Source organism: Manduca sexta, chromosome 9, assembly GCF_014839805.1.
Source record: "Manduca sexta isolate Smith_Timp_Sample1 chromosome 9, JHU_Msex_v1.0, whole genome shotgun sequence".
Lineage (NCBI taxonomy): Eukaryota > Metazoa > Arthropoda > Insecta > Lepidoptera > Sphingidae > Manduca > Manduca sexta.
Window position 1 is genome coordinate 815419 of NC_051123.1, and position 243793 is coordinate 1059211.

Here is a 243793-nt window from a genome sequence, read left to right on the forward strand (position 1 = left end):
GACAGCGTTGTCATACGTAGACGCTCCAGGCATCAAGAGCTTGATAGCCGTTCAGAGAGAACTGGTCAACAGCAGCATCACTGTGTTACTAGCGGGAGCTAATGGTGAGTTCGCTGTAGTTTACGATATTTATGAAAGAATATTGAAACTGTATTAGTTGAGCTATCTTTTTATTGAAACTTATAGATATAATGGCGCCATTTCTTCACACCCTGCGACAGATATTGCATTATAAGCCCGCCTGCAAGTTTTGAAATGTGCATTTATAATAATTCGGGTTTCAGGAATATAAAATGAAAATACTAATCTTTACAATTCCGTTATTTTTTGTGAGTTGTCAAAAAGGCAGCGGTATTCAAACTTTTTAAAGCCGAAAATATTTATTTATCTATTACATTTAATATTTTATTTATAATATTGTGATGTAATTTTCCCAGGTCCAGTGCTAGAAATGATAGAGAAATACAACTCGTTAGAATCAGATCGACTGCAGTTGGAAACTTTCCCGACGGTACACGACGCCGTGGTGTACTACAACGTGATAGAGGCGAAGAAACACGCTGTCACCGTGGCAGTCACGGCGTAATGCAGTAGAATGTATGGGAAAGTAACAGTGGTAGTCACGTCGTAGGTGGTAACGTGACACGTTATGGTGGGGTAGCGTCACCTGGGTGGTCACTTGAACGCTTTACGTGTGGTGCTAAACATTTTGGTCACATCTATTTTTTGCACTATTTCAATTATTTATTCTGAAATATGTATTCTGAAATTTTATGTAACTTGTAGCCAATGAAAAAAAATATATTAAAAAAATTACTTTTTTTCCTCTTATGACAACTTAGTTGGTAACGGCTTTATAAAACAAGTGCCCATAAAATATACAAGAATAGTATATAATAATTTTAGACTACATCGAACATTCTAGGACCTAGGTCATAAAACTATTACGCTTAGCCATCAAGGCTAGAAGATTTATATTTTTTAATTATTTTCCACGTGTTCCTTGTGTTAACGAACAATTTAGAGGAAATAATGTTTATTTTAAGTAAAAAAAAAAAATATTAAGTTTGATTCTAAAAAATCTGTATTTTATTTTTAAATTATATTTGAAGTACCTATTTATAAAGTGTAAAAAAAACGCTGTCGCCAAAAAAAATATTGTAGAGTTTTTTAAAAAAATCTTTCGTAAAACCTTTGTAACACCTAAAAACACAACTAAAGTACTTATATAGATTGCGTAAGACCCATTATTTGTCCTTTTTGGGACATCTCTATTTTATAGAAGGTGCTTAATTTTCAATATATATAGATGGCAAGATGCATTTATAATCTGATTATATTTCTTTCTGATTTCCTTAATCATTGAATCTCTGTAAAATTCTTGCTATAATTTTTACTGAAAATTTTGAAGACTACATCGTCCAATAAGAAATATAACTCAAATAAGAATAAGTGAAGTACTTAAAAGTACTTAAATTATTTTATACGCGTTTCAACTTGAATATTATTTTAATTATTTAATGTCGTTAATTATTCAGTTACTATTAATAAATGTACAATTTAATATATTATAAGAGAAAATACAGTAGTCAGCAAAAAATGTATAAAATATTTTTATAGACGATCCCAAGCCAGTACACACCAATAAATTATTTAATTAGTTCATAGTATCAAACACATACTGTATTTTTTTTTAACCGGCCAAGTATCAAGATATATTTTAACGCCGTCAAAAGTATTTTTTAAGTTATAATTAGCGACTTCACTTTTGATATTACCTACGGCTTCACTCACTTTTTAGTACCAAACATTTAACAAGTCTGAAGTAATTTTTCAGTAATAAATGCACTCGCCTAATACATGTTTTGCTGACTGGTGTAAATTATTTGTGATATGTAGTACCTAATACGATTGCCGTATGTACTTAGATGTACAAAATATAATGTTGACTATATTTTCACACTGTTGTTTTATTTTAACTTAAATATTTGAATGAATTGCTGAATATCGGCCACGGCGGACAATCTCATTGGAGATCAGCCAGCTATGCAGGAGATATTATAGTGCACAAATTTGCGCAATACACAAGCACTCTCTGTTCCTTCACTCTCATAGTCCGGTGAGACGACAATCCGACATGACCGGAGAGAGATCAGGCACAGGACCAACGGCTTTACGTGCTTTCCGAGGCACGGGGGTATCACACCAACTTCCAGACTCCGAGCTGCGACTGTCATTTTAATGATGGAAAATTATTTTTGACCCGATCCGCGATTCGAACCCAGGACCTCAGCGCAATAGTAATACTTACTCGAACTGCGTACCCAATACAACTATGCCTTAAATATCTACTACATAACCAAACAGATTTTATTAATGGCATGCAAATCGGATCACGGACTTCCAATCGTCCAAATCAATTACGAGTAATAATCATCAATCATGAGTTTATGATTAGATTATCACATATGGTAGACGCGCACGTGCGATTAAATAAACGCTGATCCTGTAATGAGAATATATTCTTTGACTGATATTAGCTTGTTGGAAGAAAGAAATACATTTCAACATATTGACTTTTCAATAGATAAAAAAACTTCCAAAGAGAGCAAAATATAAGTTCCGAAGTGGTTGCTTTACAGTTCATGTTATTTGTCATGGAAGTTATAGTCCAATAGTTTTTAATTACGAAAAAAAATCTGATTATTTGTTTGTATGTAAATGACAAAGCCATGATAAGTAAATACTCGATAAATATAGACACAACATATAATAAGTAACAAATACTAATACGATGAGTACTAAATGTGTGGAAGAAACGGTTTTTTATCATCGGAAACCATCTAGCATCGGAATGTTTGCCGGCAAACATTTTGATGCTAAATGGGTTAATAAATAAGACTTATTAAAAACTATCAAGTGGTATGAATTGACTAATGGACGCTAGAAAACCAACATTTTAAATAAATGTAACTTTTTACCAAAAATTACCTTTTTGTAGGAATAATTTTAAGACATCGTATTTTAGATTTTTTTATTGAATGTGTTCAGCAATGACAAGAGAAAACACTTTTTTCTAGGTGCTGATAAATCTGAAGTTATACGCAGGCAACGCAACGAGCACAAGGCAGCTAATTATATTTAACGCGTGTCATTCTTCCCTTATTCATAACTCTTTAATCAAAACTAGATAACTTATCGAATTGTAACAATTTATCATTCTATATATTATTAAATCGTGCAAATTTTTCTGCCTAAAACTAATTTAAAGATCCAAAAAATAATAGTATTTTTTTTTTATTTCATTGAATTATTTAGAGACGAAATATCTAAAGTTACTATGATTGCTAGATATAAGTCATAAGCTCCCTATAGTGCCCATGTATACGGGCGGACATTGTCGCAGCCATCGCTACACAGTTCGATGTGTATACCTCTTAACTGCAATTATACATTGAGGCCTAAAAGATCCCTATATTAATCCTAATCTAGAACTTCATGAGATGGCTAAATATTCGCTATACATAGCGTAACTAAGACAAACTCAACAAACATATCTAAGTAAAATATAGAAGCTTTTTCAATTAGCTTTGTTCACTTTACTTGAGTTTTTTACCAAAACTGAAGATCCGACACTCCTTGGATAATCAACAGACCAGAGGGTCTGCAAAAATATTGTCAAGTTTTATCTAGAAAAGTTTATGTCGAATTTTGTAACATATCACCAAGTGTAACTAGGTATAGGTATATAACAACAGCAATTGTATAGGCCGGATAGGTAAAACCCAAACACAACAGCAAAAAAAAGGCTAAAAGTTGTGAAATAAGATTAAAACCCTCATTAATTATTATAATCTCTAATTATATCCCAGATTGGGTTATCTATACATAAAGTTAGATTTATTTGATTAATTAATTTGTTCAGTTTCGCTGTTAGTGCGCAGAATGGCGGTCGCGTACATCATTGGCCTTTTGGCCTTTGTGGCTTTTGCCCAGGTAATATATATTTTTAACTTTTAAAACATAAATATAGCAATAATACGTTCGAAAATTCAGCGCGTTCTTGTAATGCCGTGCTGTAAGTTGCAAGATGACCTGAAACACAACGCGCGGCATGTATTGTAAAACAATGCAGCGTAAATTTTGCATGCGTGCTTGCGAATACATATTGAGAAACAGGACGGTTCAAATTTTGCCAAGCCTGATTACGTAATATCAAATTCATCAGTTAGCTCTTTGTTTTCTAACAAAGATTCTCATTCTCATCATTCCCCTTTAACCTCCAATTTTAATTCCAACCCCATAATGCTCATGATAGCAAACAATTTCTTACCCATAACTCTACATCTTGTTCTAAATAACACCCTTAAATATAATTAAAATTAAGAAAAAGGATTTGTTCATAGGTATTGGTCTATAATTTATCTATACTTATAATAAATCTGTAGAGAGGTCAATTCTGTACATGAAATATATTTCCAAAATAACTATCAGGGGGTGATTAGGGATCGATACTGATGCCAAAAATGCAATTAGTAAAATTTTTGTCTGTCTGTCTGTATAACCGTTATAGAAACAAAAACTACTCGACGGATTTTAACGAAACTTGGTACAATTATTTTTCATACTCCTGAGCTGGTTATAGTATACTTTTCATCACGCTACAATTAATAGGAGCAGAGCAGTGAAGGGAAATGTTGGGAAAACGGGAGAAGTTACTCCATTTTTTAAACTTCCGTCGCATATGCAACCTTAATGGTTAAAGCTACACAGAAATCATGTATGACGGAAATGTTCTCCTTAAAATTATATAAAAAATATCCCACGACAGCATATGTCTATCTTTTATGGTTGACTCACAATAACACGTGTAACTCCCGATAGCTTAGCAGTTCGAAACTTTCTCATTATATTTGTCTACTCTTACGTTTATAACACTCTCAGTCATCCCTAATTAAAAAAGTTAACATTATTAAATATTCCATAAAAAAAGAATCATAGAAATCGGTATAGAAACACCAAAGTTATACATGAAATACGCGAATAATAAGCCATCACGCGTGAATACTGAATCATGCTATATGCTTCCTTCGATTTCACCAGGATCCCATCATCAGACCCTGACCGGACAATCGGACCACCTGCATACCACCATACATTAAAAAAACATCCCGACAAATTGAGCACCTCCTCCATTTTTGAAGTCCGAAATCCACGCGGGCGAAGCTGCGGGCGGAAGCTAGTATAATATAATCTTTTAAATATTCAAAGGAATATTCAACTTACATAAGGATTGATATAGGAGACTTAAATGCATTCCAGTATTACTTATATATTAGTCTATGATGCAATTATCGTGAACATCATTCATACATTATTTTGATCGAATATCGAAAAACAAGCAAGGAACAACGCCACATCACTTAAGAGTCATATTTAAAGTTCAGCCGTTGTAAACACAATGACCGGCCGGCAAAACTTCGAAAGACCTTCAGGGAACATAAAGATCTCGATGACTCACAATTTTTCGGGTTTTAATAAATATAGCAAAATAGAAACGTATCATGAGAGGATATCGACGGGCAGGCAAGGAATTGATAAAACCAAGACAAATCTTGATAAAATGCTTGCATAAGTGCCTGTACCATATTGAAGTAGGATATGGGCAGATATACAGAGCATCAAACAGTTCGAAATTATAGCCTAGTAAAATAAAACTCGCCATCTTATAACATATGGGACCAATTTCTTCTGTAACAACGTTAACTTTAAAACTATCCATCAAAGCAGGTTTTATTTTCCTTGTCAGGTTACACTGAATTCTCTTCTTCTAAATACGTTACTTGATGCACAGTTGCGTAACGCATTGTGACGTCATCAAAAGATTGCATATCAATAATGCGTTAATCTTTATTAATATGTATTTTATAAGATAATAAGGGGATTAGAAGTTAAAATATCGTTCTCATTTGCAGGCAGAGCCGCTCGGCAGATCTGGAAGTCATGCTTTCATCGAGGATTTACGAGGTAGACATTATTCAAGCTTAAATTCTGAGCCCCTTATTCATAGACGTTTTTTAACTAAGGACGGAGCATTGCTGTGATAACAAGTCTGTTTCTTAGCTTTGTTTATCTGACAGCTTGCTGTTTGTTCAGCTTTATTTATCTGATAACCAACTAGATTCAAGTTGTATCTCAATATTAGCCAATCACAACGGCCCTATGTCTACGCACTGCGAAGGCTGCCATGCCGTTAGCACTGAGAAACTGACTTGAAATCACAGAAATGCTCCGTCCTTAGATAAATAACGTCTATGAATAAGGGGGTGACAGTATACAAGATATTTAATTGCTTCAATACCTGGCCTTCTTAATACGAAGATTTAAAATCAGGATCGAAAATCATGTTTTATTTGCTAGCAAGTACCTAGTTATTCCTCGTCTGTGGCAGCGACGCTGTATTATGTACCTTGTATTACAATCTGGTCGCGTAAATACGTCTTATGTCAAAACACAAGTATTCTTGTCCAGGGTCTCACACATGCTATTTGATCTTCCGTGTATACATTTACTTGAAGCTGCTTATGTCAAGTATTATACTAAGATACCGATCAAAGTAAACATATAGAGCTACATGATCGTAACGTAGGTTAAGCTCCATATTCTTCTTCTTAATTGTTCCCCAATTATTGAGAATCGTGACTCCTTCTGCGTTTCGAAAGCAGTTTCCAGTTGATACGATCCGTCGATTAAGGGCGGAGCTGATGGGGATCTCCAGGTGCTTATACATGGATTTAATAAAAATATGTACATAACGTATTTCAACCTCAAATGATTCCCAGGTCCCTCGCGTATCGTTGCGGGCTGGCCAGCTGTCACCGAGCAGATCCCCTACCAGATCAGCTTGAGGATGGTGAATGGTTCCGGCTCAGTCAGCTCTTGCGGAGGCTCCGTCATCCACCATCACTGGGTGCTCACCGCCGCGCATTGCGTTGCTAAGTAAGTTTTAGAAGCTTTGAGAAAGGAAAGTTTAGGCATACAATAATGTTCGACAGATATTAACATAGCAAGGAAACATTTAAATTATTTAGGCAAAGAGTCGTCAATTATAATTAGTCACTTACTACATAAATTTTAATTGAACGTCCGTCTTAAAACCTTGAAGTTTTTTTTTTGTTATGATTACTAAAAGATCATAAAGTTTGTCTGAAGGTAAGCTTCATTACTGGTGATAACAACAACACTCTTTAGCACACAAATTATCAAATTACAACATAGCATTGGACATTAAAAATTACCTTTGCTATAAAATATTGTCTCATAGCATTAGCTACTAAAAGTAACTAATGGAAATAGAAATGGTTCCGAAAGAGAACCCGACGCATCACGCAACATACAGCTACATACATGAATGTGGCATGCAAATCATTCTAATGATTATTAAATTCTACAAAAATTCTACGTAAAGAGAAGCCGGTAGGCATCTGGTTATATAGACCCTTCGCCTCTCTTAGCTATGTTATGCTGTCTTCAAAGAACAAAACAACGCTCTTTAAATAAATAGAGAAAGATGCAAATAGATATGAAAGCACCTACACCGTTTAGAAAGAAAGAAAGAAAAATAATTTATCTGTCACAGACTGACATGCATAAGTACTACAACCGCATAGGTACCGTTTCGGGACGAGTCTTAAAACATTTCATTCCACAGCCGTTTCACCTTCGTCATTCGCTTCGGCGTGACTAACTTGACCCGCCCCGACCTCATCGTGGAGACCACTCGCAAGTACATCCACCCTGGGTACATCGAAATCATCGCTGGAGTCCAGACCGACGACATCGCCCTGTTGGGAGTAGACCAGTACATTCCTTACACTCGTAAGTATTGAATTGATTGTATAGTCTAAAAGCCTTTAAAACTATGCTATGAGGGGCATACACTCATATACATACAACAAGAGAAACACTCAGGGAACACTTAACTTCGCACACAACACACGGTCCGCTCGGAAGGTAAAACGGACGCCGACTAACACCGAGTGGCGCGTACGACCAACACCGTCGCCGCGCGGGACACACACACGTGTACGAGCGGGACGGCACTACGCGTCACTCGGCAAAACGCGCGGGAAACGGCCGCGAGTTGTCCGGTCTGGCAACATCGCCATCCGGTTTACTATATGCTCCCCCTCTAGTTCAGGAGAACGTCCTCGTTCCTGGACTAGGCCCTTTGCTTTAGAAGCGGGGCGTCCACGCTTCTTTTTTGGGAGAACGGGATTAGGAAGGGATGAGCGGTCGTCTTTACTCCTATAGATAAAAAGATCCTGGTTATGGTACTTACCGAGGATTTCATTGGGCTGGTCCACACGAGACAACGTATAAGTTGTCGGACTATCCCTATTCAAAATTTGATATGGTCCGTCACGCCTTGGCGCAAATTTAGCTGTCACGTTCTTCGGCGCGTTGCTAAGCACATGGGATTTAAGGAGTACCAAATCACCTACTTGAAAAGATTCTGCAGGGCGGCGAGATTGATCAGCATACTTTTTCGTCTTATCCTGTTGTATTTCAACACGTTCACGGATAGCCGAAAGGGAGTTAACGAATTTCCTAAGATAAGGAGTTATTTGTGGGACAAAATTTCCTTTGTCCAGGATGGCCCGAATGTCATGTGTAACTTCTGTGGGAGATCTCATTTCTCTGGCAAAGGTCAAGTATGCTGGTGACTTACCTGTAGTTCGACATTTGGAACTATTCAGGGCGAAGCGGACTAGTGGCAGCTTCTTCGGCCAAGATGTGTGATCTTCTTCCACCAAATATGCTAACATTGCCTTAAGATCTCGGTTTTTGCGTTCTGCGGGGTTCGACTGGGGGTGGTAAAGAGGAACAAAGTTTTGCTTTACACCCAGAACGGACATACATTGTTGCATGACTGCAGAGACAAATTGCACACCATTATCAGATATAATTCGACGAGGCAAACCAAACCGTAAGAAGTACTCTTCTATTAGGACACGGGCACACGCCTCTGCTGTGGCATCTTGAAGAGAGAATAATTCTACCCAGCGTGTGGCTGTGTCTTCAATAAGAAGAACCCAACGCTCCCCCTGGCTTCCTTCTGGTAAAGGGCCAAAAAGGTCTATAGCGAGCACCTCATTCCTTTGATTCATCACCGGAGTTTGTAAAAGGCCAGGTGGCTTGGCATTTGATGCCTTATAGCGTTGGCAGTGAATGCAGGCTGTTACATAATCAGCTATTATTCTTCGCATTCCTGTAAAATAATATAATTGCGCTACCTTTTGGTACGTTCGATCGATTCCAGGGTGGCCTGCTAACGGAGAGTCGTGCAGTTCCTTAAGTATATTAATTACTTGATCCGCTGGAATGACGAGTTGGGGACACTCGCTTTCTGAATCCGGGTTATACCTATATAAAACACCTTGATCCATGAGGTATCCGCGTTCACACCATGTCTGTGAAGCGACTTCGTCAGTACCTTCAAGTTCTTTAAAAATTTTCATCAGCTCGGGATCGGCCAGTTGCTCTTGTCTTATTCGGCTTGGCGACTTAGTCGGTAGGTCACATATAGTGGAACAAATACCACACTCGTTGCGAGTCTCACTCGAACAGATTGGTCTGCTGAGAGTGTCTGCAACAACATTGGCTTTTCCCGGTGTATATTCAAACTTGATATCAAAGGACTGGAGTTTTAACGCCCAACGGATCAACCTACCTGTTGGCGATTTTAAAGATAATAGCCAGCGAAGTGGTTGATGATCACTTCCGATGATTACTGGCTGACCGTCGAGATATGCCCGAAAACGCTCGACTGCCCAGACAACGGCGAGCGCTTCCCGTTCTGTAGTCGAGTAGTTGCGCTCAGCATTGTTTAAGAGTCGACTGGCATATTCAATCGGCCTTTCCTGCTTACCTTCTCCCTGTAGCAATACTGCGCCTAAGGCGAAGTTACTTGCGTCTGTCCGCAGAATAAAAGGGCTGTTGAAGTCAGGTTGAACCAGTATCGGTGCTGAAGTGAGCAATCGTTTTAGCTCACTGAAAGCTTGGGATTGCTCCAAACCCCATGTCCATACTTGATTTTTTCTTGTCAAGCGTGTTAAAGGCTCGGACACTTTAGAAAAATTTGGGATAAATTTTCGAAACCATGAGCAAGTTTGCAAAAAGGTTCGTAAATGTTTTAGATTAGAAGGTTCTTTCATGTCTAAAACTGCACTCACCTTTTGTGGATCAGTGGAAATACCATTTTGGGTTATGATGTGGCCAAGGTATTTCACCCTCTCTCTCGCAAAAACACACTTACCGCGATTCACTTGAAGATTAAATTCTTCAAGACGTGCCAACACCAGTTCTAGGTCCTCTAGGTGCTTCTGGAATCCTTCAGAGATTACTAAAATATCGTCTAAGTACGCTAGAATTGTTACATCTTTCAGGGCTGCACAAGAACGAAGTCGGTCAATCAGTCGTTGAAAGGTTGCCGGCGCGTTCTTAAGACCGAACGGCATCTTCTTGAATCGGTAGGTGCCGAGAGGAGATATGAAGGCAGTTTTGTCTTTGTCAGACTCCTTAATACTTACTTGCCAGTAAGAAGACTGAAGGTCTAATGTACTCATATAGCAATTCCTTTTCGTTGACTGTAAGAGCTCATCGATGCGTGGCATCGGGTAAGTGTCAGACTTGGTGACTGCGTTAAGGCGTCTGTAATCTACACAGAATCGAATTGTACCATTCGACTTCGGCACCATCAATGCCGGTGCACACCAAGCTGATTCACATGCTTCGATGACGTCATCATCTAGCATTTTATTTATTTCCTGCTGCATCAACTCCTTCTTCGCTGGTGTAAGCCGGTACGGCGGCACTGCTATAGGTGGATGATTACCTGTATCGATGCGGTGCTCTGCGTATGGAGTTGGACCTCCCCCTGCTTTGAAGACATTCTCGTGACTGACGAGGACTTCAGCGAGCGCTCTACGCTCAGCTGGATGAAGTTGGGATCCTTCATCATCACGAAGAACATTCGCAGTAGAACAGCTTATATGTTTTGCAGTAGGTTCAAAAAGTAGTTTATGTTTAATAGTATTATTATTACTAAAATACCAAATTTCTTTATTAAAATCAATAACAACTCCCGCAGCTGTAATAAAATCAATGCCTAGAAGTGTTTCATTATTATTGGAATCGGGAAAAATCAGGAATGGTATCTTAATGATTTTATGGTCTAAACTCACCGCTAAAGTAGTAGTAAGAACTTCCATGTCCCGCACACAGCCATCAGCAAGCTTGATCTTACGCGTTGAGGGAACAAGGGGTTGACCTTTTCGTAGAAGGAGAGCATACAGCGTGTGACCAGCAATGCAATGTTTCGCGGCGGTGTCTATTAAAGCTGTACCAGTAACACCCAAAATATTAATTTTGAAAATAGGACGAACTTCACGACATGCAACTGGCCTCTCACTACCGTCTTCCAACGTTACAATGTCCCCACTACATATACAATCATTACAATAACCATAATTCTTAAATCTATTAACATTTTTTTTAATCTTAGACAAATTCCGAAAATTATTTATTTTTGAGTTACGTACATATTCATTAGGATCCATACAATTACAAAAATTATTTATTTTTGAGTTACGTACATATTCATTAGGATCCATACAATTACGAAAATTATAAATTTTTGAGTTACGTACATATTCACTCGGATCCATACAATTTACATACTTTGAATTATAGTTTACACCTTGAAGTGATTTTTGTGAGACCCTAGCTGTCGTACTACAATTATTATAAGTACAATGAAAAATATTATTATGACTAGCTCTTAAACTATAATTATCATTATTATTATTAGCAATATGCTTAGACATTCTGTTAGTTGCAATAGCGTTTAAATGTTTATTTGACTGACCACCACCGATTGAACACTTTAGCGAACGTACGTTATTATTCGAATGCGAAAATTCGACACTATAAAAGCTTTCTTTATTTATTTCACTATTATCACACACTTGCGCGGGAATGTTAGTTAAGCTGGACTCACCTCGATTTGCCAACTTACGACATTGGTCTCTCGTATGGTTGTACCGCCGACAGTATGTACACTGCGGACGATACATCTTCGCAGCACTGGATGTACTAGCTGGTGATGTGATGACTGGTGTCGTCGATGTCGCGTCGACCTGCGTGGCTCGGTGCGTCGCAGCGACGGCGGCACTCGGCGGGGCGATCGGGGAGCGCGTAGCAACACGTGTCGGCGGCGCGGGAGCGCGGCCGGCACGTACTTGTGTGATTGTGTTACGGGGGCCTGGCGATGGGGCGTGTGTGGCGTGATCAGAACCACGCTTTTCTTTATTGGAGTCTTCCACGCTTCTCGCCAATTTTAGGAGCTCGTTGAATGACGAGAATTCTTCTCTGCGGAGCCGTTTTTTAATTTTAGGATTCAAAAGGCCGTATGTTATATCTAGTTCGGCATTTTCCGACAAGTCTCCTTTTGGCAATTTTGAAAATAATAATCGTATTTTAGCCACAAACAGATCGGTATTTTCGTCGCGATGCGGATTTTTTAAAAATATCGACGTATATTCTATGTGGCGGGCGGCGGTCTCCGAAGGCGCTGATTAAGTTGTCTTTCGCCTCGGTCCAACTGTTAATTTGGCTCTTGATTCCTTGCCACCAGATTGCGGCGTCCTTACTGAGCAGCATCGACATGCCTTTGATCGTATTAGCGTCCGACACCTTACAGCAGTCGATGTAGCTTTCGATGCTATCTATGAACGTGGTCACTGATTCCGTTGGTGATCCGCTAAACGTGGCCTTACAGCGAGCCAAGGTCGCGTCGTTAGATGTGGATGTTGAACTTCGCATTACGGTCTCCATTATATCGCGAAGGGCTTCGTTTTGTGACCTTTGTAATGCCGACAAAATGGCTGTCACACTATCTTGGCTAAAGGTCCCCTCTGGGGTTGATGTGGCTGCTGCGCCCGCGATATCGGGCACGCGGCGTGAGCGCTGCGGTGTCGGGTCATCGCCGGTACCAGAGGCGATGGGACTACCACAGTCGGAGTTGTGTGTCGAGGGAGGCGCGGTCGGGGCGGCAGCGGTAAACGTGGCCGGAATGGCGACGAACTCGTCCCGACGCTGGCGACTTCGACTTCGTGTATCCATTTTATCGTTGGAGCGCCAAATATGAGGGGCATACACTCATATACATACAACAAGAGAAACACTCAGGGAACACTTAACTTCGCACACAACACACGGTCCGCTCGGAAGGTAAAACGGACGCCGACTAACACCGAGTGGCGCGTACGACCAACACCGTCGCCGCGCGGGACACACACACGTGTACGAGCGGGACGGCACTACGCGTCACTCGGCAAAACGCGCGGGAAGACGGCCGCGAGTTGTCCGGTCTGGCAACATCGCCATCCGGTTTACTATAATGCTCAAATAAATGATTTACTAGTTAAAGTATGAGATAGTTAATGAATGGATTCTGTTGTTCTTTGTTATTTGAGAACTTAACTTTTTTATATATTATATTCGACGATTAAACTGATTACTCAAACATTGTTAAGCAGACCTTAAACCAGTCGTACTAAACCTGCGGCATGGTGAGCCTTTACAAGTGGCCTACCTGACTTGAAAAGTTTTACTAAAAATTAAAATCTTTTCCCGCTATCACTTGCGTTGTATAACCCTATAGGAATAAAATCAAATAATAGTGATTACTGTTTATTTAAATATTAAATTTTAATAACGATTTTAAACACTTAAGTAGGTAAATTATAGTTGTGGTTCAGGACACAACTAATACGTTTTTGTGTTGTAAAAAAAACAATCATTGGGGCCATAGCCAAGATATCTTTCTACAATCGTAACGTTAACTTTGTGGATGGTTATTTCCATATCATATCATGGATTTTTTCCGTTTTCATTCGAATTAACTGTTAACGATCGTACAAAGGCACCTTGGCAACGGCTGCTACTCTAAACTCTAAAGACTCGGAGTAAAAGCATCGTTGTATAAATCTTCCTCGACGTCTAACAATGCTGATGAATTTTTGAAACGAATTCAAATTGATAAACGTAATTAAAAATGTTATCATATATTTCCATTTACAGCCACCATCCAGCCGGTCCGTCTCCAGAACAGAGAGAACAAGAACAAAGAATACGCCGGCTTACAATTGGTCGTCAGCGGCTTCGGACGTACCGATGATCGTTGGAACGGTATAAGAAATCTATATAAATATATACAAATAAATGTGTATATATATATTCCCTATGGACTCAAAACATCTGAAGCAATTTTAATAATTTTTTGGGTAAACTTCAGATTAGACCAGCGGGTTAAATCTAGCAGGAATCTAGCTATAGATTATTTGAGCTTCCCACGTGTTAGTACGGGAGTCGCTACTGCAATCACAAGCACAACCAGCTAATTAATAATTTATATTACTTGTTATTACAATCAACATATTAAAAATGTCAAACTCATATACCGCATTAAAACCTCAAACTGTATTTCAATATTTCCCACACGTAGTGATAAAGTTCAAGATTGACTTCTTATATCATAAGAGTGTAAATCAGGCTTTAATTCTTGGAAATGGCTTTACTCGCATAGAGCCGCGAGAATTTATAATAGGTACCTATTATAATATCTGTGTCAAATTATAACAACCTCCTCATTAAACAGTTCCAATATCAAAATTCTTTAACGAAATCGCGTGTCATTTGTTCGTATTCTCACTTCACATCCCCTTCATCAGGTGGTACCGCCTCCGAGGTCCTCCTGTGGGTGTACCTGCGCGGAATCTCCAACGAGGAGTGCCTCACCTGGTACCCCACCAGCCGAGTCATCCAGGAGCAGACCATCTGTGCCGGCTACTACAATTACACTTCGCAATCATCGTGCCAGGTAAATGCGATAATACAAGTATGATTTATTAAACCCCGCATACAGGAACATGTCTTCGCACTACAAAAACATCTAAAGAATTAATTTATTTCGTTTTTTTTCACGTTGTCTCCAGTTCAGTCTTTAAGAAGTAAATTTCAGAAGGTATCAGCCTAATGGATAAATGCCTTAACCCATGGCGTAGCGTAGCTTCTTGTCGCTAGGGGTTGACCCAAATTTTATTTCCTATTTTTGTGGCTACCTTAGCCAGTGCGAAGGTCCAGACAACAGCAAAAAAAGGGACCTCGATTTCAATTATACATCAAAACATTACGGCACGCGTCGCCCCTTTTTCTTGAGTCGCTCGGGATTTTTGCCCCAATTCCGTCACTACTACACTACCTTAACTTTTATTGGTAAAGGAGGCTCGTTGTTAGCAGTGGTATACTACCTCTATAATTCAGTGCTGGTATTGTCATATCTCTAACTGTGTAACAATTAATTTGCAAGGGTGACAGCGGCGGTCCTCTGACCATCCTGGAGGAAGACGGCCAACCCACCATAGTTGGAGTCGTCAGTTTTGGTCACGTTCGTGGTTGCAACAACGAGATTCCCTCAGGTCAGTATCGTTATTGCTCGAAAATACACAATTAAATCAATAATAGAAGAACATCGATATCTCCCACTAAACGATAAATATTGATCATCGAAAAAAAAACTTTGTAATAGGTATTACTATTTATTCAAGTTTTCAATGTTTTAGCGAAATCTATTGTTATTAATGTAATTTATAAAACTAGCCGTAGTATTGTAATGCTCTTTGTGTGTTATTCTAGAATTTGTCATGGTCAAAGAGTGTTCAACTTTGCATGCTGTGATCATCAGTAATGTCATTTAGCTTTAATAATATGTATCGTCATGTTTTCGATTTTATCAATGTACTCGTACATGACGTTGATGATCTTATAAATAAATTTATCATATGCAAGACAATCATTAAGTATATTATAGAGTATCAATTGATACAATTTTTGTTACATATGGAATTTCAAAAAAACAGAAGTGCATTGTGTTCGTAATGAATTATGTACTTACTCCATAGAAAAATAAATATAACTACATAATATATTCCAATAAATGTAGTGAATTGCCAGGGATGTATTTATAAGTTTCTTAGTTATTTACATTTTATTTTTCCTTTCCCTGACTAAGTTAAGGAAGAATTATTTTTCTTAAAACCAAAATTTGCATCTATATTTTTACCATCGAACCTCTCATTCCAGGCTACGTGCGTCCCGGCCACTACCACGACTGGTTCACAGAGGTCACCGGCATCGACTTCGACTGGAAGAACGAGGACCTGAAACAGGTCTCGCTGGAGTACGACCAGCCTGACCGTGTCATCGTTGTAGACGAATGAGGAACTCTATAGAACGTCTTTCCATGGATTACAATCAAGTTTTTAATAAAAGAGTTTGAATTTAGAATTTTGTTTTTCTAAGTGAAAAGAATTTTGATGTTTAAGACTGATAACTATACATCGGTTTATGCACTATCTAAATGCATATAATGAAATAAAAATAATAAATATAATTCTATATTTATTTAGATTTTCTAACAAACATGTGAAGTTTGTCACTTAATGTTAAAATATAGGCTGAAAATATTTCTGACACAGAACTCGGAAGGGAATTCTCTAACACATTTAACTACTCGAATATGCATTATCTGTGAAAACGTCCTAAAATATGCGATAACGGTATAAAAAAAAAAACATTAAATGCCGTTGCTTATAATAATAATCCGAAGTCAATAACCTCCAAACTCTATCCTGTATGATGGTCACAACCAAACGAAACCAAATATTCGTCTTACCTCTAATATTGTGCTTAAAATTATCCACCAATAACAAATATTTTAGCCAAAAATCTCAATTCCAGTTCAGATTTTTTAATAATTTTTTGTTTAGTCGTATACGATGTGTATTTCTGGCTGTAAGTATGTTGCCGTTTCGACAAATACGCTTCGTGTAATATCAGTTAAAGGCATGTAAAATTAAAATTACTTTCTATAAATAATTATTTGAAACTTTTGAAAGAGGTACTAAATCTACATAAATTTCCAGATTTTCCAACATTATTTGATGAATAAAAAACACATCTCTATCAATACCTTTATTTTATAATTTTACACGTTGAATATTGAAAAGTCGAAGTTACCTTAGAATAATTAACAGATATGCCACTGTTTAGATTTACATGAAACATGCATGAAACAAATAATTTGATAATTATCTTAACATTCCTTTTTTTGTATTCATGCACGGCAGTGTCCCCACTGCACCTGATGGTTAGTGGAGTGCGGTCCAATAGAATGACGACTGACGAGAGATGATTACCCCTCACCAGTCGACACAATTATGCCGGCCTGTTGTAACCAGATTGACATTGTATGACATACCTATATAATATAATGACTTACGTTATTTCTACTGAGATATTCACTTGATATTTGAGAGTTAGAGATTGTAATAACCACTACAAGTGACAGTAACTTTGAAACAATTTGTAAAAGTAGATTATACATACACAATAAAATATGCAATACGATTTATCGGTACGACCTGAGTCGCTACGTTACAATTCATCGTTTTTATTTCTATATACTTACACTGCTACTGTATTTAATTTTTTGAGTTAAGTTAAAACAAATAAATCACTAAATTCTCATTTGAAGGTATTACTTAGAAATATAGTATGTGATGGGCTCTTGCCACAAGCACCAGTTTAGAATTATTTTTTTGTATATTAGTAAATATTGATAGACAAAAACTAATAAGTTTTCAGTTTCACAGTATACAACCAGCACAAGATTCAAAAATGGTACCAAAATTTACATCTCTTAGCCTCTCACTCGCACACTGCCCTAGAAAGTCGTATGGACAACAAAACATATTTTGATTGTGCTATATTTTAATCATACTTTACTTTTGGTTGTAAAATATTTCTTATATCGTTAAGAGGTTTCTTAATGATTTCCCCTTTTTTGTATTATTAGTTATGGCCGCTAGTAATTTTTTTTTTTTCTATTTAATTGTCAACAATTTTTATAAGTTGTATTAAAATAGCACATAGTAACAATATTAGACTATAAATAAGATTTGTGAAAATAACTACGTTTGAGCTGTCAAAGATAATAATAAATTTGCACCTGTAGTTGATAACACCATAGGATAAACATTTTCATAATGCTAACTGCTTACCGCTGAGGGCCTGCGAAAAGAAATATTTTCGCGTCAAACTCAAAATTAAATAAAAATAATGACGCCACCAAAGCAGTCACTTTGAATGCAGAGATATTTATTTTTTAATACGTAATACATTTCAAGTACTTAAAATGTAAAATAAAAATAAGTATTTTGCCTTTTGTATTTAAGGCGATACCTCAAGGTCCATTTTCATACATTTTGTTTCACCTTTAATCTGGGTAACTAAACAAGTATTGGCAAGTAAAGAATTTAAATTCACGTCTAGTTAGTGATTAGTTCTCGCAGTTGAAAGAAAAATGTAAAAATAATTAATAATCATGGATATTTCGGCCTTTAAAATTTCATCATATTAAATTTTAAAGGCCGAAATATCCATGATTATTAATTATTTTTACGTTTTTCTTTCAACTGCGAGAACTAATCACTAACTAGACGTGAATTTAAATTCTTTACTTGCCAATACTTGTTTAGTTACCCAGATTAAAGGTGAAACAAAATGTATGAAAATGGACCTTGAGGTATCGCCTTAATTAGTTTCACTAAACAATTTTTTCACATCTCTGAATGTTATAATAAAATTGCGCATTTGACAAATACCATTTTTTTTTTGCTGACGTTACCGAAGCCGACATTTTGAATACCATAGACAGTTACGCGAGTTTCACGCTATATAATACAATTAACGATAGACCTAATTTAAATTAACTTACATAGACACTAGACGACGTAAATAAACTAACACATTAGTACAAATTATTTACAAATTTTTCATGACAAATAAATTATTTTTTAATGATAAACATTGTAGGACTTTTACAAACATTCTTAAACAATACAGTTTACAATAAGTTATTATTTTTTCTAGTTAGAGGCAAATACATTTATTTACGTCCTAAGCATTTAAACAGGCCAGCATTGTTAGAGACTAGCAAGAGAATTCTTTCACTGGGCGTTTACTTAAACTTCATTTACACACTGAAAATGTTTGTAATACATTCAGTTACATATTGGGAAAAATGAGTGACACGCAAATGAAGTCATAACTCAGTCTACCAAATTAACTTCACTACATAGTATAAAACAATAAAATACAAATTTCATTGAACGTTAGCAAGTTTTTAACATACATGACTCCAAACAGCCTCTGACCAAGAAGGATTGTTCTGATCTCCATAAAAAAAAATATCTTAATTTTTTTAAAGTTCCTCGTATCTTAGTGGAGTTCAGTGGCGTAAGGTGGAATTTTACAAAGGGGACCCGATATATACATACTAACATCCATGAATGCAGTCTGCAAATCGTTCTAATGAAAGGGAAATCGGCAAGAATGGGTTATATGGACCCTTCACCACTGATGGGTGATATCATATACATTACTTTAGTTGAAAGCGAGACAGAATATCACACTCTTAATAAAATAATGACCCATCCAAATTGCCAATTTGTGGGAATCGTCAAACAACCAATTTCTGTTTGCGACCTTCTAGTTTCTTCCCTTTTCTTTCATGCTACGGGTTTCATTTTTTACCTATTTTTAATAAGCTAAATTTTATAGCAACTTGAAAAAAAAAGTAGCATACAAAAATTAGTTTTCCGACGACTGCCACAAATTAACAATTTTGTAATAGGTCATTATTTTATCAAGAGTGCAATATACTCTATAAACGTTTATTGTACACGAAATACTACACATTTATTCTAAAATGTTGCATACACACGACTGATTAATAAATACACAATATATTGGAGAGAGAGCTACAACGGCAACTTGAAGTTCACCTAAAGTTGGACGCACACTATGCGTTTTGTCGCACAGTAAAAAAAACGCCACAAAAAGCGTCGGAAAACTCGTAGCGTGCGTCCAGCCTTAGGTGACCTTTATGTTGATTTTATACATCTTACGATAACAGTTATATCAAATACACTAATTGAATTCCTCGAATTCACAAATACACAAACTATACTACACTTGTAGAATACTAAATCAAATAGTTTTTTCAAAAACATTCTTTAATTATTTTTGTTTATTTTTTTGCGCACCTTAACGCATTTCACAAAAAATATTGTATGTGAGAACCTATTCAAAACATTATAGCCTTGTTTGCAAATAAAATACTGGAGTTATTCTTTGTGATATTGAAAACTAAGTTGAGAAATAATATTGTTAAAACAACCTTCTGTACTAAATTATTGGTAAAAACTGTTGACTTTTGACTTGAAACTCTGAGATTTCAGTTGTCAATACAAAACCTACATCCAACCCACATCCAAAATATTTTCAATCAAAACAACTCAAAAACCACAGCTAAATGCAAATAAATACATTTCATCAACATTATATCCGAAATCAACTTGGGAACCCTTGTTAAATAATAATAAATTGTTTACCTATCAGCAATTTCTTCAATAACCTCAATGGGAGGGTAGCTATCGAAAACTTTCTTCAGAATTTCTTCGCAGGCCTCCTTTTCTTCCCTAAACATATCGTAGATGAGGTCAGAGTGTTCCAGGTGTTTCTCCAAAGTTTGTTTTAAGTCCAGGCTGGGTTCGCGGCATTGGGCCAGTACGACTGGGTTATTATTCTCCACCAAGATCAGCATGATGCTCAGGATGTGCTCCGAGGTGTTGTCGCGACCTGCTTTGATTTGCTCCGCGATCGTCCGTATCACATTCATTTCGATAAATTGTTCTGTGAAAGAAGAATTACAACAGAATGTAAATATAGGAAAGATATGATCTCTACGCCTTAACTTTGGCACCAAAACAATTAACTATAGTTTTTCATACACCTAGCGCGTATGAATAAGCGCTACAAGCATGACAAACACAACAAATGAGCATGTCGGCTTCACACAACACAGCTTGGGTGTTTTACGGTACTATTGCGCTAATTTTTATAAGCATTGCGTGTGTAACTGACCGAACCGGCGTATTTTAGAAAAATTAAACCGAACCGATTTAATTTTTCTCAAAATACACCTAGGATGTGATGCCGTATTGGCATTGCGCATTTAATGACACAAGAGGTGTATGAGCGGCGGTCGGTATAGTAAGCTTTATAGATATCAGATCAATTTAGGTTTCCAAGAATATAACCCATACTTTGGCATTAAGTCCGCCTATATACTTCTCTATTATATGAAGTGTTAATAAATAAATAAATAACCAGACACTAACTCTTAGCCTCCGGATAGCTGTGGCACAGGTATCTGATGAGGAAGGCGGCCTTGGTCCTGACCATGGGCTCGTCGGTGGTGAGCAGCTGCGCGAGGGTCTTGCAGCCACCCTGCGCGATCAACTCACGGCACGCCGGGTCGTACTCGCGGGCAGTGCCTGACGAACGATTAAAGTTATGATGAATGGCTCATGTTTGGATTAATAAAATTTTAGATCATTAAAACTATAGAGAATTAGACGGAAAATACATATTTTTCAGTTAAATGAGTAAGTTCTCAAAATAAAATGCATTTAGGTGCATACCTAAACGAGTAGGTGATATATCGCGACTCACATATGCAAGTTTTATTATAGAAAATGTTGTTTGTAGAAAATTGATTAATTTTCGGGCTTCACTTGCAACAACAACATATCATATCATGTCATAATTTTGAGAATTAGACGAAAGACTTGTAGCGATTTATACCGCCACAGACTTACTATTCTACAATACACATAAAGAATATACTCACAAGATATAGCTGAGAGGCACTTGGACAAAGCCAATCTGCGCTCAGTGAGCACCAGGTTGAGCAGCACGTTCAGCAGCCCGCACTCCAGCGCGCGCGCCTGGCAGTACGGGTTGTTCTGACACACCTCCGCCAGCACCGAGCTGGCCAGCAGGCGCACTTGCTCGTTCTCGCTGCCGTAGCACACCGGGAAGATGGCAAACCCGCCCATTTTATAGAAATCTGAAATTGTCAAGTAGTATTAATATATCAATATGGGAATGTACCATAAGTACCACCACTTTACCTTTTTTTCTCTGTTATTAATTATACTTATTGACCATCTAGATATCTAAACATCACAAGATGGTTAGCAAGAAGTACTGGATGTTGTTAAAATTTTTAACAACATCCAGTACTTCTTGCTAACCATAAGTGTTTAAAATTTTTCCTTACTTATAATCTATCATATACAGCAACAATCAAAATCCTAATTGAAAATCAACAAGACATAAGCCAAGATACCGATATACATGCTCAAGTAAGTTCACTACACCAGACATTAAGCTGAGTAGTTTCCAGATAGAGTATCAATGGTATGAGAAGATTATTGCTTTTCAGTCAACTCAATTATGAAAAACTTTGAAGAACATACTTCTAACTACTGACACTTACCATTAGCAATGTCAATATCATCCACCACTTCTAGGAGGTTGTTGAAAGCTGTTATTATATCATCAGGAAGCATTTCACCAAGCTGTATTGACTGTATGCGCTCTGGGTTACTCAGAACCTTGATTGACTTTGACAGAACTTCTGCCATGTTCGCAGTCATGCTCTTCAGCGCCTCCTCTAGGAAGTTCTTTCTCTGTTAAAGGCGAAATGATGTTATAAGAATTTTTGTATATCTGGCAAATAAGCCTGTAAGTATATGCAATAGCAGAAAAATTATGGGTCCAATACTAAGATTGAATGTGACAAGATAACAAATAACTATAATTTTACAACATCACATAAAATAAAAAATTGTATATCATTTTTTTTCCTTATGTGTACATGAATGGTAATAAAAATATAACTCATTCAGAAATTCAATCAGAAATCGAAATAAAACTATTTTTCAAATTTTATCATGTCATAGGTGGCAAAGTCTTGAGAACATCAGGAGAAATAAAAATAAAATCCAAAAAATAGTTTGTTAAACATGTGATTTAACAAACACATTTGAATAAAAATAAATTGGTGGTACATCTGTGATTTTTAAATGGCTATCACTAGTATTTGCATTTTGCCAAAATATACACATAAGTAATACTGTCTATGTCTCTACAAAATTACTAAACCAATCGTGTTGACATTGTTATTTTGAACTTGTATTTTTCAGGAAGCTTTTTAATGTAGTTACGACATTATTTAAAAAAAATACTTAAGCATGCAGAGCCAAAAACAATAGCTAATGGTTATAAGTAACTTACCTCTTCATCCATCGGGCCAAATTCGGAGTTACCAGGAGCATCCTCAGACTTGGTAGCCTCCATAGCAAAACGCAAGAGGCCCTGGAACATAACATAATACAACCAATGAAAATAACTTTAAAAACTTATTCTAAAACATTTTATGTTAGTCTGTTATACTTTCAGTGTATTTTAGATATTTATGATTAAATAAATATCACTACATTACTAATATTGCATTATAAATTTGTCTATACAATATGATAAATTTAAGTCATTTTCCAGAATGGATGTTCCTTAAAATATTGAAAATCCTCAATAAATATGATTATACGACATACAATAATTACGAGCAATACTGTCTAAATCAACAGCATCTCAAATCAAAGGACATCCATTTTGTTATAAAATGTAAAGGAAACGCACCTGTAAATTCCTGGGCGGGCGCGGCTGTATAGGCAGCGGTTCCGGGGCCGGTGTCTCCTCACTCCTGCTGGGATACCCGATGGCCCCAGCCACCGCGTTGTTATCATTATTGTCACTCATAGTTCCAATATTTATCTACGATGCACACGAGACCACACTTCCTGACCGCGTTTTAGTGAATCACAACACAAGTCACTCTGTAAACGGTTTTATATGATTTCGTCAGCTCACGAAATGTCCGCTATTTCTAGAAGATGCAAGAATAATCTCGAATGGCCTGGAGTTTCAATCTCGAATTAAAAATCAATATCGCCGAGTACCTTAATAGTTTATTGGCCAGTATCAAACTGAGGTGTCAAAATGGTGATGCCAATAAAAAATTTAAACTTTTAAAGTTTTTACAATAAATTTATTATACCGCGACGTTATATTATAATAATCTTAATTAACAATAACCAGTTATGTTCTTTATATTAAATCTTTATTATTAAGTGTGTATATTCCAAGTATTTGACAACATTTCTTTATTTTTTTATGCCTTCTTCATAATCATTTACATTCTCTTTCCATTACAAGGATTTTCGTATTAATATTATAATTCACCAGTCTTATTTTACTTCATTTGATTTGATCTTTATTTGACTGCTTCGCTGGTGTAGTTGTAATTGTACATGGCAAGAGTGCGACTACCGCGCTGAGGTCCTGGGTTCGAATCCCGGATCCGGACAAAAATAAACGTGACTAGGATTTTCCATCTTAAAAAAAAATACTCAGTCACGGCTCGGAGTCCGAAATTCGGCGGTCTGATACCTCGTTCCTCGGAAAGCACATAAAGCCGTTGGTCCTGCGCATGATCTATCTCTGGTCATGTAGGATTGCAGTCTTACTGGACTATAAGAGTGAAGGAACAGAAAGTGCACCTTTGTATTGCGCACACACTTGCGCACTATAATAAATCTTGCGTTCCTGGCCGAGATTGGCCGCCGCGGTTGAAATTCGGTTAGGAAGGATATAAAAAATTCACCGTTGTGATTAAATAAACTTGAAAATTATGAGCAGGTGCATTTCTATTTGACGTGCACAAATCTAGTATTTTAAGGAAAAACTATATTAAGGCAACATTGTTAGTTGTCAAAATCAAATGACATATTCCTAGTCATAAAGCTACGCGATATATTTTATATTCACGATGAGCAGGAAATAAGTCTTTCCAGCCGTAGGTTTAACTCTATTCTCAATAGGTGGCGCTTATACAAAATTTGCGAATTTATTGATCAACATCCAACAGAGGTTTTTGACACGGCACTGAACAGTTTCAATTGAATTAATCTAGTTCTCGTACATACATTATAACAAGGAAATATTTCACTCATATAAAGAATTTAAGATCACAGTGTCATAAAAACACATTGAAATTTATAAAACATCCCATTTTTACTCGGTAATATTATCAAAATACACGTTTTTTTTATAATTATTATGAACAGCTTTGTCAGGACTGTAGCAATCGCCGTATCAGCCGTATCATTGATATGGGGCTCCGAGCTCAAGGGGCACCGACGTATGTATTAAAAAAGGGCTGGTATTGATGTTCTGTAAGGCCTCACAACAAATTACTATACAGCTTCGGTGTAGGGTCAACCAGACCAGCATTGCCAAAGTTAAATTATAAAGAGTTACTAGTATTTTCGTTACTCTAATCGATAAACCATTCGTTAACTTAGAAAATGTTCTATTTTACTATTTATTTATTATGATATCAGTCTTTTAAAGTGGGCATGGACGCCGCCACGAAACCTTTCACGAACGTGTATTTGGAAGTACGTATGTATTATAAACTATTAAAAATATTTACAGACATGTTTACCAATTGCTATACACGTGTAAGATTTGTATCAGTCAATGATAGGAGATGCGAGACAGCAGGATGTCCGTAGATAGGTACTCAGTCTGCACACGAAAATAATAAGAGAAGCTAAATTTATTGATAAGGCTATGGACAAATTTGGATACCGCCTCTTTTATAAATTCGGGGATTGGCTTATGTGCTAGTTGTGGTACACGGAGTTTATTTCATTCATATAATATACCACGCAAAATTAAACTCCAAATCATCCCGGGTAAAGCATCTATATTCTTTAAAAAAACAGTTAAATTGTAGGATAAAGAAATCTGTTATAATTACACGTTGAGGTCCATCCTGGTAAGTTCCTATCCTTCCTCCATTTCCTATACCATTCGCTACCTACAATCGATAAGCCGTGGATTCCAGTATCCCATTTAAAGGTTTCCTCCGATGTTAAATGCAGGGAAGCTTACACAAAAAAAATGGACAGATGCCGACCACAGAGTAATAACCTGAGAGAGTAACTATGTGACACAAAACTTTGTTCTTAATTTAAAGTTTAGATCGTGTTGCAACTTTTTATGGGTAATCGAGTTTCCATCAAGCGATCGCTGCTGCTGCCGCCATGCTGATGTCATAATTCACTAGTGTAAACGAAACGACATAGTTTAATATCCGTCTCAAATAGGAAAAAAACGTATTTATACACTCTTGTCTATATTTCTAATCTTCTGGTTATCGATCACTACACACTATTTGTCATAATATATCTAAATACGAATAAATCTTCTACAGTAGGTACAAAATACCTACATATATAGGTAAGTATTTTATGTTATGTTATTGTTACTTTTATGATACTATGACATGACGCCATGTTTTTGCTACCAAGAGCTACAAATGTATGGGAGATAAAACAAGAACTTATGGTAGGTAGGTAGTTGGGTCATTACCATACATTTGTAGGGTTCAGAGTTCGATTCCCAGGCCAAGCATCCCATGAGGTTTTTGATGAAACACGCGATAGTTGTTTGGTATTAGTATTAAGTCAGAAAGGTTGTCGAATCGTGGGTGCATTAAATGCGTTTCTGTTTTACCGTTAGAAATATAGGTAGGTATTTATGTGTGATAAGAGAATGTAGGTACCTTACTTACCTATTTCCTTTTTTATTTGAACACAAAATGAAAAGCATGTCCACAGTAAAAAATTCAATATGACCTGGAACGTTTAAAAAGGAACTCAATGTTAAACAAATTTCTAATAAAACACAAGCGTATTGTATAAGTACGCGTAAATAACACAATACAAACTCCACAATAATTCAATCAACAGTCATGCATAAAGCGCGTGCCAACATCTCAAATTAATCTTTTATATGCGAGAAATGAAGACTAAATTCCTATAGCGGGAACCTTTGCCAAAAAGTGAAATTAAAAAAGCAAATGCAGTAAAATAATAAATCAGTCCTGAAGTCCAATATTTATTGGAGCGCAAGCAGCGGACCGATATCGCCGGTCGCTATTTTGCCAGTAGTCGCCCGGCCGCCGGCAGGGTAGGTTGTTTGGATAGGTGTATTTCCGCTCGTCTTTAAATTTTACGTAAATTTACTTATCCTCGACTTTACTTTTGAATGACCGTAGCTATGAGTAAAAGATGTATGATACAGTATTATAAAAAAATAAATAGAAATAAGTCCCCAAATGAAATGTTGAGATAACACTTTAAAATTGTAAATATACTATTTTGTAAACTCACTTACATATTAGAAACCTTGACGTTTGAATGATGCGAGTATAACATTTAATAATTCAAGCTTCTTCGTTCTTCTCGATCTTTGGTCGTAAATCATCTCCTACTTCACAATTTGAAAAGAATCGCGGCAGCCTTGCCGACCTATAATGACTAAAATGTCGGGCCTGGGGCAATTTCATTGACCATGTTAAACAGCAGAAACACTACAGATTGATTTTTGGTACTCGATTTGTTGTGCACATCCCTAATACGTCAAACTGGCTACGTAGATACTAGCATCATCAATACTATGTCCTATACTAAAAAGAAAATAAAGAGTTTCTACGTACAGTAATGAAAACCCTGCTTCCGATAACTTTAAGAACGAAAATGTCTTCCCGACTGGTAGAATGTTCTAGCGTTAAGGAATTGTAATTTTACAGCCTATAAATCAATATTGCTCTATTATTATACTTACTGTACGATAAAAGACGTGGGTGTCCACCGGGAAGCAGTTTATATTCCTTGTTTGTCTATCGTTTTAATATGGTAACTTTTTTGGAGAGGAGCACTGTGGTAGGCGATTTGGGGAAATGTCCTTCAATGTCAGCTCGCACCATCGCTCTTGAACTTAATATTGATATGATGGAGAGCGAAAGCAATTCCCTTGATGACATTTTAGATTTTTACAAAGACTTAAGCTTAACGCTTACTTTGAATATCCATGGCTGTCAGAATAATGTTCCTTCGTCCATTAGCTTCAGATGTCAACAGTAGGTACTACGCCTATATCTCTTTTAGATAATATTTTTTACACAAAGCTACCTCGCAAAACCGAATAACTTACATGTAAACATAGATAATCCTACGTAGCTATGTAATATATAGGCATAACAACTATAGTGTTTGCATGTTGAGGTATCATTTTCGATGAGGTTTTTACCAATTTCGCAATAGTCATTGCCTAACAAGCTACATTCATTATAATTTGTCAACCATTGTAGTGTCTCAAAGTGTAAATGATTTAATAAAAAAATGCAAGTATTTTTTCCTTTTGTGAGAGTATTATAATCAACTTATTTCAATTTATGCTACAGTTAATTAAAGGCATACAACGGAACGGTGCTGATTTTAATCAGTGTTTAATCTCAATGTCACTTTTACTAAAAATTACCTACTTTACGAGGACCTTGCCATAAGTTAAAATATATAGGTTCAAATCCAATACATTAGCTAAGTTGATGATGGACGACTTTCAATTAACTATTGCCCATTATTCTACTAAAATAGCTGATACTTAAACGAATGTACTTACGAGTCGCGAAGGTCCATATAACCGGATCGTTGCCGGCTGCTTTTTACTGATTGTTAAATGTAATTATTAAAACGATTGGCATACAGCATTCATGCATATTAGTAACTATACGTTGTGTCGGGTTCCCTTGAGGAAAATTTCATCTTTTACGACTGATACATATATTTGACGTGGTTGGGATACATCTAATAGTGACTGAATTTGTTAAAATAAGTTTTATAGTAGTGTACAGTCCATCGGCAAGCAGTTGGAACCTGCCCATCGGTTTAGCGAATTGTCTGTCAAGTAAATAGATAGACTATATTGCAATTGATGTGTAATATCATTTTAAGGTCATATTCATTGATTGGCGACGAATCTTTGTCACCTTATAGTTATATACGTTGTTTACTGCATTAACAGATTTGGTTGTTTATATTGATATAAAAAAGGCAATGTCTTTCCGTGCGTTTTTTGCGGATAAGAAACAATGCATTTACTATCTGTGCAATAAATTCATTAAAAACGAAAAAGCAACTTTCCTTCGTGCAAGCAACGCCGCTGTATCAACCAACACTCGACATAAACACTACAGGATTAGATATCGCAATCGTTATGATAAACTGATAAGGTGTGATATGCTTTAAGAGTAAGCGAACAATGTTTTCATAATAACAATCCGACTGCGCTAAAACAGTTTGCTTTCGTTGGGTTATATGGTTACGTGGAATCTGAGCTGAATTTGAGGTAAGACACTTTTGTTATTGTTTTACGATATACTTGTCAAACTTGATTATACATACAACACTTAATAGTACGTAGTCATAGTCAACTTGAGAGATGCATTTTAAGTAGTTAGAAAATATTGTAAACCGGAAAACCATAAATGGCAATAAATACCTAAGCATAATATTACTAAGCATCTAATAAAATAGAAGACGAGCGAAGTACAATATCATAGAGAGTTATGTAGTGGTTGTAGCTTAAAGTTTGGGATTCCATTGCTACTTTTATGGAAAATCTTGACGCTTATTATCAGCCGAGGCTCATCTGGTTCGGCTATTTACGACAGCTGCCATATACATCCATCAGCTGTAGGCTGTAGCTGCCAAATGACAAGACTTTACATAATAATGCGTTCGAAATTCAAATAAGTTTGTAAACTATTGAGATACATTTTTAAATTAAATTTTCCCGTGCAGAAAATGCAAAGGAATGTTATCTCATGCAGCCATAAACGTCATCAAATATTTTCATTTGTTAGAAACGTTTTGTATTGTAATATCATGTTTACCTCACCTAACCTCAACAGAAATATACCATATTTTTATTAAGAATTTATACATTTTTCCTCTTATTCTTATCAATTTAATATTGCTTATTAAAGTGTTCGGAACGCTGCGGTATTGTCGACTACTCTCACAATGGTTGTCTGATGCTTATTAAGTATCCCAGGTCAGGTCATGTTACCTGAGAATGATTTCGGCCTGATTGGCAGCCTGACAGCGTGATGACAGCCTCGGTCGAAGGCCTGCTGCGAAACGAATGGCTGAGTTTGATCGAAGCGAAGCAAATGTTTGTGTAAACTGCTAATGTTTGTTTCAAGAAGATTGTTGTGGGTTATGATCACAATGTACTTATTTTAGGGATTTATAAACAATAATTTATCATCAAAATAATGATGTGAATAGTTTAGTAATTTCTTTTAAAATATTTGATATAAGAAAGTCACTAGAGTGCAACAGGCTGCATGCTTTTCCCCCTTCACTATTTCATTAATAATCCAAATTTGGTATTTACGACACAGTATTTCCGTGTGGTTCGTCCCCCACAGAGCTGTTTTTTCTAGATGCAAAGATAACTCTAAGTCTACACGTTACGTCAGAGATTAGATAGGTCTGCAATCGGCTGTTAGAATTTTGCGTTTTGCATTAACGTATCAATTGTTTTTAACATAATTTAGTCGAAACTTGAATATAAGTACTGTATCCGTTGTTCAATGTTACGATTTTATGAGCTGGATATGACAAAAAGCTTTTTATGAGACGACAATTTGGAACATAAAACTGTGATATAACCGACAATACTTATTTTTTTATGAAGTTGTAAACTCCAATCTCAAGTAAATTACACTATAAAAAGTTACTTTATGTAGGTATTATTCGAACTGGTTATCGAACCAAAATTCCTAATCAACAGTCCATAAATAATTGCATTGGAGTAAAAGTGCATTTATATTACTCATATGCAACGTGTAACAATTTATTATAATAAAATAACTAGTTATCAAATGTAGTTAGGGTTCTAAAATTAAATATTCAAAAAAGGAATTTGCGTTGGGAGTAAGGCGCAGTCGCTTCACCATTCAGCGGATTTGTTAGTAGCGATGTCGCAGTGGTAGTGTGCACACCGCTCGCCATCGATGCATTTCCCAAGAGAGCAGCGATGTATTTCGCAACTCGATGTTATTTCTGTTTTGTCATAAAATACGTATGCTCCAAGCGTAAGTTTTATTCTTAGATGGGTTCAAAAGTTACATTCTATAAGCTGTATTTTCTACAACTCTACTTTATCCCACAGACTGAGTAAAATAAAATCGAATTAAACTATAGAAGTAATTGCTAATACCTCGTCAGGATCCGCACTTGAGTGCAAAAGAGTAATGGGACAAAAAACTTAATATTCCAAAATTTCTAGTACTTTCCAAAACTAGCTTCTCACAAATAAATGACTTATTTAGTAAAGACGTTTACCTGGCCGCTAAAAAACTATGGGTTGTTACTTGTTCTATTAAAACTCGTGAGTGGGTGGGTTTAGTAGTCATATTCTATTAAGACCAAATTTTAGTTTAGGCAAACACTTTTCTACATTTATCTCGACAATCATTTATTAAATAATCATTCACGTGAGTTTATTCACATTACAGCGTACGAAAATATTCTGTGTACTTGTCTCCAAAGACAGAGTTCTCAATGGCATCGTCCCCATGTTCCCAGCGATGCCACCCCGCCAGGACCTCGTGGTGCAGCCGACGGTGATCCGGGTGGAGACGACCAGGCCCCCGCCGCCGCCGCCGCCGGGCCGCCTGCAGCGACCGCCGCACGACCATCCCTCAACCTACCTGCGCAGGCCTGCCAACCCGCCACGCGACAGGCTGACCAACACCGTCGCCAATAACCAATGACACAAACAATGGACCTTTTTACGAAGTCGTGTGCGGTAGTTGTAAGATTGCAATCTGTAGTTCTTAAGTTTTTTTGTCGAATATTGGTTGCAGCCTAAAGCTATGACGATTTCTACGATAACTAAGGAATTGTTAAAAGTATTTTAAAATAATTTATTCCATCAAATGTGTAACGAATACGGCTCAAAATATGCCGTTCTATATTATAAAAATAGGTACCCAATCTGATATAAAAAAAATCATAATATTTTTGTTACAGATGTGATGTCTATTGATTTAAATATATAATTAATTTATATTGGCTTAGAACTAAGAAAAACTTATATGTGTAGGTTCTAATGTGTTTGTAAAATATAATTTAGAAATGTAACACTAATTATAAAAATATAGCATTATTTGTGTATCTCTTTATTTTATTTAGTATGAGTAAATAAAAAGATAAATGCTCAAATATTACACAGAATGGCTTAAATTATTTTTTTACACAGTTTATTTGGAATATTTTAACATTAAGTTACACTACTAAGATCAATTCCAATTCCAAAAATGAATTGAAATTTGCTAAAAAAATCTTCTTGACATTACTTATTTATATTATTATGTACTAGTTGAGCTCGTCAATCAATCACATTATGTGAAAGTTTCCTAGAGTACAGTACAATGGCTACAATATCCTTCGCTAAAAACAACAGTACCTGCACACTATTACTAACCTCTAGAAATTTCGACGAAGTTTTCATAAACGATCGATTTTAAAAGGAAACAAAATAGCCAACTGTTATAATTGTAGAAGGCGCCCGCTGTCAGCTGCGCAATGAATGACAGCCTAGCATGTCAATTACAATTTTACGTCGAGGCAACGATACTTTTTATGAAATTACGGGGGTTTGAATACCCTTTAATAACAAAATATTAGCTATGCGCAGCCTCGAATAAGGAAATTGACGCGATCTACGTTTTGTATTGAAAGCCATACTTAAATCACTTTTCTTAAAACTTTTAGTATTTTTGACGTTGAATGCTTTATATTACTTTTATACCTGATTGATTATCATAGTATCACCAGCTCTGTATTGTGTACTGTTGCGCTATTAGGCACGGGTCTTCTCTATTTCTGAGACGGTTTAGGTCGTAGTCGACAACGGTGGACTAACATCTAGTTGTTAACCCACATTTACAATTATTCTAAATAAGTAAATATCAATTCTATAGCATCTCAGTTGTTATATTTTTGCCAATTCAAAGCATTCTATTATACTTAAGTAATGTAAAGTTGTTTCTTCGTCAATGAAAATATTTATCTTCATCAATTTCCAAAACATAAACATAAAGTTATACTTACCTTTAAAATACTTTTAAGGCTTTAGCTATTTTTATTTAAAAAATAAACAATTTTATTAGCCAGTGTTATCAATCGAACTTAAAAAGAAGTAATTTTTTCGTACATGTAATACATATTTATGGTTTAATTAAAACGTAGTCGGAACTGTAAATCGTTGCTAATTACTAGCATGTTGGCAGCATAAGAAAAAAAACAATAAATATTTATATGGTGGTAGACACTACGAATTAAATTAATTTATTGTATAATCTATATCACAATAGTTACATATAAAATTTAATCTATACTATTATATAAAGCTGAAGAGTTTGTTTGTTTGTTTGAACGCGCTAATCTCAGGAACTACCGGCCCAAACTGAAAAATTCTTTTTGCGTTGGATAGCCCTTTGTTCGTGGAGTGCTATAGGCTATATATCATCACGCTATACCCAATAGAAGCGGAGCAGTAATGGCTAATCTCAGGAACTACCGGTCCGAACTGAAAAATTCTTTTTGCGTTGGATAGCTCTTTGTTCGTGGAGTGCTATAGGCTATATATCATTACGCTATGCCCAATAGGAGCGGAGCAGTAATGGTTAATCTCAGGAACTACCGGTCCGAACTGAAAAAATCTTTTTGCGTTGGATAGCTCTTTGTTCGTGGAGTGCTACAGGCTATATATCATCACGCTATACCCAATAGGAGCGGAGCAGTAATCGCTAATCTCAGGAACTACTGGTTCGAACTGAAAAAATATTTTTGTGTTGGATAGCCCTTTGTTCCTGGAGTGCTATAGGTTATATATCGTCACGCTATGACCAATAGGAGCGGAGCAGTAATGAAACATGATGCAAAAACGGGGACAATTTATTAGTTTTGAGAGCTTCTGTTGCGTGCGCTGCGTAAACGGTTAAAGTTATGCAACAATAATTTATGACGGGATTGTTCCTCTTAAAAAGTTCTACAAAAATATATTATAAAACAAAGCCCCCCGCTGCATCGGTCTGCCCGAACGTGTTAAACTCAAAAACTACTCAACGTATTAGGATAAAATTTGGTATGGAGACAGTTTGAGACCCTGGGAAGAACATAGGCTCCCGGGAAAATATATAGCGTGACTTTTATAACGGAAAACTTTAGCCCGAAAAACTTTATAACGCGGGCGGAGCCGCGGGCAAAAGCTAGTAATTTATAATGTGACATGCACAGTATGCAATAATTGCAGCAATCCAATAACAGTCATTAAATACATTCTTATTTCATAGTTATGGACATGATTACCCATGAGTTATGGATTGCGCAGATATATTAGGTTACTCTACAATTTTTATTGCATGTTTCATGCAACTAAATGACGAGACGAACAAATTTCTCAGTTTATAGTAAACAGTACGACTACCTATATATAAAAGCAATACCGTCCAGTATTTCGAATTACAAAACTACATAGCAGTAAATGGCGGCACCCTGAGACATTAGTTGTATATATCAATGCTCATTACTAATACCGGCTAGTATGTCCTTCATGTGATGCTAGCCCCCAGTAATGTGGTAAGTACCTACCCAGACATATTCTAGCACAAAACAGACCTAGAACTCAGTTCAACATGTTTTAAATTACATTTATTAAATCATTATCGAAAACTAACAAATATTTTCTATATTAGAAGCTGCAAGTGCCTAAAACTCTGCCGTGTGCCACATAGTTCTAACGCAAGGGTAGGCCTAATACACTTAGCTGACACCCACGCGTCGGGCTTTTAAGGCGGTCCCTAATGAGAAGGTTAGAAAGATAGCTAGATCTAGCGACTATTACATGTCTTATACTCAGACATATCCACCGCCATGTCCTAAAAACTTTTGACTGGATTTTAGGCTAAATTCAAGGCGCAATATGACTTAATGCGAGAAATTTCTCTTTTGTGTAAATTTTCATGACCTTTTGGTATTATAAAGTATTATTATGTACTTACTTATTACTTTTTATGTCATAAACATGAAATTCCAGTAACAGCTTTAAAAATAATGTTATGTCGATCACCTTAACTTAATAACGACGCTATGACTAGTATCTCATCGATTTAAATTTCCGTAAGTACTTTTCAATTCAATCAACAGTTTAGACGATTGAGAGGCAAACTCCAACGGACTCCAATTTATTTTCGAATAATTTATTTTAGCTGAGTTTGGTGGTTATTTTGTATTTACAAAGTTCATCCTGAATAGCCTTGTTGACGTGGTAGCTCTCTACATACCCGTGGCCCGTATAGAAGCGAGCGCTTCCTACAATACAATTCAGTTTGTCCACCGTTCGGACGTATACAAATACATCGAACCATATAACCGCCCGGATCGTATATACTTATATCTGCATCTATATCACAGCAACTGTTCGGGTTTCTCCGGCCGCTTTCGCGAGGGTTCGGGGCACGCCGGAGGCAAATAGCGAAATTAAGGAGGTCAGACGATCTCCCTGGGATGTGAGGGCTCGAGATCTCGCAATCAACAACGTGTATTGGAAAACTGTGTGGCTTTTGCGGTATTTAATGTGGACAGATCAACATAATGATACAATTTTTGGCAACTATTATGAATTAGTAGAACGTCTGCAACTAGTACATGAGCTTCACTCGTGAAAGCCATTTCCAGAATATGCAGTCTTCTGAAATAAAAAGCAGCCTATACGTTAGTCTAGGACGTATAGGTACATATGTGACAGAATTCATCCAAATCTATGTATCTATTAAGGTTTTTAGTTTCCGCAATTACGAAGTTGTAACATCAGAAACTTTATTCTGCTTTTTCTTTGAGAGCAATAAAAAGTTACAAACAACAATTTACGCGCTTGTTTTTATTTTCTATTTTCTAGAACTGTGTTGTTCCGAAGTTGAAGTTTGTGTGAGAGGGCGTACTATAACATAGATAGGAATATCCAGTGTGCTGCATTAAATAACGAAAAATCCGACATCTTTCCTAATAACCATAATTAATATTTGGCTTGCGATTTCACCTGCATGGTTGTCTTTTACTGAAGTTAAGATCCACTGAGTTTTTGCGGATTAAAAGTGATCTAAGTAGCCCACACTTAAAAAACCCATGACGCAGTCATCTCACTTTAAAAAGCTTTCGAATATTAAAATTCTTATGATAATGTCGCTTTTAGACTCCTAAGAAACTAACTTCGTTAAAACCTCTGAGCAATATCCAATATACAAATATAATCACTTCGGGGCGATAAATTGCTTATAGCAAAGCCCTGAGGACATACCTATTCCCTACCTCACTGTATACACAGAGTATATTAGCAGCCTAACACGTCAACTAAAACATTGAATTTAGCGCCCTCTATTATTGAGGGGAGGTTTAGTCAGGTGTCACTACTCCCTTACTAAATTGATTTGCAAACAAAAATAATCCGCAATGGCCGCCGTGCCAAGCTATAAATATTGTAGGCGGCCTACTCCACCATCCGAAATTTATGCAGATTTATTAACCCAAGGACTGCTTTCATAGCCTTTGTGATTTACTGATATTCTAACATCGAAAGATTCAGTGGAACAAGAAGTAGGTACAAAAGGTTAATTAGAGAGGCGAGAATTAAAAGTACCGGCTCTTAAACATCATAATTCTTGTAACTAGTATTAGTTCTGTGGGAGTCAGGATGCCAAAAAAAAAACAAAAACAAATCTTTTCTCTCCTTGAGGAACTTACACAGTAATACATTATTTTAGATACGGTGAGCCGGCCATGGAAATCTTATTTATTATCAGCATACTCTTTATTCACTGTGTGTTTTATTAAAGTAAATTTGAATTGCTTTCTTATACTGACACAGAAAAAAGAGTCAAAATATACTTACCCTGTTTAGATATAAGTAAGTACCTATTGTCCCACTGTTGGACACCGACCTACTGAGAAGCATTATGCCTTAGTTCTACTAAGCTACCTTAGTGCGGATTGGCACACTCCATATATCCACAAAATTCTTATGGACAACTCTACCTGCAGACATTTATCGCAGCAGTCCGTTCCACTCCCTACTTCGCTTCTAATAAATGATACATAATACTTACATTTTTTTTAATAAACCATACGCCTACTCATAAATAATAGCAACACCACCAGAAATTTGAATTATCTATGGCAGCATACTGGGCTCGTGATCAAATGTAAAATCTCCTTACCTTAGTAATTATATTACATACAATGTAGATACTAAACCTGCAAACAATAATTAAGTACACGATACTGGGTGGGAGAATAGATAAAACGGTGATACCTATAGTTTACACTAGATCATTATCTACAAAAGATTTACTATTAAAGGTAAACACATAATTAGTGTGATAATAAAAAGAAAACCTTTTTTATGTCTAGTACTTAGATAATTTCTATTTTAAGTTACCTATTTACGTATGAAACAGTGTTTATTAATACAGTGTTATTTTATATTTAGGTAAACAGTGCTTATTGCAATAAGTAGGTATAGAAGTATTTCTAACGTGTTCAAAGTTGTACACAGCCGAGTAAACAGAAAGATGTATTTTATTTTGAAGTGTAGCTTGGTGGGCTGCGGGCTCCGCGCGCGGTCGAGTGTCCGCGTACAGAGCGGCAACGTCGCGCATCGATCGAAACACGCCGGTCGCCGCTCGCCGGACGCGCTGGTGGCTGCGAGCCGTTTCACAGTGCCTTCCCCGAACTTCGTATTTGCAACTTTTAACTCGATGCCCCTTTCACTGTACCAAATAGTTATATTTGGAACGTATTATGCTCCAGAAGCATGTTGGGAGGTATTTCAAGTTCATGCTCATGTTATGATTATTAAAATATAATACTTTAATAATAACAAGTTAATGTAAAGTTGGATGAAAAAAGTTTCGTAGAATAAACTTTTAAACTCATGTCGTCTCTACACTTACCTACCTGTTAAGAATTACTTTCGGTAGCTAAGTATGAAGTTAGTTTGAAAAGCTTAAATCTATGTGGCCAACCTCTGAGCCGAGAAACAAAACATACTTACGTATTCTAGGTAAGTAGATATTTAGTATTAAGTTTTACGCCATTCCAAGTGACATTTTGATACTTAGTTAAATTATGCTGGTAGATAATTACTCCGACAGTGGCTTCGCATTTTGGAAAATGCAAAGCCACTGTCATAAATACTGCTGTCTTAAGGAAGAAAGTCGTACTTCTCTAACGTTATTTAATTAAATATGTATTCGCAATCAGTAAAAAACACGAATACTTAATTATTTAAAAACGTCCCTTTTCCTCACAGCAATACCTATGCATTGACACTGAAGTCTGATCTCAATTCAAATTTATAAAAAAAAAATAAGTAAGTACCTTTATTTGTAAATCCTTAAAATCTTACAAAGTAGAGCATCTCTACAAAACTGCGCATTAAAAAGTAGAGCATTACGACCTTCATTGTCAACTTCCGCGTACTTAGAAATACAAATACTGAGTAAACAAATCGATGGCCACGTTTCGTTGCGTCACTGTGTGCGTACGCCATTATTCTGCCAGATAACCGCCCACGTGGCTCTCGTCCAATTAATTTCATACCCGTGGATTACATCTGTGTTGGACATTTTGTGACGATAACATAGAAAAAGGAACGATACATAAATTTACCTATCTAGAAAGTATTATTTTGTTTGAAACTGTTCTTACTCGGTCTGTTTAAGTCACAGTTCAATGTCTTATAAAAAAATCTTAAACATATTGTAATGATTTCTCAAAATTGGTGTTGAAAGGAGAAACACATTTCAGTTCCTCTTGTATAATAATACGGGCAAATACAAAGACACAAATATTTGCATACAGTACCTATGGATGCACGGCTTAGAATATTTGTGTTGGAGTAATGAAAATGTAGAGTATGGCTATCCTTGTTTAAAATTAGTAGTAATTTACTCACCATTTATGAAGAGGGCAGCGCCTGAAACTTTGTTATAACAATAATATTTAGTTAGAATTAATTGCCAAATATTATTTAGAATTTTTGATAAATAAAAAACAATCATGAGTTTTGTCTACAGAATAGACGAACCGGCTCGGCTAGTCTCGGAATTTTGCGACAGAAAATCAATTTAAATGACAGCCTTGCTATTTTATTGAATACATTCATGCTATACGTGGTTTAGAAATATCTAAGTTTCTAAATAAAATTTTAGTCTAGCCAAGCGACATACAAGGAATATCACGAAATTTCAAAAGAAAACAACCAAGTACTATTTTCCGAATTGAAAAAGTCACTCAAATATTTGCTCATCTCAGGAATCGAATCCAGCACGCCACGGTTTATAGCTCAAAATTACTTCTATGACGAGACGCTTCCATGGCAAATTACTCTACGAACTAATACTATACAATAAATTCCATACATTACACTTAGTCATGGCTTATACATAATACATAATAGAATAAATGTACCTACTTACTAAATAAACATGACAAAGAAAGGTATATATGATATTATCTAGACAAAATATTAAACCAAAAATAGTCATATTGTTTACAAGAAAGATAATGAAAAATGATAGATGCGTGCTCGAGGCAGCGGCTTTCTCTTTTAAGCCACGTTACGTGATTCACTAGGCAACAATCGCGCCGTTTGGCAACGCTGCATAACAGTGCGACGTTGCCAGCTGATGCGGAACATGACGCGCGTCATGTTATGCCTGTAGTTGCGCATCAAATGTTGGCACGCGTAGACGTTCGCGCAATGTCAGTGGCGTGGTCTAACGATCGAGTACTCCAGCTTATTGAACTTTATCAAAACTGTGGCTGTTTGTGGGACTCCACAGACTACGATTATAAAAATAAATTAAAAAAACGTGACGCGTGGAACACAATTTCGAAAATTTTGGATTTGCCGCTAAAAGAGGTCGAAAGTAAAATACACACGCTACGGTCACAGTTTACGCGGGAAAGAAAGAAATTAAAGTCGTCGAATAAACCTGGATGTGCTATTACGTGGTTTGCGTACGAGCCATTACAGTTTTTGTTGAAATGTGAATCGAGTGCGTCGGGAAAGGAGTCAACTCTGAATCAAGTAAGTAGCGCTTTAGCTTATATATTAAGGACAAAGTAGTAATCGTTTATTACATATATAAGCACGTAATTGCTGTTTTATATGCTCCATAATAACGACACACGCAGAGACTGATTTAATTTAAATTGTGGCGTATTTAGATATTGACAGAACGAGTATTGTAATTTGTAGCATTAATACGTCAGAAACATGTGTGAATGACGTGTTGCGACGATTCTGAGCGTTTTAAAATGATGTTCCGTTTCACTTAAAAAATCTGATTACTTGTTTATATAAAAAATATATATCTTCAATTGTTAGGATAGAACCACACTGGCTTTACAAAAACATCCAATAGAATAATACAGAAAAACACTTTGTTACTATACAGTTGCGCTCTTGTATCTGCAACTTTGTTATTCTGAGTTGTATTCCTCGTCGCGTACGAGCAAACGTAGTCTGGATGGCCGACCGCGTTCGCTTTATATAGTAATCTATGTCTTGCCGAAAGTACGACATCCGGTAAACATCTTATTTATTTATTTATTTATTTATTTAAAGGTATACCAACAGCATACATATTGATACATACAATTATACACAAACAAAGCTATAAGGTATTGTGGCTGATATGTATGCCAATAACAGGTACACACAGCATTTACCAATTATATGACGCGTGTACAAAACAGAAAATATTGTAAAGTAAAAACATACTAAAAAAAAAAACAAATACAAATTTAAAAAAGAAATTAATTATTTACGAAAGTGTTTCGACAATTTACTCATAAAAGCATTTAATTTGTCGTGAAATATATCAAGATTTTTGCGCCCTTATTCTCTAGGTTGTACTGATTACATATTCTCACAGTTGGTGAAATTACACCAATATTGGTATTGCAATGTGGTATGTAAAAAGTTCTAAATATGGGAAACCTGGGTATATTGTATGGAACATTAAAACTAATTTTATCTAAAATATCGATACAGTCAATGTTGCCGTGAATTAATTTATGTAGAAACTTCAAATCGCTTAATCATCAATCAAAAGTTTGTAGTTGGCACATCTTGTGCCAACTACAAACTTTTGTAGTGATAGTACCTAATTCCATACTTTCTCTGGTATAAGTAAGTAAATACAAAAACCACTAGACTGTGAGTGCAATTTGGCAAACGGATAGATCATATTTTAGGGGAACATATTTTTTATCCCGAAAAATGCACAGTAGGGCTTCAGAAGAGATATTTTATGTGGATGGCGCCGCGATTATCACCTAACACTTAGTATACGCTATTACAATATAGTTTTGTTTGTATCGTAAAGCACTCGTTATTCATACTTTTATTGCCCTCAGAGTATTTAAATAACCTTTATTTTCAGATAGACGACAGCAGTTTTAAACTAGAAGCTCAACTTGACGAAGAGCAGGACAGCCATGAGTTCCAACAAACAGAAAATGCCGAATCGCGACCAAAGAAACGTAGAAATGAAGAAAAAATCAACGACGCTTATAAACTAATGATGGAAGCGAAAAAACTTAGGAACGAAGACTGCATAGACGAGTTCGATGTGTATGGAAAATACGTGGCCTCAGAACTACGGAACATCAGAGACGAATACTCCACTCTGATTGCGAAACAGCACATAAATAATATATTGATCGACGCCAGGTTTGGCAAGTATCGGCAAGAATACAGTTCGTTTGGATACAATACGGTGCACGCCTCGGATCCGTTAACAAGCCATTTATCGCCCGTCGTCAAAATTGAAGAACGCAGTCACTCGGTAAATTCTGAACAAGACTCACAACAAAGCTCTGTGCACGTAGTTGATTGAATTCATATGATAATAGAGAAAATGCCTTATGTAAGTAGTGTAACGTTGAAGTTAATGTACCGACAATATTGTTATTTAATGTATTAAAGTATTTTTTATTATAACATTGCGTATTCTTGGACTATGATTTGGGTGGGAAAAGCAGGCAGTGTGACTTGGTCTTATATATTTAGAATTCAAAAGAATTTTTGATTTAGATTAACTTCTACGTAAAATATGAAACTTATTAAGGGTTGTAAATTGTTACCTTTATTATTAAAAGTATATATATATTTATTCAGTAAAAATGCGGCTATTCCGAAGAGAGAGTTAGACAAAATCGATTTGTTTTTTTTTTAATATTATCTATAGACTTTTTTTTTAATATACATTGTACTTACTATGCATTTAAAACGCTCCGATACACGCTATCCGGTCCTCTTTCACAGCTTTATTCTTGTTCCAAACTACACAAGAGTTCTACAAACTTCTGGTACAGTTTTACCAATTAATTACTTTGACACTTTGAAAATAAAGGACAGTGAAATATGCTTCTCCAGTTGCCAAATATCGAAGAATAATGGCCATGCTGAAAGCACTAACAATTTCGTAATATTCAGTACTGTTAATTACTGATAATTTTTACAGCTCACAATCTGGTACATTTTGTCTAAAGTTAACAGGCACAACCATGAAGCTTAATTTATACATATGTATTTGAAATAATATTCAACTACTATTACTTTGCGCGAACAAAATATGACCTTGCAAATATAAGAAGAAAAATATCCATAAAGTTCATACTAGCGTTCTGCCTGCAGACAAAAATATCAACTATGATGCAAAATTTATAATTCTCTATAGTGTACCAACTATTGACATGAATGTTTCATAATAATATGGATAGGAGAAATATGTTTCCATATTAGGAGTATACGGAAAATGCCGCGTCATTATGTAACATGACCAAATAATTCAATACTCTCAATGGTGATGCTGTTATGGTCAGACATCAGATGAGCAACTAACCCAATATGGCTCCAATAAGATTCTTTATGAAAAAATAATGAATGTAAAATGTAAGAATGTAGTCTAAAAGCGTAATGTGAACCCAGCAACCGTGAATTGCAAGAACCAAAAATACAAGTCTACTTAATATGGCTCAGTTAATTCGTCAGAGTAAAATCAATATCCTATCGCCTTCATCGTTGAGCCATGATCAGGGCCAAGCCTAAAGAGATTATTGTTACTGTATACTTATAAGTATATTCATTTACTTTCTACCTAGTGCCTATTGTATTTGTACGTGTATTTTCACACAATCGACGCCACGGCCGTAAAACGGGAACTCAAGCACAGGACTAGGTTCCCCCAGCTTGCGAACGATCGATACCCATTACATTGTTGCTGTGGTTAATGTACTAAGAACGCGACACCTACCATTTTGATCTTAACAACGTGCGTACAACAAAACCTACGTGCACAGATTCCCGATCTATCTAGACGTATAAAACGTAAAAATGAAAAGCGGTCCGTCAGGGCAAAGATTATCTTGGCAGTTACAAACCACCCACCTATTTATACCGGCCTGCGACGTTGCCGCTCCGACACGCACGTTGAGCACTTCGAATTTCGAACGTGGAACATCGAGTGAAAAACATTGTTGCCAGCCCACTCGGTTTACGAGCCACTCCGGCAATTTCAGCGAGGTTTTATCAGCAGGTTTATTGAAAAAAAAGCAAAGTAACATTGTTTGGAATAGCGTCCCTAACCTTAGGAACAACATTGCATTAAGCTTTTTATATGCCTTTAAATAAGAATAAAACGTTCCAATACAAGAAATCAGCGCGAAGGAAATAAAAATGTTAAGAAAATAATTCGTTAGATGTTTTTGGCAAATAAAATTCACCTTCAATCAAGCCGGGTTTCCTGTTAAATGCAGGTAATTTGGTTGTTTTGCAATCGCCGTTGGCAACACATTTGATCGGCAGCCAGACCGCTGCACAGGCGGCCAGTCGCCCGCGGTCCTCTGCCGGCGATACACACCGATGTACTATTAGATTCGATATTTGTTGCGCCTCGTATGTAGTTACGATTGCAAATACGAAACATTGACATGCCATGCCGTCGGGATGTTAGAAAATTGCATTTATGATATCATATGACTAAGACATTCTTGGCAATTACCTAGTGCCTATTCTGCAGTTTGCGGACAAAACAATGTATGTTTTTGGCATAAGTAGGCTTTCCATTTGGCCTAGTTTCTAGATTTATCCTACATTAAGGCGTCCGAGGTCACCCGAGCATGGCGAATTTAGCAGTTTACGGTTTTACTGATTAACACTTTTATAGTTTCAAGCCATATTACCTATTAGTTATGTAAAAATACGTATTTTTATTAACTTTAGCTGCGGTACATAACGCCATTCTCTATTTATATCTAATTGCAGCTTCGTCTAAGTCGTTAATGTTCCAAGTACCGAGCAGGTGGGAGACTATTTAAGTGCTTTATCTAGCTTTTGTTTATGCCTAGGTACCTGCAGGCTTGGATAAAATTTCGCATTGTTAATGCAAAAGGCCTTTCGCGTAAGCTACGCTTCGTCTCTACATAATTCCGACACTGTTATTCTTTTGTGTAAAGTTCCTTAGAGTTAAAATAAACAAAAAATCCTTTATATTTTATCAAAAGGTTCTTTCAAATGTTTTTTATAGATGATATGAAACATTTTCAGTGATTTCGTTTGATAGATTTGAATTCAATTACCGTACAGTTTCGGCTTTCACGCGGCCATTTTGTCCGCACGCGGCTTTGTTTGACCGTCTTCGGTTAACGATTCACTTCCTTTACGAGATTTTAATGATGATACTTCACCCTTTCATATTACACTCCCTGCTGGATCCACGCACTAAATTTCCAAATTGTATAAATTTTATTGATTTTACTAGCGATAATTTTTGTTGCAAAACAGTGGCTAGAAGTCGATTCATTTTGTACACTTTGTATCGAGGCCTTTGCATCCAAAGGGATTGTAGTCTAAATTCGATCAGATAATACAAGGCCTTTTATTAGAACGTATTATTAATATATCTTAAGTGTGTTGTTTCTTATCTCTCAATAATGGTTATTAAGCACAAAATAAGAACATTGCAGTATGTAATTACTCATAGAATTTTATACAAAGTAATTAAGTAAAGTAGGTAGAAACAAAACTTACAGGACATAAACCAAATAGGAAATTAAAAAGTAACAGTTAACCATTTTGTAACAAATGTCCCAAATTACTTGCCGCGACCGCTTTACTTTTTTTTTATAAATACCTACACAGACATCCCTCACTGCAATAAAATACGTTTGGTGTACTTCATTTGGATCAATATTACAAAGTTAGTTAAATAAGTCTTATTCAATTTTAAACAGTTGGCAGAATTATGCTGTGTACATCCGCTATCTAGTAGAACAGGTTGTGATACTATTTTTTATCTATAATTCTTCTACTAACAAGTTACTTATATTATCTCTGCATTAAACAAAGCTTTTACTCGGATATCAAACCTGCTGCCTCTTGCTTGTTTACTCGCCTGGGACTTATCACAAATAATAAATGTCTAAACGACATATAAAAAAAATGGCGGTTATATAAAAACCGATGTGAAAACATGAACGTATATTTCCCAGAGTCCGACATGCAATAGGTAGTTAGTCGTTCGCGGCATTTATTATGTGCTAATTGTTTTATTCATGTTATCATCATTAGCACCCAGAGGAAGTCTATAGCTGAACGTATGCCTTCTCTATGTCCAACATTAATATACGGCTGCCAGACCTCAAGACACTGTGAGCTCATTCTGCGTAGATCGGACCGTCAACAGATAAAAAGTTGTATATTTGAAAAATGTAGGTAGATATTGTAAGTTTGACTTTACGGATGAACAACACCTCAGTCCCCCCCGTGACCATGAAGGCTGCAAAGTCTTCGAAACGTCGGGAGAAAATAATAATATAAATAACCGCGATAAAATCCGTTTAAATAGTTTTTAGTTTTTATTTCAATGTCTAACATTCGCGTAAACATAAGAAATCGTTAAGAAATCATTATTAATATATCCGATAACCAGTGCCATAAGTTGGACGGTGCACCCAGGTACAGATTCTTGATGGTGGAGAATTGCCCAAGACACACTTATAAGTCAAAAATAAGCGTAAGGTGTATATAGCATATTTTCTATCAATTATACCAGTGTACTTGTACAGTCGTCCTACTATTTTCATATTTATATGCCATTTGTCAAGCGACCTTGAACCTTGCACCAGCCATGTAGTTACGGTTCTGTCGCCCACATGTCTTTAGACAAAAATGCCTTAAGAATTACCCCCCCCCCCCCCCCGTGCTGCGCCAATTAAACTATATCTCTACTCAAAATAAATCGTTCTGAAACGGGTGACGTCAACATAAATATTTACCTCAATCGGGAATCGAAAACACTCCAAGCGTCATTCATTAAACATACATTTTACTTGTTTATTTGTGATATTGTAAAATATCGAGATCCGGCCGCGTTATATAAAACTGTTCGGTTGAAGGTCGCCCGCACCGCACGCTAACGTAGGCTTTTCGCGCGACTTCCTTCGGCTTTTTATACTTGACTGAACCCTGAACGATATAGGATTTTAGAGGTCCGTGAGTACAATTTTAAACCTGTTTGATACTTGTTAAATACATTTCGAAGGATGAAAAGCCTAATTGACTATGGCGACATTTTTTTTTTCAAAAAATTTTAACTAGTCTAAAAAAATATAGAAATAGTTTTAAATATGTATGAAAAATAATGTCGGAAAAAAACGCTTAAGTTAATTAGGTTATGATGTTTTTAAAAGCTAGTAAGAAATTAATATTTGATTTTTGTTACAGAAATGATCCTCGTTGAAAAGACGCAATTCAATAGAACCTTAAACCAGTGAAAATGCATAAAAAGATGTAAAATGTACCAGAGACAAAAGAGCTGTGACACGACAGCTTGAATTCAATAGTCACTGCCTATTCCATACAGAATGAAGGCGTGAATGTGTACTGTGTTTGTGGCTATGTTTATTTGTGACATTAAGTTGAGCGTTGAATAAGTACTGATTGATATAATTTAATACTAATCAACAAAAAATGTTGCACCTTTATACAGCCAGAATTTTCTATCCTATTCACTGAATATGCACTGGCAGACCCTGGATAATATATCTGAACGCGCTACCATGGAACATGAAAGCTGTGGTGGCCGGTTGCCATGTAGAAAGTGTTACGAATCCAATCCGGAATCTACTAATATGTATCCTTCATAATCGATCAACCTTGACTCTATCACTAAAATACAAACGGCCAAAATACGTTTTAGTAAAAATAAAAACCGTCAGAAACTAAAGTAATGTAGCTAAAGAATCTCAGCTAAAAATGTTTTGCTGACTCTACCGCTCCATTGACATCCCAAAACGTTTCTAGGGCGACAACACCAAAACATAACTGTGTATATACGGCAGGGTTGTCAGATTTAATGTAAATACCGGCATAAAAATGTATTAAAATAATTAAAAATAATAATAGTGGTTTATTAGACGTGATATTCTTGTAAACGATAAATATATTCATGAATATTTCAATATTATGTTAAAGTGCTTTTGCAGCTATTATATGGATCTGGGTTTCGTTCCATCAAAATTAAAAAAAATCCCAGGTCGGGCAAAGTGATATTTGGGTTTTTTTGCTCAGTATCAGCCCGGAGTCTGGAATTTGTGTCCGATATGGCGATAGGCTCGCCCCCTATCACATCATGGGACGGAACACACTTGGCGAAAAGTGGGTGCCATGGTTGCGCCTCTGCATACCCCTTCGGGGATAAAATGCGTGATGTTGTGTGTGTTGTGTAAGTCTCCTAGCGGTTTCGACGTGGGCACCAAACCGACTATTCATTATTTAGCGAAATATGTAAGGGATATAAGTTTTTTTTCGCAATAACAAAGACAACTCTTAGTTACCTCATGATCATCACTGTCCATGAAGAGAAACAAAAGTAGCTGATTTAATTTAAAACCTCAAAATACTTCTACATACTATACATTACCTTTTACCAAAATATTTTTTGTCTAAAATAAATTAAGTAATTAAAAAAACAATTGTTGATACGTACTCAAAAGGTTAAAGGCGATTAAAAATGTTGAATTTGTTCTATTATTTATGTGGCTGACTGTACATGGGACACTAAAAAGACTATGGTCTTATTGACCTTAACAAGGAGTAGACTGATTTTAGGTGTGAGAAAAGGCTAGACTGACTGGTAAGTCGTTTTTATTGATATAATAAAGACCTAATTAAAAATCGTAGTTACAGCAATAAAACCTGTATAAATACAGCATGCTCTTTCAGTCTCCAGTCTAGTCCCTGGTAACCCTGCCAGGGGCGGGAGCGGCCGGGGGTGGGGCCCCTTCGACCTTCGCGGAAGTCGACTTGTAATTACAGAGAGGTTGCCGGCCCTTCCAACTCAATTCTGGAACACTTTGTGGGCTGTCATCGATTTTTGTATTTGGGTGCTATATTGATTTCGACTTTGGAGTTTATTTGGGATGAGTACTTTTATGGAATTGATGAATCAAATACAGACAACAGAGTATTATTGGCTTCGACTTGTGTTTACTTGAAATGAGTATGTTTTTATGTCAAATATCCAGTAAAGGCCAGTACAGTTATAACTTATGGGGTTTATACTTGTTTTGTTACAGAATAGAATTAGAAGTGTTCAGCGTAACCATCCCTAGTTTATAAGCAATTACCTCTACCGATAATCCTCAAAAACCAGGAGGACAGATGATTATAGCTATTAATGAATATACAGGCCATTTCTTGAACATCTTAGTATACGTGTTCATAAAATTAATAATTTTCTGTAAGTTCCGTCACTTGTGAATACTAACCCCGTTATTCATAGACGTTTTTTATCCCTATGTCTACGCACTGCGAAGGCTGCTATGCCGTCAACACTGAGAAACAGACTTGTTATCACAGCTTTACTCCGTCCTTAGATGAAAAAACGTCTATGAATAAGGGGGTAAAAGTGTATAGAGCAAATGACAGATGCTTTATAAAAACACCTTAGACATGACGTAATCATGGACCAGCGAAGGAGTGAATGCGTCGCAATGTTGAATGATCTCTACTCAAAAATTCACAACAGGTATCAGAAGAATCGTGAATGCGAGCTCTAAATATTATAATTTATAAGGAAATTCCCTCTGCGTCTGTTTTCTGCAAGACAACACGCCAGCCCATTCATGCTGCAAATATGTCTACAGTGTAGCTTCACCACTATAAAGATTCTAAGATATATCTGTTATTACAGACCTTGTGATCATGAGGATAATTTATTTGCCCAGTCACGTACTGTGTTGTAACTAATTTTTTAACTTTATCAGCATCTGTGTTTCTATAGGCTGCAGATGGAACGTGAAATTATTTTTTCTAGAAAATGTCTATGTGTGTCACAAGCTGTAGACCTACGTAATGTGTACTATATTAGATCAATTGTTTACCTTAATAGTATGTGATGGTATGCTTAGCGCAGTCAATGAAAAATTTTCATGTGAGTACGTATTTCCCCAATGCTCCCAAACCACTCATCTGTCGATACATTTGTATGATATGGTCTTCGATCAATAATACCATATGGTAGTCAAACTGTAGACAATGTTATTTATTTCGTGGCCATAACACACAAGACTACCATCATCTCAAATGGATTGTTCGGGTCTATCAAAGAGAATTATAATATATATGGAAAGGGTCTATAATATTGTCAAAGTCAAAGACAATAATCTTGGGTCTAGATATTCTACAAAAAGTTTAGTTTCTCCGGCGACCTGCATTCTTATGACATAGTTAATTGAATTGTTCAACGCCGTGCACCGTGAAGATGGAGATAGTGTGGTTCTAATAACACAATAATTATAATACGCGGTGCGCATTAACTGTTAATTTCTTTATTAAGGATTTCCAACGACCTTGATGCGAGTAGAAAATTTAAAATGGCCGAAGTCGGTGATCATTGCCTCTTACCTTGTCTATAGGAACATTGTTCGCCAAACAGATTTTAAGAGTATGGAGAGCGTCTAGGCGTCTCGTCTATTTTTTCAAACATTGTAACAAGCTGTGTACTTTATAAATTATGTTTTCTAACAAATAAATGTCGCAAACAAAGCAAAAGTAGATGCAGATAAAAAAAACTCATAAAAAATAAGACCTTATAGATTTCATTGTTATAACCAAGTATTGCAAAACAAAGCAAAATATTGTGTTTTAAAGACAACGAAGTTATGTACGCTCTCTAGTTATTATGGCTTTCTAACGTAATTTGCTACCATGCAGTCTTAGATTATAGATATTTTTATACGGGAACTGTAAAATTACTCCACCTGTCGGTAAGGTAGCAGGGAGAGTATCGGCGAGAGATGATTATTCCTCGCTAGTCGATATTATGTCGGCCTGTGAACGAAGCGTAGACTGAAATGCTAGTGGGTCCAATGGAGTTAATTGCGATTGACTTGAGTAACTTTCCACTGCGCAACACGCAATCGTTTCGGCCATTTATTTATACATTACGGTGGTTTATAAAAACACTAGTTTTTGTCTTTTCTATTGCTTTTTAGTAGATTTTAAAGAACTTCGTGTGTTTGCTTTAAATTGATGGAAAGTAGTAAACATAAATGGATGTGGTAAGGGACTAGAGAATTTAAGTGAGAATTGATAAAGTGATGTTTGGCTAATTCTTGTCTTTTATTGAAAAAAATGTCGACATAACTTTAGGAACTGTCATTTACCAATCTTCAAATATAGAGATGCTTCAAGAATCTTTTTTTTAATAACCGAGTAATCAGTCTGGCTGCTTGCAAGTGAATACACCTACTTAACATCTTCAGGGCCCAAAGAATACGCTATTTTGTCAAATGTCCCTTAATCGTAACGGTCTAGAAATACCGCAAGCGAAAGCAAGGTCGCCTCATACGAATGCATGCAGAATACATAACATCGGGCATTTATAACACAATATAGACATAGATGAAACTCCAAACCGGAGTATGTTTTTCGGTAATGCCTAAACTGCTACCACGTTACATGTCTGTTTTTATTTTTGCGACTTGCCACAGATTGTATGGCCCTTAGTAATGTATGAGGAATTATATATTCAGAGGTTTTTCTCTAACTCTAAAATTGGTCAATCATTTAACGTAACGAAGAATTAATGAAATATAAGTAAGGAAGTAACATTATGGTAGCGCCCAGCGCCGCACCATGAGCTAACTTCCATAGCTATGTCAACATTGATTATAGAGTTACAGTCAGTAACGGCATGCCTGAATCATAAACAACAAAACAAATATCCACATATTTATATAACAATGGAAAGAAAACAAAACATAATTGCCGAGCGTTGGAGTTGGGCCAGCATTGAATAGTTCTGTCGTGTTGCTCATTCAATGATTTCATACTCCTGACATTTAGGGGGATTACTCTTTTTTCATAATAGTCCATTGAAATGTTACAGTTTTTAGGCCTTACCTTGCGGTTTTTTAGAGGACGCAATTTTATTTTTTTGAAGTGTAGGGGGGGTCAGTCTAAAGCTAAAACCAAGTTTGTGGGGTCGCCACCCTTGTCCCACGGCCGCCATCTTGAAAATAGGGGTTGAAATGGTTTTACGATGTATCTCTTAAACTATTTATCTGACAAAAAAAATGTATAAACATTTTTTGTTGCAAATTAAATTCTCTACAACTTTGGTCTAGTAACTTTTCTCGTAGAACTATAAATAAAAAAGTTATAAGCGAAAATGTGAAGAAATTCAATGTTAAGCAATGTCCTTTGCAACGTCATCAGAACGTGTGTTTATAAGGTTCATAATACTTTTTTTTGTACTCTCATTAATACCCAAATACCCAAGGGACCATTAGGGAACAAAAGAACATCTGCCTGCTATTATTATTATTTCTAACCTCTCTTATTGTAAGAATAGCTGATAATATTGTGTTGAAGTTGTCGTTCAACTTATATCTTTTAGTTGTGCTACTTATTTCTGTACGTGCGGATGTATTTTATTCTGTTTTTAATTGTGAAGACGATTTCGAATGATTTTGGACACGATTTTAACTTTAGTGAAAACTACTTCTTTTTTTATTAGCATTTTGACTTTTAAAAGACTTTTAAAAGTCAATATGCTAATAAATAACTCTACTACGACAACTTCAACACAATATTATCAGCTATTCTTACAATAAGAGAGGTTATAAATAATAATAATAATAGCAGGCAGATGTTCTTTTGTTCCCTAATGGTCCCTTGGGTATTCGGGTATTAATGAGAGTACAAAAAAAGTATTATGAACCTTATAAACACACGTTCTGATGACGTTGCAATGGACATTGCTTAACATTGAATTTCTTAACATTTTCGCTTATAACTTTTTTATTTATAGTTCTACGACAAAAGTTACTAGACCAAAGTTGTAGAGAATTTAATTTGCAACAAAAAATGTTTATACATTTTTTGTCAGATAAATAGTTTAAGAGATACATCGTAAAAACCATTTCAACCCCTATTTTCAAGATGGCGGCCGTGGGACAAGGGTGGCGACCCCACAAACTTGGTTTTAGCTTTAGACTGACCCCCCATACACTTCAAAAAAATAAAATTGCGTCCTCTAAAAAACGCAACCCCAAATGTAACTTTTCAATGGACTATAACTAAATGTTTCTAGCTATACTTTGGACTCGACTAGAGGTTTGATCATTGGGTAATTACCAGTTGCGGAGCATCCATACAACCCGATTCCTACCGGTTTCCCTTTTAGGTTTTTTTACGTTTGTCTTAGTTTTTGTTTTCTGTTAAATCGGCCGCTATATGTTATCTAAGGCCATATTTTTTGCCTTAGGTTACTTTTTGAAAAATTTCACCCTTCGCTACTAGTAATTACTTTTCTAGTCAGCCGAAGACAGACCAGCATATTATGACGCACGCAATAATTTTGAACTTCTAAATTATGCCAAACAAAATTACACTTTTCAGATGTCGAATGGAGTAGAGTTGGTGAACCATAGATGAGTGTTATCGGTGATTTTATTCGTGTCATTATTAATTAAAATAAAATCACAAACTAAAAGTCTGTGAAGTTTTAATTAAACTCATAGTAGCAACAAACGTGCTGGTCGAAAAAGTAGCCTCATAATACATTGTACTCATTACTTGACAATATTCAGTAAAACTAATCACATTGATATAGAAGGATTGAAAAATAAATTTAAAGTTTGTAATAAAAGTACGACTAATCCATCTATCTATAAAATATAAAAGTAATATTTCAACAGAAAACTGAAGGCGCGGTGAGTCGAGTACTCGCGGTTGGCTAGCAGAGAGACTTATCCAGGGATAAAAGAATCCTTGAAGGAAGGGAGAGTTATCGATAGATCTCTACTGGTGGAGCCGGCTAACGTCTCTGGTCAGTCTTGACTTCGCTCCACTCAACCTCAGATGCTGTGGAGACCTTTTGCGATGCAAAAAAGACTATAAAACGGGATAATTAAGGTAATGGGTGAAATATACGAAATTATAAAACATTATTCCTGGATAAAACAACTTTCAATTCCCAAACATTCACAGAACAAGTCCAGTGTTTTGTTTCATAATACTATTATCTAAGTACAACGTCCTACATATTTGAACAGAATATAAACAAAAGCCTCGCTTACTTTAACACTGTCTGTTCTTTTAAACGCAAAGGTAAAGTATACAATTATTTTTATAATGAAAAATATCGACAAAACAATATCGATAACTTAGCTACACTAGCGTATGTAGGCAAGGTTCAATGTCTGAACAAGGCAGGTGGCAGCGGAGTGGTGCTCACCCCTCGCTCTAATGTCAAAAATGGGGTCAACACAAAGGAAAGGTGTGGAACACATATGTTTTCAATGTTATGACGAATTATTGTGGAGTACAGGTTTAACATGCCTTTTGCACGCGACTTCGCTCGTGTGAAGAATTTTTCCGGGATAAAAGTCCTGCTTTATTTTCTGACATAAAAAGTGGCCTATGACCTTCCCAGAGTCCCAAACTATCACCATATAAACTTTTAACGAAATACATTAAGCAGTTTTTCAGTTTATAGCGTACAGACAGACGCGAAGGGGGACTTGGTTTTATAATATGCAAAATATGAATTAAAAAGTCAATGTCAATTAAAAAAGAAAAGTCATGCAATAACCGAGTATTTTATAGGGATATAATGGCTGTGTGTATCATAAATTATTGCATAATCATTTTGATCTGTTCATTTGTTAATAATATAAATAATATCAGCCCTTTATTATGTACTGTTCCACTGTTGGGCACGGGCCTCCTCTACTACTGAGAGGGGTTAGGCCTTAGTCCACCACGCTGGCCTAGTGCGAATTGGTAGACTTCACACACCCTCGAAAATGTCTATAGAGAATTTCTCAAGTATGCAGGTTTCTTCACGATGTTTTCCTTCACTGTTAAAGCAAGCGATAATTCACAAAGAATACACACATATTTTTTTAGAAAAATCAGAGGTGTGTGCCCCTTAGGATTTGCACCTGCGGACATTCGTCTTAGCAGTCCGTTCCACAACCAACGAGGCTATCACGTTCATTTGTTGCTGGGTGAAAATATCTACAAATAGTTTTATTTATATTAGTTATATCAATCACAGAGACAGCCGGTAGTAAACTAAGTTAAATCTTTACGAAGTGCTTGAAAATATGCGCAAAACCTGTCGTGAAGAATAAAGGTAAGTGAAAGAGGAAATCTAAGTATGGTTTACTCTCTTTGCGATCCCCACAAGCAGTAAATAAAAATCTAATCGACGTTGTAATGCAGGAATTAATAAAGACTAAAATAAGATGTCAATGCGAAGGTTCAAATAAGACTGTTTATAACAAACTGAATATTACGATTCTCTCTATAAATGCCTGAACATTTATACTTACTAATATTATAAATACGAAAAAAACTCGGCCTATGTTTTCTATACGGATTAAATTAATATTGATGAAAATTTTTCCATAATAAATACTCTTTTTTTTCCCAACCTTATTTAACTTAAAACTGAGCAAAACGTAGTATAAGTATATAGGGAAGTCTGTTCGGGAAACGGGAGCAATGAAAGGACACTCATTAGCCGCGATCGATAAGAGGAACTGGATAGAATTGCTACGGAAATGCGACCCACGGGAGCAAGGCAATATGATATTCTGAACGCTTTCCTGGTTCCCTATACGAGTCTATGTTTATATAACTGCAAATGAAGCTTACGTTAATTCAAGGAGTAGATACCTAATATTATTTCAACCGAATTTTAGTTCTCTCTTATGACACCATACGATAGTATAGTCATAAAATTCCAGAGTAATATGTCGTGAGCACTCACGACTTATATAAAAATATAAACACTGATAATCTAGCTCTAAAATCAAATGAAATAAATAAAAAACTATACACAATGTTGTTAAACTGGCTGACGACTTAAAACGCACAGTAAACGCTATTCGAGAACTATAGAGTTTATAAATGTGGTTTACATACGCGATGAAAACGCGCGTAGCTATCAACTAGATATCATTTACATTTTAGCTCGTTTTAAAAATGTCGTGTCGTGTGTGCATATGCCCTAATGTGAAGAAAGTAGGAAAATTGTTGCGTGACTGCAAAAAATTGACAAAGTATGGTGTTTGAAACATAGCATGTTTGCCATGGGAACTACGGTAAAAGTGATGGTATAATAACAGAGAAACTAACCAAATGGCTGGTGAAATTTGTCTTTATGTTTTGCGAAGTTGAATGTTATTTCTTGTTATAGAAAGAAATCATGTTATTAGGAAGGAAGATCGGAATTTATGGCAATGAGGAATAAAGGACATAATTAGATTGTAAAAAATTAGGGTCAAATTGTGTACATGTACTTGCCCACCTGCTTAGACATAAATAAAAATTATGAATTATAAACATGCACTTTTCCTCCCTCTTTTTTTTCAGAAACGTATATTAATATTAGGTAGGTAAGTACTAAAAGAATCATTACCAGGACGGAGTCGCAAGGAGAAGCTAGCAACGACCTCTATCCAACCATGTTTTGTGACCATAATGCTTTACCGTTATGTAATTAACTTAGTAAAAAAACATAAAAAATACTCACCGTAATTATTCCGATCACATGCGAAACAACTCATAAACTTGTGCATAGTTAAGTAACGTGAGCAATAATTAATGAAATAAAAACTATAACGTATTGCCACTTACCACCTGTTAGATAATACTTATAAAAATATAAACTTATCATTTAAAATGTCTTAGTAAAATAAGTTTGTTAAAAGGAAACTCGGAAACTGCTGAACAGACTTTGATGAAATGTGGCGAAAAGGTAAAAACAGGGCCTGGATTAACATAATAGCTTGCTTTACATTTAGGGTTATTTTTTCCAGGAACCTGCAGGTTTTCTTGGGTATGGAGCCCCGCAGTCAACACCGAGGGAAACCGGCGTGTTCCTAGAATCCCCCGGCCTAGCTGGAAGGCCCTGGAGTAAAGTTGATAGGGGATAGCTTGGAAGGAAATGTAGGGGAAGGAGAAGGAAACCGTTTAGAATTGGAAGAGAGGAGAAGGCTAGAACAATGTTCGCGAGTTCTTATAGGTCTCAATGTGAACTGGCAACCATGAGGTATACGCACTTAACCATGTGCCTAGGGCTACAACAAATTTCCCCCTGGTGGGCGTGTATTTGGGAACACGCTAATTGCAGACCGTCTTTTATAAGCAATAGACTTCGTACGGCTTATGAGGATATACTTTTTCTAGTATGGAAACGTAAGTAGAAAAGGATTTTAAGCCGGAGGAAGCGAGTGCAACATGTTACCTAATGAAAAATTAAATTGCAGTACGTTTTTGTTGTAATTTATGTGTTATTGTTAGCCAAGGTCTCAAGTCTATGACATTTTTACCTAACTTCATAAAGTGTTAAATGCATTAATCCATATCCATAATTTACATATTATATGAAAAAGTTTGTACCCTTTGCTAAGCACAATGCGCGCATATTGCAGTGCTAAGCTCAAAAGCGGAACCTAAAAAATATCAAAATCTTGATTTTTATGTCGTCAGACAGCTTAAAGAAATACCCATCTAATGAACATACCTAAATAACGGTATCTTGTTTACGACTTGTTAAAAATAACTTTAAAAAAGTTTCTGTGTTGAGATACAGAACCTCTTTTAAAGTTCAGTTTTACATACAAAATTATAAAACGAAAAGTATTTACAAAACTTCGATTATCACGAAATAAGGTTTTTCCTGACATTCATACATTAGAAGTTTCAGATTTGGCATAATTATAAAGTTCATATAGATAAATACCAAAAAAAAAATATGTTTAAAATGAGTTTCAAACATTAAATTCCACAGTCCAATTTCGACCAATGGACGACCGCTAGTAATCTTGTTGTATATCGGATGTTTCGGCATATCCCGATAGAAATGATATCACTAATATTGACTAATGAAATAAGTATGTATGCATTGCAGTCATCCTTATTATACATTTTCTTATCTATATATGTCATCTATCAACTTATTGTACGATAGGTAACTTCTGACCACTTCATTCGCTGACTCATAATCAGCAATCAAGCAAACAGTTCAGGATAAATATAAAAAATTAGACGTTGCTTTAAACCAGTTTTTTTATTTTGTAACTCTTCCTTACATACCACTCGTACATAAATATAATAAAATCATGGAAAATAATCTATATGACGTATATTCTTTAATAGGTAAAGAACAATATCTTTTTAAAATGTATATTTTCGGCGCTGAAGAGTGTAAGTTTTGGTATCTAATTAAATATTATATAATGGATCGTAGAAAAATATAATTTAAGATTTAACATATTTTATAAATAGGTAATTTATTAGTAAGTGAACTTTACTGTAGATTTTGTAATACCCGTGTGTCTGGGACTTGTTGGAATGAATTAGGTTGATGATAAGTATGCTGATTTAACTTTACGAATAATGAGTGTTAAATGTATTAATAATGTAATACTCAATAATAATATCAGCCCTGTGATATAAGTGCGTTGGGGTAAAATCGGACGCTTTTTCAACGTGTTAAACAGTGTTCTCGAAATATTTTTTTACAAGAATTCTATATGAGTTATCATAATGAATCATTAACCTAGCTATATGTTATTAAATATATTAAATGGTATATATTTTTTCGATTTCTTAAATATAACAGTTAATGTTTTATAAGGCTTTAAAAAAATACCATACTATTAGAAATGGGTGAGAAAGATAGGACCTTCACAGGTATAGTTCGGACTACTATCTAAAACCGTATATGTTAAAGGGATTCTAAAATCCATAAAAAGAGTATATTCTGATCTAGATAGTCATTTATAAACATTCAAAAAATTTAATAAATTTTGTAAGATATTTTTAGAAGCGAACTTTGTTTTTTTAATAGTTCTGAGCATGCGATCTTACCCCACTTGAGTGACACTGTAGATATTTTTAAAAATATTCGAAGAAATAGTACATACACGTTTAAATAAATAACAAATAAACAAAATCGATCATTCACCTGAGCTAAAAAAAAATTACATAATTACTGAGTTCAGACGTTTTCGTGTATAAATTTTGACACAAACTTGCAATATTTTACAAGTGCTAGATTGAACGATTTTTATCCGTTCTTTAACGACAAATAATTGTATGCTTAAAGATCGGATCTCAGGTAATATACGTGTTTCGACAAATTTGAATAAACAAGTCACAAGATTTATTTCTTTTATGATACTACATAATTACAAAATTAATTGAAAACAGTAAATACTAAATTAAAATTAGGCAAATTCTTGCATGGGGTTAATCCGGATCTGCCAGGGAACGACGAAATATCGATATTCTGTTTGATAGCACCGTAAACATTATTTACTTGACGGATTCACTCATGCGAACTAGTGGAATGTAGGGAACAAGATGGGGTCGCAGGTAGTGTTGTCCGAAAACAAAAATTATAACACAATAGCGAGTTATTTGATTTATACGATGTTACACCACCTACGATCTTACCCCAACGCGCCTACTGCCCCACGGCTGAGTACTGGTACTCCTCTACCGTTCAGAGGTTTTGGTCGTAATCTACCATACTAGCCTAGTGCGGGTTGACAGACTTCACACTCCTGAAATTCTTATGGAGAACTAAGATATGGAGGTTTCCTCAACATGTTTTCCTTGAGCGTTAACGCAAGCGATAATTCACGAAGAATACACACATTACTTTTAAAAGTTAAGGTGCTAACATGCCTTGATTTAGAACCTGTGGACCTTCGGTCTCGGACCGTTCCATTTCAAACTAGGCTATCGCTTATAAATGTATTATTCCATTAAAATAGTACGTAACAATTCTAATTATGTATTATGAAGCAGACGTAATTATATTATTCAAATAAGTAGGTACTTACCTACTAAGTAAATAAATATATAGAGAGAGAGAGCACTCAATAATAGATATATATCTTCATAAAAGCTAAGAGTTTATAATTGCATACGAAATAACTCAAAATGTTTCCATACTTTGAAATTGGTACAAAGAAAAGTACAAAACTTTAACTGAATGAAAGAATAAACCGATCAAAATGATAACCCTAAACAGTCCGATAAACAATTCACAATCGCACCAATGACGTCATTCCCATGAATAAACAATACCCATTTACAAAAAAACTTTCATTGTAATTGTAGGAAAGCCAACGAGAATAAATATAGACTAATATTCACGCGTAATTATCTAGTAGGTAACTATCTACCTATTCTAATACCACGTTACGATTCAGTATTATGCCATGTGCCACGGGACTCGGTATTATTTACTGACAGATGCCATTATTCATGTTCTATTGCAACTTTTTAATAGACTACGTAAACAAGCTATACTATAATTGCTTTCACTGTATGTCGGTACTCTGTAGGTTCTGGCTAAGTATAGTTATCTAGACGTTAAGTACACACTGGACCCCGACAGAACAGCCCGGTCATCACGACCGACGAGGCGCCTAATTCCTCCCCGGGGTGCGCTATTTCACAAAAACTAAAGTCTGGAACGACGCCATAGGATAGCTGTCGGCTCTCGGCAACACTCAGCGAGAGCCCCTAACTCATTCCGCAGCGAATGTTGTGAAACGCGTATAGTATTGCGTAGTAGGTGGGCGGCGGGCTGCATGTACTATGTAGGTTAGCGGCTAGCTCGGCGTGTCTAGGACTAGGTTCGAGCAGGTATCAAAGGGCCACGGGGATTTCGCCGACTTTCGTAATCCGTAGAAACGTGGGCTCGAGTGGCGCGTCGAGCTGGCAACGTCTCGCCGTTCGCTCTCGCGCCCGACCGACGACCTCGCGTTATCGCCACCCGCGGTGACGCGTTACGCCGAAAAGGTCACCAGTCGCCGCGGCTGGCCACCGTCCGCTGATGTGTTCGCCATCTAAACAATCCCGGTTTCGACACGGAATACCATAAGCACACCGTCGAAAAAAATATCCTTTGCGACGTGGCGGCGCGGCGTGCCGTCCCGTACGGCGTCTCGCTCGCGCGCGCCACTCGCCGCGGGCGACGCGCGGCGGGTGAGCTCCCCGCCCGCGTCCCGCGCGGCCCCGCCCCCCGCCGCCGACAGCGCCGCCGAGCGGCCGCAACGCGAAACGTCCACGTCGTCTATACAGCGTTGCCATTCCGTATCTATAATTTCGCTGGACGTAAATTTCAAACGAAACAGTTCAATGGACTTTTCGAAAACTCCAAAACGCGTCGGCGATCGTAAAAAGTAATGTGTAACTTAGGGTATTGTAGGTGATGGTGTAAAACGATACGTTTGTTGAATATTGTGTTAACCAGTGCCAGTTTGGTGTCGGTGCGTGTTGTCCGTGAACGAAGTCCCGTTGGGAGCTTCCACGTCGGTTGTCTGCTAAAAGGTGAGTTCGCGAGTGGCGCCCGGCGCTGCATGTGCCATGTCACGTGTCGGCTACACTTTGAAGTGAGTTTGTCAGGTGGAAAGTGCGCGTTCGTCTGCTGTCGCCGAGTAGTTCCGTCCTCAATACCAGTTCCTAGGTAACTGCGCAAATGTCCCGCGATGGTTTTCTCTTCTGCAACTAGTTATATAAACGCGTGTACATTAGGTGTAGTGCCGTGGTGCACGTGCCGAGGACCTGGCTTATGTAAGGCGTACGATAAGCTTATCACGGCGCGACTAAACGTCGCTGATCATTCGTTATTTTCGTCTGAGGGTGCCCTTTGGACAGATATGAAAATAGCTTGTGCATCGCACACCGAGTGGCGAGTGCCGGGTGCCCGCTCCTGGGCCCCGGCATGCCGTGAGAACGGGCAGCTTCGGCCGTGCACTTTAGGCCTACCTTTGTTACTGAATTAAATTGAACTCCGTTAGCAGCTAATGACGACAATCCATAATACAATAGTTGTTTAGGCCTAAAGGATCGAGGTAGGAACATAAAAGTGTTTATTTATACATTTACTACTACACGTAGTTAACGGATGTTCTTAGAAATCAAATAAAAAACAAAATAATCACTAGGTTGAAATTTGAAAGGAACGATTTCAAATCGAAACAAAAAATACTGAACTTGAGTGCTTTACAAAAAATAATCACTAAAACTTAGAGAACCGTCTCGAACAGGTCGGAAATGTTTTAAATACTTCATTTTTGTCGTAACGCACTAAACACAAAGGAATAAATCATGGACAAAATAAATAAAAAATTAAAAAATGCGCACAAACTAACAATTTAAAAAGTGCACCTGAAAAAAGAACGGCTATTTCTAAATTACTAAAAAAATGATAGCAAGTGTTAGGAATTTGCATGTTTTTAATGAAGTGTTCAAAAAATTATTAGCAGAAAAAAGTGCAATTCCTTATTGTGACTTTGAAAATAAGAAAAATAGTCTGATGAAATGTATTAAGTAAGTATATTCCATGGGTAAATTAGTATGTTTTCTTTAAAAAACAAAATGCAATCTTTGAACTGTTACATCAAAAACAGACAATAAATTCACTTGAGAAATACTTACCTACCTGTTTTTTTAATAAATAATTTTGGTTGACATGGCACAAAAACTAAATTTGAAGTCTATAAAGTGTTCCTCGGTATGGTTCAGTGTAAAAAGTTCGTTGCAGTAAATTAAAACTGATAATTTCGAAGTCTGATATTGAAAACTGTTAGAATTGTACAAAATCTCATGGAAGGCCCACAACCACACGCCCAACAATCAAAGTCAGCTAATTGCATTACTTATCTTATTGGTGTCCAACTGAAAACACTATGCAGTGAGTAGTAATCATGTAACATTTTTTTTTTTTATTTCTCGAAGTACCTACGGAACTCATACGGCGAGAGTACTAGCAATGGCACTCGGTGATTCCGAGTTATTCTAAAATTCTGTTACCAAAATATATAGCCATATTTTTCGTCGGCTGTGTAGCAATATACGAGTATATATAAAAAGTCAAACTGCATTCAGATAATAATTTAGAAATGGTCTCATACACTATTCGCTTTTACCGACCTTCCATCACGGACGCCATTTTGAATCGAATAAAAAATGTTTTTCGAATATCGCTTGAAATTTTTATGAATAGGTACATACTTTCTAAAAAAAAACTATGAAACAGATCGAATTGAATCCGTAGAGGCTCAATGGAATCCAGAGACAAGCGTTAAAAAACAAATGGCAATTAGTGATTCGTTACAAAAAGTCATTCGTGAAGGTGAATGACACCAAGGCCCTCAAATGTAACTTAAATCACTGCTTACATTAAAAGGCCGTGCTCGAAATCCCTAGTAATAGGTACTTTGTTTTATAATCGACTATTTACGACCATAGACACGACTTTTTTAAATTTAATCTAGACAGGCAAGGGAACAACGTTTTTCATATCTGTAAATTTTTAAATTAGGAATTGAGTTCAGACTTATTTAAACATGAAAAATATTTTAAAATATCTGGAATCTGTAGTTGAAGATTACTTAGAATTTTATCCAAATCCGTTCAGCAATTTGTATTTAGCAAAAACTTAAGAGATGTAGTTTTACTTAAATTAGAGTCGCATGGCGGGCGTATTGATGTTTTCGTATTATAGGAGTTTGTATTTTTGTTCGAGTAAATTATGTACTTATATATTTGTAAAGCCCTAAATGGATTGAATCTTTAAAAGCAAAGAATCATAAAGTCATATTATGGCTAGTAATGTCTTATTTTTATGATTCCGAAGCAAAGTTAAGTGGAGGTGGAGGAGTGGAGTAGCGTATTTTATGCCACATAAGAATTCGTAATGGTTTATTGTAGTGTTATAACTGAGACTCATGAATCTAAACTCTAGGTTCCAATTGGTCAGAAAATAATTTGTGCGTTTATTGTTACGAAAAACAGGTGCACTGCGTAGTATTTATTTCCTCATAGGACTTAAGGTTTAAGGTTTGATTCAGTCCATCCTGTCGTGTCCCAGGACTGATGTGGCAAAGCGGCTCTGTAATTTAGCGACCATCATCTAGATATGTAGTTTGTACGTCAATTTCTCAATCTATGTAATTTCTACTGTATGATACAATAGGGTTGGTATGTTCTTGTGAACAAAAACCCTAAACAAATAATAAAATAAAAAAAAGGACTTAAGGTTTAGCCTTTATTATATGATCATGAAACGGAAATAACCTGGTACAGGTAATTAGTTTATCTCTTGGGTCATTCAAAGGTATAGTAATAGAGGAACTCAGTTTATTTCTAGAGTTATTTAGAGTTTAGTAATGAAGCGGGTTGGATACCTACATATTAAAGCAAAGTTTATCAAAATCGGTCAAGCAATTTTGTGACACGGTAACAAATATTTTAAAAATTTCGTTTCTGAATTTTCGCCTCTCCTTGGGAGACTTTTATTTGTAATAATAAAACTGAAATACGTTATTTATCAATAAACGCAAAGGTCATCAAAGACTATTCAATTTTTCATCACAAACTATTTATAGAACAAAACGAGTTCTTACATTTTGTTCTAATAAGTATATAATACGTTCCATTTAGATAATATCGAAGTTATATGTTAAAACATATAACAAACTGTCTAGTCTATAATAGTGTCCCCTACTTTTGTTTAATGTGAGGTGCCATAAAGTTTTTTATACAAATTGCAGAAAGGTTTTGACTTAGTAATTAGTATTACCACTGCACCAGACCGGTCGCTTAGAGGACCTTTTACTGATCGTTATTCTGGGTAACCGAACCATCCAACAGAAGTGGCCTTAGGGAACCGAGCAACCACAACCAATGCTGGTAGTCGGATATATTTTATATCCCGGATAGCGACCACCGTACACAAAGTATTAAAACACGCCATAGTAGCCTACGCAAATGTGTCGCGTTCCGAAATCAGCTTGTGTATATCTGGGTCCATCAAGCCGGCATAATTGGGTCGACTATCAAAGGGTAATCATCCCTCGTCAGTCGACATTCTATTGGACCCCACTCTACTTACCATCAGAAGCACTGTGGTCACTTTGCATTTCCCGTATACAAAAAAAAAAAAATCCTGGTAACCACGCGGTCTTGGCTGAGGACTTTTAGCTCACCATACCTTTATCCCACAAAGTTACTCTAGCCAGTTATGCAATCTTTTTTATTAGTTCCCCAGTAGCCTTGCGTCGGCTGTGGCCTCCACTGCCTCCCAGGCTACATATTCACTCGACCAAGGGCTATACATTATGTAAAATGTAAAATTGTCTTCATTACGCCACGGTTGTGATATTATAATTAGTAATATAATATAGATAGGTACTTAATATAATTATAATTATCAGTCCGGCAATAAGTTCCACTCTTGGCTCTGTTGCGCTGGTTTAGGTCCTGGTTACCTCGCTGGCCTAGTGTGATTTGGTAGACTTTACATACCTCAAAAATTATATTAATCTACATATAAAAATATATGTGTGTATCTGTTCCTTATGGACTTCAAAACGGCTGGATTTTAATGTAATTTTTATACAATAATATATTGTATTATTATTATAATTTTATATAATAATAAGCGGCGATAGCCTAGTTGGGTGTGGAACGGACTGCCGAGACGAATGTCCGCAAGTTCAAATCCCAAGGGCACCCACCTCTGACTTTTCTAAAAAATCATGTGTGTATTCTTTGTGAATTTATCGTTCGCTTTAACGGTGAGGGAAAACATCGTGAGGAAACCTGCACATCTGAGAAGTTCTCTATAGGAATTTCGAAGGTGTGTGAAGTCTACAAATCCGCACAAGGCCAGCGTGGTGGACTAAGGCCTAATCCCTCTCAGTAGTAGAGGAGGCCCGTGCTCAGCAGTGGGCAAGTATATAATACAGGGCTGATATTATTATTATTATTATTTTATACAATGTTCAGATTGAACTAGCGGGATATACTGTCAATTGTAGTGATCAAACCATCAGAAACCATGTAGCTGCATAATTAGTGCTGCACGTACGAAGCCGGGCGGGTGGCTTGTATAAAATACCACAAGGAACACGTCATAATGCGTAGAGGTGTCGCGTCGCTCGTGACATAAGTGCGTCATCGATTTCGGCGAATGATTCACGCTCGTGGAAGTTTCCACCAACATGGCGCCGAGATATAACTAATCGAATTAGAAAATTTCATCTAAAATGGTCGAATAGTGCTACTGGATGTAAAAAGTCGTCTGTTATGAATGATTGATTTTATTATAATTAGAGGTCTGAAAGAGTAGACTGTTATGAATTGACTTTTATTTTATCATAATTACTATTTACTTACTTCATCTATGGCTTAGTTTTATTGCATGCGTAGTACGACATGGGTTTTGAGGTCCCTGGTTTAAATCCCTGGGCGGCAAATTCATGTTTTTTTTTGGTCAGTATTAGCCCAGAATATGGGCTTTGTATCCGATATGACGATAGATTTGCCCCCTATCACATCATGGTACGTAACATATGTTGAAAAATGGACGCTCTAGTTTCAACTCTGCCTACCCTTACGAGGTCAAAGGCGCGATGTATGTGTATTTAGTTATGAATAATTTGGTGCGATAGTTCATTTTCCCCACTAGGCTATCGCTCCTTTCATTCTCATGTAGGCCCGTGCTAGCAACAGTATGCAATAAATGACTGGTATATAATTGTTGTTTTAGCATGATTATACAATTAATATTGTTATGAATTAATGTTCTTTAATAAAAATACAGTAAGTGTGACAAGTTGTGGTACCGGACCTAGATTTGCTTTGATTCCTTGATTCTCATGCGTTTATTAATGTTCTTTAATAAAATTACAGTAAGTATAAAAAGTTGTGGTACCGGTACTAAATTTCCTGAGTTTGATTCTCTGGACGGGCAATCTGAAGTGTTTCTTCGTTTGTCAATATACTAGGAGTATTCCTAAATGGTAATAATCTTCCCCAACATCACTGGTTCGTAGAAATAAAATCGCATGCCGTGACCGCACTAGTTTCTCTGCCTATCTTTTGAAATGCAAGCGTGAGGACGTTTTTACCGTCTTTCATACCGAACGTGAAGTGCATTGCACTCTCTTTGTGAAATCGATAAAAAATAATTATAATAGATATCGCCTCTCGGAAATCGCATTTTGATATCGACTAATGTATCCGGTTCTTTTGTAACCCGTCATAATACTTGCAACCGTTGCGACTCGAGTTATTTGACTTTAGATTTTTTTCCTGACAGTCAAGTACAGTGAGTTAAGTATGAAGTAGGGAAATCAACAATATTGAGTATTTCGATGGTTGTCAGAATTATGTCGGCTTCTTCTATAATGTCTAGTAACTTAACAGAAGTAGTTAAAACCTTTGAAATAAATAATAATATTTTGTCTTTAATGTAATGGCAATTTATAGATTTCATATCGAACATTTTCTCGGCGTATTTGCTGAACCAATGTTGATATTTAGAGGTTTTCGACGAAGAACACAAAATGTTTTACAAAATACTAACGCTAAGTAAATTATATAAAATAATTTTTGACTGCCGCAGTAGCGTAGTAGTATACGTGCGCGGTATAGGTCCTGGGTTTGAATCCCGAGTCGGGCAAAGTGATATTGGGTTTCTCTGCTCAGTGTCAACCTGAAAACTGAAATTTGTGCTCTACTTGAAGATAGACCCCCCCCCCCCATAACATAACAAAACATAACACGCATGGCTGAAAGTGGGTGACTTAGTTGCATCTCTGCCTACCCTTTCAGAGATAAAGGGGTAAGTCGGTGTATAACTTGATTATCTTGCTACAATTTTAGATATCCAGTTTAACTATATTGCCAATGAACGGTACCACTACTCAACAGTTTCTGCAGTACGACTTCGTTTACTAATAAACGAGAATGTACAAAGAAAACATTTAAGTACTAGTCAGTAAAAACCGACACAATGTTGACCAACGCGACTTCCGTCAGATAACTAACGGAGACAACATAAAAACAGCCATCTCTGTAATTGTAATTTCTTATACACACTACTATAGCTTTTGAAACCATAGATATGCCACGTACTAGAAACGATGTCAATTAAAATGTGTTTTTAAGATTTTTTTCCAATTGATTCGAAATGGGAGTTTAATTAATTCGAAGTATGGTTTTACAATAATGTCTCACTAAGGGTAAAGGGGTTAGTTAGTTAGTAGTTATTGCTCACGGCTCGTCCCACGCGATATAATTTTCCTGAAAATTTAAAATAATGTCCCACTGTGTTATTTTAGGTAAAAAATAACTATGTTAAACCAGGATATGATTTTCCAGTGTGTTAAATTTCAACCAAATCGGTTTATCATTTTGGTCTACAACAAACATTCAATTCATAAATAATCGCATTTATTGTAGCCCCCCTTTTTCTATAGGCTTTGTTTACGGAAACGTTACCCACTTTATTAAAAACAAAAATAAAAATCTAAAAGTTTGAGAGTCTTGTACGACCTAGCGTATACTTACTGCATAGTAATAAGGTTCCGTTGCTATCCTGTTGAGTACGGAATTCTAAAAATATTTAAAAAGTATATTTACATTTGTAGTACAAGGCTGTTGATTACACTATATCTGTAGTTCTATTTTAAACTATGAGTCAGAATATTGAGTTAAATGCGCTTAGCATACCTGAATGTTTAAGTTTTTTTTTCTTAATCCTTTCATTGTTAAGACAGATCGTCTTACAGCCGTTTTCAATAAACGGTCCCTGTCTCAATCTTAAATCCGATTTCGAGAATGATCCAATCAAAATAACTTATTTGTAAGAATGTCAAAAAACTTTATTCTGATTGATCCATTATTGAGATAGATCGAAAAAAGCGATTGAGATCATTTATTGAAAGTCAATGGCAGAGCAAAATAAAAATCCCGAAATAAGCTCAACCTACAGTTAAATGCTCTTGAGACCGATCCTGACAAATCTTGAATTCAATTTGATCAATCCTGTAAATCTTAAATTAAATTTCATCTTAGATCCTCTTGCATTATATCCCACGGTATACATATATTTAGCAACATATTTTGATATTTTAAATTTCTGCCTGCCAATCCGCACTGGGCCAGCGTGGTCAATAATGGAGGAGGCCTTGTCCACCAATGGGACAGTATAATAAAAGGCTGATAATATTATGCCGTAAAGTGTTAGGCAGAGATTGTTCCATACCAAAATCCCTGGATGAATATGATTGATGATGATGTATTTGTCTGCAGGTTATTCAGTCGGTGCAGTGCGGCAGTGCAGTGTGTGTGAGTGTTGTGTTAGTGCGGGATGGGCCGCAGCTAGCGAGCCGCCGCGAGCCGGCATGCGCGCCGCCTAGCCATGCCACCAGCGCAAAACTGCATATGGCGCAGTATACGCAACGAACACAGCCAATGCACAGGTCAGTTACAACCTTGTCTGTTAGGGCTTGGAATGGTGATGGATAACGGTCTCTATGCTTAGTGGCTTTGGAATACATTCGATTATAAAATTATTTAACGCATGTATATGTGGTGAATTAAGAGTTATCCTTTAATTGAAAGTACGTAAAAAATATTCACAAATAACAACAAATAATCACTCCTATTATTAATAAGCTACAGTCTTGGTCAGAAACTACGTATATCATTGTGGATCTAGAAATAGAAAGTTTAGGTACCAGATCTGTAAAGAGACCTACCAAAGATAATCTCCAATCATAAAATGCTTTTCGATTTAGATGAACAAGCCTATTCAGGTTCTCCAAGAAAGACGTTACTTGTATATAGTTTGACTGTGTCTAATTAACTGTACCTTCTGCATCAGTACAACACAAGCAATGATACATTAGCAGACTCTAGTCTCGACTTCCTACATACTAGATGTAGATGTTCTTTCTGCCTAGCTTTATATCTATCAAGTTCTAGGACAGTTCTTACTATTATACCTGGAATGACCTGATCGTGACCATCTCTTAGTGAAACCATTATCATAACTTCAAGTAAAACGTCTACGCCAAACTACTAGAGCAAGTGGTTTAAAGCTCGTAGTGTCGAGTAAATCAGAGCATAGATTGGTGTTAAATTTAATTTCATTTATTTCACTATTCCAATAAATGCTTAAAAAAATTCTGGTCAAGCTATAGTTAATTTACCAACAAATTGTCGCCGTTTGGCAAATCTGGCGGCTCTACGTGCGTAATGATTTTTTTTGCTTTGAATGACGAGACGAGCTTGCTGTTCGCCTAATGGTAAGCAATTACTAGCATTTTAGCATATTTAGCATTGGAATTACTAGCATTGTGTGTTATTCCTCTGCTCGCCATTTTGAGACGTGAGATGTTAAGTCTCATTATGTCCAGTAGTTTCACTGGCTACAATAACCTTCAAACCGGAATACAACAGTGACTACACATTGCTGCTTGACGGCAGAAATAGATATTGCGGTGGTGCCTACCCGGGCGAACTCTAATATAGACCTACCACCAATAGATTAACTTATAAACATGGTACTAACGTTGGCCCGGCAACATACCTCGACCTTGGGCTGATATACTATCGTCTTACATATCAATCCAACGCTCACATTCCTTCGTAACTCTTATCACACATGGGTGGATTTTAGAACTTAATTTAAAACCATGTATAATTTTAACAATGTTTGGCTTTGTTTTCTTCTTAATTATAGATCTTGCTTCATCTTTTCGTCTATCAAGTTTACCGTGTAAAGTTTGGTTTATTTTATTATTGTTTGACTCCTTCGATAGTTCTTGACAGTCATTTCATTCGATAAACAGTATGAGTGAAGAATATTGTTCAAATACTCCAGTGGTACGCGCAAATTATCGACTGATATTTGAGCATGACAAAAGTAATACTGCCGTATAGTATTGACATCAAAACTTTGAGGTGAAATAGATATTGACTTGTCGTTTGCCATCAGCAGCATCCTTATTTTGTTGAAGAACTGGCTGCCAGCAAAAGTTTTTTTTAATAATGAGTGCCATGACCTCCCTCAGTAACAACTAACAAGACTTCCAATTTTGTAATTTGAGGTTTCCCTTACGCTAATACAGGGCAGTAACTTCTTCTCTGCTCCAACTTTGCTGACAATGTATGGTGTGTACACTGTACAGTCATCAACAAATACGAAATCCGAAACTTCAAATCGCCATGTGTCCTAACTAACATTTTTCTTCACTGAAATAAACAGGCATGAAATAGCTCTATTTTAGACAAACGAACACATGATGGTAAGATTTGACGTTTTGATTTTCTTCAGCTAAATTGTGTCTGACTGTACCAAACTGGACTGTCAATGCGCGGCGAGTGGGCCGACGTACCGGTTCCACCGTTTATTGAACCGAATACTCATCACCGTGCCTCTAATGATCATCTCGGATGCTGTGGCACGCGGTTTTATCTACGGTCGAAATATGCATGTAATGTTTGTATTTATGGTTTTAGTCTGTGCTTGAAGACATGGATGTCACGATCTGTAGTTTTATCCCCAGAATACAGGTTTGATCTACGATAGTAAACCTATGTTGATATTTCTCGTAAGTTTAGGTCAGTCTTATTCCGTCTTAAGATTCGGGGTATTTTTTACCTATACGGCTATCAAAGCTGTACTAACATTAGCACTATTGTAATTGCCAAAAGAGCGATTTGCCCCCGTAGAAGATATAGGGCCCTGTAAAAATATTATCTGGAGGAATTTATACGACGATCGGTCATCGGGTGATGACCTGGTTTTAAACTACAAGATGTTCAATTCTTACTGTGCAGTTGTTTTGTGATCTACAAATATTTGTTTCGTAAATATACCCCAAGATTTCATAGATGATACCTCTAACAGATAAAAATTCAATTTTAAAGCTTCTCTAAGATCTCTAGCTAACATCTGCGAATGGTGATATTTTTAAAAGGTAACGCGAGGAAAAAAAGAAATATTTCAAAAGTTAACCCAAAGCAAAAAAAATGCCTTAGTTAACATATCGCCGCCAAATTAACAGAAAACAAAAAGTAAGACAAACGTAAATAAATTTAAAAGTGAAGCCGGTAGGAATCGGATTGTGTGGACGCTTCTCCACTGCTAGCTAATATCGAACACAAGATTTTGTAAAAGCTTAGATGTACCGTCGACTGGAACAGCCGGCTTTCGTTTTTAATGGCACATACTCCGTTTCCAACTCATAAAATTTAAGAATGTCGCCTGTTTTCCGTTCGTTAGAAAATCTATTGGAAATTTCCAACAGCTATTGCTTTCCGAGAATATACAATCGATTGTGTCCGTATATAATGGATTTTAATGTTTTGTTATACGTAAAAAGTTGTGAGTTTTGGTGGCTTTACATTACTTATATTTACATCAAATTCGTAGAATGTTTCTAAATATTTCATTAACTTTATTTGAATATTTTTCATTGACAGCAGTATAATTTGTATCACCCTGTAGTGAAATTTGGCAGCAAATTCGATGCGTCTTCTAAAAAAAAATATCGTGCACTGTTGTAAATTATGCAACTAATTCCATGTTCTGACAAAGTTGACTTTATAATATAAAAGTAGAAGCGGGGTCTCCAAAGCAGGTTATTTATTTTACCGGTCAGGCTATACTATCTTTCACCAAAGTAATATGAGGTACTAACTGTTACTTGCAAGCTAAAGGCCCAAAATAATCCATCTCTTACCAAATCAGTAGATACCGACTTGGATTTATAAATCGTATTATAGATAGATTACCGCGTATCGGTTTCGCCGTCCAGTCGCTCATAGTAATATCAATCAAAATGAAACACAATATTATATGCACAATGACATCACTGCGGGCGCGGCGCAGACGACCAGACCCGCCCAGGGTAACGGTCGCCATCCACACCTGCATTGGAATATTCAATACACATTAAACTTAGCTGTATTGTATGACTAGCTCTCTGCCCGCACCACCAAACCAAAGGTTTAAAATAAATGTTAATGAAGACATCTTTTGCCTTTACCTGCTTTTAATGAATCCGGTTGATCTGTGAAAACTACATGAAAGTGCGTTCAGTAATTTCTGAGAAAGTGGGCTAACTAACTTACTATACTGTTTGATGATTTTGGAGCCAACAGACCGAACGAATTCGTAAAAATTACTGATCCTTGAAAATCAACCCGTTTATTTTTGTTAATGTACAGATATACCTGGTTCTGCTTGTTCCCTTGCTCGTGGCTTTATGTGGAATTCGGTTTGTGACTATATTATAAAAAAGTCCTTTCCTGGAGTCTGAGTTTACTCATAACTAAACTTCGTCAAAATCGGTTTAGGATTAGAAGTGAAAGATTACCAGGCGAAGTTACTTTTGAATCTATTTTGTTATTATGCTATTAATTTAATACAATTTTAAGACTGTAGTTTCATCGTTGACAGATGATGATTTGGCCAATGTCGACGACGTATTTTTATCGTAAATAAATATAACACTGACATGAGTAACTTATTTTGATATCAGACAATGCTATGAAATTTACTTTAAAAACTTTTAATGTCATTGTATTATCATGTTAGACTGAATTGTATATTTGTAAACGTTAATGCTCAGACAAGGAATAAAAGCCGCTAATTACAAATAATTAAATTCCCATTGCGATACTTTCACAATTTTACACGCATTATTCCTTGAACACCTGTCAAAAGGCAACACGAGCTAATTAGAGTCAAGCGCTGTCGTGCCCGCTGACCGCTTTAAATTCCATAATTGCGAGGCAAAGGCGCACAAACATTCAGCCTTCTCGGCAGATGTGTCACAATTATTATAAAGTTACCGGATGCCATTGTTGGATCCGGGTAAATGTAATGTGGGAATAATAGGTTAACTTTGAATGTGCTGCAGGTTTGAATAATTTTTATCTATTATCACGTTAATGGAGAATATTTTTTATATATTTGACGTAACGTCACTTATAGTTTTAATTACATGTTTATCAGTTACTTTTTCATAAGTACGTATATTTCAGTGAAAGTAATACTTAGTACTTACCTACATAAATCTAATTATATCCAGTAGACATATTCTGCACTCATCTACCAATACTTACCACCATTGAAATGAATCCCTCCTAGCCGAATTTCGGCCACAGCGGCCAATCTCAACGGAGATCAGCAAAGGTACGGGGGAGATATTATAGTGCACAAGTGTGTGCGCAATACACAGGTGCACTCTCTGTTCCTTCACTCTCATAGTTCGGTGAGACGGCAATCCGACATGACCGGAGAGAGATCAGGCGCAGGACCAACGGCTTTACGTGCTTTCCAAGACACGGGGGTATCACACCGCCAACATACCACCACTGTATGGTCCCTAAGTAACCCACTAGTATAGCCTAACACTTCTATAATTAGCAAGGCAAAGAACTTAGTTAAACTGCCATAAAGATGCTTTATTAGATACGAATATTAATTTTATTATTTATATTTACTGCCATGTTGTTTAATGTATTCCGCAGGATATAATAAGTAAGCTATATATGTATATCATTTCGTTTTAATGCAAATTTATTCAATTTGTATACCTTTTATGGGTTTATTTAGCTGCAATTATTAATATCTGTGTATCCGTTTCAGACATAATTTATCAAATGCAACGTTTTATTTAAATAATTAATTAAGTATATTTTTAATATTTCTATTATCTATATACATATTGTACAGAATTTCATTTTATAATAATTTATATTACAGGGTAACGGACAGGGGTGTATTCCTCCAAATTACATTACATTAAATTCCCAATACTTTGGACACTTTTACAAAAAAGGTTTTTTTTTTTTTCACTTTTAAGCATGTTTTGAAATTCTTATATGCGAAAACTAAAAGGTTCAAGTATTATGCATTCATATGAAAACTAAATAATATGAATATACCTATTTATCGAGCGGGATATTTAGTTTGTTTTTTTATATTCGTTTCCATTAACTCACATCTGCCTCTGACAAATAAACAAAATTAAATACATTTTGTATTCATTAATGATTGTATTTTACCTACTTAGTGTGGTGACATATCCGTGTTTGATTATTTTATCGATTAAAAAGTTGTATCTAATTAAGAGATAATGACATCACATCATTTCTTATAGATTAAATGATTAGCTAATTAAAAAACTAAATCATTTTACTGCTATCAAAGCCAATGATAATGATGATAATTTATATTTAAAAGAATGGTGCTATATGTTATATTTTAATTTATTGAGGAAACGAACAACAATATTTTATTAAATAGAGACAACATTAATTAAGGATCCAATTAAAATGTTGCAAGTCTCACTAATATGAATTCTGAAGTTAGTGAATTTTTTTTTTGGTAGTTGAGGGTTGAGAAAAGCATCTAAATCGATTTGGATGAAATTTGGCACACAATTCGGATAGAAGATAACCGTAACAGACCACTGTGGAACTAATATTCCTGAAGAGTTTTTCGCACAAACCAAACCACGAGCAGCACCTACTCTTTACTTATGTTACTCTTTAAAAAGTGGAAGGTCTGGTTGCCCCTCTGCGTACCAATTCTAGGATAAAGGCGTGATGTTTTTTATTCTACACAGACATTAAACTTTTCCGTTCATAGGTCGTTTCCCCGCGATCACGTGATAGCATCGCGTGCCATGACGCATCGACCTGTGTTACTGTTATGTACGATGATAAAACATAATTGACATAATAATTAAATAACATTTTAGTGTAGTGCTAAACTGTGGATTGGATACGTCAATATGAGTTCGCGGTTCGAGTGTCTTAAGGTGGTAGCTCAAGGTCCATTTTCATACATTTTGTTTCGGCTTTAATCTGGGTAACTAAACAAGTATTGGCAAGTAAAGAATTTAAATTCACGTCTAGTTAGTGATTAGTTCTCGCAGTTGAATGAAATTCGTAAAAATAATTAATAATCATGGATATTTCGGCCTTTAATATTTAATATGATGAAATTTTAAAGGGCGAAATATCGGTGATTATTGATTATTTTACATTTCAACTGCGAAAATTTAAATTAAACTAGCTACCACCTTAATAACTTATTTTACTTAGCGCCATCATGCGTTTACGGGTTTTGCGGTCTTAAAATTATTAGTAAGGTCAAGAGGCCCTATTCCCATGTATATGCGTCTGTTTTTGTAATTACGAACGTTCTTATTCAAGTGCAGCTTTAAAACCCATACAGGTAAATGAGAGAATAGGGCTCCCTAACCTTATATACTTTTCTAGGTTACATGAAGCCTATTTGTTTTTCGAAAACTAGGTCTGTTTGTGTACCAAGCGCCCCCCAAATTCGTGCAGCAGTCTTTACTACAAAAAACCATCCAAAATCTTTACAAACATTTGTAATTGAGATTTTCATGTTTGTAATATTCAACCAATAGCCCAGTTGAGAATGGAATGGTCTGCAGCGACGAATGTCTACAAGTTTCAAACACAAAACATAACCTTATGACTTATCGAAGTTATTAAATGCATTGATTGTAAATTACCTTTTGCGCTCGCTTAATGGTGAAGGAAAACATCGTAAGGAAACCTACATACATGAGAATTCTTCATAAGAATTTCGAGGATATGTGAAGTCTGTGAAACCGCACTAGGCCAGCGTGGTGGACTAAGGCCTAAACCCTCTCAATAGTAGAGGCCCGTGCCCAGCAGTAGGCAGTATAATACTAGGCTATTATTATTTGTAATATTAGTGAGAAGTAAAAAAAGGTGTTGGCACTAGACCTACGGTTTCAACTTCCAATCACCTATTCCGTCTAGATATTTCATTATTTACGTATTCTGAAATCTAGTTAGCTTAGTTCTGACGACAACTGATCTGCAGACAGGAAAAAGGCTTCATTACGTAATAGTTTCTAGATAATTCTATTTACTATATGTACCATTTAACGGTCGCCACAATTTAACCAGCGGTTCAAATTCAATAAATAACCAATAAATTATTAATTACTGTTCATTGTGTCGCGCGGAATTGGGACAGCTTTGGATAAAAACATTCGAAGCTACGATTTATTGGTCATTCTGTTTGGTTTCGATGACGTAATACCTTTTTAATGCGGTGCCGTTGGTTATTCACCTACTAGGTTTGGATCTAGTATTGTCTCTCTCTCTCTCTCTCTGTAGGCTTCTATACGAAATTATGCTGATGGTAGGATATATTTTATATCCGCCCGGTGCCATCAGGCCGGCATAATTTTGTTGACTGTCGAAGGGTAATCATCCCTCGTCAGTGGACATTCTATTGGACCCCATTCTACTTACCATCAGGTGCAGTAGGGTCACTGTCGTGTTTATAAAAAAAAATAAGCAGCTGGTTGGAAGTTGGAACTGTAAACTAACATCCTATCTTTCTTCTTACTGATATAACAAAGGATAATATATAAACTATAAACAGAGCATTTTTTAATGAGAGTATCGTGTTCGAATGATTGTAAATTATACGACATAAATAGTAGCAACATCATACAGGGCTAACATTACACAGTACTGCGTGACAGTCTACTGCGCTCGTCACCCTGATAGATAAATCCAAGTGAACACTGACTCACTTTAACTTGATAACCTCATGTTTCTGAAGCCCCTTAACCATTATATTCCCGTCGTCCGTATGAAGCCAATCCATTTAATCCACCAGAGCTATGTGCCAAACATTCAAATTCATAAACGATGTGCCTAAATATTCAAATTCAGGTATTAAGTGTTTTAACAGGGTCTTCCTTTTCGTGTCCTTTTTCTTTCCGTTCGTAAAATTTCATGGTTATTGGTACAGCGTTACCAGATACCTATACGAATTGATAAATTCTTATCGACGTACTGTTTGCATATTTAAAATACTAGTTAGTTTCATATATTATGGTTATGCTAAAATCGACCACAAATATGCCAAAAAAAGTCGTTCGAAAATATTTGAATCCTGCTTTGTTCTCCGTATTGTGATAAAAAATAGGCGCCACCTCGCCAGACCAAACAAAATAAAACTCCGACACTCCGCGTTTATGACGTCACTAACACAATTATATGGCGAGTGGCTACCAGCATTATATATACTTAACTTTATCCAGCAGCTTGCTATACTATCTTAATATTATTTGGCTTTCGAGACATATTTTGTCTTAATGTGACGAACGTTCTTCAATGCCTTCATATAAACTTCAATTCCTTTCCATGGCGATAATGGCTATAATTTACTTCAAATAGAGCGCTATATTATTAATTACTGGCATCAATCATCACTAATAAGTTGAGTATCACTTACGAAAAAGTTGAAATATTCACGTTTGCGAGTCATTTGTAACACGCCCTAAAATTACTGTTGAAAGCTACGTAACGCTAAGTGATAAGTAAAACTGTTTTTGCGATAATTAAACTATGGGGTCACTGCCCCAGTAATTCTTCATACTTCTGGAAATTGCCAAATATTTTAAATGGGCAATAAAATTAGTTAACCGTAATAAAAACGCAATCTGTTTATTTTATTTCAACACGTAAAATTCCCGCGTTTTTTTATGGATCAACTTAAACAAATTATAGAAATTACTTTATAAGGCGGTTTACACAAAATACCTTAAACAGTGAGGCCTTGAAAAAATTCCACGTGCCGAACCGGTTCGTACCGGAAAAATCTAGAAACACAAATCTATGTTACGCAAGACTCTGTGTTTAAGTGAAACACGACCGTGGTTGGACTGTCAAGGTCCTTTAGAACTTTTCTCGCGAATTGGCCTCTATTATAAATAATTTGTTTTTAAACGAAGCCCGGCTGTGTTGCCGCGGTTATTGATTTAGTTATTCGGCTTTGACTAGTGACGATGACGTTTGCAACTTATTACATTTTAGCCGCGAAAAACTATATACTTACTCGACAATAAGCAGTTGCAAATATTTTTTTTCTCTAGGATTCGTTTTTACTTTAGTAATATTAGAACATCACTGTCGATATTGTAATAAACTTGAAAGATCCTGGTCTTTAAGAGTAAATTCCCCTTACCTTATTTCATTCAAGGAAATCACGCAATTTGTCTGATACTGCTGTGATCTAAAATCAATGCATATTCAACGTTGGTCAGGCCATGATGGCTTCAAACTGGTCAAAGGCCCATCCGTCTGAACATGGCAGACAATTTGTAGCAAATTGTTAACAGAACAATGGGTCGTTGGTCGCGTCGTTTGGATGCACCGAGTACAATCCGTAGAACTATATATAGGAATGGAGTGCCAAAGATCTTTCGCGTGTCAGTATAAGTTATATTTAATTGCGTGAATGGTCGAGTTGGTACTTTACTTAACAAGGTTACTTCAAGACATAATACAAATTACAAACACGAATTGCGAACCTCTTCCTTTTAAGAAGTCGGTTAAAAATACCTACGCTATGCATTTATTGTATTCAATAAAATTAAATTGAAAATGCACCATTAACTTTTATGGAACATCAACATCCAACATTTAATGTTCTGCTTCAGTTGAAGACTATGATATATTCTAACAAGCACCTTTTTTGCTTACATTAGTATTAAATGGTTGAATAAACGCTAAATGCTCTGCTTTTAGCTAAACACCAATCAGTGACTTTACAGTATACCATGAAATATAGAGGCCAATTTTACCCATATTTACAAGGACGAGAAGACTACAGCAACTTCGTATGATTTTTTCACAGATAATGCACTGGTTTCGCTTGGAGTTTATGATTGTTACAGAGACTTGAAAATGTCGTAGCGGTTGGAGAACCTGCGGAAGAACTAACAATATTATTTTCATCTATAACCATGACTACCAGAATCTGTAATCATTCTATCAAGAAAACTGATACCTAAATTAAGACTGAGATGATGAAGCTTATCAAATTTCATGCACTTCATGTAAGTCCGAGTCTCGAAACAGTCAGAATTGTCAGTTTTGTGGCTCTCCAATTGATCTTTAGTTTCCTGTGAAATTAAGAAAAACATTTCATGACTATGACTAACAAAATCGAAGTAGCTTTTACAGTAGACTATCTAATGCGACTGGCTGACTTAATTATACCTAAGATCAAACGTTCGTACTAATTTAGGCCATCTAGATTTAACACGAAAAGCACCAAAAGTAGTCCTAGCGTCAGTTGGCACGCCAGCGTGTTCGTCCTCAGGTGATTAAATTTAATGCTAGCCAGTGACATTTGCCAGTCGCTGATATTACAGTGTGTTTTTTGCCAGTGCGGCTATGTGGAAATCTCATGAGACGCGGTGCGTGGTTGCCAACGCGCTTTATATAAACATATAGATACAGTCATAAATGTTTATGTTTTTTTTGCATAAGCCAGTACCCGTATCTCCCGAGGGATAGGCAGGACTGTTAGTGATGGGTTTGTGTATCATGCCAACGACGAGCGTCTGTCCAATCGAGTAGAAGTATGTGTAATATTACTTTAATTGCTCGACCTGGGGATTTAACTCAGAATACGCTTGTACTCTACAGTTCTAATGCGTTAACTTTTTGATATTCTAGTGTTATAGACAAGTATTGATAGTGGCGCCATGATGTTACGATTGAATGATAACCACGGCCTCAACCACCCTTTCTTTTGTGCAAACTCAGAAGTACGTATATATATATTTCAATTTTTTTACCTGCCCTTCTCAAACGCCAATGTGAGATAAGCGCAAACACAAGCATATTTCAGAAAGAATCTGGATTAGTTTTTTACGACCAGCAGTCTGACATCAACCCTCTGCTAAAATTTTCAAGTATGTTGCGGACAGGGCTTGGCTTAATTTATTGGACTTGCCTGATCAGTTGATGAGGGAGTTCCCTGGGGGGATAATTTGCCTCATTAAATATTTTGGAACATGTACTCTAATACCTATTAGATAGTTACTTCTCAAGCGTCAAGATTAAAAATACAATATTACCGCAGTAGCTGATTGCAATCACCAACCGCAAGCTACTGGTTTGTTGGATTTTATATAATGCTTTCTGAATACAAGGTCAGCTGCGGTTGTACATAATAACAAACGTATAAGTGGGTCACCTCATCGTAAGTGATCGGAATGATAATCCAAATGCTAGGTTTCTAAGGACCTTTAGAGAAATTGATTATAGCTAAGACGGTCAAATAACCAGGTCGATCATTTTATGTGGGCACAGGAAAGTCACCCTCCTTTGCCTACACCTGGGGTAATAGGAGTGAGGTTCAGATAGAGGACTTGCACTATCACTCGTTAGTCAAAACGATTATGCCGGTCTTCTGGAATTAAATGATAGCCGTCCATAAATAACCACAATTCCAGAAAAGAAAAGGGGGAGAGATGTTAGGGGTTCTTGAATGTGATTGTGGTAAAGATTTGTATTGCTTAAAATGGTAATGCACCATTATTTTACCCATTTCCGTCCTATAATAGAAGTTGAAAATAACGCCATAACGGGAAAGTCTATTTCAGCTAAAAACCTAGTTGAACACAAGTATGTGGGTGTCCCAGATTCCCAGTTGGACTAATTTAAGATGAGTCAGTGTCGTTATTTCGGCCCGCGACCTAAATCAGACCTCACTTCAGTCTAGCTTAAATAAGATAATTTCTGAACAAGTTCGCCCCAATTACGAATGAGACAAAATCTAAATGCAGTTCCGGATGTTTATTGGTTACATATTGTATATGTTTACACCTTGACACCAGGAGGTTAGGCAGTGACGTTGTTGGTGCATTGGAATTTTTTGAGGATCTATTCACAGGACAAAACGACTAGTTCCTCAACGTATTTGGTATTTAGTGGTTGACGGATTCTTTCACACATCCAAATAAACGTAGGGTAGCAAGCCCTTTAGAATAATTAAAAAGGAAGACAATATTAACTCAAGGTAATGCCTCTAGAAGGTTCTAAAAAGTGTTTCAAGGTAAAATATCTTAACACAATGGAACACCTTTAACCCTCGATCTAGGCGTTCAACTTTCAAGGATGTCATATGGCTTCCTTACATAAATTACTCTCATAATTTCATTATGGTTCAGTACTTAATGATCGCCTACCATCTTTAGAGTCCTTGTTAACCGACTTACACGTGGATCGTAGGTAAATGATAGAGATGATGATGATGATGAATGATGAGATATTATGGGGGTACCCTTTATATTTGCCAAGCAGTGGGAATAAGAATCGACGTTATTTCATATATTTACTTGTCCTCGTTTCGTCGTTCGTTTCATCGTTTCGTATATTTTAAAAACCCGTTGAAATTAGTCTTGTTATTCATTTGCTTACCCTTTTCAGGACACAGCGTGAAGTATTTATAGAACAGTAAATACAGTAAGCATGTAGATATATCGATAAAACTTTTTACTTTCATATAAAAATGATATTTCCAAAGACAATAAAACATAATACGTTCTTAATTACCGTTCCGTTCCACGCATAAACAATCGCGTTAATGTTTAAGTTTTACGTTTCATTTCATTTACGGACTTGGTAGATGAACATTGATTTTTCATCAAGCAAAAACGAATTGGGTCACCCGATGAAAATACACCGGCTTATTCAATTACATTCCAAACTATGGACTATTGACCTGCCTTTATTTCTGTTTCGGGTTAGAGTTAATGTTTGAAATTGACTAGATTTGGTATACGCGACCTGTGTTTAGCAGAGGGTTCTTTGTGGCTAATGATTATTGAATACATGTTAGAAGAGTTATATAATGTTTTGTACCTGGATAGCGGTTGCATGATGTAACCCATCGATGTCGTTTCGTTCAGACGTTTGGGGTCAGCCTGTATCCAAAATGGAAGGCTATGGATGCAGTTAGTTGATAGATATTAAAATTGAACTATGTGCTTGTTAGATTTAGTAATTTTCCTCAGTCAATTCATTAGAATAACCTGGGTAATTCCTCATTCGTGATAGGTAAAAAAAATTAAAGAAAATCACACAAACACAGTGATATCAGAAATTCGGTTTATCAATGTCATAAGTGTTCGACATTTAGTCTATCTATTAGTCAGTGCGATAAAATGAGGTGACTTCTTATCCTGGGGTCGTTTTGCTTCATTACAATGTTTATGAAGCCTTATTACATTTTTATTTAGTCAGACGTCGAAGCTATTCGCGTTTCGTATACTATTGTTATAATCGTGCCACAAAATATCAATCTGTACATTATTAACTCAGTAACGGACTTTCTTAGCCTGTTTGTAATTAGACGAAGAAGTATGCTATTTGAGCTATTTCAATTAATTGTCTTGTTTCTGAATTTCATATTTTTCATTTTAGAAAGAAAGTAACGAAACAGTAAGATCATAATTACTTACCGATGAGAAGTTAATTTAGTTCAGTAAAGTTCACAACTAACGCTAGGCTCTGGGCGGCAGATCTTGCGAGGGCCTTTGACACGATTGCTCAAAGCGGGTAATGTTTTTCTCTGTGCCCCTAGCAAGCATGGGACCCTGGTCGGTTGACCCCATTTCCACCCCTTTAACCCGCTGCTGATTTAGTACCCTCACAATAGCCATTAATAGACCAAATATGGGAGTAATTGGCATTGGTGAAATCGTTCCGATGTTTCCAGAAACACTAAATATGTATGAATATTTTAAATTCGAGCCGACCCATCGACGGGTCACATATTTATGGAACACCGCCTGTCTATCGATTCAGAATTAAAATAATCCCAATAGGGTTGCCAGTTCATATAAGTGGGGTATTTTGAGACGTACTACTCAAACAGTATGCTTATAAAAAATAAATACTTATGTGTAATGTAGATGTTTTTTTGTTCTTTCTTTTGACCTATTTTTTTATATTATTATGATAATGTTTAGGATTTTCAAAAAATTTCTAATTATGCCAATAGTCTTAACTAGGTTTTATTTGTTATTTTGGTATAGTTTAAAAAAGAAACAGTTTCTAAATGTAACATACAAACATACTTTACTACTACTGAAGTTAGCAACTGGCAACCCTAAATCCATACCGCCTCGGAGCGGATTAAAACTCAACGTCTAGAATGGGACGAAAATGGACGACACATAAAGGGTCCCGGGAAATGGACCGGGGAGCTTTATTGAAGGTTCCAAGGCCCTCCAAAACGCTCTCCCATCTCGGGAGGAAATCGGCTTTACGCCCTCTTTGGTACATTTGGCGCGCCGTTTTACCATTGACATATTTTAGCCTTCCATTTTTGATATGAAATTGTGAGTTATTCTATTGAAGCGCACGTGTCTCGTGGATTTGTGATATGGCGGCAGGCTCTCTACGTATCATATTATGGGACGGGAGTATGATGGGCTGTAAGTGTAGTAGTTGTATGAAAAAGAAAATAATTACTTACATATGATAAAACAAAGTCCCCGCTGCGATTGTCTGTCTGAATGCGTTAAATTTAATACTACCGTAAATATTTATTTATTATCCCGGGAAAACTATCACTCTACACAAACTGTTTGAAAAAGCTAGTAAAAAAAGTGATTTGTTTAAAAACGTGTTTTTGTTGAGGGTAGAAATAAATTTAAATGCACTTTTAAGGTACTGAGAATGTCATCAGTTTCATTTAGACTCTCAATATATCTAAAACAATTCTATAAAAGGAAAAGCTATTTTTTATACTTACAGAAGTAAACTCCAGCCTCGTAAGGTACCTTCACCCGCCAGTTATGTAGATGAGACACTTTTTCATATCTCCATACAGGGAATATCACACATAAAAGAGATTTATGTCTTTACCGTTTAAAATTAATACAATGTATGAAGAGCATTTTCATTAAAATTTCCACGACAATAAATTAAGTGGGTTGCAGCGACACTTTTTCCCGTGTCTCGTTTAAAAATTATTAAAATTCTCTATACCTAAGTTGGGTTTTAATGAAATCGGTATCAAAGCCATAACAAAATGGCGGGTGATATAAAATGGCCACACGGCATAGCCGTTAGAAAGGCGGCAATTTAGTGAGTTTAAAACATAGGATTCTTTCAGGCGATGTTAGAATGTATATGCATGCGAAATTTTGAACGTAATTTGCTTTGAAAAGTTTTGCGGTAAAATGAGAATCAATTGGTTTAAAACTACACGTTCAACTACAGTTTGTTTTATGTCAGATATAAGCCTCCTATATAGAATCGTTTTGACTTTCCATTAATAAATGAAACTGTCTACCGCTGCTTATATTGTGGCCAAAATCATCCATGAATAACGAATATTGTTACCAAAAACTCAGTTTTGGTTTTCTGTATTTTTGTTGTATGTCCTAACTAAGAAATATCGAGCAAAACAAATCTTTTTAAAATCTATACTAATATATAAAGCTGGAGAGTTTGTTTGAACGTGATAATCTTAGGAATTACTAAACCGATTGAGAAAAATATTCACTAATAGGAAGTTACATTACTCCTAAGTCCTATAGGTTACTTTGAATGACGCAAAAAAGAAATCACACAGGCGGACACGCAGACAAAAGCCATAATCAAAATAAAACCTTTTTAACTGATCAACATGAAGTAAAAACATCGACTGCTTTCCCGACATCGTGCAACCATGTTTAATTGTGACCAGCCGCAACGGTACATCAAAGAACTGTGTTATTTTATTTTAACGTTCTCTTTGATCTTGGCTTGTCTATGGACATTAAAACCTTATGACGTAACGCTATTTTGATCCACTGGTTTGGGTTTAAATCCGGATTTAGCCACCATTGGTTAGTGTAACTATTGCTTAAGTAAGAAAATTTAGGCTGAATAATATATATGTCTGTATAGATCTGTGTTTATGGTTTTTATAGTATCTGATGTCATTAAGTTGTACTTATTCTAAAGGTCCAAAGATCAAGGTATTCGATGTGTTCGTTGTTAAGCGTCGCTCAATCAATAACTGAGAAATGGAGTTATGTAATGACTCAAGATAATTTCTTTATCCGACTAGCACGAAGCGAGAAACAAAGTATGACATTAGTACGATCCTAGTAAAAGACGATAAGAACCATACAAACAAATCTGAATAGCAACTGCGTAATACCTATGTACAGACTACAGAATACGGGCTGAGTAAACACGAAAAAAAACTACGAGATAAAAACTGGCATACGCACATACGCGTTACGCACACACGCGCACGCAGGACGCCGCACACAACGCGCCCGTCCAGCTGATCTCACATCAAACGCAGAGACGGGTGGGCTCGCGAAATAGCGGGCGACGTTGCCGCACCGCGCACCGTCGCCGCGAGACGTTGCCGCTCCGACCAGTAAATACACGAATTTCGAACTTGTTTGGCATTGCGAATTGGATAAGTTGGCGTAAACGGGCCGCTGTGCCTACCGCCTGCCGAGTCCGACTACATGCTAAACGTACCTCATAACGGTTCCGACCAATTAAGGTGGATCAGGTTTTTTTAAATTTTGATTTTTGCATTTAATTGGACGTGCGGGCATTAAAAACAGTGCATTTTAATGCAGGTTTTTTTCATCGCTCACAACGCCCGATATCTGCATGATAAGTTTTTATTGGACGGAGCGGCAACGTCGCGCTTTATATCAAAAATATCTGACGCAGTGTTATTAGATATTCGGGTCGGTTTCTCCGAACAAAACATGAATGTGCTGTTGTAACTTGCGATCGTTAGTATTACCTATTCGACGTAATTAGAGCTGTAAACACGGTAGATATTCGAGTTCTATTTTCGCCAAAACCTGTTTTAGTCTACTTAGGTATTGTTTTTATACCGACGCATGTTCTCACGATGTTAATCGTCATTGTATTCAATTCTATGACCTGTGATACATCGATTGTCTTTACATTCACATGTTGAGTACTTGCTACCTATCTAATCGGAATAGTAACATGTTTAGTTTCATTAAGAATAAAGATGTTGTATCCTTCTGATTAATGAAATAGGTACGATTCGTGTAAGATAAAAAACATTGGAATGTTATTGACTATAATAAAAAGACGAACTTTTTATACAAATTGTCTCCTGCTACTACTAGTTTAGACTAGACATACATCAACTAGGTATCAGTTCTCCTTTCACAAGAAACTTTGATGTGAATAACAAACGTGCCCTTGAGATCTTCGTGGGGCCCAACTAGCCGCAGCCTCGGTTTAAGTTAAAAAATAAGAACCTAAACCAGTTTCATAGCTTGGACCTTTATCGGAGCCCACATTGTAGACAAGTGCCGTTATTTTTTATTTTATTTTAATAATGAAAATCTTTCGACTTATGTACTAATACTATGTATGTACGTGTGAAACTTATATAAGTATAGTTATATAATTATAATATATCTGCACACGATAATAATGTAGGTACACAGTATTTTCTATACATTAGTAGAGAGGCAGCATAATTATTAATAGCATACGTTATCTACAACCTTATCTATTCACACAATACGTATTGGAACATTTTCACTAAATCTTGTATCAAACCGAGACCCGTTCCCGGGCAGAGGGAAGCTCGCAACCATTTACAAAGCCGTCGGCATCGATCGTGCGGCGTTGCCAGCCCGCGCGTGGTGCCACGTTGCCGCTCTGTACCCACCTATTATTACCTATTTATGTTACGGCGTGGCTCGGTGCAGTGAGCAGGCTTGCGTCATCCGCCGCCGCCCGTGCAATGGCCGCACTCAATGGGTAATGGCGGGTAATATTTGGGGATGTTTCGGAAATTAATCATGGAAAAAGTGTGATCTAAAAGTGAGATTGGTAAAGTTGGACTGTCGAGAAAATTTCGACTCGTCATAAAACCAAAGATTATAGATTTTTATTGTTTAAGTTTTGTATTTTCGAAACTATTAGTAACAATTCGATTTTTAAAAAATACGCGGGATATAGATACTAGATTTTAACGTATACTCATAGAATACGTCGTCTAAATGCTTTGTCTATTTCAAATATTTCATTACGATCTTGCGTCGACTAATAATTGACACAATCTCTTATTTTGAAGACATTTAGGTTAGGAGATTCCTAGAGACAAATATTTTCGAAAAAAATACGAAACAAAATATCTCATACAATTTTATGAGTATGTAGATAACATACATTTTTATTACAAAACGATGTTTTCATAAGAAAAACACGCTTAAAAATAGGATTTTTATAGTCGTGTTTATTTAGGTGTGCCGTGGGCGCAATTTAGTTACGAAATGTTTTGATATTATTTTCAAATAGGCATTATTCTGTTAATGTACGTATTTATTTTGTTATGTCATGTATTTTAATAGAATTTTGTTTTCTCTTCACGATTTTAATCCATGACTCGTAATATTTAGAGGCAAGTTAGGTGCAACCCAGTAATTGTTAACATTAATTCGATATTAGTGTCAAATGACGTTGATTCGTCCTAAATTCAGACATAAAATAGGCATTTGGTCAATTCTTTACAATTCCAGAAACGAATTTAATCCACTACGATGAATTTTGATACACTTATTTTTTTCTTAATCTAGAATTGAGCCTTTCTGAAATTCTGATTACCATATAATATTTAAGTATTTTATGTGTCCTAAAAAATCGAAATATAAACAAAAGCCGCATCAAAATCGATCCAGCATTTCAATGCGAATAAGCAACCGCCTTTGTCTCGTAGAGATAATTAAAGGTTATAAAGATAGCTGATAAACGAGTGACATTGTTTTAAAAGTTCTTTTATTAGTGGAGTTCTTTCTTTGGCCATTAAGATCTATCTAGTAATTAAAGTACTGCTAAGAGAACTAAGGAGTGAAGTTTTATTTTTTAATCGAGAATTTTTCGATTTGTTCGGCTTTCCTAAACATGTTGAGCGTCACTTATTATTCAAACTAATACTTATAGTGTTAAAACAATAAATACAATATAAAAATATATACAATATAAATATATATAATAAGTCAACGTACGATTCTTTTTTTAATATATCTAGAGTACAGGCTTAGTGTTTCGACCATACTGCCTGGAGTCACGTGACTCATACTTTAAATTAAACAGCCGCTCTGTCACGTAGTAAACCATAGACAAACTAATATAGTTTATCGCACATATGAGGCGTTGTACCGTATTGCGTAATAGGTACCATACAATCAGCTGAGAACAAAGTTACCAACAGACATGGCGGCACAAAGCTGATTGCTCGCACACACGCGATGGCTGACTCATGGCGATGCATTACCGTATCAGTATATGCCCTGGATGTTGATTGTATCTGACTTTTCATAATACTTTAGCCTCATACATTGGGCCAGAATATAGTGTGTTGTGTGTACTACTTTCATCTCTGATTACCCTTTCGGAGAAGTATTACAGCTGTAGTAAAAGGCGCGTTGTCGGAATGAGCCCGTATGGCCAGAATTTTACTGTGTTTATAGTCTATGACCAAACAGAATATAATTCCTAAAATTAATCGATAAAAATTTGAAATTTAATTTATAGTACTTGAACGTATAGTATTTGATAGTAAATACAAAAGATTTGCACGTTTATGTTTCCCTGGCCAGGCGAAGACCTCCCTTCTCCTATATATGTAACTTTTAACGTCAGTCCTAAGTAATAGAGTTGCGGGCTTCACTTGAGGGTTGTAGTTAGTTACATTACCAGGGCTTTATATGAGTCGTAGTTTAAGCAGCTCCCGTTCCGCGAACTTGAACAAACGATATCAATATCTTGCAGATATCCGACTGATAACAATTTCATTCACGACAGCCATGTTGCAGCGGATGATAACACGTGACACCCTGTATAGTATCGGAAGGGTCAAAGTTGCCGCCCCACCCCGGCCCGCGCCTCCCCAGCCGTATCGATCCGGCACGAAACTTTCGCCGCGCCGTTGCCAGCTCGACGTTTGTTATTTAGGAATTATTGTTACAATAATTACTTGTTGCTGTACCAAAACATGGTAATCGCGGGTCTTGTTTTAAATTTCGAATTGGGTTTTAGAAATATTGTTCTTAATTTGAATTGAGTTTTTTATAATAGTAGGTTTTTCTTTATTTAAAACAGTCTTGCTCGTTGCTTCGCTACAAAATTCCATAAACAATGTACGACGTCATCGCCATATTTTTAAAGAATCAAAATATGTATATAAAAATCATTTTTTCCCACGAGGGTAAATAACCCGGATCAAAAGCAGCCTATGTTATAATCCAATACAAGGTCTAACAGTATGCCATATTTCATTCAAAACTGTTCAGTTGTTTCTGCATTTACTTCTAACAAACATCTTAATATTTTAACAAAGTTTTATATTTATACTATTAGTAAGTATTTTATTAAAACTAAGTATGGCAGCCAGTAGCAGCCGAAAAGATAGAATTTAGATTCTGAATAATTCGGAATCGAGTTTAGTTTTAGATACGTTATTGCTACATAGTTGATCTTACTGCCTACACATATTTATTACGTATTATCACGCCTATATCGTTAAAGGAGTAGGCACAGCGCAGATACATTTTGCCCAATAGTTTTTTGTCTAATAGCGATTTTGTAATTTATAGAAAATTACTCTACTTAATATCGAACCTAGGATTTTTCCCAATAACAATTTAAGCACGTCGGTTAGCAGTACTCATAGAATACTAAGTGTGGCTCGCGGCTTCACCTGCGTGAGGAGACTATCCCGAGACATTCCTGCGCTTTAAAACATCCATTATATCTCTCGGGAGCTAATTACCGGATTAAAAAGTAATATATTTTTCAATTCCGGACATGGTCTACCCGTACGCAATATTTCATCCAAATCCGTTCAGCAGTTTTTGCGTTTACTTGTAACAAACATCCAAACATTTGCACAAACCTTTAATTTATAATAATAGTAAGAAGTAGATCAGTTATAAGCGTTACTATGTAGATACTGGGGTTGCCAATGTTTGCTATGTATCAGAGCTTCTCTTTAATTCCCGGTAATATACCCGTAGTTCAACAACTATTTAACGTAGTAGAGGGCCAGATTATTGTCATCTGGACACAATTCTAGACCGACAGACCCTGAGCAAAAAACAGTAGCAGTTAGTTATCTGACCCGGGGCTCGAACCCGAAATCTCAGCACGGCAGTCGTCAATACAACTAAGCCACCGAGGCAGTTCAGTGTTCATCATAATTTCATTGATTATATCATGTTAAACCATATTATTAAGCAATTACTAAGTATTTATACTCTATTGATAATTGTCAACCCTAACTCATATTGCGGTTATAATATATTTCATATCAGCAAGGAAGGGAAAGGTTTAAAATACAAAAGATATGAAAATCGGTACATAAAAGGTACCTTATTTAATTTAAAAGTGGGATACAATCAAAACATTAAATCAGTCATAAACGTCACTTATTTATTATCTTATCACAATAATGGAATGATAAAAAAAAATAACAATCCGCATTGTTTACAAATGCGCCGTACGCGCAGTAAACACTGCAGATTGACAGTGTCTTATTCATCGTCGACAGAACCTGGGTCTATTTTAAACTTGCCATTGTTACTTCTAATGCTCTTAACTATCGCTATGACGTTGCTACGGAACTCTAGTTTCTGGTCCAAGTCGAATGATCTCACAGCGGGCAGTAAGGATTCGAAGAAGGACCTGTCATCATCTTCTGCGACGCTGTAGCTGCACGCTGCCTCCGGAAATGGACTCTCCACGTATTCTAATTCTTTTCTTTTTGAACTCTTTCTTTTTCTCTTTACGTTCTCTGGCTCTTCTTCGCTAAGCCAGTTGTCGCTTTTGATGTCAAGCCCCTTCTTTAAATACAGTTTGTTGTGCTTGGTGTCTTCTGCTTCGCTCGCCCATGTATCATCATTGTTGTCTGCATCGATATCGCTTCCCGAGTTGCTGTTCTGTTTGTAAATGTTTTCTAGGAACGACAAGTTTTTGGCGTACATGTAACCTCTCTTCCCGTACTTTCTTTTTATATGTCGCACGTAGGAGTCGCGTATGTTCCGCCATTTGCCATGGAGTTTCCTGTCTGCAACAAAGGTGTGTGTTTTATAATATATTATCGTTATCGTATCCATGCTATACATTCGCTCTAGCTAACATGTGACGAATTCGCTGAAGTGCATTTTATAGATAAATACACTGATAACACTAAACAGACTTTTTCGTTGTAAACAGAACCTTAATTACGTAATGTTTGTGACGCCCGCATTCGGCTGAATGTTAAGACTCTCCCCCGAGCAAGCGGCCTTGAGTGTTCGTTCCATACGTTTACAGTACACGAATAACAGTCAATATGCAAAGGTTTACAAACAATTGCTTCAGAAAATCAAGTTTTGTTCTTTTCGTAAATTTTAAACTACCAAAATGTTCCTTATGAAATTGTCTTTCTAATAGTGTTGATTTCAAATGAAACTGTGTACTTCGTGAGGAAATGCAGAATTGTTTTGAATTCGCATTTTCATTTTGAAATTAATTAAGCACCATTAAAATTAGCAAAAATGTATATAACCGAAGTAAAGATACATAAGATAAGATTCTTAATACCTTTTCTATAAGTATAAATTTCGAATAACTTCTAAAAATAAAGTTACCGCCGTTTTTGCGGGGGGGAGCGACTTAAATAACTATGGTAATAACACGTCTAGTCTCATTTGGGATTACCGTTCTCATTAGTGCAAATCTTTTGTAATTGCTGACACAAAGACCACTGTTACAAGCATGTTATTAGGATTTTAGTACTTACATGGACAGAAACGTTACACAACATTGTAAGTACACAGAATTGGCTGGAAATGTCTTGAATTACGAAAATGTTAGTAAAGTTAATTTAAACACATGCATAGCAATGTTATGGAACCACTAAAAGGTTTTATTAGGTACATAAATGTTTAAAGAAAAGCTCAAGTTTTCCCTATTATTTGGCTTGGTAGTTGGTATTTAAAATTGTGCAGTGACTTACGCCATCAGGCTGGTATTCCATATCTCAAAACCCACATTTACACTTCCTCCACTTAGTGGAGTAAAAAAAAATACTAAATTTAAAAATGTGAAATAAGCGAGATAAGTATAATTCGAATGTATGATTGTTATAATATTTGAAAAACCTGATAAAATTTTTCTTTATTTCTCATAAGAGCAAATTACCGGTTATAAATATACATTTTAATTCAGAACATAGTCTACCCGTATACCAAATTTCATCCAAATCAGTTTAGTTGTTTCTGCGTTTACTTCTAACAGGCATTCAAAAATATTTAGCTCTGGCAGTTATCATATTAGGGAGATAAGACCTAAACCTTCCCTGAAAAATATACATTTAAATAAAGATAACCCCATCCAAATCGAATTAGTAGTTTTTGAGAAGATTGCGAATATACAAACACTCATAGTTACATATAGGTAAAATACAGAATCTCCTTTTCAAAGTCGGTCTAAAATAACGTGCAATTTGCTGTAAAAACCTCGCGTTTTTGCGGAGCGGCAAATTTAGTCGCAACCTATAGTTAGCGTCGAATTTATTTTATTTGGACATAATCGAGAAATAATGTAACGGTGAGGCAAAAGAATTGTGTTTTTTCTATTTGGTTGTAGACGTAATTATAGGCAAAAAGTCGGTTTGAAATCAATAATTGAAAATTTCGGTTATTTTCGTTGAGATCACGCTGAATAATTTGATTATAATTTTAATTCAATAGTATTTAAAGGGCATTTGAAAAATATAAATACCGTATTTTTATTTCTCTTTATTTTATGGCAACATTGTTGGATTTTCATTCTTTAAATATTGTTATGTGTGAAATGAATTTTAAAGGCTGTCAAATTATAAATAAGATATCTTTGGCATTATGTTTATTAACCGGCTATGGTGAACACTTCCCATCACGCGACATCGCTATTAGACGACCTACTGGCCACCACCTCTTATAAAGCTTTAGTTCGCCCTAGTAGCTACATACCAAATTTTTATATCAAAACATTAAAATCCGTTAAACATTATTTCTAAACCTAGATTGACATTAATTGACGCCATTGCAACGTTTTCACTTTCTGACTGACACGAACTGACTTAAACGTAACACGGCCTTCATACTTGCGCTAAAATGACTAACACTTTATTTTTTAATGGTGCATACAATCAAGTTGGATGTTGTCATTTAAAAAGTTATTTCGATAGTCTAAAGTGTTTGAAGTAGAATAATACGAGAGACAATAAACAAAGTATATTTTAAAATAAATTAACAAAAAGTATATTATTAGACTGTCATAATGTGATAAATACAACTCCACTAATGTCAGTTCGTTCTCTCGTTCAATCTATGATATTTGTTAATGAAACTAGATTATATTTTCTATGTATGAGTCGGTGGACTACACTGGTGTTATCTATGATTTCTGTGTAATGGGCGGACCATAGTCTGATATCTGTGATATAATTGAATGTCACTATTCTTGTAAATACCGCCGGCAATAGAATAAAAAGGTATGTAGTCAATTACCCATAGTGCTTGCCGCGCTCTAGTGAGAAAAAAACTGATAGCTTAGGTATCCTCATATTTACGAAAAGGTAAAAAATGTTAAGAAACGTAGCGATTAATTTACCGTGCATTATGTTGCTCTAGACCAGGGGTGGCCAACTTGGTAAGACCCAAGATCTACTTTTCACTGATGATACTCTGCGCGATCTACCAAGCTACATACATCTTGAAATCTTAACACATAGTTCAGCACACAATTTATTATTATTTTGATTAAAAAATAATACAAATCGATGCGTGCAGCAGTTAGTGATTAGGTATGTTGCGCGGTCTGTTCTACGTATTTATATTTTTGCCTTGCCACGATCGACTGGACTTGTTGTGGCGATCGACCGGTTGGCCACCCCTGCTCTAGTCGCTTCCAATTTCAACATTATTAGACCTCCATTTTCGTAGCCCCAGAAGCGTAATAGTTTGGAAGGTATAGGCAAATCTCAAACGTCTGTTTTACTAGTCAGCCATTTGGGAATATCCCAAATACTACATTCATTATAATTAAATATATTTAATATCTTCCTTTTTTTTAATTGTCCATTCGACCAGCATCAATTCATGTGACGAGGATCCCAACCTCGGTTACAAAATCTGAAATCCTTTGTAAAATAGCTTCGTATAAAACCTATTAGATCTTTTTCCTGTCACCTAATAACTGTAAATTCTAATAGTATTTTAAGTTCAGTACCTAAAGGAATGATAAGTTTATTAGAAAATATATATCGAAATAACAATGTTAGAATAGCGAAAGTACTTATAGTAGATCGTAACGTTGATCATAGTAGGATTAATGGTATATTATGAAATAAGTTAGTCGACAGTAAGATTAGTAAGGTTACGTGGAATGCTGTACCAAATACCATGAAACAAAACGGTACGAAATAATAAACTCTAGCATCCAAATTCGCGAAATAAGTAATTGTAATCCACTAATTTATTATTTGTATAAAGGTTTGCAATTTGTTCATAAAATCATAGTAATTTAACCATTTCCTTGGATCACTATTCATCCGTATAAAATTGTGTTAAAATTCATTATACACGATTATTTTGCATTTTCGAAAGCTAAATCTTCCCTATCTGACAGCTTAAGTACTTATACTGGATACCAATAAGAAATTCAATCACTAAACCCCATCATATTTAATTTAGCAATTCCACATCACATTCTACTTTCCAGACCGTTGTCCAAATTAATAATGTTTTTACTTCCTATAAAACCGATTTAACTCGCTGTCCACCCACAACCGGTGAGATAGTAATGATAAATGACGTACACGAATGATGGATTATTGCGAGGAAAAAAGTTAGATTCAGTGTGAGAACAGGGAGGGTAGGGCTTGCCTGGTAACAGATTATGACTATGCACACAGCACACAACACTTGCGGCGTAGTCTACTATAGGACTTGTAGTCGATGTGCGTGAATCGATTTTAGTATTGATTCATCATCGAGCCGGCCGGGCCCGCCGTAAGTAGCTGTACGATCGCCGATTTCCCGCTGTACGCTCGTTCCACATTCAAAAGCAGACACTTCGGGTGCGCCCGCTACGTCACTTCGCTTTTTCAGCAATTTTGGCGTTTGCAAAGTCTTTCTCGGTCGCCATACTTACAGACATCCAATTTTTCAGTCTCGGGCATATCATCGAAGTCATTAATAAACACCCTGGCGACCTCCGCCCACGCCTGCTGTTTCCTGCTTTTGTACCTGTGGTCTTCACAGTTCAAGTCCCATATTTCTGGGTACTTCTTCACTTCACTGATAAACAGTTCAACGTCGAGGCAGTATGTCATGGTGCCGCGGAGAGAGCTGCGTGCCGACGAGCCGGACGAGGAACGCGCGTTCGCGGCGGCGGCGTGCGCCGAGTGAGGAGGGCCGCTGCGTGGCCGGCGCGGGCCCGCAGCGGTCGCGCGGCGCGCCGTGTACAGAGCGGCAACGTCGCAACGTCTGCCTCACGCCCGCTGCCGCCGCGCCGCGCCGATGTGATTTTGGATTTCACTGCATCGCTTCGCTATGCGCATTAAAATAGTTTAAAATATTTCAATGTCGTATTAAAAATACGATAATAAACATTTTCAAGATATAATAATTTATTATCTTTAATATACTTAATATTGTAAGTAAGTAGTAAGTATCGTCGATTTGAAGTTCGTTGCTCCATTTATCGCGTATATTCCCTTCTAATTATTAACAATAAGATTTTTAGTAGATAGGTTCCAACTTTTCTCATACAATTATTTATAATGTAGGTAGGTAGGTATCTGAGTTGCGTATCTAGTGAACTAATAAACAACTTTAGAAGGCGTTGTATCACTAAATTGCAGCAATGTCTCATTAAACGATCAATAACGATGATGTGTCGCTGCCGGCACAATTTGTGCAATTGGGCCTCATTCACAACACACATTTCGTGTCACTTTGATCGTTCACAATCTCCGTCTGCCGTGAGTACGTTGGTATACTATACTAAGTAAGTATATCGCCGATCTTTTTGGCTGGAGTTTTATTATATTCAGGGGGCCTCATCCGTCTACGGAGGCAAATCCGTCTTTGTGCAATCAATGCATTGTAACAGAACAGCTTTTATAGCCGTACATTTAGATAGGAGATTATTGACTCTTATATGGGACTCTTACTTATATGGGCATTAAAGCTGTCCTTTGGTTAAACGCCCCGAATTGCAAAATGAAGGCTATTCCTCTGTAGACGGAATAGGGCCTGATGACCATACCCTCACCCGCTATACGGCTCCTGTAATAGTTGTCTTACCTTAGAAGACTTACCGCCATTTTCAATAAACTATTCCAATCGCTTTTTTCGATCTAACTCAAAAGTTGTCCCGAAACAAGTTTTTTAACATGCTTACAAATTACTTATTTCGATTAGTTCATTCCTGGGCTCAGATTGAGGATTGAGATTGAGATCATTTATTGAAATTGGCTGTAAGTTTTAATTGCAGCCTTCTGGTAACTTAACAATATTATAAGCACGAAGTTTATAAAGTTTTTTTTGCACCAAACCATGAAATGTATTGTTCTAGAAATACTTAAAAGGAACGGCTACATTCGAACTATTTTACCACAGCTAAAACTTAGCCAAGGGTCTAGCGATATAAGTACCAAAAAAGGCTGACTTAATTTGTTTTTGGACCTCTTCAAGAGCAGAACCTAGCACATAAGGTAAACACAGAGGGCGCGCGCATCGCCGGTGGGCGCGGTGCTGTGTGGGCGAAGTTATTTGGCTTTGACCCAAATGGCCTGAGGGATTACTCGCGTTCCTCCGATATTTACACATCGTTCCGCCTTATGTACTAAGATATGTTTATTTTAGTAAATAGACTTAAAAATAGTCAGGGTGTTTGCACTCTAATTATTGGAAAGCGTGGCTTCGAAATAAGCTTATTAAAAACGAGTGTCCTGGGTCTAACACTGCAGATTTTTCTTTTATTATTCATCGGATTTATATTAAGTATATGAATGACGTGCGTTATTCAGTGTCAGTGTGGTTTCCGCGTGATATCTTTTTCATGTAGAAATCGGAGCCTACGCGCAGTAAACACGATTCGGTCGGGAACTGCGTTCTTTACAATGGTATACGAATTATAGATGTCTCATTAGCACACGTAATTCTTCTTCGTGACATTGGATTATAATTCTCTACAAAGACTAAGTAGTTGTCTTTTTGTTTATAATGGTTTTAATACGTCATCTCTTTTGACAGGTCAATGTCAAGGATGTGTATGTGTGCGTACGGAACCCATTTTCCGTTTAATTTATTAGGTAGCTTTTGTATGGTAGATCTATACTTTTATAATATCATTGGTTATTAAAGCAAGAATTCGTAGCGAAAACGCACGTTGCGCAATCTGCAAAAGCTTCTAGATAGCCTTAGAACCTTGGCTCTTTATAATACCCTTTTCAAAAATACAGCCAAATCTACAACCATTCCTTTTCCTAAAATATTACTGTTGGGGATTTCCAAAATTAATACTTCGTGTTAAAAATAATATTTCCTTGAATAGGTATCGCTTAAATGCGAACAAACATTCACTTGAACGAGTCCGTTGTACTAAAATAAGTTGTTGATTGACCTTCGCATGTCTGTTACATAATTGTTAATCGTGCAATAATGGCTCATTAATGGTAATTATGTGCGGTGAAAAAAATATATTTTGGTTTTACCTTGTGGTGTAGGTTAAAAACAATGTTGTGGCGCAGTAGACGGGAAAGGGCTGTATGTAGTCTTTATAAAATAGCCGGCAAACAACTTGAGCACACTACCGCCAACTAACGTACAGCTAATAACATTTTAACAAAAAATTAAACCGCCTTCAAAAGCCACTAAAAATACAACACTACCTATATACTGGTTACCAATGGAGTGGGTAACTAAAATTGCTAGATACATGAACAAATGTACGATAACTTCATGATCTTCTTGAAATTAGCGTGGCATGGTTAGGCTTATTCTGTATGCCAATTTCAATTGTAAATTGTTAAAAAAACATACGGCATCAGGGCCCTATAGACGGCTTGTGAAATAAAATAAATCATCCTCTAAATGATGGACAGTACCGTAGGATAGAAGAGTAGGGAAGAATCGACCGCACTGAACCTTGGAATGTATCTGACATTTTTAGTAAAGGCCAGGTCAAACGTACCCTGAACCGGCGAGAATGCATGAAAAGATTGATGAAGGTGGAAGAAGCGTGAGAAGTATGCTAGAATCGTACAAAGTGGGAATCCACAGTCTCTGCTTACCCCTATGGATATGCGTGATACCATGTATGTATGTAATATGTATGTATAATTCTAAAGTAAGTCATCCATAATTTTTCTCATGGCTAAAAGGATATCGTCAAAATTATCCACGTGGCCTTCGACTAAACAATGACGTTTTTAATCACAGCGAGTTAATTATTAATTATAATAAATGAATATTAATTGTTTGAGGTCGACGACATTGTTTATTTTCAGTAGTTTTTCCTTATTCTGTTTGTTGCATTCAGTTCTGCGAAGTTTCAGCGATAACATTTTATGTCGCTCTGTCATACTTCGGAATTGGAAGCAGTGTGAACTTTGGAGGATATAAATGGACCTTTATTCTGTAGGCATTATGTTTCAAAATATACCTGTACATAATATATAGATCATTAAATGTATTGCTCGTTGGTTTAATGGCGGGGCATTAGGACTGTATCCCAGGGGTCTTAATAATTTATATTTTCTGTCTTTCTAATATATTTTTTCATTTGAATTATGAGACGAGCGAGTGATTTGTCTAGTCCATAAACAGTTGCGAAACCTTCCAGGATTCTTATAAAACTGTATTATTACATTTTTTGTACATTTTTTCCTGGACAAAATCCCCTTTAAACTAAATCAATACATTGCTTAAACACATTGCTGCTTTACATCAGAAGCAGACAACATGGCGGTACCTTACATTGTCCAGGGAACTCAGGCATATATAGATTACAATATACCTGCATCCCTCTGGTCTATTGCAAGGCAGCGTGTCCTCAGCCACGAGGCACAGGTTCTAATTATGGCGCATGCGTCATATCAGACCTTCCCCATAGCACGCACTGCATAATCTATTACGGCTGAGCTAACAATTGTGATTTATCATATATGCAATACGTATGTATACAGCTATGTATATAAGAGTTATGTATCCGCTTTGGATGTTCAAGAACGCCTCTTTAGATTGATAGGTGGTGGTAGAATATGCTCAAGAAGTAAAATCCGCCATAGTCGCTCGCGTAAGTGTGCTGCGTTCCGGAATCGGTCTGTGGTTCGGGTTCCAAAAAGCCGGCATAATTGTGTCGACTGGCGAGGGGTAATCATCTCTCGTTAATCGATACTCGTAGCTGGACCCTGTTTCATTTACCGTTAGATTCAGTGCCTTGCTGGTATAAAAAAAATAATCACGAAATTCACAAGAAAAGCATCTAAAATTGTTTTTTTATAGAAATTATTCGTAAATCTTTGTATACTTTTGCCCGTAACTCGTACGTCCTAAATGTGGAACGACTGCTCAAGGCCATTTAGTAGAGGGAAGGTCTTAACTCTAAACCCAAATTAGGTTAATTAATTATTTAGGTTACTAAATAAATTAAGTTAGTCAAATTATTAACTTGACTAAAGGTGTCTGAACATATAATTTTTTTAGAGTAAATTAGTGCAAACACCTTCAATTACTAAATTACTTTCTAATCGTTGGAAATAGTAGTTTATTCCAAACTAAGCGACATTGACAGGATTTTCAAGGTCAGAACGATAGTTCCGGTGATTAACACGTTCAGACAAACAAAAACTTCATAATATTATGTATAGATAAGTTTTTATGTCACATTGATTGCGATTTCTTTATCAACTGCACATTTATCGCTAAAAATATGTATGACTTGGAGATTTATAAAATCGCTAACTTTGTTAATATCTTTAATTGAACAATACAGCTTATTTATATTATGAACGAGACGTTGACTCCAATACTTGACTTGTGAAATACTTGAACGTTTTCAAGAATAGGTTTTTAAAGAAATCTAACAAAATCATAACTTAATTTAACTCCTGAGACTAGACAAAGAAATTCATACCAAAAGTTTCGCTGAAAAGGCAAAACTCGAACCGAAAAAAAATTCGCGAATTATTCGCAAAGTTAAGAATAATTGGAAAAACTTCGCAATTTAGTGTGGGAAGTTAGCGGTGTCTTCGGAAGTTTTTGAATAAAAAGGCTCAGGCTTTCGTATTGCGTCTTTTTTTGGAATGGCGATAACCCGCTCTGAGGTTATATTTGACAAATCGCTACGGTTCACGTATAATCTATTTCTTTCTCAGCGCGAGTATTTTTAATTTACGGATGACTTTTCTCGAACTTTCTACTAACTTAAAGGATAGCCTAATCATTCAATAAGGTTTACGAGGTCAATTTGAATAAGGCTTAATTTCATTGTATATTATTGTAATAATTTTTATGTACTATATTGAATTTTGTTTCCATATTCATACCAAAATATTAATTTGTACCAACTGACATTGTAATACATCTAAAATTTAATTAATATTATTATATTTTGTTACAGGTATAACCGCGGAACGGCAATAGGATAAATGGTATTTATTAAAACGCAATGTTTTTCCATAATTCTATTGTAATAAAACAGGAAACAAGTATATTTACAATAACAATTCAAACAATGTGAACTAATTGGACAAGTTGTTTGTCAGTATAAGCGCCTGTTACAACGTTCAAGGAAATGTTATCCGCCAAATATAGCTTACGTAGATAGTTCAAGTTTGATTCCCATATTTTCAGGAGCATTTATGTGACTTTTGTGTTTGGTCGACTTATATTTAATGAGTAGTATTCACTTAGACATGATAAAACAGACTTGAACAACAAATATTTTCATTCAATTATTTCACTCGCCTGATAGGCGTCATACTTAGCCGTAAATATTAAAAAATCACCCAGAATTTCAACAACAAATCTCTCGAATTTCATTGCACTTCACTCGTCGTTCAAAACATCATTTCAAAGCTTGAAAGGCAACCATATCTAGGCGATAAATATACCGAAAATGGATTATATAAATATTATGAATCGCCATTATTTTCAGCGTCATTTGATCTAGGTTTTGTAGTTCTAGGACAATTTTAATATCATTAGACTATATCTTTATAAAATAAAAGAAATAATTGTTAGGAATTTTCATATTAAAATCAAAACTTTAAAGCACTACTCAAAAATTTACTTATTGTCGCTTAGATATGATTGCCTATCAAGCACTTTGTTCATGTCGTTTAAACTATGTCTGCATACTGCTGCTTGGCGACAGATGTAGACATAGCGGTTATACTATCAATTAACTCGCTTATGTGCGTGTAGCACGTCGAATGAAATAGGTTACAAGATATATTAATTTTGGTCCTATATTATACATACATTTAAAATTTTTCATACACCCATAAACCACATATCTTCCCAAAAGGATAAACAGAGACCCTCTAGTTTCACTTTCGATCACTCAATGTTCAGTCCTAGACTCCAGCTTATTACCTTTCATGGGAAACTTAGAGCGGCGATATCGTACATTGTGGAAAATTTCACGTATCATAAAACAATATCTTTTACCTAACCTGGAACCTCTTTCCCATTAAATTGCTTTACAATATGTTGGCAAAACATACCACTTTTAAGGAAGGAAAATTTCAAAATTAAACATTTCCTTATTTCCCCTTGTTCCTATGTAGAATTACAAGCCCTCACACAGATATTATTTAAAACGTGTCACTGTTTTATTTACTCATTTAGGTTTTCCTTCCTTGAACATAGTCAACAGGTCATGCATTTGTTGTTCAATAATTATAAATCAACTATATAAAATAACACAAAATAAACTGCCCATGGCTTTATTCATTGTAAACTTACAATAGTTGCTTAATCTTAATAACACACTCGTATCTTTTTAAAAGTACGTGTTTCCAATCATCAATTTCAATACAATCTACTTACCTCTTACTCTAACGGTCATTGCATCAAAATTTTTCTTTATCTTGTAAGTACAAAACGAAACTTGGATCTTGTGGATGGAAATAGAACAAATATGATATTTCATAGAATATCTAGATATTTTGCGTTACCTGACTATCAAATAAAGGTCAATTATAATAGACAATTCTTTCAAAACCAAGAACTTGTTACCACTGATCCAAGTTCCAAAATATTAACAATCAACAATTTCTACCTAATAACTATTCTATGCTATCTAGCCTTTGTCGCTTTACATCTAATTGGTTTCTATCACTTCCCGGCAGAGTATTGTTATAATGATTCGACACTGCTTCTTGCATCACATTCGCTATCTGGGCTCTCACCCACATCTTTATGTGGATGGGTAGTTGCCTCATCTCTGGCAAAAACGATAATAGAAACAATTTGTCAGTATCTGACTCGTTGTCATCTATAGGAAACACTGGCATCTCTATTTCTTCGGGCGGGTTGCTGTCAGAACTAGGTTCCCTTTGGCGCTTTTTCCGCTTCGGCCTGACTTGCACCTCAGTTGTGTCAACACTCTGCTCGTCAACGTTGCTCGAGCTGAACATGATCACGTCATTGACGACTGACTCGCTGAAAAATCAAACCATAATCAAATTCGTTGTAATCAAATTATTACTTGCTATAAAAATTTGCATAGAACATGAAATCACGTTTTGTAAGTTAATGAAAATATTTATTCGCCACTTTATTGAATTAATAAAACGGTTGTGTATATTCAAGTTCTTGAACGAGAAAATTCGATTTGCGAATTTTAACTAGGCAAACGCCTAAATTTCTATCTAGAACAAAATACGTACTCTCCATCGCTGACGTTTCCATCGTATCCTCCCAGGAAGCGCATCCTCTTGAAGTACCTGTAGGTGCGTTTGTTGGTCCTGTTGCCGGAGCGTCGCGACCTCAGCTCCCTGTTGTACGCGTCACGGAGCGACCGCCATTTTCGTTGCAGTTGCAGTACTGGACATAGGAAAACTTACATCAGTTTCCTGTCAACGTGATAATACCTGACAGCCAAGCACGCCGGTTTAGTAAAGGATGAAGGGTCACCATGTCCTCATCGGTAGTCGACATTCATTCTACTTGGAGTCTTGAAGGTGTTATTATACCTTACACCCCCTAGTCAGTTACTAACGAATACATCATAAGCAGTATGCTATGGAAATAATAATAAATTTAATCAAATACTGAAGTGACTGGAAGGACATAACTTGAGGAATTACATTCAAATAAATCACATCTCTTAAAAAAAATAAGTTAGGAATGTTTGTTGGGATCTTACATTGCTTTAACATTATTGTTACAAGCGGCAGTGATAACATTACTTCCTAGGCCTCTTCTATAAAAAAACTTTTTATGGCACGTATAATACTCGAATATTTTTAGTACAATGATTGACCTTTCTGAGAAGTGTTCACATCTTTTGTCCGATATTGTTAAGTTTAATTATTGTTTTCAAGAATGATTGATTGACTGAACTGAATGTGAACTGATGTAAATGGTAGTTAAGGATCTGTTGTTACATACTCAGGTCTGATCTATCAAATGTTTGAATAAGATCATTCGAAGTACAACAATATTGATTGTATCAAATACTATTTTCGTTATTACTTAATACGTAGGATTTTTTTAAAGTAATCTCATTTATATTTCTTATATATTTTTGACGACTCAATACAGAGGTCACTCAGTATTAGAACCACCATAAATGTGCTAATCAAATGTCTATCAACATTAACCGTCTAATCTAAATATATTTACTTTTACATTGCGAGTCGTAACTTGGCGAACAGGCGAGTTTCACGTAATATTTATTCAAAGTTTGGCTAGAGCTTCTGTAATAGCAGACGGGTAACTTATTTAAAAAAAAAACACTCATCACGGCTTTATCCCCGAAAGGGTAGCCAGAGATGTACTTAGGGGACCCGCTTTTCAACACCTGTGTTCCATCCATGTGAAAGGGGGCTCCAGGCTTATCATACTGAGCAGAAAAACTCCAATAATTTACCCAACCCGGGATCCCAGACCTGTGTACCGCGTACGCAGTTTAACCACATGATCAAGGCAGACTGATACTTCTTTTCCTTTTTTTTAATGCTTGAATGAGGAGACCAGCTTGCCGTTCGCCTAATGGTAAGCGATAAGACCGCACATAAACAGTAGAAACACCATCCAACACTTTGAATTACAAGTATTGTTTGTTATTCTACTGCGCTCGCCATCCTGAGACATGAGATGTTAAGTCTCATTATGTCCAGTAGTTACACTGGCTACAATGTCCTTCAAAGCGGAACACATCAGTGACTACACACTGCTGCTTGCAAATAGACATTGTGGTGCTACCCAGGCGGACTCTCACACATGACTCTCACATATGAGAGGCCATACCACCACCACCACCACCACCATACCACCAGTAAAAAACACTTGTATAACACATTATTCTTAGGTATCTGCGCTGCACTGCGCCCTGCGTGCCGTACGCCTGGTTATACAGCCCGCGCCACACGACCTGGCACGACGAACCTTATTTAGGTCGCCTGCTGTCAATGGTTTCTAGTTTCCAACTATCAATTATATTCGATGTTATATTGTTTTTGATTCCAGTGTTTATAATATGGAGTTTTAAGTAATAGAAAGTGTTCATGCGTGTTAGATGGTATATTTTGATATAGCACTCTTAATAAAGTAATGACCTTATTCAAAAATTTTAACTTGCGGCAGTCGTCGGAAAACTAATTTTTATTTGCTACCTTTTTTTAAGTTGCTATAAAATTGAGCTTATTAAAGGTAAAAAATGAAACCTATGGCATGAAAAAAAAGGGAAATCTCTAAAAGATCGTAAACAGAAATTGGTTGTTTGACAATTCCCACAAGGTGGCAATTTTGGAAAGGGTCATTATTTTATTTAAGTGCGATATGGTGGTAGGATATATTTTATATCCGCCCGGATAACAACGGTATACAAGTTTTTAAAACCCACTACAATGGCCCAAGTAAATGTGTCGCGTAACGGGATCAGCCTGCGTATATCCGGTTCCAACAGGCCGGCATAATTATGTCGACTGTCGAGGGGTAATCATCTCTCGTCAGTCGACATTCTATTGGACCCCACTCCACTTACCATCAGGTGCTGTAAGGTCACTGTGCCGTATCAGAATAAAAAAAAATGTTTTCTAAGATCCGTCGAGCGTCTTTGGTTTTAAATAATAATTAATACACAGTTTTAACTTGCAACTAAATGTTAAATAGGTACTAAAAGTCTAAGGAAATTGTTTGTATTGTGTACTTGATGCAAGAGAAGATATCACGACCTCGCAGTTAAAACTCAAAATATTCAAGGATGACTATTGCACGAACCTCTACCCGTGATTAACTCCATTTTTTTTTTTATTTATTTAAACTTTATATACAGTAAATGTATACAGGCGGACTTAATGCCTGAGGCATTTTCTAACAGTAAACCTTTGGGTGATGCAGAGATGAGACAATGTGGGTGTAGGTATATAAAAATAAATAAGACAATACATATATATTATATAAAACAAACATTCTACTTAAATACAGATATACTTATACTATAAAATATATACTTAATATAAAATAAAATAATTTCCAGAGACTTTTATGTTTGAGAATCTGCTACACTATTTTTTATTTCATTTCTAGATAAAAGAATACTAATAGTATTAGTGAAAGAATTTCCGAATTCGTAGAATATAAAATAATATATATAGATGTCAACTGATTGAACCCAAGGCCTTGCATTTCAGTCTGATACGGCATAAGTCTAGCAATAACTCTTGAAACTATGCATTAAAATATGTGTATTGAAGCAAACGAAACACTCGTATTTTGATTTTCTTAATATTACACCCATTTCTTTTATCTGACCTCAATACCCGCACCCATTTCTATAGCAACCATCAAGTGCAATGCACTATGCAATTCTATTAAAACTCAAGTCCAGTCGGAAAACAAATTTATTCTATACTCGGTTTCAATAAAATCCATTGTTCAAGTTTTTGTGTTGGAGCCAACTTTAAAAGCTGAAAAAACCATGAAAGGCTGAAAGGGAGTGTACATTTCAAAAAGAAAGCAAAATGTTTTTTTTTTTCCACATTTTTATATGGGCTTTTGGCTTTGAAAGGGGTTGGCTACAATACATTTGAATAATCAAAATGCGTTGAGACAATAGGCAATAAAACTTAATGACACATCCGGGATTCCATTCTGCGGGGGGGGATGACCCCTCGGCGACCCCCACCCGGCGCACGTCGCGGAATGAAATGGGACGTCAGAATTTTTCAAAGGAAACCCGGGTAACTTTTGTGTAAGAAAATGCATTTGTTAAAATGTATTTTATGATGAATTTTACTCCAAATTAGAGACGCAGTTTCGTGCAATGCAGTATTAGTCAAAAGACGGTTGCGATTATTATGCCGGCCTACTGCCCATAACAGCAAGTGTTAAATCGAAAAATACATTTAAGGAATTATATTTTTATATGAAGTACCTAGAAACAAAAAAAAACTACAATAAATACGTACTCGTCAAGTTACGTATAGCAAATTACCTATCCCATGGCAGTGAATAATAAAGCAATAAAAACTACAATACAACCTGATTACAAAGATCACTCCAACCCTGATCAACTGATCAAAATCCGACACCTGCCAACCCTAAATGAAATACAATATTCCACTATCAATAGCGGATATCACGGAACAATAGTCGTTAAATGTACGTGTAATAAAGCCCAAGGTCGCGTTGAGCAGACAAAACAATCGTCAGATTTCATTAACCCGACTAAATGAAATGGTCGATACGCGCGCTGTGTCGCGGCGGTGTAACTACTAACATAGTTTGGCCGGCTTTACTTTTCACGAGTTACTCTTCGATTTTGTAAATAAAGTTGTTTATATTGTAAAATAGGAAACATTTAATATTAAAGTTAGTAGATGATCGGAAGAATGAGCTATTTGTTCCAATGTGACTATTATTTGCTCTAAAGCTAAGCGTATGAATGATTGTTAAATTTACAAGGGAATCGACAGTCGCCGGCTTGATACACGATATTGACATTATTTATCACCCGTTCCCCAATGAACCCATCGTAAAACCAATTTCCTAGCAAATAGCCTCCCGATGTTACCTCTATCATACGCCGTCGCCTTATTAATGGAGTCCCAGTCGGGGTACATAACCGCGCCGATCTCTTTCCACAACGACAACTTCTCCTCGCGATCGGCCGGCATGTCCGCCTTGTACAACGCAGGCCGCTTTTGCACCTCCTCGATCATCAAAACCGGGTTGAAAACGGCCATTTTGATTTGACAGTTCGCAAACGCTACTCAGAAATCAATCACTTGTCTATGACAGAACGCGACCTCTTTAAATTCCAGTTGGAATAATCGCGATTTTATCGATTCACGACGAAAAAGCGCACCGTCTAGTAAGATAGCTACGACGCGACTGACGCAGCGACTGTGACGCGCGACTGTGCGCACGCACGCAGTCGTGATTGGCCGCCGTGCGACCGCAGCCATACTGTTGCGCCCAGTTGCGGTTTAGTACACTAGGCTATTGGCCTCAGACTTAGTGAATACTAGATTTTGCACAAGTTTTACTACAGTCGATTTAAATCTTAAAAATCATTCCTAGTTTTTTTGTTGTCAACTTTTGTAACTTGATACTAAAACATAATTTTCCATGTCTCGATATTTACAAATAACATTTCGTAGTTTTAACTTCAATATTCAAATATAAATGTAACTGTTTATTTCTTTCTAAGACAATTTATTCGTGTGGTATTGCGAGTGAATGATGCTCCATCTCTCGCCCACTGCGACAGCCGTGTCGCGTGCTAATCGCTCGAGCGTTGTCTGATTACGTATTATCAACTTGTGGGCGCTTGTATATTGTGTTGCAATAGTCTTATTGGTTTGTAGGTGTGTTTTGGCCGATCATAACGTATCAGGTTTGATTTGAAAACATGGTTTTTACTTTTGTATACCGGAGATGTACATTTATATTCCAGCGTAAACAAGATCTCGAGTACTATGCCACAAAAGAAAGTTTTGGGTGTCGGTTGTCTTTAAAGAAAGAAATTAGGAAGGAAATTTTGTTGGATTTCTGGTAGTTTTATCTAAATTACGAAACGCAACAGAATTACAGATTAAAGATATTATTACGATAGACGAAGAATGAACTTGATTGATTTTCATAATTCCCTTCATGATTCCTAAGCGATGCAATTCATCTCATTATAATGATGGAAACTTTGCTGGATTTTCTTTTTATTTATTACTGTGTGTACAGTTGTAATTGTTTTGTCTGGTTCCCAAATACTAAATAAATAAATAGTAAAATTTTATCGCTAAAAATATTTGAAAATAAGTCGCTCGACTTTCTGGTTTTATCAAAGATTAATTAATGATTTCTTGCCTACAATGATGTCATGTTTTCAACAAGAAAGTGTATAAATACGGTGCTGAAGTAATTTTATTATCAAAATAAACATAAATTGCAATCATTTTCATCATTTATCATGTCCAAGTTTTGTTGTTTTGATATCAAAATTTGAATACAACATAATATATCGACAACAGTATTTAGTTTTAAATAATTGTAACAAATACTTCTCTTTATCATGTATTATCAAAATTTCAATCCATAGACTAATCCAGCCAGGAGAATTTATATTGGCATGTTTTTAAACTGTTTATAGTATTATAAATTTGTACATTATAATAAGTAAATTGGAAAACGTCATTATTGAAAATTAATTAATTGATATTTAGTATCATATATGGATTTGTCCAGCGAAACATCACAAATAGCATCAGACTTGCGAAATAAAAGTAACAAATCGATATTGTACATTCTAGCATTAACCTTATAACCCCGCTGTTTTAAACTAGATATTGAATATGCACATCTGCCTTACGTGATCCAAGCATGATTGTACGCGACAATACTAAACATAGACAAACAGATGGTTATATTGTTTAAACACCTGTCATTCACCATTCACAACACAAAGGTATCTTTGTGCAGACCCCGGTTTCTTGTGTCCGTTGCGACGTTGCCAGCTCCTCCGCTGTTGCCAGACCGCGCGTGCATAAAAAACCGGTCAAGTGTTGAATCGAACTGAACGTGTTGAGGGATCCGTATGTCATGATAAATGCATTTTATAGGAAACGAAATAGATTAATTATGTCCAAAATTAAACGGTTATAGATTGTGGAGTTGTTTTATTCTTCTATTAAAGTGTTTAATATATCTATCCGATTCGTCTAAGCTAGAATTTGTTGCAATCTCGTTACCCCATTTTCATTTTTTGTTAGTGCCACAAAAAATTATAGAGAAAGATTTGGCTCGGGTTTTTACGCCTCGTCGCGTGTCTGGCGTCATACCCTACGGGAATCCAATTCCCAGAAATGATAGAATAGGTTACGAATTCATTCGAAATTCTCTAACAATATAACATAGATACAAAAGTGATACTGGATGGATTAGTTAATTGCGGGTTATTTGACTTTGAAGTTATTTTTATTTATTTTATTTTAGTGATATAGGCAAGATGCGTTATGATAAAATATATATTTGATTACGCTATCTTTCAATGTTACTTCCTAATATAAAATATTATAAGTGTTTTTTTGTATTAGGTTTTGTATTTTTAAGATAAAGAAATTCAGTATGTAGTGCATTGAAATCTATAAATTATGTAACTTTCAAAAATTGATATAATACTAATCAAAATATATAATTATCATTAATATTAAAGCATGTTTAAATTTTTTGTAGAAACATGCATAAACATCAAAACAGATTTTCATAAAATTAAGCATACAATTAGACCATCCTGGATTAAATAAAATAGAATATGTTATTCCCGAACATATGTACATTTTTATTTCTACGTTAAATGCCCTTTTTCCGTTTTATTTAACACGGAACTCCAACTGTATTTTTTCGTTGATGCACTTTTCGTGTTCCAAATCTCGGTTTAAAATATTCGTGCGCGGATATATTTATTTTTAGATCTTTAGGTACGAGTGTTAGGCACTAACCACGGTATTGATTTAGCGGGTTGACGACCTGGCATTAGCATGGTTTGACGCTCCCGGGGCAGCGAGAGGCGAACTTGGAGCTACCTGTGAAGTTGATGCTGCTTTCGGAACGGCTAGGTTACATAGCGTGTGTTGTTGGTACTTACTTATATTGTTAGTTCTTGTTTTTCTAATTGGACTTGTCAATGAACATGGAGTAGTCTAAGAAGTTAAGAATATTCTAGACTTTTAATCGTATTGGATCCAATAATACATTGTTGGTAGTCTAATAACAACTAGACATATGTTTGATTTGTCAAAGGTCTCTTAACCTACCTCAAAAAGAGATTGTCTTTTCTTAATTCGATGCGTAGTTTTTTTATGTGTGTACAATTACTTTGATATTTCGAGATCAATTTTCACCGACAATATTTCCTTCAAATATATTTATTTATTGTTTATTAACTTATAGAGAAGTTTATAGTTCTTGAATAATAAGTATCAGTAGTTTGCCGGTAATATTAGTTACTAAGTACGAGGTTTTTAGTTCGATTTTAAACACCACAGTCCGTGGTATGATATAATATCGGAATGGATGTGTGCCAGCATGCAGTTGGCAACAGGCACTGCACATCCGTCTAAATACAGGTGAATAAAAAAAACTTCAAGATTTGTTATTAATAGTCTACTAAGACTTAGTTATTATATTTTGCTAGATGTCTGGTGACTTATACGAGAGTTTATGTGTTTCTGTGCTGCCAAATAGGGTGCAAGAGCTACAGTTGCGTTCGAGTTGTTGCTTAACGGCAAAATTTGTTAAAAAGATTGTACCTAGTACTTACTATGATGCAATAATACATATTATGGAACTTCACTCACCATAGACCTACATATTAAAGCTTCATAATTATCTTTATTTCAGCACATGAAACACCTAATAACACCATCTGTACAAACTAGGTATAATTTTAACAAAACACGCATATGCCATATTGTGCTATAAATAACGTTAATTTTAGCCTGTCACGTGACTCAATAGTATAGCTGATCACAACATCAAACCGGAGTCTGGAAATTGTGCTTGATATAGCTATAGGCTCGCCCACTATCACATCACAGGACGGAACAAACAGCGAAAAGCGGATCTTATTTATACATCTGCTACCCCTCCCGGAAAATGTCGTGATGTATTTAAAAAGAATTATAAATCATCGTCGAATACTACATATCGTTTAATTTCATATATACAAACGAGTCTTCCCGTCCCTCCAGCTTATTTGGCTATCGATCGTCGTTGTTGCCATGTGGCAGCTAGCTGGAGGTACGAGACGCGTGAAAATTCTATCTACAAAAGTGACTACGTTTGGGGCATACAGTGTTTAAAACGTAATACAATTGGTTACGAATCACACTATGAAAGATTGATCATTACTTTGAATGAATAAGTACTTTATACCAACAATAAATTTTACACAAAACGCGTTGCAACTCCTTAGCAACTGCACATGACAGTTCTAAACAACTTTAAAAATAAACGCGTTTGTCTACATTTCACCATTTCACTCGATTCATAAACAACTCGCGGCGAACTTTCCTTCGCGTTTCGGGCGCACGCCGCTTCGGCGCTGTGGTCGCGCGACGTTGCCGGCTCGCACCAGTACCGCTATGCGACGTTGCCAGCCCGCTCGACCCACTTCCAACAACAGACTTGCTTTTTTCACTCAGCCAAATTGCTCCGGGGTTTGTTTATGGCTTAATTGCGAGCGATTTTTAGATATCACATTGACTTTGCGTAATCGTTCATTCTTGACCTCTCGTGCAATTCGGTTGGTTAATGCAGGGCTGCCAACCCGACATAAATAAAGTGATAGTCAGTTGATTCCATATTTGAAAATTTTAATGATTTGTTTTTCAACGCGTTGATTGTGACATTATTTTTTTTATTTATAAAGGTGTATTTTCGTACAGATTGCTCGTTACGACTTGGTAATAAAAATAGCACTCGACAAATTAAGATTTTGGCAACGAAATGAGCTACAATTGTTGCCTACAGCTGTTTATTAACAAGCTTAAAAGTTAATTGCCTACTCTGCGATGTAAGTCAACAAGTTAAAAGTAGCCATTTGTAATACCAAAGTAAATTTATATTATCCTTGCTCTTGAAACAAGAGAGTAGGCATTAATGTAAGTTGAGTTGCACGCATGTCTTCTAAATAATGATAAATCTAATCTACAATCTAGTAAAATAAATGATTCATTTTCATACTAGAATTATAAGGACGCGACGCGGCTGATCTTACGAACTGTTAGTTGTTATTGTAGTACAGAAATTGCTGCGGCTTGGAGTGGCAGTTTTGTCTTGAGATAGCTTAAGGACTAACTAATTCACACTCCACTTACCATCAGGTGCGGAGGGGTAACTGCGAAACCCGTATAATAAAAAAAAAATCTTCCCAATCCCGATTTTCTTCTTAATCTCATCCACATTTCCTCTGGGAGTATTCATACTCAATTGACTCGCCTACATACTAAAGACATTTTTTAATGAAAAAAATACTTCTTAGGAATCATCGGTAATGTATAATTAATAGTTTCGTGTAGGTAGCGAAACTCTTAAACCTTGCCATTGTGGCTGAACCGGTCCGGCTTGACTAGTTTCTTTGTATTAGTGATAGTGGGCGACCGGTCGAGCGCGAGGTCGCCGATTCGAATTCCGATTGAGTTTAGTAATGTCTTTGATAGGTTTGTCATAACTGCCTTGATAACTAGGTGTTGCTCGCGAATTCGCTCGCGAAAAGACCTTTACACGGATTAAAAATTACGTTCATTTAAGATTTGGTGTATCTGTATGACAAATTTCATCCAAATACGTTCGGCCATTTCTGCGTCTAATTCTAACAAAAATCCATACATCTCACCACACTTTTGCATTGTATTAGTAATAAGAACGAGTGTGTATTGAAACGTCTTCCTTCGTTTATTTATTGTTTCACGAATATCATTTAATTTTAATGCTATATGATAAATAAAAGAGTATTTTAATATCGCCACGTTACACTATCGTGATAAGTTATCAACAAAGTTCTTTATATGAGCCATTCATGTTTTATTCAGTGTGGAATAAAATTAACTCGACGGTTTTGACGATATGAAAGTTATCAAAAGGACATCTCTGATTCTGTATAATGCTATGTTGCTTAAATGCGTATATAACTTGAGGTCAAACTTGTCGGTTTCCAAGAAATACGTTAACAAAATATCAAAAGTTCATTGGTGGTAGGTCTTGCGTACGGGAGAGTCCGCCTGGGTAGGTACCACCGCAATGTCTACTTCTGCCGCCAAGCATCAGCGTGAAGTGTCTTGTGTTCGGTGTGAGGGACATTGTACCAGTGAACTATTGGACATAACAAGACTTAACATCTCATGTCTCAGGATGGCGAGCGCAGTGAAATACCAAACAATACTTTTGTTATTCAAGGTGTTGGATGATGTTTCAACTGTTTATCGACTGTCGTATCGCTTACCATCAGGCGAACGGCAAGCTCGTCTCAGCATTCAAAGCAATAAAAAAAATTACATTTCATTTATACTTATAAGTACTGATTATACACTATTGCTACATTTCCAACAGATATACATGCTATTTCATATACAAAAGATCTTCGTAAATACGCCACAGTTCCCTGAGACTGCTTATACATTAGCTATATATAAGCGACAGTCGTGGGCTATAGGCGTGTCGGGAGGGCTCAGGATCAGTGAACAGTCGCGAGCGGCGGGAGTCGTGCCTTGTCAGATCCTCTCGGCAACAAAACATAAGCCAAAGTATCGGGATGGGTAATCCTTGGAAATACTTAATAGTCAAAAGATTCTGTTTCTATAACAAGTAGGAAGGAATATTTTGTTGGCAGTTTGTTTTATATAACAGTTTTGATCAGCATATTGAGATATTTGGCTTTGGTAAAATCCCTTACATATTTTTCGTACAATGCAATTTGTAGCTCATTGGGTTACAAACAAGTTTCCAATGAAATCATTACATTTAAGTACTGTTTTATTTCCTTCAGGGATGTAGTTGTGTACTTATATAAAGAAAAGAAAGAAAAATATTATATATTTAATAGAATGTATTAAGACAGAAAAAAAACATATGAAACATTTTTTTTTAATTTAACATTTTGTAAACACTGTTTCGATACACACAATTACGAGAAATACTCAAAAGAAAATCCGAATAATTAAGTAATAGTAATTGGGTTTGCTCGTCACGCTCTCCGCGCGTCCCTCACACGTCCCCCGCCCGGCATCGACCCGCCGCGGACAGATTGACTGACAAACAAAACAAGTATTCTAATGGCGCCCACGCAATGCGTCTAACACGGTTTTTACAACTCACAATTTAATATTTCGTTTGGTTTTATTTATGAGTACTCGCCCGCAGCCCTGTTGTGTTTATTCGGATTTTAAAACTCTAGATGAAAGATCTTTGCACATTTCAAAGACGATAAATTTGGAATGAACAAATAGTTTTTTCTTCTTGTCTCTAAATTTTACCCTATTGACGAGTTTAGAGCTTAGACCATCACGAAGCTTAGTCCTAAACACTCTTTCAGAACATTGTCTAGTAGCTACCGCGGTGAGTATATCTCCAAATTTGACGGTACAGCCAATATTATACATCACATATCACTATATACTCCGGATATTCACTTACGTCCAAAAGGTGCAAAGAGGCCATCGCGTTCGCGCACGAATGCGTAGAACACAATAAGGGGCGGTAAGTATGTGTGTGTGTGTGCGGTTTTTTTTCCGCTGCGCCGGGCACAATGCACATCCGGCGCGGCCCGTCAGATCTCCATCTTTATGCACCCTCGCATATGCATGCTGGGCTCCGCATATTTTGCCTGTTTATGTAGATATTGTTCTGTTGTATGGCGAACATGTAGTAGACATACGTTTGCTAATATAAATGCAAATCTTTGTGAAGTTGTTTGGATGTGAGGTAGAAATAAACGCTGAACGGATTTGGATGAAATTTTACATACTGACTACTTTTTATTTTGCGAAAGTTCATATTGAATCGTTTTTAATTCGGATCAATCAATCAGGCAAAGCTTTAAGGCTGCCGTACCTCAAAAGGAACCCTATTAGAATCACTAGGATAATGTAACCACAACTTATCAAATGTCACCCATCTTGTGAAAGGGATGTTTTGTATCCGAATTCCGTGCTAAGACTAACATTGTTTGGTCGTCTTGGAAATCGAATCTTGAACGATTCAGACCAAGTACTACCCAAATTAATTCCTTGTATTCAACATCATCTAGATACCAAATTACATGTAGAGTTTGACATTACTCTGCCGACAACTATGGCGGCAGGCTGGACTTACCATGAACAGGATAATCATATTACTAGTAAAAATCCGAAATGATCAATTCCAAATGCGATATATCGACTTCACAAATTGACTGTGTAGGCAATGTTAATTATAATTAATCGAGAAAGTTCCAAGTTACCTTTGTCAGCATGTTTATATCGACGTTGATTACATTTTCGAGCACTTTACCACGTGTATGTCAATTCTGACGTCTACATGTTGAACTATATAATCCGTCACAGGCGTGCATTCGATACATAATTCAGTGAACAAGTTGACGCATTAAACATGTGCGCACTAAATACTTAGTAACAACAAGACAAACCGCATAACCTTCGTTTCCCTTGAAATTAAAAGTTCCACATAAATAATAATTCAGATGTAATCTGGCGGCGCGGCGCAATGTGCTGAATCAGTGCGCGACGTTGCCGCTCCCGTGCGACGTTGCCGCACCGGCCGCCTCGCCGCCCGCCACCCGCCGCCCGCCGCCCGGCGCCGCGCCGCCACACTGCGACGTTGCCGCTCCGACGCCACCACCGTAAAATACCATTCATTCAATTAGTATCAAAAGTTTAATGAATAAGTGCGAATAGCCAAAGACGCACTCGCGTTCTTCTTTCGAATTCGATATTTTTTAATTTTCGCTTGATTTGGTCGCGTTAATGGTGCGGAATGGAGATTGCGTTATTTCCGCCTGGAGCTAATTTATCTCGGATCCGAGTCCTTTAGGTCTGCGAATGGGAGTTCTGCGAAGTTATACCGCCGGGAGGGTGCCGGGGCTCCTAAATCCTACCCCCGTGCGGGGATGTTGTCGAATCCTTTTCGTGTATACATTAATAAGTAGTACGTTACAGGAATTCACATTTCGAATAACAAGTTTTCAATTTCTACGAACCGAAGAGCGACAATACGATGACGTAATTTGTGTTGCCATGTTTATTCTCAAACAACAGACATTATCTAGAGTGAGGTATACATGTGTTGTATTATCGATTTTACGTCAACTCACTTGTCTGAACGTCGACTATCTTTCGATATAACGTGTCGCTGTTACTTCGTAGTTTGGGGCTTAATTTTATATTAAAATTAACATCGGCTAGTTGCATGATGCTAATCAGAAAACTAGTTATAAAGACATTATTAGACGGTAGTAAAAGCGAAGGATGAAATTTTTCGAAAGGGAAACAACTTATAAGTTCTAATATACATAAATGCGGTCTGGAAATCATTTTAATGATAATTAGATTTTACATAAGGGCAGCCTGCAGGATTCTGGTTATATGGACCCTTTGTCAATGCACTGGATTTTGAGAAAATCGATCACATGCAGACGAACAACGTTTGGTGACTTTGTTTTATAATATGTATAGATATTATAATTTAGTTACTACTCGGAATTACCTAGTATATGTATTTTTGTAATACACTTCGTTAGGTATATTGTAGTATTTGTACAGTTCAATATCGTTGGGGTTCAAGCTTACCCGCACGTATGTCTATCGGCTAACTGGCAAGACTCTTCCGCTCGGCAATCCTAAGGGTTACTTCATCCACGAAGACGCGCTCCACCACCTATTGACAGGGGGTGTTGCGGGGAGAGGGGACTGATCCAAGCACATTCCCCGACGCTATCCATCGTGTGTTCGTGTGTATTTATGAAGCTCACGCACGTCTTCGTGGATGAAATGATCTTTAACCTGTATATCAGAGTTGTGGAATGATGTTCTAGAATGTTATCAAAAGAAGCGAGGAATAAGCATCGTAATGGGTCTTACAACTTGTATAAAAATTGACGAATTTATTTAATGTTACCAACTCGAATCATCGTGACGAATTATGGTGATTATTTATTGCACCAACATGATAATATTATTTCCCAATACGGGAGTCTAACCGCGCTGTTTTCATTAATAGCTGAATGGCGTATACCGTAATGTTACTACTTACCTACTATTAAAACCAATAATGTATTCCACACCAAAACAACTAAGTACACAGCAAAAATAAAAAGTCACAATAAATATTAAAGTCTCGTAGTACACTTGACCGACTTGATCAATGTCAGACTTCAATAAATAGTACGGGAGGGTTTCTGCGAAACGCGGCGCGGACACCCATTCAGGCCCTCTCAGTCCCTCCCGACCTCGGAGTTAGAGGGAAAACGAAAGGTATTTCAGAAATTTAATATAGTTTACAATCGCGAAGCAGTCGCGTGAGCGCGTACGCGAATGTCAAGGACAGATTGCAAATACGAATCTGACAAGATGAAAAAAAGATTAAGTGCAGATATTTTTAGCTTATTTACGCTATCAAAGGGCAAAAGTTCTTCTGACAGTCTATTTACAAGGACTTAAAAGTTAGTTACATAGAGTTTTACGGGTATGTGACGAGCTATCTCGAGATATTGAAACCCCACGATGTTAAAAAACGTGCTTTACCGAGTATCTTACCACAATCACTAACGAGAGCTCGGAAATTGGACGTTTTTGCTTTCATATCCCCTTGATTTATTATAATTTGTTGATTCCTCATGGTCGATCATCAATTGGGTATAAAGACTAAAGGAATATTCATAAATCATCTTCTAACATGAAGTCATTCAATCTATAAATATATCAAATACAAACACTTCAATAATCCTTCAACAAGTAAACACTTGAAAATAAAATTCAATATAAATATGCAGCGTCTAAAATAACTGGAATGGAGTTTATTTTGATCCGCCATGCGCCATGCCAACGGTGCCATCGTCTGCGTTTGTTGGCATGGTTGCCATGTTTACGAGATGGCTATTTCTGCCAAATCCCACCACTGTTCGGGCTTAGTTCCACCCGCTACGTGTCGAGATATGTAGCTATCATGAATGCGAAAGTAACTTACGAACTACTGAAGCGAATTTGATGATTTTTTTTACGGAGTAAGTATGAATCCTTAAAAACGACAAAGGCCAATTTTCTAAATATAATACAGTAATCTGAACTACACGTGGACGAAGCCGCAGTAACTCTACGGCACAATTTGTTTTCGATCATTTGACTACGGAAAGTTTTGTGTTACTGAATTATTCAAATGATTATGCTAAATTTAAACCGGTCAGTTAGTTATATTCGGTCTTGAGCCATGTCTAGATTGCTGAATTTACTAGATTTGTGGGTTTTGCGCTAGAGCTCACAAGCGTTGCTTTACGAAAATAATTATTCGTAGTTTATGTCACTGGCTGTCGGTACCGAAACACGTTAAATTTTATAGGTTTCTTGCCAAAGATTTAATGCTAACCACTACAACGTTCGTAAACAATTTAGATACGAGTATTGGTCACTAATAAACTATTGGTTCTTATTAGATATTACATTATTGCTTCATGTTAGTTAACAAATTAGTACCTTCCATTAAATTCGAACAAAAGTAATTTTCTCTGGACGATATTAAAATAATATTTGCATAATGATTTCTTAAATTTACGCGAATGTTAGACATCGAAAAAGAACTACTTTTTCGGATTTTAATATTTCTATTTTAACTAATAACCCTCGACTTATTGATACTTTTACATAATTCCGGTTCAATATTAGCTAATCTCGGCTGTTACCATCCCAGAGTCCATGTTCCTCAAGATCTTGCAGGTCTGGACTTTGAATAGTAAGACACAGTCGCACGACACCTGAAAGTCAACACCGTTGGCCGCGTGGTAACTCGACTCCAACCGGACTTGAATAACAAGCTGAACAACACTTGCTCAAGAAAAACCTCTTTAAAAACGAAAATGGCGGATTTCAGGACACCTTGGCCATTATAAGTTATGGACTGGCATAATTACAAATAAAGAAAGAAAAATTCTATTCGCACAATATACTGTGTGGACAGCGGAAGTATTTACGTCTTAGAGTATATACGAAGCCATTTGAACAATTGGGATAGTGGTTATTGTTATTGAGTAAATCACATCACTGAACTTTAATGCTGGGATGTGTTTATAATTATAGATTTTTGTATAATCAACCCAAATTCCAGTATCTAAATTAAGTGTATGAAACCCAGCTATACCACGGAGAAGTTGTGAATTAAAGCTATAACTACCACCTGTTTTATTATTCTATTGAAATGAGAATAGCATCCATGCTATATTATGCACAGTACAATAATTGCTGGAGAAAGACCTAAGTCGTATTATTGTGCTGTTACATCAACATTGTTTTCTTTTTGTTACAGGTACAAACCTTCGATAGACATTGGGTATAATGATGATAAAACTATCAGGCAACTGGTATGTATGGAAACGCTTTTCTGGAAAATATTAATCCCAGCTTACCTTATTATTTTTTTTAATACTTTCCTATTTCATAAATAATTTGTAGAAGACCTACCTACCTTGAAAAGGGAGGGGGGAATAGAGTCTTAACGTCTATTGTCTCAGGTGCTGTGCAGTGGCACGCAGTTATTATAATTCAAGTCCTTGATGCTATCACCACGAGAGTGGCTTTCTTCATTCATTCATTAAAAAAGGAAATGATCATAACTCCTCATTACCTAAGATATTGTGATATATGTAATAATAATAATATCAGCCCTGTATTATACTTGCCCACTGCTGAGCACGGGCCTCCTCTACTACTGAGAGGGATTAGACCTTAGTCCACCACGCTGGCCTAGTGCGGATTGGTAGACTTCACACACCTTTGAAATTCCTATAGAGAACTTCTCAGATGTGCAGGTTTCCTCACGATGTTTTCCTTCACCGTTAAAGCGAACGATAAATTCACAAAGAATACACACATGATTTTTTAGAAAAGTCAGAGGTGTGTGCCCTTGGGATTTGAACCTGCGGACATTCGTCTCGGCAGTCCGTTCCACACCCAACTAGGCTATCGCCGCCGATCGATCTATGCAAATATACAGCGATTATAGATAAAAACGGACCATTAAACGCTACCGGAACTGCTAATCAGTGTGACTAAACGTGAGCCATTTAAAACCAGTAACGCTAACTGTCGCCCTTAACTTGTCTATTAACTTTTAATTATTCTTGAATATGTGTTCGTCACGGCTCATCCGTCAAGACCTTTCTCAGCAGTCTCATTGTGCAGCACCGGGGTAAATAGATATATGCATAAATGGTGAAGGGTCTATATTCTACAAAAAAGGAAATTGGTGGTAATCTGGTGGAGATTCCTGTCGGCTTCTGTTTTTGTAGAATTTATGGAAAATTGATTTCTGAGAACCGATTTGCAGACTGCATTTATACATATTAGTTATATATTGTGTCGGGTTCCCTTTTCGAAAATTGCACCTTTTGCCATTGGTCTATATTAACTGCCTCGGTGACGAAATTGTATTGGGTGTGTGGTACACTGCTCTGAGGCTTCGGGTTTGAAGCCCGGGTGCGGCAGTGATATTGAGTTTTTCTGTTTAGTAACATCAGAGTCTCGAATTTGTGTCCTGTAGGGTGTCAGTCGTTCACCCTTTAAGGGTAAATGAGACAATGTAGACTTTCAAATGTTTGATGTAATATATTGAGTTCACTAATGCTAATCATCATCATCATCAGCCGCAGGATATCTACTGCTGAACATGGGCTTCCCCTAAAGATAATGCTAATAATAAATTATAGAGATAGGTTCGCCCCCTATAACGTCATCGGATTGACATGGCGTCAAGTGGGTGTCCTGGTTGCGCCTCTGCCTACCCCTTTAGAGATAGACGAGTGTGTGTAAATTACGTTGTCATTGTCCTTCTGTTTGTCAAATTTCATCGAAATGCATTCAGCAGTTTCTGCGTCTGTTTTGAATCAACATCTAAATATACCTTGTCACTACAGGCTCCACTTACTATCAAGCCTGCTTCTCGTTGAGTTGTATAAAAAAATACGATAACAAGTCCAGTTTATTACTTGACGCCAATCTTAATGTCCGATCTGAACACACAGAGTTCGTATTCGCGTGGTACAGTCGCGTACATAATGGCATTATGGTCCCACGACGCGTTTGTCGTTTTGAATGCGATAAACTCAAAAAGTACCAAACGCATGTCAATGAAATTTGCTATGGAGATAGTTTAAGACCCTGGGAAAGATTTTATTCTATAGAGACATTTTATTCCAGAAATCTATTTCGCAGATGTAGCCACGAGAAAAAGTTAGTGATAATAATTATTTGAAGTCCTTCGACAGGGTTGGGAATAGGGTAAGTGCTCACTGCGCCGTTGATTTGATTAAATTTAACCTTTGCGGGTTTGGTGGTAAGAAAATCCTTTTTAAAGTCTCATCCAAATGGGTTCAATCGTTTTGATATTTGAGTCCAATAAGTCAGCTGATAGATAGAAAACGGTTGAAAACGTTTGTTTAGGTATGGGTAAAGAATTACATGTGAATGATCACGTTACATTAGTAGAAACCTTTATTCCAAACAAACACTGACACTCAAATTTTCTTTATTCGAATAGGCGATTAAGCACCAATATATATAAATAAATTTATAACTAAGATTATATACATACACTTATAAGCTACCTAGTACCTACAAACCTTTCTTTTCTAATTTACAAGCGGGTAATGACATACATAGCTGCTGTTAAAAAGACAAGTTTAAATGTCAAAAAACAGGTCGCCGTCCATGAAGAATGAACTCAAGTCTAGTTCTTCTTCTGACGAACTCTCCTCTAATTCCTCACTATCTGAGTCGTCATCCTCGGTCTCAGACTCGTCGTCACTAACACGTACTGTATGCGCATCGGTTAACTTATCGATTATCTCATCGATTTTCTTGTATTCTGCCTCGATGCTTCTAACTTTATTACATAAAGCAAGCCATTCCAGCCCATCCATTACCTTTATCCTCTCTTCAACTAGTTGTATGACATTAGCAATTGTCCACGGTACATCTTTTTTCGACACGTATTCTTGGATCGCCCCCCAAGCTATTTCTAGAGGGTTTAAATCCGGGTGGTAGGGCGGAATACGCAGTACAGTGTGGTTATGTTCATTCAGTATTTTGTCTATGTTGTATTTTTTATTTTTTCCTTTATTTATACTAATTAGTTTATACAAATCCGGCTTTAGCATTGTAGCATTAAATGTGATATTGTTTCGTTGAAGCCACGCTTCCATTACAGATCTCTTTGCATTTGACGTCGGCGCTCCGTCTTCAGCCTTGTTGTGGTACGGAGCGTTGTCTAGCACCACTACTGATTTTACTGGGAGATTAGGTAAAAGTTGTGTGCGAATCCACGTTTCGTAGGCTTCATAATTCATTTTAGTGTGTAAGTCGCCTAATTTCGTACCTGCTTTAAATATCAAAAGGGCATTGCATATAAAGCCTGCATCAGAGGCAGCGTGTACAATGATGATCCGTTGCGGTTTAGACAGACTTCCCCTGAGCCCCGGTGTGCTACTATCGCTGGTGCTCTTCGAAGAATCAATAGAGAACTCGTCTGTATAGACTATGGGTCTTCCTTCTTCGCGATATTTTGTTATTTTTCGCAGATAATCAATACGTTTATAACGGGTATACACGTCTTCCAGTATCAGTTTCTTATTATCGTCAGTCTTCCTCCATTTAAATCCGAGGTCTTTTATTATTCGCCTCAGACTTGTAGGGGACCCTTTAAAAACTTTTTCTTCTTTTAACTTTTTTAGGAGATTCTTAATGGTTGGCAATCCGTTACCCGTGTTATGAAAGTTTTGTATCAATCTCTTAATGATGCCTCGATTGAAACAGTCAAGTCCCGTGATATTCCTTCTCCCCACTCTTTTTTTGCCAGGGGTACGGAATACTGAACCGGTACTGGATTCTGGGTTAAATGGGTCATTGACGGCCAATGTGGCGATTCTTCTCACTGTTCTTTCCGAGACGCCTGTGGCCGCTGCGGTACGTTTTTGAACCGCTTTCAAGTCGAATTGCGGACCGTCTTCCGCTTCCTTCTTCATAAACGTTAGAACGTCGTACACCATTTTCCGCGCCTGGTGGCGCAACACCTTGGATCGCCCAGGAGGCATAGCTTTAAAATACGAATCAGCGTCAAATATTAGTAAACAAATATGTGTTAGTAAAAATTGTATTCTACTCGTCTGTACTTAGGGAGCGAAGCGCCCGTGTGCGTCCCGTACGAGCGCAGCACTCACACTAATGCAGGCGAGGGGCGCGCGGGGTGAGACGCGCCGTGCGGCAGACTACCCCCTATTTCCCTCCCCTCTCACATCGAGTTTACTTAAACTCTTAAAGTTATGTTTTGCGCAGCGAAACGAACTTGTACACATCAGCCTTAAAGTTTGGCATCCAGAGTTACTAGTATCGACCCGAGAATCGGTAAGTATGTAGTGTCAACAGTTGTAGGATGTATATTGAAGCTCTAAATTGTTTAAGTATTCACAATCTATCGATAATTTGTAGAAATTTCATAGCTCTTTTCAAAATTTCTTGTAAACTTTATTAATAAAATCGCTAATGTATCGATACTTTCTCGATACACGATACTTTTTAGTCAGAAGTCTGATATTACGTGGTTTGCACTTTTCAGTTTTTATAAAACGTATCGGGTTTTGAATCGATGCATACTCCATCATGTACTAATACGTTATTTTCGAAAAAAAACTTCTTTAAAAGACACTGATACGTTTAAGATTAATTAAATTGAATAAAAAATACTTGCTATAGTTTAGGCTCTGGGTTTGTCATTCCAGGGCTAGATCTAATCGTGATCTTACGTCCCATGTTATATTAACGGAATCAACAGTTTATGTACCTATCGATAGTTTTTATCGATAGTGACGTATCTCTAGCGCTTCAAGTTATACTCCAAGTTTATGGCCAGCTTGAAGTTATATCCGCCCTCTCGCCCTTCGTCTTAGTCTCTGAAAACAATAGTACCTCCACCCAAGAGTAGGTTCACGTAGGCCATAAAGATTCGCGTCAACTCTATGAGGAATTGAAAATCAGAATTTGAACTTATAAGTATGTTTTTGTTGTGCCCTAAAATTAAACATCATTGGAATCACTAAAGATTTCTGTAGAGAAAATTTAAATTCTAGAATATTATTACAAGGAATCCATTGATGGAAAGTTATTTATTGAGTAATGTAAGGCGCATTTGTTGTAGGAATTTTACGGTCACTTTCACACAAAGAACATATCGCGACATAAATTCTCATAAATAGTTGCAGCTTTTTTTCATTTCCTGGATGCAGGGACGAGAACGCTATTACCCAACTTTGTAATAATAGGGAACACTAGCTGTGTTGTGCCAGAATCATTGACACCAAACCAGTTTAGTAAATCATCAAACATTTAGTAGCAAATGCAAACGGAAAGAACGTTAATTAAAAGCCAAATTTAAAAACACGTTTGAAATATTTATTTATCTAATAAACTACAGACATTAACGACTGTTTTAATTTATGCGAAATCTAATAGCCTCAATGTTAATATAATCATACCAATAACTGCATAATAACGGTAGAAAGTTGGCGGTAGAAGAAGTCCGTCGCGTCCGCCATCTTGGCATCATGGCGGCACGACCTTGGCGCCTTCCTGCAACATTGTTGATGCGACATTCACCGTAAGAAATTAAAAACCGACGCTCATTACTGCTGGATCATTTTTGTGAAAAAAATGTAGTTGAACCGGTTATGGAAAAAAAAACTTAAAAGTTGCTTAGCAGGGAACATGGGTATTTGCCGCATGGCTGGCAATAAGTGTTGTAAAATAGGAAGAATATTATGCAGTTGGTTATGGCCGGTTATTTTTTGTGGAATGCTGCAGTCGTTGCATACAGCCTGTTTGATGGGTAGTGCTCCTCGCAGGGATACCTTAACACGGAGAAATCGATACTAACAATTAACACGTCAATTCGATAATGTCAACTTTGCAGTAAAGACTTTTAAAAATATTAAAATACGATAACTTTTAGAATTTATTAAAGAGCATTATGTATAATATGTAATTCAAAGCTACTTAATATAAAAAAAAAGAAAAGTTATTTTGTGAGCTAAAAAAAAGTGCATCAAAATTGAAATTGACAAAAACCTACTTAGCGTCGTAGTGTTCATTGATGGTATAAAAATAATCTGTTGCGATTACTAAAAGCAGATGACAGGGTAGAAATTAAAGTTCACTTTACAAATCACAAAGTTGTTACCTTAAACGTTTAATCAGAAATATTGTATTTTATTTAACGAAAACTGCAGAATCACGTTGAAAATGAAAACTGACGTTTGCGTAGGTTTAATCCAGATCCAGTATTCACTGAACATGTGACTTACCCCATAGTATCAACGTCAAACTCTTATTTCAAAGACTTTAATTATTATTTCAAATTTTCCTTTGACTTAAACACATTGAAAACAGTTTAAGCCACTTTATATGTCTTGAAAAATAAAACGACATAGATGCTATTATTGTCGTAAATAAGAAACTAACTAAACCTTTTTGCATCTTCTAATCTAGATCGCTGTTAAACACAAGATAGACATCTTCAGTACATTAGCAGATCTCCGATAAGAGATAGCGAGAGCCGGTGCCCGATTTGCTTTGCAAATTCAGGACGCGTCGACGCTGTGTCGAAACAAAAACTTCTTTTACATACAAATCATGTACATAATGAGCCGTTAATATTATTCGTCTCACGTCGCCGATCTTGCTTTATGTAACGATATGAGATGTCTCGGAAACATTTGTCATGCATATCACAAATTTCTTAGCAATCATTTTATTCTATTACCAGATTATGTGAAAGTGAAAACATAAATAGATTGGTTGGTGTAATTATGAGATTCAAGGATAATTATGATATAATCTTTTATGAATAAGAATTCTCAGGCTAAATAATATGAATTGTAAATGACATCGATTGTACGATTGCAGTGAAGTTTGACGTGGCCAAGTCGATTAGTAACCGAAAGTAACCATAGAGGAATCTGCTACAGTCGTATTTTAGTGAGCGTAACAAATTTTGAGTGCGGCTAACGAACTTTATTACAAGCGGCCAACTGTTGGCCAATAGCATAGTGAGGCGCCACGCATAGTAAAAATGAATACATCGATAGAAATTGGAATACAAGTAAATTGTGGAAAGTGGGAAACATAATGATAACAAATGACTGCCTCAGTGCAGTTCTATTTGGGTATTTCTGCTCAATATCAGCCCGGATCTAGGAATTTGTGTCCTTTATGGCGATTGGCTCGACCTTATATCATAGGACGGAACACAAAGTAAAGTTGCCCTGGTTGTACCTCTATCTACCCAGGCGTGATGTGTGTTTCTTTGTTTTGTTAAGAGAAATATATGAAAAATAACTAAGCTGTTTCTAGTTTCGAGTAACTTGTTAAAGTGTAAAATGAGTACCACGTAATGGATATTGACTAAATCTTATCCGAACTCGATTCAAAATAAGTGTACGTGTTTCACTTGGTCCTTTTTGCAAAGAAAATAACTACGTAGTTATATAGAAAGAAATAGTTTTCGAAACAATTGCACGTCAAATAATCGTTATTTTTTCCACGAAGTCGAAGTTCTCTTAGATGTCGACAGTAGCGTCAAGTAAATCGAGCGAAAGGAGACTTTCTCAGTTCAGTATAAAAGGGTGCTTTGTTCCAATTCTACGAAACGCTTTTATCGCTTCTAGCGTTATGATAGCGATGGCTCTTGTTTCATACTCACCATTAAATGCAGGCATACTGTACGAACTTTAGGTTTAAAAAAGAAATTATTGATGATCCAAGTTCATAATGTGGTAATCCATTTAAATAAGACAAAGTTTAGTATTTTTAAAGTTCTACTGTGCTACTTCGAATGGATTAGTAACGTAAAGAAATATTATTGAAGAACATAAAGCAAAGAAAATATAAAGTCGATCCGAATAAGACTCAGACAAAGACGCACCTAAAAAGTCCTTTTATTATAAGAAGCCAAATCGCGTCCCAATTTTGAATGGCTTACAAAAAACGAAAAAGCAATTCTGGCATGAATATGGAATCGTATTTCCGTGCCAGCACCATGTTTACAATTATTACAACTATCGTTTTATTTCAACAAAGCGATTCAAAATTTCATATTCGTTACGTACTACGGGCACTTGGCACTGTTAAGTGAATATAATACGAATCGACAAAGAACTTGGCGCTGCGGCGTCTTACCGGTCGTGCCGTCTTGCATTTGGAATCCGCGTTAGTTTCCAACCTCTGGCTGTTATTTTTTCAACATTGGTGAAGATTTGTTTTTAATGTATCAAGATTCAAAAGCTTTAACGCAGGGCGTCAAGGCCATTGCATCTACTATAGCTCGAAGACTTACACAGTACATCCAAATAACAGGTAGTTTATCACGAAGCATATTGTTGAAACTCATACAACAACAAATGAAGACCGTGATGTCATCAGACAATTTTTTTCCGCCATGTAAAGGTGAACTCTGCTGACCACTCATTGCCCAAAGTCACATTGGGTTTACAAATGACGTCAGCTAATAGACTAGCTATTCGTGTGCCTCGTTGTCTCGCTTTTGTATTTCCTATGAGATCAAATTGGTTTGAGCATAATGTCTGATCGATGTGGTTTGTTTTGGTTTCCATTAAAATCGACTGTATATTCCATTTGATAATTGTCTGGAGTATGTGCTAGGTGCAAAGTCCTTTGTTCGACAAATCACCAGTATGCTTTATTTCTGGCTAAGCCAAGATACGAGTACTGTCTCGATTTGGAAGACACGATAGCTAGCTTAATTGCACTGTAAGACCATAATGTTCTCGAATAATGGTTATAGAGCAACGCCGTGTAGATCTTCAATTGGTATTTCTAGTTTAGTGATTCTAATAATAGTCAAGCCAACGATTTTCGTTGCAATATTAAGTTGTACGAGCATGAATAATAGTCTATCCGTGTTAAAATGTAGTGTTTATACATAAGACAGACAAAAAGTTTAAGTTCAAGAGTCAACGTAAAAACGTCTAATTCAAGACGACCTCTTTAATACGTGTGACCTTTAATGTGTTTTAGGTGCTTAAGATTTTTTGTTTTATGATCTCGTTTTTGTTCCTCTGCGTATATCACTTGCCAAGCGTGAAGGAATACAAGGGGATGTGCATACCTCTAGATTTAGTGATGCAATGATTTCATTTGTAAAGTTTGTCAATCCATAACCCACAGTGGTAATTAAGTAAGTAATCATAAATCCGCCTAAAATAGACGTAAAGTCTCGGCTGAATAGGCGGTGTTCCTTAGTGGTACGATTTGCAAAGACTTTCTTTTCTTCTTATAGAAATAGATTTCGCTTGCTCCGACTGATAACAATTGAAGACAGTCGAGAAAAAGGCCACCCTAGACTTCAAAGATCGGCATCGCACCGATTACCTGGAATCCACATTCTTATCCCTTCCTCTAGCTTTCTATAATAAAGAACAATAACCATTCAGATTCAAACATTGGTTTCGCTATTTCCCCAAATCTAGGTATATAGCGTAAATTCCTTTGACCTAGATGTCAGAGCCAAGTCCTCTGCGGAGCCACTCCAACTGTATTTAGAGTTTGATGGCAGTAGTACTCAGAACAATGGAAGTCTAGACTTCCTTGGCCGAATCGATAACCTAAATGTAGACAGCGAAGTTGGGGTTTAAGCTTGCGATTTATTACCAAATGGGGTAAAGTCTATTGCCTATTTTACGTAATACCCCAGTGCTTTTATAACTTTATTTGTATGTAAATAACATTCTATCGACAAAAATACCTCAAACATGTACACTATTCATAAAGCGGCTCGGATATAAAATATATCCTTTTTACTCCACATTTTACCTTAAAAAGCAACGAGTAATTTTTAGGTTAGGCTGGGAGCGAAAACTCGCCGGGGGTAGCTCCCGCAGCGCCGACGGGGTGTTTAGCCCCCACCCGCGCGGGGGGCACCACCCCCCGAGACCTTGAGGCGGGTCCCGGCGAGAATCAGCTGTTCCTCTGTCGAGTAATTTATTTTAGTATATTTTTTGCGCTGTTGTTATGTACCAGTAATATTCTTGTAGGAAGTTATAGGAATCGTTTTAGAAAATGAATTGCGATTTATTTTAAATGATAATGGTTTTTAAATATGTCAATAAGAGACGTTATATCTATCTTCTAGCAATAAATTCATACATATTACGAAAAGGTAGTCCCAATGCTCCATGTTTTGTAATCATGAATAGTAATAACCATTTTCAGTTAAGTAATAAAGTTAGGTCGACTGAAATACCCACTTGTGTTACATAAACCAAATTTACAAGTATCACAGTAAATAAAACAAAAAGTATGCATTCTACATATAATTACGTAATTACGAACTAATTTTCCAAATACCCCATAAGTCATTCGCTCAAAATGGGTCCGTAACACGTAAAAGAACGAAACAAAACCCATAATTACACCAATTTATTTTTAATATACTCTCAAATTGGGGTCATTGTTGAAAGTTTCTTGTCCGTGCTTTGCCCGGGGGTAATTTCTCGTTTCGAGAAAAAAAAGTACGATTTCGCAGCGTGTACAGGGCGTAGCTTCTGGAATCCAACCGAACAAGGTCGGGCAGGACTTGAGCGGGACTTTTAATTAATTGCGTTTCGGAGGGCGTCCTAGAAAGGTCGTCCGTTGCTTAGCAACCCATCTGATACTGTTTCGGTGCGAGGGGTTGGGACCGATTGGGGTATGTCACGAATTCGTGCATTTGCGGGTTGGAGAAATTTAAATTTTTAAAAATATACTTAATTGAATTATGTGTGGTGAATAATGAATGAAAAAATATAATTAAATTGAAACCCGTTTACGTAGGGACATGACTTGTTCCCGCTTTCGATATTTCTCGCAGACGAGATTTTGTGAATTAATTCTAGCTGAAATCTGTCAGAAAATATCCGTCACGTTAATTCAATTGAACTAGAATGTGTTTAGCAACAAACAACCTTTCAGATGTTGCTCGCAGGTTGCATCACTTAGGACGAGCTTGCAAAATACTAGACTATCTAACTACGTGAATCGATACGGCAAATACTTGCAATCGAAAAGTTGTAAATAACTATATCCAATAGATAGAGGTGCTGTTAGTGTCATAGGTTTACCATGGTTTTATTATAGTGGCAAGTCTATCACATTGAGCGGAAATGTGAATTCATAAATAATTATATCGAAAAACATGATTTTGATAAGCTTGTCCTAGAAATAGAATCTCACGTTTGACAGCTTAAGTAGTTCAATAACTATTAATAAAGTGGTGATGGGTTCGATAATGTGCAATTAAAAATCTAATATGCGAACCTGTGATGAAGCGGCCATCAGCGGCGAAAGTCCATAAAATTACTCTTCTCGTGATGGAAACATTTTTACGTCTTATCCCTACAAAAAGTTGTTGGTGGTGCAATATTTGTATCCGCCTGGATAGCGATCTTCATCCACAAGCATGGTCCATTACCATCAGGGCCCTTATTCTGTATGATAGTGTAAACGCGTAACGCGGCCGTGTCATTTTATCTTCGAGAAATGTGCGTGGAATGATATTCTGTAAGCCAAATTTCTATAGTCCTAAACATGATGCGTTGTGTTACGTGCTTGTTACGCACTGTCAAAATAACGTGCGGGATAGAGAATAAGTCCCCAGGAGTGGAAGTTGGGTCACTTGTCTAATTCATAAAAAAAGTACTAGGGTCTCATAGCAAGCAGGATGAAAATATGAGAAATACGCCGAGTTGTTACTGGGTGTATACCGAATGTCCCGATCCTGCGATGTGCCGAAACCAGGCGAAGTTTCTACCTGGCATCCACATGGCTTGATAGGTGCTGACTACAGTACAAATGCGGATTATACGTCCCAACTCACTTTTTATCACAAACTGACATTTATTTAAAAAGTAGGTGTTTTCGCCGCCAGGCACGCGTGAAAATTCTTTCACGGTATACGTGTCGGTGTAGTGACAACTTTTCTGGGATAAAGAGTAGTCTAAATGGTAATCCACGGTTTGATCTCTCAATACACTAAATATCATCAAAAATCCTACAAAGTTCCCTCACAAACATCTTCACAAATATCGTATCTGTATAAGTAAAATGGAATTCTTCAAACTGTTCTTACTCTGATATCGAAACACTGTGTGCCCGGCTTGCAATGTAAACGCTTAAATAGCCTAACCCTAGATCCCAGCCTAGATCTAGCCTAGATGGGATCGGGCTAGATCCCGGTTTTATAGCCACTAACAAAGAGGAATTATGTCGGATTCCTTTTAGATTTTACGTCTGGTTTGTTGAATCGATCGGAAGATGCTTGAATAAAAAGTTGCGGGAAATGTACAGTTTAAGATCTTTGTGTAGGTTATGGCGCTAGATTGCTTTGTTTATGATTAATTTTATAAACTTATAATACACATTACATTGCTATTATCAGTGAACATGAAGATAGGCTTAAAATGCCGTCAATACTGCCTTATAAGATGGGCAATAACGGATTCGAGGATAAGAATGTCTAGAAGTTAAGTAAACTTGGATTTGAAGCCCAATCGCATTGCAGTAAAACCACGTGACTCAAAACAATATGTTGACATCAACATTTAAAATAGTTCAACATAATATTAATCCGTATTTTACTGAAGTTATGAGCGGATAATGACCTAGTTCCGCCGTGACCCAAATAAACGTGACATAACACCGCTGTCTCGTTCACTCACTCGCTCATTCGTTCATTCATTCGATATTGATATTACAGTTTCAGGTTAATTAATTTATTGATTTAATTTTTATGCACTTTAACCGCAACTATATGGGGCAGTAGGACGCATTTATATAGAAGTAAAACAGTTTTTTTATTCCGAACAATTTATGAAGCGATAGCTTGCTTTGTAGTGGTGCTTTTTTGTATTCCGGAGTAGAATACAAAAAAGATTCATATAGACTATGACCGTATTGTTTACGATAAATTTACAGCATTCCATGGCTTTACAATTAGCTTATGACACATTCATAGGTCCCATATCAAGTATTACTGGCTACAGAGCGCAAACTGGAACACAACAGTGGTATTTGGCAGTAAAAATACAATGCGGCAGCACTTAATACATACCTATCCAGTTTTAATAATGTAATAATAGCCGCATTTATCACGAATTCGTCATCGCGATAATGGGGTGAAGCACCGCGGTTTTCCTTCCTGATACGCTTGTTTACGACTCCGTTCCCATTTGCGTCTTATTGTACCATTTTAGTAATATCAAGACACCGTGAACTCATCTCATAAAATTTATTTTTGTATAATTTTAAAATGAAGGCGTTACTTCACGGACGACAACACCAGTTCGGTGACCATGAAGGCTGCATGGAAACGTCGAGAAGTTAAAATTAAATCATAACATAAAAATTCGTACTTATTTATAACTTGCTTCATTTCAAATTAACCAGTCTTTATTAAATGCTATTAATAAAATGACAGTGCGGTGTTAATGCTGTGGTCTCCTCTACTGTTGAATAGCTTTTGCCTATCATAGTATGATGTCTGGGAGATACCACATACCTTCCAAGTTTTGGAAGGCTTTCTTATCTCACAATGTTATCCCTTAAAACTACTGATGAAATGTTATAGCATGTTCAAGGCTCAAAGAAACTTTAAATTTCAGCCCATTTCTTGCTAGGCTATACCCGCTTACATATACTACTTTTACCTTTAAAATAATTAGTATGATAACAGTATATAACATGTCAGTTATAATTTATATTATAATGTATTCAAAAGATATATTTCATGGCTAGACACTATGTTCTACCAACACACGTATTAATTTAATAGAATATAGTTTTCCTCCTTGTAACGACTAGCTACCTCCGTTGTACAAGGATGTGACCATACATACCTATTTGAAATGCATAATAAAATATTTATTTGATATTTCTAGCAAATTATTACGTATAGGTATATTGTTTATTTTTCTATGCGTGCACAAATGACCTCGCTGCAAATGCGTGGGTCCAGACAGCGTTAAATGACGAGAGATGTTTATCCCTCGCCAGTCGACGCGATTATCCCAAAATGCTTCTTAAAAGAAAATCACAACATCTACGAATTCATAAAGTTGGCAAGAGTAAGTAGCCACTAGCTATCCTCCCACAGTTTAGCCACTGTTATTTGTATTTAGGACGTACACTCTCACTTGTATACAAACATCGCATTAGTATGTACAGCCGGTGTTGAAAGGTTAAAATCACTGCGAGAGCTGATGCACGGACCAGTTCGACACACACACACACACACAGCGCGTACTTTCAGTTCTGTGTGTGTGCGTGCGCCCGCGCAGCCCAGACGCCGCTTTATCGCATTCCGCACACCTGCAGGGCTGACAGATTTTATACAAATATGTACAGACGATGTTTTTGTTACAAGAAAAGGTTGAATGAATGGTACTGCGCAGGTAACGTTTCGTATAGTGTATGCAGTTGATTTCTTATTGTTGTGGCGGACAAAAAAAAATTATTATCTACGTAGTTTCGTGGCGCAGTTGTAGCTCTTTAATGTAAAGGAAAGATTCAACTCAGTAACTTTATTAGACCATGTTGTAGTCTAAACCTTCACTCGTATACCATCTTAATCTTTAAACTGAACTTGAACTAAGTCTAAATACGAGGAAAAAAACATTACCACCTGTTTCACTACACGCTATTTTTAGTAATTATAAAAAAAAATTACTACAGAAAAGGATTAAGGTTATAGCTTAAAAATTTCGTCGTATTAAATTTTAAAGGCCGAAATATCCATGCATATTAATTATTTTTACGTTTTTCTTTCAACTGCGAGAAGTAATCACTAACTAGACGTGAATTTAAATTCTTTACTTGTCAATACTTGTTTAGTTACCCAGATTAAAGGTGAAACAAAATGTATGAAAATGGACCTTAAGCTATAACCTTAAGTGATGCAAATCTTGCTGTTTTTATTGACGACAGTCCGAAATAGACAAATTCAGGCAAAGTTACCCCACTGCCCCTGATGGTAAGTGGAGTGGGGTCCAATAGAATGTCGACTGACGAGAGATGATTACCTCTCGACAATCAACACAATTCTGTCGGCCTGTTGGAACCAGATATACACAGGCTGATTCCGAATCGCGACATACGTGGCCAATATGGCTGGTTTTAACGTCTTGTATACAGTGGGCATTATCCAAGCGGATTAAAAATATATCCTACTACCAGCGAACACCTTATTTCTTTCTCTGCTTCCCTCACATGCAGTCACAATTATGCGTTCACACAAGCTGCAACCTAACGAAATGAGGTAATCGCAATACGCCATTACAACTCTTATCAACCACAAGTTAATTGTAAATCTGGAGTGGCTTCAATGCTTTTAATATTAAGTTTATTATAATATAATACAAGGTCTAGATGACCTCTAAGTCCTATTATGGAATGCTGTATGCTATCTTGATTTTTACCTCTGTGGAATGCTAACATGGCCCACTATAAACAGTAAATATGAATGATAATATTTAATCAATAAAAATAAAGGTATGTTCAGATTAAACTAATTTTTATTTTTATTTATTTTTATTAGGTCTCTCATATGTGAGAGTCCACCTGGGTAGGTACCACCGCAATTTCTATTTCTGCCGCCACCAACAATGTGTAGTCACTGTTGTGTTCCAGTTTGAAGAATATTGTAGCCAGTGTAACTACTGGATATAATAAGACTTAACATCTCATGTCTCAGGATGCCGAGCGCAATGGAATATCAAACATTACTTTATAATTCAAGGTGTTGGATGGTGTTTGTACCATTTATGGGCGGTCGTATCGTTTACCATCAGACAAACGGCAAGCTCGTCTTATCATTCAAAGTAATAAAAAAAAGCTAAAGACCGTGCCTTCCGGAAATACAGACACCATCCACCAGTGATATTGCGTAGTGAAAAATCATCGAAATCGACCGGCCTTCGATGCCGAGACGCGAACGCGCCGTGCAATCGAAGTGGCCACTGGTGTCAAGCAGCTGTCTATTGGCCCCAATTTAACTGGCAATTGATAGTGTCAGAATGTTGCGTATTGGTGGCCGTAATGGGAAATGATGTGGTTAGAAACAATTGCTGTGTTTCTATTGGTATTTCTTTTCCAAAGTTCACTAGCAGTGGCGCAGGGTCCATATAACCCGGCTTTCCTTTCGTAATTTATGTAATATTTAAATATCATTAGAACGATTTGCAATCCGTATTTATGAATATTACTTCTACTTATACAGATGTTGTGTCGCGTTCAATTTTAGAAAATTTCATCCTTCGCCATTGTTTAGGATATTTTCTCTGCTTGATTTTGTTGAGTTTACAAGCGCTTAATTTTTGAACTATTATATGAAAATGTACATTGCCTATATATATTGTACGTCGTGTCCTATCGGTACTATTTTAAAACCTGTTCTTAATTTTAGATAAAATCTTACGTTGGTATTGGGAAATAAATTAATGTATAATTTGTAAAACGTTTAAATTGAACTCTTACTTTTGCCGAAACGTATTACAACTAACATAGCATAACTAATATTTTCAGCCATAAACAATATTATGAGTTTCCAAAGCCATTATAATCGTGTATAAACGTTATCTCTAAAGTTGAATAATTCATAGCGCATGTACAGTGTACATAGTGTAAACCAGGTCGCCGTATCGATCAGCGGTATCACTGCGGAGTGCAGATAGCCCCTGAACTAGGTCAAGTTCTGTGCCAAATGCGGAAAACATAGACATATACGTGACCGCTGTGTCATATTCGCGTCGTGGATGGGCAGGGATTATACGTTCTTTTAATATGGTTTCGTCGGTCTAATTAGGGTCGTTTTGGCGTCGCTTTACTAAATGAAACCATATATTTCTTGAATAACAACAATTCACAAGTTATTCGAAACGTAGATATAAAAAAGGAAAGATCGTAATGTAACTGTTATGTGTTATATATGTTTAAATAATAAATAAAAAAGTTGAATTTCGTAAAAATAAATATCAATAATAAATAATTTTAATTTTACACATCCTAATGTCACTACTACTGTAAGAGAATTAGTCTCAGCGACAAAAATAGCTTCAGACTGAAAGTAGCCCATGCACACGATACATCTGCACTTAGCTACAAAATTATCAAAAAATCAGAAAACAAACACTGGGATTTTGGTGATATTGGGGTTATATGTGGATGATTTTCGGCACAATGTTAGCAGAGGTAAAGATGAATATGTGGTTTCATTTAATAATGGGATCAAAAAGACCCTGTATTATTTACAGTAACTCTTAATATTTTTCATGGCTTTTGCGTGATACGTCAAAGAACATTTGACCAAAACGTAAAAAATTCAAAAGTTGTTTCGTGTTTTATTCCTCTTCTAGTTTTGTTTTTCTAAAAACATTTAAGGTATAGACATGAAAAATTGAATATTTTATTATATGTGTAAATTAATGCTTTCGCTAAGGGTATTTTCTGGGAATAAATATTCGCAACCAAGCATAATGTACCTTATCTGACCAAATCTTTAAATGGAAGATTCTTTAGAACTAGGTTGACGATAAATAATTTGGTTAGAGAACTAAATCTTTACGATACTGCCAGTCAGTAATTATTCATAGAAATAAAATCGCAGAAATATATAGACGTCACCCACGATAAGCATAGCTATTAGTAAAGCCATTTTTATAATCGGTTCAATATTTCCAAGGACTATCTCTAAAGTAAAATATACATGTTTTTTATAAAAAAAGTAAGATAGATTTTTATTAAAAAAATATATATGTGATATAAAATTATTGAAACTTTCTTGTCGATAAAAGTATTGTGCATCGTTCCCGCAGTAGAGTATAAAGAATCGTCGGCGCTATTGATTTTGTGTTCTGCTTTACAACGAGGAAGATGCACTTAATTGTTTCTAGCAATAAAGTAAAAACAAAGCTATACTTCCACAATTTTCATGTTTCCTTACCCTTGAGTAAGTCGAAGTAAAAAAATCAATAAGTATTATAAAATATCCTCTAAACTAGGGAATATAAAGTTACTTTCTAGTTGTATAATATACTATATTAAAATGTAATAGACGAAAAACTAACGAAGTTACGTATACATAAACATTACGCAATCCGCGATGATTATGTTCTTGTTATTAGATATAAACTTCGGTACAATAATATACATAATGTAAGGACGAGTTATAAAAGCACTTAGCTATTTTTTTTCATACGTGTACGTGAAAGTGTCGCCACTGCTGATGGTAAGTGGAGTGGGGTCCAGTAGAATGTCGACTGACGAGAGATGATTACGCCTCGGCTGTCGGCATAATTATGACGGCCTGTTGGAACCGGATATACACAGGCTGATCCCGTTAAGCACTAGGGCCACTATGGCGTGTTTGAACAACTTATGTACGGTGGTCGCTATCCGGGTGAATATATCCTACCACCAGCCAACGTACATTTCAGATGATAATTTTATCTAAAATCTATGCTAAGATATAATAAAATCAAAGTTTCCCGTGTATTCTAAACCGTATCTATATGTCCTTAAATGTAAGGCCTAAAAGATACGATTAAAATTAAAAATTATACCACGGTGGCCTAGTGCGGTAGAGTTCCTATACCTTCGAATATTATTTACTTAAAATGACCAGCTGGTTTTTAACAGATTCCGATACTCGGATACATAGTTCCTCTTTTATTTCTTTAGGATTCGACAGAGGTGCAATTTAATACAGCAAATTTTCGCCATGCTTTTCTCCTCCATCATATCCTAAAGCACCATCATATCGAGCACAAATTAGTCTTCGAGTTGAATGAAATACACTTAACCAAAGAGAAATATAAAATAAATGCGAGAAATAAACTCAAGTCCCCAGTTCATTTTATAACTATAAAATTTGCTGTGAACCGTACAGTGTTACTTAATTTACGATAACGCTAAAAGCAGCGACCGCGATAGCGTTTGAACTCTGCCCTCCCCCTCGGATACGAGGCGTATTTGTTATAAGCAATATATATAGTCTTTAATTGGAATCTGAGTAATTCTCATTAAGCATGATTGTTTTTATTTTTCTTATTATTTAACATCAGCTTTTAGGTCTTGAGTATCGTTCGGATGGATCCTGAAGCACCACCAAATATAGGTGTATGAGCAAGTTTGATTATAGTTGATAAGGACTATTATATGGCTAAGATAGTCTTGTGTATAAAATTCTAGCTAAAACAAAGTTTACTATAAACCTACTAAGACCACCACCGTCTCTATATACCCACGATGCAGTCTAGAAGCGTCCATTCAAGCAGACTCCTACCGGCTTCCCTTTTACGTTTATTGGTTGGTCGCGATATGTTAACTACGGCAATTTTTTTCGAGTTACCTTTTGAAAAATTTCACCCTTCGCAACTGCCACGATGTCAAATATGAAATCTTGGAACATTGTTCTCATCCCACTAACCACTGAAATGTATAACACTCCGCGCGGAGGGTTTACCTGAACTAAACTATACAAAATGGCGGCTACGTAGAATCAGTATTACGTTTCCTTATATTTACTTTTTTGCGGTTGTTCTGCCTAAATTAGTAACAGCGGAATGGGGGTTGTTGCCTTGACTTAATTCGTAAATTATCAATTATACAGGAAATATTTAGAGTTGGTGGCCGCCATTTTGTGTCGCATATCTGGTACAAAAGTTTACAAATTCATGCCATCTAATATTAAAAAATATTGTAAAGTATAGGTATTATATTTAACAGACCTGCGTGTAGAGAACGTAGAGAGTGCAGTGTTGTGTTTTGACTACAAAACCCTATATGGAGTTAGTACTTAAGCAGATGTACTTCAGGCAAATGGTTTGCTCGTGTAGTTATTCCGTGGTATAAAACAGGGCCACCTAAATCCAGTAATATTGTATTATAGGACTAAAATAACTAGAGTCCATTGCTGATCTGACGTTGAAATGTAGGTTGAATAAAAGCGAAAGGATGAGAATGAAAGACAACATCGTTTTGTTTCTTATGATTTTTCTTGATATGTCTCTAATAAGTAAGTAATCAAAAATGTACTAATAATATAATCTCCAGCCATTTTCAAAAACATAAGAATGACTCATTAATCCTGTATGTAGTGTCTGAAGTCAAGTCCTTAACTAAAATAAAATCCAAATGGCCGATATATTTAAAATCGATGACTCAGTCACTCATTTCGGAAATTCCAGGGGTTGTCGATGACTACAAGTCTCTTCATTATCCGCCATGACATTTCTAGCGGATGCCAAAAACTTTGTTGCTTGGGGTAAAAGTGTTTTTTGCTAAAAAAAAATCTCAAGTGGCGAATTTTTCGAAGTAGTACTAAAGTCGATAATTATTAATAAAAATAAGAATGTGTTTTATACTCATGATTAAAGAATGATGTAAGCATGTGTCTTTTTGAATCAAATTATGAAAAAAATATTTTAGAACCTGGAAATCGAACTTAAAACTTCGGTGCACACAAGAGTAGGCTGCAACCAGACAAACGCTACAATCAGTTATTTATTCAAAACATAATTCTATGAGTAGAAATAAAACCAAATTCAAACTTGATTTATTGCTCATTACTCTTATAATTTCAAGGTCACAATTAGTCCTTTATTATTTTTGATAATGTTGCTTACACTTGAGAACCAGAGGGATTTCCCAAGTAACATCAGGAAGCGTTGCAAACGTGTTAGCATTGCGTGCTCGGCGAAAGCGGTCACGCTCGCTGTCACGCTGACCACTAAATAATCAAGTCTAACACAGATTACAAACTCCATAAAGTGTATATTATAGAGGTGATATCGGTGAGGTGTGTTTGGTATAAATGAGATTATTTTTCAAGTTAATTTTGTTTTCACTTAAAATTCACATTTACGGAAATGCAGTCTGGAGCTAAAATTTAATAGTTTCGTGACATATTTTATTGTACCTACCACGTACTTTGTCCTACCTACATACGTATTCATCACCAAATTTTTTCTCATAGTGTCTAGTCTCAACACTTCGATAGAATTTCAAATTTCGAATAAATTTAATTTAAAATTCCACTAAGATATTCCAAGTGTGGTATAGTTAAAATGTGGTTGTTTTGTTGCAGGTAAAGAACCAACGGAGGCAGCAGGTGCCGTCTAAGCATCAGACTACATTATGAAGTGCACTGAATGTGGTACCCGAACATGAAACTCTTAGCGTCAAGACTGGACCATAAATCGTAACTTTCACTTTCTTTATTATTACTTCAACTTTTATAGTTTTAAGTTAACGAGTCAGTAGTTTAAGCTATTCGTTTGATGTCGTGTTCGCTTCAAGTTGCTGTCACTGCCGTGGTCTCGTCGTTCCTCATACTTCAGGTTTCGAGTGGTCACTAGACACTCCGCGTTCTAAGTGACGAACATCCTCAATGTAGTTAGTACACGTGCGACCGGCACGACGTGCCGCGCGCGACTGCCGTCGAATTCATTCAACAAGCTGCGAGGATGTGGGCGGGGCGTGCGGGACGCGGCGTCATTGGGCGACCGGCCGGCGCACAGTGATGGCCGCCGTCGCATTCGGCCAATGAGCGGCGCGCGACACGAACGCGCGTCCGTCCGGCGAAGTTGCCAGCTCGGCTGAAAAAAAAATACCACATTCGACCTTCTTAGGACCCCGGTTTTTTTTTTGTTTGGCCGCGTTATCACTCGGGAACGTGTGGCGAGGTCCTTATCCGCGCGCGGTGCGATGGTGCAGGTGACCCCGTGTGAGTGTGCGTAGTAGCATGGTGTGGTCCACTCCGGCAGGCGAGCTGCTGATCGACATCGTGACCAGGTACTGTCGGCTTGTTGTTTGTATGTCGCGTGTTGTCGTGTCGCCACGCGACAGTCTCTCGCCCGTTTCCGATACACGACGTACGGTTATCTATCCGCGTTTTTGAGCGGGCATCGTCGCTATCTAAGTTTAATTTTCCGATAATGGTGTTTGTACGTGCGTAGATAACATCTGCGAGGACATTGACATCATTATGCCACACATGTTCGGTTGATATCTTGTGTCGGTGTTGGTGTTTCAATGTTGTAGCCAGTTCGATTCCAATCGTCTCAAGTATGTATGTTTATTTTGTTTTTAACATAGAACAAGACCCCACACGAGTGTAGCCAAACTATAAAGCGGTGTACCCACTTCTAAACTATGCACAGGAGTCTGCACTGCGTATATAGGGCGTGATACGAATGATGTATATGTGATATCTAATTATAGTCGTGTTTGACCTGCCGTTGGATCGCGGCCAGTCCACGGCACGCGCTGTTTACTAATCAACGAAGCTCTTGCGAAACAGCAGATGAGGGAAGGTCAGGCTTACTGGACCACGGCTTGCCGAGTTCGTTAAGATGGATAGTCTTTACATCAAGATAAATGGATCTTATCACCAGGTCCACACTAAAGCTGAGGTCTATACGACTTTTGAATAAGTCTATATAGTACTCAACACTTACATATATTACGATTCGACTTTGAAATTTGCATAAATACATGATTTGAAAATATTGTTACTACGAAATAAATGTTTATTATCTGAGCACTAGCGCGTAATACGTCACACAGATAAGAACTTTAGCTACATATGTTACGACTCAAATTAGACTAAGTCTACGATACTCTTATAAACTTTTGCGACTATTATTTCGATATAGGTCAGGTCGTAAACAATTTCATACTATAACGAGCGTACAAAAGCATCACCAAGTCTTAAAATGGGTGTAAATACAACAGAGAACATATTTTGATGTTCAAATATGTTAAGATTTAATACTTATATAACAGACTTGAATACAAGGTAGGCAGAGAGTCAACTGTATCGATACTGCGTGGAATCTAATTTTATCCAATACGTAAGCATATGAGTTTATATAGCATACTCAAATTCTAATTTCAAGCAACTTAGTTATGAAATTTAGAGTCTTATAATCCTCAAATGAATGAAGATCTGGATTTGTTTAACCATGTGCCTCTAACTAACATGAGTAAAAATATACCAGACTTTAAGGAAATATCATCCAAACATAAAAGGAAAATAACTCAATTATAACGAAATTTCCATCACGGCTCCGTCCATATATGAATATGTTCTTGGAATAAAAAATAGCCTGTAGCATTCGAAGATAATGTAGTTTCCTAATAGTAATACAATTTGCTACATCGGAGCACTCATTCCTATCTTCAACTTCATCTAAATAATAGTAATAACAAATATTATTATTTTTGCCGTTGTACCAATATATAAACTTGCATGCTGAAGAGGCACGTCTCATTGCTAATTGTAAAAATGCTACGACATTGTCTTCGTTGGAGGTCCTTAAATAAATAAATATACATATAAACCTCAGAATAAAAATGGCTTTAGTTATTATTCTGAGGTACAAACGAACTGAAAATCTGCTGTGCTGTGGATAGCGACCAACGTACGCAAGGTGTTTGCCTCCACAGTGGCCCACGTAAATGTGTTCCGGAATCAACCTGTGTATATTTGGCTCCAACAGGCCGGCATAATTGTGTCGACTGTCGAGGGTAATCATCTCTTGTCAGTCGAATTAGACCACACTTCACTTACCATCAGATGCAATGGTGTCAATTTGTAATTTGTTGTCAATGAATATAACTAGAATTAGCAGATGGGGATTCGAAATATTGTTGGTTAAATTACAAAATCTACGTGCGTAACATTGTTGTGATAATGTCACTTGTTAGTAGGGGAGATGCCCCATTATGTGTAATTTTCGCGTGATGATGCTAATTTTAAAATAGTGGAGGATAAATGACATAGCCTTGGGAAATATGCAAAGCTATGTACTTATCCTCACGCTTGTATCAGTATGTAAGTATTAGGTTGGTATGAAAGTTGGCATCCTGTGTCGCCTCTTCGAGCCAACACCACAAATCACAAGCGAAAAACTCTGGAAAAAGTAGTTCTAGAACTGAAATCTAATCTCGGACTAGGGGCCTCTCGAATCAACCAGGCCGGCATAATTGTATCGACTGGTGAGGGATAATCTTCTCTCGTCTATCAATGCTCTATGTGGACATTATGTGTAATGGAATTACGTAAAAAAGACGTTTGAGAATAGAGACTATCCCGCCTTTATACCCACCACAGCAACTCCTGTAAGCCAAGATCAATGGCAGTTTTATGACTCCGAGCGGTGAAGCTTGGCGAGTCTCAGGGATCACTAATCTTTTACCGCAACGAAAATAATCAAATAGAAAGATAAGGAGGAGTTGGAAACGTTTGAGAATAGCAGTAGGTAAACTAAATCCATAGTAAATTTGTAGATATCGACAACCTGGTGGCAAACTAGACGGTGATTCCGACTACAATTACGTGAGTAAAACCGTGTTGCAATCTTTTTATTTAATATGTCTCGTGAAGTGTTATTATAAATAAATATAAGATCAGCCCTGTATTATATGCTGTCCCGCTGTTGGGCACGGGCCTCCTCTACTACTGAGAGGAGTTAGGCCTTAGTCGACAACGTTGGCCTAGTGCGGGTTGGTAGACTTCACACACCCTCGAAATTCCTATAGAGAACTTCTCAGGTATGCAGGTTTCCTCATGTTTTCCTTCACCGTAAAAAAAGCGATAATTCACAAAGAATACACACATAATTTTATAGAAAAGTCAGAAGTGTGTGCCCTTGGGATTTGAACCTGCGGGCATTCGTCTCTGCAGTCCGTTCCACAACCAACTAGGCTATCGCTGCTTTTTAATAATTTTAAAGTAAGTTTTAATAATATTAAAGCTAGTGTCAGTAAACGGAACTCTAAGACAGATGGTCGTTCCTAGATGCCCCCTACTGCTCGAGGTGACCTTCCGAACGTGCCGCCCTTCACTGTTCGTTTCGACTAGTTTTTATAAACGGATTTTGTATAGTTCTGTTTTGGTTGTTACACATTGGTGAACAAGGTTAGATTGATATTTTGGGTTCGTGATTACTTTTCAAATGTGTAGTTTTTTAAATGTGTTTTGGTGCTGGTTTTTGTTCCTAACTCTACTATAGAACTATTATTAAATACCTTTACTGCTATGATAATGAAGAATCCGATTAGTGTAAAAATCTGCATCGGAGCAGTGGTACTAGACTGGTATGTTTTAACAAAAAGGTATATATTCGTACAAGTTTATCGAGAGTATACGCAGAACTGTATGTTAACTGCACTTACATTTCTCCGAGTTTATGTTTTTAGTTTACTTGTTTATAATAGAACGCGAGCCTAGCGTGTAATTATATGTTAGGTTAGGAACATAAGTCATTAATTAGGTTTGACGATATTATAATATCAGTCTACTACTGAAGGGCCAGGCCTCAGTTCATTTTCATATTGGAAAATGTGAACTAGGAAGTCAATTTAAAAGTTACCGTTTTCGGACACTCATGCACCAGTGCATTAAAATAATACGTAAGTAATTTTCACTTGACAGCTTTTTCGATATTAGAAAACACAAAAACTAGTTTCCATCGGTAAAAAGGGTCGTAGTCTAGCGTTGCACGAGACGAGTGCGTGCTATCTAAAATAATAATAGAAAGTTTATTTTTATAGACGTTTTTACTACTTAGTGCACGCAACTATGTCTGCCTAGACATCAAAGAAATCTGGAACGGAAAAAAGTTGCTTGCGGTTTCGTGATGGTTATTTGTTAGGCCTTTTCAAAACTGTACTAGCTGTAACATTTAGGCTATATGGCGAAACGCGGCAAAGTCCATTAGGTAGTTTTTTCTTTATTATGGTAGACAACAAGGTGAATCACCTCGCGGTACGTGATCACTTTAGTTCATGTACAACCTTTGTCAAGGAAATTGTGGTTACGAATGCTGTTTTTAAGAAAGAAGGGGAAGGGATCTGTTGGGCCTCCGAAAAGATCACTTACAATACATTACGGAAATGCAAATTTTTAATTATTTAAAGCCGACTGATTTGACTTCCGTAGTCCGTTGATGTAGACAAAACTGTACCTGCCAAGTGATACAAACTTACAAGCACACATTTAAAATAGGATATTTATAAGGCATTACAGAAGTATATAAGTTTGTTTGGATATTGACTTCGTGTACGAAATGAAAATAGTCAAATCAAAATACAACAATCTATGTTGCTTAACATTATATTTACTATTATTGTAAGTCTATTCATTATTAGAGATTAGTGCAAACAAACTGATAAACTTTTGGTCACTGGTATATTTAAATGTTCAATACATTTACCTATTTAAATATGTTTCTTTAATTTATTTTTATAGTTCAAGCGATAAGTTTTCGTTTTAGATGTTCAATTAACTTTGAATTTATATAATTTCCTTTCAAATTTATATTATAATGAGTTGTAAATATAAATATTGGATTTTAATAAAAGAATATTTAATTTAAGCGAAATTAATATCAGTGAGTTTATGACTGCAAGACACGAACGTTTTATTTCGTTTCAGTACAACTATGGACAAATATTATCTATTTTTACTTTACGGATAACTTGTATCGTACAAAAAAATACAGACGAATTGACAACATCCTCCTTTTTTGAAGCCGGTTAAAAATAACATGAACCTATTTGTATTATAAGATCCTTTTTTATAGCACATTAATATTGCTATTTAGATATATCCGAAGTAAAATAAAAAAATCACATTTTAATTATGTATTATAACGTTATTACCGTATTGCTACTGTTTATGGACAGCAATTTTCATTAAAAAAACAAACACGCATCCCGCCTGTGTCCACAAAAGGGAGACATAAGGTGCAACCAGGGCACCCAATTGTCTCCTGTGTATACCGTCCAATGATGTGAAAGGGGCGGTCATGTCGTTATAAACGAAACACCAAATACCACTTTACCCACTACGAGATTTGAACCCGGCACCTTAACTTTGTCATACCGCGCACGCAGTACAACTATGCGATCGAAGCTCTCAGTCATTTAAAAAGTACGCATAAAATAAAATCATTTGCCTTATGTTTTCATGGAAAAAAAATTACTTATGTTCACGAGACTAGCTACTATGTTGTCATTCAGTCCGCGCGCGGGTCGAAGTCCACGAGGTTCAGTGACACATCGATGCGAGACGCGCACGACTCGTGTCGCGCAACAGAGCTCGCGTCATCCGGCAACAATCGATTGTTATAAAGTAAAATTGTTAAGTTAGTGTTCTTTGATTTGTTAGTTCTATTTGGGCAGTTATTATTAGATAAAGCTAAATTATATTTTGAAGAATTGATAAATGCTTAAAGTCAACAACAGTAATATTCATTATTATAATGTAATTAATAATATTACAAAGTAAATATGCTAAAATGCATAATTACCAAAACGAATGTAACCTAATTCTATTTATAAATATTTATAAGTAGGTACTTATTCTATTTTTAAATTTATTTAGTTAATTCTTTTTCGTTTTTGGCAAAGGCATTATGGTATTAGTCCGCAATATTACTCAAGTCATTAAGCGTCATTATTGTGTCAAATACTAGACAGTATATACGGGCTTTTAAATATTGTTACCTACGGCCAAGTATAATAGTCACAGCGATCGAAACATCCATCAATAGTATACCGCGAAGGATGCACGTTGCAACAGAAAAGTAAAAGTTGCATGAAAGTAGCCAGCTCTGGTTCTCAGAAGGGGCCAACGCTCGCCGTTTCCTGCGGTATTTACATATTGTTTATAACACGGGGTTTGATTGTGATGCGCTTTAGATGTGTATGTCATTGTCCAGGTTAAAGGAAATTGCGAGCTAAAAGAACTTTAAATAGTAGTACTTATTGCGTCAAATCTTTCTTATTTATTATCGAGGTTTAGGTCAAAGAATATCATCGTTAATTTCTTTGTTACAACTTTACTGGAATCATGCAATTTGAATCCTGAAATACGTTTAAGTACAAAATGAGTAGAATAGTTTCCAAATTGTTGTCAATATATTCTTCATGTTACATGCGATTTTCTTGACTTTTCACATCGGATTGTTGAATTTTTTAATACATTTGAAAAGAACTGGCGGCCACCCAAAATATGAAATGCTAACAATACCATCAATCTAGATATGTCGACGATACGCGATCTAGAGCCTTCAGCTTACGTATAACCCTTAATGTCTGAACTATCCATTGTAAAATTAGTTATTGTTACTAATATTCATGTGAAAATTTGGAATGTTATAACTGATAAACTACTGAATGGATATTATTGCAATTTGGCATTCAGAGAGACAAACTCCTCGATTAATATACATAATATAGCATATGTTTATAGCCGGTCTTTTATTCCAGAAATACACACGATTCATTTCCAATTGTTACTGAGTGGTGAGCAATTACCATCAGGTAATCCAGGTCGTACGAACCTTCCTTAAAAGACAGTAGCTCTGTGGTAGGTTACGCATTCAACACGTAAACTGCCAGTAGCTTCCTGCACTGCGGTTTTCTGTGCGGTCTTCATAATTTTAAAAGGAAAGTTTTCCTTGTATTTATTTACGTATAGCTAGGGGATTCACCGAGCTAAGGAAGTGCACAGTCCCCGATAAGAAGTGAGACAAACACTGAGTTATTTTGATTAAGAGAGCTTCGTTGTCATTGACCACACTCAACATTATAAAGAACCATGATTAGTTCAGAATGTCAAGCGCATTGTAGTTACTTATAGTCTAAAGTTCGAAATTGTGACAGACGTGGAGCTTACTCCAACGGTTTAAATTCCTCATTTAGTTATAAAAAGTGCCTATGTTCCCTGTCTACTCCCTAAGTGTAGACGTGTAAGTATCTCCAGCAGAAGTCCGCACGCCGCCGAGCGCACGTACGCCATGACGCACCGCCACTCGCCATTCCACCGACATCTGGACGATACGTGAGAGGAAGCGTAAGCAGTTTGCCTGCATGTACAAAAATATTTAAAAGAGAATGAAGAAGACGGGAAAGAAGATAAAAGTACATAAATTAAAGAAGGTAGAGTCATAATTGGTGCAAATCAAAGGGTTTGCCGTCCTATGATGTAATAGGTGATTTCATTTCGAGTTCCATATTCCCGTGGAACTCTACGTTCATAACTCTACGAACGTTAAACTCGCATTCATGGGAATCCGTTCTTAGAGACGATATTCGTTGCACACCATTAATACGACGTTTTGTCTAACCGATTATATACCAGGTGACTCCGAAATTATAATGAGTCTTTCATATGTATAATGGTTGCTACTCAAGTGTCCACAATATTGGGATCCCTTTCATTAGCCCAGGAACTCAGGGTAAACTAACTCACACCAACGAGTAGTAAATATTTAAACCTAGAGGAATTCTAAAATATTTTGGATGCTGGTAATCTTATTAAGAGTATAAAATGCCAAATCTTCGGTGCCAACATGGTAATGTTTAAATAACACGTTCGAAACGTCCTCGACACGAAGGAGGTCACTCCGGGCTGTTCGTAAAATAGATCGCGCCGGAAACAGCGGCGCTTCACTCGTGACGCGTGTCCGGACATCTGACGATGTAAACAACGTTATTTAAACAATATCGAGGAAGTTGATAGTAAGTCGACGACTAACCATAGGCCATACGGTCTACACCCTGACACATGTTAGTTTATTACCAAAACTGTCTTCAATGTCCTTAAAACCAGAAGATTTTGTGATTACACACTGGTCTTCAAAGTTCCCACATAACCAGACAGATTCTTGGGTATGAAAAACCTACTTAGGAAATATGTAAACAGACAATAGTCTTCAGTGTTGTTAATGGAATGATGAAATATTCTGGGCTAGGCAGCCGGTCGGGCTGTAGTTACGCCATGCGTGGGAATACTGTTTATATCTGTGACGTCACATCCTGCGCAACGTGTATGCTCTTTCATACTTTTATTTTTCCTGTCCACGTCTTGTTTTTGATATCTTACTAAGGATTTGATTGTTTGCGGCTATTGCACAGTTTTTATTTTTAAGTAATTCACTTATAAATTCATGCAGTTCAAAATCCCAATGTCAATTACCGTATATCAATGATGACATTTAAAAATCCGTAAGAGATATCGTAAAGGTTATCCGTAAGAGAAATCATAATATTATCTGTATTAAAATTCTCATTTGGCTGACGTTAAATTTCAGGTACCCAGAATAAGACTAAAATAACATATAATCATTCGTACTTATATCGATTTAATGCGAGACGACCACCAAAACGGTACCACATCTTCCCGAATATAGCCGCCATATTGAAGCGGGTTGGCGCGAATTTGCATAGAACCGTTAACGACACCAAAAATGTACGATAACACACGAAATTGACTTTAAAATGGCAACGTTCCTGTTTTTTTTGGGAAGTAAACAGAATGGAAATTATAACGATTCGTAACAGTTCACGGTAACTGTACTCGGTTGATTCTGTGCTTTTTTGTTTCGCATTTCGATCGAAGGAAGTTTGTTTATTCAGCCATGTCATTTGTAGTTTAAAGTTTTGTTTGCAGATTTTACGAAGCAACAAAGAAACAAACGTTACGGTTGCTTTAAATCTATAAATTAAGTTGTTAAAATTAAATCTACAATAGTTAAGGTAAAATGATAAATTACAAAGCGTTCTAAACCTATATGTTATATAGCGCGTTAGTACGTGCATAATATTATATATTTTTAGATTTTCCTCCAAATAGAAATAATAATAAAAGAAACAGAGCGTCCGTAAAACCTGTATCCGTGTGGATAAAAGTATCATTCAATGCTAATGACTTACGCAATGTTTTGGCGCGTCCATAAATTACAGAGCGCCGACATTTTGTTCTCAATTGCGTTGTTTGTCTATTGCTGCTAGGTTTACCCGCGCTTTTTTTATTATTTATAGGCCATAGATTACGAAGCGTGTCGGCGATGATTGTTAGTTTGTTCTTTATGACCGTTCTTGCCGTTTGTGCCATTTTCTGTGATGAATCACCATGCATGTTGTGTATGATCTTTGGTAAATATTTATAGATGTCAGTTTAAGAATAGCTTGGCTCCGTGATTCCCCCAGCGTCATTCCAAAAGGCCCGATCTTTTAGATATTTAGCTTGTCTCAAAGTGCATTTAAATATAGTAAAAGTCTAGGCAAAAACGTAATAACACTATGTTAAAAATAATACCTTTGTTAGCATCTGTCTACAATATAATTATTGACATTTTCATATTGTTTAAATGAACTTTTCTCGTTTCCTAAAAACGGTACAGTTATTGATTCGAGGTAAATTTATTGTATTAAATTAAAAGCCTTGACCTCTTTCAAATACCTATCTATTCTCTGTAGAGATCGTCTTAACTGGTTGTACGTTTGAAAGTTTTCCGAACGGTGAAACCTTCAACAAATATTTCAGTTGATGATGCATAGCGCAAAAGTGTTTATACAAAAAAGAAAATTATGGCATAGAAACTAACTTCGTTTACTGACAGGCGAAGGTATAAAATCGTACTGCCATGTCTTAGCGTATAGAAAGTGGATGTAAAAAATAATTTGCTACCATTTAAAACGGGTAAAAATTGAGCTTTCCTTTTTTAATACCTTTACACACTTTCGTAATTCCTTTGTCATAGATGTTATATTTTGTAATTAATTAGTTTTTGCTCGCGGCTTCACTCGCGTGTAAGAGTTTTTCCAGGATAAACTTCCCGCTATATATTATCCAGGGATAATCGATATCCTTCATAGAGTCTCAAACTATATCAATATTAAATTTTACCGAAATCCTGTTGGTTGGTCTTGAATTTATTGCGCTCAGACAGACGCGGTGGAGAGACTTCGTTTTATAATACGTTAGGATGTTACTTGCTATTGCAATTGTGATTCCGCGCACTAGTAGGTGTTAAAAAACAGATATTTTTAATAAAAGTTGCTCTAATGAACTCCCAAAAGAAATATCGACGCTGTAGTTTTAAGCGGTAATAGATATTATCCCTCTCTGATTATATCCTCCTATAATCTTATTATTTAAAAATTAATACCGCCTATTTTGTCAATTCAGCCTTCAGTGGAAATGCGGTACCATTAAAATTTACAAGTTCCTAAAGGCAAGAGGCCACGTATAAGTTATAAGCCCTGTACATAGACTACGTTACATAGAGCTGTGTACGGTTCATTGTTCTTCACAGTTGGGCAGAGCTATATAGAATGGAACTATGTCATCCATTTCATAAACAATCATGCATTCTATCCATGTTGGGATTCAAACAGTAAAATAATAAATGGCTTACAATGTTTACGATTACGCATTAATAATTGTAGTTTCTAAAACTGCGACTATTATACATAGAGTAACGATATTATTATTTTATTTTTTTTGTTTCGTGATCCGACTATCGTAGATATATGATGCATAAAACTTTCCTTGGGTATCGCACCCCATCCCTCTATAATTACTTGCCAGTAATACGTTGGGTAACGCCAGCCAGCTGCGTTTCGCGGCCCGACTGCCCAACATGCCTGTTTCTGATTCTTGGAACGGTGCACTTGCTTGCGACGCGGTACAAAAATAAAAATACAATGGACTCTTTCCCGCCATTCTCTCAGCTTAGCGCAACATAACCTAGAAACAGTTGGATTCGATATTAAACTCTAAACTTGGATCTATAAAGTCGAAATTGCATAGATTGAGTTTGTATTTAGAACGTTGTTCCACGGAGAAGGATGCGTCACAGAATGGCGTCCGCGGAGCGAGCTCGGCGCGGGTCATCGCGCTAACGCGTACACTGTAGTCTGTACAGTACACGTGTATTTCTATAGTTATGGAGTCGGTTTTACGTTACGTTGTTGCCAGCCGGTCGCTACTCGCCGGCGAAGGTCACGGGACGATCGGCGCTCGGCGCTCGTTGCACTATCGTCTTGTCGATGTGTCGATGTTCGCATTCATATTTACAATTTTGTAGGGTTGATGACTGGCTGTTACTCCAATGTAGATTAGGGTTGTCGACGAAATGTAGTTCTCTCTTGTGTTGTGCAGTTTTTACGAGTTTATCTTCTAGGGTTGACAACTTTAGATAAATTAAGTATTGTTGCATGGAGTTAAATTGTTGTAACTTGCATTGTGTTTTCTCTCTATTCTTGCGTTTTATTTTTGCATGAATGCGTATTGTATATTCTATAAATGTTTTGTAACTACAGGATTTCGAAATGCATAGGTATTTTTTATTTAAAATTGTTTTTTTTAAATCCTATGAGGCAATGTTTGAATACCGCGCGGTCTATTTTTCATATTGCTTATCTATTGAGAGCAAAGGTTAATTATAATAAAAGAATGTGAAGTATCTTCATTGTTGTACACGACAAAGTGCATAGCCCCTTCTAGGGTTAAAAGTCTGGTTCTTACAATTTTTTTTTTGAATAAACCTAGGCTGAACGAAATGCGCTGAATCTCGGTCTATCCTCTCAGAACAAAGCATGAGACATACTCTCTTCCTTATTTTAGATGCAGGTTTTCATAGATTTTTTATCGTAACCATAACATTAAAAGTAGAATAGACTAGGATTGTCTAGCGTGGGATCAGGACGATGTAGTATTTAAGTCGTATAGGGCTTCAGGCAGGGCTTCGCGGGGCTTAACGAGCGCTCTGAGAACAAGGCTTAGCACACTGGTCACTAGTCGCGACTTCGACTTGATACTGATTTCACGCCACCGATTTATTTATTTATTTAATAATATCAGCCCTGTATTATATACTTGCCCACTGCTGAGCACGGGCCTCCTCTACTACTGAGAGGGATTAGGCCTTAGTCCACCACGCTGGCCTAGTGCGGGTTGGTAGACTTCTCACACCTTCGAAATTCCTATAGAGAACTTCTTAGATGTGCAAGGTTTCATCACGATGTTTTCCTTCACCGTTAAAGCGAACGATAAATTTACAAAGAATACACACATGATTTTAGAAAAGTCAGAGGTGTGTGCCCTTGGGATTTGAACCTGCGGACATTCGTCTTCGCAGTCCGTTCCACACCCAACGAGGCTATCGCCGCTTCATTTATTTATTTATTTAAATATATTTCTCCAATAGTACACACATTTCTGGTTTATAACATTACAGTAGTAAAGTTACATTCTGATGTGTGTATCAATTATAGGAGTATACAACATTCACAAATTAATACGCAATGTTGATATTTTACAACATTACCGATGTGAGAGAATAAAACATATTTGCAGTGTTACTGACGCTTTTTATTAAGCCTCTTAAGTTTACGCTTTTGTCGGGCGTCATCTTCATCATTAAGATGGGAAGACGCGAAATTATTAGCGTCCATAAGTTTAGTAACTCGTGCGACCTATCATTTTATACATAAACCTAGACACAAGAAATCGTGTTATTTTTTATTGAATTCACAAGATCGGTCGACTTGGATGTTAAACTAGGATCTCATGGGTTAATAACAATAATTATAAAAAGAGGATAATAGGTGTCGCAAATAAAAAAAGTTATAAAACAAACGAAGTAAAAATACTCTTAACAAAATAATTCTCTAACAATGTTATTTACGTTTGAAACGAATCGTGGCGATAAGCCGTCAATCACAATTAGTTTAATTGCGTTTCATTATTGAGTCATATATAGATAAATATATATCCGTATGAGACATGTGGACTTGTTATTGTTGCCATTAGAGCAATGCTACACAGTTGTGTTTACGACATGAGTTTGACTACAACAGGGGCCTTATTCTCTATCCCGCACGTTATTTTAACAGTGCGTAACAAGCACGTAACACAACGCATCATGTTTAGGACTATAGAAATTTGGCTTACAGAATACCATTCCACGCACATTTCTCGGAGATAACATGACAGGGCCGCGTTACACGCTTACACCATCATACAGAATAAGGGCCCTGTCTCAACTCGACGTGGTATTAAGCGATGACTACAGACAAAACTTATACTCAATTGATCTTTATTACATAGTCTAATTGGACAAAAAAAGATGTAAGAAACTAAAGTGTTCCCAGAATCGAACTTACTATCTCCCATTCTAAATATTCTCCGCTAGAAGGAGGTGATAAGAATAGTGACTACAATATTGATGGCGAGAAAGCTGGCATAGCCATAAAAGCCAATGTTTAGTCGCGCTTTCTGGAGTCAATGTAATTTTGGCGAATTTTAAAAAAAATCTTTTGTTAATCATACAAATTTTTTTTCTTATAATTTTTATCTTTTACTTTTTCTACTACTTCATCTCAGAAACGGACTTTTACGCGAAACCGCGTTCAATAGCTAATACAATTACAAACACAATTAATGAAATAAGTAAAGTGAAGTTTTGTTTTTCTTAGCTACTACCTACATTCACTGAACAGGCCCTTTTGAAATTGATCGTCGAAAGCCAATTCAGTGAGTGGCTCGGGAGGAAGCAATCAATATGTTCGTTTGAAAGGCTATCATTGTATTCGAACGGAGCGGCGACGTAACGCCGAAATTTTCCACTCAACAACATGTAGGCTCAGTTTGCTGCTGAAGAAAATATACCTTAGTAACAAGAACATCTCGATAAACATGTAATATTTCAAAAAACAGGAAAGGAATATGTTAGTGTTAATGCTTTATTAACAAAACAAATTAACTTTAACCTAAAATCGGCCGAGTTCATTACACGATCAGTAAATAATGACGCCAACTCGTCAATTCGGGCTGAACGCGAGTTCGAAATTCAAACATCGAACAAATAAGTGAAGTGTAAAAATATCCCAAGTTGACACGCTGTCGGATGGCGTCAAGGTCGGCGGGGCGTGTGGGCGGCGCACGCGAACGTACACATGTGGCTCCGTACGTTCTCACACGGGATTATTTAAAGATTTTAACTGACAACTTGGACTGAGACGGTGTGAGTTTCCCTTTTCGTGCAGGTAGTAGAAAACTTACATATCAATTGGATGTTCAATAGTAAGGGACGCGAATTGGCATTTAGACAGGTAGTCCCAAGTTTAGGAAATATAGAACCTCTTTTTGAAAAACTTTTCACATCATGTTGTTAACTGACATAGGCATAGCAAATAATATTAAATAGAAGCATTTGAATCAACACTGTTGAGTAATGATATGAACATACGCCTTAGTCTGACTCACTTGATGAAGTTGTCAAACAAGCTGGAAGGTGTGTGGGCGGCTTTACATTCCGCTGACAGACGTGTCGTGTGTGATTGAAACCTAGGATAAGTGTGGTTAATTATTTTTCACTTTACTATTCCTTTTTAAATGACCATTTTTCTGGACATTGGAAACAAACGATTTTATCGTGATGTGATTATATAAGGATTTAATAGTCTGCCGTGCATCCTGCAATAAATAAGTTAATAATCTTCATGCACATTTAATGTCCGGCGTGATATTTCGACTCTAATTCAAAAAGGACGAAATGTTACATCCAAATCTGACAAACTGATATGAAAAATAATACAATACAAAAAAAAGGTGAAATTAAGGCGATACCTCAAGGTCCATTTTCATACATTTTGTTTCGGCTTTAATCTGGGTAACTGAACAAGTATTGGCAAGTAAAGAATTTAAATTTAATATGACGAAATTTTAAAGGCAGAAATATCCATGATTATTAATTATTTTTACATTTTTCTTTCAACTGCGAGAACTAATCACTAACTAGACGTGAATTTAAATTCTTTACTTGCCAATACTTGTTTAGTTACCCAGATTAAAGGCGAAACAAAATGTATGAAAATGGACCTTGAGGTATCGCCTTAAGAAACCAGTAGCAAATATAACAAAATATGATCGTTTATAAAATATATATAAAAAATATCAGCCTCCTTCAAACTAGTGATCTAAATGCTAAAAAAATTTTTTTAAGGCCTGCCAACCTTACGAAGTCTAACTAAACTACGCAAACCTCACGGCAAAAATACAAGTTTGAAACTGCTACGCCGCGCCGCGCCGCGCCGCGCCGCTTCGGTGACAAGTCCCTGGAGGGAACTTTCTTGTTTCACTCGCTATTAACGAGTCTACGTACTTTTTGTTGGTAATTTTCGTTTTTTTTTGTGAGATATGGCACGAGAATTAAAATGTAATTTCCTCTTCAGCATATTATTGATAGTTAAATCGAATAAATTAGAAAAACAGGTGAAATAATAAAGGAATTAGTCACACATATAAAAAAAAAATTCGTTAAATAAAAAATTAATAGAAAAATGTCAGCCTTCTTCAAAGTAGTGAATTAAAATTCTAAATGCTTAATAAGTCGATCTAGAATTTTTTATGGGAGGCCCATGTTCAGTAGTGGCCATCCTACGGCCGATGATGATGACGAAGTCGAATAATGCTGGTTGTCAGTCGCGTGCGACATTTGTATCATGTATCAACATGTTTTCTATATATTCTACAGAAATATGTTTACTTGCAAGCCACGACCTAGAGGTTTCTTCAAAACCTCAAATCTGACTCACAAACTCCAAGATACGTTATCTACAATAACAAGTAAAGTAGCAAGTCACAGCGTTAACCCACATACCCAGCGGTTACACAAAGCAAAAAACACCAAATGGTTTATCAATTGCATTATCTGTTATGAAAGGCGACCGATTTCCGCGCGCTGTTTGTTTTGGTAACACGCGGAGGTGCGGTTAATGCGTGATTCCTTCGCATAATTAATTATAGTCGTCACTGCTCACTAGTGTGCATTGTCTATGGAAAACCACGGACAGAGGTATTTGTTTTTTGTAGAGTCGTTTCCGTAGTATAATTTCAATTAGGGCCTAGGTTTAAGGAAGACAATCTAGTCTTAATGTAATTTAGTGCTTAAGTATTGTATATAAAGATTGTGTTCTGTGCTATGCCTTTTGTTAAATTAAAAAAGGGATGATTGAAATTCGGGTTTTAATTTAGTCTTGTGTGTTTTGGTATGCGCAATATTTTTATCATTCAGTTAAAGTTTTTATACTAAAAGTTCGACGCTCTGTAACCAGAGACGGTAATATAACAAAAAAATATTTGCACAAGTTTTCCATTATTTCCACACAATTACCACATATCGCGAAAACACACAAAAAGCGAACGCTAATAGCCGCCAAAGTAAAGATCCGCTTTGTAAAGGTAACGGTTGAATCACCTGAGTTGTGAATCACCGGTGCACTCGCACAATGCAGCGTGACTCACTCGGCGCCTGCGCAGCTTTGTGCACTCCTTTTGGCGAGTTAATTTATACCGGTATGTAGTACGATAGGTGACATATACTTGTGGGTATAACATTGCGTATAAAGGATGAATGAAAGGTCAATTCAATTCTCATTAGGACGATTGTTGGTTGTTTTTGCAGCGGAAAACGGAAAAATGCCACTGACATCTAGAGTATTATGCCAGGGCTACGCCGACCTTAATTGTGGTGATTTCTGCACTTTCTCCACTATTCTCACTGATCACTGTCTTGTCATTTGGAGGTCAAAAAATAACCCGATTCCTTTTCTTAATCATCAAAACTCGTTCGGGGTCAACACAAAATATGAACTCTAGAATATAAAAGCGGCACGCAATGCGGCCATTACAAAATATTGTCTCACGCATGATTACAAATGTAGACGATACATAATGTCGCGTGGTTGTGCGGCGTTCTGCTCAAGGGCAGGGCCGGATTTGGATTAATTTGCATTTTAATTATGTCATTATAAAATACTGATTATATTGTATAAGTGGTGAATGTATTTTACGATTTATTTTTCCTTCTTCATGTTTGTGACATGATTTGATTTGTATGTCTAGCCCAATTTCAACTGGACTGTAGGACGTGTATTTTGACATTGTTTTTTTTTTTAATCGAAGTAATAAAAGACAATGACAAATAGAATGCTTATCCAGAACTATAACGTTTTTTCATCGATATTGGAACGTAAGACCAACTTAAAGCGTAAGAAGATATCCACCCAACCGTCTACAGATATACAAACACTGGTCTCAACTCTCAATAAGTAAAAGGATCCCACGACCTCTTCGTCGGCTCTCGGTCGCCGCGTCACGTAGACCTTCGGAGTGAATCATTAAATTACTGGAAATGAGATTTGTAACTGTTATTTAACGAACGGTTTAATTTTTATTACATTATAAACACTACGCAATGCTATTAATTATGTTATTAAAATGTATTTTGGTAAACCAAAAATAATTCTGTGTTTTTTGCATAAATTAACAGGTTATTGATGAAGGATTTATCATGTAGTAATGAACATCGAATATAAGTGTGAATTTTGACACATTTTTACAAAGGCTCATAAGGTCGAGATTCAAATCGCCTTTAATTAACACATTGTCGTTGAAACACTATTCTTACGCAACATCTGTTATGATTGAATAATTTTTAAACAATACATATTTGGTAGAGAGCCCTCAACCCCTTAACGGATATCTAACTCCCGCCCTGCCAAGTTCTATAAAGAAGCGAAATTCTTTAAAAACGTCATATTTGCCTTAATTATCAGTGTTGTTTAAATTATATTTAAGCTTCACAACAAGCATTAATGTCGCAAATCGTCTCACAGAAGTCGAATGAAAGTTCCTTGTTTTTTAATTTTAATTGGGTAGGAAGTTTCTTAACTCAACCAAATGTTAATTAAACTTCGGAAAGGTCTTGTACGTGTGCTCTATAATTCAAAATGACATTATGGCACATAATTTACGCGTACGGCCATTTTATTTACGTAATGTGGGAAAATGTTAGCTCGAATACAAGGCTTTGATTTGGTATATGTACAGAATAATATGTTGTTTGAATAGATTTCTTTAATATCTTCGAATGGTATGAAAAAATATGGTTTTAATATAAAACTTGCAGATACAAAATAACTTGTACGGAAATATATCAAATGACTAACTGCCTTCTGACTTATACAATATAACAATTTACCTTTTTCATCATCTGCTAATTTATTACGAGGGACCTTTTTTCCATAGCTTCCACAGATACATCATTAATTTATTTTTCCATAAACAACCGTCTTGTCCAAGAAATATGAACTATCAATGTCGATACACCGTTACCTGACGCACGCCGCAAGCATCCGGGGACTGGTCGGGCCGCTTTTCGGCTCGGATCCTTTGTGACAGGCTCCGTGCAAACGTAAAAAGCTTTTTCGAAATGATTTTGGTATAATATTATACAGGGCAGTTTTGAGTTCACTAGATGTCGCTCTTAGTGGTTGATAGAGATTATCTGTGATTTTTTCATTGCTTTAAATGACGAGACGAGCTTGCCGTTCGCCTGATGGTAAGCGATACGACCGTCCATAACCAGTAGAAACGCCGTCCCACACCTTGAATTACAAAGTATTGCTTAGTATTCCACTGCGTTCGCCATATTGAGACATGAAATGTTAAGTCTTATTATGTCCAGTAGTTACACTGGCTACAATGTCCTTCTATCCTGAACACAACAGTAACATAACACTGCTGCTTGGCAGCACAAATAGACATTGCAGTGGTGTCTACCCAGGCGGACTCTCACATATGAAAAACCTACCAGTGATTTTAATGGTGTCATTGTCAATATTGGAATTAAAAGATACAAATAAAAAGGATGATTTTTTCGTCAGTTATGGCCGCGCCTGCAATGACAAAGTAACTAAAATCTTTGACGGCATATTTAATATCGAACTTTGTATAGTCATTGCCGTTGTAGTCATTGCGAAAATCAAAGATTGATAATGCTCAGGAACTATAGAAGTCGCTGTATACGAAGAAGTTGCCGAGTCCGTCCGTGACACCGCTGATTGAACGGTAACATCTCCCACGCGAGCTAACTGCGCTCGTAACTGGACGGCGAATTTGCCAATATTTCGTGTTGCTATGCTATTGTGATCTTTAATGTTTCGAGGCTCATAGAGTAAGATTTTTATAACCATTTCGTGGGTGTTAACTAGTACTGTATTACTACTTGTACTGTGGGTAGAATTTCATTAGAATAAATACTGTTTCGATGTGGATTTGTATTGGAGTTCATTCGTTTCTCAGCTAGTTCATCGCTTTTTGCGCTGTGGGAGCTATCAAACGGAGCAGAAATAATCGAGTCAAGTAGCTAAATAATTCTATCATCAAATTTTTGGTTATAACTTTGATCAACATCGTTTGCTTGGTTACAAGTCAAGTGAACAAAATCTTTTTTGCCTCCAATGTCAAAGCATTTGTCCCTGAACCATCATAAATCGATTACAAAATAAACCAAAATCGATAGACGACGTCCTAGAAACAGTCAACGACCCGACAGATGAATCGGACACCAAATAGTTCGTTTTACGACCGGATGTGAGGTTTCGCTAGTTTTAATGGTTGCGCGTATTTTTTTGAACATGCGGTTCGGAGTCGTGACTAAGCGCTGACTACGGGCGTCAATTTTCGATTAACTTCACAGGTTCGAATTCTGTTGAGGCATGCGTTTTGGTGTTCCACATTATTTGTGTTAGTTATTGCATTGTTTTGACTTTACTTTGTTTAGGTTTTAAATTAATTATTTCGGAATGTGTGGCTTTAAAGAATTTGTTAACACGTATTTGATAGAATAAGGATAGTTTACATACGATAGATAAATTCCTCCAATGAGAAATTGGTAATCATTGTTTTGATTAAATAATCTTACCATTGGGACGTACACTGAACCCGATGGTAAGTAGGTACAGTGTAGTCCAAATGCACAACTGATGAAAGTGCTGGCTCTTTCGTTGATCGGTAGAATTATGCCTTACGTCCAAGCTGACACTGGGAAGGCTTCTATTCCAACAAGAGAGGAAGCTAATTCATCCTCAGCTCCTCATACCAGTTAAGATACAAACTTGGAACTGTTTTTAAGCTTTCTTCTGTTTGTTTTCAGGCCCGGGCAGACGGATCACGGGCACGGCGGCGGCGGCGCGCTGGCGTACGGCGGCAAGCCTGCGGGGGCTGTGGTGGCGGCGCCCCAGCCCAGGCCGCCGCCGGCCGCCCCTTACGCGCCGCAGCCGTACCCGCCGGCGCAGCTGCGGCTCCACCAGCCCGGATATGGATCGGCGGCGCTGTCTTATAGGTACCTGTCACTAGTGTTTACTTGTCCTCTATCGTGTGAGGACACGGCAAAGGGACCTCTCTGCACCTGATGGTAAGCGGATTGGGGTCCAGATAGAATGTTGGTTGAGGAGAGATGATTATCCCTCGCCAGTCAATACAATTCTGTCTGCCAGTTTGAAATCGGATATACACAAAATGATCCCGGAACGCGTCACACTTACGAGGGCCACTATGGCGGGTTTTATAGTGTGTACGGTGGTACAGCAAGCAATACTAGCAAGTGGCAATAATATAGGACATAATGTGGACGTACCATAAAATAATCTTAATTTCTACTGTTTGAAGTCTTCGCCTTCTGCCAACTGACCACCTAGAATCATCAAGGACTTATTTGCGCTTTATACGTCCTAGAGATGTCATACAACATTGAGGATGCACTAATTTGCACTAGTATCTAATATTTGATAAACAGCATTTTTTTCCGTCTGTAAGATAGAGGAATCCGGGTTGAGATGGTATTCGCGTAGGTAGAACTGCCTAGTGGCAGATGAATTAACTGTTGTAAATTTTTATTTAGCTAAATTAGTCATGGATCCAATCTGAACACGTGTTAAGGAAATATGGATATATGTAAGACTTTATGAGTCATTTAGGCTGATCTGTAAAACTTCGACTTAGTCATAAACAGTTAACAATATTTGTTAATGCTTACGACTCAGTGTGGAATCCCGACATTTGGGTAATATTTAAAAAAATTACACCAAAATTAAGTGACCTTTTTAAAATTTTAATTGCCCATAATAATTTCTAACTGTACTTTACGAAATATTGCTACATGTTGCCAGTCGCTAGACAACAAAATATTACGTCTCATAATCTAAGTAATCACACTACAAAAGTCTCATGAACACGTTGTATGATAGCAGAAATAGACAAAGCTATCCAGACTGGCAAGCGAAAGACTCCCCAGTACTATATAAATCTTTCTTTTGACTGTTCCAAACTTGACTCGTTTTATAGTTTTGGGTTTGAACATCATTAACATGTGCGAAGCAGTTAACGCTCGTTATGTCGCGGTTCTTAGTAAAATTTATTTACGTTTTACATGTGTTTAAGTGTGTGTTTGACGCGAAGTGTGCAGGGTGGGCAGAGTTCACCGACTTACGAGCTAATATAAGCCATAGATATTCCTAAAGACTACTGGTAAAGAGGAGTGGTAAAGTGTAGATTTTGTGAGGTTGGATTATGGTTGTAGTCTTTCAGAAGACTCGGGTAGTACTTTGTTGTATGCACATTGAAATTGTCGTCTTACTAAAACCCCTAAAGAGCTAATTTTTTTTAAAGTTTTTACATCCTTTAATATTTCATGTGGCTTCATGAGCGATATAATGACAAATCAGTCTTGCATCATGTGTATTTATCAATGCATGTGATAGGAACTTACACCATAAAATAGATAATATTTTGAAAATCAAAAGCTGTAAGTCGCTATACAAGCGTATTCTATTCTTCATCTACCATAGAATCAGTTCCGTTCTAGAAAGTTCTATGGCAGGACGAGGCAGAATAACAATCGACCGCCGTCAGATGAAGGCAACAATGTTTCGTTGCAGATAACAAAACAACGCCATTGTATTCTATAGGGTTGACTTCTATAGAAGACTTTTGGGTCATATTTAGATTGGCAGTAGAGGAGACAGTTTCAATTCTCGGAAGTAAATATGGCTTTAAGAAAAGAGGCTCGCTGACTACTGTGGTTTGTGCCTTAGTCCACCGCGGCGCGACAGTCTTCACTTACCTTCGAAAGTGTTCTGGAGAATTCTTAGGTGTTTAGGTTTCCTCACAAACCTTACAGGGACTTTGTCAGGGACGTTACACTGCTGTTGACTGGCTGACTTATGTACTGCCGAGTACTGAATAAACATTTTCTTATACTCCGGGCATGCCGTCTGCCTGCTGCTTACTGCCCGTTCAAGAGATTCAATATCGTAAAACGAACTTTTAAAACTACAATCGTCTTGAATACTCGATAAAATTCTTTACGGTACTTGTCTACATAAACTGTTTTCCTTAAAAAACCCGTTAGGACAACGGAATTTTAAGTGTTTACTCGCGAAAAGCGGGGGAATGTCTGTTATTTGGCAAGGATTGCGCAGTCCTGTCCAAGGACAAAGGGACGGAATCTCCGACTACCCGCGCCCTTCGAATTTGTCAGAATTAAAGCGTTAAAGAGAATTTGCGGAGTTCTAAGAATGCTACCGCCTTTTAGGAGAATTATTTAGATTGTTTAAAATTGATAATTTTTAAGGTATTTTCGTTTGGTGTTGAGGTCAGTATCCCTCAGCACTTGTAATATTAGGAGAAATGTGTTTGTAAAAAGTGAATAGATCGTACACTATGTTTAAAACTTCATGGATACATTTTTATTATATTTTTTTTATGTGACCAAGTAATCATGATTAAACTGTCAACAAAATGCATGTTTAAAAATAAAGGAGACCGGGCCAATTAAGGTCAAAGTGTTAAAAACATTAAATGCCAGACACAAATTATCTTTGACATTTTATAATTTCGAACTAAGTAACTATTAATTTACAAGATTAAATTATATTGAAATTAAACGAGCGTCTCATTATGACAATCGATTCGATATAACTAAAATATTTCATAAGTCTTGTACTGAAAGTGTAAACAAATATGTATCTTCTCACTTATCAATTATTTTTACGCCTTTTTATTTAATCATTTAGCTTGGGACTGGACGTTCAATAATAATGCATCATAATATAGGGTTTCAAAATCCGTCTGGCTTTGTCCGTGTTAGGTTTATTGTCCGATTTAGTAATTTTGAATTTCCGGTCTACCCCCTTATTCGAACTTGCCCTAACATACTATAATTCCGTGGCAAATAATAGTATACAAAGTACGTACACATAGCTTTACGGTTATTTTAGTGATGTGGACACAATCTCAGAATTTACAGCAAAGCTGAAAAGGATTACTAACATCACCGTAAATCATTTGTCTCCGTCCTAGTTTTGCGTCTACGAACATACGAGATAATATATGCAAAATCAGAAGGCGTCGTCCTAATACCATTATACAACGTTGATACAAACTAGGTGTCTAAAAGAGCGCGACCATCGGGCGAATTAACTACGCGGTCGCGAAGTACGCCTTGCGGTTAGCATCGGCACTAAGTATGGACGTAGGAAGCTACCAATTTTTACTTGGGAACCTGTGGATGACTTTTTATGCGGGTATTGATAGCAATGATAGCAATTATGAGTTACTATGGCGGGTTTTCCACCTTATAATAAAGATAACGATGCATGTACTGATATATCCAACCATGTTTTATATAGTATAATTAATTTAATTTATAACCGTATGTCAAATAAATATAAAACAAAAACTTAGATAATTAAGAAGTTAATTTAAAATGGAAATTATAGTGAGAGTATAAACAGTCTTAGAAGATGTATTATGTAATTAATGTTAATAAATGTAATTTTGCGATGTACTATTGCTTTGATAAAAATAAGTTCTATCACAATTTATATAACGCTAAAGTACAAACATAAAATAATTTGAAGAAAATATTTATTGAACCTAATAAATGATAAATTTTAATGAATTCATTTACGAGTTTAGTTTTTTGACATAATCTAAAGGTATACAACTTATATTAGCTGAAAGGAGGTTTGCGTTTTACATTAAATATTTCATTGTAACTGGGATGAGATGTCAACTCTTTCTTCTTAAATATATCCTAATAATATAATCAGGCAGGCTGACAGCCCTACGGCGCGCCCCACTCTGCCCTGGGAACAATGTTTTGCACAATACAACGGCGAGATTACATTGTCACACCAACAAATACTTGGTTGTGATAAACTCTTTTTTCAAGCCCCTGCCACTGTGGGAATTATGATTGCGTTACCGCGAACATCTTGAGCAGGTGTGTTTCCTGTCTGACATATATATTCCGTGGGATTTGTCTGAGTCATCGTATGTGGGATTGCATTATTTGCAATGACAATTGATACGTTTAGTAATCTCATTTTCAATTTGGATGTTTGTAAACTTTATTACTCACAGTCTTCTTGCCAACTGAGATGTTTCGGCGTTTTCCTGTTTTCAAACAACTGCCAAATGTTGTTGGATTAACTTTAGTATTTATATATTTCAAGCATTAGTATCACCTGAACTGGAAGTTTAAGGTCACTCGGTACGTTTTTATATTCGTAGGTCATACAAAACTTTGTAAAACTCTTCACGTCGAATCTAGACGCTACGTGTTTTGTATTAATACTAAATTTAGGTTGATGAATAAGGAAAAATATATTTGTTTTACAGCCACATTTTCTACAAATGCAAACCTAACATCGGGTATATCCTTCGCTTGAGATCTGAATAATAATCACAGGATATCCCACGATAGATCGTGTCTTTGTTCGGTACAACAATAAAACTATTGTGGTCAGCCAGCGAGACAGAGTTATAATCGGCACGCATTTGAATATGTCGGCCGGAAAAGCTCGACTTGATTATCCTTAATCCATTTTATTATTGCACATGTAATTCTTGTAAGTAGAAATAGTAAATGATACTAATGTATTTAAATCATTAAATATTACATAACTGCAAGTCTGCCTGTGTAGGTGTACTTCGTTTGGCTATTTTTCACGTTTACTGGGGTCTTCAAGGATTGCCATTTTCCATTTTAGATATTATTGTAAGACTTAACATATTTTAACATCTCATTATGACGTGACCAGTACAATTGTACAGTGCTATAAATTTCAAAGTTCTGGGTAATGATACTCATGGGTAAACATAGAGCTTATCAGACAAACGTCATCCTGTTATATTTTGTATTGCCAAGTCATATGCATATTGTAGGGTGTACAAAAGGCTATCGAGTCACGCGCGACCACCTCTTCGGTTTGATATGGCACCGGCATACATTGTAAACATTGGTCGACATAACTTACTATAATTTATATTATTATATGTAGACATTCCTGTGAATTTTCCTCTATTAATACACCAAACCGCAAACGAAGTCTTGACTACAAGTTTCATATCGTACGCATTGCACGGCTAAATCCGAACTAAATATTTGCAATTGTGTAGACATGATTGAATCTGTAAATTCGTTTCACAGCTTACACGTCCATTTACCGCTCCTGTTTCGATATCTAATAACCAATATGTAACAAAAGTTAAACAATTAGTAGCCATTACACGCAAACAAACACATCAATATCGCTTAGGCGTTTAACGTAAACCTTTGGAAGTGCAGCGCGATCAAAATAAACCGTTGGCGTCTCTCCAAGGAAGTTATGAAAGTGTTCGCAAATAACGCGATGCGTGTAGAGGTATTGCATTCCCCCTGTCTCCCCTCCGATTTATTTTCGGACGTGACAATTACGTTGTCACTGTTTTTTTCGGCTGAATGTTTTAGCTTCCTTTTGACATGTATGCGATTGGTACCATAAGCTTATTGTAACCTCTTTTATTTTATGTCGATTATTTTTCGCTGTTTTACTATTAGATTCATTTCGTTGCGAATTAAATACAGATTAGTGGTCCCAAGTATTCACTCATTTGCACTGATAGTTTTTATGACGTTTCGAAGGATTTGGCATTTTTGGCCTCACTCGGATGAAACCGTGAGCAAAATGTAGTGAAAAATATACTTTTTGTTGTATGATTGAATTAGATAATTTTGGATTTGTCTGCTAAATTCCAATATTTCAAGTATTTTCCCCAAGCGATTATGAATGCGTATTTATATCATTTCGCGGAAACGTGCGCGTACATTACTTTGGACTTCCAACGTCCGTGTTTTTTTGTACATTCAAGCTAAATTCGCCTAGAGACTATTGTAAATCGTTAATGTAATATAGGACGATGTTTTACATGAAGATGGTGTTTTAAAACTATATGGTAATTCTACAAGTAATAAATATAGTATGAACGCGACCTAACCTTTGAATTAAACATCGATTGACACTGCATTAGTTAAAGATATTAATACCTAATAATGGTCAGTAATTAGACTATATCAGAACAAAAGTCTGTACCAGGAAGAGAACGGTAACCACCCACACAGATGCTTTCGTATAACCTATAAGATATACCTTTGGTATTATTCATAACAATATATAATTATTGCTGAGTGTAGTCTTTCGTACGTAATTTCCCATCCGGGTATCGAATTCAACTCTGCATTTGTTACCAACCGACACTGTTTCATAATCATAATATGTGACAAACAATCGCGTCGAATGACTGCGCATGCGCATAGCAGTAATGTGACTCCAGTACGATGCTGCTTTGTGACTACGCTGTAGGGGTAGATAGAAGATGCATTACGATTCACTGGCTTATTGCCATCTCTGACTCAAACTTGGCCAGGTCAATTAATTTTCATTTTTGCGAATCCGTGTTTTTGCAATTACTGGCGTTCCAATCTAAGGACAGCTTTAATAGCCGTATAGGTAGATAGGGATTATTTTACTTTTTTACCTATACATATGGTTATCAAATATTGAATTAAAACGTTCATAATTGCACAAAAATGGATATGCCACCGTGGACGGAATAGAACGGCCTGATTATAATTATTTCTGATACAGCACTGCATGTCAATCGCAGTACTTAATATTTCATATTGCCTTAACAATATACTGTATAGCAGCAAAGGTAAACAATATTGTGTAAATCATAGCTGAATTCGCTATTGTTTTCTACTTGAATTACTATCAGTAGTTTTTTTATACACTGGCACCAGCAAGCTAGCGAGCTGCACGCCTCCTGTGGCAAAAAGTTATCATTCATTTAAACAAATGCGGGCAAGATACTTCGTGAACTGTAAGATAATGTTTAACATGCGGGTTTCCTGTTTTTTACGCTCAAAAGGAAATAAATCCATTATAATTAGACTTCCGTATAAAAACATGTGTCTCGTTTGGGTGTCTGGATGTTCGTAAATGTATTGTGTTAGTTTCTACTAACACCATGAAGGTTGAAGTCACCAATCGCTGGTGAGGTAACCATTTGCGAAGTCATTTAGAACTTTTAGTTGCAAAGAAGATGACACTAACAGTGAGACCTGAAATTTTAATTACTTAGGTCAGAAGCCGTTTTGCACTGTGCTCGTCACCGAGATGCTGTCAAGTCTTACCCCTAATAATACATTGGGCTTGTTTATATTGTGCTGTTGTCGGACACAGGCCTACTACTGAGAGGGTTTAGGCCTTAGTCCACCACGCTGGCCTAGTGCGGATTGGTACACTTCCCTTACCCCCAAAACTCCGATAAGAACTTCTCAGGTATGCACGTTTCCTCATGATGGTTTCCTTCACTGTTGGAGCAAGCGATAATTCACAAAGATTACACACATATTTTTTTGAAAATTCAGAGGTGTGTCCTTGGGTTTTGAACCTGCGGACATTCGTCTCGGCAGTCCGTTATACAATCAACTAGGCTATCGCCGCTTATTTAAGACTAGACTTTCCATACTTTCGGAATTCTTGTGAAAACCAGGTTCATGTAGCATTATCGCCTGCTGACAAAATTACCTCGCGTGTTGAACATTTCATATTATCGCTTTGTCACAAGTGTTCTTTATCTCCTTTATATGTCGATTCGTGGGTTGTATTTAAAATCTAGTCCTCTTTATCAGAATGCGTGGGGTTGGGTCAGTACATCCCAAAATATTGGATTGGATTTCTGCCCGTTTAAATAAGCTTGGCGTCATACGATGGGAATTTCATTGGCGAAATGTTCTTTATCTATTACCTATACGCGTATAAATGGTTGAAGGCTTTTGAATGCAAAATACAACACCTATTACTAAACCTAAGACGTCATCTGTATCAATGCTTGATCTATTAAACCCTAGGGGCTTTAAATTTGAATGAATTTGAGTTGTTATTGCAGATATCTTAACAAACAATAAGACTTAATTTAGTTAAATGTGGACCTTCATACCATAATTAAGTATTGAATAAAAATTACAAAAATCACATAAACATGGGAATACGGAACCCATTCTTCGCATTCCAGTTAACATCCAATAAGTGTAACTTTCATACATTGTATCAATATACCGAGGAAGTGGTCGCACGCGGTTTTTAATCGAAGCTGGGGTGTTGACGACCTGAATGCTGCATAAATCAATGAGTTAACAGAAATAACATCACGCGAGTCGCGATGACGTCCGCGTACGGGAAATCAACACGTGGCGCTTTACTGCGAGTAAGCAAAAAATATATAAAGGTGTTGCGAAATCACGGTATAAAAAATGGCCTTTATGTGCCAGCTTCTTGGAATTATCACCTAGGGTTGATGGATAATGATTATAGTTTAAATTCGCGTATATTTGAAGGAATGCTGTAAATATAACTTACTAGTTACTCACGACTGCCTATGCGAACTATTTTGGGAATAAAAATTCCGTTGCGTATTTTCACGATAAAAAGTAGTCTATGTTGATTCAGGCCACGGGTAAACGTGATTACTTAAAGTTCTAACAAAAATAATAATATTCTTGTAAAAGGTTGAAAAACAAGTTAATTTCGTAGTAATTAGGTTGATATTTTTGTTGAAACCAGCTTTTTAGTATCCATTAATCAGACGGTAAATGCTACGACATACGCTGGCATTTTGTCAGATCATTTCAAGAGAAATGCTATATAAGTTGACATGACAATGTCACTAAAGTATAGCAGTTCAATTCTTTTGGCTGTATATTGTTCTACCGTTATATATACTGCAATTTCATAACATACTGTATAAACATGCAGATGTAACTAAAAATATACAAACGAAGGTATTTCACAACATGTATTAATTACGTAGTGCAAATCTTTTTGTGTATAGTTTACAAGGTTACCGGGTTTATAAGGAAATTAATTTTATTATTGTGGATACTGTGCTCATAATATTATCCGAATGTTTGTGAAAATGGTTTGATGTTTGGTACATGTTAATTCTTGACAGTATTTGGATGATTTGAACACAGAACTCCATTGGTATTACTCGGCATTATGAGACTTTACATCTCAAAACGTAAGCAGTTTAATTCCACGTAGTACTCAATTTTTTTTTATACGCGCAAAGTGACCCCTCTGCCCCTGATGGTAAGTGTAGTGGGACCCAATAGAATGTCGACTGACGAGAGATGATTACCCCGGGCAGTCGACCCAATTATGCCGGCCTGTTGGAACTGGTTATACACTGGCGGATCCCGGAACGCGACAGACTTTTGGACACTGTTCAAAATTCTTATGGTGTTGGTATTGCTTCTGGTCTTATCGCTTACCATCAGACGACCAGCACGCTCGTCTCGTCGTTAAGTTGCAGTATAAAGATTAGTGGCGAAGGGTAACACGACTCCTGCTGGTTTCCTTTTATTTAGAATTTGTGTAGAATCATAATAATACGCATTCATGCATATTATTACGTATATGTTGTCAGGTGCCCTCTCAGAAAATTTCACGTTTCGCAACAGATAGACTAACTTCTGGATTGAGCTACTTTTCCCCTCCAAAACGCACATGGGCCTTTACAACTGGAATGTATCATGTTAAAGTTGAACCATAAATAAGATTAACTGACATCATCCAATGACTAATTTACGAATGAATCATAGACAGAAAAACAGTTTTAAATACACGAGCGTGCCATCAATCATCAACGTGAAGTGATCGATAGCTGAACTACTAAGCGGTACGCTTTAATATAAAAAATGCTTGATTGTGTTGGAATAGGTATACTAGCTCACTGCTGGACGCGGGATGTCCTTCACTACTGAGTACTGAGGAGGCTACTGCGGGTTGGCAGACTGCAGTTCGCACACCGTCGACGATAAAAATAATACAGACACCTATAATGCTTTGATAATTACAATCCTATACAATATTCCTTCATAATTATAACCCCATATAGGTATACGCATTAATCTTTGAAACAAGGTATGTAAGTAGGTAGGTATTTGTCTTCTCGTGCCACTTAATTACCCACTTGAGATAGTTCCCCCACTTTTATTTTGTTTCGACCATTTAAAGAGATTAATGTCGGTGTGCAGGTTGAAATATAGTGTTAATTTAAGGTGGTAGCTCAAGGTCCATTTTCATACATTTTGTTTCGGCTTTAATCTGGGTAACTAAACAAGTATTGGCAAGTAAAGAATTTAAATTCACGTCTAGTTAGTGATTAGTTCTCGCAGTTGAAAGAAAAACGTAAAAATAATTAATAATCATGGATATTTCGGCCTTTAATATGTAATAATACGAAATTTTAAAGGCCGATATATCCATGATTATTAATTATTTTTACGTTTTTCTTTCAACTGCGAGAACTAATCACTAACTAGACGTGAATTTAAATTCTTTACTTGCCAATACTTGTTTAGTTACCCAGATTAAAGCCGAAACAAAATGTATGAAAATGGACCTTGAGCTACCACCTTAAGAAAGGACAAAATTATTAAACCACGTACTTACAGCGAAATTTACGGACCAAGTTTGTCTTAACACGTAATACGTTGTATTTATTGTTATTCGTAAAGGTTCTTGTTTGTACTTAAATGATTGTTGAAAACCACAATAGTTCATTAGCAATCGTTACATTCATCAATCATCCATTAGTTTCCTAACACAATGTAAAGTGCGATCTTTGTAAGCGTCGCCCGTCAAAGTCTGCGCTTTCTCTTATATTTGCATTATAAATTTCATTCATTCAATATCGTTCGTTCAGCACGTGCGAACGTTACGATGACTCCATTAAAACGTCACGTAAACAAGCGACGCGCCGCGCTGCACCTAGTTAAAATCAAAATATTTCAGTGTAATAACGCGATACGCGATAAATGAACGCGTCTTTATTTAGTCCGCCACGTTGGCCTCCACGTGGCCTGACAGCGCGGGACGCCTGTCGAATAATAATAAAAAAAATAAACAATGCGAGCGCTCGCTACAGTTAGCTCCCTCGCCCCGCGCGCAACCTTGGCCTTTCTCCGCCGCTGCCCGCTGCCTGCCGCGTACACTGTACACATTACACACTAAATACCTACCAACCATATAAACATTTTATCTGTGCATTCATAATATTTTTTATCAAATGATATTGTTGAAATATTTTTTTTAAATCAACTCGTAAGGTCTAAAAGCGTAGTCATCGTTTGGAAACTGCAGTGAAAGCACAAAATTTACCAGCGTGAGGTTGTTTATTTACGAGGCTGTATGGTCGTCGACCCTTGCTCGTTATTGGTGGACGAATAAAACTGTCAAATGGCCGTGTACGAGCTCCGCAAAAATACTTTAAAAATTATTGTGGAAAATAAATAAAAAATGTGTTATTGTGCGTGTCGTGTTTGAGTTTCGACGGAATGTTTTATAGTTATTATAATTCAGACGTGTGGTAGGTACATTCAGTTACATTATTAGCATAAATTATGCAAGTATTGAATTATGCAAAAAAACACGTCTAGGTCGTGTGCATTTGTGTTAAACTATAGTGTATTTAAAATTATATTATAAATTAACATGTCTGCGCCGGGAGAAATTGTGTTCGTATTTGGGTAACTATCTTAACAAATTGAGCGTATGTGGTGACATCTGGTTGCGTACGCTGAAAACATTATTTTATTGAATAGTTAGTTGAAGATTTATTTTTAGAGATGGAGCCACATCTTATCGAATTTCTTGTTAATATTATACAAAACAGCATTGATTCTGTAATCGACATTGGAAAAGTTGCAGAAAGCCTAGAGGAATACACAATGAGAGTGTACATTGAAGATCATTGTTTACATGCTCTTTGAGTTCATCCTTGATGTTGTAGTGTTACAAACATACACGCTATTTATGATTTACGTCGTATTTTTTCCCGATTAGGTCAAATTAATACACGGATAAAGAAAAACTTAGGACTATAGCATGGTAACCATACTAAGTTACATTCCTGAGTAATTTTTTATCACTGTAGCCTCTAGATCTTCAGAAGTCTTAATGAAATATTGTAGTATATTGAAAATAAAATTCAATCATAAGTGGAATGCATTACAAGCTCATAGGCTGTTACGACGTTAGCAACACCTTACATCACCCAGAGCCCTGGACTGTTGTATGACACAGCACTGTCGCCACTGTCTCTTATTGTTGCTTGGCAACAATAAGAGATTCTCCCTTCATAACTTGCGAAGACGATTTGAGAGTATGGAATGGTAGGTGATGAGCGATGCGTTGCAGTGTTCTCTGTGTTGAGGGTCCCGTTGGTTGCGTTGCAGGGACGGCAGCTACGCGCGCGGCGGCGGCGCGGTGGGCGCGGCGGGCGCGGTGGGCGAGTACCGCGGCGGCGTGGGCGTCGGTGGCGTCGGCGTCGGCCGCATGTCGTTGCTCGGCAGCGGATACTTGCCCGCGCCCGCCGCGCACCACCCGCCGCCCGCCGACCCGCCGCCCTTCAAGAAAATCCGCCTCGCCGCCGAACGACCGCCCATCACTCAGCTGCCTCATCATCAGCCGCTCAGGGTCGATACCAGGGTGAGTTCTCACATTCATTTCTTAATTCCCAAAATATATCCCGTCCCAACTTTCTTTCAAGTAGACAACGCTACCATGAATCTTCTAGGATTGCCTTCTCTAAGCTCTATGCATTTAAAATATTATGTTTCGAACCCTTCAATCACACATGACAGTATAGACTTCTGGTAGCTCCTTGCGTTGTTTCCGTCCGACTTCTCCTTTAGTTGCGTTAAAGTACGATTATTTTACCATGAAAGGGGGTCGTCACTTTATGAGGATGCTATCGCCTTCTTCGTCTTTTTAAATTTCACGAATCTTGGTCTCCAACCTTCTCTAACATGTCTTGGAGGTGATCCAATGGAAATCAGTAAACCCACTATACACTGTTTGTGTAGGTAGGTAACCTCGACATGGCTTGATTATAGTGGGATGATGCCATAAATATAGTCACATAAACTATTGTGGAGGTACATAATGGCTATGTAATTACATTTTTTACCACGTACTACAAACCTACTACCAATTGCTGCTAGCAGCATTTCTGGACAGATACGACCTGGTAATCTTAAAAAAAAGAGCGTATTCTCACCTAAAAGACAACGGATATCTAGGCCTCCTGGCATTGATTTGCATCACTTACCATTAGACGAATCGTATGCTCGTTTGTCCCCTATAATATAAAAAATGGGCAGTTAATTATATTGCCAAAGGCTCTACAACATTCAAATACCATGATGGCCCTTGTGATACTGTTATGGTGTCTATCATCTTGAGATCTTTAACCATCGTATAAGTAAGGTTATTGTTGACAACCTTATTTTGCAACATTTTATACCATCCCTTTCTGGGAATTAATGTTAGCTGTAAGAAACAAAACCAGGTATACTGTCCATTATTGGAAAGGTATCCCAATCTATAAAGAAAAATAGATCATTTCATATTTATTTTAAGTTTTTTATTTTATTAACACACGTAATTAATTTTATTTAAAATTTATTATGTTTTATTTGGGTTTTCTCTAAACTTCGAGATGCGATTAAGAATAAAACTAAATCAATTATAGATGAATTTAAAGCGTTTTTAATGCAAATTAAAGCTAATTGGGTAAAATTATTCATATTCAGGCAAATAGAATACAAGATAATTGTTTTATCCCTTGCCCCTCGAAGTTTCGCCCAACATTCGGCACACGTTACTCGTTGTAATAGTGTTTGTTGTTGTGTTGCAGGAGCCGGTGAGCGCGTACAACACAGTGGAGGTTCTCTCCCCGAACCCGCCCTCCGAGCAGACGATAGAGGACCAGAGTCTGAGGACCACGAAGGATGATCTGTTACAGCAGATATCTAAGGTAATGATGATTTTTTGGATTTGTTCATCATGGAAGAATGTTATTTGTAGATGTTTGTTTTGATGATAAACTACGGCTAAGTTAAAAAGGTTTTATGAGTTAATTTTGATGATTGGATTAAGCAAGAAATATTAAGAAAACAGTGTTCAAGAGTTAGAGCCCAATTATGTAATAATAAGGCCTATAAAGTTAATGCTTCTAACTATTTTTTTTAGTTATACTTAACGCTTAAACGACAAATGTTTCTCTCCGCAGGTGGACAGAGAGATGGCGTTAACAGAGAACACGTTAAACCAGCTAAAGAAGAAGCAAGAAGAGTTAGAGAAGTCGGCGTCGAACCCGGCGCGGGCCGAGGAGCCCGAGGAAGCGCCCCCGCGGCACAGGAGCCTCGCACATTGTATATACGCTGAGAACAGGAAGAAGGTGCGACTGGCCACCTTGGGATTCCAAGATTTTCTATTTGACGTGATTATTAAATTTACTACCTAATAGCATACTAACTATTGTTAAGTATGCGAGCTGTTGATTTTTGGACATTTTGTCTGTGGCAGACATTTTGACCCGTGTCGGGACGTTTTGTCCGTTTTGGACATTTTGACCCATGTTGGACTATTTTGGCCGTATGTATTCGAGAGACATGGCAGTATCAAAAATATTGTCATATTATAATTGGATTGAAATTTCTAAACACGACACATTTGCCTAGCGACAAAAAAAGCTTGCGATTCAAACCCAGGACATCCATGCTACTCGCGTGATGGTTTAAAACGGGCGTTTCGCTTACCTAGATTACCTAAGCTATTTTGACCTGAAATCATTTTACCGCTAAATTGCTCAGTAGTATTTTAGACAAAATCTATTTAGAGTATAAATCAACAGCTTGCATTTGCCTCTCATCTCATTTGAAATATACCGTAAGAGAGTTGACGTCGCAATTTACTTTTTTCAATAAAATTACTCTAAGGAAGGTGTAGTTTGTCAATTTCTTTGTAAGGAGTTATGTCTTGAACGTTTTCAAAATGTACAAATAACTTTTTCTAACAAAATTGGTTTACTTTTATTACGGTTAGACTGTTGCGAGTGGGTTACAAGAAATATCAAAGAGTATTTTTTTAACACAAGCTTTTGCTCGCGGCTTCTCTCGCGTGCATAAGTTTTTCGGGATAAAAATAGTAGCCTATTACCTTCCCAGGGTCTTAAACTATCTTAATACCAAATTTTATAAAATTCCGTTCTGTAGATTTTGAGAAAATCGATAACATACAGACAGAAAAAGGGACTTTGTTTTATAATATGTAAAGATTAATTAAAATCTTTTTTTCTGTACTTTATTTGTTGACATATATTATGGACTATATCATTGTTGGTATAACAAACTAGATTGTGAAGTTTTGTTAAAATTATTGAAACTATTTTTGTTAGTGATTCAAAATAGTTGTCAACTCTCGTCACGGATATTTGAAGTGTTGAACGTCTCTGGTCGTTTTTGGCGTGGGCGAAGGCTGGGGCATGCGTGAGGTTCATTGTTTCATGTAAGTATCACACATATTGACCTTTAATTATCCAAAAGACGGTTTCTGAGGTACTTATAACAGATTTGTTGTCTACTCTACTCTATACCATATTTAGGGGAAAAATATCGGCAGTCCCCAAGAACAAAGTCACATCTGCAAAATGCTCTAAGTGTAACTATGAAGGTTTTAATTTAAGTGGAAATATAAATATCAATTGCTCACCTCAAAATACAAATTATTGTTTTTTGATAACAATTAATAGTTTTGAACGGAATAATTGATATTTATATTTTCACTTAACTTAAAAACTTTATACTGCAATTAGAACATTTTGCAGATGAGACTTTGTTCTTGAGGACTGTCAATATATGTATATGAAAAGGTAGCAAGCTCGCTTATAATAGATTTCAAATTAACTACATATTCTTTATCGACTGCCTCAGTTGTATGGCACGGGTTGTACGAGAACGCTCTAAGGTCCGGGGATTGATTCCCGGGTCGGGCAGTGATTTTTGGGTTTTTTAATTCAGTATCAGCCCGGTGTCTGGAATTCGTGAATATGAGACGAAAGATACACAGCGATAACGGCTGTAAATTGTATTCAATATGCAATTGATAACAAAGGATTTATTTAAAAAATTACCACATATATTATGAATATGGTATAGAAAATAATGCTAATATATTATTAATTACAAGAAAATACAGTTTAAAGTTGTACCTCAGAATCCGGACTTTGACTGGTGTGTGTGGATTGGTCCTAATTGGTATAAATCATCTCATTATTCACATACTTTATATCCCTTGCATCAGCTAAAATCCCTTCTTAATACTACAAGCTTTTACTTATACTCAAAAGTCGCTTAATTAAGAAATTACATTTGTATGATTGTATAAAGAGGAAAGATATGGTTTTGTAGGGGCTAATCTCTGGAACTACTGGACCGATTTTGATCTGTTTTTACTAATAGAAAGGTACTCTATTTCTGAGGGCTATATGCTATTTATAGGAAAATATAAAGCAGGAGTTGTTGGAACAACTTTCACGCGAGTAGAATCGTGAGCAGTTTATTTGGAATAAGTATTTATTCACTCAGATGTAGTAAGGATGTCATAAAGTGCATAAATAACACTGGTAAATAGATCTGTATTGCAGACTGAATACGAGAGATTTTTGAAATTAAACTAATTTTCCGGATTCTATCGCGGTTTTTTGTTTTTTATTTTTCTCCCGACGTTTCGAAGACTTTGCAGCCTTCATGGTCACGGGGGGGACTGAGGTGTTGTTCATCCGCAAAGTCAAAGTTACAATATCTACCTACATTTTACAATTATACAACTTTTTTAGCTGTTGGTGGTCCGATCTACGCAGAATGAGCTCACAGTGTCTTGAAGTCTGGCAGCCGGTCTTTTGGGTTCCGATTTAATTAAATGTAGAACTGGATCCCAGGCTTGTGCAAGCTTGATTGGCGCCTCCTTCAGAGTGTTCAGCGAAGTCTGCAGTCGCTGAACACTCTGAAGGAGGCGCCAATCATTATCTGCGACTAGACAAGCCACAAATCCTCGCCAAAGAACACCGATTCCTGCCCAGGATGATTCGCGAGGCTATTGAAATTAAAAAACATCCTAATTTCAATAGGAAAGATGGTTGGAAGCTTGCACAAGCCTGGGATCCAGTTCTACATTTAATTAAATCGGAACCCAAAAGACCGGCTGCCAGACTTCAAGACACTGTGAGCTCATTCTGCGTAGATCGGACCACCAACAGCTAAAAAATTTAAAAAAGTTGTATAATTGTAAAATGTAGGTAGATATTGTAACTTTGACTTTACGGATGAACAACACCTCAGTCCCCCGTGACCATGAAGGCTGCAAAGTCTTCGAAACGTCGGGAGAAAAATAAAAAACAAAAAACCGCGATAGAATCCGGAAAATTAGTTTAATTTCAATGTCTAACATTCGCGTAAACATAAGAAATCATTACGAGAGATTTTGATAAGTTCTCTGTAAGACTATGGGATTTTAGTTTCGTACAAGAGATATTTGTAGGCATACGTCACTTAAATTTTCTATCTATTCTCCTACTGACAATATTATGAATCAATTAAAGTCCCTGCTTTACCAGAGACAAAACATTGAGTCAATCATTGAAGTATTAGTAATACTTCTGTAAAGGTGAGTAAAACTCTTACTAATGTTGTTTCTATAGTTGTATAGTGTTTTGTTATGGCGATACTGGGGTCATTTGTGGCCTTCCTATAACTGCTACTCGGTCCCATAGTGAATGTCGACCAATCTTATTGAATTATATTGAATTAAATTAAATGAATTATATTTTGACTGACTAGAGATAAATGTACTTATATGACTATATGTGTATATTTATATAATATGTATGTGTATTTATAATATACTTAATATTTTTTATATTTCGTACACATTCCGAGGCAATAATATACAGGTACATTTTGACATTGCGTTAGTAAATGCAATCAAGTATTTATCTTCTTGAAAATAACATTACAATAAGTTAATCGAACCGTAGCTGTAAAATAAAAAAAAGTGTAAGTTTCAAACGGAATAAATATAAAAAAAAAATGTTAATTTTACGCGCTCTAAGGCCACTACTACTAATCTAAGAGGATTCCTCGCAGCGACATCACACATTCAGTCAGAAATACACTCACGCACACGCCATACTCGCGCTAAATTACAAAATGATCAAAAGTTAAGAAAATTATAACCGGGATTTTTGGTACACATATCCGTCATTCACAGAATTTTTTTGGCAAATCACAACGGCTCTATGTCTACGCACTGCGAAGGCTGCCATGATAGAACTTAGATAAATAACGTCTATGAATAAGGGGGTAAGAATATGGTTTCATTTAACAACGCAATGTCAAATTGACTCTGTACAGCATTTCTTTAAATAAATTAGTTTGACACGCTTACGGAAAAGTTACTTCGGGTAGTTAGCGGTTGGAAGGTTGGAATAGTTTATTGGTTCATTTAGATAAATTTACAAAACATTATACAACTATAGATATAACTGCATTAGTAAGGTAACTATGTATATGTAACTAACTTTCTAAATTGTGATGGTTTTTGGGTTTGTGAAATGGTTTTGGTGTGTTGTACATATTCAAACATACTTTTAGGTATTTTTTATTTTTTTGGGCAGTTCCGGTTGCAACTTTGGTCTTAGTGTATTCCACCAAACACTTCCAGAAATGTAAATAAAAATTTAATTATTTCTTATGTTTACGCGAATGTTAGACATTGTAATAAAATTATTTTCGTCATGGCAAGCGTTCCTTCATGGTGCTGGAGACAGCCCCGTGACCATGAAGGCTGCAAAGTCTTCGAAACGTCGAGAGAAAATAATAATATAAATAACCGCGATGAAACCCACCCATATAATTGTTTTATGTCAAGAAATAAAAAAATACTTACATTTTTAAATTAATGTTCTATAAATTCTGGTAATTTGGCACTTTTACCTTAATATTGTACGGTTGTCATTAAACTAAAATATCGAAATAATCAAAAGTACACAATTTACATTACTCGTTATTAATATACGTAATTGATAAGTAGTTTTTTATATCTCTGGAATAAGCTAATGGAATACACTATACAGGTTAAAATGTCACTGAAGTATTGGAATCATAAACACCTAATATTTCTACATAATATGTTACTTAATAATATTGTAACTCGATATCCATTGCTGATATGATTTTTCTATTGCTAAATGCAATGCCGAATGCTGCAAAGGTTGTTTTAGTTTCGAGGTGCTGTTAAATAACATCTTGTGTGTTCAATAATTCGGGGAAAGGGCGTGCTGATATGATTAAGTGTATTTCAAATAATCAACTGCTATAAGTACTATAATGTATATACTATCATATCGTCAGTTGACTAGTACAAGATCTCTTTAGTGTCGCTACAAAGGTAGGCAATGTACCATACTTAGAACACGAGATAAGTAAATGCTAGCAGATATTTCGCTTTTCAATTGTCTCCTTTATTCGGTGAATATAACACATTTTAAAAATTGATATATTTGTCGCTCGTAGTCATTCAAAAAAGATGGTTTATTTGAAAGGAATCTAGCTTTTGATTCTTTCGCGAATTTAGTGTAGACAAGATTAAAACTAGTCCACATATACAGCTGAGTTTATACTTCGGACACTGAATACTACTTCATCTATTTAAAACTAAATGACGATGCGAATGAGTCAATCGCTTTGTAAATTCAACTATTCCTGCTTAAGTGTACGGATGTCATTCATTATATTGATTTTAAAGCTCTGAAATTGCTAAAGTACAATATGGGTAAAGGACGCCGGTAAGGAGGATCTTTGCCTTGCAGTGGCACGATAAAATTGATGAATGAAAGTATGGCTAGTAATAATTGGAAACATTTATTTCGATGTTTATTTGTCGTTGTGGAGATAATATAATAAGTATTCACTAGCTAAATATTGTGTATTCTAATACGGAAGCTTTACGTCTTTCTGTACCATTATATTAACTGGCAATATTGCCTTTAAACTAGGAACTAATCAAGGCCATATATGACATTTCCAAATTTCAAAAACAAAACATAATATAGACCACATCCATACATACGCGAAAACATCCTGTATCTAATAGCAAAACCAATACATACAAAATATACTCATTATATGTTTGTTCGCAGGCGGCGACGGCGCACGGAGTACTGTCGAACCTTGGACCGGAGGTGTTATACCCGCTGTACAACCAGCCACAAGACACAGAGGTGTACCACGAGAACATCAGGAGGCATCGAGTGTTCAGGAAGAAGCTTGTTGAGCACATACGAAGGATAAAGGCTGAGACTGAAAAGGTACATTTTAGTAAAAAAAAATTCGATTTAAAGTCCAGAATGTAATTTTTCTTTATTGCAATTAGGCTATATGTTAACCCTGAATATGTTTTATATATATGCCAAATTTTACCCAAATTCGTTCAGAAGTTACTGAGTTAACTCATAACAAATATCTTTACAAAATATCTAGAATATACTTTTATTAATACAGTAATATTCTTTCAAATTACCTCTATTACCTTCCTCAAATTCCGTAGTTCCTAAACTACATAGTAATAATTGTCTATAAGTAAAGACTAATAATATAAATATGTCATGTTCTAGCGAGAAGACGCGTTAGCAGAGGAATACAGCAGAAGAGCGGCGGAGTGGGCGCGGAGAGTCGAGCGGATAGAACAGAGCCAGAAGAGGAAAGCGAAGGACGCCAAGAACAGAGAGTTCTTCGAAAAGGTACGCGAGTACTTGCATCAAATTCAATGACTGGGTAATGAGACTTTCATGACCCAGGATGGTGGTTTCTGGAGGTCATGTTACTTACTTACTAGCAGAGGAGTGGCTTGTTCTTCTCCTTCAGTTAGGTTGTGCCCAAACGACGATCTTAAAAAATGCCATAGCCTACCATAGAGATATATTTTGCTGTTTAGTAAATTCTACAAATTGTGAAATCAGCAATAAAAATTACAGAGAAGACTTTTTACGTCTCTAGGGCACGGTTACTCCCTGGAAAGTGGCTCCGGCTATGCCCGTGTGCTAAGTAATCTATTTCTCAGCCATTTATTGGTCAATAGAAAAAATAAATTAATTTACTTTGCCGCACACATACGTACGCATATCGTCACGTCGTAAGACGTCACTAGGGCACAAATTTTTCGCCACGTTTTCCGTTCCATGATGTCAGAGTTTTGTGGTGTATCAATTTTGAATTTTTAATTCCATCAAGTACTATTAATGAACCTTCTACATTTGAGGGATTACGTATCAAGTAGCAAAACCATGTCCCCCCATCCAATGCGAAACACAGATATAACAAAATTTAGATAGAAATCAAACGTCAAAAGTAGAATCGTTTATAACAAAAAAAATTAAACCTTCTGCATTGCACGGCCAGGTGTTCCCCGAGCTCCGCAAACAGCGCGAGGAGCGGGAGCGGTTCAACCGGCTCGGCGCGCGGGTCAAGTCCGAGGCCGAGCTGGAGGAGATCGCGGACGGGCTGCACGAGCAGGAGCACGAGGACAAGAAGATGCGCGCGCTCACCGTCGTGCCGCCGCTGCTGCGGGACCCCAACGACACGCGCCCGCTCTACAAGGACACCAACAGTGAGTCTGCTGGCCGATGTGCGAAGGGCTCTGTAGGCGACGGTCAGGGTCCAGTCAGAATACAGGATATCCTGTGGTGAAGCTCATTGAGTCTTTCGGAATAGTGTTTCTTCTGTAACCTCAAAATTTATGAAATAGTAAGGTAGGGAGGACTTCAAATGGTGGGTGGAGTAGGCTCCTATTGATTTACAAGATGGCGTGGGAATTGTTGGAAGGATTAGTCGGGTTATCGCAGTTCCACAGGAATAAGAAACTTTATCTAAAGGAAGAAGCATTTATGTCTCGGGGACAATTGGCACATAAATATGCTGTGAGCTATGAACGAAAATCGTATAAAGAGTTAGTAAAGAATATTTTGATTTATAAAGTACAGTAGTATGGTGGTATATTATCCAATATAGTTCTACTAAAGGGCTCAAATGAAGTGAATAGAAATATCTGTGTTAGTCAGTTGTTTTGTTGCTGCCAAATTCCTCGATAAGGTCTTAGTAACGTAGCTACTGCTTTACTGTGATGTGAATGATAAAAAACAACAATAATGTATGCATCCGAAGGACTTGTATATATGGATAGGAATAAATTAATAAAAAAAAATACACGGGTAGTATTATAATTATTTTGTAAAATAAAATGTTTGAACCAAGGGAGGAATACTATTTTATTAACCGACTTCAAAAAAAAGGAGGAGGTTATCAATTTGACGTGATTTTTTTTTTTTATTTCTTACACATTGAATTCGATTCATGGTGTCTACATATTAGTTTTAAATATTTACAACTTTCGGTTTAGGACGGTGCATGGACATGAAGGCGGAACATAAAGAGTTGCAACTGAGGAACGTGTGGTCGCAAGCGGAGCGGGAGATCTTCAGGGAGAAGTATCTGCAGCATCCGAAGAACTTCGGCACCATAGCCTCGTTCCTGCCGAGAAAGAGCGTCAGAGACTGTGTTAGGTAAACTTATAAAAGTTATAATTGTGTAGATTATTGATTTAATTTGATGATATTTGCCTTAAATTTTCATATTGTTCTAAAATTCATAAAATCATAATTCTCATCTTAAAATTATATTTAACTAGCTTTTGCCCGCGGCTCCGCCCGCGTTATAAAGTTTTTCGGGCTAAAGTTTTCCGTTATAAAAGTCACGCTATATATTTTCCCGGGAGCCTATGTTCTTCCCAGGGTCTCAAACTGTCTCCATACCAAATTTTATCCTAATACGTTGGGTAGTTTTTGAGTTTAACGTTCGGGAAGACCGATGCAGTGAGGGACTTTGTTTTATGATATATTTTTGTAGAACTTTTTAAGAGGAACAATCCCGTCATACATTATTGTTGCATAACTTTAACCGTTTACGCAGCGCATGCAACAGAAGCTCTCAAAACTAATAAATTGTCCCCGTTTTTGCATCATGTTTCATTACTGCTCCGCTCCTATTGGTCATAGCGTGACGATATATATAGCCTATAGCATTCCAGGAACAAAGGGCTGTCCAACACAAAAGAATTATTCAGTTCAAACTCCTAGTTTCTGAGATTAGCCATTACTGCTCTGCTCCTATTAGTCATAGCGTGATGATATATAGCCTATAGCACTTCACGAACAAAGGGCTATCCAATACAAAATGATTTTTTTTAGTTCGAACCGGTAGTTCCTGAGATTAGCCATTACTGCTCTGCTCCTATTGGGTATAGCGTGATGATATATAGCCTATAGCACTCCACGAACAAAAGGCTATCCAACGCAAAAAGAATTTTTCAGTTTGGACCGGTAGTTCCTGAGATTAGCGCGTTCAAACAAACAAACAAACAAACAAACAAACACAAACAAACAAACAAACAAACAAACTCTTCAGCTTTATATAATAGTATAGATTTAGATTCTTACATTTGATAGTCATATACAGGTTGTCCTAAAACACATATTTACGTACTTGTTACTCCCACTTTCCCCGCAGATTCTACTACCTGTCGAAGAAGGCGGAGAACTACAAGCAGGTGTTGCGCAAGCCGCGCGCGCGCCGCTCCGCGCGCAACCCTGCGCGTGCGCCGCCCGAGCCCGACCTGCCGCCCGGCGTCACCACGCGGCTGCAGCGCTCGCAAGGTGACCGCCAACACCACTACCTACACCGCTTACTGTACTGCTTCTTGGGATCATATCCCGCGAATTTCATGTATTGGTGGCTAAATATGACATGTGATACATCTGTTCATTATGAAATATTGGAATTAAAAGATATAGGGTGTTCGTGAAAATTATTATACATTACGTGATTTTTTAAAAAATATATGTTTAGTTTTATCAAGCTTTACAGGCATACAGTAAGTAAAATGGTGATCGCTTAGTTCTAAGTTATAATTATTGATTCTTAGAGAATACTCATTTATAAATGATTTTAGAAAGGTTATGTCGTGTCTTCATTTTATGTTAAATACATCGAACCGGTAAATTCCCGTATTTTATAAAATACCAATAATTACAAATTCCATACCGGCTACTCCGTAGCATTTTCAAGTAGACGAAACTACGTACTACACCCCGCCTTAACCAATAACCCTGTGCCATAGAATCAACGAATATACCTTGTTCACTGCGCACAGGCACAACAGGCCGATGCTCGGAGACGAAGGAGTCGTCTGCGGAGGAGGTGGCGGGGGCGGGCGCGGGCGCGGCGAGTGCAGCGGGCTCGTCGTCGCCGGCGCCCGCGCCGCCCGCCGCACCGGAGCCGGCCTGCGTGCCGCTACCGCCAGCTGGCACTGCGCACACCTTCAGGTTAGTTGCTTTTGATTGTTTTTCTTTTGATGTTTTTTTGGAAATCTTAACAGAGTTTAATCATAATATAACTATGATTCGAATATAGCCGGTAATACTGGAATTCCGGCTTTTATAAATACCGGTAATCACGAAAATATCGTTTTATGGTCATTGCTAAATCACTGGTATACCGGTGCTACGTTAGTGCGAATAAATAAGTGACTATTAAAAGGCATTAAAAACAATATTAATTAATGATATAAAACTACAAAACCACCTACATGTCAACGGTGTGATGCATTTGTCCTACAAATACATTTAAATATAAATCCAATGAGCAATTACCGGCCAAAATTCAACGCCACATCAACGAAGTATCTACTTGTCACGGCACGCTCGCCTCATTCAATTACATAAAAAAGCCCGCGAAACGGAAAGAGCAGTTCGACCTTTAAAAACACAAAAAAAAAAAACAAAACCATCCATTACAATTTTTCCGCAATATCAATAAGGAGTCCGAGGTCCGCGCGGAGAGCTTTTTAATTACACCGTGTCAACATGGGGATATGAATTATTCAATGCGCGCCGGTTGCGGACTCGTGCGGGTTCGTGGCGAGTTTTTACGTACCTCCTTGCGAGTGGGTTTTTTTTTACTCGTCAACAAACTGGCTAATGTCTTAAGTGGATGAGGTTTGTCAGTTGTTAGTGTTGCGTTTGTTAGGAATGTTTGCAATTTTTGGGTTATCGAGAAATGGTGTGAAAAATTATTTTATGATAATTCTGATTTTAATATTTTTTTTTTTTCGTTTGATGATGGTTTATAATCCATTATTTGCTATAAATAAATTTATTGAGATTTACAATTCTACGTAAATATTTTATACCCCGTGGGAAAACAATTGGCTATTTAGATGGACTACATTGTACTCAATAAACTATATGTATAAAAAAAAAAACATGTACTTATTAATTAAACGAAATTCCATTTAGCTATTAACATCATTCCACGTAAGTACTAAAAACCTGTAAATTCACATGAAAACACGAGAGTTTATAAATATTCCTGAGTTGGCACAACCTGTGAAAATCCAATCCAATTTATATTGTATGAAATTACTTTATTCTAAAACTAATTTCCATAAAACGGTTGAAAAAGGCCAGCCAAAAAGGCTTATTGTTATCTGTGCAAACGTTCGGTCGCCCCCGCGGCCCGCTGTGTTCGATACAGGGATGGATTTAGGGATCGTGCGTGGGGGTCGAAACCCCCTGTGGATAGTTAATTTGTGTTGAAATTACATATAAGTATTGAAGTCTGATAGATGAGTTTTTAAATGTTTTACATGTGCAATAAAAAATACTTCATATTTTTTTGGGTGATTTGTTATAGCCATATATAAAAATTTTACTGGTTAACGAAATAAAGCATTTTAGCTAGAAATCTAAACAATATACCCTGATCGATTGTAATAATATTGTCCCTGGTAATTCAATTTGTCCCCCGTGCAATAAGTCCGGCCCTGTACACTGATATTTGATCGCCGCACGCTTTTACGGGAATAAGTAAATTTTTCATCTACAGATTAATCGTTTAAAATTCATATTATATCTTTTTATTTCCATTCGCTTTCTGTCTACAAGAAGTTCGAGATATTCTGTTTCTGTGATTCGGTTTAACATTTTAAGAGCGATATATTTATTAGGTTTTGTCTGATGGCTGTTTTTTTTATCTTTGATTGATAAATTGAATGTTTAAAATATAGGGAAGAATTAATCTCGTTTTTGAGTCTATTTTTTTGGGATAAAACAATTATACAATCAATTTTATAAAAGTAAGACCATCGGAGATTTTTTTTAACTAACAACTACATAAATATCAGCCCTGTATTATATACTGTCCCATTGTTGGGTACGGGCCTCCTCTACTACTGAGAGGGATTAGGCCTTAGTCCACCACGCTGGCCTAGTGCGGATTGGTAGACTTCACACACCCTCGAAAATTCCGAATAGAGAATTTCTCAGGTGTGCAGGTTTCCTCACGATGTTTTACAACTATTTTATCCAGTTTATATGTTCGTATTAACGGCTATTGGGAGCACATGCTCACAGTAAAACAAAGAAATCTAAAACAGTAATTGAAATAACCACAATTTGAAATTCGGCTAAGTACATACATGGTAGTATTGAGTACCTAGTTTTTTTAAGTCTAGAAAAGGCTGTCCAAAACAGGAACCGTTTTTTGGAAAATATTTTTTTAACGTACAAAATTAGCACTCTAATCTCACATCACAACTAACCACCAATCCAGCTAATAAAACAATTTTTTATTCTTTAATCGCATTTCTTAGTTCCCCAAGGACCAAATGGGGGGTAGTAAGGAGATGAGGGTGGTACCTTGCCTGTGAAAATATAGAATAATAATTGCCGTGTATTGCGTGAGCGTGTTGACAATCACTCCGATGATTATTTGAAGAAGGCTCCCGCGGGATCGGCACGGATTCAATCAGCATATGTGATGTTCCATGTGTCGATGTTACACGGATTATCGATGTTCGATGAAAAATGTTTAGTGAAGTTGGCAATATTGTATTTTGTATTAGGATAGGTTTAACTACCTCTCTAGGGGACACGGATTTGTTTTAATATCAGGAATGGTTATGGCTCTTGTGTATTTAGATTCTTAATGAATTTGTAGATGTTATGTCTTTGTAATTTTTAAGGTATCGTTTTCGAATTGTAACTTATAAATGATTTAAATGGATCCTTTAGATGTATTTATTTTTAACACCTTTGACTATTAGATGCTGTGGGAAAGCTTAAAATATTGAGTCACGAAAATCTATAAAACTATTTTATTATAAATCGCACAAAATGTAAGTTTTAATAATTTTATCGACATTGATATTCCCGTGTTGTATCGATACAATTCGCATCTCTCGCGGCATCGTTTCTCCCGACACGGCTTGTTTAGATTTTTACGCAAACAGCGAGCCGGAGCCATCTTTCTAATTGCCTTAATTAAAAGCATAGTACGAATCGAGAAATCGAAATACACAGCTCGAGGGGCGGGGGTGGGATGGGAGGGAATAAAAAATACCGTCTTTTTGGGCATAACTCGTTTGATTTGCGCGATTGATTGAGTCGTTGCGGTTTCTATTGGTTTTTGCAGAAGTGGGTGTTGTTTCAAATTGGCGGGAATGGATTTGGCGCGTTATTCGGGTGTAGTGGTGTGTGTGGACCGTGTGTTATGTGATGCTGTTTTCATGTAAATGCTCTGGTGAAGGAATGTTTTTTTATTTTATATTTACTTGCTAGAACTAAACTAAATTAAACCCTAAGGTTTAAATATTTTGTCTATTTGAGAACCAAATAATTTATTTAGCGGTTGAAGAAATATGAACGCAACCTTCTTTAATTTAATTTATTATGAGTTATAAAAAATAAAAACTAACTCATTATAAACGATATTTCAGTAACTTTATGCGTTTACTTCTTACAAACGTTTTAATAAACTTTATTGTTACTATTTGCATTAAATACTTAACATAATAATTGTGACCAAAGTTTGCAAACGCACGTCCACATTTATCGCATTGTCACTGCAAATAAAAACTGTGCACACAAACCGTATGGGATTAATTTGATTGTGGGGCTTACAGCGGGCGTTGTTTGTGCAGCACCCCCCCCCCCCGCGTAGTTTGCCTACAGATAATTACCGCACCCCCCCTATACGTGGCGGGGGAAGTATTAATTGGGCAAATTTTAATGATTTGCAAATACCGACGGACTGTTTTGGGTTGCGTTTTTTTTTTATGTAGGGTTAGTAGGTGAGTTTTTAGGGATGAAAGAGGTTTTATTGTAAGTCTATTGTACGGGCAAGCACGTACAAATTGTATCATCAGCATTTTACGCCGTTTGAATTGTCATAGTATCATAACATTGTCCAGTCAGTTCGCATTCAGTCATCAATCATTCCGCGCGTACTCATTATCATTGTATCAAAGTATTTCAATATATCAATGTTCTATTAAAAAAGGATTTTCTTCCATTCCCATAAACAATAATAACATTCTATCATAAAGATACTGTACGCACCGTACATGTATGTTGTATAATGTTACATAAAGTAGTTTTACAGCTAGTTGCAAATTATTTGTTCAGTGGTTGCGATGCTGACGGTCGTTGGTTTAGTGGCAGCGTGTTACTACTGAGGTCGTGGTTCAATTATCAATTTGACATAAAAATTGTAATTTTTCGAGTAGATTATAATCAATGAGCATGGATGACGGATTATATAGGTCGTATGGTCTTCATTCTTTCATTTATCTCATCCTAAAGTAATAAAATATTTTGTCGACACGTGTTCAACGGATGTCGAGTCTCAAGCGAAATATAAAGAAGCTAGACTGAGGAGACATACTGCCGACTATCGAGATATTCATGTCTTGCTAAATCAGTTTTAATTGGTTTCCACTGGGCTTAGGATTTTTTCCGAATATAATAAATGTGCCTTCGTACTATAAGGTCTGCTACCCCACCTCCCGCTACAGCGTGATGTGATGAACCGCGATCGGATAATGGACTTTGTTTAACCCCACCGCTCCTCCCACCGTTCCGGGGTAATTAAAAGAGAGCCGAATTGAGCTAATTATGTTTACCGTACCTCCCTGCCGACCCCGCCCGCTATGATTGCGTTTTGGTTTTATAATCAAGTTGCAGGGTACGGTGTCTGGGTTTTTTTTAAACGACTGAACGAGGAAGCTTACGAGATTCACGGTAGATGCCTATAAACAGTAGGTGTAAGTGATACTAAAGATGTTTTGTATCTAACATATTATAAAACAAAGTCCCATTTTCTGTCTGTATGTATGTTATCGATTTTCTCAAAATCTATTGAACGGATTTTTATGAAGTTTGCTATGGAGATAGTTTAAGACCCTGGAAAGGCTACTACTTTTTTCCGGGGAAAATATATAGCGGGACTCATCTCCCGGAAAACTACTTCACGCAGATGCTTTTTGTCCTTTGTTCCAAGAACTAGGGTCGTGGTAATAAATTACAATCTAGTCTATAAGACAGACATATTCAATAAATGGTACAGATCGCAATCTTCAATCCGATTCCGAGAATGAGCCAAACAGAATAACTCATTTGTAAGCATGTTAAAAAATATTTGTTATGATTGCTACAATTTTGAGATAGATCGAAAAAGCGATTTACGACAATTGGCAACGTATTTTTTATGTGTTAAGTTTACTACAAGTAATAATAATGATCTAGACACTTTTTAAACTTTAGTAATATACAAAAAAAAAACACTTTGTTTGTGTTATATATAATTAGCACTGACACTATTATTTATTCGCTATAATTATGCACTATGCTACACTAGTTCGAAAGGTTTTGTATAATGTAATGTGAAGAAATAGTTATTTTATTTTATTTATGTATTTTACTTTTTATTGTACCTAACAGAAAAAAAATGACACAAAAAAGAAAATAGAGGCAATAGGCACAGTTAGTTATGTAGGTTGATGGTAAATAGATAACGGCATTATTCCTTGTTTTTTTTTGTACTAGAGCATTTATTGTAACATTATCTCACCACTCGCCGCCGTGATGCAGCGAGAGCATAAAAGGGTTGTTCGGAAAGAGATTCCAAGTAGAAAAAGAAAAGTATGAATTGTAGGTAAAGTCGAGAGCACATGTTCTCCCCACTGCCCCTCTAACGCTTTAACAATAACATAGAGCAGAGCGTAATTGAGCGTACGGAATATTAGAAATGGAATTGGTGAATTGATTAGAGTTTTAGGACCTCTAGGGGGGAGGCAGGTATCCCTCCCTGCCCCCCTTGACTAGGATACATCACCATATCAAAAGCCATATTTCCCCCACCAGAACGGAGCTGACGCGAACACCACCTTTACCTCCGTCACCGCCGCCGGCGTCGTCCGCGCCGCTCGGCACGGTGACGTCCGCCGCGCTGTCCATCATCCTGCCGCCGGGCAGCCCCGCGCCGGTCGTGCCGCCCCTGCCGCCCACGCCGCCGGCGACGATATCGCTGCTGGACATAGTGCTGCCGCCGGGAACTAGCGAGTCGACGGTCACTATTACTGCTATAACTGTGAGTATATACTTAACCTGTTGAAGTTATTTTTTGCTTAGAATTTTTTTTTAGAGCTGCCCTGTTTGTCTCCTGGGTTACCCTACGAACGGTGTACAGCCACTTCCCCGGCTTAGCAACCACGGCAATCCGTATAAAGAGTCGGTAGGCCCCTTCCGTTTCACCGAGGGTGCCAGCGGATAGTACGCTGGCGACCCACGACTATCCGGTCTCAGGCCTGGACGGAAGAAGGGAGGAGATAGAGTGAAGGAAGAGAAGAGGAAGGAGAAGGAACCCTATTGGATAAATGGAGGGGAAAAGGAGGGGAAATGTTCGCGAACCTTTATTGGCCTCAATGTGTATTTACAACCATGAGTTGCCCGTTGCCCCGTCCCCCTGGATTCTGTATACCTGTATTGAATTATTAGAACTATCCGCCAAAAGCTACTTCCTCTACGACAGCATATTCTGTGCAGGTATCATCGCCTACGAGCACGGCATCATCAGTGACGCCGTCTCCGGCGTCGACGTCATGCGCGACGTCGACGTCGACGTCAACGGCCACGGTGACGGCGGCGGTGTCGGCGACGAGCGCGGGCGGCGGGCCCGGCAGCGCGCCGCCGACGCCGCAGCCGGCGCAACCGCCCACGCCGACACAACCACCGCCGACGCCCGAGGCTGGTAAGTGTCTTTCAGCTGACTTAACCGACTTTCAAATAGATTCTGTGCACAATTTGGCAACTTCTTTTTTATACGCACAATGTGTAGTGAGCTTACTGCACCTGATGGTAAGTGGACTGAGGTCCAATATGACTGAATGGAGGAGAATGTTGATTGACGAGATATGATTACCCCGTCCTCAGTCGACACAATTACCCCGGCCTGTTGGAAATGGATATATGATGTTAGAAATGTTGTGGGATTTTTAATCGATAGACATTTAGTGGTGCTATGTGTTTCGTATGCGAGCGGCCGTCTGGATAGTTAAGTACCACCACAATATCTATTTCTACCGCTAAGCAGTAGTGGGCATGCACTGTTGTGTTCCAATTCGATTGACTTTGTAGCCAGCATTATTACTGGACATTATGGGACTTAATAACTCATGTCTCAGAGCGCAGTAGAGTGCTACACAGTACTTTGTAATTGAAAGTACCGTACGGTGTTGCTCTTATGGGGGGGTTGAATCGCTTACCACCAGGCTAAGGATATGCTCATCTCATCATTGAGCAAGAAAAAATTTATGTGTGATTTGACATACACGCCTACGTATTATGTGTCATAGCTCGGCAAAGGCATATAGGCACAGGAATAAGTTTTTTCTTCACTGGACCGAATTTTAATGGACTGCTCTCTAGTATCAGTAGAGCTAAATACTAAATAGATGTTTCGAGGGATAGTGTGATTTTCTAGTGGGCCAGTATGGCTCTAGGGTCAATATAACCAGGCCCACATTCCTGTTAGGTTTATGTAGATGTATGTATACCGGTTGGGCTAAATACTTGAGGTTAATTATTGTTTGTGTAGTTTTTGCATCAAACTAAGTTTTATAAGGACCATAGTTATTAAACGTGTATTTGTTTGCTTTAAATGGGCACTTTTGTAAATTTCGGAAGCATCATTAAAAAGAAAAGTTATCTTGCTTTTGGGTGTACTTTGCGTAATAATATTATTTATTGTTCATGCCAATTTTCACTGTGTATCTAATTATGCAGTGTTCATTAATATTTATCATCTACATTGATTTGACTTTATTTCCAAATAATAAAATAAATGAAACGACAATGCATAATTTACGAAACATTTATTTTATAACAACGTTACAATTAAAAACTAAACCTCCATTATCCTACAAGCTATAAGCTCGCACGAGATCACTTGTAATACTGATATGTGAGAAATCACTACGTGTCACCGGCCGCGACGTGTTAATCCGTCGCCGTGTTGACGTGACGCGTCGCTGACGAGTTAATTCGCCGCGCTCGACGTCGACGGCTCTGGCTGTGTTTCACTCAGCGTCGCCGCGCTCGGCTCGTCGGCGTGACAGCGTTTGCGGTGTTTATGCACGAAGTAGTACGAGGGGAACTTGGAGCCGCACGTCTTGCACGGGTAGTAGTGCAGGGTGGCGCGTTGGGACTTGCGGTGCCGGCACCAGTTGCCTTCCGGGGAGCCCTCGCGCCACGCCACGTTGAGCACGCGGCTGAACCGCACGGGACCGTCGCAAGACGCGATGTCCAGCACCGTGTTGGTGGCGCGCTTCGGAGGATCAGGCGCCTCGATGTGTTCCACGTCCAACTCGCTGGACGTTGTCGATGATGGCGACGGTGGTGGCGGGCTGGCGGGTGGGGATGGCACCCTCGCCCGCCGTGGTACCGGTCGGTGTGCCCCGGGCGGCGGCGCCGGACGCGCCACGCAGGGGCTCGGCCCCAGCCATGCGCGGTACAGTGACAACATTCTCGCGCCGCGGTCCGACAGCGACTGCGAACGCGCCACCACCCGCTCTGCTTTTATACGCCACAAGTGGACGGGGTTATCCAACACGCGATGAATAAGTTAGATGTTAAACATAGGCTAATTAATTACTGAGGTTTAAATTTTGGTTAATTTATTTGCACAAGACGGCTGTTAATAAAATATTTACGTTAATTAGTTGAAATCTTTGTAGAGGGCTAATTGATTTTTGCATATTAATAATTTGCTAACATATTATTTTCAGCACGATATTGTTTTATAATTGGTTACTTTGAGTGATTAATACCTTTCTTTACTTACATATAACCGCTGTAGGCTAACCTAAATTGTGTAAACCCAAAAAGGCCTAATCAAATTGATCGACTTTGATTCCCACTCCGTATGCAACCGATACGAAGCTCGTTACTTCTAACTCGACGTATGACAGATGTATCAAGTCCGAACGCCGCAGACCAATGTAACCAAAAAGGGAATTAAAAACGTACGGTATTGTAAAGAGACATTAAATATTACCAGCGTCGGTGAGTAGTGTCTTTGCAAACGGCTAATTCATTTAGATGTCCCGCGGTGCCGACCCTCCGCGCGACACAACAACATGCGGTCTTTTATTAAATATTTAATGACGGATTTCATTTTTTCTGTGCTTTTGTGTAGTGTCAGCGAGTTGGAATGGAATATTATTAATTATAGTTTATTCATAATGTGTAATTTTGACAACGACATAGAGAAACAAGATCAGTAAAATTATTTACATAGCATAATGCGTCTTAAAACATCATGGAATTTGTCAGTAATATGTGTATAGTTCAAAAACGAACCGATGACCAAAGACTTTAGAGTAAACTCTCATATTGTGTAAAATTGCTAAACCAATTTTCACATATTAAACAGATAATTTAAAAGCATAGAAATGATGTCTGTCTCTCTGTGGCACACAGCGCTCCGCCGCCATGGGATCGGTTGAATAGATATCGCTGGAATGATTGGTCTCAGAATGACAACAATGCTGTGTATAACTTATTCGCGAGATTCTCCCGCGGGAATGGTGCCGGGGGATCCGGGTTTTGAGAAAAAATATCACTTATTCTCAATACTACGTGGTGTATTTATATTTTGAGAGGGTGTGTGCTTGAGGCCGTAGCTAAGACGCTTCAACAATCGTTAACGTTAATATTATGTATGAGGATGGCATAGCTTAGCGATAGATTTATCGATATGTCATTTTCATATTTTTTAATTTTACTAGCTGATTCCGGAATGCGCTACATTTATATGGATTATTATGGCGGGTTTTAACACCTTGTGTACGCTTGCTATCCGGGCGGATATAAAATATATCCTACAACCAGCAAGTGTTTAACATAACGTCTCTCATTGATAGAAATTCAAGTGCCATCGTGTAGTCTGAAACTCAATCTTGTCAGTGGCAGAGGTCCGTGCTCAACAACAAGCAGAGCTAGTATTATACTTTGACGCACAACTGAATTCCAAAACCTGGACAACACAACATATTATATTTACTAAAAAAACAATAACATATATAAACAGAGCTAGATTATACTTTGACGTAAAACCAAATTCTAAAATCTGGACAACATATTCTATTAACATTTATATGTTTTTTTCAAGTTAAAATATTATATTAACTTGAAAAAACATATTTCATGTTCGTCCATTATTAACAAATGCATAATTAAACACAATAATTACGTTAAAACAGACTTAATACCCGACAATGAACGCACTGACGCGTTTGGACGTCCACAAGGCTTGCTTGTCCCGCTCGCGCCGCGCCGCGCCGGGCTGACAGCTCGCACACAGGGAATTTTTAATCGGACCGGCCGGCAGCCGGCTTTGTCGGATTAGCCGGTTACATGCGCCGGTTTTACCGGATGACGACCGGTCGAAATTTTATATGTGGAATTATTGAGTGGGCTTTATTTTTATATATTTATATGTGTAGTATTTTGAATGTAATGTTATTAATACGATGGGTTGGTAAAGATAGGTAACTTTATTTACATATATGCGATTGGTTCCTCAATGTATACTCGATGTTTATTCTCGGGTCGGTCCAAAAAATTATTAAGACTGGGTTTTGTTATCCTAAAAAAATGACTCAGTCGCAGCTCGGAGTCAGGAAGTTGGCGGTGTGATACCCCCGTGCCTCGGAAAGCACGTATAGCCGTTGGTCCTGCGCCTGATCTCTCTCCGGTCGTTTCGGCAGTCTCACCGTACTATGAGAGTGAAGGAACAGAGAGTGCACCTGTGTATTATAATATCTCCTGCGTGGCTGGCTGATCTCCGGTGAAAACGGCCGCAGTGGCCGAAATTCGACTATGAAGGATTCATTCGTTCTCCTTACACGTGTCATGCCGATGCCATACACTTTGGTCTAGTTTGTACATACGCGAGCTCTTCCCTCTCCACTGTTCATCTGTTCTCATAATTTGTGCCGTTTACTATGCCTCAGTCTTGCACTGTTGTTAAATCAGTTTTCTGTTGCATTTCTGCATGACGTCGAATTTAAAATGTCCTTCGCTCAGTTTCCAAGCTTGTGAGTTATGATGCTTAAAATTCTTCTGATTTTGTTACTTATCATTGTAATTGTTGACTGACGTTCTGCTTATGACTGCTTATGACTATCTGTCATATTAATCAATGTGGGTCATGTCAAAATCTTAGGGGAGGCCTTTGTTTAGAAGTGGCCTTTGCATAGCTGATGATGATGATGATGAAGTTCTGGATTAATCTTGGAGTTCTTGGTCATTTTCTATACGTTTTTTGTTTTAAATCGGCCGGCATTTTACAGGGACAATTCTTGGTATATTTACGAAAACAGACAATTCTGAATGTTTTCTAATGATATATTTAGTTTTCTTTGATTTAAGGCTATCTAAACGACTTGGTTCCCTGAATCCTCGCCACTTTTGTCGGAAAAAATACCAGTAAATTGTGAATTATATTCCATTTATTTTATCATAAACGAAACCTCGCTTTTATATTTATATTTGAACGTACAAATTGAGCGAATCAGTCGTACCCATTTAATCTGCAAGATGTCCCGCTCGTCTGTTTGTTGTGCAAATACTGGTGCTCGTTAAATTCGCACGCGTCGGTGGACGCGCCGTGTGTCAACCGTGTGTTACCGCTGTGTTGCCGCATCGTGTCAACACGCCACTTTCGGGGAATATCTGGTACGTACGCAAATATGTACGCGGGAATATTATTCTTTGTAAATATGACTATTTCATGTTTTGTGTTGTAGAGGAATATTTTCAATTTGGATAAATAAGGAAATATCAGGTGTAACTGGTAACCGTCGTAGCAATACATATATTAATTGATTTTAGTGCTATCAAAAGCCTCTAATAATCTATTTATTCCAACCAAATATTTAGAAAAAATTTACGACAATCCAGACAATGGCTGGGCAACTCGTTTTCAAATTTAATATACACAAATTGTACCTGCACCAAAGACCTACGATTTCACATATCAATGTTACTGTAGAACAATTCCTTCAGAGCTCATAGTCTGGTTTCGCTACCCTAAACGCATTCTGCGACCTGACGCCTGGAAATGACAGAAGTATATAACGTGGTGCCGTTTCATCAGAACCGGTGGATTGTTTGAACACGCCCGACAGCGAATAAAACCGGCTTCCAATTAGTTCTTGTGCAAATATTCAGTAATTGGAGAGATTAATCGACGGTGGCTGACGCGGATCGGTTGTGGCTGGATGAGGCTTTCTCATGGACAGTATGATGTCTAATAACCTTTTTCACCGTGATGGTATTTCGTTTCAAAGACTTCGCTGCTTTCAGGCGTCACGGGGGGTAAAATTATAATATAAAAAAAGCTTAAACTCGAAAGTTACTTAAATTTGATTTTTTTTTTATTGCAATGTCTCCATTTTTCTCACATTATTCACATTCGCGTAAGCAGAAAATAATTAAATAATAAGTATAAATCCCTTGAATTATACTGTTGGCAACATCATTGGAAGCGAAACATAAGGGTGCTCAGTTACAGTAGTCTCAGTTAGTAGTGTTCAGCGGTTCAAGACAATCGAAGCTCTCTAACAGTTAGATAAACTATTGTCCCATCTAGCGGAGACGACTAAACCTTTGGAAACTAAGATAAACCTTTGCGGTCGTGCTCGCGGCTCAGTTTGCACGGGCTAATTAGTCTAGAATAAATGTAGCCGCTAGCCGCCCAACAGCGCTAAAGTGCGGGATATTACATTAAATTATTATTTTAAGCACTAAATTGATATTATGAATAGAAAATAAGCGCTTCTTCTTATGATAAGTTCATATCTGGCTCGAAGGACCAAAATTGTTTTTGAAGTTTTTCCTGAAACCGTTTGATACATATTCTTAGAAGACGATTAAAAGGCTGGGTGTAATAACATAGTTCTATGGCGCCTTAAATATGGTCGGAAATTTTATTTTTTTATTGTTAAGATTTTATTTTTTATCCCGGTACTATTAAACATTTTCACTGCACTCGATGGCAAGATCAAATAAGCTCACTCTTTCCTCGTATTCCTCAGTATCGTGGGTCGTGTCCTCCCTTCTGTATCACTTTCTGACGAACGAGCTGACTCCATCTGTTTCTGTTACCGGCAGTGTCGAAGGCGCTGTAAACTATTATTAAATAAATAAATAAGCAAGTGCTGTTATATCTTTCAATAGTCCCAAAGAACCCAAAAACTGCATTTTAAACCCCACCCGTGCAGTTAATCGCTAACTAAACGCGCAAGTTAATTAACAACGGTTAGCACAAATCTGAACACCTCGTCCCCCCAGCCCAGCGCCACACCCCACGCGCCCGCCAACTCGGTTAAATATTAAAACCATTGTACTGCAGTTTAACGTTTGTTAGTGCATTCGGTATCAGAAATTTTGAATGTGAATTTGATTTTGGTGAATTTTCGTTTCTTTTAGTGTGAGATTTTTCTGGCATTGTGATGTTGTTAATATAACCTTATGGTGGTGGTTATGGGTGTACTCAGTTTTTGGCCAGGAGGTGCGGAACAGTCCTTACTTGGATTGTGATAAAATATAGCTCGCAAATAAATGACTGAATAAAATAATGATAGTGTTTATCTCCGAATAGTACTCACTCGTACGTAATTCTCAGAATGCCGCGAGCTGATCTAACAAATTGTTCAAAAACAACGTATTTTCTCAATGAACATACTTCACGATTCGTTTACATAGTATAAATAATTGATAACTCACAGTGATTCATAGGATAGGTAAATCGCCTCGCTAATCTACTTTGCTTACCAAATGCGGCGCGGCGCGGCGTCCGCTAAATATTGTAGCGTTAGATACTGATTCGCGAATTAACGTTCTGTTGTTTGTTTAAATATTCAGCAGGGTTTAAGTCGATTGTTGTGCCGGTTAAATCTGGATTATCACTACATAGTATAAAACAAAGTCGCTTTCTCTGTCCCTACGTATGCTTAAATCTTTAAAACTACGCAACGGATTTTGATGCGGTTTTTTTAATAGATAGAGTGATTCAAGAGGAAGTTTTATATGTATAATAATAACATCCATTAAATAGTCAGCATTGCACCCGTGCGAAGCCGGGGCGGGTCGCTAGTTTTGATATAAGAGATGGTTACGAGTAAATAGCAGCGGGGTATTTGTATAGTATGCTTTACGAACGTGGCCAAGTTTTAGTTGCGAGGTGACAGGGGTTAAAAAAATAAAACAATAATAACGTCCATAGACATTTGTATTTATTGGATAAAATATTAGAAGGTTGTTAGGTCTTAAATCTTAAATAATCAATTGTTGAATTAATTTGAGCCGTTTGTACCCTTCCTTCCTCTCCCTTATTAATAAGTAACAAGAATTGCTCGTTTTTATTCGAAATTGAAAACTTCTAAAGTTTTCTATTTGTCCCTTCTTTACCTATGTTCATGTAAGTTTATTTATTTATTTATTTATTTATTTATAATTAGGACAACCAGTAGTTGTTACATTATAAATAGCTCCAATAAAACATAACAGTAATGATAGGTTTAAATGCACAACATTTTAAGGTGTCACAGCATGCATTGACAAAAAAAATAACACCACAGTTGACAAATATCTAACAGCATCACTTGTCCACAGCGGTGACGGAACGGATAGGCACGCCGTCAATAACCACCACATTGACCACCACCACGGTCACCACCACCTCGTCCAACTGCGCTGTGTGCAGCATGCCTGGCGCCACGCGGACCGTGTCCAGGTCGAGAGCGGTGCATTATGGACTTAAGGTAAATTGTGTTTGGGTTTCTTTTTGCTCGTGCTGTGTGCAGCTTGAGCAGTTTCCTGTTTTATCAAAGTGACAAAGACAGTATGTGAGATAATTTCAGGTCTAGTTTGTCGTAAGTTTTATTTGGAAAATATGAATTGATGGACGTAGTCAAATCTATGATCTTCGATTAGATACACTGACGCTCGTATTTACAAACACTTTTTAGTTAAGTACAGAGCAATGCTATGATAAAAGGTTGGTTTTTGGTGCTTTTGATATAAAAGCCCTCGCAATGTGTAGGCGTATGATAGAACGGGGCGTTGTGATTGGATCTAACTTGATTTCAGTTATCTGTAACATAAACAAAGCCGAATAAACTTTGAAAATGTCGTAAGCGTTCGGGCACAGTGTGGGTTCTCGTAGTATTTGTGAATACGTTCTATTCGTTGACATTACATTACGGAGCTTGTGTCCCCGTGGCAGGAGGACGCAGTGGGCCTGCGCGTGTGCGAGCCGTGCCACTGCCGCTGCGTGCGGTCGCGCTACACGCGCTGCCCGGTGCCGACGTGCCCGGGCCCGCGCGTGCGCGCCAAGCGCCTGCGCCACCTGCCGCCGCGCTGGCACGACCTCTCCAGCGACCTCAAGAAACCGCTCATGGACGAGTTCCGTTAGTATATTGCTCAGTACTTCAATAGTAATAGACGATACGTCAACATTTTCTATTAGATTTTTTTGTCATAAATTCCCTCATAAACCATTGGAATAATTTAAGAAGTAATTTTGCGTAGTCGAAATGAGTCATCAGTGTAAATGATATTTATAAATATATATTATTTTTTACCTATTTTAGAAATCCCAAGCGAGCTGAGCAAGTGCTGTTTAGCTTGTTTCAAACGTATCACCCGGCGACTAGAGACTGTGGGGGAGGGCGGCGCGGCGCCGGAGCCCACGGAGGAGGAGGCGGCGCGGTTCAGGAGTCTGCTGCGGGACCACGGCACGGCCTGGGACCGGATAGCGAGCGTCAGCGGCCGCACGCCCGCCAGCTTGAAAGCGTTCTACTTCACGTATAGGTGGGTAATGGAAGGGACGGGGAGGAACTTGTCTAGTACTTCTTTGTTCATGTTCAAGTCTTTTCTAATATCACGTTTTGGGTACATTTATATTCGTTAAGAAATAGATGTAAAATATTTTTTTTGGAAGTGTAGAAAATTTTAATAAGATATATAAAGCTGTCAATAAAACTAGAAAGAAATAGGAAATACTTTAATTAATTAAGTTATATAAGTTATTAACAAATTGTTTCGTCGATAGAAAAAAGCTGCAGCTGGACTCGTTGGTGGGCGAGCGGCTGCCGACGGCGGCGCGCAGCTCCAGCTCGGAGAGCGGCGTGAGCTCCGGCGACACCGACACCGCCAGCGCCGGCTCGCCGCGCCCGCCCGCGCCGCCGCAGCACCCGCGCCCGCCCGCGCAGCCCTCCGGCCCACGCACCGACGCCGTGGCGCCGCGCCGCACGCGCCGCGACGAGTACGACTCCTCCGCCACCGAGACCGCCGACGAGGAGAACGACGCGCCCACCACCAAGGTCGGGGCTCGAGTGCACACACATTACTGATGGCATATCTCCTTGTCCTTCAGATATTTGGTCCTTCAAGCCGGACTTTGTTGTCGAATTTCGAATATGGAATCAAATTTTCACTTTAACTGTGGCGTTGCCATCAGAAACAATTAGAATAATTTCGATAGCAAATAAGTATATTTCATTAAAACTGACCATTTGAATTTGTATACAGATCTTGCCGCCATCATCAATACCCTTACCAGTATCCACGCCGGCATCGTCAGCGCCGAGCCCGCTGCCCACGTCGGTAGTGTCGAGCGTGTCGAGCGCGAGCGTGTCGAGTGTGAGCAGCGTGGCGAGCGTGAGCGTGACGAACGCGACGCGCAACGGGCCCGCGCCGCCGCAGACCGTGCGCGACGTCGTGCTCAACCTCATCGAGTTCAACCTCACGAGGGACTCGAAGCCGGTGCCGCCGCCCATCAAACCCCATCAGTTGAAGGTGATATGTGTTCAAAATTATATTTGTCCTCATATCGATAAAATGTTATCTATTTAATGACACAAAATGTAATTAAATTTGCTTAATGAACCTCAACAGGTATCATCGTCAACGCCTGGACGGGAGACGCTAGCGACGCTGACGGTTGTGAACAGCTCGCACAACGTGAGCTCGCCGCGGTCGCCGCACCGGCCCACCGCCACCATCACACCCATCGCGCAGCCCGACGCGCCCAAGGAGGGCGTGGTGGTGGTGCACATCGAGCCGCGCCCCGACCCGCGACCCGAGCCGCGACCAGAGGTCATGGACAACAGGCCTGACTCCCTCTTGGATCTGACGGTGAAGCGGACGGACAGGAGAAACGATGTCTCCTTCTCACATCCTAATAAGCCGGTGAGTTAAACATGTTTATCCGATTTTTAATTTACTATTTTTTAGTCGATGAGTCCTTATAGAATGGAGATATGTTTTTGTCGCTATAAATCCATACATATAATATATAATATTTTGTATGTTTGCAGAATATGTACCGCAATTCAAACGACTACACGTACCGCGTGCAGCCGGAGCGCGAGTCGCCGAACCAGTTCAACCCGAAGCCGAAGCCGGTGGCGGGCGGCGCGGCGGTGCCGGTGGCGGTGGGCGGCGCGGGCGTGCGCGGCGCCAAGCCCGCCGCCGCCAAGGGCTCCATCACGCTGGGCACGCCGGTGGAGACGCGCTTCGACGCGCGCCGCACGCCGCCCGGCTCCATCACGGCCGGCACGCCCGTGCACGCGCACCACCACCTGCACCAGCACGCCTCGCACTCCACGCACGCCGCGCAGCCCACGCACGCCACGCACGCGCCCGACAAGCGCTTCGACCACTACTACAAGCGCCGCTCGCCCGCCGCGCCCTACTACGCGCCGCAGCACTCGCAGCACCCGCAGCACCCGCAACACGCGCAGCACGCGAGGCCGCAGGACTCGGCGTACTCACCGGTAAATATTTATCATGTTTTACTCAGTTTCAAATTCAAGCGCTCACTTGAAAAAGATAGCTATAAAACTACATGTGGAATTATTAGTTTTCTTAGGAGGCTATGGTTAATAATTAAAATATATTATTTGTTACTTAAAACAATATTTTATCATCGCTATGTTTCTCAACAGACCGCGGGCAGCGGGTACAGTCGCAACCCTCACGGCTTAGAGCAACAACGACAGATCATCATGGCGGACTTCATCACGTCGCAGCAGATGCACGGCGGCGCGCGGCGCGAGCGGCAGGAGCGCGCGCCCGAGCGCAGCGAGCGGAACGAGCGGAGCGAGCGCGAGCACGCCGCCTCGCCGCAGTACAGCGTGCAGTACGCGGGCGCCGCCTACTCGCCGCAGCGCCGCGACTCGGTGTCGGTCATACAGCGGCACACGGGCCACGCCGGGCACGCGGGGCACGCGCACGGCTCGCACGGCACGCACGGCGCGCACGCCTCGCACGGCGCGCACGTGTCGCACGCGCCGCACGCGCCCGGCCACCTGTACCACGGGCCCGGCCACGCGCAGCACCACGCGCACCCGCACCATGCGCACCCGCCGCCCGGACACGAGGCCTTCACCTCGCTCGTCAACGTGGCGTCGGCGGCCACGGCGCTGCCCGTGCCCGGCGGCGAGCCCTCCAAGCCGGAGCCCAAGCCGCAGCCCTCGCCCCACCATCACCAACAACACGAAGTCAGGTGCGACTACACATATCCAGTTACCGACAATGTCGATAAATAACTCATACACTAATTTTTAAATAAAAGAATTACAAATTTAAATTCAAGTTTTTATACATAAAACAATTCTAATAGGCTCATTTCATAACTTTTTACATTTGGTTACAGATTACGTGAAATGAACTTACCACAGAAATACCATCCAATAACGCAGTACCAGGTGAGCGGGCTTATTTCTATAACTCTTAAAATTTATATTACAAAAAGTTGTGATCTCGAAATTTAATTATTAATTGCATTGTTATCAGGTAATGGACAGGCGAGTAAAGCATCCGCAATATAACATGGAACGAGACATCCAAATGGCGATGCAACAGAGAAGAGAAAAGTAAGTACCTTTAATCGTATCCGGCTCGAAGGATCAAATTGTCGAACACGACGTATAATTTAATAATTCCGTATAACTCTATAATTTATGTTGTATTACAGCGAGCGAGCGATTGTCGCGATGCAGGAACGACACGTTATAGAACAACACCAGCAGAATCATCCGCACCAACAACAGATCATGCACGACAGACATCATCTACATGTACAACAGGTATGTGTTGTTCATGACTAAATTACTTCCAAATAAATGTACTAATCATAGTGATTCCAAATTGTATGAAATTGCAGTTACTCGCTGCATGTCCTGTAGGTACCCCCATGGTACTAAGTTGCTATTTATAAGCTAATCTCAAATTGTATTGCTTCAGGAGAACGAGCGAAGACCTGTGTCAGCTGGTTCGTACACGACGAAGCATCGCGCGCAAACGCCGCACCACCTCGATAGGAAAGACAAGTAAGTATCAAGGGCATGTGTAATGCATAATGTAACTCAATGAATGTATAAAGTTCGTGAACTAATCGTCATTTGTGTGCAGCCGCAGTGTAGTGTCGGGGTCAGTGAGCTCGGTGGCGAGCGGCGCGGGCGGCGCGGGCGGCGCGGGCGGCGCTAGCGGCGCGGGCGCAGTGAGCGCGGCGGCGGCTGCGGCGGCGGGCGCGGAGGCGCGCTCCGGCACGCTCACCGCCGCCGAGCTCATCGACGCCATCATCACGCACCAGATCAGCCAGACCACCGACCAGCGGTACCCGGTCAGTCACACCATATATTATATCTTATTACACTGCACTTTGTACTTTTATTTTTTTTCATCAAATTTTAACCACATTCGATAATCGTTATTTTAACTTAATAAATTACAATATAGTACACGGTAGATATTTATTGGTAACATGATGCGGACAAAATTCGTTGTATTTTAATAATATCTAGTATCGATTATAGTCGATATTAAGTATTAATTTTATTTACAATATCGATATTTAGACGTCCTGTATAACTTTTTTGATCACTTATTAATATATGTAATTGTCCGGTACTGCAGGGGCGAGAGTGCGACAACGGCACCGGCAACCCGCCCACGCCGCAGGACCGTCCCGAGCGCGGCCCCGCACCGCCCGACCGCGACCGCGACGAGCCGCACGCCGCCGCCACGCACACCACCAGCATCAAGCTCGGGGACCTCGCCTCCAACATCATCACCAGGGACTTCTGCAGTCCCACCACGTCGCTCATACACAACAAGTGAGTTATCGACTGTCTATTAAGTGGTTTTGGTTGGAGCTTATTACCAAAAACGTATCGATATTCGTTTGATAATTATAATTAAACTGTGAATTTATAACTTGACGTGTTTCATTTATTAGTATATTTGTTCTTACAGTTTGTCTTTTATAAATGTTACTCTTTTCGAATTAATTCAATAATCGACAGTATTAGCATTCCAAATTAACCGTATTTGTTTTATTAACAGTCGATTCCCTGTGAGCAATTCGGAAGCATATTCGAGTGCGGTGAGCGGCGTGACGGGTGTGAGCAGTGTCAGCGTGGCGGGCAGCGGCGCGGGCGCAGGCGGGGGCAGTGGCGGCGCGGGAGGCGGGGGAGCGGGCGCGTCGGGGCCGCTGGTGGCCGGCGGAGCGGGCGCGCCCGCACCCGGCGCCGACGAGTGGAAGCGACGCGACCCGCCCAAACACGCGCCATACTTAGAGCCAGTCTCGCCGCCTGATAACCACCACGCTAATAGGTGTGTATTTAATTACACTATCGATATTTATTTTTCAATTATTTTGGTACCCGCTTGGTATACGAAGGAATTTCATATATTTTTATGACGCTATTTTAGCTATTGAAATTTATTGGCATTTTCAATTCTAAAATAATTTTAAATTCAACTATCGATTCTTAAGAAATAAATAACTTCCTGAATTGTTTTAGTGTGTGGTAGAAGTGTATATAGCGTTGGCCTATCCGCTCTAACGTATCCTTTATTATGGTTATATACAAGTTTTTTAGTAATTTGATATTTTATCAGCTCTTTGGTTTTGGTGTTGGAGCATCGTACGTTTATCACACAAGAGTCGATATTTATGAGCGCACGTGTCCCCAGAAGCAACAGCAACCGTCGCTACGGCTGCGTGTCGGGCGGCAGCAGCGGCGTGCTGACGGCGTTCGACTACGTGACGACGCGCATCGTGGAGGTCATGCGCAGCGACGCGGACGAGCGCGGCAAGCCGCTGCCCTTCCCCACGGCCGGCTACACCTACCCCTACTCCGCGCTCAACGTGTCCGCGCCGCACCAGGCGCACGCGCACGCCACACACGCCACGCACACCACGCACGCCGCCATTGACGGTACGTACTTCCAACTCGACTCATAAATATCTAATGTTAATTATGTTCATGAAAAAGAGCGCAAATAATTTTGTGTTCTACAAATATTGCGTGAAGTGGAATGAGTCACAAGATTGATGTTTATTATACACTTCCGTTATAGACACCATTAGTAATATGAGTGTTTATGTGTTCGCAGGTAGCGGCGCGGCGTCATCGGGCGGCGGCCCCGCGGCGGCAGCGCCGGAGCCGGCGCCGCTGATGTCGGAGCAGTACGACCCGCTGTCGGACGAGGACTGACGCCGCGGCGGGCCCGCGCCCGCGCCGCCGCGCGCGGCCTCGTAGCGACGCCGCCGCCGGCTCTCCGTCATCTGCCACACCTCCCGGTAGCGACGCACCACCACACCAGTCACCACCGGGCGGGACGGAACTGCCGCTGATGTCCGACCTGGCGATTCGTGTTCAATCGATTCTCGATGTTTGGAAACGATTGTAAAATATTTTGTAATGACAAAACCCATTTTGTAAAATGACCAATGTTTTGTCTCTGTTTTATATTATTTAATCAGAAGAAGAAATTGACAAAACAGTGGTTGGTTGAAGGGTAATGATTATTGATATCGATGTGCCTATATCGATATTGAGGCTTCCAGAATCGAATCATGTTTGTTAATTTGTATCAGGATAACGAATACGCGAGTAATAAATCGATAAATAAATCGGGCATCAAACGGAAGTATCCGACCGTAACAGAATCGGAGACGGCGGTAAAACAAAAAGACAAAACAAGTATACACAAGCACAGACAGTATGGGTACATTAGGTTTACGCGCGTGGACACCCCATAATAGGACGGTACTAATTGTATATAAATAATATTCTTACGTTACGATGCAGGGAAATAGCGTCACGTTGTGGGAAGCTTTAAGACGCGCGTAGTGTACAGAGGAATCTGCACATCGACTGCGGGGGCGGCAGGGCGGCACCACTCCGGCAGAGCTGAACCTCCGCGGCGCCACGTCCGGGCCGGGGCCGCCGGGGCCGCCGCGTGCCGACCTGCGCACGGCCTCGGCCCGGACGCGACGCCGTCATAGTTTTAATATTCGACTGATGACGATTTTCCAAACTGTTAGATGTATTTTGTGATTAACGCAAGAGCCAATTATAGATGTAAGTGAAGTCTATTCGTTATTGCGACGATCATGTTGTTGTTCAAATCGGTTTTGACATAGTGTGCCTACCACTTTAGCTGTAAGATTGTCTGCGGGGCTTGTGAATATTGGAGCTCCGGATTTTCGCTTTTTTATTATTGCTCTGAATACTTGTCTTTTAAACCAATTAGTGTATTACCCTTTCTGTCAAGGAATTTGAAATAAATCAGGGCTGATTAAATCTCTTCATCATTTAGTCGTTAATTACTTCCAATGAAGTCTTCTCAAACGGTTTCCTGACGACTCCACACGATTAAGTAAATCCATTCATTTAGAAATCTCTGTTCATTATTCATGTTTGTTCTCCTTGCACGAGCTCACTTTTATACAATAAATGGAACTTGAACTAGTATAAGTATAAAATAACCCGGCCGGAGTGTCGCGCGTGTGTCGGCACGAGTCCACCGCGTGTGCGCCACGTGTCCGCCACGTGTCGCCCTGCACGCCGCCGCCCGACTGGAGGCCGGCCCGCGCCGCCTCAACGCAACTGGATACGCTTATCATGTAAAAATATTATGCTGTCGATATTTGTATGTCGGTTATATTGTAACGTTATTTATTTACTTCTCTTTTTTACGTATACCTACATTACATTTAGGGAGCCGCGTGGCGCGTGACGACGACGCGTCGCGGTTTGTATGCACCGCGGTCCGCGTCGATCTCTAGCGATGGATCATTTCGTGATAAACTAGCACTGCCGCCGAACGAAACAAAATAACCCGAACCGTGGGAGTGTAAGTGGCAGTATGATGTGTGTAGGGAGTATGTACGTAACGTTTTATCCAGTCTTCCATCGCCGCTCCGCAGGCGTCGGTGCGCAGGCGTCGGCCCGCCAGCGCCGCCGCGCCGCCTAGGATAGGGTTTCCGTATTCGTCCACTACTTAGCGACTCGTAACCTTGTACATTGTGTATAGTCTGTATATGTGGGTCGGGTGGCGCATGCGTAAGGCAGATTCCTCGCGACGTTTCTGTTCTGCTTGTCGCGGAGGCTGTCCGTATAGTATTATAAGTTGTTACTCGCTTGTGTTCGGACTTCGCTGCGGCAACGCGTTAATTAGTAATACTTGTAGTTGATTTTTTTCGTTAATTTTAAGTATCGTATTGTTGTAAATAGTCCCATTTTTCATTCATTTTTGTATTGTATAGTAGTCGAGGCGGCGGCAGCGAACTCCGAAACGCGCTCCGCCGTCGAGCCGGCGGCGATCACGAAAGCGTTGAACTGTTTACTGAAACTAAATCCTTTATATATAGTGTACACTCGATGTAAGGCTAGCACGTAATGTTGAAGCGGTAAATTATATACATATGTAAAAGTTGGTTATTATGTATATGCATTTGTAATTATACAGGTTAGATACGACTTACATTTAGAGATTTCATTTTTTTTTTTCGTTAGTTTGTCGCGGCCGACGGGCCGGTATAAATATGGGTGTGGGCTATGGACGAGTGCGTGCGAGTGAGTGGGACTGCAAGGCACGCGCCGCCGCCACGCCACCGCCACGCCGCCGCCACGCAGCCGCCACGCTGCCGCGCACTCACTACTGCATTTTCATTTACGACGTATCCGGTGTTTACTGGCCGCTTGTGTTTCGAACAACTCCAATTAGATATCAGATGTTAACGGACAAGTCTCCGGCCCCACTACGATTGTATGTAACATTATTTATTTGTATTTTTTATTAAACACGTCAGTGAGAAAATCATTGTCAAAAAAATCGCCCTTCAGTAAAAACTAATATGACTAGATCTTGTAAGAAATAGTATAAGCACATGTAAAATAATATAAATATTATTACTTTGTTGAAAATATAATTTGTACTGGTACAAAAGTGTTGCCACGTTAAATATTTTCTAACATTTAGTATTAACAAAGTGGTAGTATCCAGGGAACTGTTCGTAATACAGGCGGTTAGTGAGGTTTGATGTCCTCAAGTGTGAAGAATCGACTGATTAAATTTACTTTGTGCGTGAAGGCGCGGGCCGGCGGCATCGGTGGCATGCATATTGTGATTTCTTTATAAAAATGTAATGTATAATGTAAGTAGCCGAAAAGAAGATAATCCTTGTGGGTCCGGACATGCGAAAACAAAGTTTTGACGGACTGCAAATCAATAAATAAGAATGGAAAAATCTATCTGCTGTGTTTTATTTTGTGATGGTATATTAAACACCTAAATAAATAGCTACATAATAAAAATTATAACCTTATGAAACCAAGATATTTTTTATATATTCGTAGCCATGGATATATGTCCTTTAGCCGAATAAAACCGAGAGGATAATGAGTGTTGCCATTTCACATTTTATAACTAAACAGAAAAAAAATACAAAATTTTTTGCCATACAATTCGGATCATAAAATAGTACATTAATTTTCAATATTTTTATTTAGTAATCAATCGGTGTCATGCAATAATCGAATTTGTGCTTTATATACAGTTCTTTTAAAAATAGATTTCTGTGCATAACCTACGTATACTGCCTAAATTGCTGAATATTATTATCACCTTGAAAATACAGTAAATTTGTAATAATACATGAAAAGCTACTAAAAATAACTAAAGTAGTTACTTCTTAGGATGTTACTCGTCGGTGAACTTCAGTAATAGAGTGAAGTACGACCATGAAGTTTTTATTATCTGAAATAAAATTACAGATTAATAAAAAGTACTATGCCTTTTTTTATTTTTTGAACAAAAGAGTATATATGTATGGAGTTCATTATGGAATTACTTTAGTATGTTACGCCAAAGTCTGATTTCCAGACTCGGTTATCGCGTAAAAGACGGCTGGAGCATTTTCCTAAATTAATAGAACTATTTGTGTTCCTTTTTGGGTTCTGGAGTAGTTCCAACATTCCATAACCTTGTTCAAATTACCTAGTATTGCCAATACAATATTTAATAAAGGCAATATACAGTTTCACAAATATAAAGAATTAAATATGCACTTACCGTGCTATAAGTTGTCAATGATATAACAGAAAAGCCATAAGTGGTGACATAAACGCCTTTCTGGGACCTGAAAAAAATTGTTGATGAGCAAAATCGTAAATAATGTTTTCATTGAAATGTAAATAACGCCAAATAATTGCTCAAATGTAGGATTAATTAAAGTGGATGGATCACAGGCTGTTTATGTGATTAAAACCTGTAAATCTCAGAATAAGTAAAGCGTTTTTGAACATTCTTTCACTTGTACATTAGTTCTGAATGCTTTAGGCTATTTTTTATTCCGGGAAAACACAAAGCGGGACTTTTATCCCCGAAAAACTCTTTTTTAAAAAAGACGGCTACATGCTAAACCGTTTAATAATTGACAATTTACCCAATTTTGGCTTGTCTGTCTCCAGTCATGTAAGATTGTCGTCTCACCGATCTATGCGAGTGAAGGGACAGAAAGTGCACCTGTGTATTGCGCACACACTTGTGCTCTATAATATTTTGACTTGGGTAGTCACGTGATTAGACATATGTATATTTATAATTTTTTTAATAATTTGTTTATTATTAATTCCATTACCTGAGGAATATGATCATTAGGGACCTTCTTATTTTCATGGACGCTCTGTACCACCCGCTGTTGTACACAGCTTCGGCCACACCTTTACTCTGACAATAGGAAAGACATGGAATGTAACCATGAAGCAGCCAAAATCAGTAATAACCGTCACTCTCAAGACAATCTCTTGATTATCTTCTCTCACTAACCAAACGACCAAAACTAGTTTTTTTTTTTGGATTACGAGACGACCTTCCGTTTGCTTGATGGTAAGCGATACGACCGCCCAAAATGTTCACTTGGGATACGGGATTGCAGTCACGTCACACTTACGCGAGCCACTATGGTGGGTTTTTTTTTGTTACAGACCCCACAGTCAACAGCGAAGGAACCCTGCGAATACTGGTTTCCCCCGGCTTAACGACTGCAGGGTCGAGGGGGGATATTGTAAGAGGAAAATTACGTAGGATATGTTGAGGAAGGAGAAGGAAGAAACTATTTTAGGATGGGCGGAGCGGACAAGGAAGGGATAAGTTCGCGAGTCCCTTATAGGCTTGCATGTGAATTTTCAACCATAAGGTATATACATTTTACGAAGTGCATAGGGCTTCGTCAAATGTCCCCTAATGCATTCGGTGTGGAAACCGAGCGCACAAGAATTGCTTCGGGGTGGACTATGGTGCGACCACGTCGTAGTATCACGTAGATGTTTAAATGAGTGTTAACTCAAATCGCTATCGGGGCGGATATGACCGCATACCACCAGCAAAAATATATCTGTAATGGACTAGGAAAATCAAATAACTTACAGAGTCGATCAGTTTCTGACCGTACCAGCACACAAACCAAGTCTGAGATAGCGCTATTACCAAAAAAGATTTGTACGCAGTTTCATTCCATTTTTCCAAAACCTGAAAAAGTATTTTTTTCTTGAACACAATTTAGCCTCCGAAATCGCAATCATTTGATTTTAAGCGAGGTTTAGATGAGCAAGAAAACTTGCAGAAGTCGACTTCCACAAGCAATTTTTACCGTGTAAACAATCGATAAGTTGACTTCTGCAAGTTTTGCGTTTGCAGGATTTGCAGCAACTCGCATGCGTAAAAGTGTGAAGTGTTTACACTATTTGCACAATATATTGCTGCACGAACTTGCAAGTATAAACTTAGCATTGGAAAAAAGGAGACAATATGCTTCTAATAAGAATGTAAATTTATTTTTCCTCAAGTTAAGTAATTGTTTACTTACAACGCTACAAAATCCGCAAAGACATATAAGAAGCGAACTGTTTATAACGTTCACTAGCAACGTCAAACTGAACATGTTTTCAATGTCTTCTGACAGTCTGAAATGGGCAAAGAAAAAGTAGAGATGTAAAATAGCAGTCACTTTAATCCAGCGGTTCCCAACTTTTTTTTCTCATAGACTACTTTCAAAATTCTGCTGGTTCCGGTGGACCCTCTACAGCAAAATTTCTACTATATACCCCAGAATATGCAAGGTTTTACTTGTAACAGTTTTTGAGCTTCTTAAAATATTATTTGCCTACATTGATAGGTGAAGTCAAGTCCGCATTTTAGTTCTTTACTATGAAATAATAATAATAATAATATCAGCCCTGTATTATATACTTGCCCACTGCTGAGCACGGGTCTCCTCTACTACTGAGAGGGATTAGGCCTTAGTCCACCACGCTGGCCTAGTGCGGATTGGTAGACTTCACACACCTTCGAAATTCCTATAGAGAACTTCTCAGATGTGCAGGTTTCCTCACGATGTTTTCCTTCACCGTTAAAGCGAACGATAAATTCATTGATTTTTTTAGAAATTACCATGAAAACCAGATAAATTTTCGTGCACCCCTCGTACGAATTATAAACTCCTATTTTTTGGTCACGCCAACGTAGACCCCCGTCGAGTCTCTTTTAGACCCCTGGAGGTACATCTGGACCACTTTGGGAATCAATATTTTAAAACCATATGTTTTTATTTTAAAACAGCGTGAATGTTACTAAAAATACTTAATTGCACACCAACCCTCGATGCGTACCGCGCGCCTCCGTAGGGTACCTACTAGGTACACCTAAGCGTGATGTATTCCTGCGGAGCGCGGGAGTGAAACTCACGACACACATGACGCCACCGCTGCATGAGCGCGCACTCCCCTCCCGCGCACGTACCGCGACCCTCGGCATGCCCGGCGGGCCGCCAGTCAGGCTTGCCAACTTAGGGCTTTTAGTCCTAAATATAGCGGGCTTTTTTTAGGGCCCAAAAAAATTTAAAGCTATTTTTAGAGTCATAAAAATATTTTCTTGTATTAGTGTTTTATTTTCTCCCGACGTTTCGAAGACTTTGCAGCCTTCATGGTCACGGAGGGGACTGAGGTGTTGTTCATCCGTAAAGTCAAAGTTACAATATCTACGTACATTTTACAATTAACCTTACCAAGGTAACCTTAATGGTTCGCCGTACACCAATTCGGCTGAGGAAGACTGGAGGTCTCTTTAACGGCAGTTCGAATACCTAACAGAACCCACGGTAGGGATGCGGTCTATCTATCATTCCCATGGCATACGATCGCGGCTTTGAGTTGCCGATGAAACCACTCCACCAGGCCGTTGCATGCCGGGTGGTAACCTGTCGTCTGCTTATGCTGGAATCCGGCTATCTTAGACAAATACTGAAAGAGGGCCGACTCGAATTGGCGGCCACGATCAATAGTAATGTTTGTAGCACTTAGCACGCTGGCATGGAATACAGGATCGCGCCCAGTCACTGCAGTCTTTACGTATTCCTGGCCACACGTAACGTTCGGCAATTAACTTAGCCGATGCATTGGCGCCAGGGTGACTGTATGCATAGACATAACATAACATACATAACATCACGCATTTTATCCCCGAAGGGGTATGCAGAGGCGCAACTAGGGCACCCACTTTTCGCCAAGTATGTTCCGTCCCATGATGTGATAGGGGGCGAGCCTATCGCCATATCGGGCACAAATTCCAGACTCCGGGCTGATACTGAGCAGAAAAACCCAAATATCACTTTGCCCGACCCGGGATTCGAACCCAGGACCTCAGAGCGCTATTGCACCGGACGTGCAATACAACTACGCCACCGAGGCAGGCAGTGTATGCATAGAGACTATCAAAAATCTGCTTCCGGAAGAACTTTGGCACGAATGGTCTAGAAGTCGGCGTACTGACGTCGCAGTACAGGGGTACTCGACTTCCAGGTACTTGAAGTTTCTACAGGCGCAGTGATGATCCTTCCTCTAATGACTTGGAGAATTCAGGATCTGAAGCTTGACCCTTGGCTAATGTCTCGAGGTCGACAAGTACTCCCAGTTCTTCAATCCGCGACAGGGTATCGGCCACGACGTTGTCTTTGCCTGATATATGACAGATGTCGGTCGTGAATTGGGAGATAAAATCAAGGTGTCTATACTGCCTTGGCGAACAGTTTTTCTTCCTTTCGTGGAAGGCAAAACTGATCGGCTTGTGGTCTGTATAGACAACAAAATGCCGGGCCTCGAGCATATGCCGGAAATATTTGACTGCTTCGTAAATGGCTAGCAGTTCCCTATCATAAGGCGAGTATTTCACTTGAGAAGGGCTTAACTTCTGGGAGAAGAAAGCTAAAGGCTGCTACGAGTCATCCTTCAGCTGTTGGAGATCTGCACCAATCGCCTTGTTCGACGCATCAGTCACTAGGGCGAGTTTTGCAGTGCAGTCCGGGTGGGCTAAGAGAGCGGCGTTAGAGAGGCTATCTTTACAGGCTTCGAAGGCTACTAAGGCGTCATCTGTTAACTTAATCGGATGTGATCCCTTAACCGATCCAGTCAACAACGCGTGCAAAGGGGCTTGAACTTGGGCAGCACGTGGAAGAAATCTTCTATAAAAATTTAACATGCCCAAAAATGCTCTTAACTGCCGCACGTTCTTCGGAACAGGAAAATCCTTAATATATAATAATAATATATAACCTAAAAAAATGTATAGAATTTGTTTTTTTATTTTTTTTTACCTTATAGGTAAAAAAATTAAAAAAACAAATTCTATACATTTTGTAGGAACTGCGAGTTCAATTTGCTTTTAAAAAATAACCAAGAAACAATGCTTGCCTTATAAGTGCCTGATGTTGCAGCACAATCTCTGTAATTTCCTTAAAGTTTTTCTCTTCCCACTGCTGTGGCGTGTACGAGTCCACGGCCTCCTTGTTCTTACGCAAGTACTCCTCGCTATACTGTCCTAGATTTGTTAAAAACATCAGTATGTTTACTTAGTATTTATAATACTATTTTAGAAAAACTTCGATTAAGTAAATATACATGTAATATATTTTTTTTGTCAGTTGCATATATAGCCTTTTTCAAAAGTAAATTAGTACTTAGATAATTTGTTTTTCGTAAACATTTGCAATTTATTCTAAGTACAACTAATACTTCGACAATAGTTTTAATTTACCGAGAGGATAAAACTCAATCAGCTGTTGGTCCGTAGGAACGTAGATCAACTTCTCGATTTTGACGGAGAGGAGGTTGAACTGCGTGGTGATGTGGCTTAGAAACAGACAGAACATGATATCACTGGTCATATTCGTCCAGATCACGGTTATTGCTGGAAAGTAGGAGATAAGTCACCACATAGTATTTCTTAGATCAACACAAAAAGTACAACGAACAAATTCTTTTTATAAAATGAAATTCTCGAAACTCCGTCTTATTATATTAACATATCTCCTTGCTAATTTTAAAACACAGTAAAATAAACTAAATTTAAACATTGTTACATGCTAAAGTTTTTGACACACAATGACAATACAGATTGTACTTTAAATAACACAACACTTTATTTACTACCAAAACACTAAATAGGAACACTAACACAAAAAATCAACGCGTGAATTAGCATTGCAATACTCAAATACACAAAAACTAAAATTGTATAATTGAGATCCGTTATCGAGTTTCCACGAAATTCTGGAAACAACTAAATCTTTCGAGAATGTTCCATCACCGAACCTTCCACATTCGGGTAGGCGCTATTATCGGCGAGTGCCAATAGGTATATCAAGAAAGTAAAACAAAATATCAAAGTTGAATTCTTTCCATAACTTTTTTGTCAACAAAAATTTTACCATAATTACAGACGTATAAACACGGAGTGCATTTAAAATTCTTCCTTTCTGTGGGAGGACCGTAGAAAGGAATTACAACTAGAAATTTGTAAAATCCCGTTCTTACCCTGCCAGGTTTGCAGAACCAACGTACATTCGTAATATACAGGCTGTGACGGATCGAAGGGTAGCCAGTAGATGAATTGCAGTTTAGGCTCCCATTTCTCCCCTGAGAAGCGTTTGAAAAGCTCCCAAAAAGGGGCGTATAGAAAGCTCAGTATCAAGCAGTTGTTGCCCCACTGGTATCCTGAATGAGTGTTTAATAGAAGACTGTTTTAATTATCAGGGAAAAGGCTAGCCTTATTAGCTGAATTAAACAAATTATCAATATATTGGAAGTTTACAATTTTATTATAATCACTCCGGACCGTTAAGGCACGAAGATATTTCCTAGATTCATTGTAATTCTATTTTATACGATCTTAATAACTCAGGCTCACTATTGAAACAGAGATTAATTTTAGATGATAATTATATTTACTAAAGATTTTCGCTACCTTTAACAACGTTTTTGATTTCTCTCAGCGCGGAGCTGATGATCTTATGCTCCTCCTCGTCGACCTGCCTCTGCGGCCACATGTCGCCTATTTCGGTTATCAGGTTCTCAAACACGGGCCTGTGCTTCACCATCTTAAACGACTTTACTAGTGCTGGGAATTTATTAATTATGTAGCAGAATATTAGCTGTAGATAACGTGGTTAGATGTCGATGATGCGATCGTTTGTAATTATAAACGAAAGAAAGAGAAAGAAAGAAAGAAGTTTATTGTTGGAACAAAGATAAAATTAAAAACACAAAATCCTATATAACATAAACAACCATTGCACCAACAATGGGCCTCCCATTCAGCTATATAATATGCAATACCACCTATGTAATACTGCAGCGCTGGTTTTTAATAAGATGCCCATGTGACGTACAGATGATGATTGTGATTGTCTATGTACAGTGTACACATAGTATCGGCTTTAGTTTAGTGGCTCGAACCGTCAAATCTTAGGGGCTCTCCATTCTCGCGCTTAATGCATAGCTTTTGGTAATAAAAATACTGTTGTGACCTAAAAATATGAGTTTACTGTAAGTACTGGTTAGCCTTTCATATGTGAGAGTCCGCCTGGGTAGGTACCATCACAATGTCTATTTCTGCCGCCAAGCAACAGTGTGTAGTCATTGTTGTGTTCCGGTTTGAAGGACATTGTAGCCAGTGCAACTACTGGACATAATGAGACAACATCTCACGTCTCAGGATGGCGAGCGCAATGGAATACCAAACAATATTATGAATTTCATAGGTTGAATGGTGTTTCTAGTTTATGGACGGTCGTATCGCTTAACATCAGTCTAACGGTAAGCTCGTGTTGTCATTCACAGCAGTAAAAAAAATAAGTTGGTGATCGCAAAAATAAAGAAAGAGCTTTTTGAGAAAACTACTAACAAGTTTAAAGCAGTATCAGAAAGTTATTAATATCTTATTATGGTTGTGCAAATCGTTGCAAATTATATGATTTTTGAAAAATCTCATTCTAAAAATAGTGAGGACGAAAGCAAAAAAAAATGAAACTAACACATCCCACAGTACCCGATGCAAGGCACCATCTGGAAGAAGGCGATGGCGTCGGTAAACGTGTTGGCGCTAGCCGTCATGCATGTACCCATAAGTTCCGAGGTAAATGCGAAGACGATGTTCGCGAAGTAGAACCAGTAGTACACCAACCAGCAGATGCTATAATATTAAAGGGAAATATACAAAATCTGAGGTCAAATCTCTGAGGTCCGGAGTTCGAATGAGTGAGTGAGTGGGAGTGATTTGATTGCATATCTGCATATCTCTTTGAGGGTAAAGGCACGTCGCGTGTTACTTTGTTTTTTATAGCGTAAACAATACCATAACAGGTACCTCCTTTTTATTATAATGATAAGTATTCTGTTCCTTTTTAACTTATAGCTATAGGAGCTAAAATACACGAATGCTCTTGGTTTAGGTTGAATCGCCGTAGTGACTTATCCGCTTGTCTGAACCATTAAGAAGTCATACAGATTAATGGGAAAATGTGCGATTTATCGGTATTATATCTAGACTGCAGACTTACAAATACAGTTATACAAACCTTACGGGCTTAGATATTATGTGCTTCATGCGAATACCGCTCCATTTCAAATACTTCCTCGGTATCTCGTAAGTGTCCTCATAGTCGCTTCTCTCGTAAACCTGTTCATTGAAATAAACAATACAAAAGAATATGGCAACTACAGTACGAGGGCGTCTTAAATCGACAGATCCAGTACATCCCTAGTTCTTTTCATTTTTTTTTTTACACGCGCTCGAAAATGAAACTGTACTCTATGAGATAGACTGTCGACTGATTACATGTCGCCACTCGCCAGTCGACATGATTGTTCCAGCCTGTTTGAGTTTCTTATAGACGGACAATAGGCTTGTGATTCTTCTTGAATTATGGATGTAATGGGTTTTGCTGATTACTAATCTCTCTCATACTTGTTATAATAATAATGAATAAAGCAATGCTGACTGTCGATTATTTGGGAACTGATTGCAACCAAAAGCATTCTGTTAAAAACTTAAATCGCCCAAACTAGTTACATTGTTTATAATTTAGGAAATTTCAAGATTTTCCTTTACTATTTATTTATTTGAGAAAAAAATATACTACTACTATTATTTATGTTTTTTTTTTAATTAATGTCATATTTGTACTTACCCTTTTCAAAACTTGAATCTCCTTCGTAAAATATTTTCGCCATAAAGACGTCATGATGGTAAAAATCAAAGAATATAAAATACTTCGCTACCAGTCTAACATTAAATAAATATGAAAGTGTGTTTTAATATATTATTTACTAGTAATTGCCGCATGATTTTGAAACGTTGGCATTAAGTAACCGATACTTATGGGTAATTATTTGTTTGTATACTGTAATTTCGTAAGCTGCTGTAATATCTGCAATTACTTTATTACAATGTAAAATTCTTTTGCATTTATTTTTTCTTTGAAATATAATTATATTTGTAACTTGAGGTCTGTTTTACAGGGCCGCATTGAGTTAATTATCTGATAGGATTCTCGAACACTAGTTATTCAAGATTAGTAATGGAAATTAAAATAGCTTACGGTATAATTTTCATTGAGTTTATCTTCGTTTCGCTAATGAACTAATCAAACGAATTAATTTTAAGATTAAGTAAATACGCGTTGTTTTAAGGAGGTACCTATATGAATATGTGTTCACATAGGGAGTTTTCGAAGCTGATTGTTGCTGGTGATAGCGCGTTATATTTTGTATCGGATAGCGGCCACCCTACACGTGGTGCTAGCCATAGTGGCTCACGTAAGTGTGTCGCGGTCCAGGCTCAGCCTGTGTATATCCGGTTCCAACAGGCCGGCATAATTGTGTCGACTGCCGAGGGGTCATCGTCGCTCGTCGGTCTACATTCTATTGGAGCCCATTCCTCTTAACATCAGGTGCAGTAGGTTAATTTTACCATACTCGTATAAAAAAAATGCTTTATAGATCTCAGCACTAAAGATTTTCGTCATTACAAGCGACCTCTCGCGGCGCATGCCAAGACCTAAAAATAAACACAATATCTGCCAAATATCAAGCGCAGTTTCCAAACAATAATGGAGAATAGCCCAAGATTCAGTTATAGTAACCCAAAGACGAGAGCATGGACCGGCGTGACAGTGTTCTCTGCGTACCTTGTGCTACTAATGGTCGAAATTTACATCGAAATCTTCGAAAATAGGACCCATCTGCGAGTTTACGACAAACTTTCCGAGATTTTGGTGAAATTACAGAACTTTTAATAGTGCCTTCGAGATGTTTAAGCGTCCCAGTTTTGGTCGGTCGATTTTAATGTTAAATAAATAAGTAACATTTCTTTATGTATTATTTTGATTACTGTGTCTAACACTGTCACTGTTGGTGGGTTCAGTTTTAGATATATCTGAGCTATTGCCAGTGTTAGTTCTATTGTAGTGTGGGTCTCAGTGCGTGAAGCCCTAACCCAGTGCGTCAGTATAGCACATATATTTTTTCCCAGACATTAAACAATTATAATCTTAAAACCAAGGGCGCAGCCAAGATTAGATATAGAGAGGTCCATCTGCACCTACGAACTAGGTATGTAATATCATTAAGATGTTTTTTTCAAATTCGAATCGCTCGGGTTTATGAAAATGCTTTGTCCTAGAAAATATTGTGGTTGATAGTACTTATTGTTGCAGATTTATTCACTGACATATATTTTTTGTGATTTATTTCTGGGTGGGGGGTGCAAATGTACCTACTTGCACCCCCTCCCGGCGCCCAAGCTTAGAACACTGTTTTTTTCCGCAATATTGATTCTTGAAGTGTCCCATAATTATAAGTGTTCTTCTTACTGCTGCACTTTCACGTAATTTTAATCAACATATTTATGAAATAGGCGATTAGAATTGAGACCTAAATTATTGTATGGTAATGAGCTCTCATAAACAATTATAACCTAAACCCATCGATATACATATACTGCCTGAACACATATATGAAATTATTTTGTTACGCGAACGTTGGACATTACAATAAAACTATATTTCCTGATTTTATCGCCGTTTTATATTATAATTTTCTCCCGACGTTTTGAAGAATTTAGAGCCTTCTTGGGGGGTTGAAATGGTGGTCGTCCGAAAGTAAAAATATCTACCTTCATTCTACAAATTTTATTTTTAAAAAATTAAAAAAATTGTGGAAATTAGGGTACAAAATAAAACAATATTATTAATAAGTATTAATTTATTCAGCATTCACCAATCACATTTAACATAATCATCTATTTACAAAATCATACATACGACAGGGCTTTGGCAATGCGTTCCGAACTAACAACTGGGGTTTATTGTTTAACACTGAAAAATATTTCAGAGAACAAATTGTATTGTGCGGAAAACTACGCAAACATAGTTTTATACTTGTCTATATTACAAGTCAACTAGGTAAGCAATATTTTATAAAGACATTTTTGCTATGTAAAATATGTCCATTACTAGATCTACCGTAATACTTATGGCCTTTTAAAATACTTGCCTTTGATGCGTTTTTCCCACACAATAACCTTTTTGACATGGAATACATTATTTAGTTTGATTTTAGTGTAAAATATGTTAACAAAAATGCACTATAAAGTTTACAAAATAAATAATAAATTAACACAAAAGTCTAAGAGTCTATTCGTTTACAGTTCGCAACACTTACCACTTACATTTTGCTACCGATCGTCGTTGGTTCAAAAGAAGATTGTCATTACCGTCATAACAATGTTGGACATTGTCATTACCATATACATTGTAAAGTCAATTTTATTAAATTCCATATTGCCTCGTATATTATTTCTGACAAGTAACAAAACATAATTGACACTATAATATAAGACTTGGTAATATGGAATTTAAAAAACACCAATCAATGTTTCATAGAAGCTATAAAACTCAATATCGACGTTCGACGTGCCGGTAATGACATTTCCTACAACTAGCATATCCGTTTACTTCTTGGCGAAATCTTCTCCGGTCTTGATGTTCTTCAGCAGTTCAGGGATGGCGGCCTTGAGGAGTTGCTGCTCGAACTCGTTGAGCTTGCCGTAGCCGAGGTTCTTCTCCACGCCGTTCTTGCCGAGCACCACGGGGTTCGCGAAGTAAGCCGCCTCCGTCAGGTCGGACTTCACGTACGCGCACTCCACTACGTTGGATTCTCCCTGGAAGGTCGAGTTGGTTAAATACATCTATACATATTATAAAACGAAGTCTTCTATTCTGTCTGACTGTATGTTATCAATTTTCTCAAAATCTACAGAACGGATTTTTACGAAATTTGGTATGGAGATAGTTTAAGACCCTGGGAAGGTTATAGGTTACTTTCTATTCCGGGAAAATATATAGCGAGACGTTTATCACAGGAAACTCCTTCACACGGACGCAGCCCCGAGCAAAAGTTAGTTTAAATACATACGCATAACATATAGTAATTATAGTACTAGGGTTTTAAACCTGGCTAGGAAGTAGAACATTTTTGTTTATATGATACACTAGGTTTCGATCGCGGCTTCGCTTGAGTAAAAACTCTTTCTCGCTACAAAAGTCCCGAAAACTGACTTCTTCATGTACGACGCCATCTACATATTTAAAAATCAGTTTTAAAAATTCCATTACTTCCCATAGGAGGAAACTACCGGGATAAAAGTAGTTTATATGTTAACCCCGCACGTAGCCTACCCTTTCTTTTTACCCCAAATTTCATTAAAAAACGTTCAGTAAATTTTTTCAAGCGATTTATTTTAAAATTTTCACAAACTTTTTGACATTCATAGGATTGAAAACCTATATTGATTTTTAAAGGACATAGAAATCTGTCAATTTGATTTCAGCTAGGATTGCGTTTATTTAAGGCGATACCTCAAGGTCCATTTTCATACATTTTGTTTCACCTTTAATCTGGGTAACTAAACAAGTATTGGCAAGTAAAGAATTTAAATTCACGTTAAATTTCAATTATTAATAATAATTCAATTATTTTTACGTTTTTCTTTCAACCGCGAGAACTAATCACTAACTAGAAGTGAATTTAAATTCTTTACTTGCCAATACTTGTTTAGTTTCCCAGATTAAAGGTGAAACAAAATGTATGAAAATGGACCTTGAGGTATCGCCTTAAGTGAAACTTATTTTAACTTAAAAGCAGCGATAGCGTAGTAAAAGCAGCGGTAGCCTAGTTGGGTGTTGAACGGACTGCCGAGATGAATGTCCGCAGGTTCAAATCCCAAGGGCACACACCTCTGACTTTTCTAAAAAATCATGTGTGTATTCTTTGTGAATTTATCGTTCGTTTTAACGGTGAAGGAAAACATCGTGAGGAAACCTGCACATCTGAGAAGTTCTCTATAGGAATTTCGAAGGTGTGTGAAGTCTACCAATCCGCACGAGGCCAGCGTGGTGGACTAAGGCCTAATCCCTCTCAGTAGTAGAGGAGGCCCGTGCTCAGAAGTGGGCAAGTATATAATACAGGGCTGATATTATTATTATTAAGTGAAACTTATACAATGTGAAGTTGTAGATTTACCTTAAGACCTCTGAGGACGGAGCCCGTGAGTCTCGCGCCAGCGTACGCCATGGAGAGGGTAGCGGAGCCACCACCAGCCTTGGCTTTCACAACCTGTATACATATAAAAAGAAAGAAAAGTAATTTATTTGTCACAGACTGACATGCAAAGGTACAGGCGTATGAGGGGGAAAAGTACAAAGGAAATTAAAAAAAAATAGTAGTATAGTATATAGAAATATTAATGACACAACAGTATAAATTCAAAATATTTGCACCTTTAAAACCAAGCCAAGATAAGATTACGTCATGATAAATTTGATCTGTGGTATTTTTATTGTAAAATATACAATATTAAGTTTATATAAGATATTTATCATTACCATAATGGTATGGGAATGACAAAACTATTTGAAAATTGGAAATTGTTGCAGAGTATACAGCATTGTCCATATTGGCACTATGAACATGGAATGCGAATATGTCTTGTTTTTATTATGCTTTATAACATATAATCGCGCAAACACTAATCAAACATTCAATAAAAGTTCATGTCTATCATGAGTTTGTAAAAATCTGATACGTTTCGAACAATTGTAACCACCATCAAAAGATCAACTTTTCCTATTCGATCTACCTTACCTCAGTACCAGCCTCTTGAATCCTCTCAGTGAGGGCCTTGATCTTGGCCTGGTCGGAGAGCTTGACGGCGGGCTGGCTCTGCGAGAGGACGGGGATGATGGTGACGCCGGAGTGACCACCGATGACGGGGATGGTCACCGAGCGAGGGTCCACGCCGTTGATCTCGCCGATGAAGGCGGCCGCGCGCACCACGTCCAGGGTGGTGACTCCGAGGACGCGCGCCGGGTCGTATACTCCGGCCTGTCAACAATTTTTGTATGTAATTTATGTGATAAATTTGCCTTTTTTTAGTCTGGCAGCGTATACAGGAAGTGGAAGTTATAGATTTGATTCAGTTTTTGAGGATTTTTCAACTTTAATTTATTTGGGATTAGATCTTTTAGAGTGTGCTGACGTCAAATAGGCAGCGAGAAACTATGTCATGTTTTTTCTGCAACATGAATGAAATTTGTGCTACGTAGACTTCTAGATTTCAGTTTGTTGAGCGGAGAAGAATGATGAAAAGTTTGATGAAGCATTTTAGTTGTATTAAGACGACTATGTGTCTCTACCTCTGGTATCATCGTGCCAAAAATCATGGATGAATAACCAATATTTTCATCAAAAATTCCGGTATTAGATTTTTTATTTTTCGGTCATTTTGTAGTTTAGTGCGAATATATCTGCATGAGTGTATTTCTGACTGAAAGTTATAAGTAGTAATGGGATTAAGGCGTGTAATATGTTAATTACTGTTTATTGATATTTATTTTGTTTGAAACTTACACATTTTTATTTTACATCTACGGTTCGAATAACTTATTATAAAGTGTATTTTCAAGATGATAACTATGTGGTTTCATTTAGTAACGCAATATCACAATGGTCCTGTGTTTTGTTAAAAAATTAGCCTATAAAATCCAGAAACACTGACAAATATAATTGATGAACTTGCGTATAGTTTCCACGTGGACAAAACAACAGAGCATGCAATAAACTGCACACGGCGCGCGAACGTGAGCACAGTTTATCAAACATCACGCGATCGGTAAGTGAGCATTGTCTGAACCATATTGCTGACCGTTATGATGACAAAACTAGCTTTTCGCGTGGCTTTGGACGTGGGGATCTGTTCACAGTATGCATGTATCTCATGTATTATTCGTGTCACTGGTGGTAGGTCTCTCATATGTGAGAGTCCGCCTGGGTTGGTACCACCGCAATGTTTATTTCTTCAAGCAGCAGTGTATAGTCACTGTTGTGTTCCGGTTTGAAGGACATTGCAGCCATTGTAACTACTGGACATAATAAGACTTAACATCTCATGTCTCATGATGGCGACCGCAGTGGCATACCAAACAATACTTTGTAATTCATGATGTTGGAAGGTGTTTCTACTGTTTATGGGCGGTCGTATCGCTTACAATTAGGCGAACGACAAGCTCGTCTCATTATTCAAAGCAGTAAAAAAATGCATTATTGGGGAAGGCCCCAATAATGCATTTTTTTACTGCTTTGGATAGTGAGACGTAAGGACAGGACGTAAGGAGAGAGTAAGGATTCTCTATGGCAATGCACTATTTGTGAATTTAGCGTAGAATGACATTCTGTATACCAATTTCTATTGTTTTAAACGTGGACATTCTTGTTACGCCATGTCAAAAATATATATTAAGAGTCCTATTTTATATGACTATTTAGGTATCAGGTGTAGCTCGCGTGCCGTCGTATGAAAGGCCTCTTTGAATACAAGTCCCGTTGTACACATTCCCGAGATAAAAGCCTTTACGGCCATCCAAGTCACGGACTGTCGGTTCGCTAATAATAATAATATCAGCCCTGTATTATATACTTGCCCACTGCTGAGCACGAGCCGCCTCTACTACTGAGAGGGATTAGGCCTTAGTCCACCACGCTGGCCCAGTGCGGATTGGTAGACTTCACACACCCTCGAAATTCCTATAGAGAACTTCTCAGGTATGCAGGTTTCCTCACGATGTTTTCCTTCACCGTTAAAGCAAGCGATAATTCACAAAGAATACACACATAATTTTTTTTTAGAAAAGTCAGAGGTGTGTGCCATTGGGATTTGAACCTGCGGACATTCGTCTCGGCAGACCGTTCCACAACCAACTAGGCTATCGCCGCTTATCGGTTCGCTAAATTACATCCGAATCAGTTCAACAATTTTTGCTTTAACTTGAACAAACAGAACAAACTAACATTTATATTAGTAAGATAGTAAGACGTATGTATGTTACGGCTATCAGAAATAACAGAACAATCATGTTATTGTATTTTCGTTATTAATGAACATACATGCTGTAAACATGTGACGTTATTCCTATTTTAAAGATAAACAGAGATATAACGTACACTTCGAGTAAACAATCTATAAAAACATAGTATTATGTAACTTAATAAGATATATGAGAGTAATATATTACATTTTTGTGTAAGAAACGACAATACAGGGAAAATGGAGAAAGACAAACTTGAAATACCAATCTAATTATTTTTTGTGGCTGTTTTACCGACTTTAATTAAAAATGGGTATTATTTGTAAGTTTTACTCGCGTAAGTTAGTTATGAATTAACAAAAAAATAAACCGCCTTCAGAAACCAAAAAATAATTTACCATTACAGATACATACTGGTTACCAATTTTGGAGTCGGTGACTAATTAAAATGAAACATTATCTTCATACATTCGTCTATTTACTAACTAGCTTACCTAGCATTTTGAATTGATAATCTCCTCTATTTTTGAAATCGGTTAAAAGTTGCTTATGTAAACTTAGCAAGTTACAGTTACATAAATAACAAGCATGTTTTTTCTGCTTGATTCAACTTACTGGATTAAGTAAAATATTGAATTAAGAGTTCCCGCCCGAGGTTTTTTAAAAGAGCCAATGCAACTTGAAAACAAATACAGTCTAATTTAACAAACTCCTTAAGGGTATATTTATGATGTTATTGTCGATCAAAGAGGCTGTTATTCAACTATATCAATTAAAAGACGGGAAAATTGTCCAGATTGGTGTATAGCTGGTGGTAGGATATATTTTATATTCGCGCGGATAGCGACCACCGCACACGAGGTGTTAAAACCCGCCATAGTGGCGCACGTAAGTGTCGCGCTCCGGGATCAGCCTGTGTATATCCGATTCCAACAGGCCGGCATAATTGTGTCGACTTTCGAGGGGTAATCATTTCTCGTCAGTCGACGTTCTATTGGACCCCATTCCACTTACCATCAGGTGCAGTGGGTACCTCTTGCCCGTATAAAAAAAACAAGTGCCACAGAGTAGAAGAAGTGTATTATGGACTCTAAACCTTTTCAAAGCCATGTAGAGTAATATTTATAACCATTGATGTATATTTTTCTGAGGGATCTAATCACAAGTAAATTATTTAAGACTTTCCAGATGAGATGATTCTGCCTAGACAACAGGGCCCTTATTCTGTATGATAGTGTAAACGCGTAACGCGGCCGTGTCATGTTATCTTCGAGAAATGTGCGTGGAATGGTATACTGTAAGCCAAATTTCTATAGTCTTAAACATGATGCGTTGTGTTACGTGCTTGTTACGCACTGTTAAAATAACGTGCGGGATAGAGAATAAAGCCCCAGTTATGTAGTATTAATAACTCATTGCGTAATGTAATTAATCACCGCGAGCAATAAAGTGTCAATGAACACATAACAACTGTACTGTTATCGTGATTGATAACGGCTGATAAGGTTGTTACGACTCCGATCGACTCTAACCTTCGAGCGATAAGGGTCCTTTTGCGTCAAGTTGTGATCGAAATAAAAACTTTTTTCGATAATACGCGGTTTTGTATATTATAATTTTTTTTCGACGTTTCGAAAACTGCAGCCTTCTTGGTCACAGGGATGGGTTAGGTTAGGTTGGTCGTTCGAGAAGTCAAAGTTATAATATCTACCTATTAAATACTATTTGTATAATGTAGATGTTTTTGATGTCTAACATTCACGTAAACTAAAATCATTATTCACCCTGCGACGTATAGAATAGAAAATAGCTGCATTAACAATATGTATATATGTTTTTTTTGTTCTAATTTAAGATTTATGTTTGAATTCCCTGACATTCGTCTTGTCAATAAATTCAACTGCCAGTTAGGATGTCTTCGCAGTGGGCCCATAGGAGGCTCGACGAGGTCTACATTCGCGTGAACAAAAAATAGAGTTCACAATTCGTAAGTAGGGGTCCACGAGAATTTATCTAGTTTTGATAGTAAAGAACTAAAATGTTGGCTTTCCTACACCTATCAATGCAGGCAGATAATATTTTACTTAAAATAGCAGCTCAGCGACTGTAATACATATAACAACTTGCATATACTATATATATATATATATGGGAATATGGTAGAAATTTAGCTGCAAGATAGATAGATAAATAATTCTTTCATGAACACTACATAGGTAAAAGAAAAAACACCTATAAACAAATTAACTATAGCTAGTTCAACAATAGGCGGTCTTATCGCTAGGATCTCTTCCAGACAACCATAGGATGAAGTTATTTGTACAGAAAAGTCGCAAGGGGTCTACCAGAACCAGAACAATTTTTAAACTGGTCTATGGGAAAAAAGTTTTGGAACCTAATATTTTGAACACTCACCTTCTTCAAGACCTCAGATGCGATCGGCACCATGGAGTTGACCGGGTTGGTGATGATGGCCACGATGGCCTTGGGCGCGTTCTGGGCGATGGAGGCGGCGATGTCGCGCACGATGGACGCGTTGGTGTTGAACAGGTCGTCGCGCGTCATGCCCGGCTTGCGCGGCACGCCGGCGGGGATCACCACCACGTCCGCGTCTGGGGAAGGGAAATATTTTATTCAAAAGGAACAGAAAACGGTTACACATTAAATAAGTAAATGGTAAAATTACACAAGTACTGCATTAATAAACATGTAACCAACAACACTGTTCACAGTTTAACAGAAAACTTTACAAAGAAGCAACAAACATCTATAGGTCATAAGTATGAGAAAATCTCAAGCCTGCGATATTCAGTTTATAATACATTAGTAGAAACAATATTCGTAGATTTTACGCTTAACTAAGTGTAGAGAAGTATCTTTGTTCCCTAAATGAAAAAGAAATACAAAACATCTGCATATATTTTCTTGTTTCAAAGCTCTTCTAAATCATCATGAATCTACTACCAAGTATAATTTCACGATCACATTAGTATTCATACAAAACTGCATTAAAATGGGTTTATCCGCTTGGGAGCTACGATGCAAGAAATACATAAAGAAACACAGATATACAACACAAACTTTTAACACCATTCTTTTTCTTTCGGGGGTTAAGAAATGTGTAGTGTAGACTACTTTTTTTGCTTAACATCAGGTGGAGAGTTAGTCAGATATAACAAAAAATACCACTTTAATAGCCTTACGGTAGTACTGGATTTGTTTTTATCACATATACATTTCATCTAGTATTATCAACTTTTTTGTAAATTTCACAATGTTTTTTAATAAATAAATAATAATAATATCAGCCCTGTATTGTATACTTGCCCACTGCTGAGCACGGCCGCCTCTACTACTGAGAGGAATTAGGCCTTAGTCCACCACGCTGGCCTAGTGCGGGTTGGTAGACTTCACACACCTTCGAAATTTCTATAGAGAACTTCTCAGATGTGCAGGTTTCCTCACGATGTTTTCCTTCACCGTTAAAGCGAACGATAAATTCACAAAGAATACACACATGATTTTTTAGAAAAGTCAGAGGTGCCTGCCCTTGGGATTTGAACCTGCGGACATTCGTCTTGGCAGTCCGTTCCACACCAAACTAGGCTATCGCCGCTTCGATGTTTTTTGCTTGTTCTTATTTGTTAAAATTACTTTTCGAACTAACGTTGGTATAAAGTTTACGACACCTAAATAATATTACTAATAATAATACTTATTAAAGTTTCAACATGTTTTATTTTTCTTCACCCAGATTTTAAGCATACAAAATAAAAATGAGAAAACGTGTGAAAAAAAGGTGCTAAATTTAACAATCCTTTGGATAATCCTTTCGAACACCTGTGAAATGTTGTTTTGGCGTCGCCTCCTGTAAATATCTCGGAATACGTACTAATAAATACACTTCGGGCGAGATTGTTGCTCGCGACTGTCAACACTGACGTAAACAGAATCTTTTTGGAAACAACCGCCGCAAACATTCGGATAAATATCGAAATAAATATATATAGAAATTTGGAATACTTAACACTTTCTCTTACTGAATCTGGGTACATGTACCCTTTACAAGGTCATTAACCAACTTACAATACATCCGAATGAAGACAGAACTGGCACCAGATAGACCTATAACTCCAGCTTTTTCGTTCATGTTCCTTGAGAAAATAACCAACAAAGAACAGGCCGGCATAATTGTGTCGGCTAAAGGATAATCATATCTCGTAAATCGACACTTTCTAAACGTCATTTGTCATCAGGTGCAAAAGTCACTTTGTCTTAAAAAAGATAAGTTATTTTTTAATCTCCCCAATAACAGGCATGACCAACTAGATTTCAATAGATCTAGCGTTAATTGGAAAAACAATTTTAGTGCAATGTAGCTTCTTTGTTAAGTGTCTGGCGTATTGTTTACTGTTTATTGAGTATATAGATCAAACACGTCGAATAGTTTGACGTATCGAGTATTAACGAGTCATATAATTCATCAGAAGTAGCTATTCATACCATAACTTCCATGTCTAAAGCTAAAATTATGAAAAGATTTTTTTTTATGTAAGATCACCAAATTGTCGCCAAGTTGTAATGTATGCTATTATATGCTAATTCAGGTTAAACATTCCTGTTAAAAAATCCTAAGTCCCATAAGTTTGTCAATGGAAATACGACTTATTGGAATGTGGTTTATTCTAAGAACTCCTCCTTTTACTACAGGTTCTCTTGCAATTTTCCTTGTACTGTATTAATTATTGTAATATTTCCTTAAATGGCTCTTAATGCAGTTGATACTTATTCATAATTTAAGAATTAAACTATTAATAATTAAATTACGAGATAGGAGTTTGTAGATAACCTAGTCTTAGGAAATTATCGAAAAGCTATTTATGTTTTGTAAATATTCGATAAAATTTAATACTTTAACACTTTAGTTGTGTAAAAAAAATTTAACAAATATGGTATCTTATTTAGCAAACATCTCATATTTTTTGTAATTTAAATTTTAAACGACGCAACTAGTTTTATTATCATATTGTACTTCAATCGCGATAATTCAGTTCTACTAAGACATATACCCACAATAATTGACTAAAAACATCTTTTTTTTTGTTCTCGACTTATTTTGAACTTCAATTTTTAACCTAGAACGTCAAGGTCGAAATATTGTGTAAGAATTACAATATATTATGTCATGGAAAAATATAACAGCCACTATCTCTATAACCTTGAAATCGGCCATAAACAATTGCAGTCTATATTTTAGGTTAGTTACATAACACTCCTGATGATAGCGCGGGATAGTAAAATTTGGTCTTTTGCGGCATCTGTTTACCTTTAATGGCGGCTGGCAGTTCTTCCGGGCCCTTGTGGCCGCTGACCTTGGCGGGAGTGTCCATGTGGGAGAGGTCTACTCCAACGCCGGGGGTGACCGGCGCGATGTCGTACAGGGCCAGTCTGGTCACCAGCGGGTTTTGCTTGAGGAGGAGAGCCAAAGGCTGGCCTATTCCTCCGGCGGCACCAGCGACCACCACTTTGAAATTTTTCTACAAAAACAACCATGACTTTTTTGTACTGGGATTTGATGGATACACAGAAATTGGCTTAAAACAGCCTTTAGAATCGTAAGATTGGTGTAATTAGTTGCAAAATGAATACAGAGCACTGTTAAATTACCTGCGATGTGGTGGAGAAGTTCTTGGCGCCATTTTGCACGGCTACTCCCGCGACGGGCTTCAGAACACGCGAGAACATTTTTTGGCCTTTATGTAATGGTATTCACCAATTTGTGAGGATGGATGCCGAATCTTTCGCCTGACCCTGCTGACCTTTCGACGATAACTAGTGATGAGCGGTACGTCAAATTGACACAAACGTCAAATGGGAGTACACGTCATTATCGAATAGTATCGATTTTAGAAGATAACAGCGCAAATAATATTTTATTTAATGTATTATTATTTATGGAAATAAGAATTATTTTTCTTCTAATGAATATTATTACTTATTTAATTGAATTGTATTTATGCATTTAGAACTAAACAGTGCCATCTATTGGGGAATAGCAAAAATTTTAAACCTGTTTTAGCTACGTGTTTCTATAATAAAGTAATAGATGGCGTTGTACTCATCGAACAAATTTGATAACCCACTAATGTCAATTTGACATTTTGATGAGAAATGAAAACAATTTCTGAAGACTGCAGTATTTTGATTTATAGAGTGTTATATTAACCGAAATCAAGATGAATGTAATAAAGGCGGTCAAAATGTATATAATCAAAATGACAGAGGAGAGCGGGCCGGGAATGAAAGTAATTTTAATGGATAAGGAAACTGTGAGTACGCCCTTTCTGCAATATTTTATGAATTTCCCTTTAATTACGATATTGCAGGTTCTCCAGCTTTGATTCAATTAGTAATAGTTGGCAAAAAAAATATTGTAGTAAATAAAAAAATCAAGTAGTCTTTATCAAAAGAGAAACTCGTGATATTTTTTTATAACTTGTATGGTTCATGCAATAATCTTTACAAAAAAAAGTAAAATAACGTAATCCTTTACTGAGATTGACATGTAATCCTTGATTGTGAAGTTGCATACTGCCTGTAGCAATTTTAATCAATGCTTATCTTTCCAGACAAGCATTGTAAGCATGGTGTTTAGCCAATCAGAGATTCTTCAAAAGGAAGTGTATTTATTTGAAAGAATTGACAGTCACACAAAATGGGACAACCTTAAACACATGAAATGCATTGCATTTGTGAGACCCACATCAGAGAACATAGCTCTGCTATCAAGAGAACTGAGATACCCTAAATACGGAGTCTATTTTATATGTAAGTAGCTTTTGTTATAGCTTTAGAGTTTCGATTATCTTGTAGTTTAATGCAATTTAATAAATCAACTTTTAATTATATCGCATTCTTAATAAAATAATGACCCATTCCAAAATTGGAAATTTGTGGGAATTATCAAACAAGCCATTCCTGTTTGCGACCTTATAGTTTTTTTCCCTTTTTTTTCATGCTATAGGTTTAATTTTTTACCTATCTTTAATAAGCTCAATTTTATAACAACTTCAAAAGAAAAGGTAGCAAACAAAAATTAGTTTTCCGACAGCTGCCACAAATTAACAATTTTGAATAGGTCATTATTTTATTAAGAGTCCAAATTATGTTAGTACTTGTTTAGTGTGGAGTTAGGACTATGTGTGTGACAAATACATGTAAGTGGGATTTTTTTGTTTGTGCTCATGACAAAATAACATTATTTACTAATAGTGAGCCATATTATCATTGACTGTATGTGATAATCTATTTTTAACCTAACAAAGGACTTTTATCATTCATGCAGATTCGTACAGAAGCGAAACAGTAAGCGTAAGTTGGTTCTTCCAAACGAATTGTGATGATGTGATGCTGGGTACTAATAATAATTTAATTGATTACATCCCTGACATTCTGATAAAATCTCTATACCAATGATAGTATAATTCAATAACATCATATAATAACAAGCGCATCCTTATTTCTTACAGATTTCAGTAATGTAATATCAAAAGCAGATATTAAGACCTTGGCGGAGTGTGATGAGCAGGAGACAGTGCGCGAGGTGCAGGAGGTGTTTGCAGACTACCTCGCTGTGGATAGGCATCTGTTCTCTTTTAACATTGTTGGATGCTTGCAAGGTATGGCACAATTGTATTAAAGATTGTTTGACATTAATTATACACAATGACTTAATGAGTGTCGTTGATACTCTCATATTTTTTGTTGTTGGTTAAAATACAATGTATATTATTTAGATATTTTTTCTTTATTATTTAGATATAGAACAGTAAAAACCTGTTATAGAGTTTAGTGTGATAAGTTATGTCGCAATATGAAATAGTTTATGGCTGTTGAAATAAGTTAGCATAAATGTTGACATCTATCGAGAGATGCAATGGATCTTATAGATCATTATTATTGTATAGGTGGAATAAGTAAATTGTACACATGTATGAGAGGATCATGCTTTAACGGTGAAGGAAAACATCGTGAGGCAACCTACATACCTGAGAAGTCCTCTATAGGAATTTTCGAGGGTGTGTGAAGTCTACCAACCCGCACTAGGCCAGCGTGGTGGCCTAAGGCCTATTCCCTCTCAGTAGTAGAGGAGGCCAGTGCCCAACAGTGGGACAGTATATAATACAGGGCTGATATTATTTATGAAAGGATCAAAATCAACCCCCAGCTGTCTTTATGTACTATGCAGGTCGCATGTGGAACCAGCAGCACCTGCAGCGGTGCGCGCAGGGTCTGGCGGCGCTGGCGCTGTCGCTGCGGCGGCGCGTGGTGGTGCGGCACGAGGCGGGCTCGGAGCCGGCGGCGCGGCTGGCGGAGCGGACGCGCGACCTGCTGCGGCGCGACGCGGCGCTGCTCGACGCGCATGCGCCGTATAGCGACGCACCCGCCGTGCTGCTCGTGCTGGATCGCAGGGATGATCCCGTCACACCGCTGCTTAGTCAGGTATAACATGCCTATATGAGAATATCATTTAGAACAGATCGGCATAATTGTGTATCCTGGCTATGAATAATCTCTCGGTCAACATATACTCTAGTCACGTGCCATTCAATTTAGCTTTAATTATAGGAAAGTACTTTGCCATACCCATATCTTTAAAAATCAGACTTTGTTTCAAATAGTCCTTTCAGTATTTAATCATTTAAACTTATTATTATTAACATAACAAGGTATTGCTCGCGGTTTCGCTTGCATGAATATTCTTAGGCAAAATCAAATGCAAAATCCCTGAATCAATGTATGACACCATAGCACTATCTGAACGTCGCCGAAGTCTTCTACTTAAAAAATTCTAATATTTCCCAGGGTCGCAAATTACAGGGATATAAAGCAGCCTACATGTTAATCCAGCCTACATGGTCTATCCACATGTCAAATTTTATCAAAATATATTCATCTGTTTCTGGATATACTTTTTTCATTGTTTCCAAATACTCATACATTTTCAATCATTCACATTAATATTAACAAGATTAAGATAAGATGAGATAGTAAGAAGTAAGATCAGTTAAAATTAATACTGTATGTCATCTGTCACAGACAATCTTACCTTCATTTTATATCCATAATACAAGCGCTAAGCTCAAAAGTGGTATACCAAAAAAAAAACAAAATTTTGATTTTTATGTCGTCAGATAGCTTAAAGAAATGCCCATCCAATAAACTTACCTAAATAACGTATAATACGGTATCATGTTTAGAACTTGTTAAAAAAACTGTGGCGGTACAATTAGTGCATATACCGCCATCTTGTCAACATCGCCGGAACTGCAAGAGGATCGATGCAGTGACGGAACTACAGTGATATCACACAGCAATCACGATAGATGGCGACGTCGATCCTGAATCACGCTTGCACAATTTGAGCGACGCGTTGCATATATACCACCTCCGAATTGGAACCGTCGGAGGGGCCGCGGCCGGTCAGGCGCAACATCTGCCTGACTGGAAATCTCCCCTTCCATAGAGGAACGTAACCATCTGTTCCTCTACAGTGGCGTCTACCTTTACACCGCTACAGTGGTGACCCCTGACGCTGAACATCATCGCACCGTCATCAACCAGACCAGCCGCACCTGCATCGTCGTCGCTTCACACCGCATCGCCATCTGCCACTTCCTTCCCTAGCCAGCCAGCACTCGCCATTAAGGATACCACACGCATGCTGCCAATGCAAGCCTGGTACCTTCGGCACTCCTGCACGGACTTCGGCTCCAACGTCACGGCACAACTGCGCTACAGCCGGACCATCTTCGGGCAGCATTCGCCGGTTGTCGCGGTATAGCCACGTGACGCACCGAACTCATCGCAGAGGACGCAACATCGATTCCGACTCACTGGAATCGTACTCTCAGCTTCGCTTCAAAGGAGCTGACTACCGCGCACAGCCCTGACTCACTAGGGCCAATTGCGCACGGTTCCGACTCACTGGGACCACACCCCCGACTCACTGGGGGCATCTCACCCCGACTCACTGGGGCATCTCACCCTGACTCACTGGGGCATCTCCACCCCGACTCACTGGGGCAACTACACCCCGATTCACTGGGGACATCAACACGCCGACGCACTGGGGCATCTACTCTCTGGCACCGATATGCTATACGCTTAGCATCGAAGACTTGACTGAAGACCTGAAGACTTTCGACCTCCGGTCTCCGGGGGGGAGTGATGTGGCGGTACAATTAGTGCATATACCGCCATCTTGTCAACATCGCCGGAACTGCAAGAGGATCGATGCAGTGACGGAACTACAGTGATATCACACAGCAATCACGATAGATGGCGACGTCGATCCTGAATCACGCTTGCACAATTTGAGCGACGCGTTGCATATATACCACCTCCGAATAGGAACCGTCGGAGGGGCCGCGGCCGGTCAGGCGCAACATCTGCCTGACTGGAAATCTCCCCTTCCATAGAGGAACGTAACCATCTGTTCCTCTACAGTGGCGTTAACCTTTACGCCGCTAAAAAACCTTCAAAGAGTTTCGCTATCTCAGTTCTATATACAAAAACTATAAAACTGTATTTACAAAACTTCGATTATCTCTAAATTAGGTTTCCCTGACATACCGCTTTTGCGGTTAGCCCGGCAGGGTAGGCCTATATTAAGATAAATTCCTATCGCCAGTGGACGTATCAAGCGATGGTGCACGAGCTGTTGACCATAAACAACAACCGCGTGAGTCTAGCGCACGTGCCAGAAGTGCCCAAGGACTTCAAGGAAGTGGTGCTCTCGTCCGAACAGGATGAGTTTTATGCCAAGGTACTAAAATAACACTGTAACTTATTTTTGTATTTATTTTTTTTTTGTTTGAGGTAGCCATAATATTGTTGCAGTCAAGTCTGTTAATTCATACTGTACACATTGTTTATAAGAGGCGAAGTGTCCATCCGATTCCTACCGGCTTCCCTTTTAGGTTTATTTATGTTTGCGTTAGTTTTTGTTTTCTGTTAAATTGGTCGCGATATGTTAACTGAGGCAATAAATTTTTAGCTTCGGGTTACTTTTTGAAAAAGTCACCCTTCGCCACTGTTGTTTATGGCCTAAATCTAATACTAAAACTTTTTCATAGACAACAATCCAAATGCAATTATTTTACTGTAATCGACATAAGGGTTGTTAAAATAAATGGTTAATATTTAATTATTGTATTCAGAACCTGTACTCCAACTTTGGCGAGATCGGTCAGACTATAAAATCACTGATGGAAGAGTTTCAGAGGAAAGCAAAAAGTCATCAGAAGGTAGAAAGCATTGCTGACATGAAGAACTTCGTGGAGACATATCCATTGTTTAAGGTAAGAATAGAGTTCACTTTTCTACTTCTATTTTGTAAATTGACTGCGTCAGTGGCGTAGTTGTAATTGTACACGGGACGAGTACGACCTGACCTGAGGTCCTGGGTTTGAATTGAGGTCGAGCCGGCTAAAATAATGGTGACTGGATTTTTCATTAAACACAAAAAATTACTTAGTCATAGCTTGGAGTCAAGTTGGCGGTGTGATACTCCCGTGCCTCGGAAAGCACGTAAAGCCGTTGGTCCTGCGCCTGATCTCTCTCCGGTCATGTCGGATTGCCGTCTCACCGAACTATGAGAGTGAAGGAACAGAGAGTGCACTATAATATCTCCTGCATACCTGGTTTATCTCCGTTTGGATTGGCCGCGGTGGCCGAAATTCGTTTAGGAAGGAATATCTATTATTATTGGATGTGTTATCATTTTATAATTGTTCAATAATATAGTTATACAAGATAGATAAGGATAATATTTAATTGCATTGATGTGTAAAATTAATGATAGATTACCTAGAATTTATTGTAAGCAATGTTTTGTTTCTTTTGGATGAAAGACTTATGTAACCAACATAACATTCTGCTCATCTCAATGGCCAAAATGTGTTTTTCTCTATGAAAAATAAGGATATTGAAATATGTTGGTAGTAAAATATATTTTTTTACAGAAAATGTCAGGCACAGTTACTAAGCATGTGACCGTGGTCGGTGAGCTATCTTCTTGTGTAAGCAAATACAATTTGCTGGAAGTTTCCGAGTTGGAGCAGGAGATCGCGTGTCAGAGCGACCAGTCGAAGCATTTGCAGGTGAGGGTTTGTGGACATATCATATACTTACCTAAATTATTTTTGTATGTATAGACTTGTAATAATTTTAATTAATAAAATCTCTGATTTTAATACAAACGAAATTTAAAATAAATTTAGTTTGTATTTTCCCTAGTGACAGTTTCAAATTTAGTTAGCCATTTTTATTCAAATTCTGGTTTTAATAACTTCTCAAAAGATTCGACAGTCTCCCCAAAGCTCTTTGTAGCTACAACGGTTAAGGAAATTATGTTGCGCCGTTCTTAAAACCATCCTGTAAAGTGTAGCCTAAACGTAATATCCACCTTGTACATCTGCAGCGCGTCAAGTCAGTAATAGCTAAAGAGTCTGTGCGCGACTCGGAAGCGGTCCGGCTGGTGTCGCTGTACGCGCTGCGCTACGAGAAGCACGTGTCGGGCGGCGCGGGCGGCGCGGGCGGCGCGGGGGGCGCGGGGGGCGGCGGCGCGGTGGGCGCGCTGCTCGAGGCGCTGCGCGCGCGCCGCACGCCCGACGCGCTCGTGCGCGCGCCGCTCACGCTGCTGGAGTACGCGGGCGCACACGCACGACAGACCGATCTCTTCGGCCTGCAGGATGCTGTCAAGATCACTAAGCGGCTGTTCAAGGTATATGTGATACTGGATTATATTTAAATTCCATTGACACCTTTTGTGCACACTGGTATATCACAAGAATGTATAGAATATGTCTAAACATAACCTTATGGAGAATTAGAATCTATAAAAATATTTATGAAATTTATGGTAATGATGACAGCTTGTGGTATGATCGTTTTGGTGAAAAAATATAGTTTTTACGCCATTATTTATTGTTAATATTATCATCAGCCATGATTTAACTCCGCAATAAATTTCACATGAATTCTAAAATAATTTATTAAATCCAGGGTCTAAACGGAGTAGAAAACATTTACACCCAGCACTCACCACTCCTCAAGGACACCCTCGAGGAACTGATCAAGGGCAAACTCCGAGAGAACTTGTACCCGACCCTGGGAGGAGACGATGGCACCTACAGCCGCAGACCGCAAGAGATCATAGTGTTCATAGTGGGTGGCGCCACCTACGAAGAGGCCATGTGCGTGCACCAGATCAACCAGGCGTACCCTGGAGTCAAAGTTATATTAGGCGGCACAACTATCCACAATTCCACATCGTTCTTCGAAGAAGTCAAGTCGGCCATGCAAGGAGTTCACAGGACACATACTAAGCATATTAAAAATGTATAGAGTAAGTGGGCAGGTGGTAAGATTTGGAACTAATATGTATCTGTCAAATTTGAAAATAGAACATGGAAAAGCGCCACCTGTCTGAATAAATTAACGTAGACTTATTGGTATCTATGGATGTTTTCAAATAAGAGTAATTATTAAAAATTAACTTTCGCTTTGTGGAATACAGTTCACTTTGTAACTATAATATTATTTGATTTAATAATTTAAATTTTGAATCAGATACTGTGTTTAGTAAAATGTATTCTATGCCGCATAGTGAGAGCTCATTTTTAGATTTTACTTTATGTTGAAGCTATTGAAATTTAATCTATGACACTCCACTTATATTTTGGAGTGATAAGTATACGTTATAAGTTATGTCTGCTTGTCTGTATATTGTGTAATTAAGCGATTGTTTTACAATAGCGTTTTCGGATCTAACAGCAAATGAATAGCATACGATTAAGGTTAAGATGGTAGTAGGATATATTTTATATCCGCCCGATTGCGCCCACCATACACAAGGTGTTAAAATTCGCCATAGTGGCCCACGTGTGTCGCGCTCCGAGATTAGCTTGTATATATCCGGCTCCAACAGGCCGGCATTATTGTGGCGGCTGTCGAGGAGTAATCATTTCTCGTCAGTCGACATTCTAATGGACCTATTTACCATCAAGTGCAGGCAGTTACTTCAGCGTGCCTGTATGAAAAAGGCATATGGAGGAGAAAACTGTAGTTTGTTGCTTTAAGAATTTCTGATTTCAGTCATCATATTGTGTGATAAGTTAATACTAAAAAAAATCATACTTAATGCCTTTTTCAGTTTCTAATTAGATTACATACTTTTATTTGTCCATTCATTTGCTATCCTTAAGAAAATACACAGTGTAATGTAACTTTTACGCATAGAGACTTACATAATAAGGAAGCGACCCTTCAGCTGTAATCTAATAAATAGGTAATAATATATTCATTATTATAAGAGTATTTACATAAAATTATTAACTTAAGTATTTTGTGCTATGAAGGAATAATATTCATGAACATTGCATAAACGGTAGTAATTTCTCAAAATAAATTTATGTAACGAAAGTTTTTAAGAATTTTTACGGTTTACTCTCATGTGATTTTTTCTGTTTGTCTTAATACATTCTGTATATTATTTGATAGAAAGAATGTACTGAAACAAAAGACAGATGAGATATTAAATATGGCAACAATATTTCGTTGCGTACATTTATTTTTGAGGATATGAGTAACAATTTAATTGGTTTGATAAAAACAATTTACTGTTTGTACCAGAAGTAGTCGGCAAAACGTGGTATATTTAGTTTCACTAGCCTTGTGTACTAGAAATATCTAAGCATTTATCAATCATTTATGTTCATTGTATTGATGAAAATCTTAATCATAATTTTTAGTTGTTTGTGTAGATTTCAAAGATCCAAAGGAGTTATTGAAAAGTAAGTATGTACATGCATTTTGGAACAATGATGAACTATCAACATATTCTGAAGTAATATGGAAGCAGAAGGCTAGGCAGTTCTGTACAGCGGCGCTGTAACACTAGCAATTGTTTTATTTGAGTATCTAATACTTTGAAGTACTACGAAAGTAGACCAAAAGCAGCTTATTGCAATAATTAGATATATGCTTTCATTTATACAATGTATGTACCTAGTCATACAAAACTGTTATATTGTTTCCTGTGAATTGTCTATTTAGCTTATTTATTATAGACTACGTACTTAGTGTAAGTATAGATTTTGCTAAATAAATGTAATATATTACTTCAATATTTGTTTTTAATTCTAAAGAAAGATTTTTTATTATTTTCATAACGTCTGAATAGCTATGAAAACTTATTTAGATTTTATTATGATTATAAATTGTATATAAATATATCATAAGCGGCGAAAACCTAGTTGGGTGTGGAACGGACTGCCAAGACGAATGTCCACAGGTTCCAATACCAAGGCCATACACCTCTGACTTTTCTAAAATCATGTGTGTATTCTTTGTGAATTTACCGTTCGCTTTAACGGTGAAGGAAAACATCGTGAAATCGGAAACCTGCACATCTGAATAGTTCTCTAAAGGAATTTCAAAGGTGTGTGAAGTCTACCAATCCGCACTGGGCCAGCGTGGTGGACTAAGGCCTAATCCCTCTCAGTAGTAGAGGAGGCTCGTGCTCAGCAGTGGGCAAGTATATAACACAGGGCTGATATTTTATTTGCCATAATAAGGGAAATAAAATAAAAACACTCAAGTGTTGTGTTCAAAACACATTTTTTATATTTTTTTATTGAAAAATATTCATCGACAAAGGTGTTACATGTCGTCAACAAATACAGAGTAAATAATAATGTGCCAATAGTGTTTGGCACCGTTCGGTATCGCGCCCGCCGCTCGGCGGACGGAACGATAGCTAACGAAACGATTCCCAAGCGGAGTTTGGGTAAGCTTAGTATAGTAGTACACTGGATCGGACACATTTTACATATCAAGACTGACCACGACTTGGCGAACTCGCTAGTGAACGAAAATGCTATAATTAGACCTATAGGAAATAAATACACGTACTTATAATTGAGTATGTCTTATATATCAGGTACTAGTTAGCTGAGCTTGGGTTACAAGTAATTTTTTTTAAAAGTTTTTTTGATATATTTGCAAAAAAACAGGTCCCAACAAATTGCTGCTATAATGGCAAGATATTTTTGTAGAATGAAATCAGAAGATGAACAGGTCGCTCGGCTGATGGTAAGCTAAAGCTGCTGTCTAACTGCCATAAGCAGTAACTACACCCAACTGAAATACAAAGTACTTCATTGTAGTGCACGTAACCCTTAGAGATGTTAAACCTTAACGCCCATGTGGACATATAAAGTATATATATTTCTCAAAATAAATGCACGTAACGAAATAGTTTTTAGACGTTACGAAATTGTATATTTTGTTTCGTTTGTTATTAATACAAAAA

The 243793-nt window shown here is 37.5% G+C and overlaps 11 protein-coding genes and 2 long non-coding RNA genes across 30 annotated transcripts in view; 7 read left to right on the plus strand and 6 right to left on the minus strand.

Moving 5' to 3' along the window:
* Window positions 1-1449, plus strand: part of LOC115455634 (prestin) — a 51912-nt gene extending 50463 nt beyond the window's left edge. For all 7 annotated transcript variants that reach the window (XM_037436927.1, XM_037436923.1, XM_037436924.1 and 4 more), the window contains 2 exons: window positions 1-104; window positions 438-1449. The exon at window positions 1-104 is cut by the window's left edge and continues 23 nt beyond it. In XM_037436927.1, the coding sequence (XP_037292824.1) occupies window positions 1-104; window positions 438-586 (253 nt within the window). In that variant the 3' untranslated portion in view covers window positions 587-1449. The remainder of the gene's footprint in view (window positions 105-437) is intronic.
* Window positions 1450-3884: 2435 nt separating this feature from the next.
* LOC115455664 (trypsin 5G1) lies at window positions 3885-16407 on the plus strand. The gene is made up of 8 exons (XM_030184322.2): window positions 3885-3996; window positions 5976-6027; window positions 6843-6999; window positions 7712-7878; window positions 14146-14253; window positions 14796-14944; window positions 15434-15542; window positions 16207-16407. Exons 1-8 carry the CDS (start codon window positions 3946-3948, stop codon window positions 16341-16343), a joined length of 930 nt encoding a protein of 309 aa, XP_030040182.2. The 5' UTR covers window positions 3885-3945; the 3' UTR covers window positions 16344-16407.
* A 675-nt stretch (window positions 16408-17082) lies between these two features.
* Window positions 17083-24094, minus strand: LOC115455663 (hsp70-binding protein 1). Its single transcript, XM_030184321.2, has 7 exons — window positions 23737-24094; window positions 23332-23412; window positions 22532-22724; window positions 21881-22099; window positions 21369-21524; window positions 20580-20880; window positions 17083-18195 (listed from the first exon to the last, which is right to left on the minus strand). The coding sequence occupies exons 1-7, from the start codon at window positions 23854-23856 to the stop codon at window positions 18174-18176; spliced, it is 1092 nt and encodes a 363-aa protein (XP_030040181.1). The 5' UTR covers window positions 23857-24094; the 3' UTR covers window positions 17083-18173.
* Window positions 24095-29212: 5118 nt separating this feature from the next.
* Window positions 29213-32255, plus strand: LOC115455724. Its single transcript, XR_003939818.2, has 2 exons — window positions 29213-29355; window positions 31605-32255. It is a non-coding gene; the product is annotated as an uncharacterized LOC115455724 (long non-coding RNA).
* A 7458-nt stretch (window positions 32256-39713) lies between these two features.
* LOC115455727 lies at window positions 39714-42093 on the plus strand. Its single transcript, XM_030184397.2, has 2 exons — window positions 39714-40173; window positions 41534-42093. Exons 1-2 carry the CDS (start codon window positions 39796-39798, stop codon window positions 41987-41989), a joined length of 834 nt encoding a protein of 277 aa, XP_030040257.1. The 5' UTR covers window positions 39714-39795; the 3' UTR covers window positions 41990-42093.
* An 18618-nt stretch (window positions 42094-60711) lies between these two features.
* On the plus strand, window positions 60712-210913 carry LOC115455707. Of its 12 annotated transcripts, XM_037436684.1 has the most exons (34): window positions 60712-61162; window positions 68803-68972; window positions 101062-101092; window positions 120180-120234; window positions 141051-141164; window positions 161767-161955; window positions 174229-174493; window positions 175704-175823; window positions 176079-176288; window positions 182046-182213; window positions 182520-182645; window positions 183304-183511; window positions 184295-184463; window positions 185467-185612; window positions 186110-186281; window positions 192159-192384; window positions 192840-193044; window positions 200973-201121; window positions 201586-201769; window positions 201953-202172; window positions 202414-202684; window positions 202893-203159; window positions 203259-203552; window positions 203681-204139; window positions 204311-204870; window positions 205021-205072; window positions 205161-205240; window positions 205342-205453; window positions 205611-205696; window positions 205779-205989; window positions 206283-206482; window positions 206712-206981; window positions 207345-207589; window positions 207768-210913. In XM_037436684.1, exons 5-34 carry the CDS (start codon window positions 141115-141117, stop codon window positions 207866-207868), a joined length of 6015 nt encoding a protein of 2004 aa, XP_037292581.1. In that variant the 5' UTR covers window positions 60712-61162; window positions 68803-68972; window positions 101062-101092; window positions 120180-120234; window positions 141051-141114; the 3' UTR covers window positions 207869-210913. The 12 variants fall into 12 exon arrangements, with proteins under 12 accessions (XP_037292581.1, XP_037292582.1, XP_037292579.1 ...); XM_037436685.1 differs by lacking the exon at window positions 101062-101092; XM_037436682.1 differs by lacking the exons at window positions 101062-101092; window positions 120180-120234 and having other exon boundaries at window positions 60712-61026.
* Window positions 90748-95921, minus strand: LOC115455709. The gene is made up of 2 exons (XM_030184380.2): window positions 95584-95921; window positions 90748-91468 (listed from the first exon to the last, which is right to left on the minus strand). The coding sequence occupies exons 1-2, from the start codon at window positions 95762-95764 to the stop codon at window positions 90936-90938; spliced, it is 714 nt and encodes a 237-aa protein (XP_030040240.2). The 5' UTR covers window positions 95765-95921; the 3' UTR covers window positions 90748-90935.
* LOC115455710 lies at window positions 102376-108018 on the minus strand. Its single transcript, XM_030184381.2, has 3 exons — window positions 107689-108018; window positions 103337-103493; window positions 102376-103109 (listed from the first exon to the last, which is right to left on the minus strand). Exons 1-3 carry the CDS (start codon window positions 107858-107860, stop codon window positions 102734-102736), a joined length of 705 nt encoding a protein of 234 aa, XP_030040241.1. The 5' UTR covers window positions 107861-108018; the 3' UTR covers window positions 102376-102733.
* LOC115455708 lies at window positions 122340-124096 on the minus strand. Its single transcript, XM_030184379.2, has one exon. It carries the CDS (start codon window positions 123958-123960, stop codon window positions 122551-122553), a length of 1410 nt encoding a protein of 469 aa, XP_030040239.2. The 5' UTR covers window positions 123961-124096; the 3' UTR covers window positions 122340-122550.
* Window positions 210914-211147: 234 nt separating the features above from the next.
* LOC119188798 (odorant receptor 4-like) lies at window positions 211148-220516 on the minus strand. The gene is made up of 12 exons (XM_037436695.1): window positions 220183-220516; window positions 219571-219671; window positions 219028-219185; window positions 217959-218111; window positions 217529-217708; window positions 216750-216902; window positions 216407-216533; window positions 213529-213625; window positions 213090-213191; window positions 212302-212390; window positions 211734-211800; window positions 211148-211418 (listed from the first exon to the last, which is right to left on the minus strand). The coding sequence occupies exons 1-12, from the start codon at window positions 220234-220236 to the stop codon at window positions 211362-211364; spliced, it is 1338 nt and encodes a 445-aa protein (XP_037292592.1). The 5' UTR covers window positions 220237-220516; the 3' UTR covers window positions 211148-211361.
* Window positions 220288-221367, plus strand: LOC119188799. The gene is made up of 2 exons (XR_005112108.1): window positions 220288-220376; window positions 220994-221367. It is a non-coding gene; the product is annotated as an uncharacterized LOC119188799 (long non-coding RNA).
* An 871-nt stretch (window positions 221368-222238) lies between these two features.
* On the minus strand, window positions 222239-233279 carry LOC115455706 (probable malate dehydrogenase, mitochondrial). The gene is made up of 6 exons (XM_030184376.2): window positions 233083-233279; window positions 232742-232952; window positions 229831-230027; window positions 225197-225436; window positions 224576-224668; window positions 222239-223214 (listed from the first exon to the last, which is right to left on the minus strand). Exons 1-6 carry the CDS (start codon window positions 233158-233160, stop codon window positions 223005-223007), a joined length of 1029 nt encoding a protein of 342 aa, XP_030040236.1. The 5' UTR covers window positions 233161-233279; the 3' UTR covers window positions 222239-223004.
* Window positions 233280-233563: 284 nt separating this feature from the next.
* LOC115455716 (vacuolar protein sorting-associated protein 45) lies at window positions 233564-242606 on the plus strand. The gene is made up of 9 exons (XM_037436810.1): window positions 233564-233744; window positions 234045-234243; window positions 234945-235094; window positions 235664-235917; window positions 238109-238243; window positions 238638-238778; window positions 239442-239579; window positions 239900-240202; window positions 240484-242606. Exons 1-9 carry the CDS (start codon window positions 233652-233654, stop codon window positions 240823-240825), a joined length of 1755 nt encoding a protein of 584 aa, XP_037292707.1. The 5' UTR covers window positions 233564-233651; the 3' UTR covers window positions 240826-242606.
* Window positions 242607-243793: the final 1187 nt, after the last annotated feature.

Coding starts and splice junctions, on each gene's coding strand:
- LOC115455664 (XM_030184322.2), top strand. CDS start 3,946: ATGGCGGTCGCGTACATCATTGGCCTTTTGGCCTTTGTGGCTTTTGCC. Junction 7,000..7,711: donor GCCGCGCATTGCGTTGCTAA/GTAAGTTTTAGA, acceptor TTCATTCCACAG/CCGTTTCACCTTCGTCATTC. Junction 14,254..14,795: donor TACCGATGATCGTTGGAACG/GTATAAGAAATC, acceptor CCCCTTCATCAG/GTGGTACCGCCTCCGAGGTC.
- LOC115455663 (XM_030184321.2), bottom strand. CDS start 23,856: ATGAGTGACAATAATGATAACAACGCGGTGGCTGGGGCCATCGGGTAT. Junction 22,100..22,531: donor TGATATTGACATTGCTAATG/GTAAGTGTCAGT, acceptor TGACAATTTCAG/ATTTCTATAAAATGGGCGGG. Junction 20,881..21,368: donor CAGCTATCCGGAGGCTAAGA/GTTAGTGTCTGG, acceptor CTTCTTTCACAG/AACAATTTATCGAAATGAAT.
- LOC115455727 (XM_030184397.2), top strand. CDS start 39,796: ATGCCTGTAGTTGCGCATCAAATGTTGGCACGCGTAGACGTTCGCGCA. Junction 40,174..41,533: donor AGGAGTCAACTCTGAATCAA/GTAAGTAGCGCT, acceptor CTTTATTTTCAG/ATAGACGACAGCAGTTTTAA.
- LOC115455709 (XM_030184380.2), bottom strand. CDS start 95,764: ATGACATACTGCCTCGACGTTGAACTGTTTATCAGTGAAGTGAAGAAG. Junction 91,469..95,583: donor GACTGAAAAATTGGATGTCT/GTAAGTATGGCG, acceptor CCTTTGTTGCAG/ACAGGAAACTCCATGGCAAA.
- LOC115455710 (XM_030184381.2), bottom strand. CDS start 107,860: ATGGCCGTTTTCAACCCGGTTTTGATGATCGAGGAGGTGCAAAAGCGG. Junction 103,494..107,688: donor GGCGACGGCGTATGATAGAG/GTAACATCGGGA, acceptor TCCTATGTCCAG/TACTGCAACTGCAACGAAAA. Junction 103,110..103,336: donor GGAAACGTCAGCGATGGAGA/GTACGTATTTTG, acceptor TTGATTTTTCAG/CGAGTCAGTCGTCAATGACG.
- LOC115455708 (XM_030184379.2), bottom strand. CDS start 123,960: ATGCCTCCTGGGCGATCCAAGGTGTTGCGCCACCAGGCGCGGAAAATG.
- LOC115455707 (XM_037436684.1), top strand. CDS start 141,115: ATGTGGTACCCGAACATGAAACTCTTAGCGTCAAGACTGGACCATAAA. Junction 202,685..202,892: donor ACGACGCGCCCACCACCAAG/GTCGGGGCTCGA, acceptor ATTTGTATACAG/ATCTTGCCGCCATCATCAAT. Junction 207,590..207,767: donor CACGCACGCCGCCATTGACG/GTACGTACTTCC, acceptor ATGTGTTCGCAG/GTAGCGGCGCGGCGTCATCG.
- LOC119188798 (XM_037436695.1), bottom strand. CDS start 220,236: ATGACGTCTTTATGGCGAAAATATTTTACGAAGGAGATTCAAGTTTTG. Junction 216,534..216,749: donor GATTGAGTTTTATCCTCTCG/GTAAATTAAAAC, acceptor TAACAAATCTAG/GACAGTATAGCGAGGAGTAC. Junction 211,419..211,733: donor CATTGACAACTTATAGCACG/GTAAGTGCATAT, acceptor ATTTTATTTCAG/ATAATAAAAACTTCATGGTC.
- LOC115455706 (XM_030184376.2), bottom strand. CDS start 233,160: ATGTTCTCGCGTGTTCTGAAGCCCGTCGCGGGAGTAGCCGTGCAAAAT. Junction 225,437..229,830: donor CATCTGAGGTCTTGAAGAAG/GTGAGTGTTCAA, acceptor AATTGTTGACAG/GCCGGAGTATACGACCCGGC. Junction 223,215..224,575: donor CCGTCCTCAGAGGTCTTAAG/GTAAATCTACAA, acceptor TCGACCTTCCAG/GGAGAATCCAACGTAGTGGA.
- LOC115455716 (XM_037436810.1), top strand. CDS start 233,652: ATGAATGTAATAAAGGCGGTCAAAATGTATATAATCAAAATGACAGAG. Junction 238,779..239,441: donor AGACATATCCATTGTTTAAG/GTAAGAATAGAG, acceptor ATTTTTTTACAG/AAAATGTCAGGCACAGTTAC. Junction 240,203..240,483: donor TCACTAAGCGGCTGTTCAAG/GTATATGTGATA, acceptor TATTAAATCCAG/GGTCTAAACGGAGTAGAAAA.